At 39.1% G+C, this 263,282-nt stretch overlaps 1 protein-coding gene and 1 non-coding gene across 3 annotated transcripts; both read left to right on the top strand.

Moving 5' to 3' along the window:
* The first annotated feature begins 22,600 nt into the window (after positions 1–22,600).
* On the top strand, positions 22,601–187,775 carry MSRB3 (methionine sulfoxide reductase B3). Of its 2 annotated transcripts, none has more exons than XM_053921208.2 (7): positions 22,601–22,795; positions 55,680–55,806; positions 73,782–73,890; positions 75,557–75,634; positions 110,027–110,055; positions 176,368–176,465; positions 184,623–187,775. In XM_053921208.2, the coding sequence occupies exons 2-7, from the start codon at positions 55,731–55,733 to the stop codon at positions 184,788–184,790; spliced, it is 558 nt and encodes a 185-aa protein (XP_053777183.1). In that variant the 5' UTR covers positions 22,601–22,795; positions 55,680–55,730; the 3' UTR covers positions 184,791–187,775. The 2 variants fall into 2 exon arrangements, with proteins under 2 accessions (XP_053777183.1, XP_024432178.1); XM_024576410.4 differs by lacking the exon at positions 22,601–22,795 and adding an exon at positions 23,134–23,471.
* LOC128780630 (U6 spliceosomal RNA) lies at positions 48,782–48,888 on the top strand. The gene has a single exon (XR_008426568.1). It is a non-coding gene; the product is annotated as a U6 spliceosomal RNA (small nuclear RNA).
* Positions 187,776–263,282: the final 75,507 nt, after the last annotated feature.

Genomic DNA, 263,282 nt, shown 5'->3' with positions numbered 1-263,282 from the left:
TATAAACAAATAGCTTATGAGCTGACTACTTTGAGTAGCATTGCTTTAGACTTTGTTGGTAGTTTTATCAAGTACAAAGAAGACTTGAACCCTGGCTGGGCGGCTCAGTCGGTAGCAGTGTCATCCCATACACCAAAAGGGTGGGGGTTCGACCCCTCTCCAGGCATGTACCTGGGTTTAGGGTTCAATTGATGTTTCTCTTCCACATTGATGTTTCTCTCTCACTCTCTCTCCCTCCCGCCTACACACACACACACACACACACACACACACGCGCGCCTTCTCTCTAAAATCAATAAATGTATCCTCAGGTGAGGATTTAAAAAAAGAGAAAATGACTTGATATGTCAGTGAATTGGTAGACCTAGCACTGTTACATATTAGGGATGCAAAGATGAAAAGACACTTCAAGATGGTTAGAGTCTAGAGGAAGAACATTGGGCAGATAAAATATAGAATGGAAAATACAGTGAGAAAAGAGCAAAAGAAATTTTGAGGGAGCAGAGAGGCACCCATAATCTTAAATGGAGAAGACATATGCCGAGCCATATTTTCATTCAGTTCAGCATTAAATTCTTAGTATAGATACAGTAAGTCTCCTTTACCTTGAGCTCCCAGAGGAGCTTCTATTCTTACAATGAGCTCATAAAAATTAATGTATGGTACCTGAGTTATTAACAATCCATTTTCATACTCACTGGTCTATGGATTCCTGATATCTTGCGAATATTGAAATCTGATAACGGACTTTGTTATATTTGCCTTGTATGGTGTTCAGTGTTTGGATGACAAGTTGTGATTTCCAAGTGAACAGTGTTTTGATGTAGCATGTGTCCAGCACATTTCCTTTGTTGACCTTGCAGTCTCACTCCCTGCTTCTAGTAACATCACTTTACTGTAGGTGACCTACATGGCTTCTTCACCCTTTTTTCCTAGACTTAGCAAATCACTTCTTCCAGATCACTCAACAGAGGATGCTAAATCAAGCAGAATTTTGGCAGCTAGTTTTGGAAAGGATGTTTAGAAACAGGTAACCCAGTAAATTTAATAGTAAAAAAATGAAAATAGGAACCAGAAGTTGTGGTTTAAAGAAACAATGTCGAGGATACTCATTTTCTTGGTCCAGTATGCATGACTAGCTAACTGCCTCTCTGCCCCAGCTGGAGAATGTTGATGACTGGAAATGCATCCTGATAGTAGATTTCTACACCTAAGAACCTTTGCTGTGGGGTAGACTCACTGTGTTGATTCATACATTTTAAAACCAGTAGCATCTCTGTGTGCTTAGATTTTTCTTTCACGAGTGGCCACTTGAGACCACATTCCCCCAAAATTGGACAGGCAGCTCTCTAGGCATAGAGAGCACATTAAAAAAGATAGATTGATGAGAAACAACATAGTACATTTATAAACTTCAAGCAGTCTTTATGACTGAATTACTGAGTACAAGATGAGGCAATACTCAGATCATTGAAGGCTTTGTAGATCACATGATATTTGGTATTGGTTGCTGAAGGGAGTTTAGTAAGAGTTGGGATGAAAAGGAAAGGATTTGAGGGATGTCTGAGACAAAATGGGAAGGATTTGAGTAGTTGGATATTGAGAAACCAATTGTCCAACTTTCTATTGTGGGAACTCTGACAATCCCAACATTTGGAGAATAGGTGATAAGTAACAAATTCGATGGGAAAGGTGATAAATTGAATTTCTGGACATTTTGAGATTGGGATGCCAATGGAATATTCAAGTGCATGTTTCTAGCAGCTGAGTTGGATTTCTAATTCTGAGGTATTTTGAGAAAGATCTGAGCTAGAGACACAATTTGGGAATTAAAAACCACGAAAGTGAATTAAATGAGCCAGAGAGTCCCAGTAGAGGCAGAAATTTAATTAAGTCCTATTTCTACTACATTTAGCTGTGTGGCCCTTGGGTGGGGGTTAGGAATGGGGTGAAATTAAGGAAAATTTGAAACGAATTAGGGAGATGGAATTTGAAAAGGTCTTTAAATGGGATAAAGTTAAAGTGGAATTTTATTGTAATCATTTCTGGTTTGGGCAGCCAGCATTAGATGGTGGTGACATTTTTACTGGTTTGTGGAAAAATAAGATGTTGAGAGCTGTGACTGTCAAAAGAAGGAATAAAGGCAAAAATTGGTCAAAATAGGACTGTCTATAAATGTTTTGCCATACACCCCAAATTAGAAACTTGTTTGAAGCTGTGTGTTATACAGCCATTGTAAACTAGTCAAATCTTACAGGCCTGGAAACCTTTTTTTTGGGGGGGGGGTGGTGGATAACTTTATTTCTACTTTAATTCATTGTTAATTTAAAATTTTTAACCTTTAAAGGACAGTCTTATTTTTATTTTTCCAAATACTGCATTATTTTCTTTTGCCATGAAAAAGCTACTAATGTATACAATGTTAAATTCTAGTGGCTCGCTATTTACTATTGAACAAAAGTAAAACTTCATGTTCAAGGCCTTGCCTTTACCTAGATCAGTGCTGTTTAACAGATATATAAAGTCAGCCATGTGTAATTTAAAATTCTATGATGGCCACATTAAAAAGAACAGCTGAGATGAACTTGCATACATTTTATTTAACCTTATATATCCAGGATTACCATCATGTAATCAGAATTTTCATTATTGAATGACTTTATATGCATTGAACTCTAGTATACTTAACAGCGAGGATAATCCTGGGCTGTGTGACCTTCATTGCTAAAATCGGTACAGTTGGTCACCTTATTTGTAGCCCATCTCAATTCAGATGCTGTATTTTCATTGAAAATACATGATTTATATTTAGATTCCATAAGATCTATAGTTGGGAAAAAGATTCACATATCCCCCGAATTTTTCCAAACATACTTAAAAGATTTTCTGTAATTGAATCAGTTATCAGTTTTACAATTTACATTACATTAAATTTAAAAGTCCTCAATAGCCACATGTAGCCAGTGGCTACCATGTTGACAGGGAAGGTCTAGACCAACCTGTACCCTTCTTGCTAGATCCAGGTCCATGCAGCCACAGTGCCCCAGCGAGGCTGCACTGCTTGCCTTTTCCACGCATACCTAACTTGTGCTTAAGTCTGCTTTTGCTGTCATTGTTCATATTGGGGTTTATGTAGTTATTCATTTATTTGCCTGAAACGTCCTTCATTTCCTGTTTTTATATACCCAAATCCATACAAATACCTCCTCCAGGAAGTGTTGATTATCCCTGGCTGGAAGTAATTCCTACCATGTGTGTTCCTGAAATATTTGATTTGCATTTTTATCTGATTTATATTTGATTAGCAGTTTCTATATTTCTATATTATATAGTGTTCTCAATCTGCTCTAGTCTAGCTTCTGTTATCACTACTCTGAAATTGTTCTAGAGATTACCAAAAGACTTATTTTTGCCAAATTCATGAATCATTTCTATGTCTTTTCTTAAAATCTTGGTACCACCTGCCATAGCTGATCATTACTTTCTTATGTCAAACTTTTTATTAGGAAGTAATTCACACATATAAGATTATATATATAAAGTATATAGTTAAATTTTGAAGTACAGCAGTCAGGGGTATCCAACCTTTTGGCATCTGTGGGCCACACTGGAAGAAGAGGAGTTGTCTTGGGGCACAAATACATTGTGGCATATAATCACAAAAAAATCACCTAATGTTTTAAGTAAATTTGTGATTTTGTGTTGGGCCGCCTTCATAGCCATCCTGAGCTGCATGTAGCCCGCGGGCCTCAGGTTGGACACCCTTTACATTAACTTTGCAGGACCTCTGTGTTACCTTGTCTGATGCTTCTCCTTCCCAACTCCCAGATAACCACTATCCCGAATTGTGTTAATAATTCTTTTTTATTAGAGTTTTACCACATGTGTCTCCAACTACTACGTAGCTTAATTGTTTCTGCTCTTTTGAGCTCTTTTATTTCTATCTACCTATCTACCTACCTACCTACTGACCTACCCATCTACCTACCTAGCTCTTCAATCTACCCATTCTCTTGACACCATCATATCTAGCCTGGATTGCTGCAGAAACCTAAGCTGGTCTCCTTTTTTCCTTGCCCAACTGAGTTATTTTTGACCTTTCAATGAATAGAGTGAAATTATATGTATAATTCAGTGACTTTTTTGCTCAATGTTGTTTTTGACATTCATCTGTATGGATGCATGTAGTCAACACTTACTGTCATGGCTGCCTAGTACCATATTTTGCCGTGTATGATGTGCTCACGTGTATAATGCACACCCACGTTTTAGTGCTAATTCGCATGTATAATGTGCATCCATATTTTTCCCTCAGAAATGGGGGTAAGAAAGTGCATTATACACGGTAGTATAAAATATACCACAGTTTGTTTATTCGACGATGGACGTTTAGATTGTTTTCAGTTTTTTTACTATTATAAACAAGGTAACTATGAACATTCCTTCTTGAACATATTTGTTGGTGTACATATTCAAGTTTCTCTAGGTCAGTGTTAATTCAAAAAGTAAGGTTCTCAATTCAGCGTCAGCATCAGCATCACCGGGGGATTTGTTAATCCAAGGAAATTATTGGGCCCCACCCCAAATTTGCTGAATTAGAAATTTTGGAGCTGGGGGTCACTAATCTGTGTTTTAACATTCTCCAGGTGGTCCTCATGCGCTCTCGAGTTCGAGAATCACTGGCATAAAGGTTCCTTTCATGAGAGTAATTTGCTGCTCCCGAACTTAATCTTTGGTTTTCATATTATTCTTGAAATGTTTTAAAAACTATATGAGCAAGACTTTTCCTAAACTGTCTGCAGTTTGTTCCCTCTTGTTTTCTCACCTCTCACATTTTTTAGTTCTTTTATATATATCTTATTTATACTTAGAGGGCAGGGGAGGGAGAAAGGGAGAGAAACATCAACCGCCGCTTATAAATGCCCCAGCTGAGGATGGAACCTGGAACCCAGTTATGTGTCCAGATGGGAAATCAAGCTGGGAGCCAGTGACCTTTTGGTTTGCGGAACAACGTCCAACTGAGCCACACTAGTCAGGGCACGTTTTTTAGCTCTGATCTTTTTTCTTTGAGAAGTTGTTGACTGTCTACCTCATGTGACTACATTGGCGTGCAGGTAAGTAAAATCTCTGTTTTCTGTTCCACACCACAATTTCATTTTTCCTATTAACTGGTTGCTTCTTTTTAGTCTCTCTTGCCAGCTCCTCCCCCATTGCTCAATCTCTAATATTGGAGTGCCTCAGGCCTTAGTCTGCGCTCCTGTGCTCTTACCTATCTGGATGTTTTCTCTAGGTGAATTTACCCAGGCCTAATGAATGACCCCCAGAGAGTTATCTCCAGCCTTGACTCCTCCCTTTGGTTCAGATTTACACACATTCAACTTGCTACTTGATATCTCCATTTGGATGTCTAAAAGGTTTTCAAATTTTACGTACCAAAACAAACTGATTTCTATGCCTCTTTGCCTCCAAACTCACTCTTCCTCTAGTAAATTATACCACATGTCAGTTGCTTAAGCTGAAAACCTAGAAGTTACTATTTCCCTCTTTTCCTCAGTTCCTACATTCAATTAGTGAAGTCCTTTCAGCTCCTTTATTTTCATTTATCTCTTTACCCACCTGTCTCTCCAACTCTCTTGACACCATCATATCTTTCAAGGATTGCTGTAGAAACCACCTAACTGGTCTCCTTGTTCCTTGTCCAGCTACATTTGATTTTTCATGCAGCCATCAAATTTGCCTTCAAAAACATGTCCCTCCCTGAAAGAAAATCCTCCCATGATTCATTCATTCCCATGGCATTTAGATTAAAGTTCAAATTTCTTGTCTTGGCCTTCAAGTCCCTCTGTGAACTGGCTGATGCCCATCTCTTCAAGAATTTTTTCTGTCATCCCTTTTTCACTTACATTTCTCTAGCCACTCTGGTTTACTTTCTCTTTGTCCATGTACACTACTTCCCCCCCCCCCCCCATAGGGCCCTCGTACTTTTTCTCTGGGAATCCTGTCCCTTGGGCTTAGGCCGTTGCATTTGATGAAGTCCGATTTATTTTTTCTTTTGTTGGTTGTATTCTTGGTGTCTAAGAAACCATTGCCTAGTCCAAGGTCATGATGATTGACTCCTATGTTTTCTTCAAGGATTTATTATTTTTCCTATTGCATTTAGGTTGTTGATCCATGTTGATTTATAATGAGGGGGGGGCCAAAAATGAATTTATTAAAAATTGTGTATTCTTAACATGTTTAAACTTGTCACCTTCAAAGTACTCTCCATTGGATGAAATACACCTATTGAGATTTTTTTCCACTGTTCAAAACAGCTTTTGAACTTACTGATCTTGATGCCTTTTAGTGTGTCTGCTGTTTTTTTATTTTACCTCTTCCACATAAGCAAAATGTTTCCCTTTGAAGACTTTTTTCATCCAGGGGTATGGGGGGAAAACAGTTACGTGGAGTAAGGTAGGGTGAATAGGGAGGGTAGAACAGGAGGTTATGCCATTTTTGGCCAAAAACTGCCGAACACTCAGTGTGGTATGGGCAGGTGCACTTGTAAATCACCCGTCATGAAATGGGCAAACACGTTGAAAGAGTCTTCAAAAAAATTCACTGAAGCTGAATGCAGCCTCTCACAGCAATGCCAGCTGTCATGCTGATACAGGTGGGTTCCTGGAACACCCAGCAGGGGAAGCCTGTACTACAAGGAGCCCAATCTCCACAAGATAATTCTGAGTTCAAGATAATTCTGGGTTCTTTGGGTCCCACCCCCCTTGTATATTATGGGAGGTGAGGTTCCAACTTTATTGTTTATTTGTGGATATTCATTTGCAATGTCCCAGCACCATTTGTTGTAAGGGGTTTCCCTCCCCACCCCTGCACTGATTTGCCTTGTGGTCTTTGCTGAATATTAGTTGACAGTGAAAGTGAGGGTTTATTTTTGGACTCTCAGTTCTATTCTGTTTATTTATCTATATATATCTACCCACCAACCATCCATTCTTATGCCAGTACCATGGTGTCTTGATATCTATAGCTGTGTGGCAAATTTTGAAATCAGGAAGTGTGACTCTTTCAAATTCTTTCAAATCTGTGTTGGATATTCTGGATCTCTTGAATTTCCTATGAAATTTTAGTGTCAGCTTCAGTTACTGCAAATAAACCAGCTGGAATTCGATGGGGGTGTGTTCATCTGTACATGAGGATTATATAAGGAGTACTACCATCTTCATAATATTAAGTCTTAGAAATGAAAATGGGGTGTCTTTCCATTTGTTTAGCATCATCTTTAATTTCTTTCAGCAATGTGTGGTAGTGGTCAGAGTGTTAAGTTCTGCACTTCTTTTGCTAAGTGTATTCCTATGTTATTCTTTTTGATGCAGTTATAAATGGATTTAAAAATTTTTTTTGCCTTGGCTGGTGTGGCTCAGTGGATTGAGTGCGAGACTGAGAACCAAAAGTTCACCAGTCTGATTCCCAGTCAGGGCACCTGCCTGCGTTGCAGGCTTGGTCCACAGTTGGAGGCATTAGAGAGGCAACGGTTCCATGTATCTCTCACACATCAATATTTCTCTCCCTCTCTTTCGTCCTCCTTCCCCTCTCTCTCTAAAAATAAATAAAATCTTTAAAAAATAAAAATAAAAATTTTTAGGTTCATTGCAAGTGAAGAAACTGTATAGGATACAATTAAATTTTGTATATTGATTTTGGGTTCTACCTTTTGTCAACTTATTAGTCGTAATAGATTTTTGTGATTTTCCTTGAATTTTCTATACACAAGACCTTGTCATCTGCACGTAGAGATAGCTGTACTCATTGCTAGACTTTTTTTCTCCTAGTTGCCCTGGCTAGAACCTCCAGTACAGTGGTGAATAGAAGCGGCGAGACAAGATATTCTTGTCGTGTTCCTGATCTTGGGAAGCATTCAATCTTTCACCATTAAGTATGTTGTTAGCTATGGATATGTTGTATATTCATTTCCATTCATCTCAAAGTATTTTCTTATTTTCCTTTATCAGGTTGACGAAGTTTCCCTTCTATTTCTCGTTGTTTCTACCGTGAAAGTTGGATTTTGTCAAATGCCTTTTCTGTGTCTATTTAGATGATCATGTGATTTATTTCCTTTACTTTGTTGAAAATGAGAATTGATTTTCAAATGCTAAAGCAAACTTGCATTCCTGGGATGAATCCCAAGTCTCAGTATGGGGTATAATGCTTTTTATATGTTGCTGGATTTGGCTTGCTAGTATTTTGTTGAGGAGTTTTGCATTTATGTTAACGAGACATATTTGTCTGTAGTTTTCTTTTTTGTGTGAGGTGTTTTCTGATTTTGGCATCACAGGAATACTGTTCTCACAATGAGTTGGGAAGTGGTTCCTCCTATTTTTTGAGAGAGTTAATGGAGATTTGATATTAATTATTTTTAATATGTTTGGTAGAATTCACCATTGAAGTCACCAGGTCTGGGTCTAATAGGTAGTTTTTTTATTGCAAATCATTTTTTTTCAGTTGTTATAGGTCTATTCAGATTTTCTGTTTCTTTTTTAATCAGTTTCAGTAGTTTGTATTCTTCTAGGAATTTTTACATTTCATCTGTTATGTGATTTGTGGGCACTGCATATAGTTGTTCTTAGTATTTCCCTTTAGTCTTTATATCTGTGATGTTAATAGTAATGTCCCCTCTTTCATTACTAATTTTAATGATTTGAGTCTTCTCTCTTTTTTTCTTGGGCAGTCTAGCTACAAGTTTGCCAATTTTGTTGATAATTTCAAAGAATCAACTTTTGGCTTTGTCGATGCTATTGTTTTTCTGTTCACAATGTCGTTAATGTCCACATTAACCTATTATTTCTTTCCTATACTTGCTTTGGTTCATTTTGCTCTTTTGTGTGTGTGTCTGTTTTCAGATGAAAGTTAAGGTTATTGATTTGAAATCTTTCCTTTTCTTAACATGGCCATTTATAGCTATAAATCTCCTTCTTAAGCTCTGTGTTAGCTGCATCTGTAAGTTTGGGTATATTGCATCCTCATTTTTATTCATCTCAAAATATTCTAATATCCTTTGCGGGACTTTTTTTAACCCATTGGTTATTTAGAAATGTGTTGTTTTATTTCCACATTTCTGTGAATTTCCCATTTTTTTCTATTATAAATTTCCAGTGTCATTCCATATAGTTGGATAACATACTTTGTTGGATTTCAAGCCTTTTCATACTTTGTTTGAAGCTTATTTTATGGCCTAGCACATTTCTCTTCTGAAGAATGCTCCACGTGAACTTGGGAAGAATATGTACTCTGCTGCTAAAAAATCTAGGTCACCAGGGATCAGCGCGTGCTCTTCGGACCACCACTGGCTGCCACACTTGATTTTATCTTCAATTTTCTGCTTTTGTTTTGCTTTTGGCCTCTGATTTCCCTCAGTTTATTACCAGCAGTTAATTCACTTAAAAATGTTTTTCATGATTATTTCAGTATAAAAGCTATTTTACAATGGGAGATTTACTCAGGATGTCTTGCTCCATCATTTTGCTGGAAATAAGTTCTCTTACACTACTCCTTATTGCCCCCATCTTTGAAAATTATTTGTTCTCTTCAGCAGGGGTGTTCAAACTTTTGGCCACATCTCTGGGCCACACTGGAAGAAGAAGAGTTGTCTTGGGCCACACATTAAATACATTGCAACATATAATCAAAAAAATCTCATCATGTTTTAAGTAAATTTACGATTTTGTGTCGGGCCGCATTCACAGCCATCCTGGGCTGCATGATACCCCTGCAAAGAGTACCCAATCCTTACAGTTGGTGCCTGAGTGTTCAATAGGGATATTCTGCCTTAGGTGGTGATTTAACAAGTAGGTACACTGGTATCATCTGTGAATAAAACAACAAGAAATAGCTAAGCCCATGTGAGGGAACTTTCCAAAAAAAGATCGGGGACAACAAATGGGGACATTACATCATTTTTCTGTGATAGACTGAATATAGCAAATAGGGTACCTAATCCGTCTTAAATTAGTACAGAAGTTTAACGCCATTCCAATAGTGGTTCCAATAGATTTAAATTAATTTCTGGGAATTTTAAATGAATCTCTAGGATATTAGCTGGAAAGATAAACAGGAAAGAGTAAAATTTTTAAATTAAAACATGATTAATAAAGAGTGTCCCATCAGATACTCAAGCAAATTAAATCTGTGTTAATACTGTTATACAAACATACAGGCAGACAGTAAATGCCTTGGAACAGATACTCGAGCATAACCGAGACCAGAAAGTCACTTAAATATGCTTATATCGGGGACCAATTTTTCTTAATAAATACTTTCACTAGAACTTCAACTTGAATTTTTTTGCTAAAATTAAAAAGAACACATTTTAAAAAATAGATCGTATTTATTTTCTTTTAGAGAGAGGGGAAGGGAGGGAGAAAGAGGGAGAGACACATCAATGTGTGGTTGCCTCTTGCACACCCCCAACTGGGGACCTGGCCCGCAACGCAGGCATGTGCCCTGACAAGGAATCAAACCAGCAACCTTTTGGTTCACAGGCTGATGATACTCAGTCCACTGAGCCACACTAGCCAGGGCAAAAAAATGAAACAAAATAAAACAAAAAACTTATTTTCTATAGAACAAAGTTAACTTAGAAATATTTTAACTCAAATAATTATTTTACATTTTTTTCCTTGACAAAATTATTTGAAACATGAAATGACAATTATTATTTTTTTGATATCTGCTCCATAATGGAATCCTCTCTTACAGAAATATCCGAGACTTCATCCATTTGTGACAGGGTCTCTCTGTCATCAAATCATTCCTTTATGTACTTCTTGGGGCCTTGTCCTTGTCATTGGCAACTTTCCTTTAACTGCTAACTAGATTGACTGACACATTCACTCTATGGCTATGCTAGTGATTTGAATAATTCTCCATCTTTATCAACTTTTTAAAATCCTACAAATTTTGCAAGATTTTCTAGTTCACTCTGTAGTGGATTTCATTGCAGTGCACTTTTGAATGACAATCTGCAAGACATTCACAAACACAGCCATTAGCACAGACGGTGCTGTGAAGCACAGAAGCGTATCTGAGGAAGCACTGATTCATGTTCTGAAAGTGTTTCAAGCTCTGGCTGACCGTTGTAACAGGTCATTACGGTTAATGAATATACTTGAAGTGTGAGGACATTGCTGTATAAGATTCAGTTTATGATAAAGGTGTCTTTAAAAATTCGTGGGAAATATATAAATAGATCATTCAGTAAAAGTTTTTAAAAGTTAAAGACTTAGCGTAACTAGCGCCAGGGCCTATGACTCCTACAACTGTGTCTCCTTAGAAAAGGCTCAGACGCTTTGGCTCATAGAAGATTGTAATGACTAGCTACTTCCACACTGTGGGAGTCGCTCAGTGTCTTCATACTTACTTGATTCAGAGAGGATATCCTTCACAAAGATTTCATATGTCCCAATAATACAACAAATACTCAGTACCTGATGTTTTAATTTTTAGGGGTTTATTCTGAAACTATCAGATGACATGAAGCTATATGGAAATGATGTTCACTATAGCTTTATACTATGATAAAAATTAGAATTGAAATCTACAAAAGTGAGAAAAAATAATGGATTATGGATTATGATGAAATCATAGGCCATTGATAAAATGATGTCTTTAAAGAATATTTAAGGTATGGAAAATACTGTTTACGTGCTGCTTAAATTGCATGCACATTATTTAAGATATGCTGTGTTTCATCTAAGATACTACCAATTGGAAGAGGCACCATTTTCTCTGGCACTAAGAAAGGAAAGAACAGAAATAATACCCAAGGTGTGGATTCTGATAAAAGACCGTGGTCTAAAGCAAGAACAACCCTGGAGTCGGGGCAAATGAAACTAGCCTTGGCTCTGGAAGGGGACAACAAGGAAACCAGCTGGTCCTCCTTCAGATCCTTGTTCCAGTTCCTACCAGCAGCATGGGCCGAAGAGCTGCAGGCAAGGAGAATTTAAAGTGTTCACAGTTGACAGTTACCCCAGATAGAAGCAAATGTCAGTCCCGTGGCAGAAACGGACTTAATGCAGATAGACAGCAATTATTTTCTTTTGTAAATTGGACAGTGATTTTTAAAGACACCATTGATCTTAGAATTATTAATAATTTCCGTATCAGAGTTGTTAAAAGTGAAAAATGTGTGCCCATATTACCTACATAGTAGTACAGGGGAATACTTCAGAACTTAGCAGTGTAGCCCAATCTGTTGGATTACATATGTATTTTACAAAATTTCTCCATGAACATTTACTACATATATTTAAATGTTGAACTTAATCAGGATTCCCATAATTGTCTTTACTACTCTTTTCTTAATTTGATTATTATACTCTGCTAGTTTGTTTTGAGTCACTCCAATTCTTGGCAATGAAGCTCAGATATTTTGGACTTCGTAATTTCAGCACTTTGGGAAACACCTGTGATTATTTTGGTTGCAGACCTGTGGCTTACTGTTATTGGGTGTATGAAAGGTCTTCCAAAAAACACAGAGCCTGCACTGAGGGAGGAGGGAGGAAAAGGACCAGTGGTTAAGAGCACAGTCTCTGACATGCACTTTAGGTTGGTTTAAGTACCGTATTTTGTCATGTATAATGCGCACCCACACTTTTCTGCACATTATACACAGGACTATTATACCCATGGTATGTAATCATTACACCCATGTATAATGTGCATCCTTATTTTTCCCTCAAAAATTTGGGCAAAAAGTGCACATTATACATGGCAAAATACGGTAGTCGAACACTCGGTTTCCTCATTTTTAAAACAATGATAATGGTGCAATTGAGAGAACTAAATAAAGTAAAATGCATGTCACATAATATTTCTGTTATTTCTAAATCAGGGTCTGAGACCAAACTACTTGATAATGGGATTCGTTTACATTTCTTTGCTGCTTTTGGTTGTAGTCACCCTTCACAATACTCACACATGAGTGAGACCTTTGAGGAGCTATAATCTCTTCAATGCTTCATTTTTTAAATGACATATTTCCTATTCCACCAAATAGAAAAAGGGTGTGACTCCTGGTTAGTATAACCTTGATGCAGAAAGCAAACAGGGAACTTTTGTAGGCTAATCTCACTGAACAAAGATGCAAAAATCCCAAACAAACCAAAATGGGCAGCAAGCCAAATCCTGTAACATGTAAGTGGGAATTATATATCACGACCAAATTGTATTTATTTCAGGAAAGCAGGATTGGTTCGACATAGACAATCAATATAATCTCTCATATTAACATAAATAGATCATCTCAAATAGATGCAGTAAAACCATCTGATAAAATTCAACATACATAAATCCTTTTATAAAAAAGTAATTCTTAGCAAATTAAGAGTAGAAGGGACTTTCTAAATTTGATAAAAGATATTTACCAAAGATCTAAAGCAGACATAATATTAATGGTGAATTCTCTGGTGTTTCCCTATTGGGTGCAGTTCTGAACACCCAGAAGTTTTGACATCCCTTATTTCTAAAACTGGTTGTTATTCTTCACTATTAACTCTTGGTTCTCCTGAAACTAATGTATTTTCTCTTTTTATTTAACTTAGAAACACTGTACCTTGTTAGTCTCTCATCTCTCCTGAAGTATTCGTTTTATTGTTAGTTTTTCTCAACAATTGTGTCCAAACATTCTTCCTTTTTTATGCTCAGTGCTTCTACTTAAAAAGTGGAAATTTCTGCTTCTTGGTGTGGATGACGGGGAGTCAGACCCCAGTGGTGGCTGGGTCCGTGAGAATGGTGTCAGCTGGCTGGAATGAACCAGTCATGCTTCCCCAATGGAAGACATTAAATCTTGAAAATGATTGTCTGTGATCATTCCTCCATGACTGAAGTGTTCCTTAATGTTTCCCTAAACATATAACTGGTATAATCTTTTAACTGTAGGAGTCTTAGAACTTAATTTCATGTGCTACATTCCAGGTAACAGTGAGGTTCCGTTGTGTGGAGTGCACCCCTGGAAGATTGCAGGAGCAATAGCGATGAGTCGGGAAGTAGACAGTAAGCAAGAGAGACTTTCTAGGAGCAGATGTGGCTTGTTGAGTACTGTTCTCACATTCAAAAAGCTAGCCAGTGAGCCTGTCAATTGGCCCCTCATTTTGCTATTCATCATTACGAATTATACATTGTCTCACATTTCAATAAATCACATTTAAATAAAACAACATTTGAAAAATTATATCTCATTAAATAAAGCAGCTTAATTCTATAAAGCTACTGTTTTCATTTTCCACAATGCTTTAGTAATATGGAAAAACCAAGATTGCTTTTGGTCTAACCCAAGGACAGCTGAGTATATGTAAAGCACTACCTTGTTATAAAAACAGGACCTTCTCATATATGGAGATTGTTGGAATAAATATAGTCCTATTTAATTGAAATGCTTAGAGAAGTATGCTATTTTCATTGTGTTTAGAAAAAATATATGTACTATCAAAGTATCTCATATTCTAGTATTAGATCAATGCAGAAAATTTCTGTTTACCTGGAGTAACTTTTAAAGATAATACCTTAATTAATTTAATATTCCAGTTACCTAAGAGTTGTAATCTGACTCAAAAATAACTAGTTTTCTAAGAATATAACAACATGTTCACAGCGCTAAAACTGTGGGGAACTCAATTGAATCATCGGTGTGTTGGGAAGCAACTCAGTCTTGCAGCGCTTCATTTTATAACGAACCTCCTCACTACAAGGTAAAACTGAAAACTCTAGTTCCTTGAGTTGACTAATGATTATTTGGGTTATGAGAAAGCTTTTTAGTTTTTAAAGATCATGAAAGCTATGTCATATATACCATGTATTTTACTATAATCCTTTTCACCCCTGTTATGGGCATTATAGAAAAGAAAGGTCAACACTTACCTCACTCAACTGGAAAGCAGACATAAAAGTTAGTCAAAGAATGACCTGTGGTCCACCTATCTTAGCGTCAATCATCTGAGACACTTTTTAGAAATTCAGATTTCTGAATCCTTCACCAGACCTGCCACTGTAACAAGCTCTCCGAGTAGTTCTGTTACTTAATTTTGGGACCCGTTGCCAGATGACTGCAGGAGCTGAGATATCAACCTAGGAAGAATGATCAGGGCAGCACCAAAGTAATTCCTCCCGTGAATATGGATAAAGGAAAAAAGTGACAACGACTGGAATGGGTGTGCTGCTTCCCACAAAGTACAAGAACAGGAAATAATATGTTCTGCATCAGACCAAAGGCATTTTCGAGGCAAAGTTGGAAATAGTACAAAAGCTATTTCATTCACGTTTACTTACTGTGTGGATTTTCCAGTGTATTTTTCCTTATTGATGTGAAATAACATGAAGTGAGCTGAGCATCATTTGATTCATTTGGAAAATGTTTTTATTGTTTTAATGCTTTGCTTTTACCTCAAACACTATAGTAAATGTCTCTTTAAGATTTTTGTCTACTAAATATCTGAGTTTTCAGGCTTGGGCTGTGATATAGTTGCATATTTTCATTAATATGAGCCACTTTCACTTGTAGCTTTAGTTGTTAGTATTATCACTGGGAGCAGAATATAACGGTTTTTAGAAGAAACTATTTGATTTTTATTTAATTTAATGCCACATAACTTTATTTGGTCTATTTGGTTTTCTATGAGAGTTGAAACATGTAAATTCTTTCTTCACTGTCTCTTTCCTTTCCCTTTAGCCCCACCCTCTCGCCCTCCCCACTCTCCTCACCCTGCCCACCCCAGGTTAAAGCGTCAGTCAACAGCGTCTATTAAGCATTAAGCACTCGTTTCACTATGGGGAATTGCAAAAGGAGACTCTAGCCTCCTTTTCAAAGTTCTCTATTACTGTTGAGAATTCGGTCAGTATCCAAGTTCTGCCAAGTCTTGCTACATATCTCTACTTCTCCAAAATCTGCAATACTCACTTTTGCCCAGAGGAAACCTTCACTAAGCCACAGCCCAATCATGAAGGTTGGCCTTACTTTCTCCTCCAGTTGTCTTCTCCAAAATGCTCCCCAGGGGTGTGGGCCAAGGGCCTTTTGTGGCTCTGATTCACTGTGTGCTGTCCTTGGGTACTGTTGATCATCGGTTGTGAATCCTGGTCTGCTCCTGTTTCTACAAGACGAGCGCGTTGAAACCAGACCCCTTTCTCCTTGCTATCTTGACCTTTCAGCCTCCGCAAAACACGACAGCAGGACCTGGTGAAGGCATTTGCAGACCAGAATTACAAAGTAGGAGAGAGAAGGATTTAAGTTCTGCAGCTCTATTTTGGGTTTTCACTTGTATCGCACAACAGCTGATATGACCTTAAAGGTTCTTTAGCTTTCAGATGGAGAGTCACCTTCTTGAAGCTCCTGCCTGCCCTGCCTTCAGGTCTGTGTTACCACGTCAAATGGACTTCCTTCTTGAATCTTTCAACTGCCCCTACTCCTCCACTGAAAGGGATCTCACTGTCTGAGCCTTTCCTCCTGTCCAATCAAGTCAGGCCACAAGGCCCTGCCCTGTCTCACACACGTACATGCGTGTGTGTGTAGGTGGGGAGTGATGGGTGAACTGACCGTGGGTTCTCCAATGCATGCTTTTTATTCTCCAGGAAGCCATTTCAAACCTAACATGTCCAAAACTGAGCTGCTAATATTTCTACCCCACCACCCACTGCTGTCTCCCTATCTCAGGAAATGGCAATTCCGTAATGCGCAGGCAAAAGGAAAGAAAAAACAAAAAACAAAATAAAAAGCATGTAGACATCTTTAACTTTTCTTTCTTTTACACCCTACATTTAATCTGTCAAGAACTATTGCGGGCCTCTCCTTCCGGTGGGATCACTTTCACCAGCTCACTGCTTCCTTTCTGCTCCAAATCACCATTGTTTCTCACCTGGATTCCTTCAAGATCCTCCTAACTGGTCTCCCCTTCTGTCTCTTCTGCACTGCTTAGCAGAACAGCCAAAGTTGTTCTGTTAAAATTTAGGTCAGATCATGTCACTCTTCTGCTTAAAACTCTGTAAGTTTCCCATCTCACGATAAAATGGAGTCTTTTTTTTTCCCCAGGCCCCTAAAATGGAGAGTCTTTATAATGGCCCATAAGACCCTATATGATTGTCTGCTGGGTCACATCTAATGCTTGTCTCACTGTCCCCTTCCACCCTTACCTCCTATCCTGGCCACCTGAACGGTCCTACCGGGCAGGCCTGCTTCTGCTGTGGGTGTGACCTTCTCTCTCCCTGCTCCTCCTCTCTCAGATACCAGCATAGCTTCCTTCCCTCCTTCGTGCCTTCAGTGTTACTGCCCCAATGCTTTTAGTAACCACATCTGTATTATTTACTTTTTTGATTAGCAATTATTACTCTAACATACTAAATATTTTACTGGTTTACTTTTTGTCTATCCAGCACATAGTAAGCATTCAGTAAATATTTGTTAAATGAATGAATGCAAAAATGATTTTCCTGTGTTGAAGATATTTTTTAAATTGCATTATACATTTTGATAGCAATTTTAAAGTGGCTTTCACAAATGGTTTGAATAGTCATTCATATGTTGTATATCCTCCTAATGTGATTACTTCGGGGAAGTTAAAACATAAATACATATTTGAAAACATAGTTACTATTAGTAACTTTGGGTATAAATATAGAAACTAAATTTGAAGAAAATGCGTTGAAAGGGTTACTAATTCTGAACAGACTTCTGTAAGAGGTAACGAATACAAATGTAGGACGCGGAGCTGTGAGGGGAAACTCTGAGTCATTTCAGATGGAGGAAATCGTATCAGATAAGACTCAAAGGCAAAGAGTGACTTTGTGGAGATTGGAAATCAGTAAGCAATGATAAAAGTTAATTTAGTACTTATTGACATTCATCAAGGATTTACCATTTGCTAGCATAGTACTAAGCCTCCTGGGTGGTAGGTACCTTTATTTTCCCACTTTACAGAGAAGAAATAACAACAAGACCTGGAGTAGTTAAGTATCTTATCCATTGTCCTACAAGATTTCATGGTAGAGGCTGTCCTCAAGCCCAGGTTGCTGACCACTGAGTGGAGCTGTATCTTACTTTGAGATCTGGCTCTTAAGGTAGCTTTCAGAGTGAAAATCAGGCAGAAGTTAGTACTGGGGAGAATCGTGTCAGCAGGCACCATTTTGGCCAGCAACATACTATTTCCGAGGAAGCCCAGCCCAGCCAGGGTTCCTGTACTACTGGATCAGATTGTAACCACGTTGGATAAGTAACACATGAAGGAGCTGGTTTGCAGTCATGGACAAGTTGTGTGAAAAATACACACCTCTAAACCCTGGACACCACCCCCCGCCCCCCGGGGTAAGATAGTCTCTATGTACGTAAGTGCTGAGGAACAGACTGAGGGAAAGAGCGAAATCAAGTCTCTGGAAAGAGTCTTGTGAAATGACTTAAAAAGTTCATTTTTGCCCCTCCTCCTCGCCTTACTCTGTGTTATGTAGTTGATTTTTGCATATACCACTTTATGTGATGCAATCTTGCCAAAAGCTAAACAGCTTTGCTAGTCTAGAGAGGTTTATTTAATTCTCTATGATATTGAAAACCCTGTTAAATATTTGTTACTTGTAGCATATCCACAGCCCAAGCTGGCAGGATCAGGCATCACATCAGTCATGGGAAGACATACTTCAAATCTCTCCATAATCAATCAACAGGAGGAATGGCTTCAAGTGTGTACATTTTTTTTTTTTTTTTTTTTTTACTAAATGTCATTTGAGATGCAGGCAAACCATTTTACCAAAAGCAGAACAAAAATGCTCACTTTAATTCAGTCTTCTTTGAGTAGGAGTCCCAGTTGATATAATGGTGCAGTCCTTGGCAGTGCATATGGTAGCCGGGGGCTTAAAGGGCGTCATGGATCAGAATCTGAGAGCAATTGTCAGGCGTCTCCCTTAACCAGTCAGCATTGACTTTGTGTCCCTTGTGATGCTGAGAAAATGGCTCTCCTCAACTCCATTCCCACCCCAGCACAGTGAGGCATGGGACACACTTCCTTCAGTTTAGACCAGTGTTCTCAGCAGGGGGCCAGAGTGACGGCATTCTATTTCCCAGGATAGGGAAACAGGATTTGGGGAGTTTGGATTGAGTGTAGTTTCAAAAACTTTCTTTGGGAGAGCCTGTTACATCTTCCTAAGAGACAATTCCCTTACTCTCCAATTGATCATCATTGGTTTAGGAAATGGCACTTGATAAATAGTCATTGAATTTAAGTACTAACTTGGGAGTGTCTCACTATGACTGGAGTTTTGAATAGTATCTAGTCCTAATGTGTCCATGCTCCTGTTTGCAGTTGTTGGCACCCAACCAAGATATTCCTTGGGGGATGTGGAGTGGGGACCGTCCCTAAGCTTTGTGTAGTGGCTGAGGGGATGTTATTAAAGAGCTGAGAATAGTATGTCAGAGAGTATAGTTTGCATGCCTGTCGTGCTTACAGATTCCACTTGAAAAAGGCTGCCCCCAAAAAGGTAGAACCACAGTTTTCTTTTTTTTTTTTTTTTTTTTTTTTTTTTTTTTTTTTTTTTAAGCATAGGTGACCACATTGTGTAGTATGAGTTGAAGAAGTAGGAGAAGACTCCTGGCTTGGAGGTAGCCATCTATAGGCTCAGTGGCTTATGAGATAGTCTCATGCAAGAACTTTCTGAGAAACAGTGGTGATAGAATCAAATATTTCCCCTGGCGATAGAATCAGATATTTCTAGAGAGAGAGAAATGGCAGCTGGTGGTGGGAACAGAACTGGGAAAAGCTGTGGTCGTGCACCTGAATTACGGCTGTGTTCGGAGACAGTTCGCAGGGAGCTGGGGCAGCGGTGTGCTGGGGCTGTGTCCTAGGGGCCCAAGAGCTGGTTGTGTGCACCTCTCAAGAGACTCAGGTTGGTGGGGGTGTTGACATCACATACATCAGTTTTTGTTACAATTCAGGTCTCCCTCCTCCAAATCTAGTTGTTAGCATTTACTGGCACACCACTAGGATGGGGGAGGGATGGCATATGGAAAACAGGGAAAGAAGTTACATCCTCTGGGTCCTTTGTCTTAAAAACAAACAATGTTTAAGGTAATGTGTTAACATGATTGTTAAGATTATAATAAAAAAGGACATTGGAGAAAACATTGTGAAATATATGATTTAAATATCAGTGGTTAAATTACAAAACTCACAGGAATGTGGTCAGAGGGTAGGTAGAACTTTTCCTATTCCTGGTACCTATCAAAGGCGCAGGCGCCAACCACCCAGGCCCACAGGAGATGACTTGACAAGCCGGTTAGGTCTCTGCTCTTATTTCCACATGTATTCTCTACCCCTATTGCTTGAGGTAACCTGAGTGCACACCAGTTACTTAAAACCACAAGAGCCCAATGAACACAGTTTTTGAAGGCCACTTTTATTTTCATTGTAGAGAAAACGGGACAGATTAGTATGGTAAAAGAATAAAAATTAGTATGGACTTTGGAATGAGGTTTGAATTCCAACACTTCTTCACCCCTTCCTGATAGCCTAATGTACTTAACTATGCCTTGGTCTCCTTACCAGTAAAATAGGGATTAGAAAAATAAGCTCAGAGATATCTGTAAAGATTAAATAAGATGTCATGTATAAAACACCTAGCACAGTACCTGGCGCTTATTATGCACCCAGTAACGTGAGTTTATTTTTCTCCTCTCTTTAACATCCTTATTCAAGCCTTTAGAATAGCTGCTGGTATTGCTGTCACGTTAGCAGAGTTGATCCGATAAATGAACTCTCCAGTTGGATTAACATGATTAGGTTGTGATGATATTGCCTTCTTTATAATTTTACACTTGTGTACCTAAAGTCAACTGGAGTATTTTAAATATAGCCAAAATTGTTACAGTCCTTTGACGTAAGCTTTTCCTTACACTTCGGGAGTTCCTATATGTCAATCTACAAATGACTGTGCTCATTTTACTTTGGTTTTAAATAAATGTTTAGACTATGGGCAAAGAACTATGCTAGGTGTTGTGAGGAAAGAAAAAACAGGTGCTTATATAATCAATGTTTAAATTCACAAAAAAGAAGAAAGGGAGGTAATCATCAAGAATTTCCAGAGTATTCCCTTCCCTCTATCCAGCTTCTAGGTACCTAAACTGAATAATAATGCTATGTGTCTTTTAAATCTCTTATTTACCCTATCAGTTTATTTACTGTTAGTTTACTTTGGTCATCTCTTCTTAGTCCCACCATTACTGTTAGTACATCCAGCGTGAACTCTGTCCCTTTGCCAGGGATGTGGCATTTGTCAGTATCAGATGATTTACAGGGAGCCGCTTGCAAACGGACTGGTTTTTGGCATATGGGCCTTAATACTTTGCCAAAATTGAATTTGTTTTGAAATAAAGTTTCTGATTTTCAAACATATATGGCATTTTCAAACAGTGTGATATACAAATTACCATACTTTAGTTCATGTTAGAATAATCCACACTCTAAATATGTTTGACATTTACCCCTTTCAGTATTTTGCATCAATAAATCATTTCTGTAAGCATCTTAAAAATGTTTATAAGTAATTACATAACATCCTATATCCCCAAGGCCTGTCCCATTAGTGTGAGTAAAAATAAATAAATTACAATAATTAAGACATAATTACGTTGCCTTGAACAGCTAAGGGTCATTTGGACTTGATTCCTGGAGGAGTTATCAGTGAGTGTCAAAGGCAGGTCGGGGAACTACTGACTTGGGCCTGTAATCACACATCTGGGACTGACATTTTGATCATCAGTGGTAGTACCTTTTGAATACATTTCAACATTGCCCTGAAGACAAGCTACAACAAACACAGAATCAGTGTAAGGAGGGTGAAGAGAGGTTGGAGGCAGAAAGAATGACAGGTCTAAAGAGCGGCATTTAGGTCGCGTGAAAAACTATTGCTACTCAGCTCACCTCGACTCCCTATGTGGTGTTCAAATATAAGTTTGGGGAGAGCCCCTTTGTAATTTTGGCTAAGAAAACACCCACCCCTCACACCTGGTGTAGAGGGTCCCCTCACCTGGAATGCGGGAGCGTGGTCTTGTGTATTGTAACGTCTGCTTGTGGAGTACAGGATGGCTCGCCTGAGTGTGTGCATAACTGGAAGTGTGGCTCGTCTCACCCGCACACACTGAAGTATTTGCCAGATCTTTTTATCCACTCATTACCAAAGCTCACAACTGATTAGGGGCAGCGCGAGCGAGAGTCTCCTCAAACCCCTTAAACATCTTCCCACGGGTCCCTGGTTCGCTGTCCGGCCTCCTGATGGTGGCTTCTCTCTTTCCTAACCCTTCAGGGGTCTCAGGTGGGACCCGTGGGTGGGATGCTCGGCTCCGCTGTTGGGTCCCCACGTTGGAAAGACAGGCCCCTGGCACAGCGCTTCCCTTTCCCGGTCGCGCCCGGCGGCCGGCGGCCTAGGGGCGGCTACGGAGGAGGAGGACGATTGGGAGGAGGAGGAGGGAGCTGGCGGCCGCCGAGGCCGGGCAGCGGGCCCCGTCCGCGCCGGGCGCGCTCCGCCGTCCTCCCTCGCTCGTCTCCTATGCTCATATTTGGACTCGGCTGCCCGTGCCCAGGAATTTCCCGTCATGCCTCCCGCCGCCCCGTCCGTCGCCCGGAGCCGGGGCGGGAGGAAGGGAGGCTCGGACAGAGGCGGCAGCGGCGGCGGCTCCCTGGTCCTTCCATGAGCCCGCGGCGGACCCTCCCGCGCCCCCTCTCGCTCTGCCTCTGCGTCTGCCTGGCCGCGGCCGCGGCGCGGGGAGCCGCGCAGTCGAGTAAGTTTGGGCTCCCTCTCCGCCACCCCTCACCCTCCCACCCGGACCTGCCAAGTTGGAGCGGGACCGCGCCCCGGCTCCCCGGCGAGCGCCGGCGGCGCCCCCCGCCGCCTCCCGCGGGCACAGCCGCCGTCCCGAGCCGAGGAGGGGCGAGGGAGGGGAGCGCCCCGCGCGCGCGCCGAGGGGCGGCTGGAACGAGGTCAGGCTGGCTTTGCCCCCGCCGACGGGAGGCGCCTGGCCGCCTGGCTGACACCTTATCCCGTCCCCGGAGCGAACCTGAGCCCGCAGAGGCTCTCGCCCGGCGAGGGGCCCCCAGAGAGGGGCCTGGCGGGGCGCCCCGCCGGAGGCAGGGGAAGGGGCGCCCCCTGCGGCTCGGGAGGGCTCGGGGGCTCGCGGCGGGGCCCCTGGAGCCTCCTGCTCTGCGCAGGTCGGCTCCGCTGGGGTGGCCGCCCAGATAACGGGCCCGGGCGCGTGGGAACGTGCCAGCCAGGCCCGCCCCTCCCGCCGCGCGTCCGGGAGGGCCGTGGGGCGCCGGCGGCGCGGGGTCGCGGGGCCGGCGGGCGGGAGCCGTGGAGGGGCGCACCCAACGGCGCGCCCACCGCCCGCGCGCCGCCGCTGGCTCACGGCCGGCTGGTATTTAATAGGCCAGGACCGAACGAAACCCGGAGTTTGCCAGGTACTAGTTTTGTTTTGTTTTTAAGCGGAGAAAAAGGATCCAAATCTGTTAAGTTTTACACTGCACAATTTCAACGCAAACTATATGAACGAAAGGTGGCATTACATTATTTGGTTTAGAACTATAGGCTATCAAGTGGGACAACTTTGAGTTCTTGGATTGATTTTTAAAGGATAGTTTTCTTTAAATCATGTGGAAAATATCAGGGAGGAATTTTTAAGTATATGATTATTATAAAAATTTATTATTTGAAAGTACAAATATTTAGAATTTAAGGTAAATGTGAAATTGCATGAACTTTTATATTTGTGATTAGTATCTAACTGGTCATTAAATCTTTTTAGTTCTTAATTTTATCTGGTATGTAGGAACAGAAATGATAATTCCTTAGAATTGAGATTTCTTAGGAAACCTTGCCTTTTTTTTTTTTTTTTTGCTACCAATACATTAAACTGTTGGAAATAAGATATGGCTAACAAATAGAACTCATAAATTAGTTGAAAGTTGAGTCTCTTAAGCTTAGATTATGTTCAGCACTCTCTGGCTATCTCTTCATAATACTTCCATTTGCAGCATTGTTGGCAAAATAGATTTTAAAAGTTAGTTTTTTCTGTAGAAAGTCTCCAGGATTTATGTAACTTAACATTGCCAGTTCAGATTAATTGGTTTAAAAAATATTTAACTGTTATTAAATTTGTAGTTTATAAACATTAATTTAAGTGATGATATCAATTTCATATTTGTTTCTGGTTAATATTGTTTTCCCAAAAGATCTACTTTTTATGAATTCTTACTTTAGGAGTAACTTTAATAGCACTTCTCAGGAAACACAACAATTTCTAACTTCACATTTTGTCAATGGTCTTCTAAGAAATACTGTGCTGTACCATGAACAGTGGGTTGTACAGGGAATAGTTTTATGGGTTTTTTTCCTTTAGTGATGTGCTGACTTGCCTAATGGTGTAGCAAAGCAACCCTTGAAGACCAAAACCCACTATACTGTGCCCCTTGTCAGCAATTTTGAATACCAAGTTTATATTTAGATTTAAACATTTATCCTTTTAATTTTGGTCCCAGCTGACATATAAGTCTAATTCCTGATGACTTTTCTTAGGGTTTTTTGTGATGTCTGGAATATTTTTATATCAAAATGAGTATGTCTCGGCCATTTAGAATTTTGTCACAGTGCCTAAACTCCCTGTCTGCTGGGGTTGCAAGCATACAGCATGATTTAGATTGTGAATCAACACCCATTTTTTTGGCTTAAAAATATTTTTAGCCCTCACCTGAGGATATGTTTATTGATTTTAGAGAGAAAGAGGAAGGGGTGGGGAGAGAGAGAAACATTGATGAGAGAAACATTGATCAGTTGTCTCCCATACAGGCCAGGACTGGGGATCAAAAGCTCAACTTAGGTATATACCCCAACCGAGTATGGAACCCCCCAACCTTTTGGTGTATGGGACGAAGCTCCAGCTAACTGAACCACAGGGCAAGGGCCTTTTCTCTGTCTTTTTTCTTTTTTTGGCTTTTAAAAGTGCTTGTTCTAATATCTTAACTAAAACGTTAACCCATTAGGTTAGAAATCTTTACTGTTTGGTTAAAATCAAGTAATACAATATGAAAAAAAATCCCAACAGTAGTTTTTACAGATTTTTCCTAATACATTTACCCTTTTTTGAATTAAAAATAAAGTGTCAGCCATTAAAGAGCAACTTTAGGAAATAAAGTTGAAAGAACCAGATGCTTTTTATTTCTATCATAATTTGAATAGAAACTTTGTTTCTACCGCAGCCCTTTTGATTTTATCTCACCTGTGTTACTCATTATAGTTAGGGATTTGGTTGAAAAATTTGGTTCTGATGTTTAACTTTCCTTTCTGTAAAATGATGAAGTTGGACATAGTTCCCAGGATCCTGCGGTATTGTTTTTGTTTTTATAAACAGAATCCTGCTGAGCCACCCACCACATAGATTCAGACTTCTGATTGTCAACTTTGACTTGTTATACATGTTAGACTAGTCTGCCAGTAGTTAGATCTGATGGGTGTGGATCCATCATTGGGGAGCCTGGATCTGCCTCAGGAACATCTTGATGCCTGGCACGTGTACTCACCTGGGTGGAGTTCCATAATATTAGGCTTCTGTAAATTTCTTCTCCTTCCCTGATACCAGAAAGTGCTAGTTAGGTCATAGGGTAAATGCCGAACTGCTCTTTGGGATAGTTGAGTCCATGCCCTAAAATGGTTTGGTATTCAGTTTTGGAATTTTGGTCTGGTTTAGGGATGCCACTGAAGAGAATCCAAACCTTTTTGTGGTTGGGAGGACTGTGGCTACTCATTTGTGGGCATTCCAGACAAAACGCCCTATATGGGTTTTCACTGAATTGGATCTACCCATCTGGTTTATTCAGAATTAAATTGGCTTTCATTAGGAGGGTAATCAGATAACTGTTTATTTAATTTGCCAGTTGTTAGTCAGCATCTCTGATTGCCAACCAGATATGTCTTGGTTTTTCCTTGAATATTCCTATGTCTTCTCCTTCCTCAGCGTGATGGGTTTTCCTTTTAAAGTGCTCAGCAAAGTCTTGGATCTCCGTTCACATATTTGTCTCTATAGCATACCAAAGTTATATTTATGGCTCTTAAAGATATACAAATAAAGAAAAAGGAAAGAACAGTGGTACTCTGGTACTCATTAATTCGTTCCAGAACTCGTAATGAGTACCCAAGCCGATGAATACCAAATGATGAAACATTTTCTCTTGAGGAATGGCGTTATGACTCATACCAGTTCTAGCAAGTGTGACGAGTCCCGATCAAGCACCAAGTGCTGAAACGTTTTTCCCTGTTAAAATGTGAGATGTATAGGGTCGGATGAGTTCTGAAGCTGACGAATACCGAGGTATGACTGTATACGAGAGGTAGACCACTAATGAATTAACCAATTGACTTTGTAGAGGATTTTGGTTATTCCCTCATTTAAGCTTCTACTGCAAGTAACAGAAATGAACTTGAACTAGCTTTAGGAAAAAGAAAGGAATTTGAGGGGAGCCAAATGCAGACAGACCTTATTAGGGATCAGGCACTGGAAAACCTGCAACTTCTCCAGTCTCTAGTCTTTGCCTTTCTTTGCTTCATTGTTCTCCATTTGCTGACCATTTTATTTCTTTTTCTTTTTTTCATGGCTGAATGTGGCTTCTGAGAGGCTCCTGAATATTTACAGAGAGGCTTAATCATTTAGCCTTGATCCTAAACTGAGAGGGAGAATCTGATAGACACGGGTCGAATGGCTGATCCAGATTTTTCCTAAAGTCTCTTCTAATTCTAGCGTTCTTTATAGAATGTAGTGCAGACATTTACAGTTTGATTTTATATTACTACCTCTTTTATTATGGAGTTATTAGTCCTTAAAATATAGTTTTTCTCTTGATTGCAATGTGTGTGTAAAAGAGTGTGGCATCCTCAGTGGGATGCTGGGGTGTTAGATCAGTTCATTCATCCTGCTACACCAATGCTGAAGAGCGAGCCTGTGGGGAATGGAGCTTGAGATCCAAGTGGGTTTTGAAAATCCTGTTTGATAACAATTAATTCGTCCTGCAGATAATCATCTGCATATTTTCAGGAAGTCACTGATTTTAAGTGTTAAGCTCAAAAGCTCTTAAAAGTGAAGTTCATTAGATCTCGTCAAGATGGTGGCATAGGTAAACATGGTACTCGCCTCCTCCCACAACCACATCAGAACTGCCACTAAACTACAGAACAGTCGTCATTCAAAATCACCTGAAATCTGGCAGAATGGAAGTCCTGAAACTAGGGAATTAAAAAAGAAGCCACAGTGAGACTGGTAGGAGGGGCAGAGGTGAGAATAGGCTGGTCCTGCATCCACGTGTGGTGGATAAAAATTGGGGAGATATCTTGGCTGTGGGGGTCCCCCCCTGAGGAGCCAGGGGTACCAATCCCACACCAGGTCCCACAGCCCAGGATTCCAGTGCCAGAAAGAGAAGTTCCCATAACCTGTGGCTGTAAAAACCAGTGGGGATTGTTCCTGAGAGAGACAGAGGGCTTCCAGAGTCCCAGGTGTTCCTCTTAAAGGACCTATGCACAGATTTGAACTCATTTCCTTTGAGCTCCAGCACTGCGGCAGCAGCCTGAAAGGCACCAGGGGCATACAGGGAGGAACTGAAGTGTCTGGCATCAGGGTAAGGGTTGGGGTACAGCTTTCTTCCAGACAGCTGGCAGAGGCCATTGTTCCTTTGCTGAACCCTACCCCCACAGAGCCATGCTGCATCTCCATCAACCTGGCTATCACTGTTTGACCTGACCTAGTGATTTCCTGAGACCCCACCCCACCCAACTTGAAGGTCCACCCAAGCTTTTTCCAATGGCTTTACCAAATGAATGGCCTGTGTAGGCTCATGCTTCAGACTGTCCTAAAATCTCTCAAACAAGCAGCTTTTAGCCTCTGTCTGCCCATACCTCTCACTGCGAAGCTGGCTTAGTTTCACAGCTTGGCCTCTCCTGGGCACCTCCAAGCCTGGCACAAGTAGCAGCTATCCACATACCACTTTGTAGCTCATGCCAGGTGGCCTCAGGCACAACACAGTTGGTGGCTGACCTTGGTCTCCACCTCCTGGGAGGCCCCAGAGCCATTGCACCTGGTGGACAGCTGAGACTACATTGAAGCACCACCCAAACACCTTCTCACTCAAGAGGCTGACTCAGCAGGCACCAGAGCCCGCCAAAGTAAGTCCTGCTCTATGGGGTGTGCCTCTGCACAGCTGATCCTCCATGGTGATTGAAGCCAGTCCTTACAGCTGATTAGCCTGGGGGAAAATTCCTCCCATTGATGTGTCAACATCAGTCAAGGCTCAACTACAACAGGAGAGTGTACACATTCCACATGGGAGAGGGTTGGGTACCCCCAACCCTTACCCTGATGCCAGACACTTCAGTTCCTCCTGTATGCCCCTGGTGCCTTTCAGGCTGCTGTCACAGTGCTGGAGCTCAAAGGAAATGAGTTCAAATTCGTGCATGGGTCCTTTAAGAGGAACACCTGGGACTGTGGAAGCCCTCTGTGTCTCTCAGGAACAATCCCCACTGGTTTTTACAGCCAGAGGTTATGGGGACTTCTCTTTCTGGCACTCTCCACATGGGAGAGTGTACACATTCCTGGAGCACCAGCTTGGGTGAACAGGGAGAGTGCGCCCTGGACCCAACAGAATACCTACTATATTAGTCAGTTCTATCAAGCCCAGGCGATGTACCAGCTCTACCCGATGCATAGAGACAAACACAGGGAGGCTGCCAGAATTAGGATACAAAGAACATGTCCCAAATGAAAGAACAGAACAAAACTCCAGAAAAAGAACTAAACAAAATGGAGGCCAGCAATCTATTAGACTGAGTTCAAAACAGTAGTTATAAGGATGCTCAATGAACTCAGTGAGAACTTTAATAACATAAAAAGGGACATGGGAACCATAAAAAAGAACCAGTCAGAAATGGAGGACACACTAACTGAAATGAAGAATAATTTATAGGGAATCAGCAGTAGAACAGATGAAACTGAGAATCAGATCAGCAATTTGGAATATAAGGAAGCGAAAAACACCCAATCAGAACAGCAAAATGAAAAAAAAAAAGAAGATAGTGTAAGGAGCCTCTGGGACAACTTCAAGTGTACCAACATTCACATCATGGGGGTGGCAGAAGAAGAGAGAGAGCAAGACATTGAAAACCTGTTTGAAAAATAATGACAGAAAACTTCCCTAACCCGGTGAAGGAAATAGACATACAAGTCCATGAAGCACAGAGGGTCCCAAACAAGATGAACCCAAAGAGGCCCACTCCAAGACACATCATAATTAAAAGGTTAAAGACAAAGAGAGAATCTTAAAAGCATCAAGGGAAAATCTACAAGAGAACCGACAAGGAAAAGTTAAAGGAGCCCTGGCCTGTATGGCCCAGTTGGTGGAAGTGTTGTCTTGTACACCACAGGTTAGGGGTTTGATTCCCAGTCAGGCACTTACCTAGGTTGCCAGTTTGATCCCTGGTCAGAAAGAAGAAACAGTTTAATCTGGCTTTCAGAAATGCTCAATCATTGTATAGCATTCTGTCTGTGAACTTTTCTTATTGAGGGGACATAATTTTACTCATTCCAGTACATGTGAAACATTGAACAAAGGATACTGTAGCCAAAATGGCCTTTTTAAAGTGTAAAATTGTTGCTACTACTTCTGTGCTTAACCTTCTTCATGGCTTCTTATCTTTCCTAAGATAAAGGACTAACTTCTTAAATATCTTCATCATCACCAAGCCTTGCTCCCCTCAGTACTCTAGGATTCCTAGTAGGTGTCCAGTTGGCCTTGAGCATACACCTTCTGCTCAGTCTCCTCCCCATTCCTCCCTTCGCTTTCCTCAGGAATGTGAAGCAGATGTTGCTCCCAACAGGTGGCATACTCCTTGGCATTTTTTTTGTGGGCGTAGGGGGGTGGGGGCGGGTAGGGTGCTCTCTATGGGCATTTTTATTGCCATGGCCAGGTTCTTTCCCTCTTATCTCTTCACGTATTACCTGCAATCTTCCTATACACTTGAGTTGACCACCCTGGCCACCTGTACCCAGCCCCCTGACACTTGGCAGGGATAGCCTGGAATAGCGCTGCTACCTGGCATTTTTGTAATTGGGTTACCCAGCTGTGTGCTGGTTTGAAAACAGTGGGACAGTTTCTTGATACCTGACTTTCTGAAGGCAAATGGAGTGAATTTACAGCATTGAGAGGGCTTCATGTCCACAGACGGTGGAGGTTTTTAACACATGGAGCTGAAGTAGCGAAAGAATGCTGGTGTAGGAAACGTGTTTTCAGGGCCTGGCTTCCTGACCAAGTGGTAAATCCCGATTCTGTGTTTCTAAAAACAATACATTGTTGAGGAGAACCAAGATGGCGGCGTAGGTAGACACACTGCGCCTCCTCGCACAACCAGAACTGACAGAGAATCGAACAGCAAGGGGGACCAACACCAAGGAAACAGAAAATAATCATTCATCCACACTGGTAGGAGGGGCGGAGACGGCACTGGGGTGGAGAGGACTCGCGTGGCTGTGGCGGGACTGAGACTGGCGGAGTGTGGGACAAATGGCGCAGGCAGTCCGAGCACTAGCAGACCCTGCGGTCCCACATTTGCACAGATAAACCCAGAGGGCCGGACTCAGAGTGGCGGAGAGTGGGGCAGGCAGAGCGGCCGGTAGCACCTTGCGGCACCACATTCGCCCACAGATAAAACCGGACGAACGGCGGGCAGAGAAGCAGACCGCTGCGCAACCCAGGGCTCTAGCTCGGGGAAATAAAGCCTCAAACCTCTGATTGAAAGCGCCCCTGGGGGTTGGGGCGGCAGGAGAGACTCCCAGCCTCACAGGAGAGGTTGTTGGAGAGACCCACAGGGGCCTAGAGTGTGCACAGGCCCACTTACTTGGGAACCAGCACCAGAGGGGCCCAGTTTGATTGTGGGTAGCGGAGTGAAAGACTGAAATCCGGAGGAGAGTGAAGCGGGCGCCATTGCTCCCTCTCGGCCCCGCCCCCACGTACAGCATCACAGCGCAGCGACCAGCGTTACCCCGCCCCGGTGAACACCTAAGGCTCCGCCCCTTAAAGTAACAGACGCGCCAAGACAGACAAACAAAAAAAATGGCCCAAATGACAGAACACTTCAAAGCTCCAGAAAAAATACAACTAAGCGACGAAGAGATAGCCAACCTATCGGATGCACAGTTCAAAGCACTGGTTATCAATATGCTCACAGACTTGGTTGAATCTATTCGAAAAACAGATGAAAAAATGAAGCCTATGCTAACAGAAACAAAGGAAAATGTACAGGGAACCAATAGTGATGAGAAGGAAACTGGGACTCAAATCAATGGTATGGACCAGAAGGAAGAAACAAACATTCAACCAGAAAAGAATGAAGAAACAAGAACTTGGAAAAATGAGGAGAGGCTTAGGAACCTCCAGGACACCTTGAAATGTTCCAACATCCGAATTATAGGGGTGCCAGAAGGAGAAGAGGAAGAACAAAAAATTGAAAACTTATTTGAACAAATAATGGAGAACTTCCCCGATCTGGCAAAGGAAATAGACTTCCGGGAAGTCCAGGAAGCTCAGAGAGTCCCAAAGAAGCTGGACCCAAGGAGGAACACAACAAGACACATCATAATTACATTACCCAAGATTAAACGCAAGGACCTACGTCCAAGATTACTATATCCTGCAAAGCTATCATTTAGAATGGAAGGGAGGATAAAGTGCTTCTCAGATAAGGTCAAGTTGAAAAGGCTCATCATCACCAAGCCCTTATTATATGAAATGTTAAAGGGAGTTACCTAAGAAAAAGATCAAAAATAGGAACAGTAAAAATGACACCAAACTCACAGTTATTAACGACCACACATAAAACAAAAACGAGAGCAAACTAGGCAAACAACTAGAACATGAGGGTTGTCAATAAGGGAGTGGGAGGGGGAGAGGGGGGTAAAGGTACAGAGAATAAGTAGCATAGATGATAGGTGGAAAATAGACAGGGGGAGGGTAAAAATAGTGTAGGAAATGTAGAAGCCAAAGAACTTATAAGTATGACCCATGGACATGAACTATGGGGGGGGAATGTGGGAGGGAGGGGGGTGGGAAGGATGGAGTGGAGTGGGGGGGGAAATGGGACAACTGTAATAGCATAATCAATAAATATATTTAAAAAAAAAAAAAAAAAAGAAAATACCGATAATGGCACCAGTTGCTTGACTGGGCCCTGATTTACATAAAAAAAAAAAAAAAAAAAAAAAAAAAAAAAAAAAAACAATACATTGTTGATAAATTTGTCTAAAGTAACACAATTTATGTTTAATATACAGGATTAGGAGTAATTTCTTACTCAGCTTAAAAAAATGATTCACATACTACTTCAGCTGTGAACTGAGAAAATGCATAATAGCAAAAAGCCACTATCACATTTGAAATGTGTTTTTAAAATATAAAAAGCATTCTCGTATGTTTGGAAAGTACACGTGTGAAAATTGTGACCTACAGAGTTTACAAACAGTACGTGATCTCTTGCTTTGTGGATCCTCCGGGAGGTTCTGCTCCCAATTTCCAGCTGCTTATTGTGGTCTTACTTTTGTTTAAAATTTTGAGCCATAACTAAAATTTTAGAGTGACAGGAAAACTCTGTCTCAACATCCTCTTAAAAAAGCTGCTTGTTTTATGCCAGGCAGTGCACTTTATGCTCAGACTGGGCTATCAGACCGTCTCAGGGATTGGTATATGAATATTTAAAAAAATTATATTTTCAGGTATATGAGCATCATCTTAGGGCTATCATGCTGTTTTAAGATGAAATGTAGTAGACAATTTGCATATAAACACATATCTACAAGAATCCTCATTTGGGCCATGGCAAAACTGCCTTTTATTACTGTAAATTACACAATGAATCTTTATGGATTCTTGAGTTAGCTCAATAAACCATATTTTATTTAAAGGCAAAAATCTCCCCCCCCCCAAACAAACAGAAAAACTCAAAACAAACAAACAAACAAAAAAACCCAACCAATCCTTTAGGAAATATGTTAAACTTAGTGCAAAATTGAAAATAAGCCTGTGCTACATGTTACAGTGTTTTGAAAATGTCAGGAAAGACCTTATAAAAGCCAGAGAGCCCTGAATTTTATAGTTGTTTTTTCATTTCTCTTGTTTGTGTGTTGTGTTTGGTGGTCAGGCAGTCTGGGCATGGTTGGGGTTTGGAGAGATCTGTAGTAACTACTACAGATGGATACTTATTTTGTTTGAGATTAGTGGTGTGTAAGGAAGGAAGGGTTGACCATGTATTTCTATACACAGTCTAAGAGATTAGTAAGATAGGACAGTGGGTTGGGGGGTGCACAACTGGTCTCGGAGTTCTGTTCTCATAGCAATTGAGATCAAAAAAGAAAAAGTACATGCACTGTAGTTTTTGTTCCTGATTTCTTGGTTGCGTGAATATGCCTTCTAGTCAGACCACTTAGGGGGCTGGGGAGAGGATAAGTTGAAGGCATAAGATGTTTACCTATGTGCAGAGCCATTTGAAAAATCACGTACTCGTGAGAGTATTGGCATCCTTGTATGTGTGTTCATGTTGCAAGGGTGTCAGTGTAGTGTGACAGAAAGAACGCTGGAAGACTGGGTTTTCCTGGTCTCATTCTTGCCTAAAGCATTTCAGCTCCTTTTGCCTCAGCTTTCATATCTGCAAAAATGAAGGAATTGGACTGGGTAATACCTGGTAATTGCTTTTACTTTAAGATTCTGTAATCCGCGTGTTGTCTGAAAGTCTTCAGGTAGCTTTCAGAATTTCTAATGGATACATCATTAATAAATTATACAAGACTATGTCTTCTCATCATTAATATACAAGATTATATTAAATGTTCTTCTGTGATGAAGATCTTATGTTTGAACTTTGTAGGCCAGTGTGCCCAGAAATTTGATCCAAAGGCAAAGTTACATAACCTGCTTAAAGATTTAGTACTTTTTAGGAGGGTAGATTACAGTGTTATTAGAAGCATCATATTAAATATCCCATCTGAATTAATGACATTAAGCGCTAGACATTATCAGTTGTTCTAACTGTGCAGCTAAGAATCATTTATTTAGGGTTGATGATACAGTCTTCAGATGGGGAAAGTCCTCTTTTGTCAGGGTGCACTCCCAGTGGAATTTGCCTTTGACCAACCTAGAAATATATTTAACCTTCAAAACTAGTTAATTCGGTTTTATCATTAAAGAAGATTTTCTCCATTGAGTTTTAAAGAAAAAAACCTTTACTAATTTGACAATAAAAAAAGAGTATTTTCTCTCTCTTTTTACAGTATTTTCTTTTGCCTTTAAAATGTATCAGTAAGTTTTTGCCCCTTTGTTATGACATATTTGACACAAACAGAGACTATCTCCGTGCAGCATAGATAATACATTTTAAAAAGCTGGGCATGCCGCTCAGCAGACGTGGAGTACTGGAGCTGCGTGGGTGACCTTCGCCGGCAGTGAACGTAGTCTCGCGTTTTGTGATCATCACTTCACCCAAATGATAACTGATAATCTCTTGCTTTCCTTACAGTTTTATCCTTGATGTATCTCTCCATATTTTGTGTTTAGTTTTGCATGTTTTAGAACTCTATATAAATGGTGTCATCTGCTGCGTAGTTTCCATGGCTTGCTTTTCCCCCATGGCATTGTGTTCATGTTATCCAGGCTGGTGTATGTAACTCAGTTTTAAAAAATTACATTTAACATTATCTGTGTGTTTTTCTACTTTTAATTTATTTCTCTTTCTTGCACATTTATCCACTAGGGTTCTTGTATTTTCCTATGGAGTCATACCTTTGTGTTTTCTCTCATTGCTTTTGAGCTTCATCATTCATATATCAAATAATAATGATGATGATGATGATGATGATAGTGGTAATAGCAACAGCAAATACTCACATACAGATCTGACTGTGAGCCAGTAGCTTGTCTAAGCACTTACTATTTAGTGCTCACAGCAACTTTATCAAGAAGGTGCAATCGTATCATGATGACTCATATACTAGGTTCAGGCACGAGGTACAGAGTCATTTGGGAATTTGTGTGACTATTATTGGAATCTAGGTGGTCTGGCTCCAGACCCTATGCTCTTAATCATTACACTCTTCTAACCCCTATGCAATCTTTTCCTCTGATTACACTTTTCCCATTTAACTTTTGAAGGTATTAAATGCTTCGGTCACATTAAAAAAGAATGACCCCAGTGTGAAGTTCAGGTTGGTTCTCCTGTGCATCAGTTGTTCCGTGTCATGCCACAGCCTAATTTGCTTCATGGTTAGACCCTGACTCCCTTATGCAGGTCCCCCCACCCAATTCTCTGGGACATACTGTTGCTTTTTATCTTTAATTGGAAGAGAAAACTATGCCTTCTTCATTATCTTCCAAAAACTTTTCAGTTTTTTACTTTTGATCCATGGTTTGGAATTGCCTCCATTAATTTCCTGTGTTAACTTGGACCAGTTTCTTCATGTTAAGAAAATTACACCTATTTTGAAAAACTTTATCTTTTTGAGCCTTGGATTTCCCAACTAATGTGCATTTATTTAGTATAATTATTTTATTAAGCAAACATATGTAACTATTAATCAGAACTCCCTTTCAGTGTGAAATAACCGAAGGGGATCATGAGGGAAAAAAGTAAAGAGAACTTCTTGATAGTGGTTGGAAACTACTGATTTTTCCCCGACCCCTCAGATTATAGAACAAGAATCTTTGGTATAGAGAGATAAAACCCCTTCGTACCATAAATTCCTTGTATAGCTTTAATTTTTTTCCTAAATTGATTAATTTCTTAATTGATTAATTTTTTTCCTCTTACATTCTGTGATTTTATGATGTCTTCAAGTTTTCTCAAGCTCTTGGAAAATCTCCTAATATCCCTTATTGAAACATACTCAAATTTCTCTCATCTTAAGAAACAAATAAAAAAGCCCATTTGACTTGCTGGCCTCTGTGACCAAGTTATTTTACAATTTTTTTATATCCTTGCTGTCTCTATCTTTCGTCCATCCAAAAATACGTATTGAGCTTGTGTTAACACGTCATGCACTTACTTATCTAACCCTGGGTGTGTGTATGAACCAGAGAGACTGGGGACGTTCATTCTCAGTGTGGAGCCCGGATAGCCTGTTGTAGAGAGTGAGAAAACCTTTTTATAGGAGGAGCAAGGAGGAGGTCCAGAACATATAGGGCTCTTACACCAGTCTTAGGAGTATAGATACTGTTCTGAGTTATGGAAGCCATTAGGGGATTTCCGCAGGCAGTGTCAAGATTTAATTTGCATTTAAACATAAGCGCGCCGGCTACTGTGTGGAGAGAATGGATTGCAGGGGGTCAAATATGGAAGCAGGTAAACCATTTCAGGCTAGTTTAGTGATTCCAGTAAGAGTCGATAATAGTTTGGATCAGGGTGCTGGTGGCAAAACCGATGGCTTGCTGATGGGTTGGACACAGGGTTGAAAGGCAAGGAGAACCATCCACACTACTCCACTGACACCGCTCTGATTGGAGCCACGAGTGGTGTCCGTAACATTCAACCTGAACGACTCAGTTTGGCTCCTATCTTTCTGACTTCAGGGAATTTGATACATTGACCACTCACTCCTAGGAATAGTCTTTTCTCTTGGTTTCTAACACTGTTTTGTTAGATTTGTGATCTTAGAAAAATGAATTAAATTATCAGTGCCCCAATGTTTTCACTTGTAGATAGTATTGTTCCTACCTACATAGGTTGTTTTAATCATTAAATGAGGTAATACATGTGTATTACTTAGCTTAGTGTTTTCCAGGAAGTTTACTCATGGGAAATGTTAGCTAGCAACATCATCTTCATTCTGGTCATCATCATCATCATTGCCATTCTGGGACAAGACTTCCCTGGACCAATCCTTTCTCTGGCCACTATCCCTTCTTGCTAGTCCGTATTTGCTAGTTCTTTCTTCTCCCGGTCACCTCTAAATGCTGACGTTCCTCAGGGCTCTGATATTTTATTTTCTCATTTTACACAGTTTATTAGGCAATCTTATTTACTCTGTGGTTTCTGTTCTGTCTGTTTAAATTAACTCCCCCTAAATCTACCGATAAACCCAGTTTTGTTTCCTAAGGCACAGCCCTATGTATCCACTTGCTCCTATATCATTCCCATTTGGGTCTCTGTATCTTAGGTACTGTTCAATGTGTCAAAAACTGAACTTTTTTTTTTTTTTTGGCCCAAGCTTAAGCTTCCCGCCTTGTTCCGCTTAGTAAATGGTATTACATTTGAGCAGTCACTTGAGCCACAACTGGAGGCCTCCTAAATTCTTTTCCTATATCGCGCCCTCTGTCAATCTTTTGCCCAGATTTCTGCAGTAGCTCCCTAATTAGTCTCACTACCTCTGGTCTTATGCCACCCCATCCATTTCCCACCTTTCAGTTATGGGAATCTCTTAAATTAGCATGTCTGATCGTGTTATTCTGCGTAGGTTATTTCCCTTTCTTTTTTAGGATGAAGTTCGAAATTCATATGTAGGGTGGGGCAAAAGTAGGCTTACAGTTGTGTGTGTGCAAAACAATGTATTCCTGTGTTATTATTTATTCATTATTGTATTATTTTCCATGTGAACAGCTGTAAACCTACTTCTGCCCCACTGTATGTATGCTTCCAAGATTTGCTTCTGCCTACCTTGTCAGCCTCCCACTCTACTCCTGACACCTCCAGCCACACTGCTCTTCTTTTGTAACCTGCAGGGGGGTGTACTCACTCCAGTCTCGGGGCCACTGCTCATCTTATTCTTTGGAGTTCTTTTTTCCTGACTCTTAATCGGGGCAACACAGATTATTAGTTCATTCTTAGTTTGAGTGTTAAATACTACCTCCAGGCACACGTTCTTACGCTGCCCAAACTAGACCGCTCCTCTGCTATGTAAGAGCTTCCCTCCGTCTTTGTCTCCCTGTGATCTCTGTTGCACTTGCTAATAACATCTTTCTCACTAACCTGTAAGCTTCTTGGTGGCAGGGACCATGGCGTCTTGTTTCTCACTCTGTCCCCAGCATGTCTTTGTTAAATGGAGGAGGAGATGAATGCAGCGTGGATTTGCCAGGTTTGGGAGGCTTATGCAGTGTGTTTTTCTTAATCTCTCAGGGTGATAAAGGGGAGAAGAGAGAAGTTCAGGTGTACTGTAGTTTAACTTTCAGTCTCCAGTGGCCTCAGGCTAGAGAGGAGGGGCAGCATCAGAGCTGGAGGTCCTGGCTGTATCACCAGGTGTTACCTAAGGGTTGTTGCTGTGATCTGAGTGACATGTAGAATTCGTAGGGGAGTGCCCCTAGTATTTTCCAGATTTGCCTGTTTTTTGAAAAGTCATGTGTGGCAGTGCTTCCCAAACCTCTGGTACTCTAGGCGTGAATATTACCATGCACCCCCTGGAGGGTGGCTTCCAGCATTACCTGCTTGGTCCCCTTACACCCTGTGCCAGTTACTAAGCTCCCCATACTTGTGACGTACATGCTGTCTGGCCTTGGCTGCTTCTAACTAGAATCCTAGTGGGAATTGGCTGGATCTCTCTCTCTAACTCGCAGGAACAGTGTTTGCCCATGGGATGAGTTGGGAGTGGGCCTTTTTTCAATACATCCTCTCTTCTATTTTAGTTTCTAGTGCTGGTGTGGACTTTTCTGTATTTTTACAGTCTAGTCACCATTTCAAAAGGAACTGCTGGGACTCTCATTGAGGGAGAGCTCTCACTGGGTTTTCTTGTAAAGGGTATTTACTTCGTGTCGCCAACTTTGTGTGTGCACACGTGCGCATGTGTGCAGTCTGTTCCTCTCTGCTTCCGTCTGTGACCCCCTCTGCACTATTTCCTTGTTTCGTGACTCGTTGTGAGAGTAATTTTTAGTAGGTGCATTCAGGTCATATTTTCTGTTATCATGGATATATTCCATGATATTTTCATCCTGTTGTTTGCTTTATCCTCTTTTTATGATCTTTACGCCTTGGTTTTCAATCTTTGGCCATATGGTTTCTGTTTTACTGGCTTTTTTCTTTTACAGGGATTTGAAAGGTTGACGTCATGTTTTAGATCTGTGATCTTGAAAAAGTGTTTAAAATGATCATTGATCCTGAACTTTTCTAATTATTAAATTTAAAAAATAAAGCTAAAGAAAATAAATAAAAAACCAAAGTGCAATAACACTAGACTCTTCTTTGCAGGAGCGGATTTTGGATTCTTTTATTCCCCCCCCTCCCCCCGCCTTTGTTAACTAAAGGGGCCTGCAGAGCCACGTGATTATTATTGAATATTATTTTTATATGTTATGTTCTTTTAAGGATTTTAAAATCGTTTTCATATAATTATATAATAACATCTGCATTCTGTGATTGCCACCATCACTTTAAACCTCTTTAACTTCACCATTCTTAGGGACATTTTGATCAACTGTCCTTTGGCTGGAGCCTGACCTTGAGGGTTGGCTTTGTGTGAGGGTGTGCAGGGAAGGCCTATAGCTGCACGTTTCCTGAGCTTATCTGAGGGAGTTGCAGCCTTCCGTAAGTGTTAACCCTCCCTTGCAAAACAACATTTAAATGATAAGAGGAATCCAAGAAAGCATAATTAGGAGGCTAGGAAATGCTTTTAGAATAACCTGAATGTAAATGCTAGTTAATTATGGAATGTAAAAAGCTGCTAGCATTCTATGTGGAAGAAGAACCAAGGAGCGGTGGAGTTTACTGACTTTCAGATGACAACTTAGTGTCAGTCACGAGGGCACTACTGGGAATTCAGCACCTCTAATGTTGTAGGTAATTCTGAAGGTCATGATACAAAGGCAGTTATAAGTTCTAGACCAGTTTTATCTTTGAATGAGTGAGCGATATGGGCAGTTTTAGTCGAATTGCAACAACATTTTATAACTTCTTTTGAGATGTTAAAACTAGAGTTGACCAAAAGTTTACTTTGTCAAATTTCTGGGTTTTTTTAGTACATTTGCCTCGTGCATACTGAGATTAGATCACTCTCTGTGACTGAAACAGTTCATTGCAAAACTTGAAATGTTCCTTTTTTTGGTCAGACATAATGATTTCATTGACAGTCACTTATACCTGATTACTGAAATAGTACTGAAAAATTAATCTTAAATTAATCTGAGTTATCCGTTAGACCAGTGATTTCCAACCTTTTTCACCTCATGGCACACATAAACTAATTACTAAAATTCTGTGGCACACTAAAAGATATATTTTTTACCTATCCATCAAAAAATAGGTATAATTTTGATTCAGTCACATCAGATGGCTATTGTGTTGGCTGTTGTCATTTTTTAATTTGACAACCTAAGGGAAAAGAGGTCAGTGCCCCCGACTCAATAGTCAGGTGTTTCATATTTTAAAAGTTCTTGTGGCACACCAGGGTGCTGTGGAACACCAGCTGGAAATTGCTGTGTCAGACAGTCGCCCGATTCTTACCCTGTTCAGATATGAACTGCACTAAACCCTCCAACACACACCCGTGCACACACACACTCCCTCTCTCCTTCTCTGTGTCTGTTTCTATGTGATATCTCAGAGCTCCTCTTGCTTTTGCTTCTGAGGAGGAGAAGAAAATTTGCTGAACAGTCTCTGGTTACTTTCAAAAACATTGTCCCACTTAATCCTTCCAAAACTTAATAAAGTGTTAGGATCTATATTGTGCAGGCAAGGAAACTGATCATCAGAGAAAGTAGCTAATTAGCTCAAAGTTATCAGCTGGTTAAGCAGTGGAGTCCGAATTTAAATCCAGTTCTGACTCTTTCCTGTATGCCACATGCCTAGCTCTCGTCCTGTGGGAATGGACATCATGCACAGGGATGGGGGAAGCAGGGAGCGACATGTGAGTTCAGTTCTATGAAAACATGTTGATTCGTTATTATACAGGTGAATGTCACTGACTACTGTCAAGGAGTTTATAAGAGAGGAATATATGAACCTAAAATTCTAACATACAGTAGTAGATATAGTAGTAGAGGTACTGAAGGAGGAAGTAGTATAGAGGAAGGACTGACTCATTTCTAATGGAAGGTATGGGGTGAAGCGTGAGGGGACTAGCTGGGAAGAAAAGTTTCCCACAGGAGATATTTAAATTGGGTCTTGAGGGTTAAGAATTAAGAGGTTATATAATACGGAGTATATGGGTGGTATAGTGAGGGTAAAAAAGGTGTGTGGAAAATGATAAATAATTGGCTACTATCAGAACAGAGTATTTACTTATTTATTCAACAGGCGCTTACTGAGTGCTTACTAAGGGCTAGGCCCTGTGTGAGGTACTAGAGATAAAGGAAAGAACAAGAGAGTTCATGAAGCACATAATGTACCAGGGACTGTTGGGGACTGATGTTATACAAGTAGGAAGAGAAGCAAACCCGACAGGTCGTGATGCCAGCATAGATTGGCTGAATTCCCCTTGTGGTTCCTTGTGTGCTGTGGAAGCAGGTGAAGCAGGGTTATGACTTGGTCAGAGCTAAGCACCCAGCACTTCTGCAGTGTGGAGGATAGGTGTGTGTGGGGTCAAGTTAGAGGCAGGAAGACAAGTAAGAGACCATTACCATATTCTAGATGAGAGATGATGAAAAGGATGTATTAGCAATATCTTGGAAATGAAATGGACAGCACTTAGTGTTGATTGGCTATGAATGGTTAAAATAGAAGATGATTAAAGGGATCTCCCAGGTTTGAGGCTTAGTGGTTGGGTGGATGGGAATACTTTTTAACAGGGCCAGGGATACAGAACAAGTAAGAAATTGGTGCAGGAAGAAACAAACAGCTTGGATATGATAAATAGTTTGAGGTACATGTGGAATACCCAAGTTCTCTTTAAAACATGATGTAATCACCTAACATTAATAAAGAAAACCACTGTAGGACAAAGTAGAAAGAATATTTTGCAAAACATTTTATTTCTTTCACTTTATGACCTTGTTCAGGGCTTTTCCTTCCTCCCAAGTTCAATGTGACATCAAAGGATAGTTGATAGAGGCCATTAAGAGTTGCCCTGCAGTTGGCTAGAGGGAGTCCATTGTCATAAAATGTCTCCTTTGTCTGCTGTGTCAGATACAAGCCCCAACGCTACCATCATGAGAATTTTATTGCATAATTATCCTACTTTCTGTGTCAGAAAATATGCTTGGAGGGGAGGGGTGCTAAAATTCCGACACAAGGGCAATTATTTATTTGTAGTTTCAGTGCTAAAATGTCTATTCCTGGAAGGGTGGCAAAGTTCTAATTTAAAATATTTGAAACGTGATTTAAGTATACATATTTTTAGGGCTTACATTCAACTCATTAAAAGTAACTTTTAACGATCTAGATGCTATAGTGATAGTTCAAGGCAAGAGATTTAGTCAGCCTGCATTAGCATTTCCTAGATGACGTGGTCCATTGTGGCACTGCGTCTTTTTTTGCGTGTATAAACTTTGTTTTAATCAAAAACCTGCACACGGTTCTTGGTACAGGGGAACCTAAGATGAGAAGCAGCAGCATCCAGCTTCACTCCTCCCATCTCAGTGTCACTCCTTCGAAGTCATGTTTTAAAATCATTCTTCTGGTAGTTCCCCAATTTTAGTCCATAGAGTTATAGCACTACGTCTTAATTCATCAATTTCAGATACTATCTAGTCATGAAGAATAAGGATTTCTGTTCTCTGTTCTGTTTACCATTGTGTACCGCTCTGTTGATTTTTAAATTGCTATATCATTCATTTTTTTAACATTAGATCATGCCTTTGCTCATCAGCTTTTGCTAGGCTACATGCCATGCTGTTGTGTCAGGAGATTCCAAGTAGAGCAGCTTACATAAGTATTTTGTTTGTCTCTACCCTAACAGCCCAAGATAGGGAAAAGCCCAAGGCTGGATTGGCAAATAGCTTTGCCTCATGATCTGTTAAGTCTGCCTTCCTCATCAAGTAACTTTCACCCCAGGCCCGAGTGTGCCGCCACAGGGTTGCCATTTCCCAGGGGGAAGAAGTCTTTAAAGCAAGTGACTCTGTCTTGAAAGGAGGTGACCTGAAAGATCACACATTGTATCAACTTATATTCCACTGGCCAGACTTATTGTAGTACATTCACAACACAGCAAGGGACGCTGAGAAATGTAGCTGGATGTTCAGCTAAAATTTTAGAGGGCCCTATTACTAAAACAAAGAAGGAAGATTAGATTCTAAAGGTTAATTAGAATTTTCTAATCTAGTTAGTATCTCCTACCTCTCTATAAGATGAGCATCCTGATACTCTTACCATTTCCTCTGCCTTTTTTTCTGGCCTTCTTTACATTGTATTAGCTATGTACATTTTTTTATTTTAAATTATGAACTTACTAATGTTTACATTCTGTTCTGAAACCACAGCCAAGCCTTTGTCTATATGTTGTTTCTAAAACATTGTTTACTTAAAGATCAAAAAAGTGAACTGTTACTATAGTTCCTTCTCTTTTGGTCCAGAGTCTTGAACTCTGGGCCACTGGAAATGAGACACATTTTTTCTACCGTCATAACAAATGAGTAGTTTTTTGTAACATTGATTAAAAGCAGGCACTTTATATCTAAGGTCTGCATCTGGGCAGTGACCGACTGGATCAGTAAGAGAAGATGCAGTGAACGTGGTTAGTTTCCAGGGAGCTTTCAGTAGCTTCAGGAAATGAGATCTTCATGTTCAGTCGTTTTATCGTGACCAGGTGTGACTCAGCCAGTTTTACAAACTGAGTGGAACCTTAGTTCTTGAAGGGCTTCAGTCAGCTTGTGAGCTTCAGGTGATCGAAGGTGAAGTAGTTCTCTCCTAACCTTTAGTGTCTTACTATGACAGCAGAACTACATCTTTGGTCCAAGGTAAGAATCTCTTTGGAATATTTAGGAATAGAAGGGATGACTAATGAGAGACTCTGGGCTTTCCCAAGTGGTCTCATTGTCTTTGGCATTGGCGTTCTCATCATTTCAGACCCTGTTGTTTTCCCAAACAAGGACAGCAATCGGGGACACAAGAATTCCCACCCTTGAGGAATTTTTAATGTAGTAGAAGAGATAGAATAGACTTTAGTTCAAATTCCAGCTCCATCATCTACGGGCTATATGACCTGAAGCACGCTATTCTATGAACCTTAGTTTCTGCTGGAACACAAATCCCCAAATCCCACAGGCCTAAAACACTTGCTTATAATCCATGTTTATTGTCTGTTGGATGGAAACTCTGCTCCGTGTGTCCTTATGCTAGGATCACAGCTGATGGCAGCCTCCGTCTAATTATGGAACATTGCTGAACACTGTTGGAGTGGGCAGAGAGGTCCTGGAGAATCTCACACTAGCAGCTTAAGTACTCTGGCTTAGAAGTGACACATATTATCATTTCTGTTCACAACTTAGAGCCCAGAACTGGTGACGCGGTCTCATTCAACCACAGTGGGCTGGCTGGGAAATGCATTCCTGCCATGTACTTGGAAAATGGAGAGCCAGAAATATTGGGCAGACTGGACTAATGCCTAGCTCAGGGCTGACGTGAGGATTCAATGACATTATGTACACATACACAGTCACCACGTGCAGCTGCTCAAAATTAATTATCATTAGCAATGATATCGTCATAGTAAGAGGTACACATGCAAAATATTTGAATAACAATATTAAGTTGGACTAAAGGTTCTTTCTTGTAAGCTGTATAAGACTATGACAATGTATATGAAAGTGCCGTGTACATTAGAACATAGCGTGCAAATGCAAGTTGATATTATTATTATCCAATAGATATTAAAAGATACAGCATTAAAACGTGGTTCAGTGTTAGAGCTAGGTGTTTATAGTTATCTTTCAAGAAATGGGGGTTGAAGCTGTAAGAATAGGTGAGATCTGTAAGAAAGAGATTGAATAGTGAGAAATATGGAGAATACCACAGGGGTAGCTCTGGAGCATAATCATAGTTTGGGAATCAGAAGGAAGTATCAAAGAGCCCAGAAGCAATTTCTGGAAAGGGAGGAAGAAAATGATACTTTGTAGTATCATAGAAAAGTCGAGTGAAGAATGTTCTTAATAACAAAAATCCACCATAAAAATGTCTCTAAGGCACTGAGTTTCAATTCTGTGAGTTCTGTGGGGAGCATTAACAAATAATCAATAGGAAATGTTACTTAAGGGAGAGATAGTAGTCGTCTTTCAGAGGTGTGTGTGTGTGCCAGGCGCTCCTGTTGTAGAATCTAGTGAGGAAGCTGTTTACTGTCAACTCTGCAGTTACAGAGGAGACGTCAAAGCTCAGAGTAAAAAGTGGCAAGTGAAGGCCAAGTGACTAGGCAGTGAGAAAGTTTCATTTTTAAGTCGAGAGAAGCAAAACCAACTGTACTATGTAAATACAACAAAATGAAAAGAAGAAAAAACCCTGAAAGGTTGTGAAGGAATTGTTTATAGTAATCAAAAATGAGCTCTGGCTAGTGTGGCTCAGTGGACTGAGTGCCTTTCTGTAAATCAAAGGGTTGCTAGTTCAATTTCCAGGCAGGGCACATGCCTGGGTTTGGGCCAGGTCCCCAGTAGGGGGTGTGAGAGAGGCAACCACACATTGATGTATCTCTTTCTCCCTCCTTTCCCCTCTCTCTAAAAATAAAAAAATAAAATCTTTAAAAAAAATGATTTGTTTATGTGGGTTTTGCTTTCTTGTTGGCACTTTTCAAATATTAAGAAATGAAACACATATAATGTAGAAGCTATGAACTGTGAGATCAATGTATATGTTAGAAGAAAAAGATTTGTTTTATAATGGTGATAGAAGTTTTAAAATATTAATATGAGAATGAATAAATCCCTGTGTTTGACTAGAAGCTTTACAAACAGTAATCCTGAGAAACAGCATTTAACAGAGTTATTATTGGCATTAAAAGATGGACTTTTGTTCATAATTCTATTTTAACTATATAGGTGTACCTTCTGCATTGTTAATATTAGGTACAGTTCTTTGTGCCCCTTTTTTACTTTGTATGTGAACTGAATCATAAAGACAATGTAGGTGCTGCAACATGTAGACCAGCGGGGTTTTAGCCTAACATTTTTAGGCTAAAATGGCTGTCCAACCTTTGGTCAGTCTCTCTATCTGTTTTGTTCTTTACAAAACAAGAGGTTTTTCATTACCTTATTCACTCAGTTCACTGTTTCTCCCATTATTCCCGCTGAGACGCACGAGACCGATGGCCTCTCGTGAGCAGCACGCCCACAGAGTCACACAGACCCTGGTTAGAGACCGGGTGCTCCAGGCTGTGTGTTCCCGCTGCTAGTTCTGCCTCCACTCTTTTTTCTCCCACTCCAGAAGACATGTCATAAAACAAGTAAATGAAGGTGACATTGTTTTTTTATTAAGATTTTATTTATTTTTAGAGAGGGGAAGGGTGGGAGGAAGAGAGGGAGAGAAACTTCAATGTGTGGTTGCCTCTCAAGCGCCCCCTACTGGGGACCTGGCCCACAACACAGGCATGCGCCCTGATTGGGAGTTGAACTGGTGACCCTTTGGTTTTCAGGCCAGCACTCAATTCACTGAGCCACACCAGCCAGGGCTGAAGGTTGTATTGTGAAAGAAATACTTTAAAACATCCTTGTTTTTTTCTTAAAAAACATACAAACAAAACCCTTACTCTCAAACTTTGGCATCTGAGGAGTTTTCTTTAAAAGCAAACCCAGCCCTGGCTGGTGTGGCTCAGTTGGTTGGAGCTTCCTCCTGTAACTGAAAGGTTGGGCTTCAATTCCTGGTCAGGGAACTTAGCGAGGTTGTGGGTTCGGTCCCCAGCCTGGATGCATACGATCCCTGGACAAGCTTGGGAGGCAACCAGTCAATGCTTCTTTCACATCGATGTTTCTCACTCTCCCTTCCTCTGTCTCTAAAAAGTAATGAGAAAATGTCCTCAGGTGAGGATAAAAAGAAATTTAAAGCAAACCCAGATTGATGGTTCTATATTAGCACCAATAAAGAAGAGTAACTGAAGTGATCAATAACTTTTAGAACAGTATAGTCTTTTTACATCAAAGAATACAAAAAGCATGATTTGTCACAATATTCTCCATTTCCAAATCCTTCAAAGCATACATTTCATATGTTAGGATTTGATATCATCCTAATTATTTTAATACTTTAACCCTAATTATAGTGAAAAAGCAGCTATTTCTGCAAATCATGCAAAGTGACATTACTTACACACTATTCCAAAAATATGTAGCTATTCTCTCAAAGTGGTTTGGAAGATTGATTAAGGATTCTGAATAGCCAGGGTTCTGTATTTTCTTAAATACAAAAAGATCTCTGCTTAATAAAAGGGATGCCCAATTCTAGCTAATAGCCTATTCTAGCTAATGATCTGTTGATTTCAACAAGTAAATGAGTAATTGATGAATTCAGTCAACAAATGTTAGTTGAGCATAAATAGTGCCAGGCACTGTGCTGATAAGAACAAAAATATTTTTATAGAACTTTGTAGTGAACAATTAGATTAGTGTTCCCAAGTGGTGGCCCACTTGATGAAGTTTCTCCTTTAATAATGAAGTGAGAAAAATAGCAACAATGAAAAAATTTCCTATAGCAGTAAATATATTCTATTCAAAAGAACGTTCTTTATCTGTCATGGTGTAATTAGTGTTTGGGGCTTTCTGTTTTTATCTTGCCAACTCTCTTTTGACCCTTGTAGTTTTGGGGGGACATTTTACCAGCTTGTAGAAAACCCCTGAGGTGGGCATTCCTTTGCCATTTATTGGAAAGGGATTTGCCTTTCAGGCTTGACCCTTTAAATGTACTAGCACAGTCAGCGTATACATTCCGGAGCTAATTACCAAATTTGTGAGTTCTTTGGATTCCCTGTTTACACCATCTTTCTTTGGCAGTTTATCATTCAATTGCAAGGAAAAAAAAGTAAAAAGAAATAAAAATAAACCCAAACCAAAAACTAACTAACTTTAGTAAAATGTTTGTATGTATGAGTTCTGGAAGGGAAAAAAATGATGGAGAAGAAGTAATAAATTTTGACCAAAATTGGACATTCAAATTATCTTTGGATCTCAAGTCAGATTGCATTTTCAACCTCCCACCTTCATAGGCACTACTACTTCTATGAAGGAATCAACTGGTTTTAATTCAAATAATTACCTTTAAGCACCATTAACAGTTCAGATGGTGGAGAGAACAGGGTAGGAAATGATGAGCCTGAACAATCAATTCTATGGAATCAGTTATTTACATAGTCATTTTTTTTTCACTCCATGCCAGGTACTGGGACACAAAGATGAGAAGACACCATCTCTGCACTCAGGACATTTATAATCTAGAAGAGAAACACAGACGTATAAGCAAATGTAATCTAGAAGAGGCAGACGGATACGAGCAGATGTCAGTGCTCTGAAAGTTGTCACAGGGGATGTAATAGCATGCTTGGCACCGCAGTGGGGACCATGTCACAGAGGCTAAGAGTGGCGGGAGTGGTGACAGAGAGTAAGACTGTGGGATAAAGAAAGACATGGAAGTCGAAATAGGAAACGGGGGGCCTATTTGGGGGAAATTACGAGTATGTCGGTGTGGCAGGAGCGTGGCAAGGGGTAGGATGCAGTCATGGCAAGAGAAAGGCTAAAGAGGAAGGCAGCAGCAAGATTTAGAACTTCAGATGCTTTGTTTAGGAATATGGACATTATCCAAAGGATTTACCAGAAGGTGTTCTATGGGATGGTGATAGGAAAGAGAAGGGCTTTTTAAAACATACATATTTGTGCTCGCTTCGGCAGCACATATACTAAAATTGGAACGATACAGAGAAGATTAGCATGGCCCCTGCGCAAGGATGACACGCAAATTCGTGAAGCGTTCCATATTTTTGGAGAACTTCCCCGGTCTGGCAGGGGAAATGGACTTCCGGGGGGTCCGGGAAGCTCGGAGAGTCCCAAAGAAGCTGGACCCAAGGAGGAACACAACAAGGCACACCATGGTTACATTACCCAAGATTAAACGCAGGGACCTACATCCAAGATTACTGTATCCAGCAAAGCTATCATTTAGAATGGAAGGGAGGATAAAGTGCTTCTCAGATACGGTCAAGTTGAAGAGGCTCATCATCACCAAGCCCTTATTATATGAAATGTTAAAGGGAGTTACCTAAGAAAAAGATCAAAAATAGGAACAGTAAAAATGACACCAAACTCACAGTTATTAACGACCACACATAAAACAAAAACGAGAGCAAACTAGGCAAACAACTAGAACATGAGGGTTGTCAATAAGGAAGTGGGAGGGGGAGAAGGGGGTAAAGGTACAGAGAATAAGTAGCATAGATGATAGGTGGAAAATAGACAGGGGGAGGGTAAAAATAGTGTAGGAAATGTAGAAGCCAAAGAACTTACAAGTATGACCCATGGACATGAACTATGGGGGGGGAATGTGGGAGGGAGGGGGGTGGGCAGGATGGAGTGGAGTGGGGGGGGAAATGGGACAACTGTAATAGCATAATCAATAAATATATTAAAAAAAAAAAAAAAAAAAAAACATACATATTTTATTGATTATACTATTACAGTTGTCCCAAATTATCCTCCTTTTCCCCCCTCCGCCCAACAGCCCCCATACCCTCCAGTAATACCCCCCACCCCACCTTAGTTCATGCCATGGGTCGTACATATAAGTTCTTTGGCTTCTCCTTTTCCTATACTATTCTTAACATCCCTCTGTCTATTCTGTACCTACCATTTATGCTTCTTATTCCCTGTACCTTTTCCCCCGTTCTCCTCCTTCCCCCTCCCAGCTTATAAACCTCCAAATGATCTCCGTATCTATGATTCTGTTCCTGTTCTGCTTGTTTGCTTAGTTTGTTTCTTTTAGGTTCATTTGTTGATAGTTGTGAGTTTGTTGTCATTTTACTGTTCATATTTTTGATCTTTTTCTTAGACAAGTCCCTTTAACATTTCATACAATAATGGCTTGGTGATGATGAACTCCTTTAACTTGACCTTATCTGGGAAGCACTTTATCTGCCCTCCCATTCTAAATGATAGCTTTGCTGGATAGAGTCATCTAGGTTGTAGGTCCTTGCTTTCATCACTTTGAATACGTCTTGCCTGAAAAGTTCCTTTTGAGAAATTAGTTGATAATCTTACAGGAACTCCTTTGTAGCAACTCTCTGCTTTTCTCTTGCTGCTTTTAAGATTCTTTCTTTATCTTTAATGTTTGACATTTTAATTATGATGTGTCTTGGTGAGGTGCTCTTTGGGTCCAACTTGTTTGGTATTCTCTCTACTTCCTGGACTTGTATGTCTATTTCCTTCACCAAATTAGGGAAGTTTTCTTTCATTATTTTTTCAAATAAATTTTCAATTTCTTGCTTTTCCTCTTCTCCTTCTGGCGTCTCTATGATTCACATATTGGTACATTGGGAGATGTCCCACAGGCTCCATATGCTATCCTCATTTTTTAAAAATTCTTTTTCTTCTTGCTGTTTTGGTGGAATCCTTATTTCTTCCTTGGGTTCTAAATCATGAATTTGATTCTCAGCTTCATCCACTCCACTGCTGGTTTCCTGTAGATTTTTCTTGTTTCGCTTAGGGTAACCTTCATTTCTCCCTGTGTCTTTTTTTCATGTTGCCGTACTCATGAGTCCTTTCAGCATTCTGATCATCAGTGTTTTGAATTCTGCAGCTGATGGGTTGGTTATCTCCTTTCTGTTTAGTTCTTTTTCTGGGGTTTTGTTCTATTATTTGGGCCATGTTTCTTTGTCTCCTCAATTTGGCAGCCTCCCTGTGTTTGTTTCTGTGTGTTAAGCAGAGATGCTTTGACTCCCTGTCTTAGTGGCATGGCCTATTGTGGAAAATGCCCCTGTCAGCTGTGTGGGGTGGAGCCTTTGGTAATCACCAGGGTGGGGTAGCCCACTTCACTGCTTTGTGGCTGTGTGGGACAAGGGATTGGAGAGGGGATAATGCCACTGCCTGGCTTCTGGCGGTTTGCCTGGAATTCGTCCTGTTTCCAGTCACTTCACTTACTCTCCATATGTGACTGGCCCCCTTCCAGCGGTTGCCCTGGTGCTGATTCCCAGAGGTGTGGGTCTGCGTATGTTCTAAGTCCATGAGGACCCTTTAAGCAGATGCTCCTGAAAATTCGGCAGTTTCTTCCACTTCCCCAACCCCCACTGGTTTTTACAGCCAGAACTTAGGGGGCTTTATCTTCCTGGCACTGGAACCCTGGGCTGTGCAGTCTGGCCTGGGGCTGGGATCACTGGCTCCCAAGGTGTCCCTCCCGATTTTTATCCACCACACATGGATGTGGGACGGCCGGGCTGTTGCGCCGCTGCGGCCTGTCCACACCACACCTCGGCTCCATGTCTCTCTGCCTGTCTTCCACATCTCTGCCCATCCTAACCAGACTGGATGAATGTGGCTTCTTTAAATCTTGGTTGTTGGACTTCTACACAGCTGGATTTTCTGACGGTTCTGGGTGTTACTTGTTTTGAGATCTAGTGATTTTTTCTGTGGTTGTACAAGGAGGCGAAGTGTGCTTATCTACACCTCCATCTTGACTGGAAGTGGAAAGAAAGGGGCTTTGCATGGTCAAAACTATCTGAGAGGCACCAACTGAGACTAAGTTAGGCAGGTGTATTTACTGCAAAGCCGCACAGACCCTTTATATTGGGTCGCATTTCCACAATTATTTGAATACTAAATTTGTTTGAAAAAGCATTTCCTATCTCTCAGAACATGGTTTGGGAAACTCTGTAACATGCACTGTGGAATCATGAAAAACTTTTAAGCAGAGAATTATAGGCAATCGTAATCTAATTCTGTTCTGGGCACATAGTGTGATAATGTTTATTAGGATTGTTCAACCAGTGTTTTTTAACACCACATATTTTCAAAATGATGTGCTAGATATTCTAGAAATCATAAAGGTGCATAAGTCATGTGTCTGACAAAAAAGAATGTTGACTATCTCTACAAAAGTGAGGAAGTTGAGGATAAACTTGGAGAATTAGAGATGTTCTGGGTGGCCCTCGCTTAGTGCTGATTTCTATGTGGTGTTCAATGCTAATTCTTTCACCAAATATTGTCACCACTCAGGACTGTGAGCTCCTTCGGACCCTTCTTGGACTAGGATAATTTCTGACTTTGGTCCTCACCCAGGCAGCTCAGGGCAGGCAGTGGGATGAAAGCTAACAAATTGAAACCTGAATTTTGGGGGGTAGGGGGGAGGGGAGAACTATCAGTTTGGCCCTCAAAAGTCCGTATTGTCAACATAATAGAGCTTTGGTAGATTTAAGTGGAGTCTTTAGGAGATATCATAAAAGTGTATCCAAGGAGTTTGGAGAACAGTTTTGAAGGTGAAAAGGGAAAGGGAAGTTGCATCTAGTAGAAACAAAAAGTTCAAATCTAGAAATCTGAATATGTCTCAAACTTTTTATTTATCTCCTTACTTTTTTTACACAGTGCCAAGGGAGAGAATCTTCAAATAATCTTCTTGAATTAATTGAGCCCTTACTAAGTGTCTATTATCAGCCACATTATATAGTAGGTAACCAGAAGCAGATTATGTAGAGTGGGTTGGTACAACTTCAGGCTTTTGTGCAGTGGCCAAGAGCACTGGCCCTGGAGCTAGATGGCCTGGGTTCAAATCTGTTAAAGCACTCAGTCCAGTTATTTAAGGGACCTCCTTACTAGCTGTAAGATTTTAGGCAAATTACTTAACCTTCCTGTATCTCCCTCTTCATCTAAAACTGGGAAAATGACAATATGTATCTTATAAGGCCATGAGGTTAAAATAGCTAATGAATATGAAGGGCTTAGAATAGTGCCTGCCATATATATGCCAAGGGTTTCATCAACTGTCACTTCTAGGATATCTCTATCCTACTGTTTTTATTAGGATAATTCACTGTGGAAATCTGTTAAAGAGTAGTTTTCTGGCCTAAATAAGATTCTGTCTTTGGAGAATTGTCTCCCAGTTCTAAATAGGATTGGGTATAAGTGGACTGTTAGAAAATTTTAATTCTTTAATTTAAAAATATAGTCAATATTTGTATACTTAACAATAATAATAGTTAACATTTGCTGAGCTTATACTATGTACCAAGGGTGTTTCAAGTCTTTTTTACGAATTAACTTATTTTAGAGTTGAGGAGACTGAGTCATTGAGAGCGTAAGTTACCTGCCCAAGACAATACAACTAGTTAGGGTCAGGGCCAGGATTCAAACCCAGGCCATCTGACCCCATAGCTCACACACATCCATTATGGTGACCCATCTTTTATGCAGATACATTCTGTGTTTTAGATCAGTTTGCCAAAGTGTTTCACTTCATTTACTGCAAACATAAATTAAGTGCAAAACATTAGCGAAAAATTAATTTTGTTGAATCATTTCAGCATAAAAAGATTTCTTTTTCTGTTCTAGAGATAAGTGGCTTTGGTGTCACATGTGAGAGTCATTTTAACTGTGATTCTTTTGTTCTTTGGAGGTATAAGATTACAAGTTGGATTCTACCAAGGTACCCAGATGTAATGCCCATTCTATCCATTCTTTACACCTCAGTACATACTTTTAGAATAGTGTGTAAGTAATGTCGCTTTGCATGCATTTTGCAGAAATAGCTGCTTTTTCACTATAATTAAGGTTAAAGCTAATAGTTTGGGTCATATCGAATCCTAACCTATAAAATGCATGCTTTGTAAGATTTGAAAATGGAGAGTGTTGTGACAAATCAAGCTTTTTGTATTCTTCAGTGTAAAAAGACTATGCTGTTCTAAAAGTTATCGATCACTTTGTTCTTCTACTTCATTGGTGCTAATGTAGCACTATCTGGGCTTGCTTTTAAAGAAAACTGGGCAAAACTAATTTGCCACTAGATGGAGCCCTGGCTATTTGGGTAAAAATAAATGCAGCAGCATTCGAACATTCAATCATTCAGTCGTATCATGCTGGAGGGCCCCTGGTGGTATTTGAGGCCCTCGGCTTTTAATTGTAGAATGAATCTTTGTTCTTTGCCTGACCTGCAGAGTGACATCACTCCCTCTCTTCCTGTGCGCTGGCTTTGACACAAGCCAGATGGCTGCAGCCGTCGGTAGGCGTGCAGGCTGCCTGGTACAGCAGTTGATGAAACAGAATAGGAAGACGTTTTATGATCAGCTGCAGGAGCACAATGAGGCTGCAGCTTTGCTAAGTAATTACATTTACCGCGCACACTTTATTCCTTGCAAAGAAGGTCGCAAGGAAAAAATACATTTTTATTTATAGTGTTGTGAGGCATAGACCTTTGATCTTTTATTAGTCAGTAGTCTGCTCCGGAGGAATGCTCTCTTTCCCCTGCTCTGCAATCACTCGTGAAAATGGCATGTTTATTTACACTTAATGGTTCTTTCAGGCTGTGCATTGTAATACTTACCTTCCCTCTTCTTCTCTTTTGTCTCCAGTTAGTCACACAGAAATGTTTTAGTTTTGTAGTGAGCTTAGTTTGGAGAAGTCAGAGTTCAGGCATGTTAATACAAGCAGATTTTTGTCAGATATACTCCAGAGTGATTTGGTAAAATATATTACTGTTTATTATGTGTTTGTTCTTCAAGGAGGTCAGAAGAGACCAGGAACAGGCTTTTATTTTGGGGGGATAAGGTCAGGAAATGAAGTAGACATTAATTTTATATCCATTTTTGAAATTTAGTGGTTAAGGTCACTTGCGATGCCAGTTTTAAATAAAATATTAGAAGTTAATATTAATCTATTATTTTCCATCTTCATTTGAAGTTAATCTTTACTAACTGAAAGATTGTACAAAACTTTAAACACTAACTGCACTTTTCTCTAAAGTTTGTCACTCACAGTATTTTGAGATTCTTCTACATGACTCATTTCTAAAAACGTTAAAAAAATATTTTCACTACTTTTAAGACTAAGTTGTGAATATTATTCACAGAATTGACTTAGAAATTATAAGCTATAAAATCAAATGAAAAATTTGTATTCACTATGCTTTGTTCAAACTGAACACTGTTTCTAAAGTGAAGTCTTCTAGTTGTCCCTAGGTTATTTGGCTCTCTATTAACAAAAAATGAAACTCTAATAAAAGAAATCTCTTAATCTTACAATATTTTATAGTCTCCTCCAGGGAGGGCGATTTGCAACAATTGCTGGAAGAAAGCAGTGTGGTGGAAGGAAAGAACATGGCTATGCAGTAGATATAACAGGGTTTTCTAATCCCTTTTCATTTGTTACTTGCTTTGTGCCCTTGGACCTTTGAGCCTCGGTTTCCTCACATATTTATTGGGGGATAAAACCTACCTTCTAGGTTTATTGCACGAATGAAATGATACAATGTGTTTATTAGGCCCCAGACAGTTCCTGTCACATGGTACGCACTTAGTAAATGCTAATTCCTTTCAACTGTTTCAAAGTTCATCTCTTTTCTGAACCGCATGCAAAATGCATTCACAGATTACACTATTGTAGTGTGTCTATTTCATTCATAAAATGTAAATAATCCTGGGTTGAAAGTAAGTTCACCATCTGAAAAATAGGCATTTGAAATTTATTAGCACTGTGTATGTGTGTTCAGTTCCAGATAAAACCGTAACCGTCAATTGTGCCATGAATGTGCTTCACATTTGTGATATGTTAACTTTTTTCTTTTTTTCTCCTACTCAGCTCTTGCCCCTGTTCTTTGCCTCTCGTTTTGTTGGGGAAGATATCACAGTGATGTCTGCATTCAACCTGCTGCATTTGATGACAAAGAGCCAGCCAGTGGCCCTGCGAGCCTGTGGGCTTCCCTCAGGTTGCTGCTTCTTGTACTGTACCTAGTGAGGGCGCTGGCCCCCGGGGGTGTTTCTGCTGCAGGAAATGATACGCCATCATGCTTTGCTAAATTTCGTTTTCTTTCACTTGGGCCCTAATTTGAAGACGGAAATTGGTTATAAATCACCACTCTACTTTGAGTAACATTCATTTCCACAATCCTTACAACCCTTGGAAACATTGTGCAGTTCCCCAGCTCAGGGTATAATTGTCACTAATAGCTCACGATGTCTTCTTGCTCTTTAATGCACACTACACATCTGAAAATCATAACGTTGCTCATAAGAGGCTGGCAGTCCTGATAAGAAACTGCTCCAAATCACACAGAATAAGACATTCGTCTTGTTAAAGGATAATGAAATGCTTTTTATTTCACATGCGGCCATTCCTTTAGGAAAGAAAAAATTAAAAAGAACAACTTTAGTATAATAATGTTAGTTATTATAGTTAAAAAGAAAAATGTTCTACTTAACAATTACCAAATCAACAGAACTAATATAGTATGTGTCAACTGGTTCTTAAATTAGAACCAACACACTTTTTAAAAATGTGATTTTATGCATGAAAGTCCAAAATTTCATTATGTGCCTGTATAAGTTTAATACTTTCTTATGAAAATCACAATGGTCAGATATTTTCTGTGAACATTATTGTCAATATTATTTAATGTTTTCTATTAATGTACATATATCTATTACTATTTTGTATAGAGAATTTAATTCCAACTCATTAAACATTCGTTGAATATTAACTGTGAGTGCCAGGCATTGTGTGAAGCAGTGAGGATACGGTGATGAACAAGACCAGGCTGATTGCTTTGGCTGGCACAGGTTGGACATGAGTGTGTGAGGACCATTGAACCACATGGTGCGAAGACTAGACCAAAAGCATTTATGCCTGGGGTATTAGGGGAATCCAGACGAGGATGGTCCTAGCTCTTTGCTCAGGGGAAGAAATTTTGGAAGGGAGGGAAGGTCTCTGAAGTTTAAGGAGGGCCTCGTCAGGGATATAATGCTTGAGCTGAACTCAGTCTGTGAGCAGCAGTTAGCCAAGGGTCCAGAGAGGGGGAAGGACATTTCTAATGTGTGGAGTAGCATGGGCAAAATACCAAGGCCTGAACAAGCTAGGTCATGGTTAGAGAAATCAGACTATTTCATATGGCTTGCTTGGGTGCGTGAGGCCAAGTAGTAGAAGTGAGGAAGAAAGGTAGCCACTTGAGGCAGTGCCTTATGTGATGTTGGAAGGAATTTAAATCTTGGGAGGAGATAAAGGGGGAGTGACATGACTTGATTTGCATTTTATGATTACTGATTTAGTATGGTGGAAGGTCAGTGCTGGTTCCAGATGTTTCTATAAGAAGACTGGGATGGCAACTTGATTAGAAGGGAGGATAAGGCATTTGTCTTAAAGCTGTGTTTGAATAGTAAACATCTTTTTGTTTAAAAAATAGGTTTTATGTCTATTTCTGGTGACATGAGAGGCTAATGAAGCTTAATGCATGGCCCTCCCACCCCACGCTGCCTCCCCCAGCCAGCCAAGCCCCTGCACTGCCACTGCAGCGTGTGCTGGGGCAGTTTGAGGCTGGAGGGATGCAGGAAATGCTGAGAGCCTTAACAGTTGGTCATTATACTAGCTCTGGAAAGGAGGATGGATCAGAGAGATTCAGGCTGTGGAACTGACAAGGATGATCTGTTGAATTGTATATGAGTTTGAGGGAGAATATTAACCAATGTAGTCCCTGTACCATGTGGAGTTTTTCATTATAAAATCCTTTAATTCCACGATTGTCCTATCTCGAGGAATACTCCATTAATCAATCAATTGTTTCTGTAAATACTTAGCTTCTTCCGTGTACTGCATACTCACAAAAGCTATGTTGGTGTTCTCACATGTTGAGTATTTTTTCAGGAATACATGGTTACATATAAATGAAAAAACTTTAATATTACAATTGTTATGTGTACTATATATTAAAGGATTTCATAATGAAATTCTTTAATTGAGATATAAATTTGTTTAAATTTTGATATCAAAATGATTCAAAGATAAATTAACAAAGCTGATAAGTCTTAAGAAGTAACCATTATTAATACATTGCTTAATCACACAAATTGTGGAGTTTGGCTGGATTTGAAATCTGGCTTTGCCACTTAACTAGCTGTGTGCCTTGGCTTCCTTATTTGTATTATTATTTGAGGAATAATAACAGTCACCTGAGAGGATGGCTGCAAGACCGAAATAGATTGCAGTGTGAAAGCTGCTCAGAGCAGTGGCTGGCAGATAGCGAGGAGCCACATACATAAATGTTCACTGAGTTTACTATATATATCTATACCTGTCTGTCTGTCTGTATTTGTAATTCTCTAGTACAATAGACTTTTCAAAACATTTAAGTTTGTCTCATCTGTCACGTCAGCATTTTTAATAGGAAACACAAGTGCACTTTATGTTTGCGAAGCGCCTTTCAGTGTGTTGTCTGGATCTCTTTAGTTTAATTGTATATCCTAACGAACCAGAGTTCAAATCCTATGAATATACAACACATTTCTGTTAGTCTTACCCTGTACCGATGGAAGCCCAGAGGAAGTCTCTGTCTTTCTGGCTCGCAACCCATTTTAATTTGATAAATGAATTGGCTAGCATAGTATTCTATAATTTCTTAGCCAGCTAAGCGCCACTTACTTTTTAAGGTGCTATCAAAGTCAGTCTTCTGGTATTTACATTGTAATGAATATTAGCAAAATCTTCATCATCTATTTCTCAAACAGAATTTTACTTGTAGAAGTATAAAAATGTTGAAGAAATTGAGTTTAACAATAATGAAACAAACTATTTAAATTTTGAAAATAAAAGTGAAATCTAATGGGAGTTCTAGCCCTTATTACTTTGTACAAGTAGGGAGGGAAGAGGTCAAAATTGGAGATATAGGAAATTAAGGTGAAAGTTTGAAATCTTGCTTTAATTTACTGTTCCTGGTCAAAACCCATTACAACAAAAATCTCTGTAAATCAAAAGGATTTTTGCTCCCAAGCCAGTACTCTACTAATTTCAGGTATTATTCAATACAAAATAATTCCAGAACTAAAAAATAATTGGAACAGTCTCTCAAAGTTGATTATAACTGGATTGACCTGTATGAAGGCCATATCCCAGAAGAGTGATCTATCATTTTTCAGCTTTGACTTCCTTCTTATTTTTTAATAAAGCATAATTTTAATTTAGAGCTTATTAAGTGCATCTGAGTTATGGTTCACTCATGTTTGTAATTAAAGGTAATTTTTCTCTCTCAGAATTTCTTCTTAATATCCTGTAACAGTTTCTTTTATGTATTAAAAGGAGCACTGGAATAGGAGTCAGAAAACTCTAACCACAGCTCTGTAATTAACTTCTGTGCCCTTGAACAAATCAGTAAACTTCTCCAGATCTTAGTCTATCTTTAAAATGAGAAATTCAAATTAGATAATATGTTAAATTCTGAAATTCTGTGACTTTATTAACTGTCATTTGTTTTTGCTTTTGGCTTTAGCTAGAACAAATCTGAAAACTCAGCACCAATCAATGGCTGGAAATTCACAGAGAAGGCTGCTGGGTTGTGTGGGAGGACAGGCCTATTTTCCCTGTTTGGACACTGGAATCCTTACTCTAGTCAAGCCTGGAGCACTATTTGAGGAGGGATTAAGAGGCACAATTTTATACGTAGTTTCAATGCTTGATAAAAATCGAGTCTAATTGTAGCTTAGACTAGTTATCATGGTAGCTTCCAGCCAAGTGAGAGTATTTGTCTAAATAGTACTAATTACAGTGATAAATTATACTCTTCTCTAACATCATACACATAATATAGTTGTTGTTGCTTTTACTTGACTTTAGTGGCAGTTTTTTTCTAATTTAGAAAGTGGAGATCTTAGAGACATTTGCAAATGGTGTGTGTAAGTCACAGAATATAATCTATGTAACTAGAACTCTATTAATCAGGGACTCGTGGCTCTCGAGCTTAGCACAGTGCCTGGCACTTAATAAATATTTGTTAAATGAGTGAATAAACATTTAGGAAGTTTGCATGTAGGTGAAATGGTAGCTATAACAGACACAAATTTATTTGAGGCTCTTTTATATGGGAAAGTTAAAAGTAAGTTAATAGTTTGGTTGTCTTTTGAGTGAAAAACAATTTCTCTTTTTTCACTTCATGGTATTAATACAACATAGTGGACATCTTAGGTCTGAATCACATTGTAGCTACACAGATAACAAATAACACAGATTCAATGTATATTATCCAGACTTTTTCTCTCAAACAGTTTGAGTTTTGGTGGCAGATAACCTGTTTGAGGAAGGGAACAAATGCCTGTTATACTTATTATAAGAATTAAAAATTCTGGCTCATTTGACCACTTTTATCTGGAGCAATTAATATTGTTTGTTATGCTCCGAATTCTCCATTTGTAAAGAGGAAATGCTTGTAAAGAGATATGTACTAAAGCAACATCCATAAATAAGAAGTACTGCTTACTATTTAAGTTTGTGCTGGCAGTAGTTCATTAATGGTATCTGATGTTATATTTTACCTTTTAAAAAATAATTAAAATTATCAATGTGCTGTTTACCTTCTAAATAATTGGCTTTCTGTTTGGTTTTTTAAAAAACCTTTTTTTTTTTCATGAAAAGATGAACCATTCCCATGGATATTTGATAAAAGTTACATATGTGTAACACACACTTTTTCATATAATTTCATTTTTTTTTGTTAAATATTCTGAAACTCTTAAGAGAGGACTCTTTGACCATAAGTTCAGAACCTGTCTTCTAAAAGATGCACATGAACCCTGGCTGGTGCGGCTCAGTGGATTGAGCACAGGCCTGCGAATCAAAAGGTCACCAGTTTGATTCCCAGTCAGGGCGCACGCCTGGGTTGCGGGGCAGGTCCCCAGTTGGGGGCACATGAGAGGCAACCGATCAATGTATCTCTCACAGATTGATGTTTCTCTCCCTCCCTTTTCCCCTCCTTTCCCCTCTCTCTAAAAGTAAATAAGATCTTTTTAAAAACTAAAAGATACACATGAAACCAATATAAAACTGATCAGAACACAGTATTCCTGACTTTTCTACTGATAATCACCAATGGAATTCTCTCCCACCTGTTTGAATTAATGCCCTCTATTCTGCAGTTTTCACCATTCTTACATGCTCTTCTTACCTGACCTATTTGACTATATTAAAAATCCTTCGGGGTAAGACTTAAAAAAACAAGAGATAAGTAGTTCTTTAAAAATAGACGTACAAATTTCAACCCACATTGTTCACAAAATAATTTGCAATTAATTGAATAGTATCCACTTCTTCCAGTAGATGGCACTAAATTTACATTCTTTCACAGCAGGAAAGGGCACTGATACCAGCACATAGGTGCATTGTGAAAACTTAAACAAAAGTATGTAAAAAATATCCAGTTAAGAACATATGGATTTACAAACCACAAATTTTTCTGCTTATATTACGTTCAAACAATATTTGTGGAGTGCAAAACCTTTTTCCATTTTCAATAGGATTCCAACTTCCTTATGCTTGGACATCTCATTGAAACTGTCTTTCATGTGTAGACTTGCTATAAACTAAAACAAGTTTTCATAAATTAACTTATCTTCTATCCAAATAGCTGATTTAACAGTAATTTATAGTTTTATATAAAGCTAAATTTTCTTCAGCAGACCACCCAAGAATTAGAGAAAATTTCACATTTTGTTTTGCTATGTTTTGGATTTTTATAGAATCTTGAAAATGTTATTAGTTTAATATGTTGACTGTTAAGCATGAATTGGTTTTTTGCATGAATTAAAATATTTTGGGGAACTAAGAAAATTTATATTTAAAATGTTGATTAATGAGTATTCTGATGTAGCTATATTTTTTAAAACAAAATGTTTTAGTAGCTCAGTGATATAATAAAGTTTAGTTGATGTTGAATAGTTGCTATACAGCATGTAATTACTACATGAGCTTTGAAAATTATTTGTGCACAAGGTTAAATATTATAGAACTATGCATCTGTATGAATAAGGTGTTGGGCATATGGTTTGTTGAATATGGATTTTGTTAAGTTTTTGTTAAATATGAAATAAATTCTTCATATTATTTATTAATTATAAAATATGTAAGTAACATCTGTAGCAACAGAGATAAAATGGGCATGAACAAAAAAATAAAAGAAAGTTTAGTTTTTTTGAGAAATTCCCTAGTTAATAATGACTATAAAGAATGTAAAACATATGAGTTCTAAAAACAAATGATAATTCTATAGAGTTAAATTATTTAGACAATATGGACTTTTGGGGAATTATGTAGGTAGAGTTATTAGATGTTTGAGTGTCTAAACGTGTTCACAGTAATGTCTCCTAACAGATCACAGAAAGATTTATTAAAATGAGACTGAGCCACCGTGGACTCTCAACAAACATGTGTTTAATGAAGGACTAAGGCATGAATGACAATATAAAAGACTCACTAATATGGAGGCTATGTACTTGATGAATTTTCATTATTAGTCTTTTCTAGTTTATAGCTGCATCCTAAACATTTTATTTAGAGGTTAAATTTCTCATGGCTGCTTTTGTTAGATACATTTTCACTTAAAATGCTTCAAATACATTTTACTGAGACGCATTGGCAAATTATCTCTAATTATTTTTTTGTGCTTTTGCATTTAAAATCAACCATTTATTTGAAAATTTAAAATGTCCATCTCATTTATTTCAATTCCTTATTTTTCTCCCTTTTTATATTTAGTATATTTGAATTTGTGTTAGTCACATAAAATACATGTTATAAAAATATACCACGAAATGACAAAGATAGCAGTTATTTAGGTGATTTGTAAGGGCCATAATTTATAGAATTGAAGTTTATTCAATAACTACTATGGTAAGCATTTTCTGCAACACTATATATTATTTATCCTGTTCAGCCACATATTTGCAAACAAAGAATGCTAATTGAAATCATTAGATCATTTGAATTTTAAGCAAGCAAAAAAACTCAAAATTCTATAGCTGTAGGTTTTAAGATTTTGTTTTGTTGCCGAAATGCATGTTAGTTCACAGAATAATACAGCTGTTCATATTATATTCCATTTTGATTAATATTTTAATATATCTTATGCAAATTTTGTATATGACAAGTTTCAGAGCTTGCCATTGTATTATTGGTATTAATGAAAAAACAACCTATTTTTTGACCCTAAGAGTCTGATTTGTACCTTTTAGTCCCATTCTTCATCTGTAAGCTGAGAATGACATAACTTTCTTGTTAACTTTTTCGCAATTAGATACTGGCCTCAGGTGTAAACATTATCTGACATTTCCCAGAAATCTACTTTGTGCAACTTTAATATCAGTGTATAAGGAATAACTAGAAAATTTTTTTGGAAAGGAGTGGGTGGCACATCAAATAAGTCTGGGAAAGGTGATGTGTTTGATCAGTCAAAATCTTTTCCTAATACAGGAAAATCCTTGCTTACTGCAAAATGAGCTCCAGAAAGACAGACTTTTTATTTTGCTTTTTTGGTCTATTTAGTTCACTACTATTTAGTTCATCTTAGCAAGTAGAATTGTGTCTGTCACAGAATAGATGTTCAATAAATATTTGTTGAATGAATGAATGGGTGTGAATAAGTAGCATCATTGTATGTATCAAAATAATACCACATTGTAAATAATGTGATCGCTGTTTTTAAGGAATGTACATTCTCATGAGAAAGATGGCCACTTTGGGTCCACGTTTTGCTATCTATAGGATGAAGCAAATTATATACTTGATGGTTTTATGAATCTGTAATATATAAACACTTCCTCCTTTCTATCTTAAGGAGGAGGGAAGCAGAAGTGAGAAACATTGTGCTTCTTTCTGCCCAGGTGGATTCTTGGATAGGATTTGAAGCAATGACAGTTCTTCTGAAGGACATTGAAGGAACATGTAGATGTAATTAGCAGGAGGTGGTAGGGGTGGGGGAAGGCAGCATGGGGGTGGGAATGGAATGTGGGCATATGGGTTAGTAGAAGATCAGTATGTTAAAAGATGTTAAAGCACAACAAAGCATGGGCTCAAGAGAGAAGCGTAGTGAATGAATACATTGAAAGAGGAAAGCTGCAGACAAGAGAACCTGTCTCTCATTAACCAGGTGTGTGACCACGTCAAGTAACTTCTTTGGGCCTTGGTTTCGTCTTAGGGGATTTTGACTACAACTTCATCTATTTTCCAGAGTATAATCTAAGGGGGAACATTTGAGATCTTGCCCCCCAACATGTGCTGTCAGTTTAGCTCAAATAAACTCATGAAAACTAAAAAAAAATTATGATCTGAGGAACACTAGTTCTACTAATACCCTCTAAGTCAGACCTCATCATCTGAGAAACTGCATATTGTCAAATTTTATAAATTCTAAGATGTGCTGCTTTTACATTTTATCATCTTGATAATTGGGATGCAGCTTAAAAAGATCATTGTGCTAAGAAAGTATTGTGTCATAGGCTGGCAACTCTTTTTTTACTTTCCCAGTGGAGCATAAAATAATGGTGTGTCAAAATACCACATTTTTAGTAGAACACATCACCATAAGCGGTCTTCGTTAAGAAGCCCATGTAATCTGGCTGGACTATGGAAACTTTCTGCTCCCCACCCCCAAGAGGAACAACTTTAGCATATTTTCAGAGCCAATATATATTTTGAGTAATGCTCGATTAGGTAATCCCATAGTCTAAAATCCAGAGAGTTAGTGGAATATTAGTCATAAAAGACTTGAATGTGGAACTCTCGAGAGATGATAAAGGATTCAGAATAGTAATAGGAGAAAAAAAATTAATCCATCATTTATTCCTTTTTATAATTTCACTGATTTATTAAGCAAATACTGCTGTTGCAGTTTTTAAACTAAATTCTAAGAAACATAGCCAAAGACATCATTTAGAAAATATCTTTTAGGAAGAAAATTTAAATAGCAATAATTAAAACGGAGAGTTGAATGAACATTTAAATACAACATGTACTTATTTAGTGCTTACTGTTGCCCAGGCACATTGCGGGGTGCTGGGCATGCAAACATGACTGAAATACACAGGTTCACTGTCCCTCAGGGGATGTTGAATAATTTAAGAGAATCCTAATACATTTTCTTTAGTTATGTGGGTGATAAAGAAAATTATGGATTTTTTTTGCCTTTTTCCTCCAAAATCTACCAGATTTTTGTGGAATGTATAGACTGAGACTTAGCTGTTTTATTGAGTAGCAATTGCAGATTTGTTTTCTGCTTATGGTGCGTAATTAATTTAGATTTTAAATTTGATTTGGGCAACCATGCAATTTTTAGAAATTTACGAAGTAAGCTCTTAGACAGTATAACCTTTTTTCTAATGAAAATGTTACATTTAAATAAAATCCTGCACCATAACCTAAGAGAGGGCTCCTTTCCTTCCTTTCTGTGGGTGGTTACCTCTCATCTCCCTTGCAGTCTGTGTTCCCGAGGGGGCAAGGAAGCATGGAAGAGAAAGCTGTTTTGTGCAAGTCTTTTTGATTGCATGTGAAATGTAGAATGGAAATGAGCCTGTCTGTTTTTAATTTTTTTTTTCTCTATGGGCTATGATGTTCTAGTGAAGACCCTTACTGGAAAAAAAAATTAAAAACAGGGAACTCCAACTTTGTCAGACGTTTCACATGCAATCAGATAGACTTGAAGTTAAATGACTTTCTCTTCCACTACTGTCATTTGATGATGGAAATGCCTTTAAAAGTTCTCTTTTTACTCAAATGCTTTGCAACACAGAAAATGCTTTTTGGGTTAAGCCATGTTTTAAATATTTTCCTAAACTCTAGGCTTTATGGTCCACATTAATATCAAAATCATTGCTCTTAGTATTTGCATTACATTTTGAAGAGTTGATACTTTGGGGTTTTTTTTTGATATTTAAAGAATGCTGATAAAATTACTACTACACATGAATTCAAAAATTAAAAATTTGTAACACAAGTAAAAGACAGAAATGTAAAGTGTGATTTCTATCTTACAGAGTCATTCAGGTGAATGTTTCATCAGGATGAATGTAACAGTTAAGCTCCCTGTTGTCCCCTCTCAAGAAAATCATACACTCTCACAAATGAGAACTTACTATTAAAGGCTAGAAGTTTTAGTCATTAATAGGCTTCACATGTTGTGGAAAATATATTTACTCCCATCGATTTATTGTGAGAGAATGTTTGCACATACACCCCTTAATAGAACTGCCTTATTTATCAGCTCCCCAATTTCTCCTCTAAGAAATCTGCATCTACATTTTATTCTGGCTGTTTTTTGCTTTGTTAAGTGAGCTGATAGCATTTACATGAAAGACTCTGCGTTCCTTTGCTCAGGATAAGGAGACTTACCACCTTGACCCGGTTCACATTTGATCACACTGCGTCTCTCAGCTTGTCTAGACGGAATTTTCTTCCCTATTTGACTCTCCCTGACCCTGTTTCTACAAATTTTGTGAGTTTTCCATATCCCAGTTATAACCGGACAGAGTCAGTCTAGGTGGACAAAGTTTAAGACTGTTAATGTCTTCTTTGTTAACTGTCTTTACGCAAAATTTTGCATGTACTTTTTCTCGAAGACTGCTCGTTGTAGTGGTTTTTCTTATCTTCCTGCTAGGTTCCCAGGACAGGAGCCTTGACTTACTCAGTTTTTACTTTTCAATGCTCATCACAGTTCTCGATTCATTGTCAGTGTTTGATAAGTAGTTGCAGACAGTGTGAATTAATATTAGGCTCAATAGTTTATATCTTCAAAGGATTAATAATCTGGGAGAATAAAGCAGAAATAACTGAAGACATTTGAGAATAATTGCAAAATGCTACATTAGCCTGTGTAAATAGTACCTTGCAGAATAAATACACTAATCCTAAGCGTATACAGATGAAAGGAGTGAACAGAATAGGGGTGAATTTATCAGGGTATTTACTTGGAAGGAAAACTTGCTTGAAAATATTTCTTACTTTGTCCAAACCTTCAGTATGGAAACCAGAAGACCAATGCTATCATTCAACTATGTTCCACTAAAACATAGGGTCTTGTTTAATTCAGGAAGTTCAAAATGGTAGGTTGCCTTGGCGTGCTTATAATGTTCATTGATGTTAATTAGAACTCTGTGCATGAATCAATAGGATATAACTGAAACTGACCCATAGAACTGTTATAGGTGAAATAATAGAAAAATAGCAAAAAGGTATGGAATGTGATTATTCCTGTGACCAATATATGATTTTTTTCACCTATAGAAAAAAAATCTTTACTACAAAAAGAAATATTTGTCTGCTTTCTGACACCTAAGACCTGGAGTTTTATTTTCTTTGTGTTATATTTTGTACTTGGAGGACAGATGAAATGAAACTGAATCTAAAGGTGAAAATTAAAATTTTTTCAAAAAGCGGAAACTAAATTGAGGTGCTAATTTTATGCTTTAGTTACACGTGTTCTCTGCCATCAGCGGAAGATTACTCTGGAGGGAAGAGTTAGTGAAGTGCTTCAGAAGGGTTTGGCTGAAGCACTGTTTGTTCAGGAGCATTGTTTGGCCAAAGGATTTTGCTCTCTAGGCCCGTCAGAAATTCAGCGTGTGAAACATCTATTGGGTATCTTCTTACACAGGCTCCAGATTGGGAGTGATGATCTCGAGTCTGAAAGGGAGTAAATTAGCAGAGTCTGCTCCCTGCTTTCTGTTCAGAGTTCAGCTGGAGACTCTCTGAAAGCTATTTTGAGTACAGCACTTTGCCAAAAGGGTATTCAATAAGATTTCTCTTCGAAGTGAAAAAAAAAAAGGTAATGTGAGACACTGTAGTAAGATACATTATTTCAAATTTCCTGGTTTAAAAATATATTCTTTGCATGTTTAAATTGTCGCTTATCTACTCCATTCTACTCAGGTTTTAGCACCTGTGTTGCAGTTACCTGTTTTGTCTCTACCACTGGAGTATGAACTTCTTAGTGTGTTCATCTCTTGCATTGGCCATTTCCGATATGTGTTCAGAAATCAGAGGTGGGAGGGGATAACGAGGGGAAAAGGGGGAAGGGTTGTCAAGGAACATGTGTAAAGGACCCAGGAACAAAGCCCAAGGCAGGTAGGATTGAGGGTGGGAGGTGGGGATGGCTGGAGTCAGGGAGTGGTGGGGGTGGGGAAATGGAGACAACTGTACTTGAACAACAATAAAAAAAGAGAGAGAAAAGAAGGAAATCAGCACAGGCAACTTCCTCTCTTCCTTCAGGCTTGGCTCAAATGTCACCTTCTCAGTGAGACCTACGTGCCCTCTCTATGTGAGTTCACAGCCCTTACTTCTAGGTCTCCCAGTCCTCTTTGCTCTACTTAGTTTGTTGTTGTTGTTTTCCTCCATATACTTACCACCTTCTAGCAGGTTATGTGATTTACTTTTTTTTTTTTTTATTATGTTTTGTCTGTTTTCACGATAGGTTCACAAAAGTAGAATCTTAATTTTGTTCATGGTATATGCTAGGTACTTAGAATAATGCCAGCAGATAAAAGGTGCTCAATAAATAATCATTGAATGAATGAATGAGTGTATTTTACTTAGTTCACTGCCTGGCACTCTGTAAATCCTCAACATTTGTCACTCCAATAAATCTAATAAACATTTTTTAAAGAGAATAACTGCACCCACTTAAAGAAACGTAAGAGCAAGCATTGGATCAGCGGTCTTCAGAGTAGGACCGAAACCCGAGCTCCCTGGAAGCCAGAGCACAGCCAGTGGGAGTGTCCCGGCGCCTTGGACCGTGGGCGAGCCCAGGGACGCTTTCCAGTGCAGGTCCGCTTTGAGAGGAAAATCAGGAGAATTGGTCCTGCTTCTGCACGCATGGAGGTTTTCTTCCCTGTGCTCTGCATTTTTTTCTTAAAGCCTTCATTGAATTACTGGCATGCAAAACAAACAGGAGAACATGGTTTATGGAATATATTTCATATTCTCCTTTTAAAATGGACTAGATATGGCTTTACATATGCCCACTCATTTAGCAATTCCCAACACTAGTATATCTGGAATAAAATTCTGTTCAGATTTCTAATTTGACAAATTAATAACCAGCTGAAAATTAAAATTGTGAAAATCAAAGTATGTTTTTAAATACAGTATCAACGTTTTTCAACATGGATATTACTATTTTAACCTAGTAAACTCCAAGCAAAACAGAAGTCTTATTATTTCCCATTCACTTATTATCTTGGGAAAATATTTAATAGTTTCATTTTTTTTCTGATCTTAGAAACAAAATTACAGTTATGGGATCTTTAGGTTTCGTTTTGATTTTTCACACTGAAATATAAGATTTATGACTTAAAAGTGCTTTAAGATTTAGGAAACAGATCTGATTTGCTTCTCAACAGGAAGTTGAAAAGCCTTTCAACATTTTATAGACTTTGCGAGAACCCCGTGTGAGCCTTGTCACTGCCCTGTGCTGAAGGAGTGAGCGCCGGGAAAACAGGCGGCCGCTAATGCACAATCGTATTTATTGTTTTCTGGGTGTACTGGGTAACTTCTCTCCCTTATCATCTTAAGTTGTTAGTGATGGTCTTTAAGCTGAAAGCTGTTGCGTAGTTACAGGAGTAAGGGGCAGCATGTTTTTTCCTCACAGAAGATAGTGTAATGACCATTGGCTCTGCAGTCAGACGCCCTGAGTCCGAGTCGATATACCTGTTTGCTTTTTGTCATCAGTAAGTTACATCAGACCTATGAATCTCAGTTTCTGTATCTGTGAAGTAGGCATGCCATCTACCTCCCAGAATTACTGAGAGGATTAAATACAGTTATGTAAAAGTGCCTAGAAATGGGCCTGGCACACAGTAGCCACTACATTTAGTTTTCTTCTTTAAATTCCTATTTTAATCATATTTAATGATAACATGAATAAAATACTGTTCTGAGGGAATTATTATAAGCAAGGAATTACCAATAAAATACTGCAGCATGCTGAAATACCTGACCTGGCTACCTTTTCAGATACAGTTTTAACTTCAGAATTTGCTGTGATCAGGACGATAACGTAATGTTGCATTCATTCAGGCAGTGTTCACTAAGTGATGATCTCTGTGGTCCTTGGAGGAGAGCTGGGAGGGGGCAGTGCAGAGTCGAGAGACCGCCTTGCCTGAGGCCACATGACCGGGAAGCAGGCAGAGCCCGAACGCGGACTCTTGCTGTAAGTTTACTATTGCTGAGAGCAGAAGCTTCCCATTGGAGTTCCAAGGCAATACTACCTTTGAGCCATCAACAACATGAAGAAGCCTTAATATAAAAAGAGACTTTGGGCATATTTCAGTAAATAAATACCCTTGGTTTGGGTCCAAGATGGATCTTCCCTATACCAAAGTAACTCTGCAGGGAATGGTGGTGTGATAAGATACCAAAGTGGCAGTGTTGTTCCCTCAAATACACTTTGTGTTGCACACACACACACACACACACACTTCTGCCTTCAAAGTACTCCATTAAACATTGAAATAAAGGGGAAAATCTTTCCATAACATACTTCTAAGCCAATTTAGAGGTCATTGAACAGATGTCAAATAATATTAATGTTAGAGAGACATTAACATTACCCTGTGTAATAAGAAAATTATAGTACCTAAGTGAAGATAGTAAAGAGAAACCATCCAGTGAATTATTTTAGAATTTCAGAATGAAATGATTTCTCTGAAATTTAACAGTGGCACCATATGACCCTAGAAAAGTGAGTCTCATAGGAAGACAGGAAATCAAAGACAAAAGTGAGGCCTTTCTGTGTTTATATGGGGTGGGCCAAAAGTGGGTTTACAGTTGTTTGTATGGAAAATAATGTAATCGTTAAGTAATACCATAAGAATAAACTGTGTCTCACATACTCACAATGTAAACCTCCTTTGCCCCATTCTGTATATGCCAATTTTAGGTTATGATGCTAAAGAGCTAATGTAACAATATAGCTTTTGATTGTCCAGGAAGTTTATTGTTATGAAACTATGTGGCAAGAAATTTATTAAAACCTAACTTCTCATTGAGTTGTTTCATATAAAACCACAATAGTTGTTTCTAGATGACATATACTTCCTTTTGCTATTAGGTACACTTTAAAAGCCTAATTATTTTGAGAACATAGTATGACCAAAGAATAAAAATGTACAAAGTTGACAACTTTAAATAAGCACTAGCATTTCTTAAAGAACAAACCTCACTTACAGTTAGGAAACAATATTTATATTTAAGGTTGAAAAGCCAGGATGTAGGAAAATTTTGCTAATTTGGAAGATGACCTTTAAGTGCACCAAAACCAAATAATTTGTAGGCTATGACACAGGGCACATTCCTACAAAATTTGTGTGAATACTGCTTTAGTGGTTCTTGAAAGACAAACAAAGAAAGCTGGAGTGAAATCTCTGTCCCCCTCTCAAGTAGGGCGGAGGGTAACAAAAGCGTACAGCAGCGCTCTTTCAGAGCTGGCCATTAAAGCGAGGTCTCTGCAGCACAGTTAATGAGATGGTTCATAGTTTTTAAGAATGTTTAGATCAAAAGTAATTTCTAAACTATGAAATAAAGTCTCTTCAGTACCCTTCATTCACCAGTAAAGCTTTTTATGTTTGTATTATTTACTTCAATCAGATGTTTTCAATTTTACCTTTTCTCCTTATACAAATGCTTGACATGGTTTGTCAATAGTGACCAACACTTTTATTTTTTTTCTTCAGAAAAGAGATTTTTCGAGAGAGGGAGGATGAAAAAGAGAGAAACATCTTTGCCTAAACGATTTGCAAGCATCTGTGCTTTAAGCTACTTTTTATGAACACTCCTTAGTAAATGACTCAAGGTAAAAAAGCAGAAAAGCATCCAATGTTAGGAAATTGCAATCCAATACCATGTAATTTAAACCTGCAGTTGCTTCTCTTGTACTAAATGACATACAGATGGGTAGCTTAGTTCTCTCAACTTTGGGAACACAATTGGTCTTTTTGTATGAATGAACATATATTAACAAAAATACTTTGGACAGAATTGTTTAATTCCAATTGTACAGATTTTAACTATCCATGCCATTGGGGAAAATAATTTTAACCAACACATTATGTCGTGATAAATTTTCAATTAATGATTTCTTTTGGAACAAAAATCAACAAAGATGCAACACTTCCAACAAATAAAGAAATAAAAACAAAAAAGATAACATCTAAGAAGTCTGCAGTGAATTGAACAGAAAGGGGTCCATCACAGTCACCTTATTATTTAAGAAAGAGCAGTTCTGCATTCAAGCTGTGGAGAGGCTTGTTCTGACAGGACAAACATTTCTCAGGGAAACATTTCTGTCTACCCCTTGGAAAATATTAACAGTGTAAGCAGTAGGTGTTTGGATAAAGCCTAGTGTAATATGGGGAGTGTGGAGGCGTGCAGGGAAGTCCAGTGAGATGGGAGACCGGCACGCCACGAGCGGTAGGCCAGCTCTTCCTACGGATCTTTCCAGGCCAGAGCAGAGCCAACGGTGTGGCGTCGGGAGAGGCGCTGTTTGACAGCCCACAGGCGTGTTCCACGGTGCACCTTTCCGTTTGCCTCTGGTTTGCTATTTCCGGCCTCCGTATTTTCCTCCTGGAGAATCAGCTGCCCTGTCTTGGTGGCCCTGGATTTGGAAGCTGATATCCTTCTTCAATCCCACCATCAGGGCAACTGGTTAGTTAAGTTCCTCCTAGTTAAATTTCAGTGAACTCACATATGAACATTACATGCCTTAAAAGTAAAAGAAGTAGAAAGCACTTCTACTCCTCAATCATATTTCTTAATATTTCAAAAGAAGTTGAGTTCAACATTCAGGAAACCAAGCAGGATTTCTTTTAGTAATTTCAAAACAGTTTTCAGGTAGGGCCATCTGCAAGCCCCTTTTCCCCTGTGATGGATGGCAAAGAAAAGTGGTTTTACTGCAGCCGGCAAGGTTGCCTTGTCCTGGAGTTACATTCCTTTTTGCTCATTGTGCAGGTAAAATAAAATACTACATATAAACAGGTGTTGTCTGAACATTTTACTGCAGTCTGTATAGGCTGAAATAAAAGCTGCCATTGTTATTAGAATCACATTAAAATTATTTCACCATTCAAATACACTTAATCAGTGAAGTGTTCCTAGATATACTTTGCAAAAAGAAAATGTAGGTCTCTAAGTAAAATCACATTCACTTTTCCTCTTCTCTTTGTCTTTCCCCCTCCCTATTTTTATCACCCTTCTTTGGAACTTCTTGAATCTGCATTAGTGTAAGTGCCTTCTCCTGGAGTCTATTAACAGTTTCTTGCTGCCTGTTTAACATGGTAAGATGCAGTCTTTTAAAGAGACATTTGTTTTTAAGAACTCTGCAGAACCTAGTAAAGTATCAGACAGAATCACAGAGAGCAACAATCTCTAGTCGTGGAAACTGTATCTTCAGAGTTTTAAAATATAGGATGGTATTTAAAACACCCAGATTGGAAATTGAATGATGAAGGTTTCAAGCCACTCTCTACTAAGACGCAAACTTATTGAATGGAGAATTACTGTGTAACATTATATGCCCATCATCTTATACATACAGTGTGACTAGAGTTATACTCTTAACATTCACTAAAAGAAAGAATTTTAAGGTTTTGGAGACATAAAGGGTGTCCTACCATCTCGTGACTGTTCAGTGAGTTTTTACCATCACGTGCTAGCCGTTCAGGCTGCTGCGCGTTGTCGGTGCTCCAGTGCAGTCACCTGAATCTTGAGGAACTTTTTTTTTTTTTTGACTGGGAGAACTAATCAGCTGCAGTTCAGGTAAGGTGGTGCTTTAGGGACTGATCTGGTCACTGGCAATTGGCTGCACAAGCCGTGCTGCAGCGGCCAGCCACAGCAACTGTTTAGGGTTCAAACTGAAGAGCCTCCTTCTCCCATATCCTTTCTCTTTTCCAGGGTCATGTAGGGATAAAAAGAACTGTAAGGTGGTCTTTTCCCAGCAGGAACTGAGGAAGCGGCTAACACCCCTGCAGTACCATGTCACTCAGGAGAAAGGGACCGAAAGGTAAGGTGAACTGTAAGAAAAAGTCATTAAGCAAGAGCTAGGTTTCTCCACCCCAGCCCCACCCCCTCTGCCTTTGAATCTTCTTCCTTGACATTTAATTCAAGAAATTCTACACTTATTTGCTAAAGACTACAAATTAGAATCCTGGAAAAGTTTTGAAAATGATATTGTTTAGGTTAAGACTAAGTTTTATTTATTCTTTCCCCCATTTAATGAACACTCTATCTTATGTAAAGTCACAAGGCTTTTATTAAGGGCCTGTTTTTAGTTTACTACAAAATGTGTGGAAGTAATAGCGATTTAGGTACATTTTTTGGGAAGACATCACAGTAAGCAAAACCATGAGGGACATGGCGCTATGCCAGGATGCTGAAATTTTGAAGGTGGCCATTGTAAGTATAGACGTTTTGGCTGCAAAAAGAAGGTAGCATAATTTAGTTCCTTTCTACCCCACTCCAATTTCTTTTTGAAGCACATGTGGAGAAAGTATTTATTGGCTCATTTGTGGTTGGAATGTCAAAAATTTTCAATAACTGCCCTCACATGGCTTTGGTCCCTGGAAGTTCGCCCCGAGTCCTGAAAAAAGAGTTTGTTCACTTCCAAGACTCTCTTTAGTGAATAAAGTCTCTCTCAGCTGATTCCAGCTCAAAGGTAACTTGCCAAGGTCCAACCATTTTGTTGTCTAATTTATACCATGGAGCTTGGCATAAGGCCGTAACTTACCTCTGATCCAAATTTATTAATGATGTAACTTCTTGTTTTCATTCATGAAGTGAAAGAGCTCTTTACCACACATGGGGTTCTTGTTAATAGGCAACACTCTCTTCCTGTCACAGTGGATACTGTTTACTGAATTTACCAAGTGTTGAATCTCTGACAAAGTCCACCCTTGCTGCACAATGAGCCAGCGGTGGACGTCAGGCTCAGCCCAGGAGGACCTCTGCCCGTCCCGTTGTGTACAAGACCAGCAAAATGATTTAATGCACACAAACAACTAGAGATTAGGTCATTCTTAAAAATTCTGTTTATAAAAAAATTGGACCTCATAAAGAGGGTGAAAGGATAATAAAAACAAGCTGCAGAGCACATAGACTTTTTGTTGGGCCGGCACAGCTGATTTGTATTAGCTGAGTGACCTCCTAGCCTTTAAGATTGTTAACTTAGAAAAATATTCCCTTAAAGCTGCAATATTCCTTCTCAAACCAAAAAATAAGACTCCTTCCACTTGAAGTCTTTGGATCTTTCTGCATTTTCTGGTATATACTCTTGGACACTGTAGAGTAGCAGAAATCTTATGTAGTGATGTGTTTTGTTGTTGTTTTTTCTGTGGATATGAACTACAGGCTTTTAAAAAAAAATAGGATGTTTTTCCTAAGCGTTACATAACTACATGACTCTTTCTGTATACATATACATACACACATATATGTATACATACATACACACACTCATCCTGCACTGGTTTGGAGTACTTATATGCACATTTTATTATATAGATTTGAAATATATTAGTCATGTTCAGATTTCCATATGTTTAGTCTGTTCTCATTATAGGACAAAAAGCCCTTGAAAGATTTATTATAGAAATATATTTTAAGCAAATACATTCTGTAGAAATGATGCTAACTTTACTTAATTTTTTAACGCTCTGTTTATTGTTCACCAGTGCCTTCGAAGGGGCATATACACATCACAAAGACCCTGGAATATATAAATGTGTTGTTTGTGGAGCTCCATTATTCAAGTAAGTGTATTAAAAGCCTATGGGTATGGACAGGTCACAGATGGCAACAAACCGGTTACTGCTTGTTCATATTAGAAACTTTACATTATTAAATTTTCTCATTTCTATTTCCCACCCTCAAAAACATAATTGTTGATTTTGCAACACTTGTATCTTTAAGATACCCAATATTAACTTGTTCATTGCAACAAACATGAGGCTTAGTAGAGCTACAGAAGATTTATTGAATTTTCTATCAGCAAGTGATGGCCCTAAATTTATTTATTGGACTATAATGAAAATCCTTTATGTGCATCCTTCAGATTGAATAATATCCATCAATCTGACTATTCGTACTTCTGTAACGAGAGGTAGTACCCATATTGAAAGTGACATGGGAATTATAGCAGGTACTCGTACATATATAAGCAAATTACATACTATGAGTTTAATAGTTTTTGCATTGGTCCAAAATTTTTATTTTAAAGATCTTAATAGCTTACTACAAAATAGGCAGTACATAAGGCTTTTCCACCAAAATAGTTAATTCAGATATTGTGTTCTAGAGATTATGAATTTTACTCAAGAAAGAACAACCTTTACCAAAATTTATTTATTTAGGTAGAGAAAATCCGAGAAGCCTTATACTCCCATGGGGGTGCTGATTTGGGGAAATAAAAAGACAGAAGGCTTAAGTGAGAGTAAATGTTATATATTTAAAACAGAATGACAAATTTCTTGGGGGAAATGTACAAACAATTAATATGTGTAGCATGTAAAACATAATATCTCTCTATAAATGTTTCCCTCTTAAAACACTAACATTTACAGATTTTTTAAAGAAATAATAGGAAACAGTAGTTTCCTTGAAAAAAAAATTTAAAATGTTTAAAACCCTTCTTACTTTGCATAAAACTTTTTGCACGTTATTGTTGGTTGAGAATCTGTTCTGATTTCTCAGGTAGGAATTCTTTATGTTAAAAGACCAGCCCTTCAGGTTGTCACCCATTTCCTTTCAGAAAACGCACATCCTTATATTTCAGCACCTTTAGCTTGTGTCATAATAGTTGATACAACACTTAAGATAGTTGCTGAGCCATGTTAAACTTGTTAATATCCCAAATGGTAAAAATGGGCCACATCCCCTTTGCTTTTTGTTTAAGATTCTCCACTTTTTTTCTTATGTGATTGAGTAAAGTGATGGATCTGAGGAAAACTTACTGTTTTAAATAAGAAACAGAACAACTGTAAATAAAGGCTTTAACCCACGTGAGATTTTGAGTCACGAAAACTAAAAGCAAGACCCCTATCCAAGCATAGGTCCTGGCGGGGCCCAGGGAGTTTCACATTTGATGTAATACTGCCTCTATTTCCTGTAGCATTATTGTAAGGAAAGCTTTTATTTCTAAGTTTTTATGGAATAAGCTTTGATACTGTATTCTCCTTTTTAAAACAAGGTTGTCCTTAGTTGATTTCCTGTCAAAAATTTTTTTTTTGGCAGCGGCAGAATATCCCTGTCTGTAGAGTAGAAAGGTAGCTCATTGACTTGGTGTTACTATCTTCATACTGGAGACCTTTCCAGGGACCACAGGGCGTGAACAGTTTTGAGGGAATCAGTTTTCTGGTCCTCAACTGTACGTACACTTTGCCGAAACTGATGTGTCTGAGAGAGTCTGTGGTTGGCCACTTCTTCCTTCCTGTTTCCTGTATCATAATCACCCTTCTCCTATCTCACAAAAGATGTCCTATCTTTCACCCATCTCAATCTTTAAAAAAAAATTATTTATTTGTTTTTAGAGAGGTGAAGGGAGGGAGAGAGGGAGAGAAACAGCAATGTGTGGTTGCCTGTGGAGCGCCCCCTACTGGGGACCTGACCCACAACTCAGGCATGTGCCCTGACTGGGAATCAAACTGGTGACCCTTTGATATGCAGTCTGGCACTCAATCCACTGAGCCACACCAGTCAGCCAAACTTACTATGATTTATTGTCCCAGGGTAAAATATCTAGGACATAAAATAAAACAACAGCATTACTTCTGAAGGGGAGACCCATGAAAGCAAGGCCAAAAATATTGAAAAATATTGAAGTGGTAAAAAATTATTGAAATATTATTTCATCTTGGTAAAGCGCAGTCTGCTTGTTTATCTCTGCCTTCTCTGTTTTCTACTAGTCTACTTGAGTGACATGGTTGTCATGAGGACGTGTATCAATATATTTACATATTTATTCAAATTGAAAAAATTAAAGTCTTTTTTGGGACAGATAATAAACCTGATTTGATTGATAGATAAGACAGGTAGGGCTGCCTTTGCAAATTAAGGTATATGGTGTTTTTCTCCATTCATTAAATGGTATAAATATATAGCTCTGAGGTTTTGAAAAAAATATTTTAAGCTTGCAATTTATACATAGAACACCAGAAAATTTATCTTTTTCAATTATTGATGTTATTGATAAGATATTTTAGTTGCTATTTTACAGTATATGAGGAAGTATGTATCAGTCAGTACCCATTCTGGGTACAGAAACCACACAGTAATCTGAACTGGAAAGTTTAATATAAAGAATTATCACTTACAACAGAGGGTTGTGGTAATGAGGGACTGTCTAGTAAGAAGTAAGTAGAAATTTTAAAGAATACAGAAATAGCAAATATAAGGAGGAATCAGAATCCCTAGAGCTGAGATGCAGCCCAAGGGGAAGTTTCCCCTGCAGTCCCCACCCTCCTACCTTTTGCCCCTTGGGGCTGAGATCTGGACTGTTGGAGAGGGCATGTCTGTAGCTTACTAAATACCAGAGAAGTCACTGTACTGTCATGTAATGCAGCTTTCCAGAAATCCGCTTTCTGGAATTTACTGGAAATCTACCCTCTGGGGCAGCAATCTTCAACGTTTTTCTCATGGCACACATAAATTAATTACTAAGAACCTGTGGCACACCAAAAATACAGGGTTCTGCAGAAGTAAAGCTTGCGTGAGTGTGGTTGGTGGGGTATGTGAATGTCTCGGACGAGATGGGCAGCAATTTGAACATTTCACCTAACATGTCATATGGTGTGCGTGAGTGTGATATTGTTATGTTATAGAATTACATGCTTGTGATTTTCTACTAAAAGATTTTGTAAAGTAAAAGGGGCATTATTTGTGCCGGACCCTGCATATATATTTTGCCAGTCTGACAAAAGAATAGGTATAATTTTGATTTATTCACACTGGATGGTTATTGTACTATTGTTGTGTTGGTGGTTGTCATTTTTAAAATTTTACAATCCAAGGCAGAAGAGGTCAGTGCCCCTGACTAAATAGTGAGGTACTGCATGTTTTAAAAATTCTTGCCGCCCATCGGTTGAAAATTGTTGGTTTAGTGAATCAATGGCATCACTGTTATATCTTCTGGGAGAGTTGGTTTCATAGTTCGAACACAGATTGTCAGATACAGTTGAGGGGTGTGTGTGTGAGAGAGAAAGTGCGTGGAGTTTTCGCAGGGAGTGAAGTAAGAAAGTTAAGGAGAAAAGACTAAATAGCTCAACAATATGGAAAATAACAGTGGAAGGGAAATAGGAAATAAAAAGAGAAAAGAAAGAAGTGCTGAATTTGAAAGTGCCTAAGCATTAGCAGTATGGAAAGGTTATCTTCCTAACTGACATTTCTGTTACTCACACTTACAGTGTGTGTGTATGCATTCAGGTATTTGTGTAATCTTCTTCATTTATTTGACACACACACGTATATATATGTGTGTGTGTGTATATATATATATATATCAGTCAAGTAAAGTTATATATATTTTCCTTACAAAAAAGGTCAGTCAATTATTCTCATTTCATTTTCATACTTTACCCTAAGCACATTTCCAGTCAACAACATACTACTTTCTTACTGCTTACCAAGTACAAGAACCTTATTCACAGACTGCTTATAAACCAAATGTGTAATTTATTCCACGGTTCCCATTTTCTTCACATTCACGAATTCTACCAAGCTAGTGTACGTCGCATATAGTACTACTGATTTTCAGTTAGTAAATTAACTGACAGAAGTAAGAATGTTCTCTCCTCTGGTTATTTGAACTTCTAAAATTTCATAAAATGAATTTATTGCACATCAGATAAACCAGGGAACGCATTGGTGAAATAATTTAATTCAAAAAGTATATATGACCACTTATATTTTGCTTTGGCTGACACTCTGCCAGGTGTTGTGAAGCAAATCTATGAATTGCCTTCTCCTTAAAGTACTGACAGTTTTGTTGGAGAGATGAGACAACACAATAAATAGTTATAAATATGGGAAGCTAATGTTAGTTTCTGTCTGATTATGCCTGTTTGAAATGCTCTCTTGTGTGACAGGAGGGTTTATGGCTGTAGCAAAGTAGGGCCAGTTTTCATGGAGGACAGGAAACCACATTTTACCAGGCAGAGAGAAGGGTTCAGTTCCTCCCAGGTAGGGGATGCCTGATGGAGGATGCCACGTAAGAAGAGGGATTGGAGATAGGATCAGAAGTGGATTTTTTAAGGAAATAGTTAGGAGACTGGTCCAGTAGAAGTGGGGAGGTGAGGTGTGTAGGCAGTATTGGGAGATGTGGCTGGAGGGCTGAAGGGCCCTCATTAAGGAAGCCTTTGGATACCAGAGGACATTGCACATCCTGCTTGGAACCCTTTAAGCCCTGGCATCCTTTCCAGCGGGAAGCCCTGCCTGAGCCTTCCAGAGTGAACTTTGTTTTCCCTCATCTCTGCTGCCACAGCACCTTGTATGCCCTTCCATCGTTGCATGTCCCACTCTGGGCTGCAATTACCTGTTTATGTGCCTGTCTGCCCACTAGCAGGTGAGCCCCACCGTGGCAAGGCCATGTCTCAGTCCTATTTATATCTCTAGTCCCGGCATGTCATCGTCATCACTGAATATTTGTCGATCAGATATGTGTCTGAACATTGTCAAACAGATTGCAGGGAAATTTCGAATAAGACAATAGCATCATGTAAAGGGGAAGTAAGCCAGAGCAGTGTGCAAGATAGATTTCTGGGGGTGAAAAGAGAAGGAAATAGGGGTGTAACAGCCTCAATGGCAACTTTTTTCTTTGTTAGCTGATAAACTTCAATATTCTCCAATATCATCCACGTGTAATGAGTTCCTGATGACTTTAAGACTCTGAGGAATCTGTAGGGTAGTTTTTATTCTGTATACATTTACTTGTAAGACCTTGCACTGAATTAATGGCTTATTTTATATAGGCTCACTAATGATGATGATGATGATACAAGAACTAACACTCACGTAACACTTACCAGATGCTAGGCATGGTTCTAAGTGCCGTCTGTATAAGGCCTTTTAATCTTCCTAACAGCACATTTTATAGACGAAGAAACTGAGAGAGGTAAGTACCACATGATCGCATAGCTAGTATGTAAATGGATTTGAAATAGTAACACTCAATTTAAGAGACAAAAGCTAAAGAATCTTAGGGAAATAAAGTTTTAATATTTTGCTTTGGTCACACTAGTCTGGTTATTTTGCTCAGCACAATGGGAGCACATGGAACACACCCACCCACACACTGCATTCCTTGAAAAAAACTGTATTTGTCATAGTACTTAAGTGGAAAATTGAAGACCATTCTAGTGGGGGGGTGCTGAACCAAAAGTAAATAGATCCATCACGGCAGATCATCAAGAAGGACTCAGCTTCCGGCTGGCTGTTATCCTTAGGGAAGCCCCTTGGAATCCTGACAGGAAGAAGTAGCCAATGTTGAGTAAGCCATAAAGCCTTTAAACATCTGTGAGGTAGGACGGCAGCTGGATACACGGGCAGGATTCTAGTTATTGAAACTGAAAAGCATTTTATTTTCACTTATCAACTCCCCATTTCATTTTCTCAAGTAGCTGTATTCCAAATTTTTACCTCTTCTTAGGATTTTTTTTTTTTTCTGAGATGATTGAGGCCAATTGACATAAGCTGTCTTAACTGTGTTTCCTCCCGTCTTAAAATTTTCTTGTATCTTTATTTTCATCGATCAGAACACCCATGCATGGGCGGAAAGCAACTGGTGGAAACAGTTGAATTTTGGCCCAGATGTGTGACCTCAGATTCATCACCTATAAAATGGGGAAAATAAAACCAAACAGGTGTAAGAACTAAATACAGAAAAATTCCTAGTCTATGGTAGTTATTCTACGAATGTTAAATTCAAGTGGCCTGACCAAGTTTTAGGAACCTATCATGTTATCACAACAGCCTAAGAAATTCCTTATAATGTGAGAAAGTGCAGGCTTGATTAGAGAGGGTCTGTCTGTTAACGGTGTGTGTTAGTGCGATGAGTCGCTGCCCCAGCTGTGGTGCTACATTTCCAATGGAACTCTGCTGCAAAGCTATTCACACATGCTACATTTCACATGAGCCTCCGGTGCGTTTTTATTCTAGGCTACTAGAAAATTTAAGCCGTTTTTCTACTCTTTAAGAACATAAGCCCTTTCACTGAAGAAATTCCAGTTCAGTGCCACACACAATTTACTCAACTGTGCTATTCAGTGTATGTTACTCCATTTGCCACTAGAGAAGACTTCCAACATAATCTTTTCCCCTTCTGATATAATGGTAAGTGTGTGTGTTTTGGGAGGGGCAAGAGGGGAGAAATATAAAAGCAGGGAGGGGAAAAGAAAAGGGGGGCAGGAGAGAGAGTTCTCTATTTGTATTCTATTCAAATCCCATCTTTTCGGCTCCTTTAAATGCTATCCCTGTGATACTTACTCAGAGACCTTTGCGTCACTGTGGAATTATGCTAGGGAGAGTAACACGAACTTGATTTCAAGCTTGCTTTTTATAGAACTCTAGTTGGAAATTACTCATAATTCCAGCAAATGTTTCTCAGTCTTTAACAAAATGCATTTAACTTGAATTTAAGACATTTGAATTGCCCTTCACCTCCTTCTAAATTCTTTAACAAAGCAAGCTTTCCAGTACAATGAAATCACTCTATAATGAACTACATTTCTGAGCAGTGGCTTAAACTTTTGTTATATCAAAATATCTCATATATTATTTTACAGAGAATATAAAATCGACTTCCCTCGTCCCATTGACCCTTCCTGTCTTGTCCCCACATACAGCGATTTACAAGAAAAGTATCTGTAACAGAGGGAGTTACTTTTCCATACTCATTTCATGCAAAAGCTCAGGGCAAGACCACAGCTAGATTGAAAGAAAAGTACTTCCTGGAGTTACTGGCAAAGATAAGGAGCAAAAAATATTGTGAATGCGTGACTCATTAAACCACCAGGAAAAAAGAAAAGAAAAGTATAAATAGCATAAAAGCATAGCATAAAATAAAGGAAAGAACAGCTCCTTTTTAAGAAATCAGAAAACTATGACAAGGCATGATTGAAAGTTTAACAATATGCAAAAATTGTTGTAACTGCATCATTCTATTTGAAAGTTATAGCCCTTACGGGTAGCTGAGTTGATTAGAGAGCTTCTCAATAAGCCAAGGTTGTGGGTTCAACCCCTGCTCAGGGCATATATGAGAATCAACTAATGAATGCGTAAATGGGTGGAACAACAAATCAGTCTGTCTCTCTCTCTCTCTACCTCCCTCCCTCCCCCACACCCCTTTTTCTCTCTCTAAGGTAAATAAAAAATTAAAAAAAATTAAGTACATATACATGTAGGAAAATTGAAGCAATATTTACACATGAAATCCCTGAGTAGCCAAAAGTGTGAGTGTGAGTGTGTGTGCATGTATGTGTGTTTTGAGGGAAGAAAAGTGGGGGAAGGACAGTGTTGCCTTATATTACCTAAATCACAATCTCATTTCTTTAGTTAATTTTCCAAAAGTACACAGAAATAGCTTAGATTCTCCTTAGTGAATTAGAATGGATAGTTAGGATAAGCTGGGAACCATAATAGGAAAAAGTTTTATCTATAATTCATGTAAACTTGTTAGTGTGATCAGAAAATTCATGAATGTTTATCCCACTTCACAAACTTTGAAATTGCTTAAAGATATTGAATAGCTTGTAAAAATAATATACACATTTTAGCGATTCTGAGGCAATCCATAAAGCTGCCCTTCTTGTAAATAAGTGATTCTTTTTGTCAAAACACGGTCACTGATTCAGTAAGAATTGCATTACTTTTCATTGAGATGTGTGTCTTCAGTCTATCTTACACACGGAGAAGGGACCCATCACATAACATTAGCAAAGAAAACTACAGAAGCCATCAGAGTACCAAGTGAAAACAGCTGTGAATTTTAGCATGGACTTGCTGCAGAAGCTAGTCACTTAAACAATCCATCACATTTTCCTCATCTGTAAAATGGTGAGAATAATCTCAACTCTTTCTTACTCATAGAACTATGGTATCACATTAAGGAGTTGCATAAGCATATTCTTAAAGATATAATGAAAGCTTTTAAAATATGGTTCAGCTTTAAATAAATATGTAGGTAAAGCTTAAACACCACGCAAATCTAAAGTTCTCAAAAAGTGTTGACTCCAACATTGCCACATGTTTTATAATAGATTGACTCAGTGATCCATCTCATCCAAAATATTTTCATTTTCTGTTGAGTAAGTTTTTAAAAAGTGAGTCTGGATTCTAAATTCCCCAAATAGCGTGACTTTGATGAGTAGCTGAGAGTTTTAAAACATTAGTTATTTGCAAATCTATAAACTTTGTGAGAGAACAGGTCGTGACTTCAGATTTTCTCCATCTACAGGAGCATAGGACTTTCCATATTCTTGATACTTAACTATTTGTTAAATAAGTAGTTTTGTTCTAGTAAGTCAAGAATAACAGACATCACAGTTACATGATTCCAGTTGATACAAAGTGTAAATAGATACTTGGTTATGGAACTCCCTTAATTATTACCTCTACCACACTTGCTAAACTGTTTTCTCTAGACAGCTCATGGAACTTACTTTCAGTGGATTGTTTCAACAATGGCATAGCTTGCAACGGCAAAGGTGTACTCATCCCAAATAAGGGAGAGACAAGAATGTTGATGGCTGGAACCTTTTACACAGAAACATCAAAAAGAGCAAAAAGTGACAAAAAAGTAAGGTCAGTTATCCAAAGCTGTATCCAAAGCAAAGTTCATAGTCAAATGTTTTTATTAAAATAAGAAAGATTTAAAATAATCGAACTAAGTAGTCACATCAAAGTGCTAGAAAAATACCCAAAACAATATAATAAACAGGGATAAAAGGCCCACCTTTTTCCTGCAGGCGTTTGCCAAGCTAGGCGTGGGAAGAAAGGGAAAGATTCCAGACATTTCACAGCAGAGCAGAATTTCTCAGTCTCAACACAACTGGCATTTGGTCTGGCTAATTCTTTGCTGTAGGGGCTGTCCTGTACATTGTGGGATATTTAGTAGCCTCCCTAACCTCTACCCACTATATGTCAGTCCACCGACGCCAAGTTGCGACAAAATTTTTTTCAGATATTTTCAAATACACACTGGGGGACAAAATTACCTCCAGTTGAGAACAGTTGATCTAGATAGTCAACAGAACAATCAATCAAGCTCTGATTAGTAGTGCTTTCAGTTTCTGTGGTGCAAATACTTCCATCATGGGCTCTATCAAGCTACAAATGTGGCATCACTGAATGCGGAGTTGGGAAAAGACATGCAGTAACACCATTATATAGTATTTTTGTAATAACAATACAGCACATATAAATAATATAGACAACAGTTAAGTTTAGTTAAAAATTTTACACATTTTTGAGCATTACCTTTATTTTATTTAATTTATTTAATTGTATAATTCATTTTTAATAAATGCCTATGGTTTAGCAACTGGCTCCTAGAGTTCCCAAACTTTTAACACTAGGTTCTCTTGGGCATCAGCACACCAGTATAATGGGGGCAAAACAAGGGTACACCATGCTTATCAAAAACTGCAGCCCAGCTTCAAGTTAGCTCAGTCCCTGATTAATCTTCCCCTTCGCCTCCCTCTCCTAGTTGTGTGTCAGAGAATAGGATGAACCCTCTGTAGAAGATAACATCATCCTGAGTCCAATTTTTCATACACATCATCTGGCATTTATCAAAAATTACCAAGCACACCAAAGTAAAGACCAGGGGAGATAAATTGACAAAAGGAACAGGTCTATACATGGCTCATATATCCAGATATTTAAGTCATCAGACACAGATTTTAAAAATAACTGTGATTAATATATTCAAGAAAATAGATGACAAGATGGAGAATTTCACCAGAGAACTGGTATCTATTGTAAAGAACAAAATAGTTCTGGCTGAAAAAAGCAGTGATTGAAATATAAACACAAAAGATGAGTTTAACAGCATGTTAGACATAGAAGAAGGCAGGATTAGTGAACAGAAAAACTAGCCAGTAGAAAATATCCAGACTGAAGCTAAAGAGCTAAAAAAATAAAGTTTTGAAAAGATAATACAAGATAGACAATTTCATGTAGAACATAGTAGAGCCACAGAAAGAAAAGAAAAGATAATCAGAAAGAAGCAATATTTGAAGAGACAACAGCAAGAATTTTACCAAACTGAGAAACAAAAACTAAAGTCACAGATTCAAAAAGTGTTACAAATCTGAAACAGGATGAGTGCAGAGAAAACCATATCTAGGCACGTCACAGTAAACCTGATGAAAATCAAAGGCAAGGAAAAAATCTTAAAAGCACTCAGCTAAAATAACTTGAAAAATAAAAAAAGTAGAACTATTAAATAAATCCAAGAGTTTGATGTTCAAAAAGACCAAATAAAGTTGAACATTTCTGTCAAGTCTAACCAAGAGAGAAAAGGAGGAAGAAAACATAGGTTTGAAACACTAGGTCTGAGAATGGGATAAATAACCAAAGATATGGGAAAAAATTTTAATGGAATACTGTGTATAATTGTATTCTAATAAATTAAAAGTCTCAGCATAATTTTCTAAGAACAAAATACAAAATTTGGCTAAAGAAGGGTTATAAACTTGAATTGCAGTAACACAAGAAATTGAGAGTTATCACAAACCAGCTATGACTTTTACAGAAAAAAGAAAACAAATTATTTCTGTACTACTACAAACTGTCAATCATAGAAAATAGGCGAAAGGCTATTAATTCCTTTGACAAGTGTAAAATACCTCTAAAACCAAGACCTAACAAAGACATTACAATTAAAGAAAAATTATAGACCAGTCTGATTTATGAAAATAGACATAAGTATATTAAATAAAATATTAGTAAAAGGAACATAGCTATTTGTTAATGAGTAACATGCGATGACAAGCTGGGGTTCATTTCAGGAATATATGAGCAGTTTAACACTGGGACATCTCAGGAAAACCTGTGATCATCTTTGTATTCCCCTAAGAGATTTTATAAAAATTCAAAGTGCATTTTTTAATTTAAAAAATTCTTAGTGAAATAGGAATAAAAATTAATACTGTTTCCTCATATATAAATAGCAATTGATTAAAGGATTTATTTATTTTCTAAAAATGTATTTTATTGAGTATACTCTTAAAGTTGTCACAATTTTTCCCCCATTGTTCCCCTCTACCCAACAACTCCCACTCCCTCAGGCACCTCCAACCATTGTTCATGTCCATAGGTCATGCACATAAGTTCTTGGGCTACTCCATTTCCTCCATACTATTCTTAACATCTGCCTATCTATTTTGTACCCACCACTTATGCTCCTTAGTCCCTGCACATTTTCGCCTATTCTCTCCCTCCCCTCTCCTAGCTGATAACCCTCCAAATGATCTCCATGTCTATGATTCTGTTCTTGTTCTGCTTGTTTGCTTAGTTGTTTTTTTAGATTCAGTTGTTGATAGTTGTGAATTTGTTGCCATTTTAATGTTCATAGTTTTGATCTTCTTTTTCTTATAACTCCCTTTAACATTTCATGTAATAATGGCTTGGTAACAATGAACTCTTTTATTTTAGCTTAACCTTATTTGGGAAGCACTTTATGTGCCCTTCCATTCTAAATGATAGCTTTGCTGGATAGAGTAATCTAGGTTGTAAGTCCTTGCTTTTCATGACTTCAAATACTTCTTTCCAGCCTCTTCTAGCCTTTTCAAAGTTTCTCTTGAGAAATCAACTGATACTCTTATGGGAACTCCTTTGTAGGTAACTCTCTCCTTTTCTCTCCCTGCTTTTTAGATTCTCTCCTTATCTTTAATCTTGGGTAATGTAATTGTGATTACATTACATTACTTCCTGGAAGTATATTTCCTTTGTCAGATTGGGGAAGCTCTCCTTAATTATTTTTTCAAATAAGTTTTCAATTTTTTGCTCTTTCTCTTCTCCTTCTGGCACCCGTATGATTCATATGTTGGAACATTTAAAGTTGTCCCAGAGTTTCCTGAGCCTCTCCTCATTTTGTTGAATTCTTGTTTCTTCATTCTGTTCTGGTTGAATGTTTCTTTCTACCTTCTGTTCCAAATTGTTGATTTGAGTCCTGGTTTCCTTCCCTTCACTGTTGGTTCCCCGTATATTTTTCTTTATTTCACTTTGCATAGCCTTCACTTCTTCCACTATTTTGTGTCCATACTCAATCATTCGTGAGCATCCTGACCAGTGTTTTGAACTCTGCATCTGACAGGTTGGCTGTCTCCTTGTTACTTCGTTCTCTTTCTGGAGTTTTATGTGTACTTTCATTAGGGCCATATTTCTTTGTCTCAGTGCACCTGTTGTGTTGTAAGGGGCGGAGCCTTAGGTACTGGCCAGGGTGGGGCAACCCACTTTGCTGTGCTGTGGTGCTATATGTGGGGGAGGGGTCAGAGAGGGAACAATGCCACTTGTTCCCTCTCAGCTCTTGCCCCAATTTCAATCACTTCCCCTGCTACCCGCAAGCAAATTGGGCCCTTTTGGTGCTGATTCCCGGGTGGGCGGGTCTCTCCCTAGGACTCTATGGGTCTCTCTAAGGAACTCTTATGAGGCTGGGAGTTTCTAGTACTGCTGCATCCCCCACAGGTTTTTACCACCAGAGGTTTTGAGGCTTTGTTTCCTTGCACTGGAACCCTGGGTTGCCTGGTCTGTCTCGCTCCCCAAGTGTTCCTCCCTGTTTATCTGCACACAAATGTGGGACTGCCCGCTTCACCAGCCACTGCCTTGCCTGCCCAGTCCTCCAGCTGCTGCCTTCCTGAAAGTCCTTCCCACCCCGGCTGCCTATCTCTGTTCCTCCTCTGCCCCTCCTACCAGTCTGGATGAATGTTTCTTCTTTAACTCCTTGGTTGTCAGACTTCCATACAGTTTGATTTTCTGGTAGTTCTGGTTGTTTTTTGTTTTTAAATTTGTTGTCGTCTTTCTTTTGGTTGTGCGAGGAAGCAAAGCATATCTACCTATGCCTCATCTTGGCTGGAAGTCCTCCCAATGATAAATGGAAAGAAATGAAATGGAATGTAATTGCAAATTGATTTTTGGGAGCTCCAAATTCACCTATTTAGTAATCTACTCACATACCAGGGATATACTTTACCCACTACCTTGTCTTCTAAGTTGTTCCTTTTTCTTTCTTTTTTCTTTTATCCCTAAGTGACTGGGTGTGATGATAATCCATGAAAGGTGGCCACTGGGTGGTTACACATAGCTCAGTCCTTTTATTTATGTACCTTCTCTTGGCCTCCACTTCAAGCATTATTTCAAATTTTCTCTCTCCTCATGACTATCTTCCATCTTTCTGTAATTCACACATAGTTCTATTCCCAGACACCTGGAGATAGTTGATGAAGAATGGTACACTAAATTCAGAAGATCTGTATTTATTTCCAAACAGACAAATTTTAATAAACTGTTTATCATATTTAGATTAGGGATTTTTAAAAAAGGCATTGATTGAAGACTTACAGTGTATCAGGCATTATTTCAGGTACATGTTAAATGCTTTAAAGAAAATTATTTCCTTTATTCTTCATAACAAATAGAAAACCAAAGCTCACAAAGGGCGTGTAATTTACAGAAGGTAACACTAGCAGTCAGAGATGGAGCTAGGACACAAATTGAGGTCTGTCTGTCCTCAAAGGAACTGCTCCTCAGCTCCTGTATTATGTTATAATGCCTCCCTATATTCTGGCTGATTGTTCTTTTTGCTGAGTAATTCACCATCTGGTAGCTATCACACCCTGTGTTGTTAATTGGTGCTAATTTTCTGATGATGGCCAATTGACTATACATTGATTTTAAAGGGGAGAAAGCTGTGATTAAGGTATAAGACATGTGAGGTTAAAGTCACAACTTTCCCCACTTACTTACTGTGTATGACTTTGAATAAGCTACTTAACCTCTATGAGCCTTAATTTCCTCATTCGTAAGGATAATACCCATTTCAGAAGAACTTTTCAGAGGATTAAGTAAATCATGTTGAAATATTTTGTTAGTGGATAAAACAGTGTAAATGTGAACCATTGATGATACCGAAACATGGTAAGGATTGGCATAACTTGCAGACTTCAGAATGGAAGTTCATTGGAGAAAGGGATTCATGCTGTTTATTTAGAACAGAGACCAAAAGGGCAACTAGGTAATGCCTTAAAATTCAGGGAAGTTTAGTCTGTTTGCTGTTTGATTCACATCTTGGTGGTTATTGCAGATTGGTGTTGAGGATGATTAGTAATTTGCTGCAGGCAGGTGGCCTACCGAGGAGGGTGATTTGCTTGTCCAACAACAAGACAGGTTGGGAGAAACCTTGGAGCAATAATAGGTAATTGATGGTCCTACTGTCTTACAAATTGACCAGCCTGTATCCAGAGTGCTCTGTGGTTCAGTACAAGACCCTCACTTTAAAAGGCACCACATTGAGAGAAGAGCAGTGGACAGTTAGGAGACTCAAAACCATGTCGCTTCAAGCAGAGATGTCTTTCACCAACTGACTTGTTTCACTTAGCATAATAGTCTCTCTAGTCAATGGTGTGGGGATTGACTGGGAGCGGTTGGGGGTGTGGTAGACTGGGCAGAGGAGGGCGAGAGAGGAAAAGTAAAAACTGGGACAACTGTAATAGGATAAAAATAAAAAATAAAAATGAATAAACCTGTCTAAAAGCTAAAGAAAGAAGAAGAGGAGATGATGGAAAAGAACTGCAAATGCCTAGGTCAGGGGAAGGAGAAAAGTCAGGGAGCCTTCATGGTCTTCTTCAGCAGTTTGCAAATCTGCAAACATTAGGCTTACAAATCCAAGTGTCTCCCCAATAGCACCCCCGCCAAACCCCCCTCCCCCCAAACCCCTAATTTAACAAGATTGTGGTGGAGCTGAGAATTGTTTTCCCTTTTTAATTTTTTTTAAGGTTCTGCCCTAATTCTTACATTTGGCTATTATAGTCTAGAGGAGGCTTAAGGAACATTGGCCTTAGGGTGATGTCCACAGCCACGTGAGGGAGGGAACAAACTCTACAGACAATAGACAGTAAGAGGTGAAAAGATCTGTCAACTGTCTGGATGTGAGATTGGTGAAAAGCTATTACTAATGATTAATTTGATGTTCAGACCTAGCTCAGGAGAAAAGATGACAAATTCAGTTTGGAAGCCTGATAGATTTCAGGTTTTAACCTAAAATTTCAGGTACATCAATATTCCCTAGTGTGTTACTCTAAATATTTGTTTCATCAAACTACTACTCCTACATAATACCAATTCCATGACACGTTAATATGTGTTTGTTTTTTTTAAAAAAAGGATTCTGTGGACTAGTAAAACACTGGATTACTTATTGGAAAACATTCGGTTAAAATAAATCAGTTGTGGCTTTACCATGACAATCAAGGAGTGCACACAATTCACTGATACAGAGCTGCAGGAGGAGAACGTTATATGTAGCATTTCTGAGCCATTTTGACCACAGAATCTTTTCTTAATCAAGGAACATACTGTGAGGCTTATGTTACTGATAATACACATTGGGAAATGCTAAAGAGGAAGATAAGGGGAGATATATGAGGCCTGTACTAGTGTAAAGGCCAAAGTGAGAGACACCGATAATATGGAAGGGTGGAACTAGACTACGTAATGCTGCAGAGACCTAAAAAAATAAGAACCACTTATAGGACAGTAACCAGAGGGGTGGGAGGAGGACAATGAGGGGGGGAAAGAAGGGGAAGGGTTGTCAAGGAACACATATAAAGGACCCGTGGACAAAGCCAAAGCAGGGGAGGACTGAGGGCGGGAGGGGCAGGGGAAAGTGGTGGTAGGAAAATGAAGATAACAGTACTTGAACAATAATAAAAAAAATGCAAAAAATAATAAGAAGAACCAGTGGTTAGGTTTGGCAATGTTAGAGAACAATTTCAGTAGAAGTAGTGAAAGTCAGATTGTGAAGATTTTAGGATAAAATCTCATCTTTTCAAACCACAAGCCGAAATGGAAATAATGTGGTAAAATACCGGAAATTAGAATAATCCCAGAAAACGTAGTCATCCTAGTTATGTCACTATAGTTAAAATAGGAGTGGTGAGGCTGACCCCTTAGAACTGGAGGGAGAGAAAACTCAAGGCAAAAGTTTATTTATTATTTTTTGATAAATTGAAGAAAGGTGTAAACTGGGATATATTTAAGGTATTAGAAATGAGGGAAAAGGGATTTAAAGAACAAGTAGAATAAGTTTTAGGAAAGAAAATGAACTTTTTTTCTTTCTGGGAGACAGGGAAAAGATTTTTTTAGATTGATAATTGTCCATCTCTGAGATGAGTTTTAAAATATTTGTGTGTTGGGATCAGCTGGTTCCGAGCTTGTGAGTGGGTTTGCCACAGAGGAGGGGTTGAGCATTGTTCGCTGTGTCACACCGCCACAGTGGGCAGATGAAGGAAGGAGAGTCAATTAAAACCAAACAAGGTAACCATGTTCAGTTTATCAGTCCTGTATTTTATGATCATGGATCAGCTAGCTGTCACTCATGATTCCTTCTGCTATTAATTCATCTTCATTATTTTGCGGTATACCTGGAACAAACGACACCTCTGTTCATTTGAACAAACTACACTTTTGTTCATTTGTGTCTTGATTTGTTTTCCAGTGGTCATTCTAGTTGCGATTTTATGCTCTAAGGAAAGTTGGCTTTATGCTGTTGGACATTTTCACATTTTACTTCTATGGACTCACTTCACTATGTAGTGTTAATGGCAGCTGCGTGACTCACAGTCTACATAAGCATAAATTAACTTCAGTACCTCTGTGGTGTGCCCTCTTTGAGATTGCTCTGGAAGACCACCCAGAAGGTGGGATTTACACAACTGCAGAGGCCCATTCAATTTGAGAAACTGAGCAGTACTGACCGAGTTACACCTGCACCCTTCAGAATGAACCCATGTGCTCCCGATGGAGGTTCAAACTGCTGATCTTAAACTATTATCTCTATGGGCTGAATTACGGCTACTTTAAACGAGACCCCTTCCTTCAAATAGAGCGCTTCATGTAGTGAGCACTCCATGAGTGCTTTCGGCTATGGCTTAATAAAAGTTCAAATCTTCTAGTGACCTTCTTTTCATGGTTCCCAGATTTGAGGGACAGCTTCTTGATATTGAATCTTTGTCCTTCATTTTATTTTTGCTTGGGGATTTAATGGAGTGTGAGTTTACTGACCACACAAAACACGTCTTTTTAGTGATGAATCTTTTCAGGTGATTTGCTGTCCCACTCATGGAACCTGAGGTTTTATCATTTGAGTCATGTGGCCAGAAACAACTATAAAATGAAATGTTTTTATTAAGTTCACCAAGAAAGTGCAAATATATTATTTATTACTATTATTATTGTTGTTGTGTTGTTATTATTATTATTTTGCCTTGGGACTGAGCCTTTTCTGACAGATTTTTACTTGTTTGGTGTTTAGTTCAGTGCTCCCCAGAAAGGTTAACTTTATAATGGTGATTCATAACAACTTGTGAGTGTGGAAGTTTCCACAATGTGCTGGGAAATTTTTTACTTCCTCATTGGACAAAAAGTTCCTTTGGGAATTACTAATGTAAACAAATTGAAATAATTAGAAAGGCAGAATGCTTCCATATTTTAAGTAGAAATTTGCTTTAAAGGAATGCCATCCAGGTCATGGTACTTAATATCATCTGGAGAACTTAAAAGTATAAATTTCTAAACTCTTTAATCTGTGCTTTTTAAAAGCTTGATGTAATTTAGATAATCATGCCTTTTCCCAGAATCATTGAATTGGACCTGGGGAACCAGTGATTTAGTACTAATTTCTGTCCCCAGATGAGGTCAAGAAACATTTTATACCATCTCTTTTTAAGACAGTTATATGCTTTCTATTGTAAAGTAGGTTTTTAGTATTATGATAAAAAATTAATAGAATTATACTAATCGGAGATCCTGTGTGAGCCCACATAGTTTGAGACTTTATTGATCCTGCAGCTCACAAGAATAAATCAGGAATGCACAGTAGACACAGATGGCAAAATGACTCAGATGTGAGAAAACATATTCTTCTCTCATTCCGCCCTCCTTTTTACTAAACAAAGTAGAATATCTCCCTAGTGACCTAAGCAAAAACCCGAGTCATTTTTGATTATTCTCTTTCCCTCACTTTCCACATCTAATCTGCCACCGCATTTTGTGCTGTTTACTTTCAAGATATATGAGTATTTTGAATTTGACTCCTCACCATATCCCCTGCTTCCCCATCATCTTTGTCATCTGTCATCCAAACTACTGTAATAGTCTCTCTGGCTTTTTTTCTTAATAGACTTTATTTTTTGAACAGTTTTAGATTTGCAGAAAAATTGAGGAGAGGGTGCAGAGTTCCAAACACTCCATTACCCAGTATTCCCTATTACATTTGTATAGTACATTTATTACAGTTTGTGAACTAGCATTGACACATTTTATTAGCTAAAGTTCATGCTTTAGTCCTGTTTCCTTAGTTTTTACCTAATGTCCTTCATCTGTTCCAGGGCACTTTCTGGGCCATTACATTGCATTCAGTTTTCATGTCTCCCTGGGCTTCTCTTGACTGTGGCAGTCTCTCGGTCTTCCCTTAGTTTTGATGACCTTTATAGTTTTGAGGAGTATTAGTCAGGTATTTGTAGGATACCCCTCTGTTGGTATTTATTTTTATGTTTTTCTCATGATTTGACTGAGGTTAAGGGTTTGGGGGAGGAAGATCAAAGAAGTAAAATGCCACTTTCATCGTCCCCAATCAAGGGTATCTATCATCAACACGACATCACTTTTGATATTGGCCTTGGTCACATGGCTGAGGTAGGGTTTATTAGGTTTCCTCACCATTAAGCTATTCTTTGCCCGCTTTCCATACTGTACTCTTTGGAAGGAAGTCACTACGTCCAGCCCACACTTAAGGAGTGCTGAGTTGTGCTCCCCATCTTGAGATCTTGAGGACGGAGCATCTACATAAATAATTTGGAGTTCTCTTGAAAGGGAGATCTGTGTCTGTTCTCTCATTGAATTAATTAATTAATCATTCATTTATATCAATGTGGACTCATGAATATTTATTTTATACTTTGACTTATAATCCAGTGCTACTTTATTTGTTTTGTTGTTCATACTCTTCCAGCTTTGGCTATTGGGAGCTCTTGCAGTTGCTTCTGTGTGCCCTTGACATATGCCCATCAATGTAGGGGTTTCTTTGTGTGTTTGATTTTTTGAGCCCTTCCTTACTTTCTGGCACTACTTGACGCTGTAGGCTCATCTTGTATATTTTGTGCTCCAGTCTCAGAAAAAGCCATCTCTCCAAGGGGCCCTGGTTCCTATTATTAGAGAATAGTATTAAATGCCAAGATCTGGGTGCTAGGTGGGCTCTCTGCTTTGGCTGTTGTCCCACTGAAGTTCATTCTTCACAAAACAGAGTGAGGACACAAATAATTTAAGTAAGACTATAATCTGTTCTTTAAAGCCTCTGGTGATTTGCACATTTAGAAGTCACAAGTTCTTACAATGGCTTTTTGTGATCTGGCCTTTGTCTACTTCTCTGCCTTCATCTCTTACCCTTCTGTTTTTCTTTCACTTCTTTCTAGATACAGTGGCCTTTATTTGCACCTTCTTCTCTCCCTGCCTCCTTCTGTCCCCCTTCTTCTCCTCCTCCTTCATGCCAAGTCTAGGTTTTCACCTTTGTCTTTCACTTGGAATCTCTACCAAAGATGCCGTTTGCGCCCACATTGCATGTAGGTTCCTGCTCCTTCTTTAGGTGTCGGCTGGAATGTAATCTCTTCCTAAAGCATATGCTTCATGACTTTATTTAAAATAGCTTTTCACCCCCATCCTAGGAGCTCTCTATCCCCTTGCTCTCTAGATTTTATTACAGAAGGTAGTCTATGTAAACCTCTATGTGAAATAATCCAATTTATGTAGTTGTTTGCTACCTGATTCTCTTCACCAACATGTGAGCTTGGTTTTAGTATCTAAGAACCTAGAACAGTACCTGCACATGCTCAATGTTCAATACATACGTGTAACAGATGAATGGAAAAAAGAATCAATGACTTTCTCATCCATTTGCCTTTGAAAGTTTGCCTTAGGCTGGGTTTTAATTGCTCCAACTTGAAATGCTAAATTTTTGCCTCCTGTATGCTCCGTGACCGGCAATTGAACCTGCAACCTAGGTATGTGCCCTGACCAGGAATCGAACCTGCAACCTTTTTGGTGTATGGGACAATGCTCCAACCAACTAAGCTACCCAACCGGGACAAAATGCTAAATTTTTAAGTAAAATAATGAATGAATTTAAGATCATCCTAAGTGCCCATCAGCAAATGAGTGGATCAAAAAACTATGGTACATTTACACAATGGAATTCTACACAGCAGAGAGAAAGAAGGAGCTCCTACCCTTTGCGACAGCATGGATGGAACTGGAGAGCATTATGCTAAGTGAAATAAGCCAGGCAGTGAGGGACAAATACCATATGATCTCACCTTTAACTGGAACATAATCAACAAAAGAAAAAATCAAACAAAATAGAACCAGAGACATTGAAATTAAGAGCAATCTAACAATAGCCAGAGGGCAGTGGGGAGGGGATAGTGGGGAGAGGGGTTTTCAGGAACTACTATAAAGGACACATGGACAAAACCAAGGGAGAGGGTGGAAGCAGGGGAGAGAGGTGGGTTTGGCTGGGACAGGGAGGAGAGGTGGGGAGAAAATGCAGACAACTGTAATTGAACAACAATAAAGTAATTTAAAAAAGATTCTTATGAAAATTAATTCCTGTATTCAATTTAATTATTGAATTGTGTAATCCTAAAATTCTCAAGGAAAATTCATTCCTATAACATTTTCCTATGCTCCAATCATTTCATTTGTTCCCCCAAATTTATGTGGAGTCACGGATATTATTTTCCTTACTTTGAAAAGAAAACACCACACCTGACTTTTTAAGATCCAAATGGCTTTTTTTGAGGGTTTCGCTGAAGCAAAGAGTGGGCTTAAGACTGGAAATCAGATATTTTTCTTCATGGTTTCTTTATTCTTGATTAATGTTTTCTCTTTGTAATTTTGTGTTGCTTCTGTTTGTGTACAGTGAAATGAAGGGCTCTGGATAAATATATTATTTAGCCAATCAAAACATCTCTTTTAACGCTAAAATTATTAACTAATGATTTTTAAAATATAATGCCAAATAAATAACATATTTACATGTCTCACTAAATGGCATGATTAAATGGTCACTTTCATGACTTGTAGCTATCATTATAAATACTAGTTATTAAACTGTGTTATGAAACAATGGTGCAGTTAGGCCCTAATAAGCTACCCAGGGCTCTGCTTGTCCTTTTAAGAATTCCTATAGACTTCTGTAAAGTCTAGGGGATGATTTTCCTTTGTCTTTTCATTCCCATTGGTATCTGTCGAGGTTACCTCTACACTAGTCAACCGTGGATTTTTCTTTTTCGAGTTTCTTTTATTGTCTCTTTAAAATTTTAGATCTGCCAATTATTGTGTCTAGCCTTAACCTGCTAGCCACAACTTCTGTTGTTCTCTTTCTGATTACAACCTAGAGTAGAAATGAAAATTTCCAGGTAAGCAAACAAATATTTTCTGTAAAACAGATGTAGGGCAGTAAATTTTACTACTTCCCAAGTTTGCCTCATCCCCCAGAGAGTGCATGACAAATATGCTCACAATGCTTGTTGTATAAAGGACCAGGCAAGACCATTGGAAACGTTCTACCACAGCGATATGAAGAGACAAAGAGCCCATTGATCAGGACCTTATGGTATGCCTACGGGTGGTCTCTAGTAATCTACAGAAGCAGCTGCCCAATGGTCAAAATGTGGGTAAAGCACTTAGGCAGAATATGGTTAAAATAATGAGAGAGAATGGAGAAATCAAATATATTTAGTACCTAAAATGGGTGAAAGTATATAGGAGCTGTAGACATTTTTATTTCCATCTAATTTCTAGGTTTTTGGCTTTTATTGGAGGTTTGAGGTTACTAAATATGTGACTGAAGAAGAAATGAAGTGTAGTAGTTTGCTAGGGCTGCCATAACAAAGTACTGCAGACTGGGTGGCTTAGACATCAGAACTTTATTGTCTCATAGTTCTGGAGGCTGGAAGTCTGAGATCAAGGTGTCAGCTTCTTCTAATGCCTTTCTCCTTGGCTGTCTTTGCTCTGTGTCTTCATATGGTCTTCCTCTGTGTGTGTCTGCGTCCTAATTTCCTTTTCTCAGAAGGACCCCAGTCATATTAGATTAGGGCCTACTTGAATGACTTCATTTTAATTTAATTACCACTTGAAAAACTCTTTTTTCAGATATGGTCACATTCTGAGGTACTAGGGTTTAGAACTTCAACATGTGATTTTGAGAGGACGCAATTCAGCTCACAGCAGAAACATATACTCTATTCTTGTTAACACTGTTTTATTTAGCATTTTCTATGGAGTAAGAATGTGATCTAGTTTCATTTTTTCTGCATGTATCTTTCCAATTTTCCCAACACCATTTATTCAATCAGCTGTCTTTAGCCCACTGTATGTGCTTGCTTCCTCTGTCAAATATTAATTGACTGTAAAGGTGTGGGTTGATGTCTGGGCTCTCTCTTCTGTTCCATTGCTGTATGTGTCTGTTTTTATGCCAGTACCATGCTATTTTGATTACCATGACTTTGTACTATAGTTTGATATTAGGTAGTGTGATTCCTCCAACTTTGTTCTTCTTTCTCAGGATCGCTGTTGCACTGTGGGGCCTTTTGTGGTTCCATTTAAATTTTTGAAGTATTTACTCTAGTTCTGTGAAATAAGTCATTGGAATCTTTTTTTTAATAAAGATTTTATTTCTAGAGAGAGGGGAAGGGAAGGAGAAGAAGAGGGAGAGAAATGTCAATGTGTGGTTGCCTCTCACACTCCCCCCACTGGGGACCTGGCCTGCAACCCAGGCATGTGCCCCAGACTGGTAATCAAAGCGGCGGCCCTTTGGTTTGCAGGCCCATACTCAGTCCACTGAGCTACTCCAGCCAGGGCAGTCATTGGAATCTTGATAGGCATTGCATCGAATCTGTAGAATGCTTTGGATAGTATGGACACTTTAATGATGTTAATGCTTCCTATCTATGAATGCATTATGTGCTTCCACTAATTTGTATCTTCTTCAGTTTCTTTCCTCAGTATCTTATAATTTTCTGAGTACAGGTCTTTTACCTCCTTGATTAGGTTTATTCCTAGGTATTTAATTCTTTTTGTAGCAATTGTGAATGAGATTGTTTTCTTTTTCTTTTTTAAAATTTTTATTGTTATTCAATTACAGTTGTCTGCATTTTCTCCCCATCCCTCCACCCCACTCCAGCCGAGAGATTGTTTTCTTAATTTCCCTTTATGTTAGTTCATTATTGTCTTACAAAAATGCAACTGATTTCTGGATATTAATTTTGTATTCTGCTAGTTTGCTGAATTCATTTATCAGTTCTAGAAGTTTCTTGGTGGAATCTTTGGGGTTCTCTATGTATGGTATCATGTGATCTGCAAATAAAGACAGTTTTACACCTTCCTTTCCAATTTGGATGCCTTTTATTTCTTTTTCTTGTCTAATCACTGTGGCTAGGACTTCCAGTGCTGTGTTGAATAAGAGATGTGAAAGCGGACATCCCTGTCCCTGATCTTAAGGGGAACACTTGTAGTTTTTGCCCATTGAGTATGATGCTGGCAGTGGGTTTGTCATATGTGGCCTTTATTATGTTGAGGTATGTTCCCTCTAATCCCACTTTGCTGAGAATTTTAATCATAAATGGGTGCTGGATTTTATCAAATGCTTTTTTTGCATCTATTGATATGATCATGTGTTTTTAGCTGTCATTTTGTTTCTGTGGTGAATCACATTTATTGATTTGCGAATGTTGTACCAACCTTGCATTCCCGGAATAAATCCCCCTTGATCATGGTGTATGATCTTTTCAATGCCTTGCTGGATTTGGTTTGCTAACATTTTATTGAGGATTTTGGCATCTGTGTTCATCAGGGATATATGCCTATAATTTTCTTTCTTGGCAATGTCTTTTGCCAAGACATTGTCAAATGTGGTTTTGGAATTAGGATAACACTGGCCTTGTAAAATGAGTTTGGGAGCCTTCCCTGCTCTTGAATTTTCATCAAATAGTTTGAGAAGGAGAGGTGTTAGTTCTTCTCAGAATGTTTGGTAAAATTCACATGTGAAGCCATCTGGTCCAGGGCTTTTGTTTGTTGGGAGATTTTTTGATTACTGCTTCAGTTTCATTAGGTGTAATATATCTGTTCAGAGTCTCTGATTCTTTCTGATTAGTTTTGGGAGATTTTATTTTTCTAGGAATTTTCCATTTCGTCCACGTTGTCCAGTTTGTTGGCATATAGTTATTCATAATATTTTCTTACAATCTTTTGTATTTCTTTTGTGTCCGTTGTTATTTCTCCTCTTTCATTTCTGATTTTATTTATTTGGGTCCTTTCTCTTTTTTTCTTGATGAATCTGATTAAAGGTTTGTTAGTTTTGTTTATCTTTTCATAGAACCAGTTCTTGGATTCATTGATCTTTTATATCTTTTTTTTTGGACTTTATTTCATTTACTTCTGCTTGATGTTTATTTCCTTCCTTCTACTCACTTTGAACTTTGTTGTTCTTTTTCAAGTTCCTTTAAGTGTTAAGTTAGATTGTTTATTTGAGCTGTAGCACTTTTAATTTATTTTTCAATAGCTAAATGAATTTTACTTTTAAAGCTTTGTATTCTCTAGAGATATATACACAAGAAACAATTAAATTATTTTAAAGGAAACATATAATTAAGTGCAATAAATCATACAGGCAGGAAATGATATTGGAACTCAAAGAAGGCAGTTATCAATGTGTCTTAGAGAAGAATCGTAGAACCTGGGAGCCAAGAATTACCTTAGGATTTTCTATTTCTTTCAGTCTTATCTATCTGGATTTTTGAGTTCTACAGAGCAAATTTTAATGGTTTCACACTCACTGTTTCCTTTGTGCTCTCCTCTCCTCTTCTCTTTCTTTTTCATTCTTGGGAACTATAGCAAAATGACTTGCCTGGTTTCTAATCTAGAATCCCAGTCTCCAGGTTCTTATTCCAATATGCTCTAAAGTACATTGTGCAACTAATTTAGTTAGAGAATGTTTTCTTTGTTCTTTAAGGGCAAATAAGATTCCTTTTTCGTATTGTGTAATCAGGTCATTTAATTACTTTCCATTAGCCTTCACTCTCAACTACTTTCCAGTTTCTTCAGTTGTTTTATTGCTATTCCCTCTTATGTTTTCTACATCATTTGACACTCATATTAAAATTGCACCCCAAGTAAGATCTCAACTAGAGGGATACATTCTTTCTTTTTCTAATATTGTGTGTGTGTGTTTTTTTTACTTAGTTAAAAGTTGCTAGTTGCACTTGTCACCATAGGTAAACTTTATTTAGTATCATTGCTTAGATAAAATCTTTTATTCAACTTCTGATATGTGCCAGGTCTTGTCCTGGGCCCTTTATAGCAACATCTCATTTAATCTACACAAAAAAATTGTAAAAGGTAAATAAATTGTCCCATGCTATACATAGTGAAACTGAGACTTAGAGTGGTAATTAACCTATCTAAAGTCACCAAGACCTGTGACTAGACTCTGGTCTGTCTGTGTCCGTTGGCTGCTTTTTCCATGACTGTTACCTCAATATTAAATGCTGTATAGAGTACTGTGCTGCATAAAGTCTCCAACGTAGCAGGGTGTCGTGATCCCAGTGAAAGTGCCAGCGGCTGGGTAAGAGAAAAACAAAACAAAAGGAAAAACAGTACCAGTGGAAGCACAAGTGTGCCTGTAGGGAACAGGAATTTACACGGGCATGCCGTCCGTAGCACTGTGCCCAGTGGAAGAGTGTGTCAGTTAATGAAGAGGAAATGATGACTCGTGGTAACAGAACCCGAAGATTCTCTTTAATGGGCTCGTGTGAGGCTTCTTTAAGCAACACAGGAGGGGACTTTCTTGCTTTTTTGTTCATGATTACCTTGATTTCTGTATTTCTGATTTTTTAATTTATATTTCTCAGTTTTAAACAAATCAAGCATGCAGTTAGTGGGCACCTTTTATTTGTATCTTTTTCTCAGTTTTTAGTTGGAGTAGCTAATGTGTTTTTAAATATTCAAATTCATTTTTTTCTTCTGTGTAATTTTCTGTCTTTTGTATTTATCGCATCATTATCATAAATATGTAATGCAGAAACCTAAATTTTAGACAAAATAAGTAGATAGTTCATAACCTAATGCTGCTATTGTAACAATATCAGTTAAAATATGTTGGGTTAATAGTAACAGAAATAGCTAAGTAAAAGTGGCCTAACAATGCCAGATTTGACTAACTCAGCAAAACTCCAGAGAAGGGCTGTTCTGGAATGAACAATACCAGATTTCTGGGTTGGCACTTCTGTGATTTTTCTTGGCCTTTCCTTCATGGTTACAAGATGGTGACAGCAATTCTAAGTGTCATATCCCTGCATAGAATAACTTCAAAGGCATGAAACAGGGAGAGAGTGGAAAAAAGGTCTTATCCCTAAATCACCCCTGTCCTTTTCATGGAGAATATCTTTCCAAGAAGTATCCCCAGCAGACTTCCCTGTATCTCTTACTGCTCAGACCTGGCTTACATGCCTGTCTGCCACAATTCCCTTAGCTCACTGATGATTCATTTCTGGGGTGGACACATTTTTAGTACAGTTCAAAAAATGGAGTTCTGTTATTAGGGTAAAGGGAGACTGGCCATTAGGCACAAGTAATGTCTGCCACAATTATTGAACTCTTTTAATTTGATCAAATAACCACATGAACAAATGTAGAATGACAATTTGCAAAGAAGGATTGACTGGTGATATAAAAGTATAAATCAAAGGAATTTAATCTAGTCTGGTCATTCTCCCTTCAAAGAATTGGTAATTAAGCTAATATGTGGAGAAAGGTTTTAGAAGTTAAATAGGCAGAGGGGTGAAGGGATCCTAGAGTAGGTGAAGGGGAGTAGGAGGGAGGTCGCCAGGTAGAGGAAGCTTATTATGTTTATATAGCGAAAGAAGGCATGGAAATGTTTACTGCAATTATTACTAGCCCCTGCTCTGATGAAGGTCTTTGAACTACTTGTAGGGGTAAGAAGAAATACTTAGACATGTAGGTAGGATCCTGAAATATTGGAATTTCTGAAAAGTTTTTATGCTTTTTAAAAAAATTGTTATTCTATTAGAGTTGTCCCAATTTCCCCCCTTTGCCCTCCTCCACCCATCCCACTACCCGCTCCCACAGTTAATTCCCACATTGTTGTCCATGTCCATGGGTCATTCATACATGTTCTTTGTCTAGTCCCTTCCCTTTCCACCATTATCCCTGTCCCCCCTCCCCTCTGGTCACTTTCAGTCTGTTCCTTGTTTCCATGCCTGTGGTTCTATTTTGTTCGTTAGTTCATTTTGTTCATTAGATTCCTCTTATAGGTGAGATTATATGGTATTTGTCTTTCACCAACTGGCATATTTCACTTAGCGTAATATTCTTCAGTTCCATCCATGCTGTCACAAAAGGTAGGAGCTCCTTCTTTCTTTCTGCTGTGTAGTATTCCGTTGTGCAAATGTACCACAGGTTTTCGAAGGGGATATCAGGATAGGTAATTTGACCCAGACTGTCCTAGAAATTCCTTGGTATGGAGTTGTCATATGTAATGCACTTGCAGGCAAAAATCACTCTGTCCCTTCTACTCCTTCCCTCTAGTAATGTTCTGTATCTAGAATCTTCAGGTGACATCAATTAGAAACAGTAAGAACAGCACCCACACTCTTCTGCATGTTGTCTGAAACCTTTTGGAACACTGACTTTCTTAACATATAGTTCACACGTAATGTGATTTCCATTTTTAAAAATACCATTGAACATTTAGCAAAAAACTATTCTCTGACATTTCATGGGTTCCTCAGGAAACAATAAAATTTAAAATGTAATAAGATAATAACTTTTAAAAAACACTATTTTGTATTAGTTTCAAGTGTACAGTGTTCCAAATTCAATACATATAGAACTTTCATGGACACTGGGTTATTTCCTATAAACAGAGAACAGTAGTTTTATAAATTTGTCTAGGACTGCAGAACCCTAAGCAGTCCTAAGTCATTACCTAAGCAATGACTAAAACTCCCCTCTTTTGAAAATCTGCACCTTTATTATGCAAAGGATGTATATAGTATATATTTTAATTATTTAAAAAGTAATAGTAATATTTACATTTCCCTAGCATCTACCTTTTATGTTTTTTTTCAAGTTAAAAAATTGGAAGTTCTAGTTTCAGATTTTTAAATGTGTCAGTATTTTTATAACTTTTCTGACAAGCCTTCAAACTAATAGTGGATTAAACATGGCAACAGTTGGTATTGGTATGGTACTACTGGTGTGTGTACCTTTGGCCCAAGGGGTGGCCAAAGGCTGTTGCTCTATCAGCTTCTCTCTCATGATCTATGAGATCTGCTTCAGCTGCTTCAGCTGCTGGAATCACATCTGCATTCCAGCCATGGGTAGAAGAAAGGAATACGGGGAGGAATACTGTCACTCCCTTTAAGGGTATAATTCAGATGTTCTACATATCACTTCTGCTTGTATCCTTTTGGCAAGAATGTAGGCACCTGGTCACAACTAGCTACAGCAGAGCTGGGAAAAATTGTCTTACCTAGGCAGCCATGAAACTCAAAGATTGTATTTCTAAAATAAAAAAGGAGAGGGTGGAAATTGGAAGACAGTAATAACTTATGCTGTATTCACCATCTGTTGGCAATTGCCAAAGGAACTGGTTGAATAGGTTCAAGCTTAAATGTTTAAGTATGAAATCAAAGGTTAAAATGGGTGTCTGTGTAGACAATTATATTTATGCATCTTATACCCCATATAACCTTACTTTATGCATTTTTTATCTCCCTCCCATCCAGCATAATATAGTACTGAAAATAAGCACATAAGGAAGGTGTTTGGAATGAATGAACCCTTTGCCTCTCTTGTATAGTCTGTACTGTGAATTCTTTTTCATGTTTGCCACTTGTTCTTATCTATATTTACTTATTTTCTTAAAGAGGATTTATGAATAGAAGTTAGTGCATAATATGCAGAGGGGAACTGTGTGTCCCTGTGAGTGTGTATATATGTGAAATCTGACAGAAATCTGAATTAGCTGACACCAGAGAACCAATGTCCCCTACCTCTCACACTGATAGCGTTCACTTCTATTGTTGTTTTAATTATTAATAGAGTAGCTGTATTTTTTGAAGTTTTAGTATTTTTTGAAGCCTGAGAATTCTGAAAATACTCCTTTTTAAATATAAGTAACTGATACCCAAGGGCATTGATTAGTCTGTGAAGATGCTTTCTCTGCACTTTATGTATATATTTCACAAATTGACCAGCTTATATTCTCTCTGTAGAGAATATAAGATGGTCTGAGGAATAAAAATTTTCTGTTACGAGTTTCAATATCTCAAGAGGCTTTTATAGAGTTTTTTTTTTGTCACTATATCTTGATTTTGGCCTTCTACTAATTTACAGATTCATTTGTTCATTTGTTCCCACTACAAATTTTTAATAATTCTTAAATGCCTGGGGCTGTGCCAGGCGTTGGGAACATGAAGATGGATGGGACCCAGTCTGTGCCTCACTGAGCTTTGTGTCTGTGGTATGCAGTGTGGGGATTGCGTGTCAGGCCCCATATGGTGGAGTAACAGAGGGGCGAGCAAGGAGCCCTGGGAGGGGAGGAGGGCAGGCAAGATGCTGAGGGGATTGAGGTGAGTCTTGATAGTTGAGTAAAAGTTTGTCAGTGATGAGCTGGGAGAAGGCTGAGGAGATTGGATGCAGGCTGTGAAATAAAACAGCGGTTGTTCATTTTGGTGAGAGTGAAGGATACAGCGTAGATGAGAGATGGAGCTGGAGAACCAGGCCATGGTGGACCCCTTATATTCCATGCACCAGAGTGTAAACTCGATGTCCCAGGTCAGTACCTTTCAAACTTTCTGTTTATGGCCCATAGTATAACATACTTTTTTACATGATGAGTTATTACCAGGTTTGGTTCACACATTTGCAGGCCTGGGCAAGAGGAAAAATGGGCACATGATATAGCTAATTATTTTAAAAGTTATAAATGAAGTCAGTAAACTGTTAGAAAAGGATATACCAACCTACCTTGACAAATATATCTCATAACAAAAACATTAAGGACTTCATGTAAAACCATTCATACCAAATAAATGAGAAGGGTACAAATTTAAAATTAATTTTGTTTTCCACCAAAATGCTGTTATTAATCCTGGGGAAATGGAGGGACAACAGCAACAAGGCCAAATGGGAAAAGAAGAGGAAAAGGCTTCCTCAGCCTTCTCTTCCAATGGTTATGGGATCTTCTTTTCTTTTTTATTGGAGGAGGGTCTTTTCTTCTTTTTTACATTTTTTTCCTTTTAAAATTTTTAATTGTTGTTCTGTTACAGTTGTACGCAATTTTCCCTCTCTGCCCCCCTCTGCCCAGCCCACCTCCGCTCCCATAGTCAATTCCTACACAGTTGTCCATGTCCATGGGTCATTCATACAAGTTCTTTGTCTAGTCACTTACCCTTCTTTCCGCAGTGACCTACCTCCCCACACCCCACCCACCCCCTGCAGCTGTCGGTCTGTTCCATGCTTCTGTGCCTCTGGTTTTGTTTTCCTTGGAGTTTATTTTGTTCATTAGATTCCTCTTATAGATGAGATTATATGGGATTTGTCTTTCACCAATTGGCATATCTCATTTAGCATAATATTCTCCAGTTCCATCAATGCTGTCGCACAAGGTAGGAACTCCTGTTTCTTCTTTCTTTAAGCAGCACAATTTACAACAGCCAAATGCTGGAAACAGCCTAAGTAAAAAAATCAGTTTCATCAGTAAACGAGTGGATATCTTTTGTTTAACCCTCACCCAAGGACAGTTTTTCACTGCTTTTAGAGAGAGGAAAGGGGAGAGAGAGAAAAACTGCACCGGAGACTGGGAGTCGAACCCACAAAGGAAGGAGGTTCCACCCAACTGAGCCACACCAGCCAGGTCATGGGCAGGGCTTTTTCATGGCTCCTCTCCTGTCTCTACCAGCCAGGCCCCTGAATTTCAAGGCCATCTAGACCACACCAATCTTGGCCAGGGGGAACCTCTGCCCTGCGTGCTCTCAGCTCCCCACTCTCACAGGAGGGTTTGAATTAAGAAGTCTCTGAGTAGGAACACAGAGGAGTAGGGAAAGCATATCGCCCTGCCCTCTTTGTTCCCTCTTCCTTCTGCCCTAAGGTCCACACTTCCTTCTTCAAGTAACAGTCTTAGGCTACCCCTTCTGCTGAGGTGCGCATGCTAGCAGCACACCTGACCGAAGAAAGGGCTGACATAGGCTGAAGAAGCTAGCTTAGTGCCATTTGGGTAGGGGATGCTGGGGACCCGAGTACTTGGAGCTTCAGATGGAAAAGGGGTCTCCTTGACTGGTGGACAGGAGGACACAGCCGGAGGAGGGCCAGAGCAGAGGGCTTTCTGCTCACTTGTAATGGTAGTGCTGCTCAGTATACACGTGTGAGCATGCACACCCACATTCATGTACATTTGCCTAAAAGTTGTGCAAAATTGTACATATTCTCAATGTATTAAGTGAATTCTTGTCTTTTCTATTCCATTTCAGTTTTTTTAAAAAGCACTAGTTGTAATACACTAAGTTGATTTTATAATCTACTAGTGGATCAACTTGTGACCCCAGTTTGAAGAACACTACTTATGTGATCAGATTGATGTTTTGGAAACATCTAGCAGCTGATTAGGTGATGGATTGAAAAGCAGGAGGGATGCTGGTTATGAGATTATTGACTCAAAGATAGGCCTAAAGATGGTTAGAGTGAGAACAGAGGTGAAGGGAAGGTGGTAGAATCAACAGGACTTGGCAGCTAATTAGATATTGGGGTGCAGAACAACTTGGATAACACCCAAATTTCCAACTTAAATGATAGGGGAATTAGCAGAGAAATATATTTGAGGGAAAGAAAATGAATTTAGCTTAGTACATGTGGCCTTTGAGTTTGCAGTGTGACATTCAAGCAGTATTGTGTGTTAGTTTGGAGACAAGTTTGGTAAAGTAGAGACTATAGCAGGGCCTTTGGATTTAGCATCGGGAAGCTATTGATAAACTTAGCAAGGACAGACATAGTGGTTCAAAGAGCGACTGTGTTGGGAGATCAGGAAAGGATGACATACAACATAGGGTATACTCTGTCCTTTCAATAAACTTGATTGGAAAGTCAGGAAGAAAGAGGGTGGACGAGGGCAGGTCACAGTCTGGAAGAAAGGCTTTTATTTAATCCCGGAGCACTCCTGAGGGGAAGAGAGGAAGAACCTGTGGAGACCGAGATGCTGAAGATATGGCAGAGAGAGGAGTAATCAATGCAGCCTGGTTTCAAGGGAGATGAGAGAATGCATTTTAGGACATAAGTAGGAGGGAACCTTAGACAGAAGGAAGAACATAAAGAAGTACATGTAAGAAGGAGATAAGGATGTATGTGGAGGCAGAAGTTTTCCTCAACAGATATTTGTTGCACACAAGCAGTAGGCACTATGTAGGTGCCGTGGCTACAAAGGCTAACAAGATGTAGTGTAGTGGGGAAGGTGAGATAGGCAAGGAAATCAGCAGGACGATGTGTGGTCATTATCGTCTAGAGTAATGCTCAGGGAGGCGGAAACAAAGAGGCATAAGGCAGGGCTTTCCAGAACAGGCAAAAAAATGAAAATGGGTTTCTTCCTGAAGGAGTTAGGGACATGTAAGAGAAGTATTGAGATGCAGACAGTGGTGGGCCCAGGGCTTGGGAAAAGTGTGGACCTAGACTACAGTGGTGTTTATTGATAACCGTGGTTATAATAATAATTTTTTGTTCTTAGAGTTACTGACTTTGTTTAAGCATCAGGTGGAACTTTATTGGGGAATACATGAGAAAATGAATTTTTATGACAAAAGAGGCTGCTTCTTGCTTATCCTCTCCCCCTCCCCCTTTTGATGACTTCTCTTGATGCTAATTTAGGTAAAGAAAACCATGGCTTCCAAAAGTGCTTTGGTACCCTGGCATCATTTCAAAGAAACCTCCTTTCCCACTTAGTTAACTACATTTCCCAGAGGGGGAAAAAAACTTCTCTGTCAATGTAACATCCTTTAACAGGACTCCTGCTGGTCGGTTCTTGTATCTTGGGGTGGCAGCTGTGAACATATATGCTATTGATTGTTAATGTGTGATATAAATCCGACTGGAGCATGCCCACTAATTGGTTTGAGAGCTAGATATAGACAATGCTGTCTTAGAGTAGCTTGTGTAGATAGGCCTAGTCTTAGGGTTAATTCTGCTTGACAGCACATCAGCAGCATCTTGAGAGTAATTACCTAACAGAAGTTTTCCCACAGCTGAACTGAGAACTTCAAAGGCTTCTGAATTTACAACCAGTATTAACCTATATCTGAAACATAATGTTCCCACAAGGGCTCAGATTTTTTTCTCCTACTTATTAAACATATGGGGTTACTAGGTTCATTTACTCTGTGAAGAACTTAGTGAAAAATTACTTGGTGTTGAATAATTGAAAATCTTAATAACAAGTTAAGAGGATAGTTTTAAATTTAAGTTTTCTTCTTGCTTTATTACATTACTGAAACAAGTTAATCTGTAGAGTCTGGACGCTTTTTGTTTTTTACATAATTCACCCTGTTTCTCTGAAAAACAAGCTAAAAACTTAATATCTTTTCCATATTGTGCTATCTCTGTGGATATGTGCGTGTTTAGGGGACTTAGGGCAATGCATGCATTTCAAATGGTTAAAATAAATATATATTTACACTTTAAAAAAGCTATTTTACTTGTTGACCAATGTTCTGAAATCTATAACTGTCGCATCTGCCCCCCAGTCTCCCCATAAAATAACAGTTATTCTTTAACAAGCAATTTTCATATTGTAAAAAATGTCTTTCCCTTTGCAGGTCAGAAACCAAATTTGACTCTGGTTCAGGTATGTTTACATTAATAATGTTTTTCTGAGTATATTTTATTTACATTATTCTCTGAGGAGTAATTCATCAGATCAAGAACCATTTTGATTTTAAACAGACGAAGCAGTCTCTTTTCAAAACATGAACCTCACCTCAAAGCAGGGGTATTAGCTGCTTGGAATCATAACTTGAGATATTCACCCTGGGATTCTTGATAGTTCTGCAATAAGCATTAAATGCTCTCTATCTGCAGCTTTATTTTAAAAGCAGAGGTGGGGGTTGTACATAGTCATTTCTCAAAATAGAGTATTAGTCTCTCAGTGGACAAAGCATCCTGAATAATTTGCAGAGAACATTCTCTGCAAGTGACTTGTCATCAAATGTGGGTAATAGATACATCTGATCCAGCAAACTGTAAAGAGTTTTAGCCAATAGAAATAGATATTTATCTATGACTTACTAGTTATTTCTTATTTTATTGAGGTAGTAGTGGAAAATTAAGGCCACCCGAAGCCGTCATTTTGTATCTATCAAGACTCACAAACAGTGGCATATCAGCCTCATTAGGTGTTTCTTCCCATTAAGAGTGAATACAGCCTTATAATCCTTCTGTTTGGCTGGGTCTCTGTGTCATTTGCTTATATTTGTGAGCTTCAGAGTTTCTGATGGTATTTATAATTAAAGCACGGAAATTGCCTTATGTACAGTGCTAAGGAATTACGCTCTCTAGTGAACTGTTACTAGATAAATAAACATTAATGTTTAATTCCAGGAAAAATAATTTCCAGAAAAAATATGTAAATCTTGAATTTAAAAGTAGCATTCCTATTCTGGCTTGAGTTCCACTGTGTTTTAACTTTTAGAGAAGTTTCTGTTTATGATGTTCGCAAAGGAACTAAGACTATATGTATATTTTCTGACAGTGGTGTTACGAAGCCAACATGCCTTTTTTCTTCAAAATCTTCTTTATTTTATTGTATAGATTTATGAATTCTTCCAAGTTGGTGAGACTCTATAAATAAGAAGTCTGAACATTTGAGGTAGCAATTTCACCTAATTTGAGAACTGTGATTCCAAAAATCTTTCCATTCTGTGTGTTCTGAGGCTTCTGAATCACGTGTGACATTGATACTATGAGACAAGCATTTCTGGTTTACAGTATTGACTATACGGAGACTAAAGGCCTGGTGGATTGTATCAACTATTTGACTTTTTATTGATTTGTAGGAGGTGCTTCAAAATAGGGTAAAAAATCTTTGTCATTTTTAGTAGTTAAAAATCTCTAAGTATAATAAAAATAAATGAATAAAATTGATGAAGAATGAATTTTTACATAAAACTGTCTTTTTATCATTGCCAGTCACCAAATATTTATTAAGACCCTACTTCGTTATGATCTGATTTAATTTCCTAAACATCAAGTTGAAAATCGGTTTTAGGTTCGGGATCTGGAATATAGCTTTTAAAAATGAAAAAGTCCACTAGGTTCATTTCGAAGGTAAAACCTGGAAATAGCGTACAAAACTGAAATATTAGGCAGCTATTGTCAAAGTCAGAAAATTTATGTTAAATTTTCAAATCCAAATTAAAGTGTGCTGCTGAATTCCTGTACGAGGGTTAGTATTTATTCTGAAAATAGTTATAACATCTGTACAGACACACATCTTTCACTTTTGTGACCAAAAATTTTGTTCATGATTCTTATTTTTTTCAAGTCCTAATTTTTTTAATGCCTATCATGACAACATCTGCATGTCTCTGAAAACTATACAGTTCTGTATTCTGAAAAATCTTACGGGGAATACTGATTAAAAGATTGTTTTTTTAAATTAAATATGTTGTGGAAAGAATTTAGGTGGTTTCAAGTTAAGAAACATCGTTTTTTTTTTTTCTTATAAACTCTTTTAGCTTACTATCTGTCAAATGAAGGAATCCTGACAAAGTTAGAAATGCAATCTTTGGCATTTTATATCATGCAAATTTTGGTTAGAAAAAAGGTAGCATATTGGAACAATTAAATGTATGACTTTAATAGGTTCAGATTCTCTATTGTTCATCAAATACAAAAAGTCAACTAACTCTGTTTAATGTTATGTACAGCCGTAACAGCGTTCCTGACAAAGTGAGATTTTTACATGAAGGAAGATGCCATCTTTCTAAGGAAAAAACCCTTAAAAATAAATATAATAGTCAATGAATGACTAGGCAGAAAAGAAAGCATTTAAAGTAAAATTATACATCCAACACACACACACACACACACACACACAGATTTTTTTCTTTTCAAGTAAAGAAGCCAATTTATGCAGCGCTTACTGCACATTTGCGGTTTGTGTAAATGAGTTTCAGGCTGTGGAGTGAGATTCAGGAGGAAGGAAAGGTTTCATTGTTAGCACATGGTAAAAAATGTCAGTTGTTGAATATATACTAAGATGATCAACCTGGAAAGAGACTTAAAATTATTAAAATTCTTATTAAAATTGTGTCAATTTTTTTCTTCAAAAGCAAGTCCAGAAATAACTTTGTTTTCTGATGTATCAAAATTTTTTGTAACAAAAAATTGCAACTACATATAAAATCAGAGGGTGTAATATAATGAGCACCCATATGTCCATCATCTAGATTTTGCTATTGTTAAGAATTTTCCACATTTGTTTCACTTTTCTTTTTTTCTTAAAATATTTTAATGTAAAATACAAATATTTCACATGAGTTTTAAAACCTAGAAATGATGGACTGTCTTGACTTATTGAAGGAGGTCAATTATTTTAAAAAATGTGTATTTTTAAAATTAAACAAAAATTTGGGTCACATATAAATTCTTACGGAAAGGATTGTGGCATTAATATGTACACATTCAGTTAAAGAGATTAAAGTTCTTTTTATGGTGAAGGTTAAGAAAACCTCAACCAGAAGGCAGAGGCGCTGAATTAATTCTGACCTGGGAACCCAAAGAATGTTCTATCCTCAATTAATTTGACTAAAACTTAAGCTGCCATCTAGCTGTGTCCTCTACATACTGACTTATATACTGATTAAACTCCATTTCTGTTGGTTTAGCATAACCCAATTGTCTAAAGTTTTCGGCTTTGACAGTTGAGAGCAATCTTTCTAAAGGAGCTTTTAGGTTTCCATTTTAGTACTGTCTCCTAGTTGATGTATTAGTGTTGCTTGCCTATGATTGTGTGTAGTTGGCGATTTTACTAATAGAGTAAAACAGACTTCCTTTTATGTTCAGAAGTAGCAAGAAGCTGTGCTCTTTTCCCCACCGCCCAAGAAGGGAAGTTAGTTGATGCTGGAGGAAGCAGAGCATTGAGTTTAATGTAGTGATTAAACATGAAAGCCATATATCAAATCTCAGGAGAAACACGCTTTTGAAAGAGGCAGGGAACTGTGGAGCATATTGCATGATAGGCTATGTAAACAGAGCCCTGGAGGTCAGTGTGTGGATGCAAACCAATTAAATAAAGAACTTAGTGGCTTTGCTTTCTATCATTTGGATGGGGAGGATCACAAGTTAACTTGCACAGGGTTCCAGTGTAAACTTGGCTTGAATAAGCTAGGCACCTTTGGAAACTTCATTAACTCTTTCAATTCATTAACAGATTTTTATTTTTTAAATTATTTATTTATTTTTATAAAGTTACAATTGTCTGCATTAACAAATTTTTAAAAATTTAACTGAAGTCCCTAGGAAATTAAAAACAAAAAACCAAATATATGCTCTGTTGGCCCTTCTGTACAGACCCCTCAGCAAAGGTGCTAGTGATGAGTAGAATGGAAGAGAAAGCAGAGGGCGAACTGCTGAAAAGTCCAGAGTTGGCTGTGTAGTCAAGTTTCAAGAACATGCACATGTCTTTTAAAAACAACCCATTTGGAAAAGCAGAGCTTTTGCAGAATAACTGAAAAAAGATGTTTTTCTCTTCTGAATTCTGGGTATGAGACAAAGATATAGTTGGAATTTACTAGTCACTACATAACATCAGGATATTGTTATATCTGTTCCATTAAAATAGAATAGTTTTCTGACCAAGAAAGACCTGAGGCCTATAACTGAATGTTAAGGACTGCCTGGTGTCTAATTCTGCGGTTCTAACCTTCTCAGGCACTGTTTGGGTGAGAAAATGAAATACCAAGTTAAATGGTATAGTTTCATGGTCCATAAACATTCAAAACAAAGATTTTTTTTTTTCTGTAGAGTCATGTTGGCTCAGAAAGTGAATAAGCTTATGTTTAGTGCTTGTTGATTCTGGGCTGCTTGGAATAGCTATACTAAGGAAATGGACTCATAGAGCACACCAACTGAAAGGTATAAAATTTCATGAAAGCAAATTATGGAGGATTAAGAAACCTAATGAGCATGGTTTAGTGTGGAGAGTAGAGGAGGGAGCTCACTATTAAATAGAGCCCAAGAGTGTACAAGGTTAGAAGATCCTAAAAGACACCATAATAAAGGCACAACAGAATATAATTATCCTGTTGAGGAAAAAAAAAAAAGAAAAAAGAAAAAAAAACCCCTCCAAGGAACAAAAGCAGCTAGTGTCGCTTTTAAGATTCATAGTTAAAAAGGAATCTACACCATGGTAAGGAAATCAAAGAATATAATCAGTTAAAGCTTGAGGCAAAAATAGAGTAAGCTGATAATGCTGGTCACTAAGTTGAAGGGAAATGAGGAATTCAAATATAGTAGACCTAGAATTTTGAAAGTTTATAAGTAAATGAGACAATTTTCTTAATATAATAAGCCTTTCTCAAGAAATATTTATAAGGAAAACATTTTCAGATCTTATAAATGTGAGGATATGTCAACAATACTTTTTAATTGCTAAAAATCAATTTTGTCACTTTAAACTTTAATTGTGGAGGTCTTGTAACAGTGAAGGACAAGGAAATAATATGTAAGTATAAGAATATTGAATCTGTCATTTGTCATTGTTCACTAACAGAAATGACTGACTATTCATTAATTTAACATGGATTACTAAGGAACACTACATGCCCGATGCAGAGCTTATTGCTGTGAACAGGGTAGATACAGTTCCTTCTCTCATGGAATCTTACAGCTAGTTGGCCCATTAGATAAATTCACATGGATTTCTTAGCATATTTAGCTGAGAAGGGCTAACAAGGTTAAATTCACATCCAGATGCTGAGTTAAATCTTGATATTAAAACTAATATTTTTTAGACTTTGACATTCACTTTTTTTTACTTTAACTATGTCACTTGTTTTCTACTTGCACTTTTAAGAGAATGGCCTAATAATGCTAATGATTAGTATGTAGTTTTTCTATACCTTTTTAATAAGAACTGACAGTTCACATTTGATTATTATTAAAAGAGATTATCTTAGAACTACGGCAAATGTTTGTGAATACTGTTCTCTTCTTCACATTCATTCATTCATTCATTCTTTCACTGGATCCTATTCAAAGTTGGCCTGAAAAATCAGGCAACCTTCTCGATAACAATCTTACTGGATTGTGTAGAAGTAAGCAGAGGGGACAAAACTCCTCATCTCCTTTGATAAACTAAAGACCAGGGAACAGCAAGGCATATTGGCTAAGAGCAGAGGTTTTGGATCAGATAGATTTAAATGAAATTTCTCCGTACTTCTAATATTTTTCAATTGATTTTCTTGGATTCCATGTACACCATATGTCACATACTTAAATTTTGTATTTCCTTTCCTTCTAATTTAGCATTAGAGCATTGAAAGCTGTGACTTCTTTTCATTAAAGCTTTAGCTGAATCCCAGAGATTTTTTATATTCTGTTTAAATAGTTGCAGTTTTGATTTTCTTTTGAACACATGATTATTTAGGAAAGTGCCCAAATTTTTCTACTTTCTACTTTTGTTAGTTATTTCCAGTTTTGTTGTTTGGTGGTCAAAGAATGTTGCCTTACTGCTTTTTAGGAAGCCTGTTATTCAGTAAGTATTAAAGTTTTATTTTTTGGCCTAATATATATTTAATTTTCATACCTTCTGTGGATGATTTGAAAACTGTATTCTCTGCAATGTAGAGATTTGATGCATATTTACTAGATCATCCCGATTCATGTGTTATATCATCTTTATTGGTTTCTATTTTATCTGACAAGAACTGTGAGAGGAGAGATAGTCTCTGTGTGTGTGCGTGTATGTGTATTTATTTTTTTTAACCTGAATTCTACTTCTTTAGGTACTTCCATCTCTGCGCTATCAGCTTCATGTGCTCTCTGTTTGCTGATACTAGCCTTCTTGCTTGGGTCATGTATTGCACTTAGTCCTCCTGTAGCCAACATTATTATGAACCAGTGCTCATGGGGACGAAGTAAGTTCTAAATAGGAAACTTATGTTCCAAATTCATATGTGAAGCAAGAAGTTGTTTTACCACCAGTAAATGCCAGTGCTTTTCCCTTCCCTGTTGCCCTCAATGCCACCTCATAGCTTTATAAAGAAAGAGGCACAGTGGGCAAACTAAAAGATTTCCCCCTAAAATCAGGCACAAGACAAGGGTGTTCACTTTCATCACTTCTCTTCAACATAGTATTTGAAGTTCTAGCCACAGTGATCAGGCAAGAAAAAGAAATAAGGCATCCAAACTCAAAAGGAGGAAGTAAAGTTGTAACTGTTCACAGATGACATAATAGTATACATGGGAAACCCTGTAGATTCCACCAAAAAACTACTTGACCTAATAAACAAATTGGTAAAATGGTGGGATACAAAGTCAACATTCAGAAATCAATGGCATTTTTGTATACCACCAATGAAATAACAGAAACCAGAAATTAGGGGGAAAATCCCATTTACTATAGCAACAAGAAAAATGAAATACTTAGGAATAAACTTAACCAAGGAGGTAAAAGACCTGTACTCAGAAAACTATATAACACTGAAGAAAGAAATTAAAGAAGACATAAATAAATGGAAGCATACACTGTGTTCATGAATTGGAAGAATTAATACTACCCAAAGCAATGTAGAGATTCAATGCAATCCCTATCAAAATACCAATGACATATTTCATAGGTATAGAACAAATATTTCAAAAATTAATATGGAACCATAAAACAACCCCATGCAGAAGCCTCAGCAATTTTGAGAAAGAAGAACGAACTAGGAGGGATCAAAATACCTGATATAAAACTATACTACAAGGCCACTGTAATCAAACAGCCTGGTACTGGCATAAGAATAGACACATAGAGCAATGGAACAGAATAGAGAGCTGAGAAATAAACCCAAGTCAGTACAGTCAGTTAATATTTGACAAAGGGGGAAGGAACATAATATGGAGCAAAAATAGGCCCTTCAAAAAATGGTGTTGAGAGAGGTGAACAAGTACATGCAAGAAAATGAAACTAGACCACCAACTTACACCATACATCAAAATGAACTCAAAATGGATAAAAGACTTAAATATAAATATAAGACTTAAATGTAAACATAAAAGTCCTAGAGAAAATCATAGTCAGGAAAATTTCAGATATTTCACACAGCAATATTTTCACCAGTACATCCCCTAGGGCAAGGGATATAAAGGAAGAATAAACAAATGGTACTACATCAAATTAAAAAGCTTCTGCATGGCTAAAGAAAACATCAACAAAATGGAAAGGGCACTAACCATATGGGAAAACCTGTTTGCCAGTGATACCTCGGAAAAGGGTTTGATCTCCAAAATATATAAAGAACTCACACGACTCCACCCCAGGAAGACAAGCAGTCCAATTAAAAAATGGGCAAAGGACCTAAACAGACACTTCTCCAAGGAGGACATACAGAGGGCCCATAGACATATGAAAAAAATGCTCAACATCACTAGTCTTCAGGGAGATGCAAATTAAAACCACAACAAGATATCACTTTACACTGGTCAGAATGGCCATAATTAATAAATCAATAAACAACAAGTGCTGGCAAGGTTGTGGAGAAAAGGGAACCCTAGTACACTGTTGGTGAGAATGCAGACTGGTGCAGCCACTGTGGAAAACAGTATGGAGTTTCTTCAAAAAACTAAAGATGGAAGTCCCTTTTGACCCAGTGATTCCGCTGCTGGGATTATATCCTAAGAAGCCTGAAACACCAATTCAAAAGAACCTATGCACCCCAGTGTTCATAGCAGCATTATTTATAATAGCCAAGTGCTGAAAACAGCCTATGTGCCTATCAGTAATTATGTGGATCAAAGAACTATGGTACATTTATACAATGGAATACTATGCAGCAGAAAGAAAGAAGGAGCTCCTACCTTTTTGCGACAGTGTGGATGGAACTGGAGAGCATTATGCTAAGTGAAATAAGCCACGTGGTGAAAAACAAATACCATATGATCTCACCTATGAGTGGAACATAATCAACAAAACAAATGAGCAAAACAGAACCAGACTTGGAAATAAGGAACAAACTGACAGTGACCAGAGGGGAGAAGGGAGGGAGATATGGGGGACAGAAGGGGAAGGGCAAGCAAAGGAACGTGAATAGAAGACTCATGGGCATGGACAATGTGGGGGGATTGACTGTGGGAGTGGGGAGGGATGGGGTAGGGGTGAGCAATAGGGAGAAAGACAGGACCACTGTAACTGAACAACAATAAATAAAATTAAATTAAAAAAAGAGGCTCTGAGCCATTATGATGCAAGCCTTTGTTTTTTCCACTTAGCATCCTCCCCTGTTCCTCTGTTTGACAATATTCTATTTATCTTTAAAGACTCAGCACAAGCATTGCTGTCTCAAATAAACATAGTCTTCCTTAACACCCTCCTGGCAGTTAGTGATCTCTTTCTCTGTGTAAACATTGGGTCTTATACTTACATTTATTATGGCATTTGTCATCTGCTATAATTATTTGTGTGGATTTTTTCTTTCCACTTCTGTAAGTTTCTTGAAGGCAAGAACCTTGTCTTATTCATCTTTATAACTTTGGTATCTGATTTGAAATAATCAGTCAACAAACAAAAATTCCGTGAATTTGGGAATCTTGGTCTGTTCTGTTCCCAGTTGTGATGGCAATGCTTAACTAATGATCAAAGATTTATTCTCCTTTTTCATAGTATAGAGTCATTGTTGAGAAGTGGCTGCTTGGCCAGGGATTATAATTTCCAGCCCCTGCATCGGTGTGGGGACATAAGACTAATTCTCCCATTAGAGTTTGTGTCATTTCTGGGCCCATGGGATTAAGTTTCCAACATGCTTCCCCACATTTCTCTTCCTCATCTGAGGTTACATCAGAGGGCACGTTGAACATGGTGGTATCAAATACGGAAGGCATCTGCATCCTGAGTCATACTTGGAAGAGATCCACTCAAGAGAGCCCTTCATCCAAGAACGTGCTCATTGGATTTTGTAGAGAGAGAAAAATAAATATTTATTGTAATAAGCCACTGAGATCGCACCATTGTTTATTATGGCAGCTGGTGTTACATACCCTGACTAGCCCAGCACCCAGAATACTCCCTGGCAAATACTTGGTAATCATTGATTATGGTTGGATCAGTGACAAAATTAATGGCTAGGAATTATGTAATCTAACCAGAAAATGATTCTTTAAGGATCATACAAATATAGTATATTATGTTCTATATAATCACTGAGCCTATCAATGATTATCACAATACTGTATAACAGGATACCTCAAAAAGTCGTGACTTAAAACAATGATAATGTATTTATATTCACATGTCTATGGGTTGGTTGGGAGTTGGCTTACATAGGCTGGTCACAGGTTAGGTCCAGGTCTGCTCCATTGGTATTGTCACTGATGATAAAACAGAGGAGTGCAAGCCCAACTATGCAAGCACATTTCAAGCCTCTGTTTGCATCGGTGATCTGGTCTGCTAAGATCTCATTGGCCTAGGAAGTCACATGGCCAAGCTCAAAGTAAAGGACTGGGGAAAGAACTGCTGAGTCACATGGTAAAGAGTGTAAAGATAGGAGAGGGAGAAGAATAGGAGCCAATAATTGAATCCACAACATTAGAATATCATGCATTTAGATCAATTATTTAGTAAAATATTTGTGGAGTTAGAGTGTTTATATTTTGAAAGTGGTTCCAATTCCTTTTTCTAATCTCATTATTTGGTAACTTAAATTCAAAGGTGATATTAATGGATACATAGTGATGAGAATATTTATATAATGCTTTATATTTAAAAAGTGCTTTAATGACTCTTACCAAGTTAGGACTCACAAAAATCTTAGTAAGGTACACAGGGATATTTTTAGCAATGAAGGACTTGAGATAGAGAAAGGCTAAGAGACTCACTTAAAGCCAATTGGCTTGTAAATGGCCAATCTGGAATTGGAGTCCAGGCCTCCAAGTTGCAAACGTTGTGTCCTTTGTGTTAGATGATGAGATAGTTCTTTCAATGAGCAACTTTTGTTTTTATTTTAATATGATCAGCTTTTTATTTTTCTATAACTACTATATTTAGTAACTGTTATACATTATAATTATAATTTTTTCTGAAACTTAATAATATGACTATAAGCACTCCTTGAAAATACAAAGTGTAATACAGATTTATATAAGATTGCAATGTGGCCATTATTAGGCTATTGGTAAAGTTTCTGGCAGTTTCCCAAGAGGCCTTAAAAGATGGGATTAATTGCCTTGGTAATTTTTCTGTGTTTTACTATCTAGTCTTAAACTTTCAGGCTCAGAAGCCTAGATGTTTCATTATCTCTCAGGGATGGACTGAGATTGACAAACTTAGAAGACAGATGGATGAAGCTAGAATGCCAATGCATTTGCTTATGGTGAAAAATAAACCTTTCAGTGGCTCAGAACACTTACATCTGCCTATCAGTGTCTTCTTTATAAGTAGTGAAACTATATTACAAAATTATAATAAGAACTCACTTTATCAATTTGCCAAAATAAATCATTCATATTGGGACCAAAATTTCCTTACTGTAGTATATTATCACCCTGAAGACTGACCTAGATGAGGAGTCAGATCATAACCAGAAAGTTGCTCTTTTCAGCACTGAACAGGAACAATGGGAAACAGCCAAATTGGATGTTTAGCTTCATAAGTTTAATTTAACATGAATTACCCATCTCAAAACAGGGATGGTCCTGGCCAGTGAGACCTTATATAACCTAACATTCATTGGCTTCACCTTTATCCATTCACCCACTCACCCACGTAGAAGAGAGCTTTGTGGTTGGGTCTGGAAAGCAACCTACAGGCCCAATGAACAAGCCTTTGTTTCCAAGGTCTGGGAGCAGGAGACCATATGTAGCAATTTCAGAACTTAAGAGTTACAATTTAAATGTTTCTTAGCTACCCAAAAAAACATATTATAACTTTAATGGTTTAACATACCACTTCACCATACTGAAATTAAAATATACACCTGCAATATTACAGATCACGATATAGAACATTTTCATTATTCTAGAATGTTCCCTCATATTTTTCTTCACTACATCCCTGTTCCCCAGAGGCAACACTATTCTGACTTCAGTCACCATTAATTAGATTAGTCCATTCTTGAACTTCATATAAATAGCATCATACTCTTTGGTGTGTGCTGTCTTTTGCTTTATATAGTGTTCTTGAGATTTATTCTGTAATTTATCCAGGCATTATTGCTGAATAGCGTAAGTCGAGATGCATATTTTGGTCTAAATCTGGGTACCATTCATGCAGTTTGTTTACTGGTCAGTCTCTGTTTTCTAAAACCGTCAGGCCCCGAATACTGTTGTCAATGCGTCGAGCCAGTTTGTAGACACTCCCACTTTGACTCTCTGTGGTCGGTGAGACCGCAGGTGCCTGTAGAGCACTCTGTGAAAGGTGTGGTGGCGGATGTGCAAGTGTGACACTGTTTCTGCCCTCGTGGAGCTCACACTGAAATTGAAGAGAGGACACACACACACACACTCACACAAATATCTGTAGGTGCAGGACAACATGAGTGGTTTTAGTAATGGAGTTTAGAAGAAGAGAAATTACTTCAGGCTCCTGCGATGGGTTAGGGAGGTTCCTCGTTGGGGGTCAAATTTGGATTTTCACAGACAGAATTTCTACTTCAGGAGGGAGAATTTGGATCTTCAGAGATAAATATTAGGAGAGAGATCATTTTAAATAGAGAGCCACTTAAAGTCAGGCACAGAGGCAAAGGTACAAAATATGTCTGAGGAACAGTAAGTAAACCAACTTGCCAGGATTGGAGGTTTTCTCTTGGGGAGTAATGTTATAGTTGGGAGTCTATTAGAGACCACAGGTTAAAGAATTCGGACCTAACTCTGTAGATAATAATAATGGTAGTAATTGCTAACACTGATTTTATGTTTACTATGTGACAGGAATTGTGCTAAGTGCTTTTATACTTACTCATTTAATTTGTACAACCATACATCATTATTCCCTTTTTACAAATGAGTCGAAAGAAAGGTTGGGTATGTTGTCCAGTTATGCAGCAGGTAAGCAACAGAACTGAGGTTTGATCCCAAGCAGCCTGATTTCAGAGCCTGTAGTCTTAACCATTATACAATTAAAAAAAACCCCTAAATCCTAGAATATAAGTTGATGTGATGTAAGAAATATTTATGAATGTTTTACTCATACACCCTTTTACTCATACACATGACAATTTTTACTCCTATATATGACATACTTGTCCAAAGAGCCACACATGATTGTAGAAGTTTTCTCCTCCACTAGTCTGTTAAGAAATGGATCTTGCAGGTGATGTAGAATTTTAATTTCCTAGTGCAGATTATCCCTCCAGCATTAAGTCACTTGCTGGAAAAGATACTCATGTAGGATTTGTTGTAACGAAATGATAGATAAAGAGTTAACTGGCTATGGAGAACTGATAATCATTTTGTTTTGGACCAGTGCCTTATTTTTAATATAGTTCAAAATTAATATAATTCAATTAATACAGTTACTGTAGTATTGATAGGAAATGAAAGTACTTACTAAGGTAAGCTAGATATTCATCAGTGGAATAAATTGGTGGTCATTTCAACTTCTTTGGGGACAGTGCATGGATTATTTGTCTATTAATGTTGATAAATCCTCCTCATACCTGGGCAGAAAGAAGATACAATTACAAAGTATAAGAAAATTTTGCAATAAAAAGGCCTGAGATTTTTAATGGTTTGCTCCAGTATGAAAATATTTTATTTAAGGAACAGGTAGAAATGTAGTAAGCAAACTTTTGATCTCAATAAATTTTGATCCTATCTTTTGTATTATAGAGCTACACTATAGGAAAGAGCATTTTACAAGAGGTTGTTTTGATAAATTTAAATATTTGCTTGATGACCCTTAGTCTTTTAGTGAATTATATATATATACATGTTCCTTAAGTAAATATATATAATATATATGTTTTGGAGATTCAAATATATATGTGATATATACTATATATGTAATATATATATATGTTTTGGAGATTCAAATACTGTTCCTATAATTAAGAATGTAAGTGGCTAGATGGCATATACAGTATTCACATGTTGCAAATTAGTAATTTTCTTTTAGTTGTACTTTTGCTTTGTTGAAATTGAAGGTATATTTAATTGATATTAAAGATATATTTAGTCAATGTATATTTTCACACAATAGCATGTGGTAATGTTTGTTGAGTAAGTGATGAGTGAATGAGTAAGTGAAATGATGTTAAGTTTTGCAAAGAAATGTATTTTGCCATTTCCAAAATAATATACATTATTTCCACTGATTAAAAAAATCATATTTTTCTTCAAAACATATGTCTATAAATTCTTTCATCCAAATCATTTGCAATAAATGAAAAGCCGTTATTAGAAGCTGAGAGGTACAAAGGACAAAAAGAGTCAGTAACAATGAAAATGTTTTTAGGCAGAGTGTAGCAACACAAAACAGCAATACAAAGGTTCGAGATTTATAGCCTATTGGTAATTTTCCTACCAAAAATAGCAAACCTTAGGTTCTATGGCATATCAAAATTAGAGTTTTGGGGTGTTATTCTAACATTTTGGATTTAAATTTGTGTTTATGCCATAATATTTTATTAAAATGAATACAGTTTTCCCCTGTGTTTTTGTGTTCTAATAGTAAAATATGCTTTTACTGGATGAATGAAATTGGCATTGAAACTCATTCAAAGGTAATACATTAGTATTATCTTTGTAGAAGTTTTTCCAAATGTAGTGTATTTCATTGCTAGCTTTATATTAAATTGTATCTACATGTTTGCCTTTAAAATTATACTACATAGAAATTTATTCAATTTATATTTTATTGCCAACTGCTTTACAATTAGCAGTATTGTTTAAAATATTGTCTCAATATGTGACTTTTGCTGATTTATTTATTGGGAAATGTGTTGTTTTTTTAATTCAGAGCAATGTATGAATGTATTTTTCTAGCTATAAGATTTTATATTTTTTCACAATTGCAGAATACTACATATCTAGAAGTTAAAATTGCCTAGTTTCCAGCATATATGCTAATACATTGAAGAAAAAAATTCCCCCCAAATACAATTTTAAAATCATGTTAAATTTTTTCATCATGAAATATAATTTTTTCCCTGAAAGTGTTCTGTGTAACACTAGCATGCATTTTATATAATCTAAGAATTTTATAAACTGGCAAATGTGAAAGCAAAGATAATTATACATTATGATGTGCAGGCATTGACCCATAAAGCAAAGAGTCGCAGGTTCAATTCTGGGTCAGGGCACATGCCTGGGTTGCTGGTTTGGCACATATGAAAGGCAACCAATCAATGTTTCTCTTTCACATTTATGTTTTTCTCCCTCTCTTTCACCTGCCCTTACCCTCTCTCTAAAATAAAAAAATATATAAATTTTTATTAATGAAACACTAAATGGGAAGCTTTAATATCATTTCATCAATTAGGAAGTTTAATCATGTTCAATTTCACAAATGTTTGTTGATTACACAATCAGGTAAAGCTTTTAAACATTGAGCAAGTTATTTGTAAATTATTTTAGAATAATTTAGTATCTAACAGAAATAACTGCATAAAAATATATTACTGTTAGGATATTCTTACATGATTATAAGCATTAAAGACAGTCACCTCTCTTTGCTGCCTATCTGTTATTTTATAGTTAACAAGGAGGCTTTGATTATCTTGTGCTGTGTGCCTACACATACCAAGGAAGAAATAATCACAAATCACAGCGTCAGTTTAATCATATGAGGTCTGTCTGGAAAAAGTGCAACCATTGTTAATATAATGAGAATGGTTTGCGCAACCATTCTCATTATAACCGGGCAGCCAAGGAGAGTGGACTGGAAAGGGCACGCGTGAACAAAGATGACTTCACTGTACTAGTCAGTGGGGGTGGTAGATGCTGTTGAGTAGCATATGTATTGTGTGGCCATCACATTCAAAATGACGAGCGAGTAGAGTAAGGAATCTGCATCAAATTAAGCGTTAAGCTTGAACATTCCTCCATGGAAACTATTCAGATAATTCAGAAGACTTTTGGGGATGCAATGAGTGCAGCACAAATAAAAATGTGGCACAGGTGCTTCAAAGACGATTGAGCATCTGTTGAAAGTGATCCACGTTCTGTACAGCCTGCAACAAGCAGAACACCTGAGAATATTGAACGTGTACAGCCTGTAATCAGCAAAGATCACTGACTGACAGGGAGAACTAGAAGCTGATCTGGGAATTCCAAAACTACTGTGTCCAAGATTTTGATGCAGGATCTTGGCATGAAACGTGCTGTGGCAAAATTTGTTCTGCAGCTTCTGCTACTAGAGCAGAAGGAACATCGTGCTGCAGTTGCTAATGACTTGATTCAAACTGCTACCAATGAACCAGATTTCCTCAAGAAGGTTATAACTGGATGAATCGTAGAACTGCGTGAGGTCCCAAGGTGCCTACGTTGAAGGGGACTGAGGTGTCATTGTCCTATGTACAATGTTTCTCGTATCTTCTTCAATATATGTCTCTATTTTTCATATTATATGGCTGGTTACCTTCTGAATACTGTTGATCCTACAGCTAGTTACTGTTCACAATATTTTAGCATTTGTAAACTTATTGGTATGAGTGACAAAGTCATAATAAGTAAATATTTTTTCCTAAAGTAGAAAATTATATAAATGAACAAAGCTGCATTATTAGTAGAATTATTTTAAGTTTAAAGACATATCAATATTAACCAACTTTATAACTTAATAGGCATACCTTTACGGATTTTGGGGAAATAAAGACAGTTTCATTATATTCTTACATATGGTTAATTCTAATCTCTATTTTCGTAACCAGTTTTTCAGAAATTACCCTTTTGTGATTTTTAAAAAAATACTTTGTTTTGCAGAAATCCAAAGTATATCATACCTTAGCAGTTATTTTTAAACTGTCTTTTAGAAATTCCCCAGTTCAAAAAAGTAATTAAATTAATTTTCATCTCTATCTTATAACCAGTTTACACTTCCATATTCTCTCAAAATATTTCAAATTTGTATTAGAAATCCAAAAGATACCATGTCTTACATTTATAAAATAATTGGTAGGAACTTAGTTTTTTATTTTATTCTTCTTACTGCCAGATTTAATAATCTTTCTCTTTGGGCATAATCTTTCAAAAATATTTTTTTCCATTTCATATGAGTCTTGATGTATGTATGATGTCACCACACAAGTCATGTGGCTAGGTAACGAAAAGATCAAGGTTCTGCATTTTATCTGTTACCTGCATTTCTCACTAAGAGTCAATGGGATGGTTTTGTGTAACCTTATCAGAAACAGGAAAGCTGTCGTTTAGAAATGTTTTAATCTGTTTCAAATACTTTAGCAGAGCAATCTGGTAAAAGTGACATGATTAATGACTGAAGAAGATTAAAATATTTTCATTCTGTTTTTAATGACCACTATCTTAAGCTCCTACTTTAAAATTTATAACTAGTAAAATATTGCAGGAAAAATATATCATTCATAATTGAAGTTGTGTTTTACCTTATCAAATTGTGCCTGTTATTTAGCCAAACAGCATAAATTAAAAACAAGTTTTAACATTTGTTAAACTACAATATAGCTTTAGTGCTGCTATTGAATATATTCATTAAAGTGTTTATATTTATTACGTTCAGCAGAAAAGAGCTCAGATTACTATTTTCAATTAGAGTAACGCTTCAGTCAGTATATAATTTTAAAATTCATCTTTCCAACCTGTAGATCTTCATCATTTGGAAATAGGCCATTGTAGAAAGTTTAACTATGTGTGCAAGTAGGTGGCAAGTGTAACTACTCATGTTGGAGTTTTGCCCATTGATTCCAGTTGCTCTGTCTTCTTTTATCTGGAGATAATGATGTGTATTCAATCTTTGTCATATTTACCTAGAGGAAGTCTCTTTAATCCCTCATTTTTCTCCTTTACTGAGGTTATATGTAAATACTACATAAAATGGCAAATGGAAGAAAGTCTGTTTTGTCTAAAGATACCAGTCATCCTAACAAACACATCGGTCTGTCTTTGAAAGCATGGTGATGGGAGTTTTGTTCGGTGGGCGTGGAGGGGGATGGATAAGACAAAGCAAAATATGTTGCAAATTATATGAACTGGTATGAAACCCCTTTAAAAACCAGATAAGTTTTTCTGATTGTGTTCACTTAAGGGACTCACCCGGCTCCCAGCCCGCACCGTCCCAGTGCTGCTTCCATCACCGCTGGTGCTCTGTTCCGTGGAAACTTGCACTGATCTCTGACAGAAATTTGAAGCTAATCTTTGATCAGATATCTTGTAGCACAATTTTCTAGAAAGCCAGGTATGCAAATTTATAGTTCCATATAGGAAAAAGGAACATGTTACTTTAATTATGTCCAATTTTGAAATCTCACAAAGTAGAAGAAAATAACTTTAACTTCCTATACTGTGAACTCTTTAGGGACAGAGGCCCTGTTTAATTCCTTTATTATTATATTTGTCCCCAGCAGTAAGCACAGTTGGGTCACAAATGATTACTGAGTAAATGTTTACTAAGCTAGTGCCAAATGAATTCATCTTTAATTGCTTATATTTGCTCACTTACACTTATTATGAAAAATAATATATTTGGTATTGCTCCTGCCATCTTGTTTTCTCTTTATGATCTTGTCCTTTTTCCCCTTTGGTTGGAGTGATTAAATTTTTACCCTTAGGGAAAAAAAACCTTCTAGTTATGAGTTAAACATACTATTTCTTATCTATCTATATTTAATTTAAAGGAACGTATTTGACTTCGTATTTTTTTGTTAATGTTGGGAATTAATTAAAATCTATAACTTCTTTCCACTTCTCCCAATATAAGAAGTTTAGTACTTTTTAACTTGTCTTTGAGCCCTATGCCCTTAGGCTGCCTCCAATCTGGAATTTTTATAATACTTCTCATTATGCCACTACCTCCTTAAAATTCATTTCTTAAGAATTCTGTTAAGCATTACAGCCACATTGTTAGCTATTTAGACTTAACTATTTAATTTTACCTCATTATTTATTCATTGCTGTTTCTTATGTCCTGATCTTTCTTAGATCTATTTTTCATTTTGTTGTAGTAGTTCTTTAGGTATTCTCTCAGAGACTTTTAAGTAGCAGACTATGAGTTACTTTGTAGATGGACTGTTACTCATACTTCTCTTGATATCCAAAAGGAATTCAAGGCAAAAGACACACACCATTGTGCGTTATTCTCCAACTGCAAAAATTGGTGAAGAGAACTTACATGGTTCTAAGATCTCCGCATGGGCTTCCATTAAGGATGGACGCTTTATTTTTCTTTTAAATGCAAAACTTTTTTACAGATATGATTTGAATTTAATTTATAATTCATATGCTAAATATATCCTCTTGGAAGAAAAAAAGGGAATTTTTTAGTTATCACACAGTTAAAAATATGCCCTTCAAAAATACTTAATAAGCATCTCTCTATGCAACAAATATCCAGTACTGAGGAGGAACATATTAAATACACTACTGGTTAAATGTATTAAAATATACATTTTTCCATGTTATAGCTTAAATTTGGCCTTTGTAGTTTTTTAGTTTTGCTTTTAAGTATATTTTTAAATTAAACACATGAAAAGTAAATTTTAAAGATATTATCTTTCATTAAATGAGAGTACAAATAGCACCACTTTTTAAATGTCATTATCCATTTTGGATAATTAGCTAAATTAACAACATGTTAGAACAATTCAGGGGATGAGAGGATTTCACTTTGTTTTTCTAGTTCACAAAGATTAATGTAGTGAAGACCTTTCATGTCAGTTTTGTTGTGAGGGAAGGAATAGAATTATCTGTTATGCAGATATATGTACCTTTAATATAGACTATATTTTCTGATATTTCTCAGTCTTATCTCATTATTTCAACTTATGGGTTTATTTATGTAAGGCTATTGTAGAGTTAATGGATGACAGGGTTATAGTACAACGTTAGTATCTTACTTTAAAAGCATTCAGGGAGTGAGTTTGACACAACAAATAATAGAGTTTGAGAATAAAAGGCAATGAACAAAGGGAAATAAGAGGGGAATTTGGCGAAGTGAATAAATAAAGGTTTGTACATTTTTAAGACTTTTGAGTTTTACTGTGAAATAGCTTTCCAGAAAAAAATTGTGCCAATTTATACTCTGACCAGCTATATATAGTTCTTTCTCCTTTCTTTTTCTCTCTTTCTTTCTTCCTCTCCCTCCCCCCTCCCTTCTTTCCTTTCCTTCTCTCCTTTTCTCTCTCACTCCCTCCCCCCCTTTCCCCTCTCCCTCCCTTCCTCCTCCTCCCCCTCTTTCTTCCTTTACTCACAAAATATTGACCAATCTTATAGGTGAAAAATATACCCTTATTGTTTTAATTTGCATTTTAATGACTAGAGAGATTTAATATTTCCTTGCTAAGTATTACTGATCAGTTATAATTCTTCTTTTATAAACTGCTTATTAACTTGTGTGTGTGTGTGTGTGTGTGTGTGTGTGTGTGTGTGTTTGAGGCTAGGTGTGAGGGCAGGGCTTAAATCAGACACTGTCATTTTGGATCCTGGTCCTATCTTTCAAGCATGTGTATTTTGAGGCAAGTAATGTAATCTGTCTGAGCCTAGTTCCTTCATTTGTAAAACAAGAATATTTATAATTATAATATTTACTTCAGTGTTAGGATGATTAAATAAAAAACACATACAGCACTTAGCAAAGTAGTTGATACATACTAGGAAAGCTGCTGCTGGTAAAAAATAATGGTGATAATGTGTTAAATGTTTTTCCGATTGATTGCTTAATGTTTAATTTTAAGATTTTTGTCTTACAGAAATTAAAATATTTTTATAGTAGTGTATCAGTGTTTTATGATATTTACTTTGGGATTATGTTAAGAAAATAATATTTCACATATTTAACAAGTTATTTTTAAACTAAAAAACTTTGACAGTATATTCCCCTGCGTTATTGGTATGTTAGGAAAGTTCTCTGCTATTTTATATAGTGCCTTTGTGTCCATTAGAAAATGCTTCTGTCCTTGGGCCAAGCATGAGTAACACCCTCCCCATCCCCACCCCAACACACGCGCGCGCACACACACAGAGCTGAATGACTTCTCTGGGTCAAGGCAAGTGCGCAGGACACAGGCCAGGGAGCGAGGGGAGTGTGAGCTCCAGTTCGGCTCCTGCTTGTCTCTTCCCCCAGGTTTCCTGTGTACTGTCCAGATTGCACCATGTCGTGCAACGGCCCAGTGTTTCAGTGTTACCGCAAAGTGGCTTTGGAAATAAGATTAATTTTGAGAAATTAATCATCAACTTATCTAAATCCACGTGCATAATTCACCTGAATTGAGCAACCTTTTATACAGGTACTTTTATAAAAGAAAAGCCTTTTTGTTTGAATATTGCGAGCAAGAAATAAGAGCACTGGCCCCAATCATACAGCCTCTGTTCTTCTATTCTGGGTATTAATTCATGAGCTCTTAAGGGTTGATTTCTTCCTCCTAGTAAATAGTGATGTTAATGACCCATCTGAAGCCATGTATTCGCGAATGTTTTTCTTGTTATGGGAAAATGGACAGGTATTATGTTGAGTCTCAGGCAAGACGTGCTTTGCAGAAGTCACCGTCTAACCGTACTTAACCGCCCTATGGTACTCCTTTCTCTTATGCCTATAATTCTCTGTAGCTTATTATTCGTGATTCTTTCTTACCAACCTTACCGCCATTTTAAAGTATTACTTATTTATTTTTTACGTTATTTTTTCTTTCAGTTTTTCCATCACCATTTATCCCCTCTATCCCCTCTTCCACCCCCACCCACTGCCCTCCATCCTGCAGCCATTTATGCTGTGTGCTCTCATCCATTGAAAATACATTCTGATTTACCCTCAAATCTCTTCAGAAACGTTTCCTCCTTTGGAGACTTGTTTCTCTCCCAGGGGCCACCCTGTGACTGCAGTTTCCCCCCACACCTAGAGGCGGTGTCAGTAGTAACTCTTCACACCTTCTTCAGAGCCCCAGTGTCCCTTTCTCCTGTAAGAACTCCTTGTTCGAGTTTCGCCCTGCTATTCAACCGCTCGTTGCCTTTCATCATTGCTGTGGTCTGTTAGCTCCCTGGTAATGGCCTTCACTTATTTGGGATTTTAGTCTTCCCTGTACTGCTTGCCATCCTCATGGGTGATTTCAGTGACCGTGTGGACGGTCCAACCAGTGTACTAGGCTGCTCCCTGTTTGACTTTCTTCCACATCCATCCTAGGCTCTGGTGACCATTTTGTTATTTTTGCCAGTGTCCTCTGGGTTCTGGATTTGTTTTCCTTTGTTGAATTCCCTGGGAAACCCCCAACTATATGCTTTCACTTGTAGCTCCTTCATCTACGCTGCAGGGCCCTGCTAAAGGAAAGACCATACTCATGGAATATTTGCCATCAGAGATTTATGGTCTCCAGTTTCAGATCACCTCTTGGCACTATTCTGCAGTCCTTCTCTGTCTGCATCACTTTTTTCAAATCCCCTTATCTATCACCCTCTTCTGTCTCTGAAATAATCTTGCCTTCTATTTCATAGAGATTTTTGAGCCTGTGGAGCTTGAGTCCATCAGCTTTTCCCTCCTGTGACTACAAACATCTCTGCCAACACTCACCTCCTTTCTTACTTGGCTGAAGGAAGAGATGCTCTTTCTTCTAGTATCCTCATCCGCTCTGCTCCTGTAGAATGTTGTTCTATCACTTATTTATGCCAATTCCTGAATTCTGAAGCTCTTTGATTCTGCTTAGTTCTTCCCCACAGTCTGATGATGGGTTCAAATCATTCCATCTTTTTAAAAAATCAAACAAAACACAATTCCTTTAACATCGTTCTCTTTGAATACTCTATATCTCTTCTTACAATGGAGTCGAGGTTTTCAGTTCCCTACACTGTTTTCCCTTTTTCCTTATTCATAGAATCACTATAGTAAAAAAAAAAAGACAAAGACTAGAAGAATTATTAAAGATCAATAAGCATTTGCAAAAATTCAGTCTAACTATAAATGTTTACTAAAAATTCAGAGCTTCAAAAATTTGGGGAGATGTTTACTCTTGAATATTACTGGTGGGATAAAAGTTGATGCAATCTTCCTGAAAAGCAGTCTGGTGATGCTTAATCCAGTAATTCCACTTTGGGAGATTTTGTAAAGAAAATATTCGGAGGTTAGTGTGAAAGAATGTTCAGGAAACATTATTTACAGTAGCAAAAAAAAAGGGAAATGACCTAAATGTCCAATAATAAAGGCAGATTACCACTCCCTCACTCTTCATAGAAAAAAGCCTAAAAGTAAACACACTAAAAGGTTAATGGTAGTTACTTTAGAGTGGTAAAATTATAGGTGATATTGTTATCTTCCATATACATACCTTCCATATACATATACCTTCCATATACATAAATCAAGCTAGTTTGATTACCAAGAACATATATTGCACACATAACCAGAGAAAAAGAAAGGTATATATATACCCCTAACACTCCCCCCATCTCTGCCCCTAGCCAAAGAATAGAGATTTTTCCAAAATTGTGTTTATATGACCATATTCTTTCAGTGTATTCTAATTATTCCTTAGTTCACTTTCATGAAACGTTGGAGTACGTTATAAAAAGGATGGGGAACATGATTTTCCCATCAAGTGTTTGAACAACGATAGGCATATCTTGCACAGTGCACAGTGTTGGAAGAGGGTGGAGAGGAACTCAGCAATCAAGCATGTGTGGAAGCATTAAAGGAGAAGAAAACCAACTGAAAACAAAGGAACGCACATCATTTCAAGCTAACAGGCAGTAGGTGCACGTCAGTGTTGGTAGGTTGTCCCATAATAATTTCACTGGCTATTAAGACTGAAAGCCAAAACATCATTTAGTTAAAAGTAAGGATGAGTTTGCTTCTTCCACCCAAAATGAGAAAAAGTGATTAGTGATGGTATTGTATTCCTCTTCAGAGGCTAGAAGCAGCTGTTGGCTAAATAGAAATGTTCATGACAAATGCTTCTTGCTGGAAACTTTTAATTTGTGACTTCACTATGTAGACTAAAAATTACTATATGGATTTACTGGCTCTGTCCTTGGCTCATAATTCATATTCCTACAGGTGATACTATCATATGAAACACTTTTCCATGCCAGAATATGACATACAGAACATTCTCAACCAAATGAATAGGTTGTTTGTTAAAAGCTCATATGTAGGTTGGTGTTTTTGAATGTAGAACACATTTTACAACAGAAAAACTAGATTTCAAGACCAGTTCATCAGACATGTTTAACCTGTAATGTATTTAAGAATACATAAAAATTTAAGTTAAAAATTTATTCAGAATTTCAGGTTAGCATATCAAGAATCAACTTCCCATTCCACTATTTAATGTTAAGTGTTTTTTTTTTTTTTAAGTATTTCCTTAGCTCCAGAGTAGCCCCTAGAGGAGCTTGGAGCAGATTTTATAGATGATTAGGTACAAGCTTTGCCCAAGCTAGTTCTTAACAACAGAGGACTGGAAAATATTGTTTTTGGAGTTGTAGAGATTGAAGAAGCATGAAGAAGGGAGCTGGAAGAGCTACCAACATCAGGGGTCCCCAAGCCCTGGGCCCCAGATGCCAGCATGTTAGGAACTGGACTGCGAGCAAAGCTGGCATGAGCTCCGCCTCCTGGCACCACCACCCTCTCTCTGCCCCTGTCCCAGGTGCCAAAGAGATTGGGGACCGCTGACCGACAGGATTGTGAACGTGATATAAGATCATGAAGAGTTGAATTAGAGAGAGAAAATTTGAGCCAGGTTCTAAAAGAAAATGGGAGAGTATTTTAGGGATTTATAGATGGAGGGGAGAAGGAAATAATTGAACTTCAAGATTAGTGTTTCTTGAATGATGAAGCTCTACAAAGCCTGTCTAATTTTCCAACCACAGTAGTCCTATTACCTATTCTTGGCGTTATTTACACTCAGTTTGAGTCCAACTTCAGCTCTGGTTACCAGGTCCAATTTTACTTAGGGCAGTTTTTCTCAATACTAGCCACATGTATGAGTTACCTGCGGAACTTTATAAAAATACAGGTTCCTGGGCCCATTCTAATTAACTCAAAGTCTTTGCATTTGGGACCCAGACATTATATTAGTCCTAGATTACTTAAACAACAACAAAAAACAAAAACAAAAAAAATAGTAAAATATAAAAATAAATTAATGTTTTATATAGACCCTGGGAAAAGAATTTTCAACAAAGTACAAAAATTTAAAACATTCCTTTCTTTAATTTTGTAATTCTTTACTGCGGAGTAGCTCAGAATGTCAGTTCTGTTTTAAATAACAGAATTGATAACTGAGCAAGAAATCGTAATTTGGATTATAAAATTCTTGCTTTAATAAAAACTCCTTAAACAGTGAAAAAAAAAAGCTTCTCAGCTGATTCTAATGTGGATTGTGAGTGAGAATTGCTGGTGCAAGTCAGAAACAAATTACACAAGGTAGAAATAGTGTCTGCTTTATTCACCATAATACCTCTGCACCCAGCATAGTGCTTGATTACTAATAAGAAATCAATGAATATTTGCTTGAATGAAAGAATGAGTCAATGAATAAAGAATGAATGGATTTAATTAGCTCTAATTCCACATATTATAGTTCAGCTTTAGGTCCCATTTATGGTGAGTCTCTTTCTGACCTTTTCTCAATTCAGACAACCCTGCTTCCTAAGAAATGTTTACTCCATTTCATGTCTTCTCTCCTTGGTCCCTGTTTCTCAGTCCTTGTTGTCAGGGCCCTGTCAAGAACTGTGACCTTCTTAAGTCAAACTCACCTCTAAGACACAGACTATTGCTGTGGAATCCCAGCCTTATGGCTGAGGGCTTGTAAGTTTGGCTGACGTCTTGAATTCTTTAGTACTACTTACCCCAGAATCTGCCTCAGTGTGTTCATTCCCTTCCATTGCAAACTCCCTCTTGCTTTGGATCTAATTGTAGTTTGTGGATACAGAGAAACAGTTCTTCTATGCAGTGAGGCTCGTCAATTATATCATTCATATCATTTTCTTTCCTATTTTTTGTTTACCTTTATTTTTTCTTTTGAAAGTTGTACATTAACAACACCCACAATAGTTGAAGATTACTGTTTCCTTGCATTTCTAAGAGCTTACTGCTTTACAGTACATAAAAGTTCGTAAGTGTTATATTTTTGAGAATTATTACCTTCTTACTAAAAATACTCCTTTTTGTCTTAGTTAATGGTTTTCAAGTAGAATTTTTCTGGTCTGATAGTAACGGTATCATCCTGCTTTTCTTATGTTGTATTTACCTTGCATATCTTTGTTATTTCTTAATCTTTTGGTCATCTTTTAATCTTTAGATCTTTTAATCTTTAAGATTAAATCTCATTTAATCTTTTTTTGGTCATTTTATTTTACGTGCCTCTTATAAACATAATATAACTAAATTTTGCATTTTATTTTTTACCTAATATGAGAATATTTACTTGTAAATTGAAGAATTTAAAGCTTTCACTTTTTTATGATCAGAGACACTTTGAAAAGTACCTACCATTTTATTTTATGATTTCTGTTTGCTATTCTTGTTTCATATGTTTGTATATATTTGCTTGCTTACAAAGGAAATATGTACACACATACATACACATATTATAAAATAATGGTAATCGCAAATAGAGAAAAATGTCCAGTAACCCTATTACTCAGTCTATCATTCATGTGTTAGATGTGTATACTTCCATTGTCTAACTTTAATTTTTAAGAAATAAAAATGAGTTTATTGTGATTATATTGCTTTGTAGCCTGCTTTTCCACTGAGCAGAGAGATATGAACATTTTGCATGACATTAAATATTTATAATACTTTTATGATTTAAAAATACATTTTAATATAAAATATTAAAGTTTTTCTTTCTTTATATGTACACACACATTCTATGTACATATACATATATATAAATATCCTCTGATTAAGTAGGATTATGTAGACTTGTGGGGAGGTCTTTAAATTACAGAAGTGTGGATATGATACCATTCATGTAAAACATGCATATATATGAAGTGAATGCTTATATGTTTGAATATGTATATTGATGTAGTAAATACATCTGTTTGAATTTTTAAAATTAAGAATGTATTTATGTATTGCTTACATAATAAAAAAATCAGCTAACATTTATTTTAAAATATTGAAGTGCTGAAATATTTGGTAGCTTAGATGAAATGGACAAATTCCTAGAAAGACACAAACTTTTGAAACTGACCGAGTAAACAGGATATCTGAATGAACAAATGAAGAGATTTAGTACTGAAAAACTTACCCACAAAGACAAAACCAAGCCAATATGGCTTCATTGGTAAATTCTATGAAATATTTAAAGAAGAATTAATATCAATTCTTCATTAACTTTACCAAAAAACAGAAGAGGAAGGGACATTTCCCAGCTCATTCTATAGGGCTAGAATTACCCTGATAGCAAAACCAATCAAATAACACACGAAAAAACCCTACAGATCAATGTCCCTTATAAATGTATATACAAAAGTCCTCGACAAAATACTAGCAAACCAAATACAGCAACATATAAAAGACAGCCAAGTGGGATTTATTTCAGGAATACAAGGTTGGTTTATCATTTTTAAAGAGTATTTAATATAATATCAGTAGAATAAAGGGCAAAAACCACATGATTCTCTTAGTAAACACAGAAAAAGCATATGATGAAAATCCACCAATCTTTCATAATGAATACATTCAACAAACTAGGAGTAGAAAGGAAATTCTTCAACCTGATAAAGGCCACTTATGAAAAACCCAAAGCTTATAACATAGTTAATGGTGAAAAGATTGAATGTTTTCCCCCAAAACAAGGATGTTCACTCTCACCTCCATTGTCCATAGGCCATTCATATTTTTTGGACTAAACCCTTCACCTCTTTCGACCAGTACCCACCTCCCCCCTCCCCTCTTATAGCTGTCAGTCTGTTCCATTTTGCTCATTAGTTTTATTGTTCATTAGAGTCCACTTATAAATAAGACCATATAGTATATGTCTTTTACCAACTGGTTTATTTCACTTAACATAATAGTCTCCAGTTCCATCCATGCTGGTGTAAAAGGTAAGAATTCCTCCTCCTTCTTTTTTTTTTTTACTACTGTGTAGTATTCCATTGTGTAAGTATACCACAGTTTTGTTTTGTTTTTATCCACTCATCTACTGATGGGCACTTAAGCTGTTTCCAGCACTTGGCTATATTGTAAATAGTGCTGCTATGAATATAGGGTGCATATATTCTTTTGGATTGGTGTTTTGGGATTCTTAGGATATATTCCCAGCAGTGGGATCACTGGGTCAAAAGGGAGTTCTATTTTTAATTTTTCGATGAAATTCCGTACTGTTTTTCACAGTGGCTGCAGCAGTCTGCATTCCCACCAACAGTGCACTAGGGTTCCCTTTTCTCCACAACCTTGCCAGCACTTGTTGTTTCTTGATTTATTAATTAATTATGGCCATTCTGACCAGTGTGAAGTAGTATCTTATCGTGGTTTTAATTTGCATCTCTCTGATGGTTAGTGATGCTGAGCATTTTTTCATGTGTCTATGAGCCCTCTGTATGTCCTCCTTGGAGAAGTGTCTGTTTAGGTCCTTTGCCCATTTTCTAATTGGATTGCTTGTCTTCCTGGATTGGATTCCTGTGAGTTCTTTATTTTGCAGATCAAACACTTGTCTAAGGATCATTGGCAAATATATTCTCCCATACAATTGGTTCCCTTTTCATTTTGATGATGGTTTCTTTAGCTGTGCAGAAGCTTTTTAATATGATGTAGTCTCATTTGTTTATTTTTTTTGTTTCCCTAGCCCTAGGAGATATATCGGCAAAAATATTGCTTCTGCTCTTCTGCTTACACTAGATTTAATTTGCTCCTTTTCCCTCTAATCTAATCTTAAATCCCTAAAATGGACTTAGATGATTAATTTTAGTTTTTCTTCCTTTCTAGTATATGCATTGTGTTACAAATCTTCCTCTAAGCACTGCTTTTGCTACATCCCACAACTTCTGACAAGGTGTTTCATTCTCATTTAGTTAAAAATATTTCAAAATTTCACTTGAGACTTCTGCTTGAACCATGTGTTATTTAATAGTATGTTGTTCAATCTCCAAGTATTTTGGGGTTTTCCAGCTCTCTTTGTGGCATTGGTTTTAAGCTTAATTTCACTGTAGTCTGAAAGCATACTTTGTATGATTTCTTCTTTTAAATTTGCTAACATGTGCTCTGTGGCCAAGATCTTGGTGAGTGATCCATGTAAGCTTAAGTACAATGTGTATTCTGCTGTTGTTGGACAAAGTATTCAATAAACATCAACTAGATCCAGTTGATTGATGGTACTCTTCAGTTCAACTATGTCCCTATTGATTTTATGGCTGCTGAACTTGTCAGTTACAGAGTGAGGGGTATTGAAATTTCAAGCTATTATAAGGAATTTTCCTATTTCTTTTTTTCTTTTTAAAAAAGATTTTTATTGTTCAGTTATAGTTGGCCTCATTTTCTGCATTGCTCTCCCCTGCCCTGCCAATCCCCCCTCCCACATGCTTTCCCCCCATCCTTTGTCCTTGTCCATGGGTCCTTTATACTTGGGTACCTTGACTTGACCCTTCCCCTTCTTTCCCCTGTTATTCCCTCTCCCCTCCCCTCTGGTCACTGTCAGTTTGTTCTTTATTTCCAAGTTCTGTTAGTTTTTGCCTCGTGTATTTTAATGCTCTGTTGTTAGGACCATACACATTAAGGATTACTGTGTCATCTTAGAGAATTGACCCAATTATCATTATGTAATGCCACTCTTTATTGATAATTTTTTTTTGCTCTGAAGTCTGCCTTGTCTGAAACTAATATAGCTACTCTACCTTTATTTTGATTAATTCTAGTATGGTATATCTTTTCCCATTCCTTTATTTATATCTATGTCTTTATATTTAAAGTGGATTTCTCAGAAAAAGAACAGAAAACTCAATAAAACTAAGAGCTTGTGTTTTGAAAAGATAAACAAATTGACAAACATTTACCTAGACTAAGAAAAAAATTGAGAACACTCAAATAAAATCAGAAATGAAAGAGGAGATGTTACAATTAACACCACAGAAATACAAAGGATAATAAAGAGACTGTTATGAATAATTATATGCCAACAAACTGGATAACCTCAAAGAATGGACAAATTCCTAGAAATTTACAACCAAACTGAATCATGAAGAAGTAGAAAATTTGAAGAGACCAATACAAGAGACTGAAACTGTAATTAAAAAAATCTGCCAAGAAAAGTACAGGACCAGATGATTTCACTGAGGAATCCTGCCGAATACTTAAATAATTAATACCTAGCCTTCACAAATTCTCTCTAAAAGCAGAAGAGGAGGAAATACTTCCAAACTCAATTTACAAGGCCAACATTATCCTGATACCAAAGCCAGATAAGGGCACTATAAGAAAACTACAGGCCAATGTTCTTGATAAATATAGAGGCAAAAATTCTCAACAAAATGCTAACAAAACAAAGTCAGTGCGTGGGAAGGATCATATATCACGATCAACTGGCAATTACCCTTGGGATGCAAGAATGTTTTAAGATACACAAACCATTAAATGTGATATACTGCATTAACAGAATGAAGGATAAAAATCATGCAATTATCTCAATAGATGAATAAAAAGCATTTGGCCCTGGTCAGTATGGCTCAGTTGATTGGAGTGTCATTGCATAAACCAAAAGGTTGTAGGTATGATCCTGAGACAAGGAACATACATAGATTGAGGGTTTGATCCCCAGTCAAGGCTTGTATTGGAGGCAACCAATTGATGTTTCCCTCTCTCTCTCTCTCCCCCACCCATTTCTTCTCTCTCTCTCCTCCTTTCACCCTTTTCTTCTCTCTCTAAAAGCAATGAAAAACTGTCCTTGGGTGATGATAAAAAAAAAGCACTTGACAAAATTAAAAATCCTTTCATGATGAAAAAAAAAAAAACAACCTCTCTATCAACTGGTAAAGAAGAAATGTACCTCAACATAATGAAGGCTGTATATGACAAATCCAAAGCTAACATCACACCAATGGTAAAAGGTTGAAAGCTTTTCTGCTAAGATGAGGCACAAGACAAGTGTGCCCATTTTACCACTCTTATTTAACATAGTGCTGGAAGTCATAGCCAGAGCAATTAGGCAAGAAAAAGAAATAAAAGACATCCAAATTGGAAAGAAAGAAGTAAAATTACATTTGTTTGCAGATGACATGCTCTTATATGTAGAAAACTTTAAAGACTCCACTTAAAAATTGATAAGTGAATTCAGTAAAGTTGCAGGATACAAAAAAAGGAGCCAAAATGTGAAAACAAAGAAACAGGCCCCAAAAGAAAGAATAAGAGAATTCTCCAGAAGAACTAGATGAAATGGAGAACTAGATGAAATGGACAAGAAGAACACTGAAAAACATGTAAAGACATGGAAGCTAAATATCCTGTTATTAAACAACGAAAGGGTCAACACTGACATTTAGTTAGGAAGAAATCAAATGATACCTTGAAACAAGTAAAAATGAGTACACAACAGTCCAAAATCTGTTGGACACTGGGAAAGCAATCCTAAGAGGGGAATTCATAGCATTCATTACACACTATCTCAAAAAACAAGAAAAAGCTCAAGTAAGCAATCTAACTTCACACTTAAAGAAACTTCAAAAATAACAACAAACAAAGCCAAAGGTGAGTAGAAGGAAGGAAATAATAATGATCAGAGCAGAAATAAAAGAAATAGAGTCTAAAAAAATGATACAAAAGATCAATGAATCCAAGAGCTTGTTCTTTGAAAAGATAAACAAGATTGGCAAAACTTTACCTGGACTCATCAAGAAAAAAAGAGAAAGAACCCAAATAAATAAAATCAGAAATGAAAGAGGAGAATAACAACTGGCAACAAAGAAATACAAAAGATTTTAACAAAATATTATGAAAAATTATATGCCACCAAACTGGACAACCTGGACAAAATATTAAATTCCTAGAAACATACAATATTCCAAAAATATATCATGAAGAAACAGAGAATCTGAATAGACAGATTATACCTAGTGAAATTGAAGCAGTAATAAAAAACAAACAAACAAAAAAACTCCCAACAAACAAAAGGACTGGACCAGATGGCTTCACAGGTGAATCCTACTAAATATTCCAAGAAGAAGTACCACCTCTCCTTCTCAAACTCTTTGATGAAATTCAAGAGGACAGAAGGCTCTCAAACTATTTTACAAGGCCAGCATTATCCTAATTCCAAAACCAGATAAAGATACTACAAAGAAAGAAAATTATAGGCCAATATCCCTGATGAACATAGATGCTAAAATTCTCGATAAAATATTAGCAAACAGAATACAGCAATGCATCAAAAAGATCATACACCATGATCAAATGGAATTTATTCTGGGAATGCGAGGTTGGTGCAACATCACAAATCAATAGATGTGATTCACCACAGAAACAAAATGAAGGATAAAAAACACATGATCATATCAATAGATGCAGAAAAAGCATTTGATAATATCCAGCACCCATTTATGATCAAAACTCTCAGCAAAGTGGGATTAGAGGGAACATACCTCAACATTATAAAGGCCATATATGACAAGTCCACTGCCAGCATCATACTCAATGGACAAAAACTACAAGCATTTCCCTTAAGATTAGGAACAAGACAGGGATGTCTGCTTTCACCTCTCTTATTCAACACAGTACTAGAAATCCTAGCCGCAGCAATCGTACAAGAAACAAAACACATCCAAATTGGAAAGGAAGATGTAAACTGTCTTTATTGGAAGATCACATGATATTGTACATAGAGAACCCCAAAGATTCCACCAAGAAACTACTAGAACTGATGAATGAATTCAGCGAAACATCAGGATACAAAGTTAATATCCAGAAATCAGTTGCATTTTTATATGACAGTAATGAACTAACAGAAAAGGAAATTAAGAAAACAATTTCACAGACAATTGCTACAAAAAGAATAAAATACCTAGGAATAAACTTAACCAAGGATATTAAAGGACCTGTATTTGGAAAATTATAAGACACTAAGGAAAGAAATCAAAGAAGATACAAATAAGTGGAAGCACATACCATGTTCATGAATAGGAAGAATTAACATCATTAAAATGTCCATACTATCCAAAGCAATCTGTAGATTCAGTGCAGCTCCTATCAACATTCCAATGACTTATTTCACAGAACTAGAACAAATACTTCAAAAATTTATTTGGAACCACAAAAAGACCTGCATTGTAACAGTGATCCTGAGAAAGAACAAAGTTAGAGGAATCGTGATACTTAATATCAAACTACATGACAAAGCCATAGTAATCAAATCAGCATGGTAATGGCATAAAAAAAGACATATAGATCAATGGAAGAGAATAGAGACCTCAGACATAAACCCATACCTATAAAGGTCAATTAATATTTGACAGAGGAAGCAAGCACATACAATGGGCTAAAGATAATTTATTCAATAAATGGTGTTGAGAAAATTGGACAGATACATGCAGAAAAATAAAACTAGACCACCTTCTTACACCACACACAAGAATAAATTCAAAATGGATCAGTGGATCAAAGACTTAAAGTTAGACCTGACACCATAAAAATCCTAGAAGAAAACATTGGCAGCAAATCTCGGACATTGCCTAGCAAGTTTTTATTGGGTATATCTCCCCAGGCAAGGGAAACAAAAGAAAAAATAAACAAGTGGGACTACATCACTCTAAAAAGTTATTCTACAGCAAAGTAAATCATCAACAAAATAAAAAGACAACCCACAGAATGGGAGAACATATTCCCCAATACATCTGATAAGGGGTTAATATCCAAAATTTATAAAGTACTTAACAAAACTCAACACCAAAATAACCAAACAACCGAATTAAAAAATGGGCAAAGGATCTGAATAGACACTACAAAGAGACATATAGACGGCCAATAGACATATGAAAAGATGCTCAATGTCACTAATCATCAGGGAAATGCAAATTAAAACCACAATGAGATACCATCTTTCAGAAAAGCTATCATCAATAAATCAACTAACAACAAGTGCTGGTGAGGATGTGGAGATAGGAGAACACTTTGGTATTGTTGGGAATGCAGACTGGTGCAGTCACTGTGGAAAACAGTATGGAGTTTCCTCAAAAAACTAAAGATGGAACTGCCTTTTGACCCAGCGATCCCACCTCTGAGAATATATCTGAAGGAACCCAAAACACTAATTTAAAAGAATATAAGCACTCCTATGTTCATTCCAGCATTATTTACTATCTCCAAGATATGGAAGCAGCCCAAGCGTCCATCTATAGATGAGTGTATGTTTTATGATACACTTACACAATGGAATACTACTCGGCCATAAAAAGAAGAAAATTTTACCCTTTGCAACAGTATGGATGGACCTTGAGGACATTATGCTAAGTGAAATAAGCCAGTCAGAGAAAGACAAATACCATATGATTTCACTCATATGTGGAATCTAATGAATAAATTCAACTAACAAGCAAAACAGAGACAGACTCATAGATGGAGAGCAGATGACAGCCAGGGAGGTGGGGAGGAGATCAGGACGTGGAAGGACTGAGCAAAAAGGAAAAAAAGACTCATGGACAATGGTATGGTGATTGCTGGGGTGAGGGGCATAATGGGATTTATGGTAATTAAAAAATACAGTAAAGATTAAATGAAAACATAAAAAAAGAAATCAGAAAAATTAAAAGGAACCCTATAACATGGGAGAAAATACTTGCAAACCATATCTGATAATGGCTTAATATCTAAATTGTAAGGAGCTCATACAACTCAATAGCCAAAAAATAAATAATTCAATTAAAAAATTGACAAAGACTTGAATAAACATTTTTCCAAACAAGACATACAAATGGTTGTCAGGTACATAAAAAGATGCTTGACATCACTAATCATGAGGGAAATGCAAATGGAAACCACAATGAAATAGATTCAAATCTGTTACAATGGCTATTAGCAAATAGGAAAGAGACAAGTGTTGATGAGAATGTGTAGAAAGGGAATACTGTTGTTCTCTTGGTGTGAATGTAAATTAGAACTATCCTATGATCCAGCACTCCTACTTTTGGGCATATTTCTGGAGGAAATGAGATGTTTGCACTCCCCTGTTCATTGCAACATTATTCACAATAGCTAGGTTATGAAAACAACCGAAGTGTTTGTTGACAGATGAGAGGATAAAGATGTGGTGTATGTATACAATGCATTGTTATTCATCCATGCAAAAGAGGAAATCCTGCCATTTACAATAACATGGATGAACCTACAGGACATTATTCTAAGTGAAATCAGCCAAACAGAGAAAAACAAATACTGTATGAGCTCACTTATATGTGGAATATAAAAAGAAAAAGTTGAACTCTTAAAATCAGAAATTAGAGTGATTACTAGGAGCTAGGAGATGGGGAGATGCTGGTGAAAGGGTGCAGGCCTTCAGTTATAAAATGAATAAGCTCTGAGGATCTAACGTACCACATGGAGACTAGTTAACACTGAGTTTGTACATGAAATTTGCTAAGAGAGTAGACCTTACATGCTTTCACCACACACGCACACAAGGATATTGTGTAAAGTGAAGGATGTGTTAATTAATCTGATTATAGTACTCAATTCATAAAGTATAGGTATGTCAAGTCATCAAAGCACACACTTTAAATAAACACAATTTTGTTTGTCAAAAAATAGATTTATGTTTACTGCTGTAAATAATGATAGCTCAGGAATTACTTGTTAGTATTCATTTAAGTTGTTACTGAACTTAATGATTTATCAAATCATCATCATCATCATCATTTTTTAAAAAGTGGTAATATAGAAAATGTAATTCCGGTGGCATGGTACATGTGAGGGGCCACAGCTTGGACCACCTGGCTGGCCGTGGGCAGATTAAGGGACTTCTGGCCAAGATGGAGGTATAGGTAAACAGGCTTTGTCTCCATGCACAACTACCGTAAAAATTACAACTTAACTACAAAACATACATCACCCAGATTTGCCAGAAAATCGAGCTGTATGGGAGTCTGACTTACAAGGCTTTGAAGAAGCCACATTCATCCAGATAGGTGCCTTTGCTACAAAAGGCCACACTAATAAGACAGTGAGTCAAAGCACCTCTACCTTCTTACACAGAAACAACCACAGGGAGGCTGCCAAATTGAGGGACAAAGAAATATGGTCCAGATGAAATAACAAAACAAAACTCCAGAAAAAGAACTAAATGAAATGGAGATAAGCAACCTATCAAATGCAGAATTAAAACGCTGGTTATTAAGATGCTCAAAGAACTCATTGGATACTGCAACAGCATAGAAAAGACCCAGGCAGAAATGAAGGTTACACTAAGTGTAACCTTTATTTATTTTCAAATAAAGAAAAATCCACAGGGAACCAGCAGTGGAGAGGATGAGGCCAAGATTCAAATCAATGATTTGGAACGTAAGGGAGAAAAAAAAATTCAATCAGAATAGCAAGAAGAAAAAAGAATTCAAAAAAACAGAAATAGGATAAGGAGCCTCTGGGACATCTCCAAATGTACCAACATCCAAATCATGGGGAAGTCAGAAGAAGAGAAAGACCAAGAAATTGAAAGCTTACTGTATTTTTTGGGCTATAAGGCGCACTTTCCCCCTGCAAATTTGGGAGGAAAATGGGGGTGCATCTTATAGTCTGAATGCAGCTTACATTTACATTGGTGAAATATTATTTATGTTATTAAATATTTTACCACATTTTTTGCTTCAAAATTTTTTTCCTATTTTCCTCCTCTAAGACCGAGCTGCATCTTATGGTCTGAAAAATACAATATTTGAAAAAATAATGAAAGAAAACTTTCCTAATTTGGTGAAGGAAATAGACATACAAGTCCAGGAAGCACACAGGGTTGCAAACAAGTTGGACCCAAAGAGGACCTCACCAAGACACATCATAATTAAAATGCCAAAAATTAAAGACAAAGAGAGAATGTTAAAAGCAGCAAGAGAAAAGCAGAGTGTTACAAAGGAGTTCACATAAGACTGTCAGCTGATTTCTCAAAAGAAACTTTGTAGGCAAGAAGGGACTGGCAAGAAGTATCCAGGTGATGAAAAGCAAGGACCTACAACCTAGATTACTATCTCCAGCAAAGCTGTCATTTATAATTGAAGGGCAGATGATGTGCTTCCAGACAAAGTAAAACTAAAGGGGTTCATCATCACCAAGCCATTATTATATGCAATGTTAAGAGGAGCTATATAAGAAAAAGATCAAAACTGTGAACATTAAAATGGTAACAAATGCACTACTATCAACACCTGAATCTGAAAGACAAACTGAGCAAACAAGAAGAACGGGAACAGAATCATAGATATGGAGATCATTTGGAGGATATCAACTGGGAGGCAGAAAAAGGAGAATAGGGGAAAAGGTGCAGGGATTAAGAAGTACAAATTGGTAGGTAGAAAATAGACGGGGATGTTAAGAATAGTATAGGAAATGGGGAAGCCAAAGAGCTTACATGCATGACCCCAGGACATGAACTAAGGGAAGGGATTGCTGGAGGGAATGGCAGTACTGGGTGGAGGGCGGAAAAAGGGGGTAAATTGGGATAACTGTAATAGCAAAATCAATAAAATGTATTTTAAAAAGGAAAAATGTGATTCAAAATAATTTTTCTTAGCTTTTTACTTGCATTTAATTCTGCTTTTAAAAATAATTATTTTTAGCCCTGGTTGGTGTGGCTCAGTGGATTATTGAGTACTGGCCTATAAACCAAAGGATCACCAGTTCGATTCCCAGTCAGCACACATACATGGGTTGTGGGCCAGGTCCCCAGTAAGGGGCCTGCAAAAGGCAACTACACATTGATGTTTTTCTTCCTCTCTTTCTCCCTCCCCCCCATAAAAATAAATAACTAAAATATTTAAAAAGATAATAATTATTTTAAAGCATAACTTAAGAACTATATGAACTTAGCTTAATTTTCATGAGTTTAGAAAATTAAACCTCTATTGACCAGAAGAAAAAAACTGTGGTCAATCAATCTATGTAGATAGTTCTCCAAGAAAGATATACAAATGACTATATGTATTTTTGAAAAATATAAAACATCAGCCATCTGGAAAGGAAAGTGAAAACTACATTGAGATACCACTTCTCACCCAATAAGATGGTTATAATTAAGAGACAGACAATAACAAATGTTGGCAAGGAGGTAGAAAAATTGAAGCCCTCATGCATTGCTGGAGGGATGTAAAGTGGTACCGCCTCTTTGAAAAACAGTTTGGCGGTGTTTCAAATGTTAACTATAGAGTTTGCATATGACCTGGCTGGCATTTACCACTCCTAGGTTATAACCAAGAGAATTGAAAACATATGTCCCCATAAAAATTTGTGCACAGATATTCACAGCAGTATTGTTCATAATCATCAAAAGATAGAAACAATCCAAATGTCCATCAACTAATTAGTGGATAAATAAAATGTAGCATATGTATTTAATGGATTATTACTCAGCCGTAAAAACAAATGAAGCACTGATGCAGGCTACAACACAATGAACCTTGGAAACATTATCCTATGTGAAAGAAAGCCAGTAATTAAAAAGGGCGTATTACATGATTCCACTGGTGTGAAATACCCAGAACAGGCAAAACTATAGAGACAGAAAGTAGATTAGTGGTTGCCTAGGGCTGCGATATTTGGTGGTAAATAGGGAGTAACTGCTCATGAGTGTGTGTGTGTTTTATATATATATGTATAAATATACACTTTTTCCCTCTCTACCTTTATAATCTCATTGAAATAATTGGGAATTATGGTTTCGGATTATTAGTAATTTTTTTCTTACAAAATGCTTCTTTAATTTATTAAATTCTTTTATATGTTACATTAAACTATATTACCAACAGTTATATAGATTTAGCACTACAATAACTTTCATAAGTTTTTTTTTCACAGCTATTTTTTAGACAGTAAGTCATCCCCTATCTTGAGCTTTATTTTTTAATTTTTAAAGAACAGAATATTTAGAACCAGAACATGGGTGTTATATTTTCCAAGTGTTTCCACGTCTTGGTATGAGCACTTTAAAAACTTGTGGCAGTTATTGCCAAGTCACTTTCTGAAAGTCAGTGCTAATTTAACGTCCATGTAGATGTTGTGGGTGTTTTCATTTCTCCATGCTCTCTTTCTTCAATACTGAATATTTGCATTCTATTTAATACCTGATTATGTATGTCATACTTGAAACCTAGTATCTCATTAACATTTTAATTTGCATTCTTTAATTATTAATGAGTTCAAAATTTTAAATATAATTATTGAATATTTTCCTTTTATGTATTTCTGGTTTATGTCATTTGCCTATTTTCCTGTTGAAGTATTTATATATTTTATTACTTTGTAAGTTCTCTTTATATATTAAGGGTATCATCATATACGTTACAAAGAATTTACCCAGTTGATATTTTACTAGGTTTATTTATGTGGTTTTCAGGTTGGCACCAGATCAGCAGTTGCTGGGGTTTCATTTGGGAGATAGTTAAGAGCATGGGCTGTGGGTTCAAGTCCCACAGCTCATTGCATAATCTTGGGAGATCACATAATTTCTCCTCAATTATATCAGTGCTAAAACTGATGTAAAACACTAGTGCCAACTTTTATCACATTAAGAGGATTAAATGATTTAAAGGGCTTAGCATAATTCCTGTCATAATTTAGTAAACACTCAATCATTTCTGGCTGTTACTATTTGTGTTCTTATTAGCAGATGAGTTTAGCTCATCTTTGTAGTGGATAAACTGAGCAGAGATAAAAATGATGTGGAATGGATGAGTGTATGATTTATATTTGCGGCCCTGTTCAGCTTCTTCCCATCAGCCTTTCCCCCAGGTGAAACTTGCTGGAGAGCTTTTTAAACTGAGACACACATTTGGGTCTTGTGTATCCGAACTACTGCCAGGGGACCTCCCCTCCCTTTATGAAGTGGCATATTTGATATTCAGTATTGTCCTTACTTTGTTTCAATAATTTCAGAATCTGTTGCATGCTCATTGTGAGATTTTCAATTAAGTGTACTTTTAAAATAAATAAAGCTCATCGAAATAGAGTACTTTTTTCAAATACAGTAGTCATTAAGTCTCTTTTTCCTACTCACACGATAATGGCAGTTGTGGAAGTAAACAAGGTGTGGAGTTAACAGTGGGCTGTTCCTATCTCTGAATGTGCCGCGTACACTTTAATTCTTTTTCGATTAGGGACAGTCTTTCAGAGAAGCTTGGAGGAGTGGGGACGTGAACTTTCCATAGGGAAGTCTTATTTGTGCTGTTTCTTTTTATTTAAGTTTTAGGTATCTGTTTATTCTGTGGTAGAATAAAATATGTCCTCTCTATGGTCACCCGTGCAACCTTTGTGCATATGCTACCCATTATACTCAGATCTGCTTCTTAAAGCCCCACATGTACAAATGAATGCAAACTTCCTACTCTTTTCCTTTGAAAAATTTGTAATGATCACCACATCTTTTTGATCATTAAGTTGGCAAATGCTTAAATTCTTACAAAATGTCCTTTATAAGCTGTTTTTAGTTTTCATATATTCAATCATAGGTGCCTTTTGGAAAGACAAAAACACAGGGTGGAGCAAAAGTAGGTTTACAGTTTGTATGGAAAATAATACAATAATTAATAAGTAATACAAGAATACACTGTGTTTCATGGACTCACAACTGTAAGCCTACATTGGCCACACACTGTGTAAATGATTATTGATGAAATGGAAGAAAGAATTATTGTTGTGTTGCTACTTCATAATTTGTTGATTCAGTCATTGTAAACTAGATTATTTATAATACACTTATATATTTTATACTTATAGCTTTATATTTAGTAAATGCTAAATATATATAGTAAATCTGTATACATGTATATAAAACAGGGTGTGGTTTATCCTGATTTGATTTTATAGGAACAGAATGTTAGCATTTGAAATAAGAACAATAGAGATAATGTAGTTCAATGCTGTCATTTTACAGATGATACAAGCTCAGAAAGGCATCACCTAGATTAATTATGCCACATCTCCTGTGGGAGAACTGAGTCAAGAGTTCAGGCCTGTGTTCATAATACCACTATTATAGTCACATTGTCACTCCATTCCGAACCCTTTTAATTTTAATTTTATTTTTAATAGCAAAGTTGTTATTACCATTATTTTGCATAGCTAAGCCCATTCCAGTTATTCCTAGCCAGGACTTCGGCAGGCTCCTTTAAACAAGCGCCATCATACTAGGTAGCAGGCTTATGAGAAACCACTAAAGTTACTAAAAAAAATAATTGGCAAGGTTCATTGAAAATGTTCAAGAACAGCTACCCCAGGACCTCCATCATGTTATGTATATTCCTCAGTAGAAGAATAAGTGATTACTTTCTCTTGCCCTCACCTATGCCCTCCAATCTGCCTGTTGTGGGCTTTGAAATCGTATGCCGTGTTCAAAGGTTTCTAAGTAGTTTAAGATCATATATAATTAACTGGATAGGCTAATAGTTAGGATTGAAAATGGCTGTGCCTTTTCATGAACCAGCATATTAAAAGTGTAGCTAGCTCTGTCTAATTGCATTTGTCATGCTACCCCTGGATACTAATTTTCTTTTCCCACTCCTTGTGAGGTAGTCAGGGCTCTGTTTTCAGTAAGAGCTCTTGATAGTTTCCCATGTATGTATTAACAATGTCTCTTAAAATTGAAAATGTCCTTTTTCCTACTTTCTAATCAAGGCACATTTGTTCAAATACCAGAGTGCACGCTTGTGCTCTCTCTCTCTCTTTTTCACCCCTTTAAACACTAATTCAACATGTGTTCTAATGGGTTGGCACTGAGTATATATGATGTAGCAGGGTCTCAGGTTCTGTTTAATTGAGTGGGTTTTAAAAATAAGATTACAAAGACAAGATATGAGGGTTTTGGAACTAGCAAATCACGTCACCCTGCCCAGAGTTTTTCAGTGGCTTCCCATTGGTATAGGATGAACTCTCTCTCCCTGTGCATGGCATGGAAGGGCTTTTATGACCCAGATTTTTTACTATCCAAATTTAAGTCATACTCACATAGTAAAAGAAGTGAAGAAAGGCCTTTGGCTTTTAGCTGAAAGCCGGAGGATGCGTATGAGAGCTAGGCAAGGGCGTGGGTGGGTCGGTGAGAATAGTCCCAAGTAATGGAAGGAGACTAAGTGAAGGTCTTGAGGCAAGGGGGGAACATAGCACCCCCTCCTCCCCGTTGCCTTTCTTTCCCTGGCTTCCTCATATGAATCATAGACCACAGAAAAGGATTTGAGAAACTACTTTTCTCAGTTTCCCTAAGGATGATACACAAGTACCGCTCTAGGTGGTTTCTAGAAAAGGTAATTACATGCAATGGATGCCTTCGGTTAGGCCCTACATCGGGGCTTTCAAGCTTAATTCTCTCTGGGAAAGGCTATGAATGTGGAAAATCACCCCTGACTGGTCATGAATCCTTGGGGCTCTCCTCCGAAATTGGAGATTACATCATTATCTCATTTTATGTCCAGTCTTTTGACAATCCTAGAAATTCAGTGACAGGTGCCTGATGCTTTTAAACCATTATATTTTTGCAAGTGCCTAAAGCTACTACCACACCCTACACTTGACTAGTTTTTCTGTGCTTGGCCTGGTAGGACTTGTAATCCTTTTAAGAGCCTCTACTTGTTGGCCCTGTATGCATGATGTCCTGCAGTTTACCTGAATACATTGTGTAGATCATGCTGCTTCTGTGAGCCCTGGAGCTAGAGAATTGGGGCCCAGAGGACGAGAAATGCTCACACACCCACGAAACAGAATTCCTTGATGTGTGGCAGCATTCTGCCTCTAAATCCTGCCTGTATTTAGAAGAGAATGTCTGGGACTGTTAAATACCTAAGAGTAAGTGAAAGAAAAGCTTCCTATCTGGTGAATAGCTTGGTCCCTGTAGATGACACTTCTTAAAATAGACACTAGTATCTAGAACCTCTTGTCAGGGCTGCTCCATTGGTGAATGCCATAACATGTGGCCTAATAAGACTATCCAGAGACAAGACATATTATGTAGCAGAATTTGTCTAAGCTTGCCCTGCTACTGAGTCTCTCTTCTTCTCTATGATACCTGTTTATCATGAAACACCACTGGCTGTCCCTCTGGTAACTTCCCATAATTTGATTTTCTAAATCACCTAACTCAGTTTTCAGAGTTATTTTTCTAAAATGCAAACGTGACCATGTCATCCCTTTGCCCAAACTTTTCCCCATTGGCCATAGGATGAAATCTCTCTCCCTTTGCATGCAAGGAAGGACTTCCATGACCTAAGTCCTTCGCTTTCCAAGTTTAATTCCTTCTCTTCCCCTTCCCCCTAGCAATTCATATTTTATAAAACCTTAATGAAGTCCCCCCCAGAACAGAAGTGTGCTGTTCTGGCTATTTCTGTGCTTTTGCACATACAGTCACCTCCCTTGGAATAGTTTTTTTATTTTTTTCTGTTAAGAGAAACAGGTGGAAGCTCTTTCTACTAGACTTAACATGCCCCCTGTAAAGCAATTGTCTTACTATGCTATAATTGCTTGTCAGTCTCCATTGTCTTTATAAGGTTTTTGAGGATGAGTCTGTATCTTTTCATATTATTTTACCCTCAGCGTCTAGTAGAGTGTTAAACACATTTATTGTCTAAATATTTACTGCTTCAGGGACGGTAGTCACAGTAGTTCGTACTGTAACAGAGGTAAACGGACAGGCAGGGCTCCTGCTCTTAAGGACTTTACATTCTCGTGCTTATATGAGTGGAACTAAACTAGTAAACAGATAAATGTGATGACATTTGATAGAGGCACCGAGGAGGGAACGGATCAGATGGTAGGGAATGGTGGTGGTGGAGTGGAGTTAGGGAGGCACTAATTTATTGAGTAGATAGGGATGTCTGGGAAAGCCTCTCAGTGAGGAGGTGATATTTGAGTTAAGGTCTGAAGTGTGAGAATCCAAACACAGAGTGTGGAGGACTGTTCTAAGCAGAGCAGAAAACAAGTACAATGGCCCCCTATAGAGCAATGAACTTGCTTATGTCAGAGGAACTGAAAGAAGTTGTGTGGTCAGCACACAATTGGGAGAGTGTTTTGAGATGTGTTTAGAGAGGGAGGCAGCAGTCGGAGCATGTAGACTTTTGTTGTCCACCTTCAAATATACTTGAATGTGTCAAACCTGAAGCTCTGTGTGTATTGGTTATCCTCGTCCTCCAGAATAGTTTTAGGCTCTGCTCCCCAGTTGTGTTCCTATTGGGCCTGAAATCACGTTTCTCTCTTCAGTTTTATTGGTGGAATAAAACCAGATCTGGAAACATTAAGGGAATCAACTTAGTTTCAGTATTTGGCCTTCTGAGCAGGCCTTTGATAGGAGCCATATCGTAATGAATTCAGGGTGATGTGAAGGATGATTGCAGAGGAACCAGACTAAGCACAGTTTGTAGAGACCTCTAAGTAGCACCCAAAATGGAACTCCTTTCATTTGCTCCTGGCTTTTGTCTTCATCTGAACCTGTGACCTAAAAAAATGAAAGAAAAGCTCCGTGTCCAGTAACCAGTTCACTCCCCGGCACCAGCAGAAAGTTAGTAAACCAGTAAAAAAAACCACGGGTGGACTCTAGAAATTTTACTACATTTTTCTGAGATGGAAGTTGAATTTTTTTTTAATATACGCAATGAAGGATGTAACTGCTGATGGGAAGAATCTAAAGGGCTACAGGGTAACAGTGGAGCAGACTACACATTCTTCTTCCAGCTGCTGCTGTTCACAACACTTTTGACAGTTAAAATACATCACACATTCTCTTGTCCTTTTAATGTAAACATTTACTGTTTTAAGTGGACTATAGAATCAAACCAACATAGAAGGGTGCAGACTGATATTTCAGAGGTGAAGCTAAGCACTAGACTAAATTAAATAAAAGTAATTTGTAGTCTAACTCATAGTTACATATTGTGCATTACACTGCATTTGTCCCTGGGAAAGATTAAACAGAGGGCTTTCATTGCTTGCTTTATTTTTACAACCTGTTATCAAAAGGGAATTTCATAGAAAACAGGCAAAAGTTTAAATTAGAATTAAGTTATTAGAAAAAAATGTTTTAAAGCAAGGATATCCTCCTTGATGTTGAGTTTCTACTTTTAAGCGTTGTCTGGAGTGAAGAAAATGATGCCGTCTCTAGTTTTGTTGTCGTTGATCTCCCCAGGAAAAACCTGGCCTCCTTCGTTCTTTTTGCATTGACATCTGGCTCAAGCCTTTGCCTTCAACTCTTAAAACTTCTTTCAAAGTGTATTAAATTTGAAGACTAAGAACCTTCAAAATGACCCATATTTGAATCCTGGGCCTATTCCTTAGCTGACTTAATTTATTTTTTAAAAATAGATATGGAATTTTGCTTAAATTCTCAGTAGTTAAAAATGTGGCATCCTACAAAATGTCACACCGTATACAAAATCCTGGTGTCTTTGAAGTTAGTTGTATGTACCCTGAAAGGAAAAATTACAGATACATTTGTAATGTCAAGTTTGTTCAGTTTCCTGTTTTGCTTAAAATTTTCTTGTACAACACATAAATTCATCAAACTCCGTTCCTGGTGACAATACTTCATTAGATTACTTTAGTTGAATATTCAGGAGATTTTAATCTTATGAGTCATAAAATTCTTTCATTCCCCAAAGAATTTCCTGTGTCTGCCTGGAATGTCACGTCTTTGTAGTTTTAGCTGGATTCCTTGCAGCGGTTACTTTCTAAATGACCGTGTTCTTGAAGTCTGTGTGGAATACTGGCGGAGCCGGGTCACGGATTGACTCCTGTTTTTCCAGAAAATTGAAAAATTAATCCCTTTCATTACCTTAGTCCTAGTAATTTTATTCAGAAGAATTTTAAAACTTCTTGACCTCTTCTCACGATGGAGATATTTTCACTTGCTGCTTATGTGGTCCCCAGCTTAATCTTTTTATGCCCACTGAGCCCCTGTTTTTATCTATTTCTGTGAATACACCCCAGTGACTTGATACTAGCATGTTGCTTGCTTGTCTCATCAGGTTTTCATCACTGGCCGGTGTAAAGGAAAAGGAGATAGTATTACAAATATATTGGGCCGTTTAGCAATTGATGAGAAATGCCTTTGGATATCCTTTTTCCTCATCTTTTTAGAGTTCTTGTTTGAAGGTGAAAGTCAGGTTATGGTGGAAAGTCAGAACCCTTGCGTGTTCCCGTTTGAAAGGTCCAGGGAAGTGAAGATGATACTTTTTGACATGTGAGTTTGACAAATTCTTGGTGGTTATTGTTAATACACTTTCGCTTATGTGCAGAGCTTCATCTGCGTGTGCATGTCTTTGTGTGTTTTAAAAGGTAATGCCTAACTGTGTTCTGATCATACATGGCAGGTGAGCATGCCCAGAGGAGACTGAAGTCTAAGTCTGGATATGCTATTTGGCAAGATTCAGCTAGCATGGGACAAAGGAAAACCGTAAGGCCGGTAGAACAGTGACACTGACAAATAAATTATTCAGAAGTTGAGTACCAGAAAATCTTTTACTAGACTTTGGTATGCTTGGTGTCTTTAAGGACACATCTAGAATTTTATCCAAAAAGCTGGGTATTTACATAATATTTGTCTATGGTTACTTTTTTATTTTTCAGCACAGGGCTTCTTAAAAATTTTAAATCAATAAAAGAAGAGATTCTATTTATAAATCATAAAAGAATATATGTACCAGACTAGAGTTTTACTTGGTTGATTAGTATATTATTTAGGTTTAGATTAGGGAAAAATCAATGCAGTAATTACTTGCTATTCACATATATACAAAAAATGTAAGTCCTTGGGATGTAGCGCACCTTATGGCTGCATCATCTGTAACTACAGGCTTGTATAACAAGCCGAAATATTAGGCCTGTGAGGAAAGAGCTAGATAGTAGCACAGAACAATTTTTTGGTAAGGAAAGATGAATGGATTCCATAATTAAATTTTTTTAAAGCTTGATGGTTCCATGGTCAAATACACACACACACACAGATTGACATATATGCACAAGCTGACATTTAAAACAGCTAAATCTCTTCTTCATCTGTATTCTCCTCTAGCTCTTCTGCTCCTGATGTAGGTAAATTAACTGACTCACCTTCTTAGCAGATGAAGACAGGAACAAAGATGTTTGTCATTGTAACCTCTCCCCAACCTCTTACCCCATTCTCTTGTGTGGCCCTTCTTTAACAGCTGTTTTCCTAGCAGTTAGAGGCAGGTCTGTATCAGTCAGTGATATAGTCAGTGGTTGGAGCCTGTTGGCTTAATTGCTGTAAATGTGTTGCTAATAACGCTAAGGCCACGTGTTTGGTTGCCATGTATTTTCATACAGTGAAAAAGGTCTTTGTCTAGACATATATCGATCACCTCACCCATATATAAATTCATATAAATTTGAGACAAGGGGATTTGTGAATATGCGTGTGACTCATTAAAAATATATTCTGACTCCTGTGGCTTGGTTGGTTGGAGTGTCTTCCCGTAAATCAAAAGATCACAGGTTCGATTCCTGGTTAGGACACAGGCCTAGGTTGCAGGTTCGGTCCCCCGCTGGAGAGTGAACAAGAGACAACTGATAGATGCTTCTCTGCCTCTCGTTCTCCCTCTCTCACTCCCTTCCCCTCTCTCTAAAATCAGTGAGCATGTCTGAGCCCATTAGGATGGCTATTATTAAACAAACAAACAAACAGAAAATAATAAGTGTTGGTGAGAATATGGAGAAATTAGGACCCTTGTACATTACTGGTGAGAATATAAAATGGTGCAGCCAGTATAGAAAACTGTATGATAGTTCTAAAAAAATTAAACATAGCAATTCCACTTCTGGGTAATATACTCAAAAGAACTGAAAGCAGGGAGCCAGATGTTTGCATACCAGTGTTCATGGCATCATTATTCACAGTAGCCAAAAGGTGGAAACAACTCAAATTCCCATCAAAGGATGGATAAACAAAATGTGGTGTATACCTCTGATGGAACATTGTGCCGCTCCTCATGGAACAGGAGATTTCTAACAGTACCTAGGTGGGCAGTGAAAGGATTGAAGGAGAATATGCTCATATTAGTTCAGGGCCAATAGCATGCCTAAGTACACTTCTTCAGGTTGATGTGGGAAGTAGGAAATGAACAAGCATGAAACCTACAAAATATTCTGCAATGCAAGCAAATAAAAGTAACAAAATGCTGGGAGAAAGCATACATATTAAAAACATTTTTATAAAGAAGCTATTTGTACTCAATAAAAGATAAAAATCTCTATAAAAAGAGCTGAAAGATGAAATATGATCACAGACTAAGATATAACAGAGCTGGTAGAATTAAGAAAAATTCTTTGGAGAATTTTGGAGAATATAGCCAAATTGAAAACTTCATTAGAAGCAGTGAAGACCTAGAGCGAGTCTGCTAAATATATAGCCAGTGATCTAGCAAGCCCCTTGACACACTGTCCTGTAATGCGGAGGAAAAGAAGAAAAGGACAGGCAGCTTGTCAGCAGAAGATGATAGATGCAGAAGACAGAAAACAATGACCAGCTAAGCAGATAGTTGCTGTCCCTCAGGAAGGAAAAAGAAAAAAACCAAACAGTAAAGAACACAAGAAGAAGTATGTTAAGAAAGATAGGAAGATCAAGTTTTGGTTCGGAGGCCGGAACTCAATCCACTGAGCCACACAGCCAGGGCGGAAGATTGAGTTTTAAAGACCACATTTACTACAACTTTGCTAGAATCAGTGAAAAAAATACCAGCATCTACACATACTCTGGTAAAACATTTGACTTTCAAAAAGCAAAACCCTCACAATTATATTTTAAGCTTCTAAACAAAAAAAAAATCTCTGAAGGAACAGAAATCAATCATGTCTCAGACATCTTCTCAGCCTCATTATCAGAGGACGATGACACGATTAGGCTTTAGAGTTGTGAGAAAACAAAGGTTATGGTTCTGAAATTCTATTTTTAGTCAACTGTCATTCTTTTGTGAAATAAACAGGAAAATATTGTCAGATTTACTTAGGAAACGTATTATTTACATGATTTTCTTGAAAAAAAAAACTTAATGAAATATTCCAAACAGCCGAGAAATGAACCAAAATAAAAAATTCTACTTGGAGGAAATTGTGATGGATAAGGAATATTTGTGAGTGTGTAACAATAAATATTGAATTAAGTTTAAATCATTGTTTCAAATATAGTATCCTCACAAAATATAAAATCAAAATGATTTTTGAAAGGACAGATACATCAAATAAAAATGGATAGTTTCACAAATAATTACTTGGGTCAAAAATCTCAAATTAATCCAAACAAAAAAGTAGAATTATGAAAGAAAGGTATAAGAGAAAACAAATGTATTCTGATTTCTTCATCTTACACACAAGGTTTTCAATAGATAGCTTCATTGCACGTAATTAATACAAGCAATTAAGATCTATTGGAAAAATGGAAGGTAATCCATTCTAAATTAAAAATACTATATATGTCTACCCATCAACTAGAGAAAGAGTCAAAGGAAACATTTAGGAAAAGTGAACAATAATTAAAATAAATAAGTAAAAATAATAAGAAAAAAAACAACTATGGGACATTTACACCACGGAATACTACTCAGCCATGAAAAGAAGAAAATTTCACCCTTTGTGACTATAGAAGAACCTGGAGAACATTATGCTAAGTGAAATAAGCCAGTGAGAGGAAGACAAATACCATATGATGTCATTCATATGTGGACTCTAATGAACAAACTGAACTAACAAGGAAAATAAAGAGAGACTCATAGATAGAGAGCAGGACGGCAGCTGCGGAGAGGGGAGTTGGGGGGTGGGAGAATTGAGCAAAAAGGAAAGGGAAAAAGGACTCATGGACATGGAGAACAGTGTGCTGATTGTGGGAGGGAGGGGGTACAAAGGAAATAAATGGTAATGGGAAAATGTATTAAAAATTAAAAAGAAATTAAAAAAAAGAAATCACAATGACATCGCAGCTCCCTGGCTGGCTCTGGAGGGGAGAAGGAGACAGGAGACAGGAGACAGGAGGCGGAGCCCAGGCAAGCTTCCCTGACATACAGGATCAGAAAATACCATGACCACAGTTGAGAAACAGTACATTTGTTATCATATAAATTTAAATGGGACAAATTTTTCCTCTAAGACATAGATATCCTCAAGTTTGGTTTGAAGAATCAAATTTCCTAAAAGAGGTACTCTATCTAAAAGGGGTACTTTAAACAAAATGACACAGAAAAGCTAAAAAGAGGAGAATGGCAAACAAAATGAAAGGAAGAGTCACACTTCACTATCAAAATGAAAGTAAAGGCAAAAACCATTCAACATTCCAGAGTTGTTAAAGAATTGGCTGAGGTTGCAATCCATGATGAAGATGTATTGATGTTGAAAATTTATATGCCAATAATGTAGCTTCAAAATATACATACGAAAATTGCTAGAGATAGAAGAAATGGAAAAATACGAGTCCAAAGGCATGTATTCAAGTGCTGGCTTCCTTCTTCCTATAAAAAAGGAGAAGGAGAAGAAGAAACTGAAACACAATGTGGTGAGAGACTTTAACGTCTCTTTCAGTGTTTGACACATTAAGTTGGCAGAAATAAAGACACGGCGTGTCGCTACTCTGCATCATATTCACAGGATGATGTAGTAGATGTGCGTAAAACCGTGTGCCCTACAGAGAAGGTAACTGACTTCTTTTCAAATATCTGGAGTTGAGAAAGTATAAGTCTTATAGTTTAAACAATAAATAAAAACAAAGTGAGTCCAAATTAAAACTATACAAATAACAATCTTTGAGTAAAATATAGGAAAGCCAAAATTAATAATAAACTACAGTAGTTTCCCCTTATCTTAGTGGGATGTGTTCCAAGACCCCCAGTGGATGTCTGAAACTGGGAATAGTATAGAATCCTATATATATATATTTTTTTTTTTCCCTCTACATACATACCTTTTCACTTAAAGGACGCACTTTATGGCTTCTCCTTGGCGTATCCAAATTGCCAGCATCACTGCTGTTATGTTGTGGGCCCTTATTAAGTAAAGTAAGGGTTACCTGGACACAAGCACTGGTACCGCGACAGTCGGTTGATCTGATAACTGAGATGGCTCCTAAGTGACTGAGGGGCAGGGAGCATGTACAGCATGGATGTGCCGGACAAAGGGGTGATTTACCTCCCGGGCGGGACAGAACATTCAGCCACATGCAGGAGAGCATGGGTTATTAACCTGTCGGCAGTTTAGCAGAACTGTATGACTAAAGTTTGTGTTTGGCCTTCTCCATCCGTGTTGGAAGCTGCTGCATTCAGCATTTATTGACCCCGGGGCACCTTTGAGTTTTGAACTGTCCTGCCACTTCAGAGTGGACCCTTTGGCTGCTTTGGTACAAGGCCCCACAGGCATGAGTTTAATGTGGTCCACTGTTTTTTTTTTTTATTTGGGAAGAATGATTTCCTCTTATTCATTCTCTCTCCATTCACCCCTTTTACAGTAAGAATAATTAACACCTACAAATTCTTCTCCAAGTTCCACGTTTTACCCTCACCAGACTTTAATAGAAATTTCAGTAGTTCTAATTTCAGTCCTCTCTGTATCCATCATGTGCAGAATGAGACCCTGGCTGCACATTTCCATCCCCTCGCATCGCAGTCCACAGGCCTGGGCAGTCACTGGGGTGCTTGGGTGTTTGGGGGGAAATTTCATCACCCTCTTCTGCTTCACAGATAGCAGCACTCAAACGTTTTTTGATATTGATAATTTTCCCTAGTTTTCAGGACTCAAAAACTATTCTTTGCTTTCTCAAAAACTCATTTTATTTCATTAGGTTTTTGGTAAGGGAAATCTTAAGTCTGCATCTCTGCTGCTTCCTCTCCCAGAGTCTACTTTTTGGCATTTGCTCTTGTTTCTCTGCAAAATATTCTCTCTGATCCGTACACCACAGCCCCACAACAGATGCTCCACTTCATTTGGATTGCTCTGGTGCCTAGCCAGATGTGGCAACTCAAGCTTTCTGAGTTACCTTATCTGAGGAATACCGTACCGCTACTAGGACATTTATGTTTATATGTATGCATATACTTATGATTTTGTAAGGCTATGAGAATATGGGTAAAAATGGGGTAGAACCCTGTGAACATAGATTTTCTGCAGGATGAGGAACGGGGCTAAGAAAATAGAGGGGAAAAGATTATATTTGAAATCTGTATGATATATTCACATTTATGCATTTATAAATGCTTAGTAAATATGTGTATGATATTTTTTAAAAGGCAACAGGAGCTAAGCAAAAAGGTATTAAAAGAGTAATGACATTAAGATATCTTGGATGCAATACTAGGGCAATACCTGGCACTGAGCAAGAAGTTGAGATTAATTAAGAGGTAAAAATTATTTGTGTGTGAGAAACATTACAAATAAAAATACACAAAAATAACCATGTCAAAAAGCAAAGATCTATTATTCTGCTGGCTCTTGATTTACACCTTAAGTTAAAGTATGTGGCTTTAAAAAATATTTTATATAGCCCCAGATCTTGGTGAATTTCCCTTGAGGAGGCTTTCTAATTTTTACCTAGCCTTAAAGACCATGATTTTGGGTGTTATTTAATAAGACATGCTTGAGACTTAAAAAAAATTTTTACACTGAAAGGAAGCCAACTATCCAAAGAAAAGGAGACTATATACTGCTATAACAATGCTAGAGTTGCCACGTCTTCTAAAATGTTATGCTACTCAAGCCAGAAAAGATCTAAGAAATTCCATAGGTACCCCATGGCATACTACCAAGAGAGAGTAATGCACGGAGTACTATGCTCTGGTCTAGTGGCATAAGGAACAATAAATACTTGAGAGGTGATCTTTGTCAAAAATGTCTGAAACACATACCTTGATTTATTGTATATCCTTTTTACAATTTTTGTTAATTCTTTCAGCCCCAGTTTGGTTCACTTATTCAACATATATTTACTTATTGCCTACTCAGCACTAGGTAGTCAAGTCCGGCACCTGCACCTCGCATCATTTACAGCTGGGTTAGTGGGATAGGACTAAACGTTATTGCACAATCGACAGAATGACATGTCAACCTACAGACTGTGGAATATGCTATGAATGTGCTTGGGCCTTAATGGAATTTAACTCTTCTTTTTTTGTCATGGTGGTACAGTGCCAAGTTAAAATATGTGTGCAGTACCACACCACATTAGCCTAATTCATCCATCTGAAATTCAACTTTCTTCATGTGATGACACCTAAATTTTAATGCATTAAGCTTTTCATTGGTCAGAATCAAAGCCGTTGAAACTTTCAAATTGGAAAGGCCACACAAAGTCTGTCTGGAAAAAGTGCAGCCATTGTTAATATAATGAGAGTGGTTTGTATGACATCGATGTAACCTGGTAGCCAAGGAGAGGGGACTGGAATGTGCATGCATGAACAATGACGACCTCACTGTACTAGTCAGTAGGGGCAATAGATGCCATTGAGTGAGCATGTGTACTGTGTGGGCCTCACATTCAAAATGACTGAGCAAGTAGAGCAACTGAATCTGCACCAAATTTTGCATTGAGCTTGAACATTCCTCCATGGAAACTATTTGGATGATTCAGAAGGCCGCAGCTCTCAGCAACTGGTGATTGGCAGCTTCATCATGACAACGCACCCACTCACTCCTCATGTCTTGTGCAGAATTTGTTGGTGAAACATCAAATCACCCAGGTGACTTAGCCCCCCTACAGCCAAGATTTGGTGCCCTGTGACTTCTGGCTTTTCCCAAAACTAAAATTGCCTTTGAAAGGGAAAATATTTCAGACTGTTGATCAGATTCAGGAAAATATGATGGGGCCGCTGATGGCAGTTGGGAGAAATGTGTGAGGTCCCGAGGTGCCCGCTTTGAAGGGGACTGAAGCATCATTGTCCTATGTACAATGTTTCTTGTATCCTCTATCTTCATCAATAAATGTTTATGTCTTTCATATTACATGGCTGGGTACCTTCTAGACAGACCTCATATACCCACGGGTCTTGCTTGATACAGGACTTTGGCTGCATGGACTAGTTAGTTTCAGCCTTCTCAAGTATTCAAAGAGCTGTTGAGATGAGGGATGTTAAGTGGATTACTTTCATGGAGATCCCTAGAATATGTGTAGAAATTTGGGATGGAGAGAAGACTATCAGCCAGGTGCCAAAGCCTTCAATGTATATTAGTAAGTGATCTAGAGATTCTATAACGAATCCTATAACAACGACTTTTGTGACTGTGTATTTTAAAACCAAAGCAAGGATTATTTTTAAATCTCATGCTTCCAGAGTAACAATAATACTCACAGAAAATGCATTCAAAATTTATTAAATGCCAGGCACCCTTTTGGGAGCTTTGAATGCATCAGGAACTAAATAATTGTCTCTGACATGGAACTTTCATTCTAGTCAATAGTTTGGGGAATACAGTCAAGAAACAAATAAGCCAAAAAAAAAAAAACTATAAACAGTAAGTTACAGTATATTACAAAGTGATTAAGTTTATAAAAAAGAAGAACAGAGAAATGGGAATTGGGTGTTAGTAAAAGGGTTTCCCTAATGGGTTTTAAAAAGAATGAATAGCAATCAGAGTATGCCTTGGTTTGATGTAGTTTGCTTCATGCCTTTTTGATGTCATTTATTTAAAAATTTTAATATATTAGAAAATGTACAGTGCTTATAAATTGCTTCAACTTTGCTGTGTGTGCAACAAAGGCGAAATGTCTTTGTTCATATAAACAACTCCAAGCAATTGTTTCGTTCTAAAATATTTGTGTTTAATAGCTTTTCTGAGCAATCCGTTCCATTTCAAAAGATTTTTTTCAAAATGGTTTGTCAGAAATTTAAATTGTAATAGGTATAACTAAGTTTTGATGCATCGCAAAAAGTTGATGTAGACCAGTGAAGGATCACAGATTTATTAAAACAAGGAAATATTTTATCTCAGGTTGTAGTACTTAAAGGTACAGAATACAATAAAGATCTGAAGGCTATTCAGAAATTGAGAGAGATTTCAGTTAGGGAAAAATATCCAGGGAAATCTAGGTAAGTAAAAGAACCTCAAGACTTAACTCCCTTTTAGACTTAACTCCCTCTTAGAAGAAGTAATCTTACATTTTTATCACACACATATATTTAGGAGAGGAATCATTCAGAAATTTTTATAAGTCCCCAGCTAAAGAACGTAAGTAACATTTGACATTCCCAAATGATACTATGTAGTGAATAGACCTAATCAAGACTGCAGTTGAATGGAACACTATTTCACTTTTAGTCTGGGTTGCATGTTGCTGAGAACAGAATCTGTATTTCTTTGAATTTCCCCATCCTATATCCCTCCTGGTATTCTTAAGGTCAGTTAAGCACAGTAAATAATCTTTACTCAGCAAGCAACCCAAATTACAATCTTCCCGTCCGATGTAGCTAATAAATTCTAAGTAAACTCTAAACTCTTTGTGAAGCATCCCTAATGGATACCTCACAGGACTGAAGGGCTTTTGGAAGCAAAATAAAATAATCATCTAAAGTTGAATGTTTTGGGATAAAGGTGACTAGGTCAGCACTAAATTTAAAGCCAGTTTGAGAGACATTTTTTTAATGGCACTTAGAAATTATGGCTAAAGGTCAGGCTGTTACATGTGATGTTGCTCAGACCCTTTGATGCTAAAGGTCTACAACTGACTTATGTGTAAGATATATTTTTTAAAACATTAACTATGATTTAAAGTAGCAAGAGACAGTGTTTAGGCCAGGGAAAATAAAGTCCCCTTTTCCAGTGTTTTGGTTGAAATGGTATGAGTTCAGTAATTTTATTGAATCTGAAAAAAAATTATTAATAGCTCCCTCCACAAAGGGAAGCTTGCCCTTGCCGATTCCTGCTTAGGAGTTTCTGAGATATTTTGAGATCGCAAGAAAACTGTGGTTGAAATCCATACCAATTAGAGATCTTGTGTGTTTGGAACCATTTAAAAATGCTATGCAGAACTCAAAGGAATTAGCAAAGCCTGACACAGTATAGCTACATTATTAATCTCCAAAGAGAATAGACACCAGATGTTCACACTGTCCAAAGTACACCTCATTGCTCGACAGTCTTTAGCCATATTGTCCTTTAATAGATTCAAATGCCTGAAATGTTTATGGGTGATAAGGCTATGTGGTTTCTGCATATGAAATTATTAATAATCAGCTTGAAAAAATGCACCATTTCTGATAGGGAGAAAACTAAACATTAAATTTGATATTTGCAAAAATTACCTGAAGCAAACTAGTAGAAACTCTTTGCCTAGTTTTAAAAATTTCTTTGATTTGCCCTGACTAGTGTGGCTCAGTTTGTTGGGCGTCATCCCACAAAGCAAAAGGTCGCCAGTTCAATTCCTCGTCAGGGTACATGCCTTGCTGGTGGGTCCAGCCCCTGGTGGGGGCATGTACCAAAGGCAACCAATCTGTTCCTCTCTCACGTCAATGTTTCTCTCCCTCTCTTTTTCCTTTCCCTTCTTTCTAAAAATAAATAAAATCTTTTAAAAAAAATTTCTTCAATTGTCCTAGTATGGGCTTATCCAAACTAAGTGATAATCTTTTAAGTTAGTCCTATTTTGTTGTTAAATAATAAAATGTGATGTTTTATTTATTAATTAATTTATTCAACAAATATTTCCATGAGCTAGGGGTTGAAGATGTGGTAGTAAACAAAGCAATCATAGTCCCATGGAGCTTAGTGAGAGAAGCAGATACTAACTGAAAATTGCCCACATAAGTAAGTAATTGCAAATTGTGACACATGCTTTGATGAGAAAGGCCTGGTTGCTGTGAACATGCTTGACAGGGGAGCCTGACCTAGAGTTGAAGCTCTGAGTTCATTTTTTCAACCACATTTATTGAGCACCTACCTTGTGCCTAAAAGCAAACAGATTACTATGGTCATTTAAAACATTACACACGACTCACAATTTGGTAGACCAAAAGATATTATGAACAATAACAACAAACAATTTAAAAATAAACAGAAGATCAAAAAGATTCCAAGGATGGAATTTTATTTTAGTCATCTAGTCTTTCTTCAAATGTAGCTTTTGTTCAATATCCTAAGGAGCATTTGAGTAATGCTTAAGATTTTTTTAACATGTTTAAATATTTTCATATCACTCATTTTATTGCTTAAGTTCCATTAAAAAAGTAATATTATAACATTTTAAACACTTTAGAAAACAGGGAAAGGTGGGGTCAGTGAGAGGGACCCCCGGAGTCCAAAATCTTAGCGTGAGCATCATTATAGCCATCGAGCCAGTTTAACTTCCTTCCCGCCAGGTGTAAAGAGGAGACATTTGTTCATTCCACTTCACACGTGCCTTTCAACCCAGCCGAGCTCAGTTGCTGTCATCATCTCATTGGGTGGCTCTTTCTAAAGCCCTGCAGATCCCCCAATTGTTGAATTCAGCCGTCTCCTTTCAGCTCTTATTTGACTCGTCCTTCTGTGGTTTATGTCACTGCTGCCTGCTGTCTAACTCTGTCCTGGTACTCTGTCCTCCTCCGGTTTCTTGAAAAGCTCTGTTTTATTTTCCTTCGCCGACTCTGATTCCTCAGCCTACCTTTGAAGGATTTGTCTGGTTCTCCACTCTGGTTATACATTTGCCTCCTACATATCCTCATCCATAACCTTACTGTCTTCTATGCTCTGATGACTTTCACATCTGTATCTTCAGCCAGGGTCTCACTTTTGCACCCAAATATTCCTCTGCCTCTTGGATAGTTTCTCTGTCTAAATTTGGAAAATAAATGTATGACTAGCACAATCCAGCTGGTAACCTAGTATGCTGGGCTGCTCCTTCACTGCCCACAGGTACCTCAGTCAGCAGAGTCAAAGAGTTCTGCTCGCTTAATCTCTCCCCTCCTTTCCGGTCCCATTGCAAATGTCTTCATTTAGAGCTCATCAGTTCTGTTCCCATATATGGTCTTCCATCTGACATACTTGTTTTCATCCTTCTTCGTACCCCCCACCCCCAGCTACTTCCAGGGCCATCTTCCTAAAACGTAAGTCTGGTCACGTTACTAGTCTGCGTAAACACCTTTGGCTGCCCCCCATCAGCATGCCGTCTAAATGGCCACACCACTTAGAACTACTGGGGTCACTTTGACAAAGAGACGAAAGAGTGAGGTGACTAATAGCCAAAGTAAAATTAATGCTTGAATTGTATATTGCGCTTAAATTTTATTAGCATTTCTTATCTTTGTGAAGTTTTAGAGTCTATAGATCTATGCTAATTTATAAATATATATATATTTATATTTTAATATATATATATATATATTAAACTCCCTGCTTTTTAAGGTAAGTATTTTAAGTACTGTTGGTATTTGAGGTACTGGTTAATAAAGCTAACGGAAGAATGGGAAAATGTTTGCCAAAACCAATGATTTTCTTTTTGTCATTATGACTGTTAAACTGTTCTCATGACTGGAATAGTTTGCCTCCTGAGACTATTGCTTGTTTGCAGTAATGAAATTATGTCATCAGCATTTCGGGGGATCCTTGTCCTCACATTTGCAACTGCAGGAGAACAGAAGTGCAGTACTCGCACTGTGTCCAACAGTCAAATACGGTGTTGAGAAGCAGTCCGATAGGTTTTTTCCAGAGAACTAGTCAGGGAAAAGTCCATCCTGACGCTCATCCATCTTAACTCAGAGGCCATTGTGGGTGTCATAATGTAAGTGCTAATCCCGTACGCTTGGCCCATAATCACGTTTTAAGTAGAGTCAAATCTGAGCCAGTTGAAGCTGTTAATAAGCCTTACATTGTTTTGGTATTTTTTTTATCAGTAAGGTAAATAATAATAATGCCCAAAGTCTGTTACCTCCTCCCATAAAATATTAGATTAAGAGAGTAAAATCTGCAGTTTATTAAAAAGAAATCTTGGCATCTTGTCCAAAATGATAGATGGAGCATACCTATTTGCTTCCTTCTCTCCCAAGAGACTGCTTAAAGTGAGAGCAAGGAAAAAAAAAAAGAGAGGAGGAGGAAGGGGAGGAAGGTGGGAAAAGAAGGAAGAATATATTGCAAAGAGTATTGGACTGAAGGTGGGGATGGGGTCTTGAGCAGGCAAGAAATTTTAATGAATTTTTCCAAGAAAAAAAGGGTGGAAATAGATTAATGGGTATGACTGATTAAAGAAAACTGTAGCCCAAACTGTTGCAGAGACGCCTGGCAGGATTATAAAGAGGCTCAGAGTGCAGGATTGTCAAGAGCAAAAGGGGGCGGGGTGGGGGACTGACAAGAAGGTGTTTAACTCAAAGTCTAAAGAACAGTTAGACCAGTTGTACATCTTTCTCACTTTCTTTTTTTAATGTATTGTTTCAATTTTCCAGATTTTTAAATTGAATTTATTGGGGTGATTTTAGTGAGATTCTGTAAGTTTCGGGTGTACAATTCTGTAATACATCATCTGTATAGTGTATTGTGTGCTCACCACCCCAAGTCAAGTCTCCTTCCATCGCCATTGCTCTGCCTTTGTCCCCTCTTGTACCTCCCTCCACCACCTTCCTCACTTTCGTATTTAGAATGACAGATCATCAATTTCAAGAAAACAAAATAACTGGAACACTGTTCTCTTAAGATGTTAAACAACCCATCTGGGAGAATTGGGGGCCGCTCTTGAGGTGTGGTATTCCAGGGTAAACCATTCCCCAATCAGGTATTCAGGGAACCCAAGGACAAACCTTTGTCTACCAGCAAATGATGACAACGTGGCCAGAGCTGCCAGCCAGCTTTTCAAAGTTCAAACACACTGAGGAAACAGACCCTCACGTATCCAATGTTAGAGGAGACCTACATCAGCTGCATAAATAGAAATGATCAACCAAGGATCACCAGAGATATGTAAAGAAAGCCAGAAGAAGGAGAGACAAAAAAATCACGATAAAGAGAAAAATTGCCCCAGAGGAGTCAGAGATATTTTAGAGAATAATAGAAAAACTCAAACAAAACAACTCTAATCTATATTCTCTCTAATTCAGTAACAAATGTTGATATTTGAAATATTTCAATATAAAATAAGGTGATATTATAAAAACAAACTGTGAATAATGTGAAAAAATAAGTTGCCAAAAGATACTTGTGTTACAATGTCATTATATAAAATGTTAAACATTTTACATTGTTCATGGATACAGACATGTGTATAAAGTAAATGAAACAAGTGTGGGAATGGTGCATAAACAATTATTTTTGGGGCACCAGCAGGTGAGGGAGTATGGGAAAAGATTGGAGGCAGGCCTGGCTGTAATTGTAACATTTTATTTTCTTAGAAAAAGAGAAAAATCTGTAACAACTCTAGAAAAAATGTTATTACCTGTTAAATCTGGGTACCTAATATCTGTTAAATCATGAATACCTATTATACAGGGTGGGGCAAAATTGGATTTACAGTTGTGAGCACATAAAACACAGAGTTTATTCTTGTATTATTATTTATTAATTGTATTATTTTTCATACAAATAACTGTAAACATACTTTTGCTCCACCCTGTATTCTGTATACTTTTGCATATGTTTGAAATATTTGTAATTAAAAATTAAAATGTTGAATTACAGAGAATTTTGTAAAATTGTATAGTAAAGTCATGGCTCAAAGAAAGAATAAAAGAAAATATGACGTGCCTTTTAACACGTGGTGCAGTGTAAAAGAAGGAAAACCTGTTTGACTTTAGGCAGCCAGTTGGACTGCTGGAGGAGGTAGATCCCCAGATCTCTTTAGCTCTGCATTCAGCCGCAATGACACGAACGCTGTTTGCTAGTGTCAGCTCCTTGGGGTCCCTCTGTGTAAAGGCATGGAAGACTTAGTTATGGCTGGGCACTGGAGTGTGGGGGAGGCATAGGGGAGGGGAAGGTCAGGGCTCTAGGGAGGTCTTATGGAGTGGAGAGTAAGCTCTGGGATAGTCATACATTCATTTGTTCTTCAGGTAGGTTTTTGTGACGGCTCTTTTGTCACGGGCACTATTTTAAGTGATTGGCAATACAATGGGAAAGGAAACAGGCAAACTCCTCGATCTTATTGAACTTACATTTTAGCTCTAGGAGCAGACATTACCAAGTGGGTTAAGAATTAAAAATAATATAACTATCAAAAATCGGAAGGGCAATGGAAGATGAGAGTAAGAATGAATACTCAATCTTCATTGCTCACAAGAGGGAATCAATGTATACTGTGTAAAACAGCATTGGCCCATGGCGGACATCTCCGCATCTGTGGAAATGATCGTGGAAATACTCTGTGTCTGTATCTGTGTTGTTCAAGATAGCGGCCATTGACTACCTGTGACTGTTGAGAACTCGAAATGTTGAGACTGCTGAGGAAATAAAAATTGTATTTTATTTAATTTTAATTAATTTAAAATTAAATTGTGAAATGTGGCTGGTAGCAACTGTATTGGACAATGCAGATTTAAAATGAAGGAATGAAGAGATAGCAGCTTGAGCATATTTGTTTAGAATTAAACCAAAACCCCTTTTAACATGGTTGTCTGCAAGGGTGCGGGGAAGCGAAAGGGAATAATTCACCAAGTCACCTTGCAGTGTTTGATTTTCTACTACATGCATGTATTTGGTTGATTGCTACTTAAAGTTTTGGGTCTTTGAGGGGAGGTAGAGAATCATCCTTTTAAAAATGAGAAGTTATACCTGAAGTGTCAGTTGAGGTGAATAATTCGTCAAGAATCAGAGCTCTAAGTGTCAAACAATTATTTTTAGCAGGGGGACGTCAGAGAGAGTTTTATTATTTGGCTTGCGGTAGCTAATAAGGTGAGTTGTCACTAGTGAGATTAACAGATTCTGGCTTCAGAGAAACTAAAAGCTACACAGTTTGAAATATGGTCCTGGAATTACAGAGCTGTGAGGATTGGTAACACACAAAAATACAGGTCTGCAAATCACCAGCCTGTCTAAGCAAAGCCGTACTGAAACGAGTACTGCCATTATTAAACTATCACCTAAGCCCAACTGGGATTTACCGTGATTAAATCTACTTTGCATTCGAAGATAACAAAATATTTGTGATTACAGTGCAATTCAATGAATTCCTTGGTCATGGAGACCCTCTGCTGTGTTCTACTGATGGGTCATGTAGCCAACTAACCGAGGCTTCTCGTTTTTATTTGGGGGGTTGGGAGGATGTGGGGGGAAGGGAAGCTGTATGGATAGCAAGCCTTGTTAAATGAAGAGTAGGGGAACGAGGGCCACATTTTCTAAACATAGTACAGATGGAATTGGCTTCAACTTGTTTATAATTTGTTGCTAGTTTTAACAACTTCAAATATTTTTGAAAGGAAGCAGGGCAAGTTTGGGCTAGAGACTTTTTCTCAGCAGACAGTTGGAGCGAAACATTTAAAAATTGCCAACAGAACACTACTTGTGAAGAACTGTGTCATTATTCAGTTACGGGTTCAACTAGACTCAGAGCAGCTTTAATTCAACCACTTTATGAGTGAGAAGGAATAATTCTATTGCAATTAATAAAAATTCACTTCAGTGTAGATGGTAGCAAGCACCGAGAATCTAGTGTTATAATTAACAGGGTCATTTGCGCTTACATTTGAGATGTAAGTGAATATATTCTGGATTTGCTTTACATTTTACCAGCAGTATTAAGTTATGTCTGCAGAGTACTTTGACCTGATGGTTGGATAAAATTGAGGCAGAACTGCCATATTCCAGCTTGTCCACTTTAGTTGCAGTACCTGCATTTATTTAATATCCAGAAGTGAGAATTCTTTGAGGGGAGAAGCTATTTATTGCATGTAAGATATTCTTGATAATAATAGCCTATTATCTTTAAGAGTACAGTGTATAATCCACCCAAATCTAACCTCATCTAGTAGAAAGAAAGGGATGTATTGGGGGTGGGGTGAGCCAACTGTTTATACAGGTTTTCAATCGGCTTTTCTTTTAGAAAGTCCATGGAATGCATCCAAAACTAATAATGTTTTGTTAGATGAGAAGACCAAAAGGGAAATCCTAAAGAAAGGAGGATGGATGATCTTTCTTTAATGTCAAAACTGACATAAACAGCCCCCCCCACCTTTGCTCAAGATAGTTTTCTCAACAAGACCCAGATTGCTTCAGTCTTTGCCTATTACCCTTTGAAGCACTTTCCTTATTATTAGGAGTGGGGGCAGGGTTTCCTTTGAGGATTTTTACAGCAGTGAAGAGTTCCTCCTTTAAATATTTTCACATGATGAGGGAATTCCGCTTTCAAAGCGCTGTCATCACTGTGCCTTCTCTGCCATAAGACCATCTATTCCTGGGTGAAGGGCCTTCTTAGTTTGACTGTCAATAAGGACTTACCTTTCTGATGGATTTGCTTTCTGTATAGCTGCACTGTTTTGAGAGACTCTAGAAAAAGAACTCAACATTGTCCTGTGTTAACCTTAGTGGTGAAGTTGGCCGTGATTTTCTTTTGAAATGTGTTTGTCCCATCACCCGGGGTGATGATCTTCACCTTGGTTTCCCTTGTCAATCTCCACTAATTAAGATTTGGGTGATGGGTTGAATATTCCATCTTGAAAATTACATTTCTAATACAGTGAAAAGAGACACTGTGTGAATTGGGGAAAGTTATGAAATGGTTTTTGAGAGACTTTTCCAGTGTTTAAATAATGCAAAAGTAAACAACAAACTATTCAAGTGTCAACAGTTTTCTCAGAAACATTGAAATCTTTTGAGAACCTCTACTATGTTCTTGAGTATAGTCTTCTGGAAAATTCTGTACATGTTTAATTCATGGTTACAAAGTATATAGCTATATGGTTTAATAACTCATTCAAAAGCAGTTCACTTCCATCCCCAAAATCTTTAGTCAGCAATGATTCACAATTATTAGGAAAGATTAGTATTAAGAAACCCCAATAGAATGAAGAGTTTTCTCAGTAGTAATGTCTAAGGGTGCACTTCTAAGCCTTTGTGGTTGTTTCAGATAAATGAATAAAAAATATGTCCCAAACTAGATTACGTCGTTGGACTTGCCCTGCGAACAGTTTGGTCATTGGAAGCTAAAAGAATCGGTGTTGTGTGGTAGTCATTCTTACCTGCTTTACCAAGGCCCCTAACTGTTAACACTGTAACTACCAGCCAATCCAGACATGCATAGAATAAACATATTCCTCAAAACCTGCCACCTCCTTCTTGCCAGAGTGTTCAAGTTAATGACCTCTCAGCCTTTTCTTGAGGAACAAAGTGGAACGTAAGAGAGCCCCAGACTGAAGCCAGACTGCCCATAGCCTACGTTGGTGCATTGACGAGTAACTGCTGCTTCTGCTCCCCCTGCCCAGACCCTGTAAGCAAGTGACCTAAATAGTCTTCACGTTTTTACTGTCCTAAATAAATAAGTCTACATCACCTACATGGAGAGGCTTTAATGCAATGATTGAATCAAGTTGCATACTCCAGTGAGAAACCAGCACTGATATTTCTTAATCTAGTCGGTAAAGTAAGGAGTATGATTATATTTTCTCTCTCCTGTGAAACTCTCTGATGTATCATAATTATTCACCCCATTTTTTTTGTTTAAGGCTCATTGAAAATCATTTTAAAAACATTTGAGCTGTGCCTTTGTGCTGTATTCTATGACAGGCAGTGAGAATACTCAGGTCACTGAGTTCAGATTCTGCCTTCAAAGTACTCACCACCCAGTCATGGTGGAAAGCATGAAAACAAATGAATCACAAATCCAGTGAGATAAGTAGAACAAGATAAATTATATGTAATGCAGGGGTAGCATGGGAGGGGAAATACACACACACAATTTACATACCGTATTTTTCAGACTATAAGACACACCCCCCAATTTGGGAGGAAAATTGGGGTGCATCTTATAGTCCGAATGCAGCTTACCTGGCTTGCTGGGGGGTGGGGGGCGGTGGTGGAACAGGTTTTTTTCCCTATTTTCCTCCTCTAAAACCTAGGTACGTCTTGTGGTCCAGTGCATCTTATAGTCCAAAAAATACAGTGTGTGTGTATATATATGAAATATATATACACACACACACTGGATATATATATGTGTGTGTGATATGTGTGTGTGTGTATATACACACACATTATATATGTACATATTATATATAATTTCTCTGTACCTATTTTAAATTCTACAAATAGGAAAATGTATGTGGAGGGGGTAGAGGCAGCTTTATGGGGAACTAAAAACAAAATAACATTCCTAATTCTTTACCTGTTTTCTATTGAATCAGTTATGTCCACCCATAATATTAGTTGTCATAGCTGCAATCAAATGTGAGGTTAAAAAATACTGAATATTCTTTCTTTTCATAAATTATTTTTCAGTGTCCTCAAACATACATTAAACCTCTCTTTACTAGCAGTTGTCACTTCTGTCATTGAACAGAGAACACCTAAATGTGTCAAGCAATCACCATAAACTAAATACTACAGCCTAAAGTGTGTTCAGATTCTCTTTAGAATTTGGACAGTAGGGAAATTTGAGTTTTCTAAAGAATACCGGTGTGTCTTGGAATAATTAATTTTTGTGGAATGTTATAACTGGAAGGGTGAGGTTTTCCTGGTGATCTGCAGTGATCTTAAACTCAAACCAAGGAATGGCAAAGTGTTCCAAGTCCGGGGTTCAGTCCGGCACTGACGGTGGGAGCTATGTTGTTGTGGAGCAGGGGGTGGGGAGCTTAGCAGAGTTCCTTATAAAAATTTGGCCTGAACTAATTTGTTTTGTTTAAAACCGGAAATGGTATTGTGAAGTTTGCATTCTGTTTTCCTTCAATAAGTGTATTAAAACAAAGCACCATGTTTTTAAAGGGTTTCTTCCTTTCTGCAGGAATAAATTTGGCTTCTATAAACGAAAAAAAAGTGCACCAGCAATTCAGCAACATTGCACCTCTTTCATCATTTTGGGGGGGCAGGTCTCAGCTCAGTAACTCCCGACATATTTTCTGGAAACATGTAAAAACATGCCTATAAGCACTGAACATAAAACATAACTTTACACTCATAAACATTTGTATAATCTTATGGTCCATAAGTACTGAACATAAAACCTGACTTTACACTCATAAACGTTTGTACGATCTTATGGTCCATTTACCATTGAGTTTCTTAAAGCTGTGTGCATATTTTAAAAATCATTAGAATAAATGAAAATTGGAACAAGATGCTATTTGAGAGAAGGTGCTATCCAGAAGTGCCTGAAGAACACTGTTTAACCATTTTCTCCCATGAAGTGAGCAAGCCTCTTGCCCATAACATAGATAGAAGCAATGCTTTCCAGATACCACCATCCTGAGAAATTAAACTAAGATGGAAGCACCAGAATAGTCATTTTTTAGTATTTTAGGGGCGTGGCATAATTGGAAAGTTAAAAACCCGATCAATTGGATTGTATTTTGGAAAACAGCAGGGAGCTTTGTAAGTCCAGGGATGTTCTAGAAAACTACCAAATGGTCTGAGAATGTCTCACAAAACAGAAAATCCCAATGTAACTATAATCTGGATGTGAGGAAAATGTTATTCTTAAAAATAGTTGCACTCTTGCAAAATATATTCGCTTTCACCTTTTGACATTTTTTTCAGGTTGAAAAAGGTAAGCATGATTCATATACTAAAGATGTCTGTCCTTTGCTTAGTATTTCCTTAAAATTGCATTCTAACCCAAGACTTTGTATCTCTCCTCTCTCTGTTTTGGTTCTTGTGCCTTCTCTGCCCTAGGGTGGCCTTCCTTCCATGATGTGATCAGTTCAGACGCTATCACATTTACAGATGACTTTTCCTACGGGATGCACAGGGTGGAGACAAGCTGCTCTCAGGTCAGTTAACCCCACCTGAAAACCCAGGGCTCATTCTGCACTGCAAACACTCCCAATTCTCCTGGTTTTGCTAAATACAGCAACTAAAGCCTAGTGAGCGACTGATCACAAAAGGGGAAGACAACCACAATGAACTCTCTATGAAGTCTTCATGGTATCTCAGTCTTCAAGTGTTTAGCAAGCCCAGTTACAGGTCAGTCAGTCATTGGCTCAACATGAGACAAAATCATTGGGAGGAAAATCATTGCCACTTTACTCGGTACAGTGGGGAATGAGCTATTCTGAGAGCATGTGAAGATTTCATCCTGTGGCCTTAGGTAATCTGATGTTTATTTAGGTCCTCCTCCTCTCCCTGAGGTTCTGTGCACTCATTGTTCAGTCATCATACCTCTAGTGGTAATGATCCAAACACAGTGAATAGAGACCCCAGAAACAGCTTTCCCTGGGTGGGTGTGAGGCGGGAGGGTGGAGAATGGCAGTAGGAATAGGAAGTTCAATGGTAGGTAATATGAGCACAGAGTGAGAATATGGGATAATTTCTTCTCTACTTCTCCAAGAATATAGACCTATCCTCATTTCCAAGGATGTTCTAGTTAGTTCCTTTACTCTGCTCTCACCAGATTTACTCTGCTGGCTCTAAGACAGAAAATGAGCATGTGTTGAGGAGGAGACAGAAATAGTTAATCTGTCATCCCAGTTAAGAAACCTGAATATGTGGGTATTTTGTGCTTAAACCTAGAGACATTGCCAGAACCCTCTGCACGTAGAATAAGAGCAACCACACATTCTATTCTATAGTAGGCAGTCCTGTTCTTACCTGCTGTGAGTGGAATGCAAAGTCTGATTATTGGGGCGCTGAAACTCATTGATACTACAGAGTACTTTGCTGAGGGTTGTCTGTTGCATATATCAAAGGTAAAGGGGGCACATCAGGCAGCTGTCATAGCAAAGTGATTGCCAAATGGGTCTCCCTCATCATTCTTCTACTTGCCCTTTAACCCCCTCCATCAGGCACAAGAGTTTAGGGAGTAGGTGGCTTATTTACTACCAAGTGGGGAGGGAGATGGTTTGACCCTAATCATCTGATGAATTTCTGTTTTCATTTTTTACAAAAAAATAAGGCTGGCGAGTTGACTGTCTTCAGGTGTGAGAGCGACTCTCTCCTTTGAAAAGCAGACTTCCTAAGTCTGTGATTTTTTCTAAGTCACATGTTCAGTTCACTCTTGGTTCTCAGATATGTGTCTCTGAGCAAGATAGTGGGATGTTGTGAGGCTGGGCCTCACCTCCTGAGATCCTAATTAGTTGTTTGGAAAGTCCTGAACATCAGCATTTTTAAAAGATCCTCTGGTTTCTCTCATTTTACAGTTGAGGAAACTGAGGCACAAGGAGCACAATTGCACTCGTGTAATTTTACATAGATTTCAGTGGCAGAATGGAGATGGAATTTGGGCGTTTGGCTCCAGAGCTTTCTGTGGTGCTTGGACAGACGGAGAGAGAGATGGACCATAAAGAGTCACGTTGAAAGAAGAAAAGAAATCCTATTATTCCCCAGCAGTACTTTAATTCAATTCAGTTTGGAATCTAATTGAATTTTAATTGATATTTTGATAATGGCCACAAAAACAAATTACGACTATCTATCTACCCAGGACATACATTTGACAAAATAGTAACTTGGTTGGAGGGTACCTAGTGATTTATAACTCAGGAACCTACATAATACTTAAGGAAGCCTATTTTGAAGCTGATAGTTTTCCCCCCTCCCTTCCTTCCTTCCCTTCCTTCCCTTCCTTCCTTTCCTTCCTTCAGGCTGCCTTAAGGGCTGTTGTATGACTGCTACTCTCCTTTTTCACTTAGAGCCCACTTTCAAATGTTGAGTCTTGTGAAAACCAAATAAAAAAGACACAGAAAAAAGTGAGGTATAAGATAGCTTTCATGAAGGCCCTACTCTATGATGGCTTTGTGACTGGTTCTTAAAATTCACAGTTGGCATAAACTTCTCCTTTCTCTCTGTCAGTCACAGAGATAACATCAGTATAGGAAAGGAAATGCCATGGAGGTGACCAAAGAGAAATGAAACCCACAAACTGTGCCAAAATTAGACAGAATTCATGAAAGGATATCAAGCTAACCCAGGCAGAGCTCTCAGCCCTTGGTTAAAGGTCTGGTGGTTGTTACTGTATTATTTGGGTGAAGAGTAACATTTGGGTGAAGAACTAACACTGACCAGTTCTTTCAGCTTCTTTTTCCGCCACCTTTACTTCTCATATTTAAAAAGTATTCAACCCTTTCTTAAACACAAGTCTTAAGTTTAAAGAGAAGAGGGAGGAAATTTCTTCCCTAAGGCACATGTAAAAATACATGCTTTGTGAGGTAAGCTCCACGTAGAAAATAATTGGTTTCAACCCCCAAAATGATAACGTTTGCTGGATTCTTCCGCATGTGAACGGACCAGGGGATGTCTGTCCCCCAAGGGCATTAGCAGCTCCCTGAACTAAGCGTGCTGAGTATCTTTCATATTAATTATCTTTGTCTTCTAATGTGTTTCACACACATGTTTATTTTCCTTTTGTTTTATGATTTTCTTTAGTTTTCTCTGTTCTATTTTTTCATTTGTCCTTTTTATCTTAACTTTAAAAACTGCTTTAATGGTTTCCATACTAGAGTAACCACTTGTATGTTACTTCCTAGTTTCTTATTCTTTCATTATCAGTTTATCTTCTTTTGCCTTCCAGTCTTTCAGTTTCCTTAGACTCTTCCCCTACTCTCAGGTTCTCCCATCTTTTTGTTTTGTTTTGTTTCCTTTTTGATACGACAGGGTGTGGGAAACTCTGATTTGCTTCTGCTCTTTCTAGATTTCTTGTCGTATTTTGAATTCACAAGTCTTGCTCTTTCTCTGGACTGGATTGCATCAATATATTATATTCTGAAGAATCCGTTAGGTGCTTTTAGCATCTTGTAGACATTCTTGATTGGACCTGTTACATGAAGTACTACTTTCCTTGTAGTAAAGGTGCAGTACCTAAATATGCAGACCCTCTTGCTGCCGTAATGGACTGAGCTTCCATGCAGGACACCAGTAGACTCAACCTGCTCGGTTGGCAATGTGGCGATATTTTTTTCATCTATTGGTCCCTAATGCTTTCTGTAGTACTTAGAATTCTTATTCTTTTTTTTTTTCCATTGTGATATGGATTACACCATCAGACCACACAATGAATTAGGCCTCATACTTGGGTAGGAATTGCAAACATGTTGGGAGCCCTAACCTACTGCCTCTTTACACCACAGTGTAGTTTCCCCATGTGTCTAGTGACGTCTTAAGTAATAATATTTTAGTAAGCTTTTATTGAGAAAGTTAAGCTTGACTCAGTACTGTCACAACTTTTCAGAGGAATATTGCAGTAAGGTCTTTCTGTAAGAACTGCTGTGTAAGGAACGCAGCACACAGCCTGATCTTTAAGTTAATGGCACAGAAAACAAGCAAGAGGGGTGGAGACTCGTCACAGACTTCCTTAGGGTGCCTGCTGGTGGAGGAAGTAGGTGACTCTGTTACATTCTGATTTTCGTTATAACCATATTTGTCTTCTCTTACTATGCTGTCTCCTGAATTGAGGAATTATATTCTAGTTATCTCTTCCAAGGAGGATCTTTATCTTAAATTTGCCCACTTTTGGTGGGCACACTTACCTTTCCACTGGCTATAGCAATTTCCTAACAATTTTCTGTTACAAAGAATTTTCCTTCTTTTTATTTAGTTAACATTTTCAGTCAGTGATAAAAGACATTGCTTCTATTCCAGTTCCACTGACCACTGTGAATAATTGTTTGGCGGCATCTCCCTAATCCTCCAATCCCAGCCTGTTAATGCTTTGTCAGGAGTTTAAATTCAGTGCAAAGAGGTAAGATTTGCATGGTTTAAGCTGTAGTTCAGAGAAGTAAGTCCCTGCTGGAACTACTTCTTTCTTCAGATCAAAATTCTACATCTGAAGCAAATGGGAGACCAATAAATCATAACTTTTTGCAGTAATCTTTAAGGAAACCATCGGATCCCAGAGTTTACCCAAGTTGGAATCCATTTATGATGGCTGCTGTTACTGCTTGGATCTATGGTAGAGCCCCTTAGGTTTGTTTTAGATCATTATTAAGTTGTTCTAATTCAGCCAAATCAACAGAAAGGTAAATATCCACCAATACAAAGTATTTTTCAAAAGTTAAGCAGTTTTTGGTAAAACCCCAACCCTTATTAATCTTTTGCAGATGACAACTCGTATATTGCTGATGATTAAAGATGCCCATGTGTTACCATAGGCTTTCAGACTCACAGCCCATCTCTCTTTTTCTTGATCTTTCAGTAAAATCATAATGCTAAACTGGTGACTTTATAATCATTTCCTTGGCAAAAGATTAATATCATAAGCACAGAGGAAAAGAGCCCTACTTATACACAAGTGTCTTCAATAACAGTGGGAGAAAACAGGATACTACTCGCGAAGTAAATTGCTTTTCTTCTTAAAACGCTTTTCTCCTTCCCATCCTGCCCCACGTGCCCAAGTGTAAAAGCCCCGCTTTGAAACTACTTCATCTTGTAGATCAAACACTTAAGAGAAAATGACAATAATAAAGCCCCAAACATCCTGGGAAGAGCTGGGAGAAAACCCTCCAGGACAGTTGGAAATACATCAGTGTAGAAGTATGTAACTATGTTGAATGCACTATTTGTGTTTCTTATGCACACAAGTGAGAATTGCAGTCAGACTTGAAAGAATTATGCTAAGTTTGATGCTCAGTCACTTTTGGGGGGGTCCTTTCCCTCGGTTCCCCGTAGGTTCTTTAGTTGCCAACTTTTGTAAGTTGGGAGGCTTAGGTAATAAAGGATTCTTGTGGGGATTAAAAAATTTTCGTTTGAACAATTATCTCTTGCTTTTTCAGAATAAGAGCTAGAATAGTCATAGTTTGTATTTTACCTATGAAATACAGAAATACATAATCCTCTTAAAACAACTTTCAAAATTCACACCAAAGATTCTACCCTGAAATAAATCATTAACAGCAGGTTTCTGAGATTTCTCTGTTGGGCAACTAGTTTGTTTCAGTTACAACCAGGTGTGCCGAGAGACCCCGACACGTTGCCAGTTGGCTGGGGCTGGGGAGGCAGAGCTCGCAGGCGGCTACAGAAACAACGCATCACTGACAACTTCCATTCATCATCCCAGCGTTCGGCCAGGGGTAGAAGCTGGAAAGAATGGGCTCCATGTGCGTTCTCAGGGAGGAGCCTTCAGGGCTTGTGCACTTTTAAAAGAAACCCAGTAACAGTCTTCCATGTGAGACTAGATGTATGTACCTGGGAGGACGAAGACAGGGTGCTGTGTGGTTAGGCTTCCCTCTTACAAATGGCCTCTCAGCTTTGCAGGCACAGGGAGTGGACAGGTGTGTGGTGGCACAGATGTAAATGAGCTCCTTGCTAAGCTTTGAAAGGTCACTTCTTCCTCTGGTATCTCTGGGCCAGGAGTGACTCTTCCAGAGCACCTCATGGCAAGCGTGACAATGCTTTCATTCTCGTTTTTACACCTTTTCTGAGGATTTCCCTAACCCCTCCCCAACCCTCTAGAGTTGTTTGCCAATGATTTTTGTGGCCTTTTTCTGACTAATTTCTCTTTCTAGCCCCCCTCCCTTTGTCTTCTGCCCAGATTAGACACATCTAGAGTCTGTGTTTTCCTTTCTGTTTAACCAAAAGACTAGTTCCAGATTTAGCAAATGAAACTGCAGACCAGTAGCCAACTCAGTTCAACGGGTTAAATTATTCTAATTTGGAAGTTTTACAAATGATTTGGGAAATGAAGACCCTACAAATACTTCTAAATGGCTTCACGTATATCCTGACGGTGCTTTATTTTGGGAGTCAGGTAAATAGAACTGTTTTCTAAATACGCCCAAGAGATGATTAATAAAGGCAATATCATTTACTTTGCCCAGATAGCTGTATTCAGTCATTGAGGAAAAAAAAAAAAAAAAAAGCTATCAGAGGCTTTTATGTGAAAACTCCACCTCTCAGATGCCAAGGGATCAAAGTGTGGGAGCTGCACGTGAGATCAGTGACGCGCACACACTGGTCACTGAGAGCCCGGTTCCTGTTGGGCTGCACGCTGACTGTTTTGGCAGGCAGAACTAGGTGTTTTCCTAGTTGTCCGTTGGGTAAGCATATGTATTTTTTACTGGTGCATCTTAGCTGCTGATGCCTGAAAATTTGGCCTCAATTGTTTATAGAAAGGAAAAGCAATCTGAGCTGTCAGCCTTGATATTACCTAAACCTGCATAGAACGTGGTAAAATAATGCAAGATTTGTTTTTTAGGCCTGTTTCATATTTTCCAGGCAATAGATCAAATCAGTTCAGGGTTCATTTTTAGTTCTTTAATAAGCTGACACAGTATGTTGGCAGTAAAATAAGAATGCACTTTTAACATGGAAGTGCCATATAGTCAAACTTGCTATTTGTGCTATTTATTAATATAACTAGAGCGCCCTCGAGAATTGAGTATAGCACTTTCAGTGGGGAAACTGAGATTCTAGGTCTTTTCATTGTAATGCGCGCCGTTCCTCACTTGTCTCTTACCGTCTCCATTTGGTATCTTAGCCCTATTCACTTGTGAATTCCTGCTTTCTTTTCTCCTGCAATTTATGTGTTTTACACACCAAGCAAGCAGTGAAAAGAATTAATGAATCACCCACATGCCTCTTCTCACACGTTCTTCCCTAAATCTTGACTCCTCCCTACGTTTGAAACGCCCTCCCCTAGAGACTCCTCCCTCACTACGTTTGGGTTCTCATACCAAAGTCGTGCCAGGAAAGCCACCCCTGATCACCACACCTAAAATGTCAGCCCTGAACCCTGACACTTCACGTCACTTTTTTTCTGTGTAGCACTTATTTCCACTACCATACTTTACAGTTCTTTTATGTCCTTGTGTACAAATGATCTGTTTCTGCCACTAGAATGTAAGCTCCATGGGGCCAGGGATTGTCCTGTTTCTCCAGAGTCTGGGACAGTGCCTGGCATGTAGCAGGCATTCCATAAACATTTATTAAAAGAATGAATGGAAGTCATTTGCTCCAGGCTTTTGTTTCTTTGCTACATGATGAATGATGTATTTTCACAGTCTATTTGAATGCGGTGCACTAACGTCTCCATATCCGTCACCCCCCCCCCCCCCGCCCCCGCCCCCTGTCCCCACTGAGGAAGGGTGGGAGGTAGGTAAGTGTGACCTATGCGCTCGTCTCCTGGAGCCTTACCCACCATCCCAGCGGTTAGTGCAGGGCTTTATTCAGTGAGCCAGCCTTTTTGGAGAGATTTTCTCTGGGCCACATTTCTCTTAAACACCATCAAAACCAACCTTCCCTCCTGCCTGTCTGGATTCCATGGCTTTTCTCCTTCCCCAGCTTTTTTGGATGGTCAGTAGCATGGATTTGAGCTAAACAGCTTATTCCTTCTTCACCTGGTAACATAGTTCCTGCCAGTAAGGAAGCCAGCGCGGCACTCCACCTATTGGAAGGCAGAAAAAAAAGACTGCGTGGCCTAGCGACGCCTCCATGCGCCACACTTGCAGTCCTGGTGACCGTGACGAATCCGTGGAGCCTTGCCATTGCTTCGCTGGGTTCCAGGAACATCCAGGGCTGCTCTGATGTTAAGTTTTACTGCCCATGAAAGCAAACATCACCTCCGTCATGGCCAGTTAAACAGTATCTTTTACAGGGGACCTCTGCATATCTGAAACCCACCCATCCAAAGCCAAAAGTAATGCCGGGGGAGAGATTTTATGCTGCCATGTTTCTTACAAGAGGAGATCAAGGGTCAACTCAATTCATAAAATTACTGCAGTCATTTTTCAGCTGGCTGAGAGGCTTCACAGATCAAAAAATACGGTGGCTTCTAAATGATTTCTGATATGCACAATTCTAGTGTTTTTTCTTCTCAGCATGTGGTGCAAAGCCTGCCAGAAACCATCTTTGCAGCTATTGACAGGCAGATTAGAAATCATCCACGATGGTTTCCATCATTTCTCTACAGGCTGGTCATCCATTTAAACCGCTTAATGGGAGTTCCTCTGAAAGCCTGCTTTGTACACGCTTTTCGCTTACATTTTGCTCTTCTCTTTCAGTGTGGAGCTCACCTTGGGCACATTTTTGATGACGGACCCCGTCCAACTGGCAAAAGATACTGCATAAACTCAGCTTCCTTGTCCTTCACACCTGCAGACAGCAGCAGCGGTGCGACCGGGGGTGGTGGGGAGGGCAGCCCAGCCCAGGCGGACAACACAGAGCTGTAGGGTCCTGGGGAGCGTCGGAAACAAGTGTACTTAATGCACAGCTTACTAACAGCATTCAAAAGTGTCTATCTTAGATATATTTTTTCAAAAGAATATAAGGGCAGTTTTGTGCTATTGATATATTTCTTCTTTTGCTTAAACAGAGGCTCTGGCCACTGATGTATTTTGCTATTGACTAGATCCGGAACTGTTTATACCTTTAGTGAGTGGAGGTAGCTTTGTAAATCTTCTCCATAAGCCAGTTAAGTACCATTTGGCATTATTTTCTTCACATACATAGCTTCTTTTGAGATTTCCCCCCACCTTGGTTAAGAGGCTGAAGGTGCTTGGTCTTCAAGCGTGAAAATCGAGATCTCCTACACAGTGTTAAACACCAGAGTTCAGAAGTGCAGGGCACTGAGACCTACGAGACACCTGGCCTTGAGGCATCTGTACAGATAAGGATGGAGTGATGTCTTCTGAGACTTCTTAGCTTTGTGGACAGTTTGAGCTAAGGTCGTTTATTCTCACTAAAAGGGTGTGAAGGTCTAAAGTCTTTCCTTATGTTAAATTGTTGCCAGATCTGAGGGGGCGCACTGAGTATTGGGGCAGAGGAGTAAACATTACCTCACGGTTAGGCCTTTATTTTATTTTCCATTGAACACATTGGAATGTAAGACAACTGTAAAATGTGGAGCTCTGTTTTGTCCAAAGTTCACAAAGAACACCTGCCATTGCCTTTTATAAGTCTGTCCCTCCACACCTAATACCAGCTGCATCTGGAAGGGCATTTTGGTGAATTCCACTGTGTAAACTAAAATATTGGGAACAACGCACTTCATCAAGGCAGCAGCAATAAGAGAGCAGAGAAGACCAAAGAGGAAGTCCCGGGTGCTGACACAGCCAGTGTTACGCCGAATGGCTGACAAGGCACTGCAAGTAACAAACAGAACCCTAGGGGAGGGACTTTGTGCACAAGTTCAGGAGGACCCTGGAGAGATAATGGGGGTTAAAATACCAATAGCCAGGAGCTCGCGTCCCGCCCTTGACACTAATCTGTTGTGCGGCAAGAGACACGCCATTTAGCCTCTTCATGCCTATTCTTCATGTCTAAATGGGGACTTAGGTTATTTGTAAAATAATTGACACTCTCAGGGCAAAATTACAATATTATATTGCTATACAGTTAAGATCAGTGTTGTAAAATTAAACTGATCTGGTTTTAATTGCCTCAAAGGCCAAACCCAGGCATTTGAAATGGAAAGAAGCAGAGAGGAGGTTCAGTTCGCTGATTGGTATGGAAACAGTTGGGCTAAGAGCCAGAAATTTTTCTTTGTAGCAGTATGGCTGGCTTACTCAGAGAGGCTCTGCTCGGTTGTGTAGCGTGTAGTCCGGCGGGATGTCCATCACTGTGCACAGGAAGGCTCCATGGGTCTGAGCCGCGGGATACAGGTTGATACCGCTGCAGCCAGATGTGACGGTGCAGTGTACGGATGGTATGTTTCGTGTCTGTAACCCTGAATGCTAACCCTGAAATGCAGTTTTTGAAAAATATTATTTTTGTAAATCTTTGAGAACTCATGAAAATTGACATCCTTCCCTAGACGTACCATAGCAAAAATAAGAGAGACACTTGACAATACTGTAGAAATGAGAAAATGAGAGGTTGTGACAAATCAAAATGTCAGTGTGGTCACGTCCACATTCTTGTATGTGTCTGCAGCTTCCTGGCGAGGCCCTGACATCCCAGTGACTCTTCCTTGTCATGTTTGCTACAAGTTTGCAATTCCAGATAAGTTATGCTCGTCTTCCCTGGGCTCCCAGGTGTTTCCCCTCGGGCCCTGGGGTCACTCGGGAATTTGCAGGTTTCACTCCCCGGTACAAATGAGATTTAAAATTTAAGATCACTGAAGCCTCAGCATCCAGACATTCCTAGAAGCCATTCCCAACCTCACAGAGGGAGCTCCAACATTTCCCAGTGACCCAGCGATCCCATGTGGAATGGGCCAGTGTGAAGTCTGTCCCTGGGGGCACAACACAGCCCTTCTCTCGTCCCTCCAGTCACGTGTGGCGGCCTGCCCCGGGCTGGGTTGGACACGAGCCACGGTGTTGGGATAGACAAAGAAGATAAATTAGGGGCTTCTTTCCTCTCCCCAGAGACTCTGGGTTTTCTTTGTTCCTACATTTTTATTGTAGGGCTTAACATTTCCCTCAAAAAAACTCTTTTTCTAATCCTTAGTCTATGTTTCATGGAAGGCCAGATTTTATTCTACCAGGTTTTCCAGCATCAACTTTAAGAAAAATGTAACATCCATAGAAAAAAAAAAGTGGTGTGTATGCATGTGGTTTAATTCCAGATTGCTTTTGAGTTTAAGTGGTATTAAATTTCAGTATATTTCTGTCTTATGTTAAGGAAATATATTACTAAAATGTCAGTGGGCAATAATGTCAGCTGTTGAGCACTAGATTTATTTTTGCAGGATATGGAGTGCAATGAACTGAGTCAATATGGCGAGGTGTATGTGATCTGTGGGAGTTATGCCATTTAGCGTAGGAAATGCGCGGGACTTTCCCTCTCTGCTCTCCAGCCCTTCGCATGCTGCTAGGAGATGCAGGTTTCTGCCGCGTGTACGAAGTATGTCCAGACAGCCATGCAGGATGGATCTGAAGAAAGCAGCGGTATCTATTGTGCTAGAGAACGTTTCTCCGTGTTTAAACTTTTCACTTCTTAGATGCATTTAAGTTCTTAATGCAAATGATGCAATAATTTAAAATCCTCTCCATGTTAACTGAATTGAATGTCTTGCTTTAAATATAGAATATGACGAAAGGGATTGCCATTTGTTCAGAAGGTCAGATATTATTTTTGCTTTAGATAGCTTTGTAATAATATTTCTTCAAACAATTCAAAACTTTTGAAAATGATGTGGAATTTTCATTATAAACCCCTTTCCTATGTTTATTGTATACAGGAAATAAGCAATAAAATTTCTTTATAAAAATGTTTTCTTGTCTGATTCCTAAAGACTCGTCATTGTAAGGCACAGAGACATGGGCCGTCTGTGGGCGTTTGCAGCAGGCTGCTCTGCTTCCTTCCTCACCCGGCTGGCAAGCCTGGAGTTGGTATCGAGGGCCTGTTTCCTGATGGGGCCTTTGCACGCTGGGGCCCTGACAGCGGGGTCGGTCCTACTGTCCATACCCCAGGCCCCAGGAAGGGGCCCCGGGGATTCAAAAGGTTGGAGAATTATGCAACCTTCCACTCACCTCAGCGGAAACTTAGCAGCGTGTGTATGTTCTTGTGTTTCATGTACGGACCTTGCGGCGTTCCATCATGACTGTGCGGGATAAAATGCAGGAATGACACCATGCTGATGCCTAGATTTCTGTTGAAGCATTTGACAGGAAACTTATACTCTTGTCAAGAATTGGTCTCTAAGGAAATACATTAGGAGTTCCCCCATTGCTCACAGATGTGTTTACCTTTAAAATAATTTCTTCAGAAGAGTTTCTGTCTACAGTCATGTACCACATACTGATATTTAGGTCAACAATGGACCGCATATATGACGATGGTCCCACAGTGTTGTGACGGAGCTGAAAAATTCCTATCGCCTGGTGACTACATCACATCAGGCGTTACTCATGTGTTTATGGCGATGCGGTGGACAGGGTTTATGGAACCTACAGCGGTGTGCAGTAATGTCCCGGGCCTCCACATTCGCTCCCCACTCACTCACTCACCAGAGCAACTTCCAGTCCTGTGAGCCCCATTCATGGTAAGTGGCCTAAGCAAGATACCATATTTTTTACCGGACTTTTTCTATATTTAGATGTGTTTAGATACACAAGTGCCATTGTGTGAAACTTGCCTACAGCATTCAGCACAGTAAGATGCTGTGCAGGCCCGGAGCCTGGGGGCAATGGCTCTACGAAATGGCCTCGGGGTGCAGCAGGCTGTACGCCTGGGTTTGCGTTAGCGCACTCTGATGTCAGCACAACTACAAAATCGCCTAGTGACACATTTCTCAGAAAGGGTCCCCATTGTTAAGTGAGGCATGACTGTAGTAGTATTTGTTCAATATTTTTAGTTTAATTTTTTTGGTTCATTTTGTTGGTTTATTTTGAGAAGTGAGGTGAGGAAGACTTTTGTTTTCTCAGCCAATTCTTTAAATCATATTCCTGGGATCCTAAAGTTCAGAGGTCAGCGTTTTCACACAGCATGCCTTAGAACAGTGCTCCCCATGTGTGGTCCTCAGACTGCAGCATCAGCTGCTACGAATCCAGGTTTCGGACGCCCTTGCAGACTTACAGCCTCTGAAGTTCTGGGGTGTGGCCTTCACAGTTTGTGTTTTGGCAAGCCCCCCACGTGACTCTGGTTCCGGTTTGAGAACCACTGCCTTGGAATGCCTAGTGACAGAAATTCTAATATTCATTTTAAAAAGCATTTCTATCTCACCCACCGGCCCCTTACACCCTGCCAAATGGTTTGATTTGTCATCACTGGTGGTCTTTCTACAGAGATGGGTCCAACAGTTTTCCCAAAGCTTCATGTCTTTCAGCTATTCTTGCCCTTCGCCGCCCGTTTGTCTTGTTCTGGAGAACTAGCCGAACCTCATCAGCACCACCTTCAGTCCTGTTTGTACTTCTGGGTGGACCTTAGGCTGCCAGGGGTGCTCAGCAGCCTCTCTGGAACTTCAGGATGTCCCATCAGGGTCCACCTCAGCAATTCCAAAAACTAGAGAACTGATCTGAAGTGTAATCCTGTATGTGCAGACAGCGTGAGCCATGTACACGGAGCGGGAGCTGTTACAACCATAAAGCTCTGTGGGAGCCTTCGAGCTGCTCCAGTAAGGTTTTCAAGACCTGTACAGGGTATGAGAGCTCTGACCACAGGCCGCCTGGATTCCTGTCTTTGTTTAGGTCTCTATAATTAATTTTGACATTTCTCCTTTTGACAGATATCTTTCTCTGAAAGCATCGCTGATCCAAAGTCAAGTCTTCTGATTTCTGCGGCCCTTTGTCCCTTGATGCCAGGGAAAGACCTCTGGGCGTTCTCTCTCACATTAGAGGGAAGGTGTAGGGACTGGAACTGCTTGTGTCCAGGTTTGACAAGCAACAGGTGCAGAGCATAAGAACAAGAAGAATATAGAACAAAATTAAGAACACCGTAACAAACTTAGTCTATATCATGATTCCAAAGTAGGAGCGCAAAACAAAGTAGTGAAATAAAGAGTCATTATTGTCTTGGACAGATTGAAGCTCTTGATGACAGATTCAGCAACTGGGGAGGTTTCCCCTTTCACAGTAGATTGGGAAATGCAGACAAGGGCACTTTCCTGCTAAGAAAGACAAAGGGAATGAAAGAAAGTAGCAATAGTAAGAAAAGGTTGTACAGACCTGGTCTGGTGGTTTTGTGTTAGCTGACTTTCCGATGCTGCCTGCTTCTGTGTGCAGTTCCAGTCAGGGTCTGGTGACACCACGTTAGGTGCCATACATGAGTTCAAGCATCTGCCCCCATTTTACTCTTTAAATATGCACCACCTGTGCACCATGGGAAATCAGCATGGATCCAGAGGAGTCTCCTGCAGATCATAACAAAGGGGGGGGGTGGTTGGGGCTAGTGGTGGGGTCAGGAGGTGATTCTTCAGTGTTAAGCAGTTGTGAGGAGCTTCATCAGTGTCAAAGGGGAGAGGAGTAACTGGATTAAGGTTATCGCAACATAAAAGAGTTATGTGAGGAGCAGTTAAAAGAAAAGGACTTGGTAGGAGGTAAGGCAACTAACCGAACGATGCTGGGAGTGGTGAGAATTCAGGAGGGATTTTACTCCATGAGGTATAAAGGTGGTTAAAGGGGGCCCCGAAACAATTTCCTTATGGCCTTAACCGAAAGGGCTGTGGAAGTAATGGCTTCAGCCAGGGGGGTATCCCTGAGCCACAGGGCCCCGTTGCTGACTAAAACACCCTATGCGCCTGTGGCGGTGCCCAAGTTTTAGGGACGTTCAAGAATAGATGGGTTCATTATACTCTCCTCTGAGGCTTAACAGGGCATGTTGTCCCCATAAAATTGGGTTGGGACTGTCATTATTTAATAACACAAACAGAGATTTGGGATTCAATTTTTGGCAATAGCCCAAGAAAGCCTCATAGTTGCTGCTTAATTTCGGACCTTGGGAAATTTAGGACACCATGAAGGCTATTTGGGTCCAGGTGTAATCCTTGTTCTGATATTAGATGCCCCAGATATTGAACCTGGGTTTAGGCAAACTAATTTTTCTTTAGAGATTTTATTTCCATTAAGCCTAAAAGTTCTAAAAGGTAAAAGCCGTCTTCCTGCGAGAAGGCTTGGGAGGAAGAGCAAAGAAACAAATCATCCATGTATTGCAGCAAAACAGAGCCTTTAGAGAAAGTTATATCATCCAAGTCAGCCTTCAGGATTTGTGAGAAATAAGAGGGGCTCTCAGTAAAATCCCGAAGCATTACTGTCCAGGTGCATTGATTCCTTTCCCAAGTGAAGGCAAGAAGGCATTGGCTCGCTTCATCAACTGGAATGTACTAGTTAAACAATGCACTGTATAAATCAATCACAGTAAAGAACTTCCTTCCAGTTGGGATGGATGCTAGTAGTGAGTGAAGGTTAGGAACAACAGAGTGTCAAGGGATAACAAGGTGGTTTCTTGTTCAGAGGTCCTGGACAAACCTCCACCCTCGGCCCTTGGGTTTTCTCATAGATAAAATCGGAGGGAGTAGGGCCTTGAGTTCTGTAATCTTCTATTATGGGTTTTATACACTGAAGGACTTCTTTACTTAAGGGAGATTGATTAACTCTGGGGAAGGGTTTTGAGGGCTCTATTTGATCTTAATAGGTGCTGCACTATGAGTTTTGCCAACATCAGTTGAAGATTTTGTCATAATGAGGATGGTAGCTGATCCAACAGGGACGAAGGATCAGTGCTTCCAAATTCAGCTACAGGTCCATCAGAAAAGGAGCAAATAAAAGATGTTGAAGAGTCATTTAGTTCACCCAATTGTCTCTTTTGATAGCTACTGTCAAATTTTAAAATTATCCCCCCCTTCAGGAGAAATTTTGGCATGGTATGTCTTTAGGTAGTATCAGCCTAATAAATAAATAAGGGCAGAGGAACTAATGAACTGAGGAACTCTCTCTCAAAGGGCCTAAACAAAGAGGAATGGGAACAGACACAGAAACCTGCTGAGGTTTATTTAGAGTTCCCACTATTTGAACTGTTTTGTTATTCAGAGACAGGGGCTGCTTTACAGCCGTGGGGTTGAGCACTGAGAGTGTAGCTCTGGTGTGAATAATGACAGAGTCATTCCTGATTTGGAGAAAAGTTTCTCCGAGCCAATTAAGAGGGAAAATTGGGATTTCTGGTCAAGATGGAGGTGCAGTTAAACATGGCTCGCCTCCTCGCACAAATACAGCAAAAATTACAACTAAACTACAAAACAACTACTACTACCCAGAATTGCCAGAAAATCAAGCTGTGTGGAAGTCCAACAACCAAGGAATTAAAGGAGTCGCATTCATCCAGATGGGTAGGAGGGGTGGAGACACATGGAGATGTGGAATTGGTGGTCCCACACCCATGTGTGGTAAGTAAAAAGTGGGAGGGATACCTCAAGAGGAAGGGATCCCAGCCCCACACCAGACAACCCAGCCCAGGGTTTCAGTGCCAGTAAGATAAGTCCACATAATTTCTAGCTATACAAACTAGTGAGAACTGGAGAAGTGGAAGAAACTGTGGGATTCTCAAATGCCTCCTCTTAAAGGGCCCTCAAAGGACTTAGGATTTATGCAGACTTACCGTATTTGGGGGGCTATAAGACGCACTGGACCATAAGACACACCTAGGTTTTAGAAGAGGAAAATAGGGGAAGAAAACCCCATTCCACTGTCGTCCCCCCTCCCCCAGCAAACCAGGTAAGCTACATTCAGACTGTAAGATGCACCCCAATTTTCTTCCCAAATTTGGTGGGGGGGAGTGGGTCTTATATTCCAAAAAATATGGTACTTCCTCTTTACTAAAAATTACAGGATGTAGCATCAGGGCAGCAGCTGGAAGGGCACTCATGGCATACAGGAAGAAACTGAAGTGACTGGCATCAGGGCGGGTGCTGAGGATCAGCTTCCCAGACAAAACTCCAGATGCTAGAGAGTGGTATTGTCCTTTTTCTGAGCCATCTCCCACACAGAGCCACAGGGTAGCAACACCATATCTGAGATTCCGTCAACCTGGTTCACACAGGTTGCCCTGCCCCTGGCAATTACCTAAAGCTGTGCCCCATCCAACTTGTGGGTGCACTTTTCTACAATAGGCCACATTACTAAGGGAGTCAAAGCAGCTCTACCTGTATCTAGACATAAACACTCATTTTGCCAAAATGAGGAGACAAATATCACGGCCCAGATGAAAGAACAGAATAAAACTCCAGAAAAAGAACTAAACAAAGTAGAGATAAACAATCTATCAGATGCAGAGTTCAAAAGATTATTAGGATGCTGAAGGAACATGTTAAGTACTTCAACAACACAAAAAAGACCCAGGCAGACAATGATACCTTGGACAAGGGTTTGATCTCCAAAGTATATGAAGAACTCACATGACTCCACTCTAGGAAGACAAAAAACCCAATTAAAAAATGGGCAAAAAACTTGAACAGACACTTCTCCAAGGAGGACATACAGAAGGCCCAGAGACATATGGAAAGATGCTCAGCGTCACTAGCCATCAGAGAGATGCAAATGAAAACCACGATGAGATACCACCTCACACCAGTCAGAATGGCCATTATAAACAAATCAACAAACAAGTGTTGGAGAGGCTATGGAGAAAAGGGAACCCTAGTGCACTGTTGGTAGGAATACAGACTGGTGTAGCCACTGTGGAAAACAGTATGGAATTTCCTCAGAAAACTAAAAATGGAACTGCCTTTTGACCCAGCAATTCCACCGCTGGGATTATACCCTAAGAGCCCTGAAACACCAATCCAAAAGAACCTATGCACCCCACTGTTCGTAGCAGCACAATTTACAATAGCCAAGTGCTAGAAGCAACCTAAGTGCCCATCAGTAAATGAGTGGATCAAAAAACTATGGTACATTTACACAATGGAATTCTATGCAGCAAAGAGAAAGAAGGAGCTCCTACCTTTTTGCGACAGTGTGGATGGAACTGGAGAGCATTATGCTAAGTGAAATAAGCCAGGTGGTGAGGAACAAATACTATATGATCTCACCTTTAACTGGAACATAATCAACAAAAGAAAAAAGCAGACAAAATATAACCAGAGACACTGAAATTAAGAACAATCTAACAATAACTGGGGGTGGGGGACAGTGGGGAGAAGGGTTTTCAGGAACTACTACAAAGGACACATGGACAAAACCAAGGGGGAAGGTGGAAGCAAGGGAGGGAGGTGGGTTTGGCTGGGGTGGGGGGCAATGGTGGGGAGAAAATGCAGACAACTATAACTGAACAACAATAAAGTAATTTAAAAAAATAAAATAAAATTCAAATTAAAAAAAAAAAAAAGACCCAAGCAGAAATGAAGTTTACATCAAGTGAAATACAAATTTACAAGGAACCAACAGTGGAGTGGATGAAGCTGAGAATCAAATCAATAATTTGGAACATAAGGAAGAAAAAAAAACATTCAGTCAAAACAATAAGAAGAAAAAATAATCCAGAAAAACAAAGATAGGCTAATAGCCTCTGGGACAACTTCAAATGTACCAACATTCAAATAATAGTGGTGCCAGAAGGAGAAGAGAAAAACTAAGAAGTTGAAATCTTTTTTGAAAAAATAATGAAAAAAAACTTCCCTAATTTGGTGAAGGAAATAGACATATAAGTTCAGGAAGCACAGAGCCCCAAACAAGATGGACACAAACAGAACCACACCAAGACACGTGATAATTAAAATGTCAAAGGTTAAAGACAGAGAGAAAATCTTAAAAGCAGTAAGACATAAGCAGAGAGTTCCCTATAAAGGAGTTCCCATAAGACTGTCAGCTGTTTGTCAAAAGAAACTTTGCAGGCAAGAAGGGACTGGCAAGAAGTATTCAAAGTGATGAAAAGCAAGGACCTACAATCTAGATTACTCTATCTAGCAAAGCTATCATTTAGAATGGAAGGGCAGATAAAGTGCTTCCCAGACAAGGTAAAGCTAAAGGAGTTCATCATCATCAAGCCATTATTATATGAAATGTTAAAGGGATTTGTTTCAGAAAAAGAAGATCAACACTATGAACATTAAAATGGTGATAAATTCACAACTACCAACAATTGAATTGAAAAACCAAACTAAGCAAATAAGCAAACAGAAACAGAATCATAGATATGGAGATCACCTGTAAGGGAAGGGAAAGAAAGAGTGGGGGGAAAGGTGCAGGGATTAAGAATTACAAATTGGTAGGTACAGAATAGATAGGGGGGTATTAAGAACAGTATAGGAAGAATAGTATATGGAGTAGCCAAAGAACTTACTTGCGTGATCCATGGACATGAACTAAGGGGGGGGGTGTTGCTGGAACAAAAGGGGAAGTACCAGGTAGAGGGGGACAAAGGGGGAAAATTGGGACAACTGCAATAGCATAATCAATAAAATATATTTTTAAAAGAATTCTCCAACAAACTAAGTCCTACTCAAACTATTTCAGGCCTAAATTTAAATGGAATTTTGTCAAAGAAGTCTTCACTGATCCCCAGCCCCAGTTAAAATTATGTTTCCTTGTGTTTATCTTCTATGGCACCCTTTTCTTTTTTAGCACATTTCAGAGTTTATAATTAAATATTTATTTGTGTGTCTCCTTTCCAAAATAAAAAAAAAATAGAGAGAATTAGGAAAAGCCCCTGTACTTCCTTGGAGCCCTGTCCCTGGGGTTAGGAAGACCTTGGAAAGGTTGGTCAGAAGGCTGAGGACTCCTGCAGCGCTTCTGTGTGTGAAAATCTCTTTTCCAATATCCCGACTCTGCAATAATAGCAGAAGCGTGGAGACTTTTGGTTTTGTGTAGAGGGCTTCATTTGCCAGAGCTGAAAATTAAAAATTTTCATTTCCAGGTTGCTCATCTAGGGTACAAGCAAGCTTATTTACTGAATTAACCAAATCTAGAGGGGCCATGGTTCCCATTCCATTCTGGTTCTTTCAAATAAAAAGGAAAGGTCTCAGTTCAGCCCATTAATAAACACAGAGTTAAAGGTTACTTAAGTAGAAGCAACATCTGGAGGAATACAAGAATTTTCTTTAAAACAATCTAAAGTTGATTCCAATAGTCATGAAGAGGTTTGTCAGACTTTTGTGAGCAGATCTGAATTTTGTCCTGATCAATAGCCTTAGGAAAGGGTACTGAAATTGCTCTGTAGAGATCTCCAGTGAGTTTTCCAGCATTTTCCTCAAAATCAGAGGTTTGGGATTTTTAAAATCTCTTTTGGGATGTTCCCATTGGTCAAGCCTCACCCAATGCCACGTCTGGCCTTCACCAACTAGCATATGAACTAGTTGATATGAATTAGAAAACTCAGGCTGGTAAGTGTGAATAACTATGTTGAACTCTTCCACAAATCTGTGAGGATCCTCAGTTACCTTAGGAAATTCTTTAACTCTGGCTCATAATTTGGCTTTAGTCCAGGGAACATGTAAAACTTGGGAATCTTTAGAGGGCTTAACTTTAAAGGGAACTGAAGTTCTTTTCAGAGGGGAAGAGGAAGTTAAGGGGAGGGACTGTTAGAACCATAGAGCTTTGCTGTGACCCTAGGGTTGTTCCTGTAGGGCTTTTGTGCCTGACACAGGGTGTAAGGGCTCCTTCCACAAGTCCTCCTGACCCAGGTTTTGGTAAAGGTCTCATAAATTTTGACACCTGAACAAGTGTCACATGTCATGTAAGAATAGTCTGGCAAGAATTTATCCCATGCACTGTGTCCCAGAGGCTGGCCTTGTCCTGGACCAACCTGGAAAGGGATTGGCCAGAAGATGACTTTAGGTTCTCAGTCAGGCAGCTCTGACCCCAAACACCTCAAAGTCTGTCATGTGAATGAGGGGCATTTATGGAACCATCACAGGATAGGGCTATGGTGACCTGAGTTTTGGGAACTAGATCAGATCCTTAGGCCCAGATGAGATTTTCTCAAATATTTGGTTGGTTACGGAACCACACTAACTTGTCAGATGATGGCTGCCTGGGGTCCTCATTCTTATTTCAAGATTTTAATTCTCCTCCCTGCAGTGTCCACCACTACAACTCCCAGAAAACACACAATCACCCATACCATCCAGGCACGGCAGGAACCCGGCAGATTGTCAGGATAAACAACAGGGCGGGTTAGCTAGGAATTATTAAGTATTTACCTCAGCACTGTCCTGACAGGGTAAGGGTAGAGAAAGAACTAACTCAAAAGCAATGTGAGAGAGCGTTGTGTACCAGTCTCAGCGCTGATGATAGCCAGGCTATCTGCTGGAGACGCCGGGGGCGCTCACCTGGGGCCCGCGTGCTTCCCAGAGACACCTCCCCTTTCCAGACCAGTGTTATGACTGGAACCACTGTACTGGAACCAGTACTCTGATTGCAGTACAGCTTTCAGCAATGACCATCAGGAAACTTTGAAGAAAAAAGTTTATAACTTACGGGTCCTGGAGCATACAAGGCATGCTGGGGACACACAGAGAGGTTGTAAGGGGGGAGAGAGAGAGAGAGAGAGAGAGAGAGAGAGAGAGAGAGAGAGAGGGAGAGAATGTATACATGGGCCCAGGGTTCTGCTTTTATTGAGGTCAAGACTGGGGAAGTCCAGGGCCTCATGGACTCACCCTTTATTGATGAATTTAATCATAAGAGCAGGATTTAAAGTGTGGGAAGAGAGAAAAAGAAAGAAAAAAAGTTCCAAGTAGCCCAAATGTTCAATTATCTATATCAACCAGGATCTCTAAAACAAAGGAGCTTCCTGGTGGGGTGGGGTAGGGTGAGACCTGTCTCTTAATCTAGCTGTGCTGCTAGCAAGGTGTTTATTCAATATAGCCTTGGGCAATCAAAACTGAAATCAGACACTTGCATTACCAAAAGGAAAGCCAACTGTCAGGGCTCACACTGCAAAGGGATTGTATCTCTCAAGAGAAGGTAAGAGTTCAGGTGATGCCTAAAGCTCTATTCCGAAGGCTTCTGATCTCACCTGGGACTCCTTTTCACCTTAATGATACTGTGTGTTAACTAACCTCTCTTAAGTCAAGCACTTGATCCATTGTCTCTAATATGAGGTACACAGTCTTATCCCCATTTTACAGATGGTGGAGTTAAAGCTCAGAACAGTTAAGACAAGTGACCCAGCTAGTAGCTGGCCAAGCTCAAGTTGAAATCCAAGTTTGTTCAAAGGCTGTTCTCCCTACTCAATACTCAACTACCTCCAATCTAGACCCTAGCTACTTGGATAGTGTTTAGTTCAGTAAGAGGTTTTACACTGGGGGCAGGGGGATTGTTTACATCGTTTCTATTTATTTCAAGTTAATTGCAATTTGCTCTTGCAAAACATATTCTGCATTGTGACTGTCTATTTCAGAGAGGGCTAATTAAGCATTGTTCCCCTTAATTTTGTTTTACATTTCAATGATGGAGAGTTACATTTTTTCCCCTAGGGGTCCAACTTTAAAACTCCTAATAATTTCTAACTCCCACAGAAACAAATAAGCCACAGTCTGGATTCATATGAGAAAAAGGAAGAACAGAGGTGATACTAAGGATGCATTTGATCAAAATGCATCAACTTCTGGCACAGCGGATCCAGTTAATCTCTCCTATGTAGAAAGATGTAGAGCCCAGGGGGTGGGGATGGCACTAAATCACTGACCCTCTGTGACTGGAGACTGAAGGAGGGGGGCAGATTCGTAGGGGCTCCCACCACACCCAGAGCAAGTCTGCAGGGCATATGATGGACCTGCCCTGATGGAATAAAGAGGTTTGTTTCTGTTTGATACAATTCATGACAGATTGATAACTGCAAAGGCATTCAAACTTGGTGTTTCGCCCCCCTCCTCTTTAACACTACAGATTGTGAAGCTATTCCGGCATCTGGTGTTTGTTAGACGGCTGCGTTGCATCATCCTCGTGATTGCTGGGGAACATCTCCTAGCCTTCGAACGATTGGAGAGAAGACCATGGGGCACAAAATGGCCTCATCCGGTTTACATCTTCATTACTGCGCTTCTCACATACCTGCTTACATCTGGAAAAAATCTCCAGGTAAACCTCTTGGGCTCTTTTTCTAAAGAGTAACTGTAATTATTAGGGCTATACCCAAATTCAGCTTAGAATAGGTATGTGGCTGAACTTCAGCCAAAATCCTGTGCCTGTCTAAAAGAAATTTTCCTTTTTTTTTTTTTTTTTTAAACATCCAATTACATAGGAGGGGCCTTTTACCCACACATGGCCAGTGGGGTTCCTGGTTCTCTACATCCAAGGCTTCCATTTATGTCCTTAGGTAAAAGACAAGGAGATTTTAAGGAAGAAACTTGCAGAGCTTCTCAAATATCTGACTTTTTTTTCTCATTACTGAATCCCAGAATTCTAATGCAGGTGAAGTGAAAATTTTACCGAGTCTTTTTCTTACTAGGTACTATCACAATCTTTACCTTACCAAGTAACAGCATCAGAAACTCTTCTATTTCTACTGTTGCCTGCTTATCCCGTTGTATATGGTTCATCCATTCAGTGCACATTTATTGAGCACTTACTAGAGTGCCAAGCACCTTGCAAAACACAGGAAACCTAAAGCTGAGTGGGCTGTATGCTTGCAGTTAGTTGGAAAAGCAGACACACACACAGCGAATCACACACAATACTGAGATATTGCCTATGGTTATGCAGAAGTGCGAACAAAACATTATGAGAACTCAGTTGGGAGAGGAATGAATCGTGCAGGTAGGAAAGGAATGTTAGCAGAGAGGGTGGCAGTCAGAGAAGGCTTCATTTAGAGAGGAAAGAGAAGCCAAGTTTTGAATATGTGACATTTCACATAGAAGAAAATAAAAGAAAAAAAGACAAGAGAAATGAGAGGAAATGAAGCAGTTAGTAAGGAACCTGTGTAGGGTTGTAACTTCTTCAAATATACTTCTGGTTACTGGGATTGGTGGTAGTTTTCCAAGGTCACCTCATGATGCAATGCTTTTTCATTTGCCTCCCTTCTCATTTTTAAGACATTTATTCTTAGTAAAAATTCAAAGAGAGAGAAAGAGAAGAGAGAGAAAAAGAGAGAAGCGGGGGAGCAGAGAGAGAGAACCAAAAGGAAGAAGAGGAGGAGGAGGACCTTACAAAGAGGTTTCGACAGTCATTTCTGCCTTCTCTGTGTCCTGCACATATGAGGAGACAGCAGCCTCTGAAAAGCCTTCCACCTCGGTCCCGCTCCCTCTGCTCAGGGCTGGCCATCACAAGCTCATCTGGACCGCTGCAACAGTTGCCAAACTGGCTTCCTGTTTCCAGGCTCCCTCTCTCCCTTCCAGATGCCAAATGTAGCCGGTGATCTTTTGAAAGTATAAATCTGGTCATCTGGCTGCATCCACTCTAGGATGTGGCGCAAACACACTCTAGCAGGGCCCACAAAGGCCCTTCACAATCTGGCTACAACCTGCCGTTCCAGCCTCATCTCTCACCTCTCCTTCCTTACCCCGCCCCCAGCCACTGACAACTTCTTGCCACGTTTGCGTGGCACATACATACATTCTGCTTGAAGTGTCCTTCCTGCTTTTTCTCAGTGGTGGACTTGAGTTATCCTTCAAATCCAGGCACAGCATCTGTTTAATGAAATACATTCCCAATCTCTTTCCTGCCCTAGCACAGATGGATTCCCATGATCATTTCTCAGTGCCTTCGTTCTAGAGGCCATCCCACTGAAAACTGGTCTCCCTCAGCAGACCGGGCAGTCCCGTTGAGGACGGGCACCTTGGACAAGTCATCTTAGTAGTTCCAGTGCCTGGAACAAAGATAGAATCAGCACTCAGCCAAAGCAGATGATGAAATTCATTTCCACTCCTCTTCTCTCTCATTCTCTTTGCCTTGCCCTATCTCTTCTTATAATGCTTTACCCAGATCTGTCCTCTGGGCAATGCCCACATCCCTAAGCCTCTTTCCCCATTCATGATCCTTCTAGGAGCTTAATCAAAGATAACAACTACTTCCTCCAGCATTTATTAGAGGCTAGACTCAGTGTTAAAATTCATTATCTCATTTGATCTTTAGGGTGTGGTAGAAGTCACAGACTGTATTTTCTCTGTCGACACCTTTAGAAAAACATTTTCACCAATATTGAAAAATCAGGAGGTCACACATAATAACCCAAATTTTGAGATTCTTTTGAGTAAAGTGAAAATCTGGCAATTCTGCACAGTTACCAGATAGTGCCAAGTAGCAGCTGAACTCTTAGGGTGAGGATGACATTTCCAGGTTGCCACAAGCCTTCACGACTTTCTATTGTTAGATAGAACAAGGGTCTCAGGGTCTGGGCCATTCTTACTAAATGCTCTTCATGGTAAGTGTTACATTTAGCACAGTATTTTGCAGACAAACTGTAAACAGGATGCAGTTGACAGGAACTCAAACCAGTAAAAGTAGCCAATTGAAAAGAAGAAATCAACATGTAATTGACCACATAGTGTATATGAACAAGGGCTAAGCCTCCCTTCTGGGAGGTAGAGCTTTGGATATGATCCCCTATCTCCTTTACTTGCTGCAAGTAAATAGAACTACCTTGTGACAACCACATGTTTTTTGGGAAGAGTACTCGAAGCAGTGAACCCCATTCTGTAGCACTATGGGCTCCCATTTATCTTCCTATGTCTGCTGTTTTATTGTTTCTTATAAGAGACAAGTGTTTTTTATATCCCTGTTTCTGCCAAAATGGGAAAATAAAATATAGAGCATGGAGGCCACATGACTTTTTGTTTTAAACCTACCTATTTCCTGTAGATGTTTGGTTTATGACCCCTGCGGTAGGTAATACTTTCTTGATTTTACAAATTAGGAAACAGGCTCAGGGAGGTTAAATAGCTTCGCCATGATTCCATGTGTAGAAAATGTCAGGGCAGAGACAGGGCCATTTGATTCAAAAGCTCGTATTATTAAATGGAGGAAGCTTTTTGATCCTGCAGCTCTACCAAGTGAAAAAGAAAAGGGAACCCTGGTACACTCTTAGCGGGAATGCAGACTGGCGCAGCCACTGTGGAAAACACTATGGAGCTTCCTCAGAAAATTAAAAATGGAACTGCCTTTTGACCCAGCAGTCCCACTGCTGGGATTATACCCTAAGGACCCTGAAACACTAAATAGAGTATGTGCACCCCTGTGTTCATCGCAGTGTTATTTACAACAGTCCAGGTCTGGAAACAGTGCAATAGCCCATCAGCGGTGAGTGGATGAGAAAGCTGTGGTACGCTTACACAGTGGAGTGGTACTTGGCCACAAAAAGGACATCTTATCTATACAGGTGGATGGAGCTACAGATTATTGCGCTAAGTGAAATAAGTGAGTCAGAGAAAGACAAATACCATATGATCTCACTTGAAATCTAATGAACAAAATAAACTGACAAAAACAGGCATGGACATGGAACAGACTGACAGCTGTCAGGGGGAGGGGTTTGGGAGGCTAGATGAAAGAAGGTGAAGGGATTAAGCAAAAAACAACAAAGGGTGTGTTTGTGTGTGTATAATAGATATATATATATATATATATATATATATAACATATAGGAAGGAAAAGGGGGTGGGGGCAGGTGGAGGTGGGCAACGTGGGGGAAATGGGGATGGAAAGAGACTGCTTGGGGAAATGGGGGCAAAGATGCAGGGTGCAGAGATGGTGTTTTATTGAGTTGTGCACTTGAAACCTGTATGGCTTTGAGAGCCAATGCCACCCCAACAAACTCAATAAACAATTAACAAACAGCCCTGACTGGTGTGGCTCAGTTGGTTGGGCGTTGTCCCATGAAAGGAAGTGTTGTTGGGCTGGGGTATAAGGGACCAAATAATAATGGAAAAATTACAGTAAAGATTAAATCAATAATAAAAATAAAAATAAAAGAAATGTTGTCAGTTTGATCTTGGGCAGGGCACATGCCTGGGTTGTGGGTTTGGTCCCTTATCAGGGCACATGGTCAGGGCACATTTGAGAGGCAACTGGTCAATGTTTTCTTTCATATCAATGTTTCCCTCTCTTCCTTCCCTTCTCTCTAATAATAAATAAATAAATAAATAAATAAATAAATAAGTCTTTAAAAACAAGCAAAAATTCTTGAGCATGCACACCTAGCATATACAATTACTTTTAAGTTATAACATTCATCACTATTGTACTATAGTAAGCACATTCTGAACTATATATAAAAATGGAAAATTTTTAAAAATGAGGTAAAAAATTGTAAACTGCAAATTTGAAAGTTATTAAAATGTTATTTTACTAGTACCAAAATATTTTTCTCTTTACAAAATTATTAGAAGTAATATTTTTAGTGAAAACAATGTGATTCAATGCATCATCATTTTTATTTTTTATTTTTTAAAGGTTTACTTATTTATTTTAAAATTATATTTTATTGATTATGCTATTACAGTTGTCCTGATTTTTCCCCCTTTGCCCTCCTCCACCCAGCACTCCCCACTTGCTTAGGCAACCCCCCACCATTGTTCACGTCCATGGGTCATGTGTATAAGTTCTTTGGCTACTCTATTTCCTGTACTGTACTTTACATCCCCTTGCCTACATATTTGTACTTCTTAATTCCCTCACCTCTTCTCTCATTCCGCCACACCCTCTCTCATCTGGCAACAATCAAAACACTCCCCAAATCCATGATTCTGTCTCTGTTCTTCTTGTTTGCTTTGTTTTTTTGTTTTTTGTTTTTAGATTCAATTGTTGATAGATATGTATTTTTGCTATTTTATTGTTCATAGTTTCTATCTTCTTTTTCTAAAATAAGTCCTTTTAACATTTCATATAATAATGATCTGGTAATGATGAACTCCCTTAGATTTTTCTTGTTTGGGAAGCTCTTTTATCTGCCCTTTGATTCTAAATGATAGCTTTGCTGGGTAGAGCAATCTTGGCTATAGGTCCCTGGTTTCCATGACTTTGAATATTTCTTGCCAATCCCTTCTTGCCTGCTAAGTTTCTTTTGAGAAATCAGCTGACAGTCTTATAGAAACTCACCTGTAGGTATCTAACTTCTTTTCTCTTGCTGCTTTTAAGATTCTCTCTTTGTCTTTAACCTTTGGCATTTTAATTATGATGTGTCTTGGTGTGCGCCTCTTTGCATCCATCTTGTCTGGGACTCTCTGTGCTTCCTGGACTTGCATGTCTATTTCCTTCACCAAATTAGGGAAGGTTTTTTTCATTATTTTTTCAAATAGATTTCTAATTTCTTGTTCTTTCTCTTCCCCTTGTGGAACCCCTACGATGCAAATGTTGGAATGCTTGAAGTTGTTCCAGAGGCTGTTTATACTATGTTGATTTTTTTTTTAATTCTTTTCTGTTCTTTTTATTCTGATTGATTGTGTTTTTCTTCCTTGTGTTCCAAATTGTTGATTTGATTCTCGGCTTCTTCCACTCTATTGTTGTTTCCCTGTAAATTGTTCTTTATTTCAATTAGTGTCTTCTTCATTTCTGACTGGATATTTTTTATGCTGTTGAGATCCTCATTAAGTTCCTTGAGCATCCTTATAACCAGTGTTTTGAACTCTGCATCTGATAGATTGCTCATCTCCGTGTCATTTAGCTTTTTTTCTGCTGTTTTGAGCTGTTCTTTCATTTCAGCAACATTTCTTTGTCTTCCTATTTTGACAGCCTGCCTGTGTTTGTTTCTATGTATGAGGTAGAGCTGCTTCGACTCTGTGTCTTGGTAGTGTGGCCTAATGTAGTAGGTGTCCTATACAGTCCAGTGGCACAGCCTCCCCTATCACCCAATCTGGGGACTTCAGGTGTGCTCTTTGTGGGCTGAGTACACCCTCCTCTCATAGTTGAGCCTTGGTTGCTGTTGGCAGATCAATGGGAGGGATTTACCCAGGCCAGTCAGCTGCAAGGATTGTCTTTGACCACTTACGACAAACCTCCTCCCTCTGTGGAGAATCCGCTGTGCAGGGGCAGGATGGTGGTGCTCCGATATGGTCTGTAGCTGTCCACTGGATGGGCTGGCCCTGGGGTTTCCTGGGTGGTGCAGGCCAAGCTCAGCCCCCACCTGTGCTTTGCCCAGGGTGACCCTTCCTGAGCTATAAAGCAACGTGAGTTGGCTAGTATTTATGCTGGGCTTGGATATCTCCAGGTGAAGCCAAGCTGTGAATCTATGCTGGCTGCTGTTAGTGCTGGACCTGCAGTTCACTGAGGCCAGCTGTTGCTTGTTTGAGAGGATTCAGGAAGTTATGCAGCATGAGCCAAGACCAGCCATTCACATGGAACAGCAGCTTGGGTGAGCCTGTAAGCTGGGTGGGGTGGAGTCTATGGGAATCTCCAAGGCAGGTCAAACAGTTTTAGCCAGGTTGATGGAGTCTCAGATATGGCATCATCTTGCTGGCTCTGTGGCTCTAGAGCTTAGAAAAAGGACAGTGGCCTCTGCTCACCTTGATGCCAGACACTTCAGTTTCTCCCCGTATGCCACTGGTATCTTTCAAGCTGCTATTCTGGTGCTGGAGCTCAGAGGGAGTGAGTCTGAGTAGGTGAGTACGTGTGTGGTTTCTTTAAGAGGAACTGCTTGGGGCTCCAGAGTTTTCTTCCACTGACTTAATCCCCACTGGATTTTGCAGCCAGAAGTTGTGGGGACTTAATTTCGTGGCACTGGAACCCTGGGATGGGGGTCCTGGTGTGGGGCTGGGACTCCTTGCTACCAAGGTATCCCCCTTGAACTTTTATCCACCACACATAGGTGTGGAACCAGCCCATTTTGCATCTGTGCTCTTCCTACCAATCTGGATGGATGTGGTTTCTTTAATTCCAACATGTCAGACTTCTATTTAACTCCATTTCTGATGGTTCTGAGTGATGGTTGTTCTATATTTTAGTTGTAATTTTGATGTGGTTGTGTGAAGAGGTGAGCCATGTCTGCCTATGCCACCATCTTGGCCAGAAGTCCTTATTTATTTGAATACATTATTATTTTTAAAAGTCTGTGTATAACAGTTTGTAAAACAATGTTTGAAGATCTGGATCTAAACTCATTTATTTTAATGCTTGCTTAAGTGGTTGACATAACTGAAAACTATATTCCACAATGACATCCCAAAGGAAAGGTGCGTCATGGGGTTACTTATGGCTTATGATACTCATTTTTAAGTCCTAGCCACTGGTGTGCAAAAGTGTCTGTGAAGTTTTGGTTAATAGATCTTTGTATTCCCAGGTGTCAATAAAGTATTATTGCAAATTCCTCAGATACTAAAAAAATATGTACCAAATGTGAAAATCCATTAAACAGGGTTGAAAACAGATTTTAAAATTCTAATCCTAAGATTTATTGAAGTGTTCAGATGTAAAAGATTTTTTAAGGTAAGACACATATATATTTTTTGCAATAAAAATTACACAAAAGTGGAAACAGTTCAAAATACCCATTGTCTAAATGTTCCCTCCAGAACCCGAATTTCTTTTTAAAGGCATTGTTGGGATGTCACAGTCACCTGACAGGAATAGATTAAGTATATTTTTCAAAGATAATTGTTAGATAGCATAATAACAGATGCTCGCCATCACAGACCATGTTGGAAAATTTGGAATTTAAAAGTAAAACTCATCTTTAAGATTGATATCCCTTCCATGAAATAGCCAGCAAGTATAAAATATTTTCATAGCTATTATCTATCTCACTGCCAAATATTATAAAGATTGACCATATTTCCATGTCTTATTTTTATAAAATGAACCACCCCAGTGACAGACTGTAGCACCTCTGGCTTCAGTGTCATAGTGGGAGGGCTTGTCAATGCATAATGAATGAAGGGCATGCCTTTCACGTACAGTCTCACTCTGTAACCCTCTCATGGGATCCATTCTTTTCCTCAACACTCCAGTCAGAGCAGCCATGGTATTGGTGGTCACTCTTACACAGTTTGTCATGAAATACTATGTTTATTAAATCAGTTATTTTTATCTTTATTTTATTGGCTCACAGAAAAGTAGTTCATTATTGAAACAAAATCTAGCAAATACCATAAGCTGAGAAGTGATAGAAACAGCTGTACTTTAGTGCAACTGCAGAGAAAGCCTCCACGCTATGTGTAATTCGTCCTATGATTTGTTTCTTCCCATCTCCAGCATGTTTGCTCCACATCCTCCAATGGCATTTACTTTTCCTAAAAACATTTTTATTTATCATTTTCTTTTCATATTACTTTAGGTAATTTCATCAGGGAAGGAAAAACAATTGGTATGTGGTCTTTCATAGTTTGTTAACCATGAATCGTTACGTTTATTGAAAGTTGGTAAAGTACTGTATTAAGTATTATGTGATGCTAAACATCCCTGAAAAAAATTGTAAAGTTTGTTTTCATGTTCGAAGCCCTTGGTAACTAAATGTTGAGCTCACTGTGATGGTATATTATCAGCTGCTTATAAGTGAAAACACAATTTATCCTTATAGAAAATTCGTTGTTAATAGCACTGGTTATAAATTGGTAATTCATACACTCTTCCTAGTCACTTCACAGTTTTTGCTGACATCTTGAAAGATCTAATTATTGCTTATACCTCACAGTATGGCTGACACAGAGCTCTAATCAGAAGTGTCATCTCTGTTATTCACTTCTGGCTTATTTGGGCTTACATTTTTATTATCTTCAGTTTGCCCTTTAGTGGTAGAAATTATCTCAAGATACTTGTCAATACTCTGACAGTTCATTTCCTTAACTATAGATTTTCCATCAGTCTTGTTGAGCAGGCACCCATGCAGCGGCCTCTAGTCAACTCTGGAGGTGAAGACCTCCCACTTCCCCTGATGTCCTGTGTGACATGTAGCCACTGGACCCGTGAGCTGAGCGAGGGCACCAGCATCAATCCATATATCTGACCCAGGTGGTCCTTACTTTGCATGCTAGTGTGAAATGACAAAAATTACCACGTAGGATGAAAAGACGCAAAGTGATCTTACTAATCAATTGGAACAATTTCAATTGTTCTGTGACTCTTAAAACTTTTGGTTAAAACACTGAAAACTCTCACAATCCGTTTTAGATGTATAGGTAAATGAGAAAAAATTTAAACAAATATCCATATTTTGCCATGTATAATGCACACTCTTGTTTTGTGTGCATTTTACACAGGATTACTATACCCATGGAATGTAATCATTATACCCATGTATAATGTGCATCCTTATTTTTCCCTCAAAAATTTGGGCAAAAAAGTGCACATTATACATGGCAAACAAAATACAGTACTTATTTAGTATGCCATAATTTAAAACATTGCCAGTATTGAAAATGAAAGTGTGTTATTTCTCTGTAAAAAAAACTAAGCGTAATTTGAATAACGCTTGCTTTCTTTTCATTTTTAACTTAAGATTCCAAGACAAGCTCTTTTCTATGGCATGAGGACACGTATCTTATGTCGCATGTCCAGGTCAGCTGGAGGTCTGGCTGGGTGCTGGCTGTTCTAACATGGCCACTACTGGGACAACTTGGCTCTCCGACATATGTCTGTCACATCGCTCTCACTGGCTCTCCTGAGCATGATCTCATGGTGGTGACAAGGACTTAAGAGAGAAAATAGAAATGAACAAGTTCTTTTCAAACCTCTGCTTGTGTTATTTGTTACCGTCCCTTGGCAAAAGCAAACTACGTGACCATACCTAGAACTCAGGGCAGGCCCTACCAAAAGGGAGGGATATGGGAAGACATGAAAAAGTAGAGCCATTAATGGAATCAGTAAAGTCCAATAGGGGACATAGTCAGTCTTGGCCATCCCATATCTCTGTCCATCTTAAAGTTTCTTAGAGTTTCTGAACATCGATTACTTTACTGTGAGTTAGCCTAAGATATATTTGTTAAATTATTTTTTTAAGTTAAAAATATATATGCACACATTTACAAAGCAAAACAGTGCTAAGACATAACAACAACAACACAAAGCCCTTGACCCTTCCTTTCATTCTATAGATTCCTTGGGCTCAGCCACTTTTAGCTCTTCTTGTTTCTTCTCACATTTTATCCATATTTTGAAATAATATTGCATATTGCCATCTATTAATTAATTAATTTTAGAAATCATCTATTGACTTACTCTTACATCCCTCTTTTCTCTCCCCCCATTCATCCAGCCTACTTTTGGGGTATATCCACATTTAGGGTCTTCATTATTATAACAATGAAAATAAGAGTTCACTGTTGAGCCAAGTATTATAGTATTGTTACAGTTCTTTTTCTGGTTTTCCTTGGAATTAATCATCATTTCATATTTTCACTTGTTGACTTATTCTTTTTTTTCCTTGACTCTCTAGTTAAACCTTCCTACATTTTCCAACAGTTTTGTAAAATAACTTTCAAAACAATTTTCCACCTTCTCAAATAGCCAGATAATATATTAGTTAAATTTTATTTTTAGGAATATCCATGCTGGAGTCCAGAACACACCCACAAAGGCACATACATCTGAGATTCCAGTTTGGACTAACTGCTTGCTCTCTAGCCCTTCCGCATCGCTGAGGTCCTGGATCTTTACTTTGTCCTCATCCCGAGGATTCCCGTCACCTTCTGCCTGTGCTGGTTTCTTTGTTTTTGGATCCGTTCATTTATGTCCTCATACTGGTAGTGCAGATCTCTGGTTTCCGATGAAAGGGCGCACACAAACTTAAACTTTTGAGAGTTGATATGTTTGAAAATAACTCTGCTCTCAGACTTCATTCATATTTTGAACGTTTTGACAGAGTCTACTACCCAAGCTGAGAATCATTACCTCTTCCAATATGGAGGCACCCTTTGCTCTACTGACTTCTATTTCCCAGAGTTGCTGTGGAGCTAGCTGGTGGAGTTTTGACCCTTTGGATGCGAGGGTTCTTTGCCGCTAGAATTTGGAGAAGATGGTGTGCCCTAGTGAGGGTATTTTCCCGTTCCTTTTGCTGGATACTTGGTGTCCTTTATGTTTTTTTAAAAATTCTCATCCAGGGATATGTTTATTAATTTTTAGAGCAAGAATATGTTCATTGAATTTTAGAGAGAGAGGGAGAGGGAGACAGACAGACATTGATTGGTAGCTTCTTGCACATGCCCCAACCAAGGATCGAACCTGCAACCTCTTTTGGTGTACAGTACAATGCTCCCCCAAACTGAGCCACCCAGCCAGGGCCTGGTGGGCCTTTACCAATCTAGAAATTTGTTCTTTCACTCTGAGAAATATTCTCATCCTTCCTCTGCTCATATCCTTTGTTTTATCTGTACTTTCCTTCTGTAATTTCTATTAGTCAGATATTGTGCTTCTTGGATTGATTTAACTAATTAATTTTTCTTCCATTTTCCATCACTTCATCTTTTGTTCTCCCTTCCAGAAAATTTTCTCACATTTTTTACAACCATTTTACTGAACTTTTTTGCCTCCCACATACATATTTTTTCCATTTGCAAGAGCTCTATCCACTGGTTGGTTTGTTGTTACAGAATCCTTTTCTTATGCTTTTCATTTCTCAAAGACAATCAGTATCGACTCATTTCTCTAAGAAAAAAATACCTTCTCATCTCCTAAGGAAATCAGTGATAATTTTAAAATATTTTACTTCTACACTCTGCAAGCATTTCTTCAAGTTTCCCTTTGTGTTTGTCTTGGCCTCTGTCTTCTACAAGGACGCTTTTTCTCAAGATCTTGCTGCTTCTTGGCTGTCCACATTCAGTAAGAGTGAAACACTGACTGCCGATTGTGCCTGAAGGGACTTTGCTGCCTGGTGGGTTTTATGGTAGAGGAAGGGCTGGGTTATCCTTTTTTCTTTTCTCCTACAGGACCCCAAATACCCAATTGTTTTTACTTGGATGGAAGTATAATTGGTACAAGCATTTTGGAATATTTGGTATATATTTTTTTCTCTGTGGTAATGAAGTTTTTCTGGAGAAGGGTCACCCAATTTCTTGTCTCTGACTCTAGAGTCAGCCTGGGGCAATTGCTCTAGAATGGACCTCTCACCTGCATTGGAGCAAGTGGAGGTGGGACAAGTCACCTGGGGAAGGGGATTTGGGAGCCTAACTTTCATTCTACAGAGATTTCTACATTATAATTTATGAGGTAATACTTAATACAAACAAACAGTGTAATTACTACATGTGTAAGTTTTGGAGCGTAATATTAAGATGAACACCACTATCCCCCCACTCTATGCAAGAACAACGTCTTTGGATTTTGTCTATGTGTCCTTCCCCAATCTCTTTCCCCTTCCTGCTCCAGGTGGTAACTCCAAGTCTGAATTTTGTATTTGTTTTCACCTTATTTTATTTAAAAAATAACTGTACCACATGTGTAAGTAATTATAAACAACATATTGTCCTGGCTTTGCTTAACGTTGTGCTTCATAAAAAATGATATCATGCTGTCTGCTGGCCGCTGTGACTTTTTATCTTTCACTTCATATTCTGATTCATTTATTTTCTTGTTTGTAAACCCTACTTCATTCATTTTACTGCTGTGTACTTTTCCTTTGTATGGTATGCTACAATTTTTAAACTTGATTTTCCTGAAAGTGAACATTTGCATCATTTTTTGAACATTTTTTTGTTATGACATACAATGTTGTATAAAACTTCTTTTACATATGTCCTGGTATAGGTGTGCTCTGTCATAACAAATTACCACAAAAACAACAAATTTACTATCTATCAGTTCTGTGGTTCAGAAGTCCCATACAATTCCCACTGGGCTCAGATCAAGGTGTCGGCAGGGCTGCGTTCCTTTCTGGAGGCTCCAGGGGAGACCCCATTTTCTTGCCTCTCTTAGCTCCCAGTGGCTTCTCTTTCATCCCTGCACATCTTTCTTTTAGAACCAGCTACCTGGCGTTAAATCCTTCTCGCATGGCATTTCTTTGACTACAGCTTCTGAAAAAAGTTCTAAGCTCATAAAGATTCTTGCAATTACACTGGTCTCATCCAGATAGTAATTTCGGATAATTTCCCCGTCTCAAGGTCCTTAACCTCAGTCACATCTACAAAGACCCTTTGTCATGAAAGGTAGCATACTCACAGGTCTGGGGAATTTAGGACATGGACATTTTGGGAAGGAGCCATTATTCTATCTGCCACCACATGCGAGGACTTTTCTCCAGGAGATGGGATCTCTGGGAGTGAGACTGCTGGGCCACAGTGTACGAGCATTTTCCATTTCACACCAAGGTGACAAATCGTTTTCCCAAATGGTTGTACTGATTTATACCTCCACTAGCAATATGTGGAAATTCCCGTATCCTTGTCGATACTTTGTGTTATCGGGCTTTTGTTTTTGCCAGTGTAGTAGGTGTGAATCGCAGGTTTAGAGGGAAGTTCCCACAATACTAATGTTTCCTATGTGATCCCCATATGCGTTCCTCCTGCTGGGTAAAAAGCTCATCTACGATGTTTGGCTATTTTCCATTGACTCTCTTTTTAAAACAATGTACTTGTATGTACTCTTTTTACATTTTCGGTTATTAATCTTTTTTCTTTTACACATGTGGTGATCTTTCCCCCAGTTTGTTTCTTATAATTTCATTTTTTTAAATGACTTTTATAGTTTGTATCAGTGAACAGTAATTTTTAATATTGATATAGTCAAATTCATCCATCTTTTCTTCCATGGTTACTATTCCTTTTCTTTCTTTCTTTCTTATTTTACTGTATTGGCAAGGATGCCCAGCACATGACTGAACATCATAATGTTAGCAGAAATCTCTCTCTAGGTTCTGGTTTTAAGGAAAAGAATTCTTACTTTTCACCTCTAAGAATGCTGTTGTTTTTTTGTTTTGGAGATTATTAAGAAAAGGATATTCCTTTCTATCCTTTGTTTGGTAACAGTTCTTTTTTTTTTTTATCATGAATTAGTGTTGAATTTTATTCAATGCATTTCTGCATCTATTAAAATTATGTCATCATTTTTAGTTTTTAATATGTTATTTTGGTCATTTATGAGTATAGGTTTTCTAGTGTTAAAACAGTCCTTTGTTTCCAAACTCCGCTTGGTAGGATTGGTTCCTCAGTTTTCTGGGGGGTGAGATTTTGGCATCTAGGTTCATGAGTGAGAGTACCATGTAATTTTTCTTTTTTTTTCCTGTCCTTAGCTGATTTTGGCATTACAGTATACAGATCTTATACAGTTAGGGTCTTTTCTCTTCTGTTCTCCAGAGGCATTTGTATGAGATTGGAATGATTTGTTCTTCGGTAGTTGGGTAGAGTTCACCTGTAATAACATTTGGGCCTCGTGTTTTCTTTGTGGGATTATTTTAACTACCAATTTTATTTCTTCAGTGGTTATAACACTTTTCAGACTTTCTATTTCTTCTTGATTTTATTTTTATTAGGCTTAATTTTTCTAAGATTTTTTTCATTGTGACCAAGTTTTAAAATTTATAGACATCAAGTTGTTCATAAGATTCACTAACTGATTTTAATTTCTGTACTTAAGTACCCCTTTCATTCCTATTACATTTTAATTGTGTCTTCTTTTTTTTCTTGACTAACATAACCAAAAATTTGTTGATTTTTGTTTTATTGTTTGAAGACACCAAGTTTTAGTTTTGGGAATACTCTGTATTGTGTCTTTGTTTTTGATTTACTATATCCCAGCTCTTATTTTGTATTGTCTCTTTCATTGTATACTGTTTGGGTTTTTTTCCTAACTTCTTAAATTGAATGCTTAACTTAATTTTTTCCTTCTTTTCTACTATAAGCATGTAACTCTAAAACTTTTCCTCAAAATAGTGTTTTATTTGTATCCTACAAATTTTTGTTTTTATATGTAATCCATTCATTACTATTCACTTTTATTTCGAAAAATTTCCATTATGATTGCTTCTTTGATTTATGAATTCTTTACAAGTGTGATTTCTCATATATATATATTTTATTATTTTTATTTTAATTTCATTGTGGTCTGAAAGCGAAGCCTGGCATCATAGTTATTCTTTAAAATTTGCTGAGGTGTGTTTTATTGCCTGGAATGCAGCCAACTTTTATAAATGTTCCATGTGTGCTTGAGAAAAACATATATATTCTAATTGCTAATTCTGTTATGTATTTATTAATTGCATCATTCAATACTTTTATGTCTTCACTATTTTTTTGTCTGCTTGACTTTTAATAATTTGCAGATATAGTCTGAAATCTCTCAGTATAGTTGCAGATTAGTTAGTATCCCCCTGTAGCTCTATCTTTTTGAGTTTTGTATATTTTGGTGATACAAGTTTATAATAATTATTTCTGCCAAGTGAGTTAAACATTATCAATACATACGGATCCTTTATATCCTAAAATAATGGTTTTTATTAGTATCTGTTTTGTTTGGTAAAAAATACTTATAACTACTCCACCTTTTATTTTTCAGTATATATATATTTTTATTTACCTTTCATATTTAACCTTGCCATTACATTATATTTTAGTGGGTCTCTTTTTAACAGTGTATAGTGGATCTTCTTTTTTAAATCCTGCCTCATAATCTCTTTTAACTGGTTTTATACATATACATATGTTAGAATTATTGGTATATTTTGATTTGTTTATGTCATCTGACTTTATGATTTCTAGTGTTCCTGCTTATTTTATGCTCTTTTTTCCCCTTTAAATTGTTTGCTTTGTCACTTTTTTTCCTACTTGGGAGTCATAGTCTCTTTTTAAAGAATGTTACCCATTGGGAGGGTGGAAGCAAGGGAGGGAGGTGGGTTTGGCTGGGGTGGGGAGCAGGGAGAAAATGCAGACAACTGTAAATGAACAACAATAAAGTAATTAAAAAAAAAGAATGTTACCCTTGGAATTTATGATGCATGTTTAACTTAATGTCTAAGTTTTTCAATATCTGAATAACTCAACAACTTTATTTTAATGCTGATCATTCATCTCTGAACTTAGATATTCTTGTTACATAATTTTAATTCTGTTACTGTGTTCATCTCACAAAATACATGTTATTATTATTTATACTGACAATACATAGAGATAATGTAGGCTTGCTTACATGTTTATTAATTTAGTTGCTCACATACAATTCTCTCTTGCTTCCCCATCTTTTCTTCTGAGGCTATTTTTCTTATTCCTGAAGGTCACCCAGTTTAGAAGTTTCCTTGGTCAACAATGTCTTTTGAAGGTAAATCCTGTCTCTTTTTAAAATTTATATAAAAGAAAACTTTTATTACTCTTGTTTTTTAAATTATATTTTATTGATTATGCTGTTACAGTTGTCCTGATTTTTCCCCCTTTACCCCTCTCTACCCAGCATCCTCCACTCCCTCAGGCAATCCCCCCACCATTGTTCATGTCCATGAGTCTTGTATAAGTTCTTTGGCTACTCCACTTCCTATACTGTACTTTACATTCCCATGGCCATTCTGTAACTACCTATTTGTACTTTTTAATCCCCTCACCTCTTCACCCATTCCCCTATACCCCCTTCCATCTGGCAACCATCAAAACGCTCTCCATATCTATGATTCTGTCTCTGTTCTTCTTGTTTGTTTATTTTACTCTTATTTTTATAAGTTGTTTCTATGGGTATACAATTTTAACTTGACAGTTGCTTTTTCCAGCATTTTGAACATATTGTTTAGTCTTTTGTAGCTGTTCTAATTCTTATTCTTTTGTAGGTGGCCTCCCTCCTCTCTCTGTATGCCTTTAATATTGTCTCTTTTTCCTTAGAATTCTTCAATTCCACTACATTCCTTTCCCTGATTTGGTTTAGTGTACACAAATTTTTTTATGTGTAGATTTGTCTTTTCCATTAGTTTTGGAAAACTCCCAGCCTTTATTTCTTCAAATGTTGCCTCTCTTTAACTTTCTTTCTCTTTTTTCCTCAGATTCCAATTATATATAAATACAAAGTACTTCTGATTCTACTCTCCATGTTTCTTAATTACTCTTTCATATTTTCTAGTTCCTTGCCTCTTTATGGTGTATTCTGGTTAATTTCTTTAGCTCTGTCTTCCAGTTTACTAATTTTTTTTCCTTAGTTGAATTTATTCTGTTGGTTAACTTACTCATTTAGTTTAAAATGTCAATGATTATATAATTCAATTCTAAAAGTTCTTTTTCCATTCTTCAAAAATGGTTAGCAATATTTAGTAGTCTCTTGTTCTTGGCTCCCTTTAAAAAATAAGCCTATTAAATTTTGTACACTTGACTATTTCATATTCTATATCTTCTAATTTCTGAGGTTCTTAGAATCTAAACTTCAGTTTGTTGCTTTGGCTTTCCTTTTATGTTTGGTTAATTTCAGATTACACAGTCATTTTGTATTTAGAGCTGAATCTTTGGGAGATGTAGTATGCTCTTCTCCAAAGGCAATTTGCATTTACTAGGCTGGAGACATATTTGCATTTTCACAGCCCTCTTAGATTCATCGAGAGCATCTTCTCTCTCATCTTCACACAGGGACGTGATTAGTGCCTGGACCCCAACTCTGTCTGGTGTTAACACTTTTGCTTGCATGACCCCAGGGCAACCAACTCAAGGATTTACAATACTTACTGGAGTTTACTTACTATTGTGGTTCTGTACTCAGGTTCCACTTGCTCCTACCCCACCCCCCCGCCCCCCAAGTTCCCACTCTGCCGACCACCACCCAGAGGAAGGTACAGGGAAGGAAACTTTTTCTCTTACTCTTAGTAATATCAAAACACATTAAAATGACCTTTGTTGTAGCTTATCCAGGCTCTAATTGCATTTGGCAGGAGAAAACACTACTGTATCAAACGGGCCTTACTGCTAGAAGCAGAGGTCTCCTACTGGGCCTTTTAACCAATTCCCCTGTCACCCGTTTCCCTTTTTGAGTAAGAATAATCCCATCTGGAGTACCTGGGGCTTCCAATTCCTGTGTCTTTTCTTTCAGGACAACTTTTATCACTATCTCTTCTGAGGTTTGCCTTTCTTCCACTCTGCTCTGTCATTTAACCCGTCTCTTCTACTTCATTCTTCATATAATGAGTGTGTGGCTGCATATGTCTTCTAGTTTTATCAAAGACAGAGTCTGTGTTTTTCTGTTTCTTGTTGTCAATTTTTCTGTTAGGGTAGTTATTTTGAGAGGAGAAAATAAAAGGTGGAAAGAGCATTACTCTGCCATCTTCAAAACTCTGCTTTAAGTTAAAGCTTCTGGAGGTTGGTCGCTGACACAGCCTTGAGGACTTATTGCAGCCTCCACGTGGTTCATACTCCCAAAAGGTAGCCTCTTCGGCTTTGGGGTCTTTTCCAGTGAGAGGTAGATAGTTGGTCAAATAAGAGGAGATGTTTTGGCTTTCATAGGTGAGTTTTAGACACTTGGATTGGCCATCAACATTGGACACCTCTAACTGACCCACAGAGCCAGAACAAACATGTCTTTATGGAATTATTCTACAATACTGTCTTCTTGATCTTTGGTTTGATTATCTCTAAAAAGACTTGTGGATAAAGACTTCCACATTTGCCCTGAATGAATATCGATGCTCTCTCTAAGTTCCTATCTTGCTCCAGGATTTTGTGTCATTTATTCTTGTGTTGTCTTTGAGTTTGAACTTGTCTCATCAAGGCAATGCTTCTCCCCTGTGCACAAAAGACTGAGTTCTTAGTGTTGTTTTATTTGGATATTCCTAAGTGCTGTAACTCACAAATTAAGAACCTTTTGGGGATTTAAAACAAAATCTTAATTTCCTTTAAACATGAAGCCCACCATAAAAAGTTAAATTTTATAGACTATCCCCAGTTTCAGCTCCTTGGATCGCCAGCCTAAGAAATGAGAAACCATACAAGCATCATTATATTTATGTAAGTATGGGAAACTTGGGCTTCCCACTAATAAAAGTATTTTCATGGATGTGACTTAGTTTGAGTTCTTATAATTCTGAGGGAAAATTGCCAGCTTTGTTTGAGGTGGGATAGGAAGAGTTTTATAGTAAAATATTTCAAACTTGTGGTAGAATAAAAAAAAAACCCAGTTAATTCAAAACAACAAAAATGTCAGCCATAAAGATGTACAGCATTTTTCAGGAAGTCTTGTCCATCCTGAGCAAATGTTTTTATACCAAATAACAATCCTATTATAATCCCTGTTATTGAGAGACACCCCAAGGTTGCCAGATGGAAATATGTTAAATATGTTCTGAAATCCAATCTAACAGAATCTCAACATTTGAGCTCATTCATGGGAAGGCATTCAAAGGCAGTACACTTTTCATAAAATACGTCTGTCTGGGTCATCATGAATGCTGAATATTGTCAAGGTTTCTCAGGAATTCTCAGTCTTGTGGAAAACCTTTCCAACTGGACTTTTAACCACCAAGAAGAAATAATAATAACTTGGAATTTAAAATAAACAGTGCTGGAAAAATACTATAACCCCCACCCCAAAAAGCAGCAGTAGGAATTTAGTGCTGCTTGTAATATGACACGGGATCTGAAAGCGAACATAAATACTGGGCCTGGGACTGGCTGCTGAGGTATAGACAAGCATGTGTGCAAAGGAGAGATGCCTCTTCAGAAACGATCCACCCAGGTGACCCTACCATTCTCCCAGCAGTTATGGGTAGATGTGTCAATAGCAGGAACGAGTGAGTGACTCAGTAATGAGCTCATCACTGCATGTGCTGCTGATTGTTAGCAGCGCTTAGTGCTGATTGTTAGCACTGGACCTCTAGCTCCCTGAGGATGCAAGAAGAAGAAATGGGCCAGGACAAGGTCAAACCTACAGGCACAGGTTCCATCTGCAAAGCCTCCCTGGTTTGGAGACCTCTCAAAGAGTGGACAGAGGAAGAGAATTGGATCTGGGGTCTAATGGTTTCATGCAACAGTTGCCTTTTTACATTTTGTTTCCAAAGTCTCCTGTAACAGAGCAGGGACTATATCCCAACATAATTTTTTTTTGCCAAGTTGAATCTGTCGAAAAATGACTCAGTGTTGAGGAGTGTGGGGTTTTCTGGCTTTTCCTCATGCATCTGAGTCTTTTTATTCTGATATGTTAATCCTTCAAGTCATTTGATCTGCCCTGGGCAATATAAACAACATTTACAGCAAGTCTTGCACTCTATCCGTCATGTGCAAACGGCCTGCTTTTCCCATCGCCACATGAAAGTGAGAGATTCAAATGGGGCCATTCAGACTCTCCTGCTCAGAGACAATTAGACAGTGTCAGCTTCAAGCTTTGGCGTCACCAGTTCTCCAGGAGCTAGAACCTGATGGGGGAGGGAGGGCTAGTTTGTTCCAGCATTTCCCACAGAGCAAAACGAGCAGATGTGGGGTCATGCCTGAGCCTGACGGGGGCTACAGCAATGGCAAAGCCCACAGCCCTTTGTGTTAACAGAGTAATTGTGGCTGAGGAAGGGGAGACCAGGAGACTTTGGGCCAAAAATTCACTCTCCATTGGTAAAGTGGATTTTACTTGGTGTGAAATTGTCCTTTAAATGCCTTTACTCAACAAATATTTTTCTTGTTCAGGGTCATTTCCACTTTGTGCGTGTATACATGTTTTAATCATAATTGTCAGTTTGAACCATCAGCTTGCACCAGTCATCAAAAAGGACTTTTGGTTTTAGGAAAGCTGGAGAGGGACCCACCAAAGACAGCCGATGGCAGGGAGTGGCCTGGGGGTGTGGGAAGGTTTGCAGTGAAGGCTTTGTGCATCCTCACATTGCATAGTGAGCCAACGTGTGGCACTGGAAGAGAAGTCATTAACAATTCTCCACCAAAACCCACCACCACAAGGCAAGGGATATGGTCTTTCCTCAGCCAGTGTCTTAAAATTAGATGTTGGAACTTTCCTGTGGTGCTGTTGGAAGTGTAAATCTATCCAGCTGCTTTGGAAGCCTGTTTGGAAGTATCTATAATAACTGAACAGCTGCACACCCTATGACTCAGCTATTGCTCTCTCAGGTATACAACACCTCCAGCAGAAATGTTCACCAACAGACATTAACTAGAATATTCCTAAGAATGAGGTGAAATGACTAAACAAATTGAGACATGTTCACACACCAAAATATTAGACAGCACTGAGAATGGACAAACCGCAGCTTCATACAGCAGCACGGCTGAACCTCACAAACACAGTCCTCAGAGAAACAAGCCAGACTCAGGAGTTCATGTTACACAAGACTACTTGTATAAAGTTCAAGAACAGGCCCAGTAATCTTGAGCTAGAAATCAGACAAGAGGTTCCCTTTGGCAGGGAGTGTGGTGGTGGTTAGGGAGCGTGTGGGAGGGGAGACAAGGGAGGTTGTGTGGGTGCTAATAAAGTTCTATTTCTTAATTACATGCTGGATGCATGGGTGTGCCCACTCTGAAAAGTTTTTGAACTGAACGGTTATGGAGCTTTAACTTTTCTATGTGTATGTTACGCTTAAAAATTTTACTTTTAAATATAGATGCTCCCCCCCTCATTCTTTTTAAATCTAGAGAAATTAATTTTCCCCAGTTACCAAATGCAATTCAGAAATCAACAGTTTCTTTTCTGGCCGTGTGAGTTCCAACCCACAATCCATCATCCCCGATCCTGTGATATAATACATCCTAAATTTTTCCAGTAATGTGCATGTGCAGGCTTGTCTCCACCTTACAGATGAAGAAACCAAGGTCTACAGAGGTCAAGCAACTTGCCCCAAATCTGGAGTCTCATCGATTCCACTGCCCTTGCTCTTTCCCATAGACAAAAGCCTTCTTCTCCTTAAACAAGTAGATAGCAGCTTAAGAACTTACATCATGTTAAGGCAGAAATTATATAGTCCATTTGCCTCTGGTTACAGATGAGAAAACAGAGGGAAAATGAGTGGTCCAAGACCTCATGCTGGTGACCATCATTTCATATAAGAACTATTCACTGTAAGAAATATGTAGGGGTAAAAAACACAAGTAAGAACAAAGTTTAAAGAACTGTGAAAGAACAGACATAGCATGATACACTGGTATTGTTAATTAAAACTTTATGGTCTAACCTAAATTTCCTTTGTTTTGCCTTGAGGATAAACCATAACTGGAAGCTTTCTTATACCCAAGTGAGATGGTCCCACTTAGGGAAGTCCCCCACGTATCACAAATAACTGCATACTTTCATCTCTTAGAATCCGACCCCGAGTGTTTATACAATATAGCCCATCACCCCAAACCAAGCTTGTTCTCGTGATTTATAATGTTCAAGACTGAGGGAACTGATTCTCCATATTATTTGGCCCTTGGTTGTGGACAAAGGGTGACAGTCCACAAGCTGGGCAGGTCTGTGGTTTCTTCTACAGCCGTGATTCAGCCAGGCACTGTGTCCGAGTGTGGGGAGGACTGGGGCAGCAGAAGCCCCCAGTTAGGAGAAACAAATTGTACTGATTTTTCAAATTCTTCCCTCTCTTAATGAATGCAATAGATTTTTACATTAAAGAAAAAAATCTTTTTGTAGTCCAGAGGGTCCATTTACTTGCTTCGCTTTGTGTTCTGCAGAGTAGTTCCAGCCCTGGCCACGTGGCTCAGTCAATTGGAGCAGTGTCCCTCCATATACCAAAAGGTTGTGGTTTGATCCCTGGTCAGGGGCATTTGGGAAGCAGCCAGTTGATGTTTCTCTCACACTTTGATGTCTCTCTCTCTCTCTCTCTCTCTCTCTCTCTCTCTCTCTTATACAAATCATTTTTTTAAAAAAACCAAAACATCCTCAGATAAGGATTAAAAAAAAATGCCCTGGCTGGTGTGGCTCAGTGGATCGAGTGCTGGCCTACGAACCAAGATGTTGCTGGTTTGATTCCGAGTCAGGGCACATGCCTGGGTTGTGGGCCAGGTCCCCAGTTGGGAGAGCACAAAAGGCAACCACACATTGATGTTTCCCACCCTCTCTTTCTCTCTCCCTTCCCCTCTCTCTAAAAATAACTAAATAAAATCTTAAAAAAAAAAAAAAAAGTGGCGCACTGTTGGTGAAAGTGCAGATTGGTGTGGCCACTAAGAAAACCAACATGGAGGGTTCTCAAAAACAATTGCAAATGGAACTATCTTGCCCTGGCCAGGTAGTTCAGTTGGTTGGAGCATAATCTCAATGCCCCGGGATTGTGTGTTCCATCCCTAGCAAGGTACATGCAGGAGTCGACCAATGAATGTGTGAATGAATGGAACAACAAATCGATATTTCTCCCCCCTCTCTTCCCCACCCTTCTGTTTCTGTCTTTTAAATCAATAAATAAACAAAAAACATTAAAAAAATGTAACTGCCTTATAACCCAGCAATCCCATTTCTGGGAATTTATCTAAAGAAACCCAAAACACTAATTTGAAAGAATGCATGCACCCCTGTGTTCATTGCAGCATTATTTACAATAGTCAGCAATGGAAGCAGCCAAGTGCTCATTAATAGATGCGTGGATAAAAAAATAAGTGGTGGTACATATATTCAATGGACTATTGCTTGGCTATGAAAAAGAATGAGCTCTTACCATTTGCAACAGCATGGATGGACCTAGAAGGTATTATGCTAGTGAAATAAGTCACTCAGAGAAAGACAGATACCATATGATTTCACTTATATGTGGAATCTAAAGAACAAAATAAATGAACAAACAAAATTGAAACAGAACTCATAGACCTTGAGAATGGACTGGTGGTTCCCAGATGGAAGGGGTTTGGAAGACTGGGTGAAAGAGGTGAAGGGATTAAGAAGAACAAATTGGTAGTTACAAAATAGCCACGTACTTTACATCACTGTAAAGTACGGCATAGGAAATATAGTCAATAATATTGTAATAACTATGTATGGTGCCAGGTGGGTTATGGAAATATCAGGGGAACACTTTGTAAAGTACGTGATTGTCTAACCACTATTCTATACACCTGAAACCAATACAAAATAATATTGAAAGTTAACTGTAATTGAAAAAAAAGTGGTTCCAGAGGTACTCACAAATTATTGTGTATTCGCAACAGTTGCCATGGTGGCTAGGAACATTTGTGACATGAAATGACTCATGTTACTGTTGAATTTGTACACACACACACATATCTAGACTTGAAATGCACAAAGCAAAATACCAATTTTTTCCATTGACAATAACTGAACATTGGATTGACTAGAATTGTATTTAGTTTTATTTTTTTAAAATGTTGAATAACAATTAAGATTTTCAGAAAGCTAAGTAAAAAGTCAGGTTTATTTCTGATTTTAAGAGTTTAATTATTAGTAATAATAGGCATTTTGCTTTTAATTTTAAGAGATAACATCACTATCTGAGGTGAAATAACTTGAATTCACAATTGAAAACTAATTTTAATTATTTAAACATTTTTACATTTAGCTTAATTTACATTTTGATAACATATTTGCAAATTTTGTATACATTAGATATAATTTCATTTATATTTTAATCCATCATAACATTATTGTAAGTCAAACCTAAATTTTGCTTAAATGAAAGTATAGACTATTTTATCCAATGAATGCATAATAAGTTATAAATTATGTATCTTTCCATTTTATTACTCATGTAAACATTACTAGCCATCAACAAAATACCCAGGCCTGAGCAATAATAATGAACTTTAGATTTTAGATTATTTTACTAACTTTCAGTCATACAAAAACCATATACTTGCAACTATTGTTTAATTTTTTTTGCTTTAATGTTGTTAGTATGAAGGAATGTTTGTCAAATAGAAATATATTTTTAAATGGAAAACATAGTTAAGAGTCTGTGAGCTTGACTTAAAAACTTTAAAATATTTATACATAAAGTATAAATGCCTCTGCTCTCACTCGCGTTCGAGCCCTGCACCCATCAGAGGCAGCTCTGAGAGGGCTCCCTTTCACCTGTGGTCCACGCAGTCCGCGCAGAGCCGTGGCTGTGACCGGATGCTTCTTCTCTAGCCACTGCAGCCTTGACTGGCTGTCTTGCACCATTAAATCAATGTTGGTTCAATTCTCCTTGCATTGTAAGTCAGCGTTCACCTCTCTCTCCTTCTAAATCATAGGTCTTTTGTTGGTAAGAGTGTTTTAAGAACAACAGGAAAGCTTCACAATGCCTTTCTCTTTTAAATCAGTAATATAAAAGTGGATTAAAGTAAGTAGCTTTGTGACTTTGATTATCAGTTTATTTGAAGCCCTCTGTGATTTCCTCTTTGTGTCCTTCCCCACCTCTTCCCCTTCTCTTTGTCTTCATTTTGTCCTCCTTCTCCTTTTCCTCTTCCCCCTTCATTTTAGTGAAAAAAGACTTACAGGAATTTTATTACCATGCATTTATTTTTCCCTACTCCCTCTTCCTTGTTCAAACCTGAAGTGTCAAAAATTTTTTCGGATCTGAATTTCTGCCAGAATTCTTTATATAGAATTCTTTTATTCTCTAACATTGAAAAAACTCTTCTGCACAAAAAAGAATTGGAAGGTCCTACAGTATAGTTGTTCTGTGGTTTCCTCGCGATTAACAAAGAATGTTATTTCACTTGACAGCATTTTAAGTCCAGTAATGGTGGAAGTTCTCCCTTTTATGTAAACATCGTAGGAATACACAAAGAATCTGGAAGTACTGCTATTGCCAATGCTCCTGGATTTTCAGATAGGAGTCTTCTCTCAGTGTCTTGCCCTTCATGAATCTTCTATGTCCTTGATTGCTCGGTAAGCGGGTTTCCCACATCATGCTAAGACAAGCTGCCCCTCATTTTTTGCAGTCCTACTGACCCCACATTTCCTCAAATTACTCTGTGCTGGGTGAGGCGGTTGCCAAGATAGGCAGTCTAGACTATAATTAAAACTAAGATTTTTTTTCACTCTATAAATTTAACAGTTTATTTCTTGCAACCAGCCTGTTTCTCTTTACTATGGCTCTAGGAAAATAAACCACAAGTAACACGTTTTTCATTGTGGTTTTCTCAGGCATTGTGGCCATCCTCGTTTGGGGCGTCCTGCTTCACAGTGGCTTCAGGGCCAAGCTGGGTGATGGGGGTGGGTATCAGAAAGTCTTCATGGCCCTAATCCCATTTAAGTAAATTAATAAAATTTATCCGACAAGAAGTGAAACCTCTTGGGAATTGCCAGGGCAAAACTACCCAAGTCCCAGCCTGTCCTTATTCACAATTCAATACAGCAATGCAGGCCGTCCAGAGCACTGGGCCATGAGTTGGAAGTAGCCTATGATGGGCTCCACAACGAAGACTTTCAAGTGTCCGTAAAAACGTACGGAGTTAAGCACCAGCAGATTTGCAAAACCCTTCCAGCGTGCTTTGTTTCTGTGTTTGAGCGCTTGCCACAGATGTACTGTTAGCCATCTATAGCCTTGTTTCTCCTCTTAGCTTGCAAACCCCTGTTGCTCACTGTTGTATCGTGAAGCTACTGTCCTTGGAAAATATGTAGGGAATGAAAGGTCAGGGGCTGGCCCATGATGTAATCTCGCTCCCAGTGCTGTTCTTATGATTGCTCAGTAATCTTAGGCTGTAACTCATTTTTTCTTTGGAAAACAATCACTTTGTGTTGTCTTGGGAGGGGTGGCAAGATTCTGTGACATGCTTATTTAACAGAACCTGAGGGCCCAACAACACTGAGGCTGTGTGATTATGCAGAGCACATCTTGTAACTTTTAAGCTACGTGGGTTTCAGCACGCCTGGGTATGGCCCCCTCCTTCTTTGATATAATAGAAAAGTAATAATGATAACCACAATGAAAGTCAATGACACTTTCACTCTAGGCCAGACTCTGGGTCAAGTGTATCATGTGCATTATCTTATTTATTCCTCTCCACACCACCGTGAGACCCCTCTAATTCTTCTCTCCATTTTATAGATGAGGAAACTGAGGTGCAGAAAAGCTAAATAGCTTATTCAAGGCCTCCCAACTCAAGAGAGGTGGAAGAGAGAATAATACCAACTAGTCTGCCTTCAGTGCCCACATTCTAGGTCTCTTCCTTCTCCTGGGGCAAATATATTTGATCATCTATTATGAAGTAATTGAGGAGATCAAGATATACTTGGAGGCAGATTTTGTTGCCTTTTGAGTCCTTAATCATTCTTTCAAACGTTCCAGTTGGAATGGCTCTCTGTTCATAAAAAGATGTTTCATTTACCGAAACATGACTCCAGCAGACTTATGAATGCAGCAAGCACAGAGTGGGTAAGAAGGAGTTAAAGTGCTGGCAGTCCTTCCTGTGTGGGTCCAGCCAGCAGCAGTTCATCACAAATACAAGCCTTTGATCCTGACAGCTTTCCTTTCACTCAGGGGGAGCAGGGAGGGTTGACGGGGGAAGCAGGGAAGACTACAGAGAAAAGGGTCTTGTTTGTTTCCTGGGTGGATTGCCTCCTTCTTGGCACAGCTCCAGGAAACGAGTCTTTTCCTGCCTTAAAACTTCAGGGAAATAAATCTCTCTCCTGTAAAACAGACCTGAGAGAGGTCCCAGGACAGCTGCATGAGATACGTCAGGTGGAGGGACTTGGCCCTCAGGGTGGCCAGTGTGTGGCCTGGCAGGTTGCTGCAGCCCTTGACCAGGATGGAAGAGTGGGGGATGTCATTATGACCCAGGGAAGAGAAGAGAGAAGGGAGGGTGGTCTTTGATCCCAGGGGTCAGATGTTAGGGTGGGCACCTGTAGAGAAATGAGCGTCCCAAGACTGATCCTCTGGGAAAGGAAGCCTTGGAGAAAAGGCAATTTTGAGAGCATTTGTAGAGGGCATCCTGAGAGCAAGCACAAGGGAGCCTGAACCCAGCAGTCCAGAGGCCAAAGTAAGACTCTCATGTACAGAACCTAAGAGAGGAACAGGAAGGGTGATGGATACAAGCCCATAGAAACAACTCCAACTGTAAGAACAAGAGCAGGAGGGGTGAGGTCCCTACATCCTATGTGGTGTCTTGCAGCCCAGGATCCTTCCATTCTTGTAACTGCATCCTAGTTTCTGCCTGTGGAATTTAACCCATGCAATTTGAAAAAGGTGATTTATCTCCCCGGTGCTAATCAACACAGGTGATCATGTTTGTCATGCTAACTGGTGCAGGAATGGGTGAGGATGCACCAGGCCCAGCGGAACTTGTGGCAGGCATTATCCTCCCCAAGGAGAAGTTGGTTAGAAGTAAATACAGTTGAGCCTTGAACAATGCCAGGGATTAGGAGTCAACTACCTGCTCAGAAAACCCATGTGTAACTTAATTCAGCCCTTCCCAAATTTGGTTTCCCAACTGTGGACAAAAAAATGTGTATGTACCGACAAGATTGTATCTAGTTGGAACTATGATAGGGGAAGGACTCTGTGTTGGGTTTTACTATTGTTCAAACATCTACCTTACCCCATCCCCACTTTCATGAAAGGAATAGCCATCTTCATTGCGCTGATGTTGTTGGCCTTTTCCATGTGACTTACCAGTGGGCAGTCCTTAGATTTGGGCTCTGCCATGTGACTTGCTTCAGCCAATGGGATGGCAGCAACTGTAACACAAGCAAGAAGTTTGAAATGTGTTTGTGCAGCTGGGCTTGCTCTTTGTGCCTCTGCTGTGGCCGTCAGAAGAATCTTCCAGCCTAGCTGCTCTCTCTGCAGCTCAATCTCAGCCGTAGTTCCCAAGCTGCACAGAGGAACCAAGTTTAGCTGGACCCCTGTGTGAAGCAGAGCCACCCAGAGCCTAACTCAGCTGACCCCAAAGGGGGTGAGTAAGTCGAGTTGACATCAGCTGACTGGCAGATGTTTGACAAAGAAATGCTCATCATTGAGTGCTTCTGATGTTTTGTGGTTGCTGGTGTGGCATCATCATTGTGATTCTAGCTAACCAATGCAGCTCTTTCAGAATGAGGCCAACATGGCAGCGATAGGGCTAAGAGATAGACTGAGGGAAATAAACTAGGTCCTGGTGACATCGTTTGAACCCCTGATCAAGCTGTTTCTAGAGCCAGATGACTTCTTGAATTTTCCCACTCTGTGAGGCAATAGAACCCCTTTGCTTAAGCCGTCTCAGGTCAGATCTTTGTCATTGAAAATAGGCCCTGATTGGACCAAATATAGGCTAAATGTGAAAAGGATCTACATGGCCCTACAATACAAACACACAATATACACGCATACATATAGGTAGAGATATCAGTTTATGTGAAGAAGCAATGAGTAGACAGTAAATTAAAAACCAAACAACAGGGTGTGGGGGAAGAAGGAGCTTATAGTTAGTTCCTTGGGACACAGATTCAAAGATGGAGACTTGTGTGCAGGAGAACACTGGGAAGTGTTCAAAGACTCAATACCTGTGAAGGTGTGAGAGAAGCAAAAAGTGGCAAAGGGAGAAGTTGAATTGCAATATATTTTATACTAGAGACCTCAGGAGATCCTATGGGGAGCTCTGGAGCAGGACTGGCTCCTCAGACTTGTTCACATGGAGGCCAGAGAGTTAGAATTTTGTACCCACCTCACTGAGCAGGCATTGCATGTACTGGGGTCAAGGAGGCACTGTAACCTCGGATAAGGCAGCGGTCTTTTGTGAAGGGCAAGTCCTGGAGAGAGGCTTACCTGAGAGCTATCATAGCCAACACTCTGGCAGCTGGGGGTTTGTAATCCTTGGTGCTTAATGGGTGGATGCTAGTCTTGGTGGGGGCACCAGAGTATCCACTAACAAGGGCTAAAGCCTGATGCAGGGGTTGGGATGGTTTCTGGCTGAAATTATTTAACAGGTGAGAGCGCAGTGTTGCCCCAACAGTCATTTTTTTTGACCTAGTCTTTGTTTATATTATCAGGAAGGTAGAAATAATCAGTCAGTCAACAAGTATTTATTTAATATGAAGAGGGTACAAAAGAATCCCATATTTACATAACCAGAGAGAGATAAAAGTGATAATAGTTATTCTGTTTCAGAAAAGCCAGAGGAAATTGGTCATGAAAACTGGGTCATAATCAATGTTTTACTTCTCACAAAAGTGGTAGTGGACTAGAAGGACTGGCTGTTTCTCTGATGCATAGGTTCTCACGGTGATGATGTATATGAATAAAACTTCTCCATGTTACCAAGGGGTATGGGCATTCAGTTCTTACTTGGGAATGAAGTGTGCCCCTGTAAAGGTGGAGGAACTCTCTTGATCTTAGAGCGGGCCTGGCACTAACCATGTTGGGAAAGGGGGGACAATCTCCTTGCTTAAGTATATCCTTTCTGTCCCTTGGGATATTCTTGTTTTCTCCATTCCATCGTTGTCAACAGTGTACAGAGCCTCTTGGGGGTTAGGGTAGAAGGCAAGGGGGAGCCCCTTTACCTATAGCTCCTCTTGCTGAGAAATTCTGCCTCTTGACTTTTCAGCACCCTTATGTGGAAATGTGTTACTTACAATGCCTAAAATATTTGGGGTGGAAGGGGTGGAAGCAGGGAAAGTAATAATATTGGCAACACATCATAAATCCACAGAGACAGGGATGCTGAAAGTGGCAGAATTAAGGACTTTGGAAAGCACACGAGGTCAGCTGTGAAGAGGGCACTATTGTGAAACACTCAAGGACTGTTTTCTTAATCCTGGTGTGCAATATGGTAGAGAAAACACTCAGGAGTTACACCATTAGAGCACTGGTTTCACATGAGTTTAGTGTTTCATGTTAATCGTTTTGACATTTCCAGACATTGGCTAATATTGGTCCCCATTCTACAACAGCCTATTTCCCTCTCCTTCACATGAAAGGCAAAGCTGTTGAGTGTTCCATCCCTGTTGGGTCTGGATTTTTACCAATTGTTTGTTTTAGGTGAAGAATGATTCCTAGGTATAGAGGAGAACTACAATTTTTCTTTCTAGCTGGTCTTTTTTTGAGAGTGGGCCAGGGAGTTAGGAGTTTGACGGAGACAAAAATATATTGTGAAAAGAAGTATTTCAAGGCTCAGAATAAGGAAATTTATTAGATTTATAAAGGTAGGATTTGAGGTTCTCTTCTCTTGATTGGAGTGTGAAATGACATCGATAATATGAATTTTAGTACTCACAATTTTTATATTATTCTGTTATCATGGACTTCATTTACAATAACGATTCACTTTTTACACCATGCCCTGCTAATAGCTCTAAAAAAGGGGCCTTACCATGATACATAAAGGCCCACTTTCCCCAAGGACATTTATTCATAGACATTTTGCTATGATAGTGATCAATTTGGAAAGGTTATAAAAACATAACAGCTTGTGGTAAGATAAGCTTTGTTCTGAATTATCAGCAATTGTTATAAAGACCCTGTATTTCAGGAGATTTTGCATTTGATACATTTCAGTATCTCTTCTGGTAAGAAACCTTAGCAAACTCGGGCTAGAGAATCTTTTTTATTTTTACTCCATAAAGAGTAGTTGCCATGAAACTACAAAAACACTATGTTTACTGAAGCAGATTCTTAAATGTAGAAATAAGATAATGATTCCAGCTATAACTGCTATTGTGCAACACTGTGGTGAGGTCCTAGCCATTGTGATAAGATAAGAAAAATAAATGTATAAAGATTGGAATTAATCAGAACACTGTTTAGCTAGAAAATCCAAGAAACTCAAGTAAAATACCATTAGAACCACCACAATAGTCCAGCAAGGTAGTCAGGTATAAGATATCAGGGATATAGTGATGTTCAACTAATAAAGTGCAAAAGAAAGAAAGACTCCACTAACAGAAACTATAAAACACTAGGAACCAATCTAACAATAAAAGGGATAAGACCTACATGAAGAAAATGTTAACACTTTACCAAAGACATGCTAGAAACCCTGACCAGATTGAGAGTTGCATCATGTTCTTCAACGGGAAGGCCCAATATTAAAAAGATGTCAATTCTCCCCAAATTAACCTGTTAATTCAGTGAAATTCCAGTCAAAACAAGGAGTGAAATTTCTGGCTTTCCCTGGCAGAGAAAAATAGGTCATTTGTTTATGAAAGGGACACTTGAGCCCCCAAAGCTTTTGGGGGTAGTGTCAGAGCTGCCACTTCAGAGGAGAATACCCCCACTCCAGTGCCACCAGAGATGACAATGTATGTATCCCTTAGGCACTCGCTGCAGCAAACCCTATTGGCCAGCCAGTGATGCCATAAGGTAGGAAGGTGCCTTCAACAGTGTAAGAGCCCAAATCTCCCCTGTCAACTAAATCCAGTTTCACTGGAACAATTAATAACCGACTTTTAATTGTTGTATTTACCACAAAGAAGAAAGGATCTCATGGCAGGGGAGTAGGGGGAGGTGGGGGTGCTGTTGCTCCCTGGATAGTAAGATGGGACATCTTACTTGAAAAATTAAAAAATGTATGACTTCATTTTGCTTCTCAAGCTGATAAACTGGACAAAATCAATTCTGTAATTATAAACATAAGGATAATTAATTAATTTTCTAACTTTCTTCTTTCCTGTAGACATTATTCTCCATATTTAGAAACAACATATAAATCTGTATCTCTTTCTTGTCCTTAATTCGATTATGACATCTTTGAGAACATGTACTATGCATCTTTCTTTTGGAAATGCTGGAAGGCGGTAAATGAATTTTAAAGTGTAAAATGTCCAAAACCAGAAAGTCCAAAGGATGGTCCAAGAGTATTGATGGAATCAGTTATTATATGTATTCATTCACTTACAATTGTTTTTGAAAAGGCCAGGAGAACAGAGTAGATGCCAGGAAATTAGAAAAATGCAGCTATGGTGCAAATCTTCAAAAGGCTTAAGTTGAGCAGTCCTTTCAAATTACTCTCTCTCACTGTCAGTTTGGGAGATTTGGGAATAATTGTATAAAGCTGAAATATGAAAAGAGAGACACACAAAAAAGTTTAACAAAGCAATTTGAACTTGAGTATGTGCCTATAATAAAGGGGATAAGGAGACTGGTCCACAGATGGTCACTGTACTTTGCTCAAGCACATTGCCTGCCAGGACCCCACACAACTTCATTTATCAAATTCCTTAAGCTTAAAAGAGAAATTGTGATGACTTCACTTTACACTAGCCTTGAACACAGTGAAAAAGATCAAGGGGGAAAAGCTGGGCTATATATATCCAGAAGCAGCAGTGCCAGACAATTTGGTGAGGTTTGATATCATTATGAGGGAGCATGAGTGAGAAAGGCCAGAAGACTCTGCAGTCTAGAAAAAGCTCCTGTAAATTTGGGAGTTTGGGAGACACCTAAAACACCAACAAAGATCTGAGAATTGATGCCAATAGGAAGTAAGAAGATGAAACCAACGCCAAGAAAAAAAACAAGCCAACTCCTCTGGGACAATAGATCCGAGTATTCAGAGTCGAGAGTAATCTGGAAAACCAGTGACGTTTGTGATGTCATGAGGATAGTGACAGCAAATTAGATATGTAATCAGTGTGTCTCTTCCTTGAGCTGCCTGTGTAATGTATGCCTTGAAGTTCTGTCACCCGGGGAGCAATCTGGGGTCATGTTATTTTGGGTTCAGTGGATGAGGGCACAGACATATGACTTGTCCCCTTTACAAATCTCTGCCATTCTTCCACTCTCTTCTAACAACCGGATTTTGGCTCAGACTTCCTCCTGAAAAGTCTTCGAAGATATGGTGCCCCTTGCCCTGCATTAGGACAGAGCAGTTTCTGGAATGCGATGGGAATGTTTGCAAGTGCCCAGAAACTTTTCACCCTACCTTCCTCCTCCTGACCACTAGATGAGAAATTTTAAAAAAGCAGAGCCATCTTTTCTTTCATTTTTGTTTTGATCTTTTATTTATTATTATTATTATTTATTGTCGTTCAAGTACTGTTGTCTCCATTTCCCCCCTACCACTCTCCCCCTGCCCCACCTACTCCCATCTCCCACCCTCAATTCTACCCCCCTTGGGTTTTGTCCATGGATCCTTTATACATCTTTTCAATAATCTCCTTTCAGAAATCACATTCCTGGCCAGGTTTGCCATTCATTTTTGTACTAAGAACTTTATGAAGTGGAAATGGTTGAACTCATCTGGCAGGGCTTGACTGCAGACGGCCAGTTCCCAAATCCCTGAGGTGTAAGGGCTGGGTTCTCCCCAGCACATTCTTTTCAATAAACATTCCCACACTTGGCCTTTTACTCTAGCTGCCCCATCCGTGCCCCTCCAGCGTCTGGAGCTTTCCACCTTGGCTCTGGCTCCTTGGAGCCTAGGCTCAGCCTTCCAATTCCAGGTTGACCTTGGCTGATGGCCCCACATGGCCATTCTTCTTGTAAGAGTAGAAAATCCCAGGCACAGCTTTCTGCACTTGGCTTCTCTGCAGAACTATTTAGTCCTCGAGGCATATGCAACCTCCAGCTGACTCTGAGCAAAAGCAAGAGCACTTGCTTACCAGAAGTCTGGGTGTAGTGAATTGGATTTGGCCTTTGGCAACCCTGCTGCCGAGTCCATGGTGAGAAAAGCCTGAGCTGGGCCAGGTCTTAGGTCTACCCTGGGCTTGTTCAGCACCTATGGGCATGTACAGCTCTCTCACTGACATCCTCAGTACACACTTTACCTCCCACCCTGTAGGATGAAATTCTCTCAGGGTGTTCTTGACCATCAATGCGCCCCTAGACTTTTTACCAAAAAAATGTGTATGCCTCATTTTCCTCCTCTGCAAAATGGTCACAATGAAAATACTTACCACATATGAGTGAAATTATATGGTATTTGTCTTTCTCTGACTGGCTAATTTCACTTAGCATAATGTTCTCTGGGTCCATCCATGCTATCACTAAGGTAAACCTTTCTTCTTTTTTACAACCAAGTAGCATTCCATTGTGTAACAAACTGAACTAACAAGCAAAATAGAGACAGACACATAGATAGACAGGGGGTGGAGGGATTGAGCAAAAAGGAAAAAGGACTCATAGACATGGAGAACAGTGTGGTGATTGCGGGTGGGAGGTGGGTTTAAGGAGACTAAATGTTAATGGGAAATACAATGAAAAAAAACCTAAAACAAAAAACAAACAAAAAAAAAAAGAAAGAAAAATACCACCTAGGTTGGTTGTGAAGGTTTAATGATTTAGTTCAGTGTTTGATTGCTTGAAAATGCTTGGTTATGAACTGATTCAGCCAAGCCGGATAACAATGGTAAGGAAACACACTGTGAGAGTAAATCAGAGAAGCAGTCAAGCTGGGAATCTTCAGACCTCTGGTTCCTTCCTCGGTTTTTACCTTGTGGAAAAATCCTCCCATAATCCACGGGGTAGCAGGCTGCACAATGCTGTCAGAGGGCTGGGGCTTGGATGGCCCTCTAGTCCTCGCCATGTGACAGACCTGCAAATAATGGTAGCTCTGCGATTTCTTACCGTTTGACCATAAAATCTTTAAGCCTCAGTTTCCTTATTGGCAAAATAGGTACCATCATCCTACCATATGAAGGAGTTAGGAGAATTAAAAACCCCCAAACTTGATAAATGCTTGATAATCCTTATTTTAATTCCTGGTACCAGCACCATCCTTGGTTCCAACCAAGATGTCCCCGATGCTGGCTTTTCATGACCTCCTGACAAATGGCATGAATTTGTCTAGTCTTGTGTTTTCTAACCCCAGTGTAACCTACTTGGCTCTCCGGTTTCTCTTCCTTATCCAGCCAATCCTTTGCTGGCTGCTGCCCATGTTTTGGTGTGACATGTGGAATATTTATAAGTTAAATATTCTAGGACAATTTCATCAAAAATCTGGGAACTTCCTTGAAATTTTTCTTGGTGGGTATACTCACCATTCTTTGAATCCTTGACCACCCTTATCATCTAGTGTCAGGGATGGCAAGTATATGTTGCATAAGCCTCTAGCACACTCTCCTGAGTCCATAGCAGACATCACTAATGGATCACAGCACATTTTCCGACAAGCTGGGCAGAGTCTGAGTCATTTGGAGCACATCACTCCATTTCTCTACCCCTTATACTTGTTATGTCTCTTGGACTCATGATCCTTGTAGTCATCTGTGCTTCTCCTGTCTTTTCTGTTAGACTGAATATACATATGTCATTTTTCAAGGCATATGTATGTTCACTAACCATTAGTCTAACTCTGTCTTAAAAGACAAACTACATGGCCAATAGCCCTTGCCTCCCTGCTATAATGAGGGTTTGTCATTATAGGTTATGTGATTAAACAAAACTGTTTTGTTATACTTTTTCCTTTTTCTAGTTAATCATAATCATTTTCCATGACATTAAAGAAGTATTCCTTAAAAACATGATGTTTAGTGACTGTGAAAACAATCTATCAAATGATATGTTCCTGTTTGTTTAACAAGTTCCCTGGTATTGGACCTGGTATTTTGCTACTACTGGTGTTTGCCTATGATAAGTCTCCTGTGATGAATTTCTTTGTATCCATGTCTATGCCTGAATCTCCAATTACCTTTTTAAATTTTTATTGTATTTACTGGGGTCACATTGGTTGATACAATTACACAGGTTTCGGGTGTACTGTTCTGTAATACGTTGTCTGTATATTGTGTTGTGTGCTCACCACCCAGAGTCAAGTCTCCTTCTGTCACCATCTGTCTCCCTTTTGCCCTCTTCCACCTCTTCCCACCCCACTTTCCCTCTGGAAATCATCAGGTGGATTTCTAAAAATTAGAATCACTGTGTCAAATGGTTAAGAACAGCTTTAAATTTCTTGATACACATTGCCATATCGCTTTCTGGACATAGCTAGACTATTTACACTCTTCTCAGTAGTGTAAAATAATATATGTTAATCATCATTAACTCCTGTGAATCTTGCCTTTGTGCCAGGCACTGTTCTAAGAACTTTATAAACATCAACACATTTCATTCTCACCAGGCCTTTATTTTACCGCCAACGAAATAAGCACAGAGTGGGTAACTAAATTGCCCAAGGCCACACAGGTAGTACCTGGCAAAACCTGGACATGAGCCTGTTCACCTACTCTGATACCCGAAAATACTTTACTGTGCCTTCAACAGCCTTGAGTGCAACTGAATGTTTCTACTAAGCAAGATTTAAAGAAAACCTACTTCTGCTGGCATGGCTTGAATGAAGTCTTACCCAGAAGCTGAAGGATGGCCCCAGCACCCCTGATCAGCATTTGTAGTGCAAAAAGGCTTACAAAGGACTCAAAGTATTTGGTGCAGAATAACCGAAGGATGTGTAGAGCCTTACATACACGAGGGGATAAAAGTGTTATCATTCAAAACAACAGTGTTTTTCTGAAACGGCATTACCTGTTTTCCAAGAAAACTCATCAGTGGCCTGAGGCGACTGCTTTTAGTTTCCTTGAAGGAACACACGTGCCCGGTGATGTTCGAGAAAGGGCACAGCTGATAAGAATTGGTGATTTCTAGGCTGGAAAGGGGTCCTAAGGACTTCTGCCCTTAATAAAAAAGGGATTAATTCAAAGCAGCCCAAAATGCGTCAGCCGGACCCCAACACAACTGTAAAGAACAGTTCTATCTCGTTTTCCTTAAAATAATACTAATGCTAATTTAAACATGACCAGCTATAAGAAGACACCGTATTAGAACTTGTTTCTCCCTCTTCCTGAAATTTAAAGTTTAAAATCTCAAGTTATAGGGGTTTCTGACTAGCAAAGGGATGGGTTTTTTTTTTTTTGTCCCTTTCCTTTGTGTCTCAGGCAAATGATGAATTTCCTTCAGTCTTTTATTCCCGTGATTTCTCAAAAGTAAGATGTGACCTGGAGGGTAGGGTTGCCGGGTTTAGCAAATGGAAATACAGGACACTCGACTAAACTTGAGTTCCAGATAGACAATGAATATTTTTTTAGAATAACCATGTCCTATGCAATATCAGGGGCATACTTACACTAAAAAATTACTTGTTGTTTATCTGAAGTGCAAGTTTAACTGGAGGTTTTATACTTTACTGGCACCACATTGGGAGAGGTAGGTGAGGAAGACTATGAGAGCCCAGGGAAGAAAGAAGAGGAGAGAGATTAAAAAAAGAAATTTGTTTCATTCAAGTTGAAAGAGAAACGTGGACAGAGTCTGCAGTCCTCCTCATTGCCGCCACCCCGCAGGGTTCTGGAGTTGTCTGCTTCCTGCAGAGCATGCTGCTTACCGGTTCAGGCGGTCCCATGCCCAAGGGGAGTTTCTCGAGGTTGCAGATGTGCCCTTAGCACTTTCCCTGGAAATCCCAGAAGGTCAGGTAAACATCACCATTCCTCTTATCTCAGTTGTCCAAGTACAGTTTTTGTGTTGAAGGATGCTTTTGCAGAGGAATGTTCCTAAGGCTGGCATTTTGCAGTAGCAACAGACTTTTAGGTAATGTATGAAAAGACAGTAAACATTGTGGCCACTTTGGCTGGACTGTGTGTGGTCCTGGTGTTGAGGTTGGTGAAGTGGCATGGGGGAGGGGGAAGGTCAAGGTGGGAGAGGGGATTATTAGGGGTCGTTTGAAAAAATGATCACAGCCTTTTAAGCCCTATCTGTGCTGGCTCCCCTCCCAGCCCCACATCCTGCCTGTCGCCATCTTCACCTGCCCTCTAGGAGATGAATCCATTTTCAGAGTTTCTGAGCCACACAGGCCTGAAATCAGGACACTAGACCTTGACAGTTCATCAGGTCAAGCAACACAGGAGACCCCACGCAGGCAGCTCCTGGGACCCCTGGGATCTCCTGCCTGAGGGCCTGGTTTCTTTGATCTTCTTCAGAGGCAATGCAACACAAGGAGGGACAGCAGATGCCACGGTGATCAGCTTGGTGGCTTGGGGATCCCGTGGAGGAGCAGATGGGATGAAGGAGTTGTACAAAGGGCCTGGGCGCCAGTCTTCCCTAGATGTAGGTAATCATGGATTGTCCTCATGGCAGGAGAGTTCAAATACAGACCTTAAAAATAATCAAGTTACAAAATGTAAAGCCACTGATTCTTATTTCTACTGGGTTTGGGGGAAGACAGGGGTTCAATGAGTCTCTTTTAATATCTTGGCAGGTTAGTGGCTGAGAGAAGAAAGCAGTGAAGCCCTCCCTGTTTAATCATCAATAAGGATACTTTTCTCTCCCTCTTTAAAAAAAATTTTAAATCCTTACCTGAGGATATGCTTACTGATTTTGGAGAGAGAGGAAGGGAGGGAGGGAGAGAGGAAGGGAAGGAGGGAACAAGGGAGAGAAACATCAATTCAAGACAGAAACATTGATCAGTTGCCTTTCATATGTGCCTGGACTGGGGACCAAACCCACAACCTAGGCATGTGCCCTGACCGGGAATTGAACCCACGACCTTTTGATTTACTGGACGATGCTCCACCCAACTGAGCCACATTGGCCAGGTTTTTCTGTCTTATTAAACTTTTATTTTTTAATTATTTATTTACCTAAAAATGAACACGTATTTGTAATTGGCAACAATAAACATGCAAATCATCGGGCAGTTTGTAAAAATGCAGAAAGATATAAAGAATGAAAAGAAAATCAGCTCAATCCCATGCTCTAGAGATAATCACTGTTAACATTTTTATGTGTTTCTTTCCAGTCTTTCATGGGCATATAGTTACATCATTGGGATCATACTAATTACACAGCTTTATACACTTGATCTACGCACTCCGAGCACTTCTCTGTGCTGTTGAACACTTCTGCACGGTGCTGACTGGATGACACCCTGCTGCTTCAACGCACTAAGACTTGGTCATGTCCCTGTTGGTAAACTTTTAGGTTGCTTCCGGGTTTTCATTCCTACAAATAATGCTCTGTTGCTTTCCTTCTACACCAATCTTTATGCATTTCCAATTATTTACTTTATTTTCAAGAATATGTGCTATTTCAAGCATGCTTGGGTTTCCAGGCTCTTGAGAGTGTGGCTATTGAGCCTAATTACCATGACTTCCAATACTCCTTTGCAAACATGTTGCTGAGTTCAAACTGGGCAACAGAAACATATTTTTTGCCCCTGTGGCCTCTGACCTTTGGCCCAGGCAATGAGATGGGTAGCCTTCTCTCTCTCCCTCTATAATGTATGTAACTGGACAATGAGACCGGGGACTCTGTCCGCTCAGACACCGTGAATGATGAATCTGAGGGCTTTTGCTGGAAACTCCAGTGGGGCAAAGACTGTGGTGGGTAGGGAGGGGCGAGAATTCTGCTGAAGTGAACATTGTTCTCGAGCCCTTGTCTTCTGTTCCTTTCCCCCCTCAGAATCTCAAGAAATGAACCACCTGCTCATCTTTGTCCTGCCCCTACCTGTCGCTCAGAGGGAGACCAACTGGTGGGCGTCCTGTGGCAACGACAGGACGGGCTCCAGCTGGAGTCTTTCTCCCTCCTGCTGTGCTCAGATCATCCCAGATTCCCCAAAGATAGAAACGGCCCTTGTCTCAAAGGGCTTTTCTCAAGCTCAGGGACACCCCAGTTTCAGAAATGCTCACGGCACCTAACTCTTGGCCCGGCACATGCTAAGCACTTAATACATATTTGTTACTTCGTGGCAAAAATGATCAGCAGTGATTTTTCACTTTTCCAAAAGATTCACGGCAGGGTTCCTTTAAATGGCGGGCTCCCCTAGTGCATTTAAAACATGACTTGATTTATAGGAATTCGATGTACACGGTTTTGCAGGGCCACATCAATCGTGTAAATTGAGATGCATGTGCTGCCGGGTTCCCACTGACCGAGCGTGTTGGCAGCCCTCCTCCTCCAGCTTGGAATGCACAGCAGCCTGGGGTCTGTGCTGCTCCCCGCTTTTATCACAAAGGAGCTCATTTTGTGAATGAACAGCCACTGCCAACAGCCTGATGCTATTCCCAGTGACCTTTGCCCGGGGATTGGATTCCCGCCCAGCGGGGAGACAGGGCCTTAGGAAAAGGTTAGTTCATTGATTGCCACAGCCTGCTGGGCTGAGGACTGGGGAGGAAAGGGCCCAGAGAACTTTTTCTTTTCTGTGAATCGCCTCTGAGAAGCCACCCTTCCCGCCTCCGTAGCTCTGTCTTCTTTGTGTGGGCAGATTGGACTCTGTTCAGCAGGGAAGTTTTATTGCTTCTGCTGCTCACGCTCCTGTATTTTTTTTTTTTTTTTTTTTGTAGCTGTGAATAATAATCATTCTAGTTTGCCTCGCTGTTTCCCAACAGCAATTCTGGGGTCCTCATGAGCTTCCACCCCTTCCTCCCCCCACCCCCATTTCCTCCTCCTCCTCACCAGGGCTTTTTCAGTTTGATGTTTTTAGGTATCAAAGGAAGGTCTCCAGGAACCCTGCAACTAAAGACTTTAATGAGGACCATGCCCAAGAAACCCTGGCTGCCAAAGACATGATGATGATTTATGTCGCTCACTCACTCCCTAACAGCAAGAGGACTATTTGTAAAAATAAAAAAGCTGCTCATATGGAATTAAACAAGAGTATAGCTGCTTCCTTCCAGACCCCAGGAGCTTAACAAAGAGCATCCACACTCCGTCGCCAGCAGCACATGGCTTAGGGCTGATATTAGTCTTCCTGTCACATAAAGCTAAATCCTGTTCGCAGAGGCAGCAGCGCACACTCTCCCTATCAGTGGACCTCAAAAGGTGGACCTCAGAAGGCACATTCCCGAGGAAGCACAAATGTGCATCACACAGAGAAAGATAGCTGCTTAACCTCAGGCCTAGGCTGAGCCCTGGAAGGGCTCTGTGTGGCAAGAGCAGGTCGCATCTGCTGGGCTGCTAGGTAATTAGGGTCCCCTGTTTGTTCCCAGCATCAGAGTTGAGTGACTCGCTGATGCCAGTTGGGGTCTGGCCAGTTTGGTGGAGAGAGCACCAGAGAGAGATACAAACTCTAATGCCTCCATTCCCTCATCTGGTAACTGAAGTTACCTCATGGTATTGCTGTGAGCAGTGATGAGAGCAAGCACAGAAAACACGTAACACAATGCTGATACATGCTAATTATTATTATCATTATCATTAAATTCTACAGTGCGGCTGCCATGGGCAGGGCAGGCCTCTTGCTGCAGCCTGATGGACTTTTCTGTATTCTTTCACGTGATGGGCAGTTAGGTGCGGCCACAAGAGGGGACAGGAGAGGCACAGGGAAACGAAGTTTGTTATTGTCACAGGTCCTGGAGAGGAGGTCGCTGCATGCCATGCAAGGCCACAGGGAAAGCACCAGGTTCTGTTGCTTCAGACAGGTAGCCCTGACATTACTTCTCCTTGCTCCGGAGTGAGAACGAACAGAAGCCAGCCTCATGCTTTCTCTCTACATTCTCCTCTCTGAGGATATAGACTCTAATCACTGTTGAGGTTTTGTAAGGGTTTGTACCTTTAACAAAAACAGGGAACAGACAAGGCCTAAAAAGCCTTCCTCCTCAACCCCACTGACTCCTCTTTTTCACTTAGATGCACTTAAGAAAGTAGTAACACTACCTGAAAAATAACTGGTTGTTCTGGAGACCTGAAGGCCTGAATTTGCATATGGGGCTGGTTAGGGGAAAACCAGACTCAGTTGTCTTCTGGGCCATTCCTCATCGGAGTGGAGGGGCGTGAGGGAGTAGAGGGGTGAGGAGAGAAGCCAGGCTGGGCCCAGTCCACAGCTGTGGGAAGCTCCACCTTGTGGGTCCAAGAGGAACCTGGGCTGGTGTTAGCGTTCACCCTTTCCGGTGCTTCTCCCCTCTCCCTGCTGCTAATTCTGACTCCTAGTGGGTGTGTGCTTGAGGGCTAGGGCTCCCAGGCTGCAGACAGAGAAGGCAAGGCAGGAGCAGGAGGAAGAGATGGAAATTTCAGACATTAGCAATCTGGGGGAACAGGAAGTTCCTTCTAGAACTGGGGTGTCAAGGGTATGGGGGTACTTGGGGATTATTGCAGTTATTACATACAGGAGAGGTGGAAGACACTGCCTGCCTTGGTGGATAGAAATGTCTGTCATTGCCTGGAAATGTCCCCAAGACACGCTTGAGCAAGAACTAGGGGAGAATGATGAAAATGAGGGTGATGATGGCTACCTTTTTTATGTTTTCTGTGGGCCAGGCCATGCATCAGCACTGTAAGTAAATTCTTTATATATCATCCTCATCACAGCTCTGTGCGGTGGGCATTGTTGTTACTTTGAAGATGGGAAAGTTGAGGCTCAGAGGTATAAACAAGCTTGCCCAAGGATACCAGCTGGTAAGAGCAAAGACAGATTCCAAACTTAGATGGCCTATCTCTAAGACCCATGCACAGTGTCCCATTACTGAGTTCCATTCACCACTCTTCACAAAGCATGGACTGTACGCCAGGCACGGCAGACTCATACAGTAATGAGAACAACTGCCACCCTTACTTTTCAGAACCTTGCAGTCTAGCGATGTTTCCAGAAGACATTTCTATTTCTTCCTTGCATTGAGTCCATGGCACTTGACATCAAAGCCCCTTCTTAGGATTTGACAACTGGGTTACTGTCTTCTTAAAGGAGGCACCACATCCCTCATCACCTGGCCAGTGGGCTCATTGCCTTACTTGAGCTCAGGGTGAAGACAGAGAAAGAACCGTCATGTGCCTTCCAGTGCAGGTACTGGTCTGGTTTCCTGTCAGTTTAAAGTCTTGAATTCAGTCTCAGAAGGACAAGCAATGATCACTGTCTCTGTAAGGCCGGAAGCAGGAAGCTTCTGCCATGTGCTCAGGGAGAAGACCAGGGCCTCCTATCAGACAATACGATCCCCTAGCGTCAGTGTGACTTAACGAATAAACAAAAAAGAACAGCAACCCCTAAAAGATGTCACATCATATCCTTTGATGGACTTTCCTTCCTCCCACTTTTACTACCTCTTACAATGGCAGTAAAGTGGCAGTAATGTAGCAGTAATTATCCCACGGATTTGTGACATAGTCCACCTCGCCAAGTTGAAAGAAGCACAAATGTCATGCGCTTGTCCATGTTGGAGGTCAGCTGTCACACAGGTGAGTCTGAAAGGCCTCCAGGGAGCAAACACAGCACACACCACGGAGGCAGGGACAGTGCTCACTCAGGGCTCAGCCTGCCCCCCAGATGTGGCCTCCATCTCTGAATGGGAATGTGTTATGGGCTGAAGTGTGTCCTCTTCAAAATTCAGACGTGAAAGTCCTAACCACCAGCACCTCGGAATGTGACTATATTTAGAGTTAGGGTCTTTACGGAAGTAACCATGTTACTTCATGTTAGTGAGAGCATCAGTGTGGGCTCTAATCCAATGTTACTGGTGCTCTTACAAGAAGAGGGAACTTGGATATAGAGACCTAGATAAAGGGAAGAGAAATGTGAACAGACACAGGGAGAAGGAGGCCATTTACAAGCCAAGGAGAGAGACCTGGAACAGATCCTTCCATCATGGCCCTCAGAAGGAACCAACCTTTTTAACACTTTGACCTTGGACATCTACCTTCCAGAACTGTGAGACAATACATTTCTGTTGTTTAAGGTCCCCAATCTAGGGCACTTTGTAGAGAAGCCTGAGCTGGCTAATAACACTCCTCCTCCCCTTCCTTGCAGATGGAATCTGGCCCCATTCTTCTCCCAACCTTTACACAGAGTGGTGATGGGGGAAAGATTGCATTCTTCTTTCCCAGAGAACTGGGAATTAACCTTTGACCATGGGAGGGAGAGCAGGGGGAGTGAGGCCTGAGGAAAAGCAGAAAGCTGGGCTCCCCACAATGATCACTTGGTCATGCAAGATGGGGAAGCATTGACCAAAACACAGGTCCCAGACGCCTCAAAGGCAAAAAAATGGGAAAGACACACTTTGCCCTTTTGATTTTAATGCACAGATGCTATCGGACAGCAAAGTAAGTTATTTTGCAGGACTAAAAATAGCGATAGTCTGTCTGATAAGAAGCAGGGTAGATCAATCACACTGCAGTCCAAAAGGAAGAAAAATGAGGCGAGAAGAGGGACACACTTAGGGACTAGAACCTAAACAGCAACCCATATGAAGCCTTTGTCTTGCCCCCTGAGAAGTCTGAAATGGGAATTTGTGAGAAAGGGCTGAGTGATACCTCAAACTCACATCTTGACATTGCTGGAAAGGAAGGTCTCATTGGCGCTGGGTCAGAACCAAGAAACATGAGCAATTTTAACTTGCGGGGTGTGATGTGACGATCCAGTCACTTTCCTGGGGGCAAATCAAGTCAGACTGTGACAGATACTACATTATAGCAAATCATGTCTGTCGGGGAGCTAACCAGTGCCCAAGGCAGGGGCTGCAATATCTTAATGCGCAAATCATCTCCCTCAAGTAAAACATTTCATGAAATTGCCTTACTCACCCTGGTGTTTTTTGACATACGAAGGGGTAGTTTCCTGCTAAAACATTTTCTTTTTCCTTTTTATGTAAACAACAGAAATGTGTGGGGTTACTAAAGATAAATCTCCATACTCAAAACATACACACTGACTGCAAGAGACTCTTTTTAATGTCCCTGAGGTGAGACCAAGTTGCCCAGTGCACCTAATGTGACTTTAGGCCTTTCTTTCAACTTAACTTGCAGAGCTCCCTGAACTCAACCCCATCTGTCCTGTGCTTTATAGGATAGAACAAATAGCAAACAATGAAAGACAGGAAAGGATTAGGCTCTAAATCATGCCACGGTATCTCTGCACCCACCCATGATGAGGGAGGTAGCTCATAGGGGATCCACACCCTCTGTTAGAATAGAGAAGCCCCAACGGAGGGCAAAAGGCAACACTGGAGCCTCCAGGAAAGGAAAGGAACTGCCCGGCTTCAACAGAACCAACAGTAGAAGCCACAGCTGAGGAGAGGAGACTCTGAGTGACGGCTACAGCAGCAGAAGAGATAGTCACTTCTCAGGAGAATTTGTTTATTTATTGAGTACCAATAGGCTTTAAGAGAATGAGGCTCAGGAGTGGAGAGCCAAAGAGATCAGCCTGTAGATGCTAATTGTGACCCACTGATCTGAAACAGATTTGAGTGCCTGCCCCTTCCCAACCACTCTAGCCTGGGGAAGGCTTATTCTTTTTCTTCTCTTGCTTCTCCTAATCCTGTCTTTTCTCCTTACCTTCCGGATATCCTTAGGTAGTGAAAGCCTTATTTGTATTTCCCACCCTCTTGTTAGAACAGTGGAAATGGGCATTTTCCTTGGGGATTTTGCTGGTATTTTAGATTCATCATTTTCCCCCAGCCATCTCTTCTACAAACTGACAAATCCCCAGACAGCCCCTTAACACACTGCTGTTCTTCACTGTGGGTCAAAGCTTCAAACCCCTCGGAATCCTCCTTGTTCTCCCAGTCCAGTCAACTATCATATCATTACTGTACTTTTAACGCTTGCCCAAGAATATATTTTTTTATTGATGAGAGAGAGAGAGAAAGAGAGAAACATCGATGGATTGCCTCCCACTCCCACGTGTACCCCCTCTGGGGACTGAACCTGTAACCCAGGCATGTCCCCTGACAAGGAATCAAACCTGTGACCCCTTGGTACATGGGATGATACTCTAACCAACAAAACCACACTGGCCAGGGCTACCATGCTATTTTTCACCACCTATACACAGTACGTGGAAGATGCTTTCCCCTTCCTCTGCCAGCTATCACCCTCACTGTTGCTGCTGTTGTCAGCCTGCAAATGCATTACTGCAGCGTTCTTCTAACTCATCTTGCCTCCCACCAAACTCTACCTCTGTCCTTTAACTTTTCTTCACTATTCCCATGGGTGGAATTCCCCTTGGAAGAGTAGCCCAAATGCCACCATGTCCTCCAGGAATCCTCTAGTATGCCCAGTGAGATATGGGCTCTCCCTCTTTTGAAATCACAAAACCATGGTTCATCTTAACTTGTGTACATGAAGATACACCCGAGGTTTGCATTATGTATTTTGTGCTCCATACAGAACTGGCGAACATCTTAATTGACTTCTCAACTTGGATAACCTATAAGCACCTCAAATTAACATGTCCAAAAGAGAATTCTTGATTTTCCCCTCAAAACCAGTCTTCCCCATTTTAATAGTAACATGATTTTCTTTGTATGAAACTAAAAACCATGGATTTATCATAGATTCTTCTTCATTCTCATCAAATCTATCAAATGTTTCTACTTCTAAAATATTTCCAGACGTACGAACTTCTGGTCACTCTTGTTATTATCTTAGTATAAACCAACATCTTCCCAGGATGATTATAATTGACTCTTACAAGATATTTCTGATAAAATGGTGTATAGAAAATGTGAATTAAATCATTTACCTGCTGAATACCCTCCAATGGCTTCTCATCACACGTAGAATAATATTCAGATTTTATTCTTCACTCTGCCCGACAAGGCTCCAGGTTTTAGCCCCTGCTGCATCTCTGACCTCATCTTCTACTACTTTCCTCCCGGCTTACCTTGCTCCTTCTGTTCATTCTTTGACTATATCATACATTCCCATGCCTCAGGGTCTTTGCTCTTCTTCCTCCTGTCTGGGACACTGTTTCCCACCTCTTTGCATTGCTAACCCCTTCTCTTCATTCTTATCTCAATTCACACATCACCTTCTCAGAGAGGCCTTCCCTGACTATCTGTCAGAAAACAGGACCCTTGCTCACTTCACCTTGCTTTATTTTTAATACAACATTAAACTCTGGATGAAATTCCCAATTTTTTACTTTCTTCTTTTTTGTCTCCTCTCACCTTGAACATGAGCTCCTTAAAAACAGGAATCTTATCTGTTCAGCTAACAAACTTTCACCATAATGGCTCTTGGACAATTGTCATCTAGCCTCCAAAGTAACCCACAATGATTGCCTCCTTCTGGTTAGTATTCATACTCTTGCATCATCCATTCACACACTGAATAAGGATGGCCTGTTTAACCAATAGGATAGGTTGACAATGACAAAGCATACACTTCTGAGGCTAGGCATTGTGACTTCTGCCTTGTTTTCAAGGATAACTCATTCTGGGGATAGCTAGCTGCCATGTAACAAACACTCAAGCGGCCATGTGAAGAAGCCTACGTGGTAAGAAACTGAAGCTTCTTGCTAAAAGTCAACATCAGTTTGGCAGCCGTGTGAGTGTGACTTTTGGAAGGGGATCATCCAGCCTCAGTCAAGCCTCTAGATGACGGCAGCCCCAGCCCATGTCTTGACTGTGACTGCAACTTCTTTAGAGACCCCAAACTAGAATTGTCCTGCTAAGATGCTTCTGAACGCCTGACCCACAGAAACTGTGTTAGGTAGTAAATATTTAAAAATATTTATATGTAGTTTTAAGTCACTACATTTTCTCTGTCTGTGAGGGGTTTTTTTTGCTTAACCCTTTTACCTTTTCACCCAGCTCCCCAACCCACTCCCCTCTGACAGCTGTCAGTCTGTTCTCTGTGTCTATGATTCTGTTTCTATTTTGTTTATTAGTTTATTTTGTTCATTATATTTCACATATAAGTGAGATCATATGGTATTTGTCTTTCTCCGACTGGATTATTTCACGTAACATAATACTCTCCAGGTCCATCCATGCTGTTGCAATAGGTAAAATTTCCTTTTTTTTAATGGCCGAGTAATAGTCTACAAAGCCACATCATTTTCAACTAATTTGTTACATAGCACAAGATAATACACTACAATGGCTGGATTGTTGTTGTTATAATGCCTTTTTTTTTTGCCCAAGAATACAAAAAAATATATACCATAACAACATTAAAATTTTGGACAAAGAAAAACTCACTGACTTTTTCAGGCCAACAGTACCTACTTAGGGAACATCATATGGACAAATTTGAATCGTGTGCTATATTTGGATGAACTCAGAAATTTTACTTTCCACACTGAAGTCAAGCAAGAGAGATGTAGTGCTGTCTATTACTCTTCAGTCTGTTGTGAGCATGTCCTATTTTTATGTGCTCTTGTGTTTAGACGTTTTAAAAGTGTGCCCCCCAAATACTTTTCAGTGCTAAAACTTTATTTATGAGCACAAAATTCTTATACCCATTAGAATATCTCAAATCTGCCAAACTTAAAAAAATTGGTGAATAAAATGATGCAGAAAGAACGTGCCATTCACAGAATGATTCCACTGTACCAACCACTATAATGTAATTCTTACATTATGTTGCATTTATTTCCTTACAAAGTTTATGACATAAATGCTTCTTTTTATTGTTCAATTGCATATTTTTGTATCTGTGAAAATTATTTGATATCTTAGATAGAAATGGAACACATCGTAACTTTCCCTTTAACATTAATGGAAACATCTTTGCATTTAACTGTTTTTCATTATGTGGCAGGGTTTTCAGGAACAAATTAAAGTTCTTAAGTGAGGGATGAGTTGGATATACATGGTTTATAGAAGGCATTCGATAAATAGTCAAGCAGACAAACAAAAGACTCTTCTGCTCCTTAGACCCTGAGCTGGGCTGGAACTCAAATCTCATAGGCCAGTATGCTTTCTTTATATCATATTCCATCCTGCCTAAGATTATAATTATTTACATACAAATCTTATACTCTTATTCTTGAGGACAACTTCCTTAAGGTCAGGCCTTTTTTATTCTAGTTATAATTAAAGTGACCTTGTTGTTCTCAGTGCACTTCGTCAGAAAATTGAGCATAGACCCTCCATCCCGTTTACTTATTCAGCAAACATTGGCTGAGTGCTCCTCCAGATGCCAGGCACTGTGCTAGATAGTGGGTATCCACAGATGAATGCAGCATGGTCCCTGATACCGGATGAATGCCGTATAGATTTGAAGAGAGAGAAGAGGAAAAACAAAGAGTTAAACACAGGGAAAAGAAAAAGTCAAATGCTTTAATGGAAGAGTGAACAGAACACAGCAGTGGGAATGATTTGACTCTATAGCAGCGAACGAAAGATTAGAGAAAGCTTTCAGTGGAAGGCATGCTTGAGGTAGGTCCTGAAGAACAAGTGTTAGTAATCAATGAATGTTGGTTGACATTGCCTCCAAGACACTGTTGGCATGAGCCCTGGAATTGTTCTTGAGGTTAGATTATCTTTTTTCCCTGGTGGAATGTAGAAATTAATGAGAAAAGAGAAGAAGCATTGACCCCAAAGCTGGGAAGAATTTATTCCTCATGCATCTTAAATTAATTCAAAGAAAATGAACACAGAGGATTATCAATAGTACTTCCTTGAGTTTTTTCCTCTTCATTTTAAACGTTGCTACAGCAGCATTCTCTTTAAGTCTTTCAAATGTATAGGAGACTGTCAGTTGGTTGTTATGACTGAAATGGAAGGGCTGGAAGCATTTTCAGAGGTATCCAAGTGCATAAGGTGCAACTATTAGGTAATGAGTTGGAATTTTAACAGTCCTGAACGCATACATCTTAATGAGCACGGTCCCCCAGGGAGGAGGTCAACCACTATTCCAATGATTTTGCCATTACTGGAAACATTCTGAGAATGCGTGTCTCTCTGGAAATTGTCTTCAAACCTACAGCATATTCTTTTGAACTGCCTTTATGATGGGCAAATTTCAGTCTTTTGCGTCTGAATTCTTACTTATTTCTAACAGGTAATTTTCCAGGCCATACCCACGGGGTGGGGGGGAATAGTTTAATGATAAAACCATGGTATAAGCACATTAGTCCACAGCTCAGCCCTACCAGCTGGGTTGCTAGAATTCTGAACTACCGCATTCTGTCTCCAGGTGTATGTTGGAGAGTTGGGGGCAGCATTGGGATGAAGAGAAGGGAGGGTGGACATGAGTTTAGTTTTTTTTTAATAGGCTTTTTTTTAACTCATATATCTGGGGGTTTTTTCTTCATAAATTTTCAAGTGTCTTACAGTCTGTCCAACTGCTCCGGCTGCATCTAAAGGTATTTTCTGGACATATCCCATTTGGTTGTTTGTCTTACAAGATGGCTGCCATCAATTTCTTCTCCGCTAGGCTCTTCCTACTCCCTTATTAAGAAGTACAGTCTAACCTCCATCTGCTTAAGTCTGTGCTGACACGCGATTGCTTTGACCAACAGAATATAGTGAAAGTGACTTTGTACCGATTCTGTGCCTAGCCATTAAGAGGACTGGCAGCTTCTAATCCCTGCATCTTGAATTGCTCCCTCCAAGGAACTCAGCTACTGAGCATAAGCCAGGTGGAGAGGCCACAAGTAGGTACTCCAGTTGACAGTCCCCAGCTGAGCTTCCAGCCAATAGCCTGCATCAATGTGTTCTTCAAATAACTCCAGCATGAGATACTCCAAGATAGAACCACCCAGATGAGCTTAGTAGGCCCACAAAACCATGAGAAATAATATACTGTTATTTTAAGCCAGTACGTTTCGGGGCAGTTTGTTATGCAGCAACGAGAAGCAGACTCTCCCATTCCCTGTTCCACCAGCCCTGGACCAGCATTGTTGACACACAGGTGCTGCTGCCATTAGCATTCCTTTAAGCAGCCTCCACCCCCACATTGAATCCCTTCAGTAAGTAAATGGTACACACTGAAGCTGAGCTCCAGAAATAGCCTATCCATTGAGATGGTAATTGAGACTAACAGCCAGAAATGACAGTTTTTCTTTTCTTTATTTATTCTTACTCTATATCTAAAACAAAGCCAGCAGGAGGAAGTCAAATCATTTGTTCTTAGGCAAGACTATTTTTGCCAGAACTTTGGCCATTATTTGGGAGGTGATTCTTCAAATTCTGTCCTCTGAGAGGTTCAAAGAATTCAAGCCCTCTGCCTTTTCATCCATCTGTACCACTGTTACCCGTCTTCTCTCCTCATTCTAGCCAGCTGCTTTTCCTAAAATTTGCCCAGATGATTCAAATAAGTTTTAAAAAAACAAGCACAGTGCTGCACACAGATGAAATGCTTTACACACTGGGTTTGCTCTTTCCCTTCCTCGTCCATCAAGCATTTGTTTAGATGCTTGTTTTATTTTCAAAATTTAAAAAATATATATTGGTGTGCTGGATAGGGAAAAGAGGAAAGGGAGAAAGGTTTTGCAAGAGTTAGAAACACCTAAAAAGACAAAGGAGCTAAGTCTCAGAAGGGAGATAAGTGACGAAGCTGTGGAATTCTATTTTTTAGTAAAATGGTGTCATTTATACAACAATGAGACTGACTTTCCTTTGAGGCTCAGATATCAGTCCTGAAGGCAATTTCAAAAGTGTATATATCACTAAGGTGACAAAACCTAAAATTTCATTGATTTACAATCTGGGATGTTAAGAGTAGGACAATTTTTACTAAAACATGAGTTGGGGGTAAAAGGTAGGGGGTTGGGCAGAAAAGGGGAAGGAGATTAAGAATACAAATTCCACTTATAAAATAAGTTGTGGGGATGCAATGTACAGCATGGGGAGTAAAGTCAATAATATTGTAATAACGATGCACAATGATAGATGGTTATTAGGCTTATTGTGGTGATCACTTTGTAAGGTATATAAATGTTGAATCATGTTGTATACCTGAAACTAATATAATATTGTATACCAACTATTAATTAAAAGTAAATTCATACAAGTGTACACCTATGAAATATGTTTTGAGCAACAGCAACATAACTGGAAAGAGCACAGCCTGCTGGGGTGACTTTCGAGGGGACTGTCCTCCCTTGCACATGAACAGTGCTTGACTGGCTGTTTAAAAACATCAATCATACCCTGGCTGGGTGTTTCAGTTGGTTGCAGCAACACCCCGTACATCAAAAGCTTTAGGGTTTGATACCCGGTCAGGGCACATGCTTAGGTTGCAGGTTCTATCCCTGGTTGGGGTGTGTGTGGGGGCAGATGGGTGGACAATGGATCGATGTTTCTCTCTCACATTGATGTTTCTCTCTGTTTCTCCCTTCCTCTCTCTCTAAAACCAATAAGCATATCCTCAGGTGAAGATTTTTTAAAAAACCAATCATACCAGGATCTAATTGGAAAATGTGAGAAAAGGGTATGTGTGTGCTATGTAGTTCCGCCCAGACAGCAAAGGGATCAGAAATGTCAACAGTGTTGCTGCTTCTCCATCTTTAAGACTCCAAGGAAAGGGGTGCTTCAGAGACAAAGAGACTCCCCCACTTGCTTTCACCACCCTGAATTGGAGTGCTGGCTCTCATTGTCCAGAGCCTTGCTCCTCAACTTTTCCACTAAGTCAGCACCATCTCTCCTTTTGCAGAAGCGTCCCGACTGGTCTTCTTGATTCTGCTCTTGCCCATCTCCCATGAGCTAATTCCACCTAGCAGCCAGAAGGATTGCTTTAAAGTGAAAAATCAAATCACATCACTTCTATGCCCAGAACCCTCTAGTGGTACCCCAGTTCTCTTAGAACAAAAACCCAAGTCTGTACAATGGTCCATAAGGTGCCCTGGGGTCTGCCTCCAGTCCCCAGCCACCTCTCTGACTGTATCCCCTACCACTCTCCCTGAGATGCTTATCTGTCACTTAGGCACATTGCTCTCCCGGTGGTTCTTTGAACAAGCCTTTACACGAGCTGTTCCCTCTGACTGGCATGCTCTCCCCTCATGTAGCCACATGACTCACTCCCATGCTGACTTTAGTCTCTGCTCAAATGTCACCTTACCTGTGAGGTTTTTGCTCTCCATCCTTTTAACAAGAACACTTACCCCTTCTTAGCACTTCCTATGCCCCTTGCCTTTCTCTACTTTTCTTCACAGCACAAAAAGGCACACTGATTTTTTTTTTGTTCACTACTCCCTCCCCAGCTCGAATGTTAGCCCCAAGAGGCAGGTAATTTTTATTTGCTCATGACTATATCTTTGTCATGTGCACAAAGTAGGCACTCACATATTTGTTAAGTGAATAAAGTATTACTACTAAAGGCAGAGAAAGGGGAATTCATAACTAAAGGAGTAGCTTCAGAACCTAAATGACCAATCCAAGGTATAATTGTTTTGAAAGTCTCATGTTTTGTCTTATAAATTTAAAGACATTTGTATTGTATTCTATAATAAAATCTGTTAGTAGAAAACATATTCCTGGAGTAGAATTGGTGTTCTAAAAAGATGTACGATGTCTGTCGTTCACTCTGGAAGGAGACATCCGTTGAGCACCTGCGAAGCTCTGCTGCTGTGCAGAGCCCTGGAAGGCACAGGCTGTGCCCTCTCTTCTGTTGCTCTGCAATCTTTCTAGCACCACAGGCCCTCAAGAAGCTCGTGTGCTGCAGGTAGCAAAGCTCAAAATTTAAGGAGCACTTGTGACATTTTTCCCCCAAATGCCAGTAATAATTTTGTTTTTTTGAGAGAGGGGAAGGGGAAGAGTAAGAAAGAAACACTCATGTGAAAGAGAAATATTGATTGGTTGCCTCCTGTACGTGCCATGATCGGGGATTGAACTTGCAACCTAGGCATGTGCCCTGACCAAGAATTGAACCAGTGACCTTTTGGTGTATGGGACAATGCTCCAGCCAACTTGAGCCACACAGTCAGGGCAATTACAATGTTTTTTATAAAATAATAATCACCTTTTTTGGAGGTTTGCTGTGTGTTCTGATGTTCTATTTTTGCATAAAAACCACTCAAAACTCAATGAGTGGTGTGAATGCAATTTTCGTAGTCAGAATCTGGGCAGGGCACTGCAGGGGCAGCTCCACAGCTCTTGTCTCTGCTCCACATTGGTGGGGACCTCAGAATGACTGGCTTGCTTAGAGTCATGTGTCTGGGGACTTGGTTCTGGAAGTTGCCCCGGTTCCTTGGTTCTCCTCCAAGTTACATCTTCTGGACTTGAAATGAATGTTCTTCACTTACATGACTGGTGTCTGAGCTGGAACAGCTGCGGCTGGCCAGGCCTCTCTCTGTCTCCACACAGCCTCCACATGTGGCTAGCTTGAGCTTCCTTGCAGCCTGGTGGTCAGTCTCAGGGTAGTTGGACTTCTTGCATGGCAGCTGGTTCCTGCAGAAAGAGTCTTGCAAGGGACTAGCCAGAAGCTGGAAGGTTTCTTACCACCTAAACTTGGAAATCTCAGGAAGTCAATCCCACCACATTCTATTTATCAAGCAAGTCGCTAAAACCAGCTCATATCCAAAGGCAGAGGAATTCTAGCCTGCCTCTCAGTGGAAGGGATAGCAAAAAATGTCATGCCCATATTTAATCTACCACATTATGTGTAGTAGTCTGCTCAGCGCTGTACTTGCAGTATGTTTTTCAATCCCGTGACAGCTCTGTGGAGTAGACACAGTTATGGTTTTTGCTTCACAGATAAGGGAATTGAGGCTTTGAGGGAAAGTAACTTCCCTCTGAACTATGGCACTAGTGGTGGAGCCAGTAACAAATTAAAATTCAATTTCCTTGAATTTATAAAACAAACAGATGGCATTCTGCCTATGTAGGCCCTAAAGGGCCTCAGGTACACAGAGAAAAAGTGATGGGAGGTAGGAGATGGGTTTCTATGGTAAGTTTTTGTAACTTCTTATAAGACCTCAGTCAAAGCATTGACTGCATAATCAGCCCATCTTTGAGCTTAGACCAGAGAGGGGGTTTCAGGCTCCAGAGAACAATGTCAGCAGCTATAAAATAAAGCAGCTATGCCTCGGGGTATATGTGAACCACAGCTGGTAACCCCAGACTGGGATATTGATTTCTTCAAGGCAAATGAAAGAGAACATGTATGCCAAATTAAGTGTGTGCATTCTTTTTTTTAACCTAAGAAAAATAATGGCGAATCTCTGGACCAACCCTAACAATCCCACATTCATGAAGCGGCTCAAACCAGCAGCACTGTGTTTGGAATGGAAAGATCGGAGTTGAGGAAAAGGAAAGTGGAATTTCTCTTTGGAGTTTTGAAGTCCCTCCTTACCTCATGGTTTCGAGCTGCGTGAAAAGCTTGAAGGGAATTTCCACACTTAGCACACTTCCCGAGGCTGCCCGCCCCCTGGCTCCACAGCACATTTTGTGGGGTTTAAGCGTGTTCCGTTCCTCTGTATTATAATAGATGCTGTCAGGAGGGCTGGACCCTGGCTGTGGAAGGCAGGCCGCCCTGGAAGGTTTACCATGTCCCGTTTCCTGACTGAATGCTTGGTTGGTAGTATCTTGTCTGATCCATATCCTATTGGAAACGGTGTGAAACAGGGCCCTGGTGTAGATCTGGTTGTAGTCAATCTGGCTTATGCAGCTATGTTTGACAGGCAGCAGGGGCTGGGCAGCTGGTTTTAAAAGAGAAGTCCTAGGTTTGGGGGAAATTTTTTTCCTGTTCAACAGATGAGAAATACAACAATTGCTCAAGGCGAACACAGTGCTGAACCCACACAAAATGCTTAGAAGAAAACAACCTTGTTTGCTTGTTTCATTCATGTGTGCACCAAATGTTCATCTTAAATGCCTTCTTTATGCCAGGTACTGACTGTACTAGGTGTTAGGGAGACAGTTATGTGCAAAATAGACGTTGTTCCTGCCCTCACGGAGATGACAGTCTAGTGGGAAAGACAGAAATTGAACAAATCCAAAAACTAAGATAATAGGTGTTCTAAATGAAAACACAGGTGCTAAGAGGGATTAAGAAGTGGGGGATTGGGTAAGTGTGAAGGAAGAGGCACTGAAACAGACTGGAGGATAGAGAGGAGATATCCAGACGAAGGGTTGATGGAACAGTGTTGGAGACAGAGGGAACAGCCAGGGTGAAGGAAAATGGCCCAGGCCAGGTTTGAGAGACAGAGAGAGCCCAGAGCATGCAGAACCTGAAGGCCAAGAGCAGGATTTTGTATTTTGAATTCTCCCCCCAATCAGTTTTATTTAAACCACGTTCTACCATTGTCAGTTTCATTAGTAGCAAGTACCTATCGGCATTAAGCTAATGAGATTCTAAAGCAGCCAATCAATAGTCAGGTGTATCACTGCCAAGGCTGCTGGCATCCTCCACTGAAGGGGTGGGGTGGGAGAGTCACTGTGAGAGCACTACCTTGGCAGAAAAGATGGGATTCCAATGTGAATTTAGTGTCCTGTGTGTACTTTTCACTGCCTTTGACCATTTGATCAACAATGACTGAATACATCATACATGCAAACGCCTTAAAGATTCAAAGAGGTCTGCGACACATCCATCCCTTCTCTCCAGGAGCTTGTGACTCAGGGAGGGTCTGGCTCTCTGAATCGCCCCACAGAACCGCAGACTCATGCAGAGAAATGGACCGCATCTTAAAGATCACCTGGCCCAGGTTCACAGATGTATTCTCCAGGGTCAGAGAGCTCTGTAGTAATTGTCTTTTAATTTTGTGGTTTTCATTTTGATTATAATTTAAAACGTATTTTACTGGTTATAAGGGAAAAAATATCCTCTTGTGCACTATAATGATTTACCACTGAAAGATTTCACGGGGTAAGACTTTAGTTCCTTAGGTTAATGTTTGTCAGACTGGGGTCCGAGGAGCCATCCAGGCCCACAGATATATTTTCAGGGATCTATGAGAATTTTTTTCCCTTAGAATTTGTCTTTAGGTCTCCAACTTTGAGAAACAACTATACTAGCACCTCACTATTACAGATAAGAAAAATGGGCCTAGGAAGTATAAAATTAAAGTTCCTACCATATTTAGAATACCTTACATAAATTAGTGATTATTGTTTTCAAGATCTTTTCGCATTCTTTACCTCATTGCTTTCTTGTAAATACCCATGAACCACAAAAGGTAGGCAGTATTATCATCCTTTTCTTAGAGATGAAGAAATTCTGGTTTGTAGCTGTTAAGTAACTTGCCCAACTTCAAGTAATAGTCAATATAAATAGTAGAGTTGGAATGAAAATATTCCAATTCTTAGTCCAGTGCTCATTCCATTGTCCCACCTGCTGGAATTTATGACAATGGATAAAACTCATTAAAATCTGCAATCTCTCTTCCAGGCTTGTGGTTTCATGTTTTTTATATTTTTGATTTGTTTGTTTTTTTAAAATATTTTATTTATTTATTTTTAGAGGGCAGGGAAGAAAAGGAGAAAGAGAGGGAGAGAAACATTGATTGGTTGCCTCTCCAACACACCCTGTCCAGATACCGAACCCACAACCCAGGCAGGTGCCCTGACCTGGAATCAAACCTGTGACCTTTCACTTGCAGACTGACACCCCACCAACTGGTCACATGGGTCATGGCATGGTTTTATTTTGATTTACCAATTCCACACAAATTCTTCATTTGGTCATAGTCATCTCATGATAGCTTAATGATTTTTTCTGCTCAGCTGTGGTGGTTTTAAAATATCTACAAAGGATGCTATGTGATCAATCTGGTTGACCCATGGTATATGGAAGAAGTGACTTCTGAGGCTAGGTCATAAAAGGTGATACAACCTCCACCTGGCTCACGTGAGACGGTCCCTCTTGGAACCCAGACATCACATCGTGCACAAGCGCAGGCCACATGGAGAGGCCATGTGTCAGTGCTCAGTGGACACCCCCAGCTGAGGTTCCACCATAGCCAACTTCAGTCCCAGACTTGAGTGACAGCCCCTGAGATGACTCCAGCCCTGGCAGCTGCCCAGCTGCAACCGCACAAGGGTCCCTGTGTAACAACCATCTAGCTGAGCCCAGAACCCTGGGAGATGATAAGAAAGCAATCTCTAAGCCACCAAGTGTCAGGGAGATTTGTTCAGCAGCACCAGTGGCTGGGATGGAGCTCTGTCAGTGGTTCTCCTGAGAGGCCTCATGCTCAGCACTGTGCTGGGAACTGCTAGGTTGACGCCCTGAGACCAGAAGCTGTGCTGATTTTGGTTTGACTGCCCCTAACCTTTCTGGTCCTCTGACTCTTACCTTCTCTTTTCCATTAGAAAATACTGTGCATTTGACCCCAGCTCAGTGCTGCTTTTGTAAACAGGGAATCTGCTCCATCTTGAGTAAAAACCCCATGTTCCTTAGAGTTCCTCCTGATGAGGTGTCTTTGTTTCTAAGAGCTGAAAGCGTTTCCCTCCCAGATCTAGGGACCCAAGACCCTGCTGCCCTGGAGGGATGGAAGGATCTAAGGTGCCAGATGGAAAGTGACAGGCAGTGGGCAGACTCAGGGCAAGGAAAGGATGTCTGCACATCTGGCCCCAGCCCCCCCTTTCTCAGCACAGTGCCTGCCCAGATGAATCTGGGCTTTCTGAATAAATGAACTCTAAGTAGCAATAGATACACTTCATCTGACTGACTCACTGGGCTGTTAATGAATCATCATCGTATATACTCTTTTATAAAAGAAAAATTCTTCATTTCCTCCTGCCCAAAAGTGGGTGGTGCAAGAGAACAAAGTCATTTGGAATTGAGGGTAAGCCAATGAGTGAGCAGACTTTTAAAATGAAATATTTAACGGGGGGAAAAATAAGTTTAATTTGGCTGAGTTACTTCATAGTTTACAGTCACTAAAATGCAATGTCACTTGGAAGCGAGAGTCAGTTCACTGATGGACAGCTTGATTAGGCCGGTGGCAAGAGGCCTCTTTCCCAGTGTGTGTCCCCAGCTGGGTGGCTTGAGCATTCCTTCAGAAGGATTGGAACCTGTGATGCCCAGGCCTGCTGCAGACATCGCCAGAGTCCCACGGCCGTGTCTGCTTCTACTTTCCCAGGAAGGGCAAGCATTATTCATTTACCCTACCCTGCCTGCGCATTAAGAAGATGGGAACTCAGAGTCATAAGGAAACTTTGAAGAATCAAGGAAATGAATTTTTTTCTTATCATTTTGGATCCATTCATCCATTAGCCAGTTGAGAAAACCTGGCAGAAAAGCCATTTCCTAATATGGCACTATGGCTATACAATGTAAACATTTGCGTTCATGGGACAAATAGGCTTGAGACGTTGTTAAACTCTCTTGAGACACATCATTCTTTCTATTTTCTTCTCTGTGATGTGATATGACATTATACAGTGTTGAGATGTGAAGAGTCCTGTGTACTTATGCATTTTCCCATTGATTCTCTCATGTTATTTCGATTATGCATTATTTTCCCAGAAAAATTATCATAAACCATTTGGAATGGTTTTGTTTTTAATGGGTGCTAAAGATTTTTTTCTCCATCTTTGCCATCAGAAATAGAGACTCTGAGAAGTTCACAATCTCACAGTGAAATGGTGGTAGAGCTACTAAGACTTGCACCCCAAGTTCCTACCTCCCATTAGCACTATCTTCACCAAACAACTATTCTTTCTGACCCTGGCTCAGACCTATGCTTCAGAATGGGAAGATGTGGCTGGCAAAAGCCTGACACTAAATAGTTTTGTCCCTTCATTTTGTATTAAGTATTCCTCTGCTTGATGAAGTGCTGGTTGACGTAAAGCCAAAAGCTTGCCGTGTGCTCCAGAGGGCAGGGAACTAACTCAGCTCTGCATCAGACCCCAGAGTGAGTTGATAAGGCAGAATCTTTTCACTGGGCTCTTCCACTCCTGGGCGAGGAGCACTTGCCAGGACCCTCAGGGGCAGTCCTGCAGAACAGTGGTGTAGATCCTTCTGGGCTGTGCTGACCTCACACTCACCTCCACCAGAAAGCTGTCTGCCAGCCTCCACTGCCTCTCCCAGTTGCTATAGCCCCTTCGGATCAGGTGGGCTCTGTGGCGTGTGAGGGAGCGGTGAGAGTGCCCTGTAGAGAGTTAGTATGGAAGGCAGCCTGGAGAAGCAAGAGAATCCTGGCGAAGGTGTACAAGGTAGTGAGAAAGCGTAGGCAGGCCACCTCTTGGTTCTTGGGCCAAACAGCCACAGAGCTAGTGGGAGGGCTCAGGTCTGCCAGCTCATAGCTAGGGACATTTGCCCTGTCAGCCTCATCTTGAGAAAAGATCCCCTCAGTCAGCAGGCATACCAAAGTATGGGAGCAAAATCATTTGCCTTTGAAAGGGCCCTGGGAGGCAATTCTTAAACTGAAGAAATGAATCCTGATCAATAAAATGTAAGTTTCTGTCTGGTGGCTTGCTATTGCCTCATGAGAAAATAGCTGGGTGGGTTGTCACTATGTTCAGAAGCTATGTTTAGGATGGTCTGACTTACAGCTAGACTATGAAGCATGCAGCAAATTCTTTAGGGAGAGGTTGGAAGTCATCCTCCAGAGAATTTTAGGCCTTGTTGCAATCAAGCTGCTTTTCACAGTAGCACTTCCAAGTAGCTGAATTCGATGGTGAATAGCCAAGGATTCATTTATTTAGCTGCATTAATGAATCCTAAGCAATCCTTAGGGAAGCCAGTCCTTCACGGATGGCAGGATGTCAGCCCCGGTTGAGGAGCCTGGATCTGAGGGCTCCCTAGTCACCACCAAACCACAGAACATGAGCAACTTGCCAGCCCAATCTACTGTCCCAGATTCCTTTTTATTTCTCCTGAAGGAAAACAAAACTGAATTAGGATGTTTGCTAGACAACACAACACATACACCTTTGGGTGGGAGGGAGGGAGAAGGGGAGTGGAGTGCAAGAAGGAGAGGTCAGGTTAAATTGTGGCTGCTCCTGGAGGGGGGTGCACGATATCCAGGGCCTCATAGGAAGTGGGGGAGCAACGGGGCACCCTCAGCCTGAGTCCCTCTCCCTCAGGACTCACGCAGTCTCATGGAGTAGCCAGGGGGCTCTCTGGTCGCAGGGACCAGGGGAGCCAGTCAAAGCACTCTGGTTCTCCCTCCCCCGCCCTGGCTCGAGGTAAATCTGTGCTTTTAACTAAAACTGCAGCCACAAAGGCCTCAGCCCTTAAAATTTTCCTAGAAGCCAATTAAAGCAAGGAGAGCCACAGTAGTAGATAAAATTAAACTCTGTACCAATTCTATTGGCTTACAAGTCCCCGAATTGTTTGTTTACACATTAAGAGCAAAAAGAGACTGTATTCTTTCCTCTTAATTGCTGTAATTATACTTGTGCCACCCACCAGAGAGGCTGTTGGTCTCATTTCTAAAGGGCAATTCTCCAGCCTCACTCTTCTTAGTGCTTTACAAGGTTTTTCTCATTTTCTGATTACCACTGGCCTCTTGAGCTGCCAGTAGGAATTTATTTTTCCTGGTGCACCCGCCTCTTTTCTTTCTTTCTCTTTCTCTTTCTCTTCTTTTCATCTCTCTCCCTCTCTCTCTCTCTTTGTCTCTCTCTCTCTGTCTCTGTCTCTGTCTCCTGCTGCGCAGTTACCAGGAAGAGCTGACTTCCTTGGGATCAAAAGGGATTGCAGTTTCTGTGATCAATTGTATGCGGTTAGGCATTCTCAGAATATCCTGAATGTGGAAGTACTCAAAAGCTCATAATCTGGATAATAGTGGTCTGTGCTAGCCACATCCCTTAGGAAAGACTCGGGAAACCTGGGTCAAAAAACTTGCAAACTCTTGTCTGGCTCACGTGCATTCAATGCTGAATTGGGTTGAGCATTTCCTTTGGGTTACTTGATACGGAGCAATTTGAAGTATTGTTGTAGCCTTCTATGCTTATCCCTGAAAGTCCTGCCTGAATCCTTTCCCTGTTTAATCGTGAAGGAATGCTGTTCCAAAGACTTGGGGTCAGAAGGGCACAATAAATCAATCCAGATACACCCCTAATGAATGGCAAATTAAACAGCATTTGTTTTAAGTTCAGAGGTCCTCTTAGAAGATGCCTTTTTAGTACAAGCAACATTCCTGGGTTGCAGGTATGGAGGGTGGTGGGGGTGGTGTGTGGAGGCTTTATATTCCTGGTCTTTTTAGCCACAGTTTAAAAAAATACTAACTATATCCCCAGAGTTTGTTTCCCCAGTTGGATTTGAATGTGAAGTGCTTTCTGCAGCCGTTATCCTGCGACAAAATTTTCTGATTACTGTGGACGCTTGGGTGATCAGACTCTTGGTCCAGTTTCCCACTTAGCTCATTCAGCTGGTCCTGGTGGCTGGATAGGTGTTTCTGAAAACCTGCCATTGATTGTCAGGGCCGCGGGGATTGAGCTGAAACAAAGCTGCCAGTCACATACAGTTCTAGCATAATCATGGAGTCAGGTACTGAGAAGGGTACAGCACCAGGTCTAGCTGAGTTCCCCCGGCCCCTCCCACCAGTAACTGGAGTAAACTTGTTAGAGTCACATCAGAAAGAATAGAAAAGCCTTTAGTTTCCCATGGCCCCTAAGCATTTTGGAAATAAGTAATGAAAAAGTATTTATTACATGTTGCTGTGACATCGTGAAATTCGAATGCTACTAACCATCCTACTTTTTTCCCTCAAATGTTAAAAAGAAAGAACAAGTGTTCAGACTGGGAAAAAGAGGACAGCAGAAACAGCAGCTTTAAAACCCATGGCGTGTGGTAAAGAGGGCCTTGTTTGTCTTTAATAGTCATAGGATGCGGGAAGACAGTGGGAGGGACCATGGTTGGGAAGTCAGGGGATTAGGGTTCCAGGCCCGAGGTTGCCGCTGTGGCTGTGTTACCCTGGACAAGAGTAGTATCCTTTCTTGATCTTGGCTTCTCATTTATCACATAAAGGGGCTGAATACCTTCCTGGTGTATCAGCTATTCATTCAGTTCTCTCATAAAACCACTGGACACATGCTTCTGAGCCATGCTTCCTCTTACCCAGAAAGGTCAAATTCACAATCGATGAGAGGCAAGGGACTAAACAGCGCAGTGTGAGACCCTTGCCTCAGTTTGCTGTGCTGAGAACTAGATAACAAAGCCTTCTCTAGCTTGTCTCCCTCTAACATAGCAGAAAGCTCTGGTAGTATAGGGTAGTAGTTAAAACCTAGGTGAGGAAGCCCACATGTTGACTTGGGTTCTAGCCCCTGGAACCAACTGGGAACTTGAGCACAAGTTCCCAGGGTCCTCATCTGGAAAATGGTGGCAGTAATTGTTCACAGACATATTACAACCCCATACCTTCTCATAGATATATTTTAAATATTAAATATTAAATCTGAAAATGAATGAAAGGGCCTAGCACAGTGCTTGACACATAGCTCTCCATTAACGGTAGCCAAAGAAATCAACAATAACAAATGTTTCCAAGGTCTTCGTCTATTTCCCCAGTAGCTGAAGGTAAACAGTGACTAGGAGCCTGGGGAAAGGTGCACTGATTTGCACATAGGAGTCTTTGCCAGGCAGAGCTTAGCTGGCAGGAGTGATGCTATAGCAAATCTCAGGATCTGTGCCTGGATTGGAGGAGGGACCAGGGAGGCTGGAAACAGGAACGGCAGACCCATTAGGGAAAAAAAAGTCAATTTCTCATTCATTCATTCAGCACTAAGTACCTATTCCAGTTACGATTTTTTGCCGTGTGCCATTCCCGTGCTAGAGTATGCAGCAGGATTACAGAGATAAATAACCCCAAATCCTCAGGGAACTGATGGTGTCCAATGCTATTAGCAGATGGGCAATTGTAATAGAAGGCCCTAGTCCCGGGAAGGTAAGCACAGAGAGTGTGGGAAATAGGAGACTGTTCCAATTTGCCTGGAATTGTCCTAATTTTAACACTAAAAATCTCACATCCCAGGAAGCCCCTCAGTCCCAGGCTAATAGGGAAGGTTGGTGTGGGAAGAGCCAGAAGAGTAGCACTAACCTAAACTTGCCAAGTCAGGGAGGGCTCCTTGGTGGAAGGGATAGCCTCCAAGGAGAAGTAGACGTTAGCCAGGTAAGGCGGGTGAGGAGTGAGGGGCAGAGATGATCCCAAGTAGAGGGAGCCTTGTGTGCAAAGTCCCAGTCAGGAGAGTGAGAAGAGGGGGCCGGCCGGGGGTGTGGGAAGAGATGGCAGAAGGCCTTCCACTGCCATAGGCACAGGTCACCCTACAAATGTGTCCCACTGCCCCTTGAGCTCCCCTCTGACTCATGTTGCTTGAGAGTGT

The sequence above is a fragment of the Desmodus rotundus genome, chromosome 3, assembly GCF_022682495.2.
Source record: "Desmodus rotundus isolate HL8 chromosome 3, HLdesRot8A.1, whole genome shotgun sequence".
In the NCBI taxonomy this organism is placed as follows: domain Eukaryota; kingdom Metazoa; phylum Chordata; class Mammalia; order Chiroptera; family Phyllostomidae; genus Desmodus; species Desmodus rotundus.
The sequence above is the reverse complement of the archived record's forward strand: the minus strand, read 5'-3'. Positions and strand labels throughout refer to the sequence as shown.

What these genes read in the sequence shown, in the direction of transcription:
- MSRB3 (XM_053921208.2), top strand. Translation starts at nt 55,731, where the DNA reads ATGTCTGCATTCAACCTGCTGCATTTGATGACAAAGAGCCAGCCAGTG. An exon ending in TGTGGAGCTCCATTATTCAA is followed by an intron (nt 75,635 to 110,026) that starts GTAAGTGTATTA and finishes TTCCCTTTGCAG; the next exon opens with GTCAGAAACCAAATTTGACT. An exon ending in CAAATTTGACTCTGGTTCAG is followed by an intron (nt 110,056 to 176,367) that starts GTATGTTTACAT and finishes TCTCTGCCCTAG; the next exon opens with GGTGGCCTTCCTTCCATGAT.